The 288,358-nt window shown below is 40.9% G+C and overlaps 12 protein-coding genes across 29 annotated transcripts; 6 read left to right on the plus strand and 6 right to left on the minus strand.

Annotated features, from left to right (window-relative positions):
- Positions 1–11,829: 11,829 nt before the first annotated feature.
- Positions 11,830–59,992, minus strand: LOC119732556 (tRNA pseudouridine(38/39) synthase-like). Of its 2 annotated transcripts, XM_038206124.1 has the most exons (14): positions 59,842–59,991; positions 58,812–58,990; positions 50,215–50,375; positions 48,259–48,352; positions 47,455–47,647; positions 43,207–43,312; positions 42,491–42,551; positions 35,168–35,227; positions 34,350–34,423; positions 32,568–32,685; positions 32,117–32,240; positions 21,928–21,985; positions 14,650–14,861; positions 11,830–12,706 (listed from the first exon to the last, which is right to left on the minus strand). In XM_038206124.1, the coding sequence occupies exons 2-14, from the start codon at positions 58,878–58,880 to the stop codon at positions 12,645–12,647; spliced, it is 1,392 nt and encodes a 463-aa protein (XP_038062052.1). In that variant the 5' UTR covers positions 58,881–58,990; positions 59,842–59,991; the 3' UTR covers positions 11,830–12,644. The 2 variants fall into 2 exon arrangements, with proteins under 2 accessions (XP_038062052.1, XP_038062053.1); XM_038206125.1 differs by lacking the exon at positions 50,215–50,375 and having other exon boundaries at positions 59,842–59,992.
- Positions 59,993–63,534: 3,542 nt separating this feature from the next.
- On the plus strand, positions 63,535–88,161 carry LOC119732513 (cation-dependent mannose-6-phosphate receptor-like). Its single transcript, XM_038206069.1, has 6 exons — positions 63,535–63,780; positions 77,682–77,860; positions 78,306–78,415; positions 79,979–80,121; positions 86,558–86,684; positions 87,563–88,161. The coding sequence occupies exons 1-6, from the start codon at positions 63,656–63,658 to the stop codon at positions 87,686–87,688; spliced, it is 810 nt and encodes a 269-aa protein (XP_038061997.1). The 5' UTR covers positions 63,535–63,655; the 3' UTR covers positions 87,689–88,161.
- Positions 88,162–88,421: 260 nt separating this feature from the next.
- On the minus strand, positions 88,422–93,558 carry LOC119732512 (branched-chain-amino-acid aminotransferase-like protein 2). Of its 8 annotated transcripts, none has more exons than XM_038206064.1 (3): positions 93,383–93,558; positions 92,223–92,358; positions 88,422–91,542 (listed from the first exon to the last, which is right to left on the minus strand). In XM_038206064.1, the coding sequence occupies exon 3, from the start codon at positions 91,479–91,481 to the stop codon at positions 90,594–90,596; it is 888 nt and encodes a 295-aa protein (XP_038061992.1). In that variant the 5' UTR covers positions 91,482–91,542; positions 92,223–92,358; positions 93,383–93,558; the 3' UTR covers positions 88,422–90,593. The 8 variants fall into 8 exon arrangements, with proteins under 8 accessions (XP_038061992.1, XP_038061990.1, XP_038061996.1 ...); XM_038206062.1 differs by lacking the exon at positions 93,383–93,558 and adding an exon at positions 93,274–93,334; XM_038206068.1 differs by lacking the exon at positions 93,383–93,558 and adding an exon at positions 93,274–93,310 and having other exon boundaries at positions 92,275–92,358.
- Positions 93,329–103,302, plus strand: LOC119732509 (zinc finger protein 420-like). The gene is made up of 5 exons (XM_038206053.1): positions 93,329–93,388; positions 96,070–96,125; positions 96,411–96,731; positions 97,455–97,686; positions 99,676–103,302. Exons 3-5 carry the CDS (start codon positions 96,453–96,455, stop codon positions 102,513–102,515), a joined length of 3,351 nt encoding a protein of 1,116 aa, XP_038061981.1. The 5' UTR covers positions 93,329–93,388; positions 96,070–96,125; positions 96,411–96,452; the 3' UTR covers positions 102,516–103,302.
- Positions 103,303–105,131: 1,829 nt separating this feature from the next.
- LOC119732508 (ribosome biogenesis protein BMS1 homolog) lies at positions 105,132–145,177 on the minus strand. Of its 2 annotated transcripts, XM_038206051.1 has the most exons (26): positions 145,032–145,177; positions 139,454–139,595; positions 138,749–138,805; positions 137,561–137,751; positions 136,284–136,363; positions 134,785–134,973; positions 134,019–134,161; positions 132,219–132,340; positions 131,441–131,640; positions 129,436–129,687; positions 127,954–128,079; positions 126,627–127,332; positions 125,373–125,474; positions 124,230–124,405; positions 122,017–122,098; positions 120,414–120,706; positions 119,369–119,455; positions 117,986–118,087; positions 116,782–116,962; positions 115,967–116,025; positions 115,557–115,679; positions 112,066–112,213; positions 111,070–111,245; positions 109,781–109,945; positions 107,070–107,168; positions 105,132–106,612 (listed from the first exon to the last, which is right to left on the minus strand). In XM_038206051.1, the coding sequence occupies exons 2-26, from the start codon at positions 139,564–139,566 to the stop codon at positions 106,499–106,501; spliced, it is 4,086 nt and encodes a 1,361-aa protein (XP_038061979.1). In that variant the 5' UTR covers positions 139,567–139,595; positions 145,032–145,177; the 3' UTR covers positions 105,132–106,498. The 2 variants fall into 2 exon arrangements, with proteins under 2 accessions (XP_038061979.1, XP_038061980.1); XM_038206052.1 differs by lacking the exon at positions 138,749–138,805 and having other exon boundaries at positions 139,397–139,595.
- Positions 145,178–145,209: 32 nt separating this feature from the next.
- Positions 145,210–158,241, plus strand: LOC119732510 (polyhomeotic-like protein 2). 6 transcript variants are annotated; one of them, XM_038206056.1, is made up of 8 exons: positions 145,210–145,337; positions 147,060–147,216; positions 148,431–148,566; positions 149,097–150,427; positions 151,495–151,536; positions 154,425–154,539; positions 154,882–155,165; positions 157,103–158,241. In XM_038206056.1, exons 2-8 carry the CDS (start codon positions 147,100–147,102, stop codon positions 157,565–157,567), a joined length of 2,490 nt encoding a protein of 829 aa, XP_038061984.1. In that variant the 5' UTR covers positions 145,210–145,337; positions 147,060–147,099; the 3' UTR covers positions 157,568–158,241. The 6 variants fall into 6 exon arrangements, with proteins under 6 accessions (XP_038061984.1, XP_038061982.1, XP_038061983.1 ...); XM_038206054.1 differs by having other exon boundaries at positions 145,212–145,337; positions 157,061–158,240; XM_038206058.1 differs by having other exon boundaries at positions 145,233–145,353; positions 157,061–158,240.
- A 5,824-nt stretch (positions 158,242–164,065) lies between these two features.
- On the plus strand, positions 164,066–169,200 carry LOC119732328 (olfactory receptor 6B1-like). Its single transcript, XM_038205787.1, has 2 exons — positions 164,066–164,875; positions 168,952–169,200. Exons 1-2 carry the CDS (start codon positions 164,066–164,068, stop codon positions 169,198–169,200), a joined length of 1,059 nt encoding a protein of 352 aa, XP_038061715.1.
- A 2,692-nt stretch (positions 169,201–171,892) lies between these two features.
- Positions 171,893–181,343, plus strand: LOC119732614 (39S ribosomal protein L47, mitochondrial-like). Its single transcript, XM_038206197.1, has 6 exons — positions 171,893–172,102; positions 176,585–176,763; positions 176,972–177,032; positions 178,007–178,103; positions 179,319–179,495; positions 180,079–181,343. Exons 1-6 carry the CDS (start codon positions 171,933–171,935, stop codon positions 180,238–180,240), a joined length of 846 nt encoding a protein of 281 aa, XP_038062125.1. The 5' UTR covers positions 171,893–171,932; the 3' UTR covers positions 180,241–181,343.
- A 341-nt stretch (positions 181,344–181,684) lies between these two features.
- LOC119732613 (peroxisomal targeting signal 1 receptor-like) lies at positions 181,685–210,732 on the minus strand. 3 transcript variants are annotated; one of them, XM_038206193.1, is made up of 15 exons: positions 210,578–210,732; positions 197,088–197,363; positions 196,027–196,153; positions 195,356–195,496; positions 194,496–194,574; positions 194,336–194,371; positions 193,789–193,885; positions 192,282–192,410; positions 191,072–191,233; positions 190,388–190,531; positions 190,210–190,280; positions 188,769–188,969; positions 187,146–187,311; positions 184,166–184,323; positions 181,685–183,453 (listed from the first exon to the last, which is right to left on the minus strand). In XM_038206193.1, exons 2-15 carry the CDS (start codon positions 197,262–197,264, stop codon positions 183,243–183,245), a joined length of 1,899 nt encoding a protein of 632 aa, XP_038062121.1. In that variant the 5' UTR covers positions 197,265–197,363; positions 210,578–210,732; the 3' UTR covers positions 181,685–183,242. The 3 variants fall into 3 exon arrangements, with proteins under 3 accessions (XP_038062121.1, XP_038062122.1, XP_038062123.1); XM_038206194.1 differs by having other exon boundaries at positions 210,619–210,702; XM_038206195.1 differs by lacking the exon at positions 192,282–192,410.
- Positions 210,733–216,659: 5,927 nt separating this feature from the next.
- Positions 216,660–245,216, plus strand: LOC119731616 (retinal rod rhodopsin-sensitive cGMP 3',5'-cyclic phosphodiesterase subunit delta-like). The gene is made up of 5 exons (XM_038204820.1): positions 216,660–216,905; positions 232,056–232,118; positions 235,761–235,912; positions 237,567–237,672; positions 240,540–245,216. The coding sequence occupies exons 1-5, from the start codon at positions 216,865–216,867 to the stop codon at positions 240,619–240,621; spliced, it is 444 nt and encodes a 147-aa protein (XP_038060748.1). The 5' UTR covers positions 216,660–216,864; the 3' UTR covers positions 240,622–245,216.
- A 3,373-nt stretch (positions 245,217–248,589) lies between these two features.
- On the minus strand, positions 248,590–262,963 carry LOC119732228 (NADH dehydrogenase [ubiquinone] 1 beta subcomplex subunit 5, mitochondrial-like). Of its 2 annotated transcripts, none has more exons than XM_038205663.1 (6): positions 262,911–262,963; positions 253,509–253,600; positions 252,459–252,525; positions 252,017–252,078; positions 250,128–250,234; positions 248,590–249,651 (listed from the first exon to the last, which is right to left on the minus strand). In XM_038205663.1, the coding sequence occupies exons 1-6, from the start codon at positions 262,936–262,938 to the stop codon at positions 249,537–249,539; spliced, it is 471 nt and encodes a 156-aa protein (XP_038061591.1). In that variant the 5' UTR covers positions 262,939–262,963; the 3' UTR covers positions 248,590–249,536. The 2 variants fall into 2 exon arrangements, with proteins under 2 accessions (XP_038061591.1, XP_038061590.1); XM_038205662.1 differs by lacking the exon at positions 262,911–262,963 and adding an exon at positions 261,117–261,258.
- Positions 262,964–270,193: 7,230 nt separating this feature from the next.
- LOC119732653 (G-protein coupled receptor moody-like) lies at positions 270,194–274,728 on the minus strand. Its single transcript, XM_038206279.1, has 2 exons — positions 273,583–274,728; positions 270,194–273,313 (listed from the first exon to the last, which is right to left on the minus strand). The coding sequence occupies exon 2, from the start codon at positions 273,229–273,231 to the stop codon at positions 271,507–271,509; it is 1,725 nt and encodes a 574-aa protein (XP_038062207.1). The 5' UTR covers positions 273,232–273,313; positions 273,583–274,728; the 3' UTR covers positions 270,194–271,506.
- Between the last annotated feature and the right edge of the window lie 13,630 nt (positions 274,729–288,358).

The raw sequence follows: 288,358 nt of genomic DNA on the forward strand, positions 1-288,358 counted from the left end.
TACAGCATACTTTATGTCTTTGGATTTCCGTAATAGACTGGTGCCTTGTATTCTTTCTCTCTTGTGTTTGTTGCTTTTTATTGTAATTTAATGTTCAAATATTTGTGACTCGAATTGACTCGATCTAAATACTTGACTCGACTCGACTCGACTCGACCACACTCTGTGACTCGACTCGACTCGACTCGACCTTGTTGACCTAATGACTCGACTCGACTCGAGTCACTTCTTTAAAATGACTCGACTCGACTCGAGTCACAAAAATCAGTGACTCGTTACAACTCTGAAGATGGCTGTCTATGATGTGCTCTAACAGTTTACAACTAACCGACGTCAGTGAGATTGGCCTATAGTTGGAGGGATCATATCTGGAGCCCTTTTTTAAAAGTGGCGCAACACCACGATGTCAGGCATGTCAGGATATGGACTAGATGGTAAACTCTGCTGGGTACCTGTATCAACCTCCCCTTCTCTGGTGAACACACTACTAAACTGATCAGCTAACACATCAGCTTTTTCTTTATCTGTGGTGATGTTTGTGTTATCCTTTTTGAGAACCTGTATGGTCGTGTTGTCTTTCCTGTTGGAGTTAATAAATCGCCAAAACTGTCTTGGATTTTCAGATGAAGTAGGTGAGAACGCTTTGCTCGGCGAACCTCACGGTTGACTTTCTTCTGTAGTATTTTGAAGTCTTCCCGGTCTGATGCTAACCCACTTTTCTTTGCTTTCACATAACGCCTCTCTTTCTTTCTGCACATATTAGGCAAGTTGAAAGCCAAGCAGGTCTAGGTCATGCCCTTGGCAATCTTCTGAGGAACTAGTTGATTTATGATATCAGTCAACCCATTTTTTGAAGATATTCCAGTTTTCCTCCACAGGTTTCGTTAATGGAGATGAGTTCGTAAAATCAGCTTGCAACTTGGATACTGATTCAATGAAGCCAGGTTCGTCAACATCCTTCCATCGAAAAATGGTCCTAGGTGGTTTCATGGGTTTGGTCGCCCTGATGTTAACTTCTGCTATCACTGCTGCATGATCACTAATCCCAGAACTTGCACGGGTGTTGTTGACTAAAGTTGGGCCATCTAAAATGTTCTCCGTACCAGACGCCGGGTCCCTTCTCGTTGTGAAATTTACCATCTGATCAAGGTTATGGTCGTTTGCAATGCGAAGTATTTTGGAATTGTAGCGTCATCACTTTTCCAACACATGCCTGGTATGTTGAAGTCCCCTCCTAAAATTATAAACGATGCATTCACACTGTTCTGCAACTTCTGTAAGCTTTCGTCTAAGAATTTCAATGACTCGGGTCTATATGATTCTGGTGATCTGTAGTATGCTCCCCCAAGTATATCATCACTCCTGGATTTGGTATTGAATTAGGAGAGTTGACACCACAGTATCTCGCAGTCGCCAATGGTTAGATCGTCACGTTCAAGAGATGAAATGCCTTGTTTTACAGCCACAAAAACACCACCACCTCTGTTTTTTCTATCTATTCGGTAAACGGTGAAATTCGGGGGAAACACCTCAGCTGATCGAATGGAATCAGTAACCACGATTCTGTCCCAATGATATCTTCAGGGTTTTCAAGCGACACAAAAGCATCCAGGAGAGCAGATTTTCCCCTGATGCTACAACAGTTCATGACACAGAATCTAACACCATTTTCGGAGCAGTTTTTGAGCTGGAATTTGGTTTGGACTTGGATTTAGTTGTGTTTGTGTCCTTGAATAATCTATTCGTCGGTTGATTCATACTTCGGAACTTGGGCACAAAAGTTTTTGATTTGTTAGCAGTTCTCCTCATTTCCTCATTGTCATAAGGGCTAGAGGTAACCACAGGAATAAACTGAGTACTGTCCTCTCTATTTCCTGAATTATCCAGTGATAAGCTTTCATATGAGTTTTGCGTGTCAAGCTGGTCAAGTGAAAACAGAGAGCTAGAAAAGTTTAAAACATCGCAAGATGGACACATCCAGTTGAAACTTTGGAGTGAAAGGTAATGGTTGTAACTTCCGTCTGAGATACCTGAACATTTTTTATGAATCCAGTTTTTGCATGCATCGCACTCGAGTGCTGGGTCGTTGTTTTAACTGCGTATTGACAAATTCCACATGGGAACTTGGGGACTCTCCCTTTAACACGTCTGGTTGGGCCTGGATTTGTTTCAATGTCCCCTGCAGCAACAAGAATATTCACACAAAGTCTGCGCTGTGACCTCTTTTCAGTTTTCTTTCTGTGCATTTTGTAGATGTAGTAGGTACCAACATGAACACTGAGCCAGTTTTGGACCGGGTAATGGGTTGCGTTGTTTTGCAGTGTTGCACATGGCACTGAAAATCCCCACATCTGATCACCATGATCACCGGTACCGGTTTCAGAAGAGAGAAAAAATGGATTTCTCCTATACAGTTTCCAATCTTCGTAGCGTGAAATTGAGTCCTCTTCGTTGTCAAGTTCAACCCACCAAGCACCATCGACAACAAGATGAAGCGGATGATAGGTGATTTGCTTGGATTGTTTACAGCATGTTTCAACATGGCGGCTATGTTCCAAATACGACACTCTTTCATAAAACACTCTTTTCATAAAAACCCCGCCTCTTGACTTTCTAAATTTTGAATCGGCGGGCGTCTAGGCCGGGTCTTCGGTCATTCACTCGTTGAGTTTCGCTTGTACCCCCGCCCTGCAAACAGGAACGATGGGAAGGGCTGACGAATTTTAATTCGTCAGCCTTAAAAGGCTCCGATTGGATAGATTTTGCGTGACCTGTGACCGGCAAGGCGTCACGGTCACGACCCTGCAAGGTTTGAAACGGCCGTTAAGACTGAGTCATTATTCGTCACTCTTTTATTCCCATTCATAAATGCGGCGCCCTTTTTTGGTTGAAAAGCATAATGTAGGAAAATCTGTTTTGTAGATTTTCACCCCCCGTAAGTTGCTCAGGCTCTGTTTTGAATTCACGAAAGGTCGAAATGCATATCATTCGACGCTCAAAATTTGTCCACATGGTCCGCAATGAAAAAGAAATCACATCCGGTATGATGTGTATGTATTTCTATGGCAAACTTTTCGGCCACTTCCTTCACAAGATTCTGAGAAGCTCATCAGAGTATCAGAGTATCCCAGCGCCCTGTTTGCAGGGCGGGGGGTACGAGCGAAACTTTCTTCCTGTATCCTGATCGACCTAAATCGTTAAGGCTGAGAAAATCCATCGGGAAGAATGAAATTTTGTCAAACATGTAATTCAAATTCCCAGAACCTAAACAATTTCCCAATTAATAAGTTAATGATACTTTCCTCCTCGACGAAAGCCACCAGGCGGAAGACGTTAAAACAGAGTACTTTTTTTGTTCATAGGTATTAACAGTCAGTGGCGTGAGGTTTAACCTAATTCCGGTGGGTGGGTGGGGTGGGGCACATGGGTGCAACCAATTTTAATGGGGCACTGAAGGCAAATAAATTTGTTTTGTTCATTTCAAGATTTTAAACGGGGAGCGCCAGTGGGGGGGGGGGGGGGGGGGGGGTATGGCACGGACATTCGTTGGGGGGGGGGACAACCCAGTTACGCCACTGATAGTACCGGTATGTTTTACCCTTTTTTTCAAGAAATGAAAAAGAATTAAAACTGTAAATATATGTCAGCATGTTTTTAATATCCTTCCTTTATCACCATGCAAATGGTGGCCATATTTACAGCATAACCGGCTAATTCGACAATATTATACTTTTATCATATCGGCCTGTGAGTTGCGCAAAAGGAACGTTTTCCCTTTGGAATGTTGTTGTCAGTCTCTCTTTTTGGAAAAGCCGAATATATTGGCTAATAGGACATGATGCAAACCGCCATGCGAGTGGTCGATTTCAGAGTACAGGTTACTGATGAGGCTACCGTGTAAAAAAAAACAACCATGCATGCGGTGCTTAACCGGCTTCTCCTTGCAGGGGCGTCAAAAAAGAAAATGACTGAATTTGAAAATATTTAAAAATATTCGGCTTGCTCAATTTCATTATTAAAAAAATTATACAGTACATCTTACTGACTTTTAACTGTGAAAATTTCACGTCATTAGCATAGTTACTTTATTCCCGCGTTATGTCTAAAACAAGATAAGTTTGCGGTAGCACCATGTGAATAAATCTCTTTTGTGAGTATGTGTGGTTCTGAAAAGAACCGAGGGACTCAACGTTTCGAACAGTATGCTCTGCCCGTCGTCAGGAGAATGTTATTCACATGGTGCTACCGCAAACTTTTCTTGTCTTAGTATCTTTTCACCATGCAAACCTTCAAATCTCACGTTATGTCTATTAGAATAAAAAGATCACAAAAAACTCGGCTGTCCACTCGGTTGTCCACCTCTGATAGTTCTACGAACTGGTTAATACACATTGAGTATTATGAAACAGGAACGTTTTCCCGCCTCGATGAATGAACGAGAACTTGCAAAAGATTTTTATATCGCTAACAACATTTCAGAAGAAAAAGAGTTGACTTGTTCCTCATATGCAAACCATTACAACTGACAGCAAAAACAATGGTCTTGATTTCAATTATTAATATCTCATTTTAATGAATGCTTGTGTGTATTATCACTACGCTCAATGACACTCCAAGGACAGCTATAAAAATGGTTTCTTTTAATTAAAACATGCATAACTTCTGTTGGCATAGATCAAGGGCGGATCCAGAACACAATTGGGGGGGGGGCAAAAAAATTACGGCGTGGGGTTCGGGGCCCGCTTAAGGGCCCCGAAAAAAATTTGGATTCTAGATGCTCTGTGGTGCGATCTGAGGCAATTTCTGACCACTTTAACCAATTTTTTTTTTGAGGAAAAGATGGTGGTGTACTCATTGCCTGCCTTTATTGCGATGTCACATCCAAAAAAAAAAAAAAAAAATGGTTTCGTTTTTTTTTTTGGGGGGGGGGGGGGCATGGCCCCCTTTGGCCCCCCCCTGGATCCGCCCTTGGCATAGATCAATATCAGTAACTGCTTTTTTTTTCAGACGAGTGGAAGAACATGCTCTTATTAGACATACTTCATTGTATCAAATTTGTGTATCAAATTTGTGTATCAAATTTGATTGTATTTTGAATCACCTTGTACTGTAGACGATAATAATAAATTGCCGTATAATGCACAACAACATTTGGGGCGGAACCAGGAACTTTTGTGTGTGTGTGGGTGGGAGCTTGTCTTACATACGCAGTGTGGACTTCCGAACAAAAGACGTCCACATAATGTAGGTAGCAGCGACGAAGTGTGGACTTGCGCACGTCCACACAGTGTTTCCCCATTTCTGGAAAACAGGTTTAGAGGCATTTTTGGGTTAGGTTTATCTGTAGCAGAATGAAGAGAAACACTAAAGGGAATCATTGAAAAAAAATTGGGTTGTAAGAGTTTTCACAGTTTGAGAAAAATGAGTTTTTCCACTGGTGTTCCTTAACTACACGAAAAGAAAGGAAAGTCCACACTAGGTATGTGAAACAAGTCTGTGTGTGTGGTGGTGTGTGTGTGTGGGGGGGGGGGGGGGTGTTTCATCAGCAAATCAATGCTGAAATGTAAACAGGGTTTTTTTCCCCGGACACTTGGCTCCTTAAAATCAATTGGGGGGGGGGGGGGGGGGGGGGGGGCTCGTACTATACTTTCAAAGCGGTCGCTGTTCAAATCCTACGATTATGAACAATATCGTCACCGACACCAGGAAGTTACACTCTACCGTATTAAACCATATTTTTTTCGATTTTCAGTTTTTTAAATATTTTTTAACGTTATTCATCAAGGCCTACCATTGCACGAAGTTTCAAAGCTTTAAGAGCTTTACTTTAATAATTACGCTAAGTATCCATGGCAACTTTTGCACAAAAGTGACAATTTTCGTTTTCACGAAGTAACACTCAAGTTCCCTTTACCATTGCAATGCATGGCGCGCACTCTGCTCATAAGTGAACAAAAACGTTTTCACGAAGTAACACTCTTCTTGTAATAAGTTGTATGAGCGCGCGCGCGCTGACCTGAAGTTGCACTTTCCTCGTGTTTAATACATTGACGAGTGTTACTTCGTGAAAACGAAAATTTACAGTTTCGCAGCCTTTTCGGTTTCACGAACTAACACTCATCTTTTTTCTCTGATTTCTTGTTTATTTAATACACAAACGGGTGAAAAACAGCAGATTTAATAAATTCAATTCATCAAGTGTCTACAACGAGAAACCCAATTGAAAAAATACTCTGTCGTTTTGACGCAAAGTGTTGTTTTAGAAGGCGTTCAACTTTAGTAGCCGTTTTCTCCGATTGCTAGTTTTTACTGGTATGTAGATGGGTGTTACTTCGTGGTGTCGGTGACGATATGTTACGGGATATGTACAAATACCCCCTAACCCAGCAGGTTCTGTCCGTATTTTTGGGAAAGGCGTATAATAACAGTATAATTTCTCGGGGTGTCGGAGTAGGGGCGCTGGGCAGTACTATTGTACAGGATTACCCCGTAACGTCACACGAATGGGCTATTGTGTACACAGATGCATGCAAAGGCCTCAAATAGCCATTCGGAACCAGTTGAATATAATTGTTTTTATGATTTGGGAAAAGCTTGGCTAGGCTTGACTTGTCTTTTTTATTGCCACAAGAACATTTAATTTTACCTCAAAATAAGTCATCAACTATTATTTACATCATTATGATGTTGTCAAAATATAAAACAACAAACCAAAAATCGACGAAATTTATTTCTTTGTAGATTGTGTTTTTCCAGCTTACAAACTCATGGGGCATCGAACCGGGGACATCTGTGGTTTAGTCGAGTAAACACACACAAAGACAAAAGTAGAACTAAAGGAAAGTTGAGTGTCAATACGTTTGTGGTACATTTTGAAACGTGTAAATTATTTTCGCAAACGGACTTGATATTTCTTAATTATTGAATAGCATTCCTAGAAACTAATACCCGACGACACCGAGACTGGGAATTTGACCAAATGCGGCGTGCAGAGGCAACTAATGGTTGTCTCTTTTGTTGATGTTCATAAAAAAATGCAAAACGTCTGCTCGTCTATTTCCTTTCCACACACGAAGCGGCACAAAGACGGATGATTAATGATGCCATTAAAGTTGTTTTCATTGAAAGGGTATTGTTGCTTTGATGCAAAGCGTTTGGGTATCATCTATGGAGAAGCTGTTAAGCTTGACGAACATGCAACGCATGATAGTATAGTTTTGGGAATTTGAAGGGTTATTGTTGGTATAATTATATACGTGCTTTTTCAAAATTTCGATTTTTCTTTTCCGAACGAAATGAAAAAGAATATAATGTCCTGCAACAAATGCCCCCCCCCCGGCGCTCCCCATTTTAAATCTTGAAATTAACACAAATTTGTCTTTGTTTTCAGTGCCCCAGATTTAATGTTGGCAATAAGTGCTTTTATAGTGATTTTTTATCAAATCATTTCTCGTAATATATCAGACAAGAGTTTTGCTAAATTTCCGATATTCCATTTAAGCCGTGAGAGTCGTTTTATCTTAAATATGAACTCAATATGATTTAAAGCAAATCTTGCATTTGTAAGTGTCATTTTTAGGCAACCTGCCAATAGACGTTTTTGTGAATTTATGATTGTTAATGTTTAACGTGAAGTGAATTACTTTTCAACGGGATAATGCAATGCATGGCGCGTACATGTACGCACTCTGCTCGTAAGTGAACAAAAACGTTTTCACGAAGTAACACTCTTCTCGCGCGCGCTGACCTGAAGTTGCACTTTCCTCGTGTTGAATACATTGAAGAGTGTTACTTCGTGAAAACAAACATTTACAGTTTCGCAGCTTTTTTCGGTTTCACGAACTAACTCTCATCTTTTTTCTCTTATTTCTTGTTTATTTAATACACAAACGGGTGAAAAACAGCAGATTTAATAAATTCAATTCATTAAGTGTCCACAACGAGAAACCCAACTGAAAATACTCTGTCGTTTTACCGGATATGGGCGTTACTTCGTGGTGTTGGTGACGAATTGAAAAGCCCCTAATGTCAATTATTATCGATAATTTGAGGTTTTAGATCGTCCCTCTGTCGCAGGTCACCCCTCATGAATTATGCATTTGAATTGACCTGGATGTAAAACTGGCATATGCGCACAACTTTATGTCGCTTTACACACTGGCTGAAACAGCAGTGGTGTGGGGAAAACACGCGAAACAAGTACAAGAAAGCGAAGCTTCTGAACCCAAAAGAGAAAAGAAAGGGGGGGGGGGGGAGAGAGAGCAAAGGTGGCTGATGGGGTGGTGGTGGGTTATGGGAGCAAAAAAAACCAGCCTTTTTTCCGGTCAGAGGTGGAATCGAGAATGACGCGATGCGAACTATTGCGTGCATCTACATGTACGCAGAAGAACTTTCCACCAATGACCACCAGTTACTCACGCGCTCAGCTTGTGACGTAATCGTTAACCACATCAGGGATCTTCTCAAACTTCTCTCGGTGTCTGCGCCGTCCATAAATATGATTAAATTGGGCTTAATCATCATTTGTAGTCAATGGTACTGGTTTCTAATAGGTTAGTGGAGTTTTCTTCCCAGGCGACACCCTAACCGTCCCAAAAAGTGCACCGTTGCCGAAAGTCCGCTATAGGGGACCCCATAAAAGCGCGTCTTTATTTTCTCGGTTTCTTTTTCAAACAATGATGAAGATCGAAGATTATTTGACTTTGGCAAAACTTAATAATGTCCGTCTGTTTCATTAAAACGCATTCACCATGGCAGTTTTTTTCCTAATTCAGATTAAAATATGATTTGGAGAGTGATTCTTGATGCAAGACACCATTATGTCCCGAACAAAATTAAATCTGATGGGGAAACGGTGAACTTTTGACATGTAATGTATAATTTTTTGAAAATAATAGTTGTCTTTTTGTGTTGGATGTCTTATTATAACCCATACACAAATCAATACAAGCTTTGGTTACAATTCAGCGTGCGAAACAATTCTTTAATAGGAAGTGTTGAAGCATGTGCATTCTACTGTCAAAATATCTTCAACTTGATTAAACTCTTCATTATGCAGCCTTTGCGGGAGAATAACTTGAGTTCCCTCATGTCAGCGCGCGTCTGTTGTGTATTAAAACCATACAGCTATATTATGATTAAAACAGAGGATACATACATTATTTCATACTGGAGCTATGGAAAGCCCCCATAGTTTAATTAAATCCGTTTCCCCCGGACGTTGTATCCCATTAAAATTTGGAAAGAATCCGTAAAAGATATTTCCACAAACAAAACTTCCTCCAAATGTCAACGTTTTCTGAACATCAGAGTTTTTTTTTACAAATCACAATTAACCAACGCAGGACAGACGCGAGGATGCACAAGCACTTTAAGTACATTTTGAACCAAAAGTGCACTTTGCATTTATTTTAAGCATTACCAAACTGTACACCCTGGGTGAAGTTTTTGCATTTTGTACTATACTTTTGTTTTACTTTTATGTAATCTGGCATGATCGAGATTCGTACGTAGGTTAACTTGTGTGGTGAATAAAATATAATTTCTGTTTTGCAGTGTAGGCTAATTTTGTGTCTCCTTACAATAGATCAAGATATTTAGGAAACACTGTATTTACAATAATGATTTGAGCTATTAAATCTGCGTATTTTTGCACAAAATGTGTTATTTACCCCCAAACATGGTCTGGGTACCTCCATTGATAAGTTGTGATGAAATCCTGTAGAGATGTATACACAACTTATATTTTTCCTTATTGCGGAAGCTAATTTTCATATTTTACTGTTAAAAAAAAATGCTCAGGGTCCAAATGACAAAAAAAAAAGCAAAAACATTTTGTGCGCACCCTAATTCACGGTCCACCTCAAAATTGGGGGGTTGACCCCCGGACAGTGGAGTGTCCGGAGTGGCGGCCGCCACATAACGAGTGGCGGCCGCTGTACACAAAAATATTTTCACACGTACAAAAAAAAATATATTCAACCTTATTGAGTGGCACTATCCGTCTTCCGTACCTACTTTGCTATCCTCGAGATAATCATCATGATTTTTAAAGCATTGCATTTTGTACAAGCTAACGGACGGTACGGTACGGTGCGGTACGTACGCTGGTACCATTGCATACATCTTGTGCACGCACGAGCGACACAGTGATTTTCCATGTGGCCTGTCAATGTTTAACCTTTTGTCCAGCCAGAAAAGGCTCCAATCTGTGTCATGGCCTGTGTTTCTACCGTTGAAATACTCCAATAACGACTGGTGAAAGAGATTAAAACTACATTCGCGATGATTTTAACGTGCCATTTCCATCGACTTTCCATCGACTTTTCTTCGAAATTATGATTGAAATAAAATGACATTTTGTGAAAAAAAATCGTTACAAAATTAAATTTTGTGGGACACATTGTAAGAAAATCGGAAATCTCGTTGGAAAATTCAAAAAGTCGGATTTCCGATTAAAATCAGAAAAGTTTCATCTCTGTATAATATTCCTCGAGTAGCCCGGCTGGCGAGTCAAACAATAAGGGGATAGGGCAAAGATGAAAGGACAGGAAGAAAAAATCATTAAATTCAGAAAGCAAACCTGCATCAATTTGTGTCTAATTAAATTAACTGTTTTTAAATGGTTAAATTATTAGATCTCATGTTTATTACAAACTCTGACAAATTGCCTCAGCATAAGATGAGAAATCAGTTGGAGATGGGTGAAAACGAATTTTCGTTGCGTTCAATTTTCACTGTAAGGTCTCCTTGTTTGATCAAGTCTGTTTTCACGTCGCGTATATACGTACATTAGAACGCAAATGATAACCACGCGAAGATTTACCTACATACATCCAATATAGTCGATGTAATAAATTCGCCATGGTCTATGATATGTGAGCAGATTCGCTGATTAATTATGCAAGACAACTGCCTCTTGACCTCTAGATTTTGACCAATCAGCGGGCGCTTTCTATATCTGGTCTTCGGTCAATTTACCCATTGTCACGTCATAGACAATGGATAAAAAAAACCTGTGTCACACGCTCTGTCTCGATATGCGATATGCGCCCGGCTCTTGCATTACAAAACACTGCATTCGAATTGACCAATCAAACCATTTAGTCCTGATTTGGGAATGAAATGACGTCACAATTTAGTTAAGTCGACTCCGATTGGCTGGCGCGTGGTTTGCATTATCTGCATGTCTAGACATATGTGTATCAGACATTATACAGAAGACTTGGCTCCGTGGATAACCGGTACTTCTCAGACTAAGGACAAAAAAAAAGTCTCTGGTTTCTGGTATGGAGCTTGCCCAAAAAGTGGTGCGGCGATGCAGCTTTTTTTTTTTTTTTACCTGACTTTTTTGCTTCAAATGTCGGCTGATGACTGCAAATGGTGCCCGACTAAACTTAGTGCAAATATATGGGAGTCCAGAGAGGCCACAGAAAGCTTATTCTCGATCATAACCCCATCTAAAAACACGTTAAAATTGTGCAGCAGCAGGATTCCAGTCAAACCAGTGAGTTTGGCGGTTTTGAGACATCATCTTTCATTGAAAAAAAAACCTTTTTCATTTTGCCGACGCGCATGGCTATGGCGACGTGCGCGCATACCAGAAACTGGAGACTTTTTTTTTGGCCTAAGGCACAAACGGGCATGGACCGAAATAAAAATTTTGACCCATCACAGAATTTATAGAACATGTCACATAAAATCGCGTGTACTTGGGTCTAACATGCACGCGCGATCACTATTTAGAAAGTGACTTGTCACGTGAGAGGGATAAATAATTTTGTAGAGGCGATAATAATATAAAAAATGAATGGTACACTTGACAACAGGTATGAGAGATCCGGAATAGATATACTTTTTAAAACTGTTTTTAAAAACCTTTCTTTTTAAATAGATGTAATAGAAAAAAATTGACACGGGTGTCCAAAACTAGAGCGGGCAGTGAAGAGAAACGTTATATTTGTACTTGGCCTTATGTGTTCCTTTTATTTCTCCATGGGCATGGAGTGGGGTAGGGTGGGGCTAACCTCCCACTGGGCATTCCAAATAAGGCCAATACAACATATCACTGAAGAGCAATTAAAAATGCCAGAGAATGCAGAAGTAGTATCTAGATTACACAATGTTACAGGAATGAGAATGTTCTGTCACTTGTTAGGAGGGGCATTTGGTATACACGTCTTGTCCAATAATATCCCAACCCCTTTGAGCCACACACTGATATTCCCTGCCCTATCCCACTGACCAAGCAAGGTCCATTAACATAGTCCAAAAATAGTTGCAACTAGTCCCTATAAAGCTGGTATATCATTTCCTGAGTCCAAGTGGCAGCCATTGAAAAAAAAAAAGCAGGCGGCCATCTTGAAAAATAGCCCGGTTGGGCGGCCATTTTGGAAGGGAATAAAAAGGGCCTCCTCCTTCCTTTTTTTTTCTCAAAAAGGCAGGCTGCCAAACATGTTTTTTTTTAGTTGGCCTAAACAGTTGGACTCTGTTTATTTGTGGTATCCCTAATCCGATGTAAAGCACAGTCAGTTTACTGGTGCAGTACTCATCCTACCACATCCCAACAAACCCTGATGCTGGAGTTTGGCTTGTTGAGGATCGTTAGGGTTCAAGATTTGTTCTAAGGAGAGTCCAGGTGCATTCTAATCACTGGAGTCCACACGTTGTTTTTTGGCAAAGTGCTTGATACGATCCTCAAGAGACTCTGTGAGGAAATAGCAACAAATACAAAAACAAAAACACATAAGCCTAAGAAATTCATCTACCATATTGCTTTGTTAAAGAGAAGCTTTCAAAATGAGTCTCATAAAGATGACGACGTGTTGAAAGGGTTTTTACTTGTGGGGATGTGATGGGCAGGAGTTGTAATTGGTCCATTCACCCAGAGAATCACACATCAATCACATGCCAATCACATCCAGCCACTAGTCAGGTCAGTAGTAACAGGGATGAATGATGACAAAGGAATTACAGAACTTGTCACTTAACTTGACACTAGATACTTGTGATTGACTTGTGCTTGACAAGTGATGACTTGATTAGGACTCTGTAAAGCTGGACAAATGTACTGCTTGATTTATCTATGTATCAGCCACACCCCAAGTCAACTTTTTTAAGGTGTGGTACAGTACAGATACAAAAGGCCGCTACATGATCAAGATACACATTTTGTATCACGATAAATTGGTATAAATAAATTTAAACCAACTATTTCAGGCACCAAAAGTAAAATTTGTGGACAAATTAACCGAATATGATTTATGAACATAACTTAAACTGAGGATGGGTTTAATTTGGTAAATGTTTGGCAAAATTATCAAGCACCATTTAAACGTTACGAACATTTAATTAACCTTGTCAAAAACGCTGCCACCTAACCCAGTACATTTTTTACTCGGGCACGTCTGTATGCATGTAACGGGATATATGTGCATTAATAACGAAGTGTATCATCTACAACGGAGATTATTCATTCCTTTCAAGTGTGTAACAATAACATTACCTTATTTGATGGATCAAAATGATTTTGTTATGATTTGGCTGTCCCTAGCTTATAAGATTAGCAGCTCAAGTTGTATCTTTTCAAATAAATATGATTCTTCAAATACACAATGTACATTTGCACAGGTTTGCTTCTGCACAGGTTATTAAGAGGAACAGAGCTTGAGTTGTATTTATAACTGGCTGCAAGTCCATGATGTTGGATTGAATACTGAAAAGGTAATACCTGTGATTTTTACATTTAAACGAATCACAAAGCCAGGTTGCAGAAGTGTCTTTTTAAAAAGAAATCATTATTATTACGGTGCGTCTTAAGACGCACCGTAGGAAAATTGTAATTAGTAGTTCGTTTTGTTATTCGGCGCAGCTCGCGCAAGCATTGGCACGACGCACAGGCGCGCGCGGTTGCTATAATTCATCGGATCAGTGCGCGACATCGCGTATAGCTGCAATTTAAAACGAATTCAACACATGATTCAGCAACTTTTGATTTGAAATTGAGATCCTAGAATGCTGTTTTTCTCGGAATATACAGCTGAGGCTGAGCTGAAACTTCATCAAGTTAGTTGTTCAGTATCCTTCATTGGATTTTGAACACTTTTGTTGCTTCAAACGAACAAAATGCACAAATTACAAATGATGGACTATATCTTTAAACGTTTTGGCAAATTTGCAAACGGATTTAGATTTTTTTTCTCATTAAAACGTTTCAGCCTGTAAATGTCACATCCTCAACTTAAACCATGTAAAATTGCCCCCCCCCCCAAAAAAAATGGAAGTTGATAACACAGAAAGCAGCTATAGCAGTGTTAAAGCAGTATAACCCTCAGGACAATAGACCACAATGCATAGGAACAGCTTTTGGACAACCTTGAAATTACAAGGAGTACATATCACTATATGTGTCAAGCACAGCTGCCATAACTGCAACAACTTAATTGAATTCAATTAACGTATTGTGATATGTATTGTATCATGACCTCATATCATTTGTATCTTTTCATGAAATTTGGTATCCTTACACCCCCAATTGCTCAATATTTCAATTGTCCAAGTTGTTGTGTGATTTACATGCACATGTACACACAAACATACACAGGCCAGTACATAAGTTCATTATTCAGTCATTACATGATTCTGTCTTACCACAGACTGGTCGGTCTAGGAGAGGCTTATGAGACTTGGAGGCAGTGCCAAGTAGTAGAAATGCTGCCTGGTTTATAATGCTGGGATGAACTGCATGCCAGGGACGTGTGGCTGTAATCTCTGCATTTGATGCCTCTTGATTTTGGTCTGTTTGCTTGGCTGGGACAGGCACTATGTTGAGTCCATCCAGCATTCGCTTGAGAGTCACTGCTCTGCAAAGTATAAACCAGATAATAACAAATTCTCAGCGAGTCCACAAAACCTGTTATTAGTTTTGCTAACTGAGATTTTCAGTTTTAAACCACATAGACTCCTTTGCAATCAAGTCAATGACAATAAACTTACTTAAAGTCTAGACTTGACTGGTATCAAACATCCTGTTCAATTATTCCATCTCAAATGGTGTTATTTGGTAGAAAAGTGAAGATGGTTTAAAAAAAGTGGTCTGTAGGCACAATTTTTTTAGAAGTGTTTTACTGATTAGCAACGGAATGTAGTTAAGATACTCACAACATAGTGCATGCGTTTTCTCTGTTTCTCAAAATGTATAGTATCCACTGAGCTGCCACTTCAACAGGTTAGTTGTTACCCCCCCCCCCATACCGAAGCATCATAATGCAAATGATTCTATGTACTTTTAGAGATGAGGCTACTCATTTTAAGATTACAAAGACATATGTTACATTGAGCACATTTATCAAGGGCCACTGGGCTAACTATTGGTGGATTCATTGCGTACTATATTTATATACCAATATTGAATTCCAAATATCCCTGGCCAAACTGTGGTCAAGTGTCCCTGCATTCTCAAGTACATTGCATATACATGTACTTGCATTATTGATGTCAAGTTGTCAACAGTGATGTGACCCAAACAAAACTTGCCTAGTCTTACCATAATTGATTACTGTGTATACAAACAAATTGGTCAATAAATTGTGGTTGACCATAGACTTTGCTACAATTGAGTCTAGAAGACACGTGGGCAATGCCACAGAAGATGTTACCTCAGGATGAAAACAATAACATTCAAGTACATTGTTTCTTTTCAGTTCAAACTTTAGGTTTTAATTGTCAGAATCAAATAAAGACTTAGTGTTTTTGGTCCACTGAAATACTGGCCAGATTTCATGCATATAGTGTAACAAAAACTCTAAATTTCATTGAGATTTAGCAAATTCTAACTCAAGATGCTGCACAAGCTTTGATAAGATTCTTCGTCGATTCACACAAAATGTCCAGAAGTGTACAACATTGTATGTTATATCAGGATAAATGCACTGGTTTACATTTGCACCATCAGAGTGAACATCAATAAAAAGTTTAGATATGACACACCTAATGAAATAAAGCCATTTTTCTGCATTCATGTAGTAATGTCCGTGACGTTTTGAGTGTAAAGTTTTTGTAGCAGTGTAGCTTTGCTCCACCTTTGTTCCTTATTCAGTTGCAAAGCTAGAATATATCACATAACATGTTCAGAGATGCACTTGAGTTACAATGCAGTATCAGCCCATTTTCAATTTTTTTTTAACCGAATGAACTTTCCTAGAATATAATGTTAGTGAAGGAGTAAATAGGTCATTCATTATAACATGAAGTAGTTTTATTTTCATTAAGAAGCAATGATTCCCTAAGAAAACTTCGTTTGTTGCACTTGTTTCATACGCGAGGTAACTTTGGACTTGGCCTGAATGCACTTGGTCTAGGCAGTATGCATACACCTACACAAAGCGAGGTGGTACTTGTACATGTTTCAATGACGTCATCAGTTGAAATATACAAACATATTGATTTAGTTCAGAGAGGACACATATCATGAAGTGAAAAGAATGTCTGAAAGTATCAAATTTACAATAAATGTATAAGTGTGTGTACTGATAACACCCAACTTCCGATTTGATGACATCATAGCATTAGGTAGCCCAATGCCAACATTGTGCCTGATATCATTATTTGTGCCATGAACATCGCCACTGGATATGAATTTAATGATGAATTTGACCAAAAAAGACAATTAATCAGTTTCAAATTTTCCCTATTACAATTTTCAGTTCGATGACGTCACGATCTTGAAACCTCGCAAAGTCATTTGCAGTTGTCCAAAGAATATCTGATTGCAGTAAAATGCTTCCGTTCTCAAGTTACATTAAATTCCCATTGCACTTCTGTAACACAGGAAGTAAAGGTTTAATGGCTCTGAGCTCGGCAATCCAAAATATTGCCCTAGGCAATGTCTAACTCATCATAAAAATGAGAATGATACTCTAATCATTTTAAAAGTTATAATTATAAATCACTTGTAATTTGATACTCGATAACGTTATGACGACGTCATAAACCTTTTTCAAATCTTCAGACCGGCGCCCAAGTTTGTACCAGGTTTAATTATCATCTCATAAACCATTTGAAAATTGTTTGGTTTATTTTGATTTGAGGATCATGTCTATATTTTGAATTCACCTAATAATGACTTTCTGGTAGCCCCAGAAGTAAAGTTTAAATGACTTCACTTACATGACAAAAATGTTAATCACTTAATGATCTCCCTGATTACAGTGTATGAACATTATTGATCGTTTTGTTCAAGAGTTATAAGTTAAAGAATTTGGTCCTTTTTCCAACCGAAATCACTTGTAATTTTACACCTGAATCATGACGTCATCATGACATCAAAGTAATACACACACATTTAAATTAGGGTTGGTGTTAGTTCAAAGATACAAGTTTAAACCATAAACGGTTTAAGAAAAAACCCGTAGATAATTATCGGAAAGGAAGAAAGAAGATTATTTCAAACCATTTCAGCATTTTACGAAAGTGGACAAAAATGTCTTTGATATCCAAAATGTAATGTCTGTGACGTCCCATTATCTGTACTATATCAAATGCTCAATTGGTTTAACAATCTTCAGTTGACAAAGTACCTTTTAAAGATTTTCTAATTGTCCAATTATATCTGAAAATACATACATAACTTCATAGAGATTTGCAAAGATGTCTTATTAATGATTCAGAGAAATGATCCCAAACTCCCATTGTATTATCTCTTTGCCATTACTAGACATGCTAAATGATGGATGTACATTGTATAAGATTTGAAAAAAAACCCAAACAAACATTTTCAGGTTTATCCACTGAGCTCCTGAAGTCAAAACAAAAGTCTGATAAGCTGCTGCCTAAATGTGTTTATAAAGCACTGGTGTAGACTGATTTCAATCTGTTTTCAATGGACAATACTTCTTGGTGAAATAAGAAAGGTGTCAAGTTGAAGGTCCACAAACCCCACAAAGGAAGGTCATTAATTTATGTCAATACGTATTATTTTACACGAAAAACAAGGGGTTGGTATTGGATGAGAAATGTTGAGAAATCTTGTTAATGACCCCCGGTTGGTTTGGGTTTAACCATAGATGCTGGTGGATTTTGGCTCAAGGGCACAACAAAATGGACACTGCACAAAAGGATCACAATACGGCATACATACATGTACATATTAATACCACACATGTATGTCTACATTCAACATACAATCCATACATACGTGTATCTTGTTAGCATGGCAATCGATGGAGCAGTGCATGCACAGTTACCCTAGACTTGCACACCAGTACATTTAAACTATCGTTTGCTGTGCACAATTGAATGTGGTGCGTTCATGCAATAAAATTAAGTCAATAAAGCTAGGTACACGTGCGTCTGGCACGCTGACAATATGTAGCACATCACCTATTTCTAATTGGTCCATGACTGATGATCGAAAAATGCACAACTGTGTTTCTTATAGTACATTGTAGTTGAATGACAATATGCAGTCGTTTTCTCTTTTTAGGTGTTGGGCCTGAGCCCAACACCTATTGTTATTGTAAGAGTTTACTATTATTGTTTTTTTAAGGTCTTCTCAGCAAAATTCTTCTCCAGAACTGTTTGTCAACATGAAAAGTGATATGAACTTCAATTGTCAATACATGAAAACACAACCCACTGAAGATACATTTTTTTGCAATTACGTCATCATGACGTCATCATTGGTCACGTGACATCACTTCAAAAAATAATAAATTTAATCTTTAATGTAATATACATGTTCACCTTAATGCAGACAAGACCTGTACGAGAAAAGAAATTGATTACGTAATCAGACCGGAAGTTACAAAGAAAAGACCTCTTTTCCTTTGAAAATTGCTAAAAAATCAACCGTCAAAGATATAATCAAGTTTTGTGCTTTAAATGGCACTTTAATAATAGGTCTAAAACTTCCCAAAGTTTTGTTTCAATAAGTAAACCTGGAGATGCCCTGCAGCCCCCTTGAAATTTGAAGTTGAACACGCCTACACCTTGAAATGCTCATTTAATGCCACGTACATTGTGTGTACAGCAGATTGCGCACAAAAGGGAAATCCCCGTGCTTGCTTCGTCAGTGTCTGTTTTTACGACTGTTGTATGTTAACTATTGCGCTACATGTAACGGCTGTTTGATGAACCAATGTATCTTAAGTATTTACCAGTGTTTTGTACACGTTTATATGACAACTTCTCAAACGCAAGCACATTTTTGACTTATGATGACGTCATATGATACTCAAAAATTGGGCTGGCAAAAGCGCCAAATTGGGCGCTTTTTTTAAATTGGGCGCTTTTTTCTAAAAACATGCGCATTGGGGTAAAGAGGGTATGGCGAGCAATATTTTGTATTGTGCCAATGGTGTGCGACCTTTACGTTTAGAGATATGAGCTATTTAATGGGTTTTTGTAACGATTGTACTTGATAAGTTAACAGTACAGCAGCATACGCGCGTGCACATCCTCACCTGACTCTTTTGAACTATCCTCTGTATAATTACTCCACGCGCTATTTTTCAACCCTCAACCCTCAACATCAACAATCAACAATCAACAATCAACATTAACATCAACATCAACATCAACAATCAACAATCAACATCAACAATCAACATCAACAATCATCAACATCAATATTCATTAATCAACATCAACAATCAACATCACGTGAGCATATCATGTGTCACGTCCAACCAGCCATCTCCGAGCAGCAGCATGGTTTCATCTGTGGCAGAGATTGCTCCACCAATCTAACATCATTATTGCAGGAGGCTTACCATGCTGTTGAACGGAGGGAGCAGTTGGATGTTATCTGCACTGATTTCTCTAAGGCCTTTGATCGTGTCAACCATGATTTTCTCTTGTATAAACTCTCATCCTACAATGTTCATCCAGGTATTCTTCTATTGCTACGTAGCTACCTTTCTGGAAGAAAACATAGTTATTGCTTTTTGCAGAGCCTCCTGGTAGGCCGGGGCAGCTTTCTCGAATGCCTCCTTGCTCGACGAGATGTTGGAGAGTCGCTTGTTGATTCCCTCTGGTATCTGTTTGATGACGGCGGGTGGATGGTTTGACTGGACATGTACATAGAGAGGTACATTACCTGGTTTCAGGAGGCTCTGCAAAAAAGCGGGCACAAGTATCTGTTGACATACACACCGGGCAATAACACCAGGAAAAGGACTAGAAAAAGGGAGGTGACATGGTACAACCCGCCATACAACAAGAACGTACGTACCAACATTGGAAAGAAATTCCTTCAGATAATAGACAAATGCTTCCCCAAGGAACATAAGCTTCACAAAGTGCTCAACCGGAACACAGTAAAGTTATCGTACAGCTGCATGCCGAACATGAAGGCAACGATCCAGTCAATCAACAAACGGAAGGTAAAACAAGAGGACGACGTCGGTGGTAGAACATGCAGTTGCCCCCGCAATGCCGAATGCCCGCTGAACGGGGAGTGCCTCAGCAAGAACATAGTGTACCAGGCCACCGTCACGAGCGAAGGCAGGAAGGAGGCATACGTCGGGCTGACGTCCACAACCTTCAAGGCGAGACTGGCGTACCACAAGCAGTCATTCAGATCCGAGAGCAAGAGGGCGCAAACAGAGCTAAGTAAACATATATGGGACTTAAAGGACGAAGGGAAAGACTATGAAATCAAATGGGACATTGCTCTGAAAGCACTGCCATACTCTAACGTAAACAAGAGATGCAATTTGTGTATAGCAGAGAAGTACATAATCATATGTAGGCCAGATCTAGGTACACTGAATAAGAGAAGCGAAATCGTCTCCAAGTGCAGGCATCGAGACAGATGTGTTCTTACTTCAGTGACGTAAACGCGTACTAACTTCAATGACGTAACGCGCGTAACGCGTGCGCGCGCTTGATTCGAAATAAGGTTAGATGCTACTTGTATTCTATTTTTCGTCATTCTGCTGATGAGTGCCTTATGGTACGAAACAGTCTGTTCAGAAGAGAGATATGCCAAAGTTTGTTTAACTCATATTCTGAATTTATTGCATATATATATATATATATATATTTTTTTTTAATAATTGTATAATATTTTTTAACCAGTCCTTTAATTGGCGGTTTGTTCTGCTGTTGGATGTGGATAATAAATAAATAAATAAACATCAACAATCAACAATCAACATCAACTATCAACAATTAACATCAACAATCATGACAATCAACATCAATTACCAACATCAGTAATCAACATCAACAATCAACATCAGCAATCAACAACAAAAAGTAACATCAACATCAACATCAACAGTCATCAACAATCAACATCAATAATCGTTTATCAACATCAACATCAACAATCAACATCAACAATCAACAATCAACATCAACGATCAACAACACAAATCAACATCAACAATCATGACAATCAACATCAATAACCAACATCAGTAATCAACAACAAAAATCAACATCAAAATCAACAATCAACATCAACAACAAAAATCAACGATCAACATCAATAATCGTTAATCAATAACAACAATCAACTATCAACAATCAACAATCGACATCAACATGAACAACCACCATCAAATTCAATCAACAATCAACATCAATATCATCAATCAACAATCAACATAAACATAACCAACAATCAACATCAACAATCAACATCAACATCAACTATCAACAATCTACATAAACATAAACACCCGACAATCAACATCAACAATCAACAACAATCAACATTCAATAATGCGAAAAAGACAAACCTCTGGCCCAACACCGTGTGTTTGTTCCCTCAAACGCTAGTTTCTGTTTTTTTGAAGCCCGCAAAACAAGGATTTATTTTTCTGAGCTGTGAAGGACAAGAATGCCAGAGGTGTTTTTCCCAAAACATGTAAACCCTGGAATTCCAGCTATAGCCGGAAAAACTGGCATCTCTTAAATTACCTGACAGCTTGTTGAGTCCACATGCACTGCAGCCGTGAGATATTGTGGTCCTGGTCCCCTGTGAATGTACAAGTACAGGTTATCATTAGAGGAGGTTAATCACAGCTTGTAGACTCCAGCCTGACTCCAGCATCATTGTTGAGGACAGAACATTTATGAATGAATGTTTGTTTATACTAACTTGCGAGTGCCAATGGAGGGCGCTTAGTAACCTGGTAACGAGCACGGCAGTGAAAGGAGACATCTTTTTTGTTGTTGTTGGTAGAGAATTATTGTACAAAGTCACTTCATTTCTGGATAACTATAGTACTTTGAGGCCACCAACTCAACTGATAATGCCTCTACAGTAAGCTGAGGAAGAGTCACTTTGATTATTATTATTATTATTTATTCGACCAGGACAAATCTTACAAACAAATATGACCCAAAACAACATACATGAACATTAAGGAAAACAAAAAAGAACCAATAAAGAAGTAAACAAACAAACTATCGAACAAATCAATCAATAAATAAGTAGACAATAAAAAAAAATAAAAAAAAAAAAAAAAACCCATAAAATAAAATAACAAAACATATTAAATAACAAAAAAAAAAAAACAGTAGTAGAGAGCAACTAGGAACCGACTCTGACTGGCTGAATAAAAGAATGAATGAATGAATGAACGAATGAGGGTGGTGTATGCAGGAGGGGATCTAGACCATGAAAGGGGAAAGTATTAAAGGGAATATACATCATTTGCTTTTGCTGTAATTTTCAGAAATGGATGGAATTGGGGGATTGGAAATATAAAGCAAATATAGTTACACTGACTTTTTGGAGGTTTTGGGTTCGAAAATGCTATAAAAACCAAGAAAAACGATCATTTACCTGTAGTCTGGTTCCCTGACTCCATATAAGAAGAAACAGAGCAGTTTACATACATTGGGGAATTGTAAGGTCAGGGAACCAGTCTAGCTGGCTCGTACCCGTTCATAGGTTTGTAATCGATTGCAAACAAGTGCAATAGTCAATTGGGGCCAGTATTTGAAAAAAAGCCAGTTGTTTCCAACGCTGATCGGCCGATCAGCGTTGGAAATTGATACAAAAATACCACTTTTCTTGAAAATGACAGTATACCAGGTGCCATAATTTTACAGGATGCTTTAGACTGACATTTACCAACGTCCTATTAAGGTATTTCGCAAAAACTTGGTAGTTTTATTTTTCGATGTTTGCAAATGTTGTATATTCCCTTTAACAAACAAAGGACAAAACTAACGACGAAACATACGGGCCAGGGACAACAAAAGTAAACTGAATTACTGTTGCTCGGAAGCATGCTGCCCCACGTATGATGAACGATGAAAAGAGGATTAAATCAAACACAAAGAACAGGGACTGGAAGCATGACACGGCCTATATAATCACGACCTGCATACACCAAAAGTGAACGTCTAGGAAGCAAGTGTTTAAACAGTCGTCTTTTAGTTGACGGAGAAATGTTGGCAGAGGACAGATCACAGCAGCATCCTGAGTTTCAGGTGGAACAGTGTCCCACAATCTGGGGAATCGATGGGAAGCCGAGTGAAACAAGGACTCAGTACGAGCATAGAGATGGCGAAATGTGAGCGAGTCAGGATGACGAGGATTTATGGAAATATTCGCAAGGATTGTTTCGCAGTGAGCAGTGCCATGCAAAACCTTGAAAACAAAGGCACTGAGGAGGTAGCTGCGCCTGTTTGTTAGAGGATGCCAGTTTAGACGCTGTAATCTGTGCTCATAAGACATTTCTCCGCGTCTTTGATGAAGAGCAACACGGGTGGCTGTTCTTTGAACCCTTTCGAGCTGATTCTGTTGAGATAAAGTGTGTGGGTGCCATGCTGGAAGACCATACTCAAGAATTGGGAGGACGAGAGATTTATACAATGAGAATATGGCGTTTGGACTGGACACCCTGGCAACCGTTCTGATGAAACCTAACATACGACTAGCTCTGGCGACTACGGAGGAAGTGTGTGTTGCCCATGAGAGTTGGGAATTGATTGTGACCCCCAAGTACTGAAACGATTGAGTAGTATCGATCGGGAGAGTTCCTAGGCTGTACACTTGTGGGTTAAAGTGCCTGCATCTAGTAATATGCATAACTTTGGTTTTACTGACATTGAAAGTCATTTCGTTTGAATCTGACCAGTAATTAAGCCTGTTTATGTCAAGTTGAAGCGTGTGTTCATCAATGGGGCATTCTATTGTGCGGTACAAAAGAATGTCGTCAGCAAACAAAACACAACTAGAAGAAATTGAATGGGAAACATCATTGATGAACAGATTGAACAACAATGGCCCTAGTACGCTGCCTTGCGGCACGCCAGATGTGATACTAACCCAAGGGGAGACTCCGCCCCGGAAGAGGACCCAATGCATGCGACCCGTCAGAAACGATTTAACCAAATGCCATAACTCACCCCGGACATTGAAAGAAGAAGCAAGTTTTCCAAGTAGGATGTGATGTGGCATTGTGTCAAAAGCCTTTGACATGTCTAAGAAAACGGCATCTATTCTTGGGGGACGACGCCTATCAAGGGTGGATGACCAGGAGTGAAGAATATTGACCAGCTGGGTAACACAGCTCCTGTGTTTAACAAAGCCATGTTGGTGGGGATTGAGAAGACTGAAAGTGCTCAAGTGATTATTTATAGCAGTAGATATAATGCGCTCAAGAACTTTACATAGCAGGGAAGTAAGAGCAACAGGTCTGTAATTAGTTAACAATGTCTTATCGCCTTTCTTGTGAACCGGAGTAATGTTAGCGCACCGCCAAGCGTCTGGCAATTGACCAATGCTCAGCGAAGCGTTAAACAACAAGCAAAGAGGATGGGATAAATCGGAGGAAATTGTATTGAGGATACTCGGCAAAATACAATCAGGTCCAGGAGATTTATTAGATGGAATCGTTTTCAGCAAAGCAGCAATTTGGCTAGCAGAAACAGAAATATGAGACAGCACGGGAATGTGCAGCAAGCAAGGCGGGGGATTGTCAGGAACAGGACCTGATTGTTTACAAACAGAAGCGAAATATTTGCTAAAGGCAGATGAAATTTTGTCAGGGCAAGTCAGTTTACAATTGTTATGATTGAATGACGGAGGAGGTGGAGATTGTTTCCGGCCTCTGACAAAGGACCAGAAATTACGTCTGTTGTCACCAGATTCAAACAGACGATTAACATAATTCCAGTAAGCCTTACGGATGGATTTTTGAGCTGTGTTGCGAGCAATTTTATACTGAATCCAGTCAAATGAACGACCAAATTTACGGGCTAAATTAAACAATTTGTGCTTTTTGTGAATCAAGTTCTTCAGTTCTGGAGAAATCCATGGAGTGTGACGAGATTTCCGTTTGGTGACCTTTGGAATGGAATCATGGATAGCAGCGTCAAGTAAGTCGTGGAAGTTCTCGGCAGATTCATTAATATCGTTGGTATCTATGAAGGCAGACCAGGGAACGAGGTGGATAAGCTGTCGAAAAATGGTCAAAATCACCTTGTCGGGTTTGTAGAAACGACCGGAGAATCGCTGGACGAGGGGCAGGTCAGATGGATCGGAAAGTAGTCTGGACTGCAAGATGATCAGAGTGGACGGGGTTTTGAACCGTACAGACATCGGAAATGAAGTCCGGTCGATTGGAGAAAACTAAATCAATGATGGACCCCTGGTTAGGATTGTTGCAGCAAGGTCTTGTAACGGATGGGACGAGCTGTTCTAAATTATAGTTGCTGGCAATATCAAGAAGACGAGTTCGATGGGAGTTAACCGTGATTGAAGGGGAGAAATTGACGTTGAAATCGCCTAAGAGGAGACAACCGTCGAAGACGTCCATGTTGAGAGTTTCCATAGCCTCCCCAAGCTTTGTCCAGTAAGCCACTGTAGAAGAAGCAGGTCTGTAGAGAAGGCCAAGTACAAAGGATTCCGTGCCGAGCTTGATTGAAATCCACACAAGCTCAAGGTCATCACGCTCGTAGATGGAAAGCCTGACGGGGGACAATGATGTCTTAACTGCTGCCAAAACACCACCGCCACGGCGTCCTTGGCAGCGGTCTTTACGTATGATGACGTAATCATCAGAGAAACCAAGAACGCTGTCCATGTCATTTGTAGAAAGCCATGTTTCGGTGAAACAGACAATATCGGCAGGAGTGGAGTTGAGGTAAAGTTCAAGTTCTTGACATTTGTTACGAATGCTCCGAGAGTTGCAAAGCAAGCAGGAAATGTTCTTATTGGATCGGTTTGTAGTCGTGTTGGGTCCAGGGTTGGGGTTTATGTCACCACATAGCAAGAGGGGTGTGGAGAAAGTGGCAACCGAATTCCTGTAGTACGGTATGCGGGCCTTAGAGAAACCCTTGATGACAGCAGGATGAGATATCTTGTTGGGTGAGTGGATTTCTGATGTTGCTGACGAAGAGGTACATGTACTGAGAATTGCAATGGTCAGCCATATTAGCATAATTTGGAGTGGCTGCATTGTGTGATCATTGTTCCGATGCATTGTGACGTAATAGTATGGCGCTTACCACCTGTTAGTGTGCTCGGCTGTGACCAGCTACCTGCATGTCCAATGCGATGGCCCGGGCGCGGGAAGGAGACAAAATTCCAGATGCAAAAAATCGTTCTTTAACTGCACTTGCAGAAAACAAGATAAATATGAAGAGCAGCTATGTAGATACCTGAAGAAGATGTTAGGAGATCTGGAAACAGGAGAGGGTTCAATCCGGAAAAATCAGCAGAATAGTTGAGCTTCTGATGACAAGAGTCGTAAGAGATGTTTCTACCTGTCTAGCGCTGTTCGAGTTTCTACCTGTTTCGTTTTTGTGAGCTCTCGATTGAGCTGTGCAAGACGTGTCATTTTGGTTTTGTACTCGCTTATCACTTAATACTCACTTATCGCTCATGTCGCTTATCGCTTATGTCGTTATATCGTTCCATTGCTATATGCATTTTGTTTGAATGTTTACTTTGAGAGTTTCTCGTACTACATTATACATTGTCGTGTGACTGTATGCACTGCCACCCCATAAAGTGTCTTGATGACTATTACAGCAGTGTGACTTGCAGTGTATGACTTTTGGTGGTCTTTCATGTACTGTTAATGCAATAAGCACAGATCATCACTGTGAGCATTATCTTTTATCAGAGAAGCAAGGAATTGAGACTTGCTCTGGGGATTAGGATTACTCCCAATTTGCATGGAATAAATGATGAACATGCACAAAATGCATTTGTGCTTGCAGTTAACTGTTGAATAAGCATCAGTAGCAGACAGTGGTCATTCCGTGGATGTACACAGCCAAAATCTCCCACAGTCATGACTGAGGATGCCTGAACTTAAACCATCTGGCTCAATGTTACGCCATAATCTGCTGCAAAAAATATCACATCGGTTGATGAGGCCAAAGGTCAATGTGCCTTTGAATGGTTGAAACTGTAAGTGTTTTAAACTATCCTGAAGCGTGAGGTTAAGCTCACTAGCCAGAGACTAAGCCAAGATTTGGAAAATGAACACAACAATTGAAAAACCACTTGTTCTTCAACTGTTGATGGTGACCTGTTACTTTCCCAAAGTTATGAGAACACAGTGTTACATTTGCGCCAATCTATAAACAACATTCAGGCCACGACTCAAGCAGAGATGCCACAGGGTCTGCTTGAAAAAAACAAATGGAACTGGGCCTGCTTAAAAAAAAAGGAACAGCTGCTTGACAAAACTGGAACTTTATGTTTTGTGTGAAAAAGCCACTCCGAAAGTCCCCGTTGTCATCTTTCTCTTGTAGCCAAGCCCAGTTCCGTTTATTTTATTCCGTTTATTTTTTCCCGCTAATTTTCGCTTCTCAGATGGGGTGGACTCAACCACAGTACTGTCTATGGCCTTTAAGCTGTCGGTTTGTTCAATCACTTTGACTTTTTCCATATTCCTATTATTCTGCCTACCCGAATTTCCAACGTAATATTCGACACGAAACACGCAGCGTGTTCACATGCGCCCATTCACTGTGCGATAAATCTCTGCCATTTTTGTTGTCTCTCGAGATCTCGTGGACGCGCAATAAATTAACACAAACTAACGAGGTTAAATGTAATTGTCCTCCAGCACATGACCTAGATGAACGCGCGTGGAGCTAGAAATGCGCACCGAGTATTTTATGCGCTCTGCTCATGTTCGCTCACACGTTGGCGTGCCACTTTTCATTTCATTGAAGGTCTCAAGTAGCAGATATAAACATGCATGAGCGCGTAAACAGCGTTGCATTCCTCATGTCTAGCGACCAATTTGGATTTGTCCTCCAGCACGTGACCCTCCATGCAAGGCCGGGCGTATGCACATGCTACCGATCTAGTCTATTTATTCTCTATCTATGACATGACCTTTGCACTACGTAATGCGCGCGACGAAAACATGGTTGGTACCCGGCGTTTTTTGTATTCACATATATCACTGCGATCGGAAACCACCGATAACTGAATGATAGACTTGATTTTCAGGCTGAATGCTTTGTGTGCTCAGCACACAACACGCCCTCACGCGGTGAAGCACGCGCAAGGTGCCGTTATATACTGCGTGCAAGTACGTTGGCCGCCTGTATCGCATGCAGGCTCGCCAACAACAAAGACATGTTTTTAAGACTACCTTAACAAACAATGTTGTGCCGTGTGTACGCAATGCTTACAACATGTAGGCCTACATGTACTAAACTTGAGAGCGCTAACAAGGTAAAAATCAACGCATTTCCACTGTTTTTCTTTTCCTTTTCCAGTTTATTTTGATGGCCGGAAAAACTGGAATTTTGTGGGATTTTCTCAAAAAAATGGAATTCCGGCTAAAACTGAAAAAGTGGCATGTCTGCTGAAGGGATTCAACAGAGTTTACCACCAAGAGTTTGCATCAAAGCGATCACTTTTTACTTCACTGCAGTGTTGTAGTCGAGCACTTTTTGCAGAGTACTGTGTACTACCTAGTACCAGTGTTGGAGTACTCGTACTCGTACTCCAGTACAACTCAAGTACACTCAAGTACTCGGCCTGTACTTGACCATCAGTAATTGAAAATTATTTGGACTAGGCCCGTACTCGATTCTTTGTACTCAAATTTTAGCACGGACTTGTTGGTTTGGATTCGGAAGTCGACCAGGGTTTCATCTAGGATTTCCAAAACTGCCTGTCATACCGTGGCCGGTGCACTTTCAAAAGTACCCATCCTCGTGGCAAGCAGGACTGTCGGCGCTTCATTCTAGTCCAATCCGATGATGGATGTACAAACATGTCTTGAGCGCATTCTGTGTAATATTGCTTGTGCGATCGACAAATAACTAGCTGCGCAAAAGATAGATAGATCACAACACATCCACATTTAGTTACAATCGATTGATCGCACAACAAAAAAGACATATTTTGCTGCGCGACTGCACTATCGCGCAAGCAAATCGACAGAGGGGCGCCCATTATACACTGGTGTCCGTGGTGCCGAGCACAAATGCGTTAAACGGTTACGGGCACCAGGCCAGGCAAATTGGAGACACCGTGAACGTGTGCATGCAGTGCAAACGTCTGTCATGTGTGTGGGTTTATGCTGTTGTATGGAGCTATAAATGCTGCACAGATAACGTGGCTGACAGCTTACTCCTTCGTTTTTATAAAAAAATTCCCCAAACAAAACCCACCCGTCATTTTTAATGTCCATTTGCCAAAATTCTACCCGTCATGTTTTATTGTCCATTTCGCAAAGTGCTCGTCCAAAATCACAAACTGCCCGTCCAAAAGACGGGTGAACGGGTCGCTAGATGAGACTCTGAACTTGACCCCTGTACTTTGGAATACAAATTGAGTACATTTCTTTTTTGTAATCGATTCCATTGCAACCTGGAACTCAAGTCGTTACCAGTGAGACTATATCGGGATTTTGCCCAAGTTTAAATCCTAATAGGGTTTTGCTTGGGAAAAATCCAAAAATAGTCTCACTGGTAACCGTGTAGCGCTGAGCAAACCTAAGAAGCATGGACTTGGCTAGCTCCAGATTCACGAATCCTCAGTGCCACAAAAAGCGCATGTACTGTCCCTTTCCAAAGGAAATCTTGGGAATTTTACACAAACAATATTCTACGTGTTTGAAATGCCTTGACTTTTCACGTGCGTGTCAAGTGTATGTGCACTGCTTAGTGAACATCGTTGTAGCTATATCGTCACTTTTCTGACTACTGTGGTCAGAAATGTGTGTACTGTATGTGCAAATTTGCAAAGTTGTTTTTTCTCCACATATTATGCTGTCTGTTTGGTTGAAACATTGAAGTATGGTGTCGTTCCTTTCACCCAATTTTGTTGGTGTCAGCCTTTATAAAAAATGTTGGTATAAAACTAGACTCCAACACTGCCGAGTACCTAGGTTGCCGAGTACGAGTACAAGTACGAGAACTTGTGCTTCCGGGTACAAGAACAAGTCTCTGAGTACTTGCACTTCCGAGTATGAGTATGAGTACTTGTATTCCAAGTACTTGTATTTCCGAATACGGCACCGGGTACACTGTGCTTGAAGCCTAAAATTATGTGTTCTGTTAATCACTTGTGATACAACCAAGGGTTCTTCTTTGTAGGCCTTTTCAATTACAACAGCAGTCTCCAATCAATGTAAATGTATTTTCCAAGGAAATGCTACACAGTTGAGATACAGACGTGAAACTGACAGTTTAGGCCAACTGTCATTTAATAAAATTATTCTATCCTACAGAGTTGTGCATTTGATTTTTATTATTATTATTATTCATGTATTTTCTGGGTCCTTGGATTCCTCAGACTTAAAAAAAGAAGAAAGTACAACAAGCATTCAAATGGCTGTGAAAAGATTTCTTCACAGGGTGTTTCTTCTGCATATGCATCATGAAGTTCGGAGTTGTCCCATATGTTTCTGATATGCAAAGAGCACAAAACATGCACGCGGCTTTGGACAAATTCCCTGTGATCCTTGAACCCAAACTTCACAACAGTGGACACAGACGACATGATACATGTATTATGGGGTTCTTTGCACGAACAACGTGTACAATGTAGGTAAAAAAGTGAAAAGTGCCACAGAGGCAAGCATAAGTGAACGTCGACGGTACACGTACAAAGTACATGCAACGTACATGCTAAAAAACAGCAGATTCACGTTTTCTTGGTGTCTACGCATTTAGTCTGCTTCCCATTCCTAGGCCTCTGTCTAAGGCTAGGCCGCTGTGGACCTGCTGCCGTAACCAGACTAGGGGCCGTTTTTCAAACCTCGGCTTCGGTGTGTCTCTTTCTCCAGTCATGCAGATTGGCAATGGGGCTGGACCCGTATTATAGGACCGAAACCGGGGTTCAGAAAAGGTTAATCGTACGACCATTTGAGGAACACCTCGCGGCGCACAGTGTGTACAGTGTGCCCACATACAGCATATGGGTCATTGTGCATAATTGGCCTGACCCCAGTCAGACCTTTATACAGACCTGGTCACGGCTGGCTGTTACTTGTGTTTGTACGGACGTGCGTAGAGTACAGAAAATTTCGATTTCTCTGCAATCGACCATTTGAAACTGAAAGTATCGATAAAATAAGGCCGTGGTAACTTAATGATATACCATTTTTTATCGAGTACCGCTATTCGAGTACGAGTAATTTGTTTTATCGAGTACTGTTACTCGAGTACGAGTACTTTGATGATCGAGTACACTTTTGACATGTGCGAGTACGAGTACTTTGCTGCTCGAGTACGAGTACCGTTGTATCGAGTACGAGTATTTTGACATTTGAGTACGAGTACTAAAAAAAGTATGAGTACCGAGTACGAGTACTACAACACTGCTTCACTGTCGACATCGTGCATATTCCGTCCTTTATTGTTTACATGTGGTGTCACACAAACACAACTGCATTAACCACTTGACGCCGGCTGAGGGACAAGCTGCCTCCGCAATGCTGTGGTCAGCTCTGGAATTTTGTCTGTGGGCAACGGCTGCTAGGCATATGACCGGCAGGGCAGTACCACTACTGCCCAGAGGCTCTGTGCAGTAATGGGTGTAAGCCTGTGCAGTGAGGCGTAAAAACCCGGCGGCAAAGGGTTAAGAAACCTAGAAAGTTATAACTCCAGCAACATTTTGAACAAAGTCATTTAGTTTAGTGTTACAGCTCTGCACCTGAATAATTACCTTTTTCATAAATCCACTGTATGTCTTTGTATGCACAGTCATACAGGACTAGTGGATACTCTGATGCCATCGAATACTGTGGTTTGCATGGCTGTGCTTTGATGTCCAAAAACCTGTCAATTATCTGCAAGGTAAATTTTAATTTCCAACAATTAGTCTTGAAAACAATTTTTGCGGATCTCCACACAGAGTATGTTCACGGAGTTAACTATGAATTACCGAATAGTCTACTTGCACTACTTATTCTCTGTACATCAGAGATTTCTTACACAATAGAATTTGACTATAACTATTTTTTTTAATTTGATAGACTGATCAGCAGATTGTGCATTCACATGTAGGATTGTTCAACTTACATGCATCATTTTGATTTTCAGAAATATACTTGTGTGTATAATTTTAGTTAACAGTAGGTAAGACAAGAGCAAAGAACAAAAAAGTGGTGAGGCACCTCTGGCTGTTCCTTGTGCTGTCCAATCAGAAACAAGATGGCAGCCATACATCGCACCTGATGGTACAGGAAAGCTTGTCCTATCACAGTCAGTTCATGCATTTGATACCCCACTTCACTAGAAAGTACATGTACACAGACAAAAAGAAAACAGTTCACATTAACCCATTAATACACTACATTGTCTGGGCGACCATCAAAAGAAAAATTCAAATGCATTCGCGCATCGACCAAACCTGACACTCATGCGAAAACGCTGTGGCTTAGCTTTCGTATATTCAGGATAAAAATGCCATGCGTACTTCACGCGCAAAACAGTTCAAAACACACATGCGGTGTGTCCCATCCATGCCCATGGGGCTCTAAATAGTGGTAAAAAAGTGCCCTCTTTTGTTGGCGTACAGAGCCCATTGGAAGTAAAAGGCAGGATAGCTGGTAAGGAGAGTAAAAGGCAGGATATAGTTGGGTGGTACAGGGAGTAAATGGCAGGGTAGTTTGTGGTGGTGTGGGCTCCGTGCGCCAATAAAGAGGGCGTCCTTTTACCTAGCAATGACGTCCCATGGGCGGGACACATACAATTCGCTGGTTGACATGCGTGCACCGTTCCTTGTGTGTGAGGCACGTACACCAGGGGATTTGAACTGTACACGCAGTGGCCGCGGTTTGCGGCAAAATATTGCAGGCAGGCAAGGTGACATCGTTCCGTCACACCCAATTGTACTTTCTTTGATGGTGAGGAGGTACTTGTGAATGGAGCGGATACGGAGTAAAAGTCAGAATACTTTCAGTGGTATAGGGAGTAAAAGGCAGGATAGTTTGTGGTGGTACAGGGAGTAAAAGGCAGGATAGTTTGTGGTGGTATAGGGAGTAAAAGGCAGGATAGTTTGTGGTGGTATACGGAGTAAAAGGCAGGATAGTTTGTGGTGGTATAGGGAGTAAAAGGCAGGATAGTTTGTGGGGGTATAGGGAGTAAAAGGCAGGATAGTTTGTGGTGGTAGAGGGAGTAAAAGGCAGGATAGTTTGTGGTGGTATAGGGAGTAAAAGGCAGGATAGTTTGTGGTGGTACAGGGAGTAAAAGGCAGGATAGTTTGTGGTGGTACAGGGAGTAAAAAGCAGGATAGTTTGTGGTGGTATAGGGAGTAAAAGGCAGGATAGTTTGTGGTGGTTTAGGGAGTAAAAGGCAGGATAGTTTGTGGTGGTACAGGGAGTAAAAGGCAGGATAGTTTGTGGTGGTATAGGGAGTAAAAGGCATGATAGTTTGTGGTGGTATACGGAGTAAAAGGCAGGATAGTTTGTGGTGGTACAGGGAGTAAAAGGCAGGATAGTTTGTGGTGGTACAGGGAGTAAAAGGCATGATAGTTTGTGCTGGTATAGGGAGTAAAAGGCAGGATAGTTTGTGGTGGTACAGGGAGTAAAAGGCAGGATAGTTTGTGGTGGTACAGGGAGTAAAAGGCAGGATAGTTTGTGGTGGTACAGGGAGTAAAAGGCATGATAGTTTGTGGTGGTAAAGGGAGTAAAAGGCAGGATAGTTTGTGGTGGTATAGGGAGTAAAAGGCAGGATAGTTTGTGGTGGTACATGTACAGGGAGTTTGTTTATAGGATAGTTTGTGGCTGATTACAATGCTCTATGTTTCTTGTTGTCTTTTGTCCAGAGTGGTATCCATTTGACTAAATGCTGTTATAAATCACAATGAATATTTATGTTTTTGTACTTTTTAAATTATTTCTGTATTTCAATACCTTTTGCTAACTCATTTGGATATTAAGGAAAATATGCATTACCCATTATCCAACGGAGTTATATCAATGGATATTATTGTACGCCAAAAGTTGACCACTCCATTTCCAACATCCATCTGAAAGACAGAGTATGTTTAAATATACACATTTGTAAAGTTGTGTAAAAAAGAAATGAACGCTATGGTGTTCTACAAACCACACTACCCAGCCCCATGCTTACAGTACCCCATTTTGTCAATGGCTTTCATCAAGAGGTGCTATCCAGAATCCATCACTCAATTGAACGAACAAACACACTGACACAATGGGGAAGCACCAACCACAGGGCTGAATGGGTCAATTGGTAGAGGGCTGGAATGGCAATCTGGAGGCTACAGGCTCAAACCCTGCTCCAGTCAATCTCAATGTTCAACTTCAGAATCAATTTAATGCACCTAATAAGTGTCCCTTGTGGTTCATTTGAAAAACATAAAAAATAAAGAAACTCCAAAAGACATCTAGATAAAACAGAAGTGTACAGATTTGCCCCCCCCCCCCATTTTGCATCCTTAGCAATAACCTTAATTATCTTTCAGAGAAATGGTTTGCTTCAATCAGATACATTTTTTTCAGAAATGTATTGGCGCATAAAAGTAACAGTAATAATGCTTAAAATCTTCACCATCAAAATAACCCACTTCATTTGAGGAAATGATCTTGAAAAACTAATGAATTGAACAGAAAATTTGTGACTTATTCTTTGCAAAACCAGGCTAATATTGCCAGAAATTTTTGAAAGTTTTTCATAATCCAAACTGTACTTTGGATAAATTAAACACAAACACAGTCAAAACAGAGTAGACAAAATAAGGTTCTAGTACCTTACAAAAGTTTCGGAAATCATGATCACCAACAAGCTTTTGGGCAGCTTCTTGCATACTCTGTTGAGAAAAACAAATCAACCATGTTCATTGCCAGCCTATTTTACTTAAAAAAAAGTAGAAAATTGCATTCACTAAAAAAAATATAAAAAACATGGGAATTAACGACGTGGTTTGAACGAGTTCACAGCAGTACCAATATTTGCATGCAATGTGCATAATAAGTAAGGTACCTGTTGTGCATTAATTAAGTACCCAGTCAACCTTTTTGGAATCATGCTTTTCAAGACAAGAGAACAAATAGAAAGATCAAATCTTCTAACTTGTTTTCCTTTTATAAAGGAGAGTAGAATGAATGTAACAAATCTGGCATGATTTTGTTGAGTACTGTGGCCTCGTGGTTAAGGGCACTGATTCGTGGTCTGCGGGTAAAGCTGCAGGTTGTGGGTTTGAGTCCTGGCGGGGTCATGGTGCGTGTGCCCTTGGGCAAGGCACTTTGTCACTCATTGCTTCTCTCCACCCAGGAGTAAATGGGTACCTGTGAGGGCAGAGATGGTTATTGTGATTGAATTAGCTTCCTTGCGCCTACATGTAACAGGCTGCATCGAGCTGTATACTCCCCAGGGAGCTGAGATGGTATTTGGAATGTTTCATGTGCCCAATGAGCAGGGGTAATCATGATGTAGCGCCTTGAGCACCAGTCCTGGTGGATACGTGCGCTTTATAAATATCCACTATTATTATTATTATTATGACACAATGTAATGTGGAGATTTGTTAGTGCTTTGATAGGCCTAAAAAAGTTGAGTTTAAAATCCCTTTTTGTGTGTACCACATGGACAACGTAACTCTGATGCTTGATCGGTGAGCAACAGGAATGCATATTTTCTTAAAGGAAATGAACACCACTTGCAAAACCTGTGTTTTTTCCCAAATTCAAGGAACAACGAGACATTCTGGAGCAGCTTATTCAAAAACTAACCTGTCAAAGTTTCAGCTCAGAAGATATACTTATAAAATCTGAAGGTTTGTATGGTAAAGACAGCAATAAGATCACCATGAGACAAATCTCTTATTGTCTGTCGTCAGTCTCCTGAAGACAGACGGAGTATACTGTCCGAAATGTTGAGTTTTCCATAGCTCTTTTCAGATCCTCACAAAAGAAACTTGTCACACGGTGCTACCATAAGGCACATCATACTTTTTGAGACAACTGTGAAAAAGCATCCTCATTTTTCTTGACACTATGCACTGGTTTTCATTTAAGGCATGATGGTTTGGTCATAATCATTGACTGGGAAATGACAACATACTTGGCACATGTATTTCACAGGATGCATGATCCTATTATTTACTTACAAAGTTGGATATTTCATGATATTTTTACAGTTTTATTTTGAATATTTGCAGATGGTGTTCATTGCCTTTAATTTCATTTACAGAGTTTGTGCTTTAGAAGGTGATAACATATAGAATGGGGGTATCTGGTTATGAAATTGGTAACAAGTAGGGGAGAGTGGGTTAAAATGGACCGTCAGGGTAAAATGGCACCCCTTGACTCCTGGAATATAGATACTGCCATCTAGCTTGGACTATACAAAGTGTTTTGTAACGAGTAGATCATATCAAAGCTGCCACTGATTGGATGGTGCTTGCTCCAACATTAAAAAATCTTTGCTAAAGTTTTTGGACCTTGTGATCCAGTTACCTTACTCAGTTACCAAGGGGTCTTTGAAAAATAAGGGTAGAAAGAGATGTTATTTTTTGGTTGAGTTTTACGTTTATTAATGCCATCTATATACGGATGGGTAAAAGTGAAGCCGATACGTTCGGTTTGTCCTGTTCTAAGTTTTTTTAAAATAATAATTACCTTGGAATCGTTGAGGTAAAACAGACCACATAATAGCGGATGTTAAAGTGGATGGTGTTCCGTTTGACCCCACCATGTACAAACTTATATTCTAATCTCAATTTAAACTTTCCCACTTTATCACCATATGCCCCAATTAAGAAAAGCGTGGACTGCATGGTGTTCATCATGGTGACGTCTGTGCGCGAGCAGCGCACAGGCGTTGCTTAGTGGCTGCATAATAACATATTAATTGTTCGTTTCTACTGTTGAGCTTGGTGTAGTTGAGTCAGGTCCGTACCAACCATCCTCAGGTCGTCCAGAAGTTGCTGTTGATAGGTTCGCATAAGTGCGCCACCTCTTCGGTATGGTTCTGTAGGTTGGTTGTTTTTGTCCAAGAGCAATGAGAGGGGTGTGTCACGCCTGGTTGCGTGGGCAATCAGTTGTAGGCGGTGTTTGCGAAGGGTTGTTGATGCCTGTGGGATTTTGGTTTGGCGATAAAGTTCAACATTGGTGATGCGTTTGGGGTATCTGATGTTGAGTGCGTAGCGTAGCAAAGCTCGATGTGATGCGTCGATGGTTTTTGCGAGCGTTTCTGTTAGCGTCCAGCTGGCCCCACTGTAGAACAGCACCGACTCAATGCAGGCAGTAAATAGTTTGACCTTCAGGTGATTGCTTGCTGTACAGGTCCATACTATATCGAGTTTTCGGCACGCCACCCATGCGAGATGTCGTCGGCGTTGGAAAGCTGATTGACTGTTGCTAACGTTGCATCCCAAGTAGCAGAACTCTGTGCACGGGGGCAGCGGATCACCTGATAGTGTATGGATTGGTGAAATTTGGTCAATGCCAATGTACATGACCACAGTTTTCTGCGGGTTTATACGCAGACCAACTTGTGCTGAAGCACGTTCAAAACGGTGAAATTGGCGCTGTGCAGCATCGACTGTATCACTCATCAGTACAACGTCATCGGCGTAGGCAAGACCAGGTAACTTAACTGCCAGGTTACGTGAAGACAGCCGTCGGAGAACCGTGTACCCATCAGCATCTTCACATAATGAAATGCGGAGAACATAGTCTAGCAGGATGATGAACAGGTATGGCGCCAAAGTGTCACCTTGCAACACACCAGATGTTGTTCTGAACCGATCTGTGTCACCTGATGATGTTCGCACGTATGCTTCAGTGTTAGTGTACAGAGACATGATGGCATCGATTATTTGCGTAGGTACTCCATAGAATTCGAGGATCTCAGGTAGGCATGCTCTGTCTACATAGTCAAATGCTTTGCTATAGTCGGCGAATATAGCAACAAGGCTCTTCTTGCGTGCTCTGCATGTATCAATACAGAGTTTGATGCACAAGATTTGCTCTGTAGTGTTGCGGTAGGGTCGAAAGCCGGCTTGCAGATTCCAAAGTAAAGATTCAATTCGGCCGCGTAAACGCTCAAGCATAACTCGATTGAACAACTTGGCGTTGACTGACATTAACGAAAGTCCACGTTGGTTGTTGAGCGATGTTGAGTTGCTCTTCTTCGGTACTGTAACAATGATGGAAGTCGTGAACGCTGGGGGTGGTGGGTTACCAGCCACGATGGAGTTCATGGTTGGAAGCGTTAAGCTGGCTGTTGGCAGCAGTCTAGCGACATCGGATGGTATGTTGTCAGGACCACTTGCTTTCCCGCACGGTATGGTTTTGCAAGCCTTGAGTAGTTCTCTGTCGTTTATTGGGCCGATATCTATGGTAGGTGCATGGTCGATTTGTTGTATGGTAATGGGTTCTAGAGTGACTGGTTGGTGAGGGGCATTGAGCAAGTCACGGAAGTGATCGTGGACTTTGGAAAGTCGATCTTCGATCGAGTCAGCTGCTATAAGTGCTGGTGGCCTGTTCTTCTTGCATGTCATATGCGTGATGCCTTTCCAAACAGCTTTGCCTCGTCCGGCTTCATGGTGCTGATTAATTTCGTCAGCCACCTCACTGATTATTTCTTCTCGTCGGCGTTTGTATGTTTCGTCAATGAACGCTTCCAGCTCAAGTTGAGCAGAGTTCGGATTTCGTCTTCGTGCTTCTGTCAAAGCCGAACGTGCCTGTTGTACCTGTAGGTCGTTGTCCCATAAACACGTTTGTGGTGGGTTGCGTTTGCACTTGGGCAGAGTTGTATCTGCTGCAGCATGTATTGCTTCAGCAACAGACTGGTAGTCGTCACGTCCGCCAAGTAAACGTGTGACCTCTTCCACGAACCGTCGACGTGTGGCGGGTACTTTGAGAGACAGCCAGTGTGGTGGTCTCGTTGCGGACTTGTGATGTTTTGTTGGTCGCCATACTCTGAGACTGAGTCGTGTGATCACCATTGCGTGGTCGGACCGCACGCACTGTAATCTCACCGTTTGTACCTTTTGAATGATCCGTGCCTTGCCTTGACTGATGAAAACGTAGTCCAGGCGAGCTTTTCGATTACGAGGTCCATAGAATGTCACGATTTTAGATTGTTTTTGTCTCATAACCCCATTGATAGCAATGAGTTCGTTGGATGCAACAAAATTAGCCACTTCGTTGGTATGAGGTGAGGTTGTTTGTCAAAAGCCATGGTAGTTTTTGATGGTAATACCGTCAGCAGGTAAGTCGGCGTTCATGTCGCCTGCAACCACAGTTATATCGCGTGTGGATCTGGAAGCGAGGTAAGAGTTCATAATGTCGATGCAGTCGACTGTTTCTTGCAGGTTGCCACATGATGTGGGCATGTATGCATTCAGAACGTTCAGTTTCATGTTGTGAAGTTGTATCGTTATTGTAGTGATTCGATCATGTAACTTTTCGAAGCCAAGTATGGCCGATTTGATATGGGGTGCCAGTAGAAATGATACACCCCCGTGCCCTCCAGTTCGAGCTGAGGCCATATAGACGGTCCAGCCCTTGCCAACGTCAATAACGGATGTTTCGTCAATTATAACTTGTCGATGCTCTTGGATGCATAAAATGTCAATGTTTTGTTCCTTGCAGAAATTTGTAAGTTCATATAAGCGACTGTGTTAGTGATAGTTCATATAAGCGACTGTGTTAAGTGATAGCATGGTGTTAGTGATAGCCAAATGGGAAAACTAAATCAAAGAGAAAATAAGAAAATATGCATTCTTCTTAGAAAATAATGTAAAACACCCTATGAGATTGATGCAGGGTTTGGATTAGATATGACAAAAATAATATCAGGCGAAATATATATTTAGCTAATAGAAAAAAATTGAATTGTATATGGGGCTTCATCTTGACCTTTTGGCTTGTTATTCCGTTTTACCCCTTATGGGGTAAAACAGTCTAGTGATAGAAATGTTTTAATTGCCCTGTAACCGTGGCAACACTTATCGAAGTTACATTTACACTCTTGCACAATACAGCAATAAGGTCTGTATTGGCCTGAGAAGTTAAGTGTGCCATTATACCCCACTCTGCCCTACTCACAGGGCACTGAGCATTTCTTTTTAAAGCAATTATTCTTATCATTCTTTTATACATACATTATATTGAGGGCATGCCATGGGCTTGTGACATGTGCAGGTATTCTGTGATATAAATGCACATGAAACTTGACAAAACCACACCCTGGCTGGCAACATTGGTAAACAAAAAGCACCTGATCCAATTCATTTAAAAAAATTTCATTGGAATATTACACCATGTTTTTCAAAGTGGTCCCAGAAGCTCAAGAACAGTGATAACTTAAAGCATTTATTTGGGCAAAATACATCTGAACACAATACTGTTTTGTAACAATATAATTGCGAATTGTGTGTGTTGCCTTTTTCCATGGTCAATCCCTATATGTTTTGTGTTTTTAAAACAGTCAAGTTTTGTGCATTTTTAAACGACCTGAAATTATCACCATATGACCCAGAGATGAAACTGGCACGTGGCAAAAAAATCAGAAAATGGGCAGAACAAAAATACGTGTCCGAAATCTGGGCCGCGCTGCCGTTACACACATGTACATGCATGTACAATACACTTCATGCCTGATTTCCGGACACCAACTTCTGCTTTATTTTACGATGAACAAAAAATGGTCAGTGTTTTCATTGCATATAAAACACCTGAATTACGGTCAGAGTAATGGAGTCATCACCAAAAAAGTTCACTTCTTACTTGAGAAAGTCAAGGAAAAAGTCCGAAAGTCAAGGGCACCGTGCATGGTGCTTCAGTTCAGTCAATCATGTCCATGATTCAACCACACAACTCCACTACTCCACTTGCATTCGTACGAGGGGAAAAATCAGGCATTATCGTCTTTCTCTTCCAACAAATTCCAGTAACAATGCTTCGCTAATGCTCTCTTCGCTATCCTCGAGATAATCATCATGATTTTTAAAGCATTGCATTTTGTACAACTAAATCTGAAACCTCCGAAAATCGCACAACATAATGATTTTGTCCACTGGATCGTTCACGAGGCTACCGGTTCCCGACCAGCCACGTGCCAATGCATAGCAGACGGTGCGGTACATACGCTGACCATTGCATATCATATTTGTACATATGCAAGCACGTGCGACACAGTGATTTTTCCATGTCACTTGTCAATGTTTAACCTTTTGTCCAGCCGGAAAAGGCTCCGATCAGTGTTATGGCCTGTGTTTCTACGGTTGAAACACTCCAATAACGACTGGTGAAAGAGATTAAAACTACGTTCACGATGATTTTAACGTGCCATTTCCATCAACTTTTCATTGAATTTTCTTTATGATTGAAATAAAACGACATTTTGTGGAAAAATCGTTATAAAATCAAATTTTGTGGGACACATTGTAAGAAAATCAGAAATTTCGTTGGAAAAGTCAAAAAGTCGGATTTCCGATTAAAATCGGAAAAGTTTCATCTCTTATGACCTTTGACCTCCAATTTCGGAAGAGTTGTGCTGAACCCTCCTCCCAAGGATTTCTCCATCCAAGTTACATTAAAATCCATCAAATTCTGTAGACTTAAAACATTTGAAGTGTATTTGAACAATGACCTCTAATGACCCCTACATGACCTTTGACCTCAGTAATCCCACCCAAGGGTCACTGCATCCAAGTTTCATCAAAATCCATGAAAGCATGTACAAGTTATACATTTGGTTCAAAACTGAATCCAAACTGTAACATACACACTACAGACATGCCAGCCGATGGGATTTACGGGGTAGGAGTATTGTTGTCCTTTTATCCCTTTTTCTAAAGATTTCACACATGGGTACTGTTTTTCTTAAGATTTCACTTTTGTATGAGTACTCCACAAGTAGCTCTGGTGTGTGGGTCTTTGGACATATATGGTCATACAGAATTTAGGACTGGTAAGTGTCTCCCAATACTTTGCTTAGGCGACACAAAAATGATACAAGTGTTAAGTAAACCCTTGTTTAAAGTAAACCCAAATCATTAACCCGTCTCAAAGAGTTTAACACATGAAAAAGTAGCAATTCAACTTCAACTCAAACTTACTTTGATGTCTAGGTTCCCCCTTGGAAAGAAGTATTTATAGGTCCTGTGAAGTGTGCTAAACCTGAAAAATATCAGAATTATTGGAATGTGAACATATTTTTAAAATGACAATATACAAGTGAAGAGTAAATTCTAATTGTGGTGCTGGAACATAGCCAAAGAGTTCATTGAAACCTTGGAGGACCCTATGATGAAACATTAAGACCTATGGACTCTGTGCATGGGCATCCCATCCATCAGTGAACTAAGAAACAACACCAACACTGAATTGTAGGCAAGTTCTTCACAAAGACAATTTGCTTTGTGCAAGCTGTGCACTGAGACAATTGTATTGTTGGGGGGGGGGGGGGGGACACGACTAATTAACTAAAGTCCCTACCTAAAAATACATCCCTCAACACGTACTTTCTTCACTTCAGCACCATTCCCCAAAGGGATCCTTTTTCTATGCTTTTTCTAACACATTTGAATTTTACCCGTACATCCTCAAATAAGTTGGTGTGCAATGCCGTGCAATGCCAAAAAAAAAATCACAAACAAAAATAAAACCAGCCCCCCCCCCAAATACCCTAATTTGGAAGGATACCATGGGGGAGGACAATCAAGCATATGTTGATGGGTATTACCAATGGATCAACTGCTAGTCAACCGATGCCTTTGATCTGCTTGCTTATACATACCCCTACCCTATAAGAAACACTTTTGTCCATCCTTACCGTGCATTAAAGCTTGGATTGACTGGTGTCCATGCAAGGACACGAATAGTCTCAGGCAGCATCCTGTTCAAGATGTGTGTATATTCAATCTCCTGTGTCTTATCCCCTTCGTGAGTCACAAGAGAGGTAGAAGAAACACAAGTAATATCGGTCAATATTTTTTTTTTACCTTTACGAGGGGAAAGGTTAGGAGGGTTTAAGAAAATTGCCTTTGTTGATTGCTATTATATACATATTGACTGGAAATAAGGTCACTACAGTGTGTCTTGGGAAAAGCAGGCCTGGACAAATCAGCGGCCATACCGAAGCAAATATTCATGTGAGACTAAATTTCTTTAGTATCTTTTCATGCTGTTGATGTTGTTTATAGCCTGAAGAAAAATAACCTGAATTGATTAAAAACTTTTATAACCATGACTACAAACGTGAGAGCTCCATAAAATGAAATTTACACTTGTGTGCAGCATTAGCTTGTGCTGGTAAAGTAGTGGAGACAGGGAGACCACAAACCTGTATTATGCACATTCAGAACACATTTCACATGCAAACAAGAAGAGACAATGTCTTTATTTCATAACACATTTTTTTGCAATGTTCATAAAATCTGATTTCTGATAAAATTAAATAGAAGAAGTGGGTAGAGCCGTCGTGCTTTGTCGACAGATCTTAGGTAGCTGTGCCACAGCGGCTAACCGAATCAAACTGAATCAAACCGATCAAATTAAATATTGCCCCTTGAATACATGTAGTCTCTTCTTGTTTGCATGTGAAATGTGTTCGTGTATGATACAGGTTCGTGGATTTGTCTCTCTTCAATTATTTACCAGCACAAGCAAACGTCGCAAAAAGAGTACATTTCAATTTTATTTATTTATTACATTTCTAATCATGGCTTTTCAAGTTTTCTATCAATTCAGTTTATTTTTCCACAGGCAATAAACAACATCAACAGCATAAAAAACACAAACGAAATTTAGTCTGACATAGTGGTTTAGATATGGCCGCTGATTTGTCAGGGCCCACTTTTGCTGAGACACACTGTAGAGCATGTATGTGCTCCCTGAGGATTGTAGGTGACCAACAGATGGTCCAATTTACAGGGGCCAAAGGCTGATGGAAATAGGACCCTGTTGTAGTCACTCATATTCATGAGGGCCTGCAAAAAGTTGCCAGTTGTGTGTACTCATCGTAAAATGGTATTTTTAGTGGGGCTGTTAAGGTCAAATACATGATACAATTGTGCACTTATAAAGCATGAAACTTCGCATGTTGATTATTCATGCCATGAAGACAATTTTCAGATGTGGAGACATTTCATATTTGATCTCTGGTGACCTTTGAGAGGTCAATGAACTTTACACTATTTATAATAACTGTTCTTGAAAACACCAATTTCCTATGATCTCAGTCTATGTCACAGGTCTTCAGGCAATGGAAATAATGATCAGATGTGAAAAAAAAATCATACTTGACCTCCAGTGACCTTTGAGAGGTCAATGACCTATATATACAGTATTTATAATTATTTATAAGATCGATACTTTAAACCACAACTTTTTCAAGACCCAACTCTAAAAGTTAGGTGTTCATGCTATGAAAAGCATTTTCATATGAAGGACATTTCATATCTGACCTCTGGTGATCTTCAAGGGGTCAATGAACTTTGTATACCCTATTTAAAGCTATCTATAAGATTTACTATTCAAAACCCAACTTTTTCATGACCCAAGTCTAAAAGTTGGCTCTTCGTGACATGAACAGAATTTTTGGATGTGTAAACATTCATATTTGACCCCTGGTGACCTTTATGAGGTCGATAAACTTTGCATACCCTATTTGCCGCTATTTATAATATTTAATATTCCAAATGCCACTTTTGCATGACCAAAGTCTAAATAGGTCAACACCAGTGTATTTTAAGTATTATTCTACAGCATGTCATTAATTCAGGCCCCAAGGACTTTTTTATGACCTCTGATCTCCATTTCCCTTTTTTGAAGGGTAGACAGGGGCGCAACAGAATACAAGAGGTACATTGGACAAGAATCACACTCTAACAGTGACCGGTGGGCTTGGTAAAAAGGTTAAAAATGTGGTGACCCAAGTCCATCTAAATACCACAGAGTGTAATAAGTACACAAGATTGACTATTGTTAGACATTTGTACATATTACATTGTAAAGAAAGTCCAACAGTCTTTTATCCCAGTCGCAGCATGTTGCGTCCGCCAATTGAAAAATAACAGCGTTGCTGTTGAAACCCCTCAGCCAGAGTCAAGTTATCGTCTGGAAACCATTAACTTAACATGGTGACCTTGACCTTTGGCCTTTGACCCCAGAACCAGTCCCAACATGCCTGTACCAATGGGAAACCCCCTACTGAAAATAGACCCAAAATTTCATGTCTAACTCAAGTTATCATTCGGAACCATTTACATTTAACTCACCACGGTGACCTTGACCTTTGACCTTTTGACCCCAAAACCAATCCCAACTTGCCTACTCTCAAGGGCAACCCCCTACCAAAATTAGACATCAAAATCTCATTTCTAACTCAAGTTATCATCCAGAAACCATTTACCTTTAACTCACCATGGTGACCTTGGCCTTTGACCTTTTGACCCCAAAAACCAATCCCAACTTGCCTACTCCCAAGGGCAACCCTCTACCAAAGTTAGACACCAAAATCTCATTTCTAATTCAAGTTATCATCCGGAAACTATTTAACTTTAACTCACCACGGTGACCTTGACCTTTGACCTTTTGACCTCAAAACCGATCCCAACTTGCCTACTCCTAAGGGCAACCCCCTACCGAAGTTACAACCCGAAACAACATTTCTAACTCAAGTTATCATCCGGAAAACATTTACCTTTAACTCACCATGGTGACCTTGACCTTTGACCTTTTGACCCCAAAACCAATCCCAACTTGCCTACTCCCAAGGGCAACCCTCTACCAAAGTTTGACACCAAAATCTGATTTCTAACTGAAGTTATCATCCGGAAACCATTTCTCTTTAACTCACCATGGTGACCTTGACCTTTGACCTTTTGACCTCAAAACCAATCCCAACTTGCCTACTCCCAAGGGCAACCCCCTACCGAAGTTACAATCCCAAAGAACATTTCTAACTCAAGTTATCATCCGGAAACTAAGCTGCCCGGACGGACACACTGACATACGAACGGGCGAGGGTTCTAGCCAGACGGACTTGTGGGGTGATAGCATTGTGTTCCCATTATCCCTTTTTCTAAAGATTCCCTTCTGGGGTGATGTTTTTCTATTGTGTAAAAAGTGGGGTGATGTGTTCTGAAAGGAACATCATCCCACAAGGGTGGTCTGGTCAGAACGGACGGACGGACAGATGGACGCCCTAGGCGATGACAATACCACTCGAGCCTCTCGGCTGAGGGGTAAAAAGGGAAATGGAGGTCAGATGTCACCCCAAATTTTTTTGTGGGATTCAAATTCATTACACTGTATAATAATAGGTGCAATACCTTTCTTTTGTAATATTGAGGTTTGGGTCACGAAAAAAGGCGTTTTGACGAATAAATATAAAAAATAACGAAAAATAAGGTATATAAAGTTCATTGACCTATCAAAGGGTACCACAGGTCAGATTATTATGTCCCCGTATCTGAAAATTCTTTTCTTGTCACAAAGAGCCAACTTTTAGACTTGGGTCCTGAAATAGTTGGGTTTTGAAAAATGAATCTTATAAATATCTATAAATAGGGCATACAAAGTGTATTGACCTCTTGAAGGTCACCAGAGGTCAGATATGAATGCCCTACATATGAAACAAAAATCATAGCATAAACACCTAACATTTAGACTTGGTCTTGAAAAAGTTGGGGTTTAAAGAGTAAATATTATAATAACGACAAAATATGTATACAAAGGTCATTGACCTCTGGAAGGTCACTAAAGGTCAAAACAAAATTTGCTTTCACATCTGATCTTTATTTTCATGGCCTGAAGACCTATGTCATAGACTTGGGTCATAGGAAAGTGGTGTTTTCAAGAACAATTGTTATAAATAGTGTATGTAAACATCATTGACCTCTCAAAGGTCACCAGAGGTCAAATATGAAATGTCTCCACATCTGGAAATTTTCCTCATGGCATGAATAACCAACATGCGAAGTTTCATGCTTTAGTCACAAAGTGCACAATCGTATCACTCAACAGCCCCACTATTTGTATTCAACTTTTAGTTGTTTTAAACACCATTTAATCTCACCTGGTCTTTCGTGTGCCTTTCTGCCTGGGGTCTGAATGACCCCCAACCCTTCCAGCAGATTTGACCTCAGGTCAATAGAGATGACCTGGCCAAACGCACTCACACCTTTGTCAGTGCGACCACAGCGGGAGTAGTTTGCAGTTTCCCTGGACTGGATGAGACGTGTCTTCATCAGTGCCTCAAATAGCTCTGCCTGGGTATACACATAAGTAAAGAAAAGGTCCAAACTGGATACTGCAAAGCATACAATGTTTTTGCTGAAAGAGTCTCTGTCTACTTCATTGAGACAGTGAGGCCAAACAAAATAATAGTTCTGCTTCCGGTTACCCTACCTACTCTATTTTGACAGCCCCTACACTAATTCTTTTAGGGGAAAATTAGAAGGAAAAAACAGAAAAAGTACTACCTTTTACCCTTGACTACACGCAGACACCTCCTTACGATCGTACAGAAAAAAGGTGCCCCCAAAGAAATTCCCTACCTACCCTATTTTCCAATGCCATGTAATTGGAAGCAGAACTATGTTTTTTTTTGGCCTGAGCACTAAACACAGCAAAGAGTGGGCCCAGTTCAAATTCGGAATGGCTTACAATAGAGATGCAACAACATAAATTTCTGTGCCCTGCAAATTTAACGCATACTGGCTGCTGTATCAAACATAACCAAACAGGGTTTTTTACTGTAAATATAAGACAGCTTATGAACTTCCTGCAATACTGATCTTTAAACTCCGCACAAAAGTCACCTTTAAGTTTTTTTGGAGCACGCATATTCTGTATTCACAAAATTAACATCTCTCAGTACCTCAATTGTTTTTTCAGTGTTTTCTTGGCTGGCAAAGCCTTGATAGTCCCAGCCGAGGTAGGCGATCCGCAAAGCAACATGTCTTGTGTTGTACCTGCATAAAATCACACATAAAATGATGCAGTTACATGACAGAAAAATAGGCAGTCTGGAAAAACTAGATTCGGCTTGAACTGTTTCTACCCTGTTTCTGCCTGGAATCACTCTTTATGTTTTGATAGTAGTTTGATGATAATCAGAAATTTGAAATCTAGCCTCTATTATATGGGACTTGATGTCCTAACTTTGGTGAGGTAGTAAAAAAATGTGACATTGGGTTACTGCACAGTGTTTGATTTTGGACAGTTTAAAATGTTTCTCCCTTAACTTCACAGGGGTTTTCTCCCTAAATCTCACATAGGGTTATATGCACAAATATTTACCCAACTTTAAGGCCAGTTCATGATTCAGGCAACTTAGAATGCAGAGCATAAAATCATGTTTATGATAGTAGGCCAGCCAAATGTGGAAAAGTTCTCTAGAAAATAATTTCCCAGCATTTCTGGTAATAGCTGGCATCCATGCTAGATCAATTCTTTGAACCATAACAAACAAGATGTGGGGGGATGCCATCGTTGATTTAGACCCTAAATTCACCTAATTTGCATAAATCCCTAATACCTGCCGTGTAATATATTTTCCCCCATATTTGGGAATATTTTCTAATTTTTTTGTATTTGAAAATTTTGTTTTGGTGAGTCAACTTATACTTCCTTACCTCAATAACATTTGCTAAACCATATAGGTGACTGAACAATTATGAGGACATAGTAACAATCCAAAATGGCTACTATTATACCCCAAAGTTGCACGCATTTACCGTGTTTCCAGATATGTTGCCAAACCTCAGTATTGACGAGCTTCAAATTTACCAAGTTGCTTACTGACACAGTTACCGTATTAACAGCTTATATGGTAAAACATGTGAACAATGATAATGTTGTGATATTTAGCCCAGCAAACAAAAATGGGGAAAACAAGGTGTCTGTTAACTGGCTTAATTAGTGAAGGGTTGCCTAACGTGGGAGACTTGAAAAAGTTCAAGGAAATTTCAAAAATTATTGGAAAGAAAATTAATGGAAAGAAAACATTCGGACATTGACATTATTATTGCAAGCAATTTTTTTTTTTTGGGGGGGGGGGATTTTCTTGTTCAAGTCTACCATGTTAGGCGACCCTTCGCCCAGTTTATGGACGGCCAGCTGGTTTGCCCATTTTATTTGATGAGCTAAATATCACACTGTTATCATTGTTCACATAATCATCCACAAAGTTTAAATAGGGCAACTGTGCCAGTAAGCAACCTTATGAATTGGATGCCTATCAATACTGAGGTTTGGCAAGACTACTTGATGATATCCGGAGACAAGGTAAATGCGCAGAAGTTTTGGGTTTAATAGTAGCCATTTTGGATTGTTAATATGTCCTCATAATTATTCAGTCACTTATATGCTTAAGAAAATGTTATTTAAGTAAGGGTGTTTAAGTTGAATCACCAAAATAAACTTTTCAAATAATACAAAAATTAAGAATACATGTATACCCAAATATGGGAGTAAATATATGTACATTCCAGGCAGGGATAAACAATTTATGCAAATTAGGTATATTTGGGTAAAAAATAAGGGTGGCATCCACCTACATTTCATTCTCCATCCTTTGACTGATTGATTTGACATGGTTGCCTGCAATTACCAAAAAAATGCAGTCCAAAGTGTAATTTTCCACTTTGACTGGTCCACTATGATGTAAAAAAACACTGGCAGCAAAAGTTACATGCAATGAAGGTGCCCCATTCAGCCAATTTGCTGTGTGGAAATTGCATATGATGCAGTATTTGTATTGATGTCAAGTATGAAACAACCTTTAAGTCTTTTAACAAACCCGACATTCAGAACCCAGCAAACAAAATCTCACTTTGAAAAATCAAAGGGCCTTTGTGTTCTCTGCTTTTTGCTCCTTCTTACAGCTGTCTGAGCATTTTGTTGTCGGTCCTGTTTATTTGCAGTATCATTGTGCTGAATGCTTTGTAATGTGGCTACTTCAGACCTCAACTGCTGAATGGTTGCTAAAAGTTCCTGTAACATATGAAAACAGTCAGAGTTTATAAAGTGTTCAGGATCCAGCACAAACACAGTACATAGCCAGGACATTCGGGGCTGGCCCCCCAAAATGTGCAAGTAGACAAGACTCTATACCTTGGCCATACCTACATGTACGTGTGCAGAAATGGCAAGGGCCTACACTGAAGAAACGGGGTTTTTCTCTTCAGCATCATTCCATCTGATATCCTGCAGACAGGTTTCGTTACGCCAGCATTCACTTTCTACCACAACAATTCAAATCCCTGATTTCTTGTTTTGGTTAAATTTGCCACTTGCTTTTTGGTTGCACAAAATTGTGCAGCTTTGCTACAGAAATTAAGAGGCAAATTTCACCAGAAGGAGAAAAATGGGGGAGTTGTAATTTATACAGCCAAATCATTCCGATCAAAAAAAAAAAACCTTTCAGTAACTTTCCTGAAAGCTTTTTGTACACATGTAGGTATGGACAAGCAGGGTAAGCAAAGGACTCTCATCCCAGAGATTGCAGGTTTGAAACACGTCACTGATTTCAATGTTGGTACCGGTACCTTAAACACCTTGTTCCCCCAAAGTGCGTTTTTTGACAGTGGATATTTGACCCTGAAGCAGTCCCTGATTGTTTTCGTTGTTGAACCAGCACTACACTGAACATTCGCAGTGAGTGGGTTTTTTTTGGCACTTACACATTTTAACCGCGACGCGTATCATATTATGCAAGATCATTTGTATTATATTGTGGTACAAGGAGCTCCATCGACAAGGCTATTTGAAAGGTCAAATAAAGCATGTTTTGCATTACACTACAGGTATGTATGCGTCAGGGCTTGAATTGAACTACGGCCATGACGGTCAGTGCCGTTGTTGCCTTCTTACGTGTCTTGGCCGGTGCACATGCGTGTTCACATGACTTCCGTGGTTTGAGGGAGCATGCTGAATGGCTAAGAATCAGGAGGACGACGTGAATATTTATAATACACCTGATCATTGCTGATATTTACGCGTCTTGGCCGGTGCACATGTGTGTTCACATGACTTGTGTGGTGATCACCAGTGCATCACAGTCTGCAACACATGCTTTAGGTGTCTGCAAAAAAATCCCCCCCCCAAAAAAAATGGTACGTTAGCATATAGTAATGTCAAAATCTTGTTTTTAGAATAAGAACATAATGATGTAATGCATCAAATTCGAAACGACCCTTTGAGCTTTTTACCCTTATAGCAATCGATTCGCTCTAGACTGTGTTGCACTGGTGATCACCACACAAGTCATGTGAACACACTTGTGCACCGGCCAAGACGCATAAATGTCAGGTGTTTTACACATATTCACATTGCCTCCTGATTCTTAGCTTTTCAGCATGCTCCGTCAAACCTAATAAACCAGACAATTTTCACCAGAACTTCAGAAGAAACCACAGGGATGTTCTAATTGTGGTGAAAAAGTGAGATGCTTAGGTAAGTGAATCCGCAAGTCAAGTATCAGGACGAGTGATTGTTATGGAAAAAATGTCATCATTTCCCTAGCAGGAGTTACCTCAGCCCTATGTTTTAACATTGGGTTGTCCTATAGGGCTGGAGGAAATTGTCAACAAGGATTAGCAACTCTTAAAATTGAACTCCAAAATGTGCCATTTTGTTCCCGTGACACACTAATTCCCCTTGGGACTCACCCACACCTTGTCAGGCATAACCACTACACATGTCCATAGAGAAAATAACGATCCACGATGAAGATTCAGCCTACGATTGCAGTGAACAATCAGGAAATTAGGTCCACTCTACATTTGGCTCGACCATGTGGGATGGAGGTGGGAATGTATGCTCGAATGTAGCATGAAGATCAGCGCACGCGCAACGTACGTAAACACACAACTTAAACATGACCCGTGCATTCATCAGATCGGAGACGCGAGGCTGGTGAGTAAAAACTCAGATTTTCCACCCAAAAAATTGTCCCACGATACAAATGTCAATCGCTCTGAAAGATTGCAAAGTTGGGTGAATTTGTGTTCAGAAATTGAAATAACAGACAAAGGAATTTCGTCTATCAAAGTGTATTTCCTAAAGCCATAGTGTACTGACCACTAAAAAATCATCATGTTAGAAAGCTCACAGAGCCTTCTAATTCTAGAGGTATCATTTCCTTATCTTTTTGAGTGCATGTGGGTATGGCCTTGAGCACACTCAGTCATGTCAGTGCATAGCCCTAGAAAGTAAGAACATGTAAAATATTCTATTTTTTTACAAGTTCTGTTCATAACTGAATTTTGCAGGTGACTGTCCCATACCAAAGTGACTTTTGCAGGCTAAAGCAATCTTTTTTCTTCAGATTAAATTTTGTTGTAATTTTGAAAAGCACTATCAAAGAAAATGTGACTTCCCTACTTTTTTTGCAGTCAGAGATGTGAGACCTGCACGTATGTAGTTCTCACAACACGCATGAAAGCCCGACACAATGAAAGCCTGATGCTGATTGGCTCATCAGCCTGATACTGATAGAAAAACTAGAAAATATAGTTTGTTATCAGCCAATCAGCATCGAGCTTTCATTGCATCAAGCTTTCAAAGTTTCCATCTTGGTTTTTGAGCTTGTTTTCTGGTTGTAGTCTTTCACCCCGTAATTTCCCTCATAAGGCATAGCCTTGCCCTCTTCACACAAAATTAAACCTGCCAATATTCAAGAAGGTGTCATTACCAGCTGTTCAGATATGTGTCAAGAAATATCAGAATGTCACTTTTAGTGTCATTTAGACAGCTGTTTAACTTAGTTTTAGTGAGTCTTTATTACCTAATACTAGAACAACCCGGGTCCTAAAGGTAAGGATTACCAGAATGGGGCTAGTCCGAGTAACTAGGACTCTACAAATCGCCTTTTTAAATTCTATCATTTGGACATGGTCTATGGCTAGTCTATGAAATAGACCATGGCTGAGCCATGGTCTATAATATTTGAGCAGATTTGCTGATTAATTATGCAAGACAACTGCATCTTGACCTTTGACCAATCAGCAGGTGCTTTCTATATCGGGTCTTTGGTCATTCACCCATTGTCGCATCATACATAGACATGGATAAAAAAACCTAGACACAGCAACAAACTACAAAGGCTGTAGTCACGCGCTCTGTAAGCGATATGTGCCCGGCTGTTGTTGTATTACAAAACACTGCATTCGAATTGACAACTCTAACGTTAAGACCAGGGCCCAATTTCACGGCGCTGCTAAGCACACAATTTTCTGCTAACAGAGCCTTCGTCTATTTCAGGGAGACCGTAAGCATGAGCACAGCAAAAGGCAAGCTTACTTCCGAGGAAAAATTTGCTTAAGTAACTTAATGACGTAACAATAGAAATCTCCATGCACGCACGACCATTAGCACGTCCACGCCATGAAATAGTGCTTAAGGTTAGCAAATTTTTCTGCCATGCTAAACACAACTTTTCTGCTAACTGTTAAGCGGCGCCGTGAAATTGGGCCCTGATTTGGGAATGAAAAAACGTCACGATTTAGTAAAGTCGACTTCAATTGGCTCAGGCGCGAGATTGCATATTAAATGTGCATGCTGTGATACTTATTTATCAGACATTAGACAGGAGTCTGTCTAATATATGTAAAAAAATTCCAGATTCGTTTGCACACGTTTGCATATCAAAATTTCAACATGAAATCTCACGAAAATTAGACATCTGAAAAAGGCAGCACTTTCTGATTAGCCTATAAAGAGGGTGAGTATGCTTCTAAAGCAAAAATAAACTACAAACTTCTAATAACCCTCATTTTATCATTTAAATGCTTCAATGATGAGCCACTATTATTCTAGTTAAATGCTTCAATCACAGCAAGCTCACATTAAACTGTATTGTGTTACGCATTCCAACATGGCACATGTATGCATCAGAACAGCAGCAATCGTGTCAGTGTTTTATTCAGTCTGAGATCAGATTATAACAAAGCAATGGACATTAAGTTGGTGACGAGGATAAACAGAATAAACCTCTGATGCCTGGGTAAGCAACTGAATACCTAGTAAAGCAGAAACTTATGCAGAAAAAGGAGTAAATTTGTGGCGAAAATTGACATTGACATCGTGTACTTTTGGTGTAGTTACAGCATGGCCACGGGATCAGGACAGCAACCTGTACCGATAACTGTTGTAACTGAAATCAGAAACTTAAAGAGTCAACCATTTACTCACCCTGATGACCAAATATCAACTGGAAAAGCTTGGGAAGAATAGAGGGCATAGAGAGAGAATTTCGCTACTTCAAGATTAGCAGCCCCATCGACAAAAAGGATGCCCTGTTCATTTATGGTGGCAAAGAAATCGCCAGACTGGAGAAAAGCTTACCCGATCCTGGGGATGTGGATGATATTTATGAGAAGCTGAGGACAAAACTGAACAATTACTATACCCCAAAGAAAAATAAACATCATGCCAGATACCTGTTCCTGAAGATGAGACCCACACCCCAAGACACCACCATGGCTTATGCAGCTAGGCTAAGGGAAAAGGCCATTCAATGTGAGTTTGGAGACACTCGTGATGACTGAATTCTAGAGCACCTGATCCAGACCATAACAAGCAAAACCCTCATCCAGAACAAGAAGTGGTCGGTGACACAAATGTTAACAGAGGCCGCACAGATAGAGAATACATGTACGTCCTTGCAGATAAGCAGCATGAGGCCCCCTGATGACAAAGCAAGCAATGTGACCAAGGTGGGATATCAGCAATCATCACGACAGAAGAAATCCATCGGTGGGCATTATGGAAAGCCCAAATTCCATAAATCACCACCGTGCGCCTACTGTGGACTGACCGGCACCCACCCACAAGGCAAAAACTGCCCAGCCTATGGCAAGAAATGCAACAAATGCCAGAAGTGGAATCACTTTGCATCTGTTTGCCGAGCCGACCGACCCTGTGAAGAAAGCAGAGCCCTGCCCAGTCAGCCTGTCCTCCCAAAACATGCCAAACCCAAGCAGCGTGGGAATCGCTTCAAAAAGACGAGCATGGAAGAAGACGATCAAACTGTCAGTTGTAGAGGACTGTCTCATGTGCGGAGACCGTTTCGTGATACCAGAGAGTCTGCAGAACAACCTGACTTCACTTGCTCATGAGGTGCACCAGGGAATCGTACGCTGTAAACAACGCCTCCGTGACTGTTACTGGTGGCCTTGCATGGATCGAATGGTCGAAGAGGCCATACGCAACTGCTTCACCTGCCAATCCAATGACAAAACTGCCCGAACTCGGACTGCTCCACTCCAACCTGTGCCGTTGCCAGAGGGACCTTGGCAAAAACTGGCGATTGATATCACCGGACCTTTTGAAAAGGGTCCTCAGGACTGTAGATTTGCTATACATGTAGTTCTCATCGATTACTACAGCAAATGGCCAGAAGTTGCATTTGCTCGAACTGTCACTTCTAGCACAATCATTTCGATGCTAAATACGGTTTTTGCACGCGAAGGACTGCCCAATGAAATTGTCACTGACAGCGGAGTACAGTTTACTTCATCTGAGTTTGAGAACTTTCTGCACAACTGCGGAATCAACCACTACAAGTCATCGCTTTACTACCCAAGGGCAAATGGGGAAGTAGAGCGTTGGAATAGGGTTCTCAAACAGACCCTACAGCTTGCTTCACAGGAGAGGAGAGGGTGGTAAGAGGCAGTTGTAGAACTACTTACTGCCTATCGTTCAACACCACACCAGACAACAGGGAAGTCACCATCCGAACTACTGCACAATCGGAAGCTGATCACGCGTATGAACATTCGTCACGATAAACCACCTCAGCAGGATGATGCTGAACTTCGCAGTCGTGTTGCTCAGAGACAGGAAAAATCTCGCAACTACACTGACTCAAAGCGTGGTGCGATTAATCCAAAATTCAAGCCAGGAGACTTTGTACGCGTGAAACGACCAAACAAAGGGACAACCAAATTCTCTACTCCACAGAAGATTGTCAACACTAAGGGACCATTTACTTATGTGTTAGAGGATGGAAGAGTCTGGAACGCTTCAAAATTAAGTCTATGCCCTGTAGAATTTATGGCACAGGGTTCAAGCTCAAATGGCATTCAAAATTCCACAGCAGAAAACAAGCCTGTGGCCGGGGATGGTCAAGTTCGACATTCAACCAGACCTCGAAATCCCCCAGTGTGGTCAAAAGATTATGACATGTAGTCCAGACCCTTTCATACATATGTTCCATCAGTCAAGCAGTTAAATGACTAAATCTAGGATAATATGGACTCATGTAATTGGGACACTTAAATCTTATCGGACACTAGATTCACCATATTTACTCACTAGGGACTCTGAACTTTTGCCAAGTTACTTCGGGCTTTGAGAAGAATAAGGCTTGCAAGTTGAAACACAAAATTCACAGTTTGTTCATGTTGTTGCTAATTTTACTTAATAGTTGTTACTCGAGTTCTTTCTTAAAGAGGAGGGGAGATGTTGTGTCTAAATGCATTTGTGATATAGCGCCCTCCAGTGTTGGAAATGAAAAAGGTTGTTGCGTGGAACGGGAAAATACAAGTTGTACGTTACTACAAAGTTGTGTCGTTTTGTGAGTACTTTTTCATACAATTTACGGGGAATATACCACAACGGAGTTTAGGGGCAAACTGTGCAGCGGTTCTGTGGGAAATAGCTTGGTTGTGATGGACGTTTTTGTACTCGGTTGGTGTTTTGTAGAGGCAAACAATTTTGCGGGGTAAGTTGTCTATGAGGCTCCACTACGTGGAGCCTCATAGTTTACTTCTAGGAGTATTGTTGATGTACCCTAACGTGGCGCGGCCCCCAACGTGGCGCACTTTGATTTTTCGCCTGTAGTGCCTACCTAGAGCAAAAGTTTTAACTGAAATTTCACAGAAAGCGACATTTCATCAAGTTCTTAACACTCCCATTCATAAATTGCGAGTTTATTTACCCGTAACAAAGTTAGAAGAAAAATTTATTTTGGCGTGATTTTCCGATTTTATTTTCAAGTGCAAAGTGAACCCTTTGAAAATAACCCGAGAAAAAACGAAAATAATTTTGTGACAAACATCTGGCTGGGTATGTAAGTAGAGATAATAATGATTTATCAGAATCTATCAAGTTAAAAGAAATTCTTAAATGTTAATTTGGAATTTTCCGAGTTTTATTTAAGTGCGCCACGTTAGGGAACACTCCGCGAATTTGTGCCCAATTTCCAGACGCCACCTTTTTGAATTTCGGATTAAATTTTATGAAACCGAAATTGTTCACAGAGGTTAAATAGCACGCATTAATAAGGTAAAAGTACCAGTATTTTACTGCATGAATTTGAGGTTTGTCAACAAAGAGGTTTGGCCACACTACACGAGGAAAGTTGGGTAAGCTTCGAAGTGCGCCACGTTAGGGAACACGACTATATGGTGGTGTTCCCTAGCGTGGCGCACTTCGATCAAGAACTTGATGAAATTTCACTTTCTGCGGAAATTTCAGATAAAACTTTTGCTCTAAGCTAGGTGCTACAGGCGAAAAATCAAAGTGCGCCACGTTGGGGGCCGCGCCACGTTAGGGTACATCAATGATCAACAATATATAAAGACGACAACTTGTCCTTTGTAGATCACCAGCCAGTCTCACCATTCTCACCAATATGGCGTCGAATTCATTCATTGTGCTGCTCCTTATCTGCTATCCAGTCTTTATATATATATAGAGATCAGTGGTCGCACTGCTCGCCAAAACCTGGGGAAACAAATAATTATAGGCAGTGTATATTTTGCCGGAGACGGCAAACCTTTAGTAAACGTTAGTTTGCCGGATATGCACTGAACATGCGCAGTTACTGTTTTTTTGTACTTGAAACATTTTCCGGTGACAAGTTTTAGTCTGGCTCCATGCCAAAATTATCGTTGTTACCTCGTATTCACAAGATGGGATTCAGACCATTTTATAATTTCGGACTTTATTTCCCTTTTAAAAAAAATCCTCCAGAGCCACAAATCTGAAAAAGAAAATGTAATACTCTGCAAAAAATGTTTGAGACATGTTAAAATAATAAAAGAAGAATATTCTTATTTATTTGGGGATGAGAAAAAAAACCTTAAAAATGCGGTGCGGTCAGAATCGATCGAACGCGAGTCATCCCACTTACTAGAGCCTTTGCTTAACCATTACACCAAACGTGCTACACAACTTTTGGTGCGAATTTAATACATCTTATAATTCAGCCCTATTTTAAAGAGTACAGCGCCCTCTGTTGATATGGATTGCCGCCGGCAAACCTTTAGTAATCGTTAGTTTGCCGTCATTACCTCCGGCAAAATATCCACTATCATAATTATATACAACTGCGTGCGTACGTAACAAAAAAGTATCGTAGAGGGCGCCAAACAACCATGTATGCGGATGTCGTTTGGGAAAAGAAAATTTGCAGCTGTTTACCTCTCTTGACATCCCTGTGAGTGTGAGCTCAGATTCATCATAATTTGATTCTGCAGCCTTTGGTTCCATACTCGATACTAGAACATGTAGGCTACTACTGAGTACTAGGCCTAGTGTTTTCGAATACTGTCTCTGCTACAGTAGCAACGGGTAAAATACAGTCAGTAGCATGCAACGACCTAGCCCGACTGCGTCTGGCCGTACAGTACTATCGCAAGCTCTGTAGTACGGCCAGACGCCCGATGCTTCCACAGAGACTGAATTTTGTTGGCCGCCGATGTAGCGATTTTGCTACATCTTTCGATGGCAATTATCTTTTCATCCAGGACACAAATTTCCAAAGTTAAGGTTCGTAGTCGTAGAGCAACTCATACCTTTTCGAAAAAACGTTGTTTGGTCTCAATATTTTCATCCATCTGGCCACAAGACGAATTTCTGTCATCAGATTCCACAAATATCGTCCCCCATGCGATCCCCCATGCGATTTCAAAATGGCGGCCGCGCTGTAATGTTGCAATATGCAGGCGCGCCCGCGCAAACTCATGAATATGCATAAACAGTCTGTGACGTATGACCGTGTTTTTGGAAGTACGGCCCCGCCGCACGCACGTCCAAAAACACGAGGTCATACACGTCACAGACTGTTTATGCATATTCATGAGTTTGCGCGGGCGCGCCTGCATATTGCATATATTACAGTGCGGCCGCCATTTTGAAATCGCATGGGGGATCGCATGGGGGACGATGTTTGTGGAATCTGATGACTGAAATTCGTCTTGTGGCCAGATGGATGAAAATATTGAGACCAAACAACGTTTTTTCGAAAAGGTATGAGTTGCTCTACGACTACGAACCTTAACTTTGGAAATTTGGGTCCTGGATGAAAAGATAATTGCCATCGAAAGATGTAGCAAAATCGCTACATCGGCGGCCAACAAAATTCAGTCTCTGTGGAAGCATCGGGCGTCTGGCCGTACTACAGAGCTTGCGATAGTACTGTACGGCCAGACGCAGTCGGGCTAGCAACGACCGGACTTCAAGTTCTCCCCGCCAGTCCGCCACTCAAATGCACTCGGTTCAATGGAACTAGCGTAGACTTGATGACAAGTCGTTAGATAGTCGTATTTTGTCCGTGTCTTCAGTCGAACCAGTCATAGAGCTATGTCGAGCGCAAAGTGAGTCCCCCGCGCAAGTTTAAACCTGCGCGCACGCAAGTTTAAACTTGCGCGCGCATTCATTTCCTTGCTACAAATTGCGCACGCAAGTTTAAACTTGCGCACTGCATAGATTTTCCCGGCCACGCATACAGAGCCGTAGCCCGACTGCGTCTGGCCGTACAGAACTATCGCAAGCTCCGTACTACAGAGCTTGCGATAGTACTGTACGGCCAGACGCAGTCGGGCTAACAGAGCCGCTAAACTATTTTGCCCCTGGGTATACTCATGCAGATATGTAACATTATTTTTAAAGCAGATTTTTTCTCCATCACTGAGCTTCGGGAGACAATGTCTTAATGCCTTTTTTTTTAACATTTGATTAAATTCATTAATGAAATCATTTGCAAATTTATTTACTTTTTAAAATAATTACCATTTTATATGCATAGCGTTTTTAAGTTGTAAACATTTTTTAATATGAATTATTGAGCCTGCAATAAAAATATATTTGTTACAGTAATACATTTAATTAATTAATTAAATTAGTAATGCATTCATTAATTTTTTTTCAAATTATGCATTTTTGAAGTGTACACAGCGCTCGAAATGTTATGCAAGTATTTCTAAAAACAATATGAATTATTGTACCGTAAAATTTATTAATTGTTAAATTAATTACTATTTTTTTAAGAGTAAGTACTTTTTTAATTGTAGAATACATAAGCATTTTAAAAATAATGTAAATGATTAGTATAATGTCAAAACTTGAACATTGAAGGGATCATAATCATTCTTTTTACGTTAACAGCGGGTTACACCTAGGAAATTATGATTTATTTACATTCAAGAATATAAATAAAATGCCAATTAGGTTTACAAAGCAAAAAACTTGAAGCTGGTCTCCATTTTTGAAACAACTTCAGTACACTTGCCAAGCAATCGCCGCTAGTGTGCTTAAGTTGATTGCTTGCCCGGTCCCCTCCCTGGCCCCGCCCCCACGTACCCTTAAACAACTTCTCTGATAAGCACTGCTAAATCTCAATGTTTCTTTTCATTGATGCTAATTGAATTCCCCTTTTTATTTATTTCTTTATTCATTCATTTATTCCATTATTTCTCCATGTACTTTGTAGTCGTGTTTTGAAAAAAAATAATCTTCATCAGTGAAAATCCCGCCCGCAAAAGAAGGTTGCGATCGCCTTTGCGCAAGTTTAAACTTGCGCACGCAAATTAAAATGGCGCGGTGTAATTTCATCTCATCTGGGCGCTTGCGTCAAGTTGATCTGACATCGCGCACTCTGTAAGTGTTCTCCACTGTTCTCTGTCTAATGCCACGTGCCACGTGCATCGAACCACTGATCTCTATATAAAGACGGGATAGCGGATATGCGTACAACAAACACACAGTAGACTTTGCATATTGACCAATTCGCCCCCGGTCTCACGAAGATGGCCGCGTATAATTCGAACGTTCTACGCGTAAATACGCGCGCGTTGTATTAACAGTTGACGCGCATTTTGGTCACGTACACATATTATGATGTTCTAAAAGGGACACATTTCCGTAGTGATTATTATTTCAAAAACGCCGAAAAAGTGATTTGCGGCATTATAAAAGCAACCACGACGTTAGAAAAATTGTAGTAAACCTTGGTCAGTTGGTCAGCGGTGGTGGCCAAAATATACGTCAAGTGAACCGCGACGTTACAAAATAAATCATGCTGTCTATAAAAGACGGCAACTTGTCCTTTGTAGATCACCAGCCGGTCTCACCAATATGGCGTCAAATTCATTCATTGTGCGGCTCTTTATTTAGCTATCCAGTCTTTATATAGAGATCAGTGGGTTGAACACGCGGCCAGAAATCCGGCCGATCGACTTCGTGGCTACCTTTGAGCGGTTGAGCCAGGTCAAGTTGCTGTGAAAAAAAAATCATGCATGAGTGGGTTTACAACTTGGGCCTGTCGTGAATATTGGCGTCAATATTTGCGACATAGAGGCCATATGTCGTCAATATTGGCGTCAATATTGGCGTCAATCTTTGCGACTTGGAGACCATGTCGTGAATATTGGCGTCAATATTGGCGTAAATATTTGCGACTTGGGTCCATGTCGTGAATATTGGCGTCAATATTGGCGCAAATATAAAAATTGGCATTAAAAAAGTAAACCACGACGTCAGAAAAATTGTAAACCTTGGTCAGTGGTCGTGGTAAAAATATAAGTTGAACCGCGATGTTACAAAAGAAATCATGCTGTCTATAAAGACGGCACCTTGTCCTTTGTAGATCACCAGCCGGTCTCACCGGTCTCACCAATATGGCGTCAAATTCATTCATTGTGCGGCTCTTTATCCGCTATCGAGTCTTTTAATATATAGAGATCAGTGTTTTGGAATTATGGCTAATTAATTATTCATATGCACGAATGTTAATTCTGCTCTGTGTACCGTCGGGAGAAATTCAGTTTTCATGACGCGTAGCGCCAGAATAATTTTCGCTGCGCTGCAACCCGTGGTCTGATTTTTATGTTTTTGGTATCAAAAGATGCGCAAGCTAGGCTACAGGCTATAAAGTAATAACAGCTGGGGTCGCGGAAATTTTGTTTTCTCAAGGCTATCGATGAAAAAGACGAGGGGGGCGGACTCCTTGAGGGTTAATCCAGAGTACCGTAACATAACACCCCCTCCCCCCCCGGAAACAAAATTGATGGTAACAATCAACATGCACTACTGGCATAGGCTTCATTGTTCACCAGTTAACTGCCTGTCTGTATTTATTGCCATAATCACCTGCAATAACAGCGTAATATTATGCCAACCCATATGCTAAGGGATGTACATATAATGCATATTATAATGTAACTTAATGGCAAAACACAAAACTAACAAAAATAGAGACTAAGCTACTCATTTGGAGATGTTATCACATGTTTTTGTACTTAGGTCAATCCTACAAAGCATTTGGCACCCCTAATGTTTTGCCACCTCGGGTGGTACCAATATCTGGTCTGGCCCATGGACTAGGTGTATAAAATGCTAGTAGCGTGGAGGTGATATGCAAGGCAAAACATTCTGGAGCAAAAACTTGTGGCTGTCGATATTTAATATATATCAAAAAGAACTTGAAGAACAAAAAAATAATCATTTTTAGGATAAAAAAAGAGAAGTTTTGCAGCACATATATTACGCTTAAAAAACCCCACACCCTCATTGTTAATGACATAGAGCGTTTTCGAAACGACTGGCTTTGGCTTCGTCTTCGGCTTAATGACATTTTAGGCCCCGACTTCGGGGACTCAAGCTACATTTTGGTGCCTGTTGTGCTTCAGAAACATTCAATCGGTTGATATGAAGACAAAAGTTGGAATATTTTCGTTTAGTTTGCCTCTCAGTGATTCAGAAGTAGGAGGCGAAGCCGAAGCCGAAGCAAAGGTTTCGAAAACCCCCATAGTCCAATAGTAAGAGGCACGTGACGTTAGATGTTAACGTATGGTAACCAACGCCTTTGAGTGCAATGTGTTAACCAGTTGCATATTTCGCCAGGCTACACGTGTCGTGTCATGTAACCGGCAGTGAGTTACGCGCGTAACAAAACGTACCGTGTAAATTGATATGATGTGAATGTGATGCTGTCTGATTGATTTGCAAGTGGAACCCGGAACCTGGAAGAATTTTTCGTCAGAAAGATGGAGGTTTTCCTTGTTATATTGAGTATTTTGTATGTTGTGCGACCAGTTGTCTGTGACTGTGTGGTGGACAGCAAGTCAGAAGAAAAGTACAAAAATCTTTTTAAACCTCTCAAAGGAAAAACGTAAGTGGGTTTCTCATTTCATTTTAGCCCCATAAATGTGGCCAATTTACTGGACAACCTCCGTAAACATGGTAAACAAAGGCCACACTTCCACTAGACCCGTGAACGTGGCTATATACATAGCCACGCTTCAATCTATGGTAAAAACACTCTATTGTGATCCACAATTACTGTGATCATGCTGTGATTGAGTGACCGTTCTAGTACTAGCCGAATTTCGGCTACATTTGACAGAATATTTCATAGTATTACTAAAATGAGTTGTACAGAAAATCCAGCAGAATATTTTTTTGGGCAGAATTATGTAGATGAAGGACAATGAAAAAGATTAGAGAAATATCTAGAAAGGTCTAGGATGTCACTAGCCCGACTGCGTCTGGCCGTACAGTACTATCGCAAGCTCTGTAGTATGGCCAGACGCTCAATGCTTCACCACAGACTGAATTTTTTTCCCGCTGATGAGCGATTTTGCTACAGATTTTGATCGAGATTATCTTTTCATCCAAAATTTTCCAAACTTAAGGTTCTTACTAGTCATAGAGCAACTCATACCTTTTCGAAAAAACGTTCTTTGGTCTCAATATTTTCATCCATCTGGCCAAAAGACGACTTTCAGTCATCATCTTCCACAAATACCTTCCCGAAAATGCTCCCCCATGCGATTACAAAATGGCGGCCGCGCTGTAATGTATGCATTATGCGGGAGCGCTCGTGCAAATCATGAATATGCATAACAGTCTGTGACGTATGACCTCGTGTTTTTGGATGTATGTACATGATTACTTGTAGACAACAGCCCAGTACATGCAAGCCATAGATATAGAATAAAAAGACTAGATCGGCAGTGCGTCCACACGCGCCGACTTGCATGGAGGGTCACGTGCTTGAGGAAAGATACAAATAATGCGCGAAAACGTGACGAACGTAACGCCGTTCACGTGCACAGTGCACCATTATCGCTAACGCGTGGGCGCATCGCGCAAATACTCGGTGGCTTCGCGCGCGTTGAGCTTGGTCACATGCTGGAGGAAAGATACATTTAGCTCTGTCGAGCGCAATTTGAGTCCCCCACGCAAGTTTAAACTTGCGCGCGCAAGTTTAAACTTGCGCGAGGGACTCCTGAAGCACGCAAATTGCACCGCGCCATTTTAATTTGCGTGCGCAAGTTTAAACTTGCGCAAAGGCGATCGCAACCTTCTTTTGCGGGCGGGATTTTCATTGATGAAGATTTTTTTTCTTTCAAAACACGAGTATGGAATAATAGTGAAATAAATGAATGAATAAAGAAATAAATAAAAAGGGGAATTCAATTAGCGTCAATGAAAAGAAGCATTGAGATTTAGCAGTGCTTATCAGAGAAGTTGTTTAAGGGTACGTGGGGACCGGGAGGGGACCGGGCAAGCAATCAACTTAAGCACACTAGCGGCGATTGCTTGGAAAGTGTACTGAATTTGTTCAATAATGGAGACCAGCTTCAAGTTTTTTGCTTTGTAAACCTAATTGGCATTTTATTTATATTCTTGAATGTAAATACATCATAATTTCCTAGGTGTAACCCGCTGTTAACGTAAAAAGAATGATTATGAACCCTTCAATTGTTCAAGTTTTGACATTATAGTAATCTTTACATTATTTTTAAAATGCTTATGTATTCTACAATTAAAAAAGTACTTATTTAAAAAAAAAATAGTAATTAATTTAACAATTAATAAATTGGACGGTACAATAATTCATATTGTTTTTAAAAATACTTGCATAACATTTCGAGCGCTGTGTACACTTCAAAAATGCATAATTAAAAAACGCGTGTGGACGCGCTGCCAATCTAGTCTTTTTATTCTTTATCTATGGTGCAAGCACACGTACGTCCGCGCGGCGGCCCTGCGGCGCGCATGCATGCAGCCGTCACTGATCCGGCGTGAGCTTTTTCCGCACCGGCCCGTCTACCAGTCGTTTGCTGTGCGCGACGGCTGCATGCATGCGCGCCGCAGGGCCGCCGCGCGGACGTACGTGTGCATGCACGTACTGGGCTGTTGTCTACAAGTAATGTACATGTACGTACAGCCCCGCCGAACGCACGTCCAAAAACACGAGGTCATACGTCACAGACTGTTTATGCATATTCATGAGTTTGCATAAGCGCGCCCGCATAATGCAACATTACAGCGCGGCCGCCATTTTGATATCGCATGGGGGAGCATTTTCGGGACGATATTTGTGGAAGATGATGACTGAAAGTCGTCTTTTGGCCAGATGGATGAAAATATTGAGACCAAAGAACATTTTTTCGAAAAGGTATGAGTAGCTCTACGACTAAGAACCTTAACTTTGGAAATTTTTATCCTGGATGAAAAGATAATCTCGATCAAAATCTGTAGCAAAATCGCTACATCAGCGGGAAAAAATTCAGTCTCTGTGGAAGCATTGAGCGTCTGGCCGTACTACAGAGCTTGCGATAGTACTGTACGGCCAGACGCAGTCGGGCTAGGATGTCACTGACCACAGTGGGGTGTGGGTAGTGAATAACGGCAAGCAGTGAGCATTTACATGTAAATATTTTACATGTAGGGCCCTATGTGGATTTTGATTGTCCACGCAACCTCAGCTCAGTGGGCAAAGGGGTGGGCCGCCTAAAAATACTATCGGGATGGGAACGCCTTGTTACAAAAAAAATGCAATCTTTTTGCGTACATTTTCCCATAGGGACCGAGCTGGTCACGGACCGAGTTGGTCACGGACCGAGTTGGTTACGGACCGAGTTGGTTACGGACCAAGTTGGTCACGGACCGAGTTGGTCACGGACCGAGCCAGTCACGGACCGACTCGGTTACGGACCGAGTTGACTTGGACCGAGTTGGTCACGGACCGAGTTGACCTAAAAGCTTTCTGAGTGGGCCACCACAAGCCCAGGTGGACAACGATCGTGAAGGAATGTCGGACACTTCGCCCCATTTCCACTTCGCCCCTAACCACTTCGCCCCATCCCCACTTCGCCCCAGCCGTTACATGTAAAAAAAAAAAGAAGCATTTTCTTTCCAGTTATGTTATGCTCATTAAAGTGTAGCCCCACTAGTGTGGCCGCGGTATGCTGCGCTGAACCTCTGGCCACACACCGTGGTACCGCGCACTACTGAGGGCGTTTTCATAACATTTACAGGCAGTTTCTTACATATGGTTGTATTCTATGATGTCCCATCTATCACTTCTGGGATGCTTAAGTGTAATGATGTTCAATTTTCCGAGATATTCTTGAATCTTTCTGGAGCCCATATGCACTCGTGAAACGTCTGGTGATGGCAGCCATTTTGAATGTGACAAGAGATGACCTCAAGCTGTGACGTCGCGTTTATGCAAATTGCTTGTCGAGCGAGGGTGTGAGTTGCAAATGCGACGGCTGTTTCCTGTGTCGCGCGCGTCGTCCAAGCCGTCGACATCGATGCCCGCGCAGCGCATGCACAGGGTATTATTTTCATTTTTAATTGGAACAGGAAACAGCCGTCGCATTTGCAACTCGCGCCCTCGCTCGACAATCAATTTGCATAAACGCGACGTCACAGCTTGAGGTAATCTCTTGTCACATTCAAAATGGCTGCCATCACCAGACGTTTCACGAGTACATATGGGCTCCAGAAAGATTCAAGAATATCTCGGAAAATTGAACATCATTACACCTAAGCATGCCAGAAGTGATAGATGGGACATCATAGAATACAACCATATGTAAGAAACTGCCTGTAAATTTTATGAAAACGCCCTCAGTAGTGCGCGGTACCACAGTGTGTGGCCAGAGGTTCAGCGCAGCACACCGCGGCCACACTAGTGGGGCTAATTAAACTGCTGAGATGTAGGCCTAAGTTAAAGTTCATTAGCTCATTAAAGTGCTTATAAAGTGCCTGAGATGTACACGTATTCTATGTACTTTCAATATTTGTTCTTCAAACAGATTTTGTAACATTTTTACTGAGATTTAACTTGTTTTCAGACCTCCAATTTCGCAATTTTTGGACTTATTTTTCAATCCTAAACATTTAGCTAGAGAGGCAGTGGCATTTTAGTCCATGCAGCTTTTTCCCCAGTTTCTCTGTTTTCAAATCGATTATTTTTTCTTCAGTCCGTCACCAATGCGCTGGACTGATGTTCAATTTTCATTAGGCCACTGGCTGAGTGGCTCGGTGTTCTCCACACAGTCGGCATCCTCTCCAATAATTAGCACGCCCGCTTTGTACACAACGAAGACCAATCAGCTTGAAAGTTGATTGTTACCTCAGTCAATCCATCAAGCTACTGTGCAAATCATGCATGTGCCCAACAGTTCGGTGTAGTACAGGGCAACAATTAATACAAAGCCAACGTGTTGTACAAAAAAAACAATCAAATTAATGATTTTAATGCTCGAAAAGTCTTTGGGTAACTCCAACTAAAGAAATTGAACAAAAAATTAAAGATGATGAAATAAGCAATGTGTGTCTCGGTCCCTGTGTCTCGAACACCTCATCAGAGAGTTTGTATTTTTCCTGAGTTTCTAGAATTGGGAGCATTCGGGGTCTTTGGCAGTTTATTTACTGGTCTGCTGCACCCCTGGCCTTCACCTTTTTCAAACTACATGGGGCGAAGTGGGGATGGGGCGAAGTGGGGATGGGGCGAAGTGAGAATGGGGCGAAGTGAGGATGGGGCGAAGTGGAGATGGGGCGAAGTGGTTAAGAGCGAAGTGACATGGGGCGAAATGGAAATGGGGCGAAGCGTCCGACACCCTCGTGAAGTGTAGGGCCCCTGTTTTGTTTTGATAAAATTAGAGTCAAAAATATTTTTTATTGCTCAAAAATCACCTTTACAATCAAAAGCAGACTTTTCTCCATTCTAATGACACCCGTTTTGCAATTTTGAACAGATTCTTGGGGTAAAAATCACGATTTTTCCTGCGCGGTTTGTGCCTTGCGATTCAGCGCGCCGTGTGTGCTCACGGTACATCGCGCGGTGATCACCATCTTTATTTTCGGGTCGCGTGTTGTCGCCGCGCTGTCATCGTCATTTTACCCCCAAATATCCAAAATCAAAACCCTGCCCTCTATCTATGACATACCCAACCTCGTCCCCAGTGCTTACTTTATTTCCAACCTAGTTTCCAATAGTAAACCCTGGATAGGAAACTTTCTTCCTGCATCCTGATTCGATACGGCAATTGGCTAGTAATGGATTTTTGTCTTGTACTTGGTGTTGTTATTCACAACATGCAGTACGTGTTTTCGTGATTATTCGTCCACGCCTTTCTCGAAAATACTCATTTCCTTCCCAATTTGTTCATATTAACCCTAACCGCCCTGAATCCTCCAAAATCCTTTTTGCAAATTGGAGGAATTTGCAGGATTGAGGTTACATGGCAAAAGTGCGTTGCTGATTTCGGAGTACGCACTGTGTCAAGGTCTTGGGCCGGACCTTGTGTTGTTTATGCTTAGCCGTGCATAAAGTTAGTCCTTGATTATACTTGACATCCTCCGTACTGCTCCAGGATGTCACTGCCTCTGCCTCAGCCTATTGACAGTCATAGCTGGAGGATTTTGCAGGATTCAGGCAGTGATCATCCCTCCATGGACCATATTCAAGAAATAACGGAGGAATTTGCAGGATTGAGGCTATATGCTACTTTTCCATGAGGCCAATTGGAGGATTTTGCAGGATTGAGGCTACATCCTAGCAAAAAGGCCTAGGGAATTAATATAAAATGTGATACTACATGTTGTCTCGGTAAGATCTTAACAATTTAATTAAATAAATCGTGTTTTTCGTAACTCGCGCCATGCTCGCGCTGCGACGAATTGACTCTGCTTTTACCCCAGACACCGCATACAAAAACAAACGCAAATGTAACGCACACGCAGGCACCAGACTATTCCTCATTTGCATACGTGTTCAAAAATCTTGCACATGCAAATGATCCAATACCAGGGTGAGAGAGCAGGTAGTGATGGGCACGTACTACTCGACACCCTGGGGTCGAGGTTGTGACATACCTGTTTATTAAGAATGTCGCCAACTAGTTTGGTACCGGTAGGTCCTATAATTTTAAAGTGGATTTTGTTCCCTTATAGGAACCGGGCCCTACCGGTACACTTCACGATCGCCCAGGTGGACTCCCTTTCCTCCCTACGTTACGGAGGGAGTCCAGGGTATGAAGTACTCAAAACCGGGCGAAAAAATTTATGACCAGTATTTTCAATATTTTTACCTTGTTGGAGAAGCTAATTTTTACGTCTTAGTATTCCATGTGTCCCTATCTATTGATCCGGGGGGTTTCAGGCATGTCAGGAATATATGCAATGGTGACCGAGGTTAATCAGGAAAATAAACTCTAAAGCAACGTGAAACTTGTACGTTTTTGTAGACTCTTTTCATCAGTTTCTCACACGTACGACAGTGACAGAGTCTAGTTGTACATGGCGTACGGCCGTGCAACGTGAACACGCAGTGCGCACGCGCGATTTGCTTAGTAACTGCCCTCATAAGCATGTGCACTAACTTGTAGGCGCAGTCGCCTATCCAATGATCGAGCCTGTTTTCGCGACAGTTACCAGAAACATATTTCGGCTCTGGTCATTGGTTGAGCATTTTCGTGACTTGGGTTGGCTGGAGTGACGTCACTGTTTCAACCAAAACTAAACAAAGGAGGGCGCTTGCGTGCGTGTGCGCTTTCGTACTCGCGCACGTACATATACATGTACATGACGTACGACTCGGTGATAAACTGATGAAAAGAGACTACAAAAATGTACAAGTTTAACGTTGCTTTAGAGTTTATTTTCCTGATTAACGCTGGTCAGCATCACATATGTATATAAATACAATACTGGTGAGATTTTGGGGTGAGAAAATTGGATCCAGATTAAATAACCTTCTTGTTACTTTTTGGTCTTTTTATTGTTTTCTCATGTGCATATATAGTGAGAGATATAATGGAGATAACTTTATGACCACTGGTCATGGGAATTAAAGCCGGAGTCCATCATTTGCAGCTATCCAAAAAAGTAACTGGCGTAATTATTGTTGAAAAACATACTGGTTGAAAGATAGTAAGGGGACTAAATTCCCTGTGGAATTATTCTTTCTGGCAAGCTCTCATTTTGAAGAAATCAACAAAATGAAGGCATTTCCAACGGTGCGTCTTAAGAAGCACCGTAGGAAAATTTAAATTAGCAGTTCCATTTGTTATTCGGTGCCGGTGCAGTGCGCGCAAGCATTGGCATGATGCACAGGCTCGCGCGGTTGCTATAGTTCGTCGGATCAGTGCGCGACATCGCGTAAAGCTGCAATTCAAAACAATTCAAAACATGATTTAGCAACTTTTGATTTGAAAATGAGATCCTAGAATGCTGTTTTTCCATACAGCTGAAGCTGAGCTGAAACTTCATCAGGTTAGTTGTTCAGTATCCTTCATTAGATTTTGAACACTTTTGTTGCTTCAAACGAACAAAATGCACGGATTACAAATGATGGACTATGTCTTTAATTTTTATCAGTTATTTAGTGTGAAAATAGGGCACAAATTGGACACCAAAATGTGACATGCAACACAAGGGGTTGGAACTCTTCTATTTCCTGTTAAACTGCTATCTATTTTACTTCTTTTTGACAACTGATTTTTTCCCATAAATGGTTCTTGTTATAAATACCAGACTTTCCTATGTAAAAAAATTGAAAATTCTGAAAAAATTGAGGAAATATGAAAACTCTAAAAGTAACGTTTGTAACATTTGGTGTCCAATATGTTACAAACATAACATGGGCATAACAACAACTGATAACAGACATGTTCTGATTGAAAGTGGAGTGATTGTGAACCATCAGCAGTTATGACATATTAAAAAAAAATTATCGTCTCCATGTGCTTTCCATGTACAAAAAAATCACGTTAAGAACACAAATCATTTTGGTGTCCAACTGTTACATACGTAACATTTCATTTTTCCTCTTACATAGAGTGGAGCAAATTGAAACAATTCGCTTTAAAATATATTTGAAGTGAAGCTACCCATGAATACATCTTGTACGATTCACAATTCATAACATTCAAATATAAATTAAGAATAGGCGCATGAATGAACTTTGGTGTCCACACAATTGACACATGTTTCATACGTTACAGCTAAATGGGAAATTTTTAAATTAGGCTTCATTTTACATCATGTTGTGATTACCAAGTTTGCAAATGTATAGAATCTTCGTTTTAATGTTCATTTTTAGCCTATTCCATAAGTCACTGTGGTTTATGCAGTTTTACATGTTTTGTGGATGTTGGTGTCTTTTGTGACGTACGTTAGATATTATGACATTAATGTCCAATAAATATCTCCCAACATGGTATGTACAATATTATAGCACATTTCTGTACATCAAATGACAAATAGATTGTAATAATATAACATTTAGTAACTAAAATTCACCAACAGCAAAATTTGAAGTGTTTTCTGTACATTTTGTGTAACGTTTGTAGCGGCGTCTTTCAGTACATTAATCAACTGGCCATTTCTCTGTAATCCAAAGTCCTGGTCCAAATAGGTCGATATTTCAAGTATAGTCGTGTTCCCTAACGTGGCGCACTTCGAAGCTTACCCAACCAACTTTCCTTGTGTAGTGTTGCCAAACCTCTTTGTTGATAAACCTCAAATTTATGCATTGAAATACTGGTACTTTTACCTTTTTAATGCTTGCTGTTTAACCTCTGTGAACAATTTCGGTTTCACAAAATTTCATCCGAAATGCAAAAACGGTCGCGTCCGGAAATTGGGCACAAATTGGCAGAGTGTTCCCTAACGTGGCGCACTTGAATAAATCTCGGAAAATTCCAAATTAACATTTAGGAATTTCTGTAAACTTGATAAATTCTGATAAATCATTATTATCTTAACTTACAAACCCAGCCAAATGTTTGTCAGAAAATTATTTTTTTATTTTTCGGGGCATTTTCAAAGGGTTCACTTTGCACTTGAAAATAAAATCGGAAAATCACGCCAAAATTTTTTTTTCTATAAACTCGCGATTTATAAACGGGAGTGTTTAGAACTTGATGACATTTCACTTTCTGTGAAATTTCAGTTAAAACTTTTGCTCTAGCTAGGCGATACAGGCGAACAATCAAAGTGCGCCACGTTAGGGGCCGCGCCACGTTAGGGTACATCAACAATATTAGGCTCCCTGACTAATGCCAACGCATTCACATATCACAAGTTATCAACCTCATAAATGTTCTTTACACCGTGTTACATACGTTACATTTGAATTTCAGAAAATAAATAACTGTGAAAAATGTACTTTGGGTTGAGAAACTATCTCTATACTTTTAAGTTGCTTCCTACACATATCATAGATTAAAATAAACACAGAAATTTTACTGATTTTTGAACTAATTTTTTTAGGTGCATGTCACACTTTAGTGACCCAGTATCTAAAACATACACATATGGAATTCCTGAACCCCCCGGATCAATAGATAAGGACGCATAGAGTATGTAGGCGCGAAATAAGCTTCTATAATGAGGTAAAACGTATCAAAAATCTTGTTTGACACTCAGTGTTTACCACTGTAATTATTTCTATTAACCTTAATTCTCAACTTGTAACAATTCACAATTTCAATTCACCAATTAACCTGTGAAGTTTCAAACTTTCACTTCTTAAAATTCAATCACAAAATCTTCATTCCATCTCAAAAATTCACAATTCATTTCTTAGATTCACTTATTAATTACCAGATCTTCAAATTGACATCAATATTCACAAGTTGTAGTTCACTTAAGTTTTATCAATTTTCTCTTTAAGTTGAAACCTTTCTCTTTCTATATTAATAACATTACCCTTTCAGTAACACTTCGTCAATTTTGATTCAAACACTTCTTCAAATTTTGGTTCAAACACTTCAATTTTGGTTCAAACACTTCTTCAGTTTTGGTTCAAACACTTCTTCAATTTTGGTTCAAAACTTCTTCAATTTTGGTTCAAACACTTCTGCAATTTTGGTTCAAACACTTCTTCAATTTTGGTTCAAACACTTCTACAATTTTGGTTCAAACACTTCTTCAATTTCGGTTCAACCTTCTTTTCTTTCTGTATTAATCTCAAGTCATTTAGATTGTCAATACCACATCATTACTATTTGTCTTCGGTAAAATAGAATAATTATTAATCCTTCTTTCAATTTTGTTAATTTAAAAATTATTTACAATCTCACATTCAAAATCCAAATCAAATTTGTGGTATTAAGCCAGTTATTTAATACAATTGTGAAGGTGACTGCCGCCAGGTCCTTGTCAGCCTGCCAATTATCTATGCAGCATCACTCAGGTTCCAAAGGGTCCAGTAGAGGTAGGGGTCCTCGAAAAGAGCTTCCTTTCTTCAGGGTAGTACGAGGCTCAATCTACTCGGTAGAAATATCTCCCAAATCTTTGTGCTATAGTTAGCATCTTCATAACTCTCTCGGATTGCATGGGCCTTTAATGTCCGCTTTTTATGCAGACCACAGATTTGCAGTATAGAACTGTGGTTGTTGGCTGTTCAGGCTAAAGCTGGCAATAAAATCAGACTACATGTATCTGTATGATTTTAGTTTCAGGACAAAATAGGTCCTCTCTCTCGTGTGTCTGGCGAGCAAGTGCCTGCAGCAGCTTAGCATAGGCAAAAACCAAAGATCTTATAGCGCTGAAGGTGCAAGATGGGGAACTCCATAGAAATTGCGAAATTGCCATGGACGCCATTCGAGCAAGCAAACCATTGTGCAAACCATTGTGCAAACAATGGTTTTCACAATGGTTTGCTTACTGAAATGGTGTCCATGATGATTTCACAATTTCTATGGAGTTCCCCATCTTGCGCCTTCGGCTTTATAAGATCTTTGGCAAAAACCCAAGCCACCCCCATGCAAGGAATTTTGGATGTTCATATGATACTCTACCGATCACTCATACCTCTAACTATGGCACACACAGGTAACAAAGCACTTTCCTTGCTACACCCACATACCATGAATGACTTACTCAACAATATTGAATATTCATCACTAGGCTCTGCTGGCATGCCTGATAGGCCTCTGTCCAGCACTGCCACCAAGGGTAGAGATAGAGCTGTGCCAGGAAGGGCTCCAGCTACTAAGGCTACTTGAGTGAGTATAAAAACTAAATCCGACAAATCGGCCCTGGGGAACATGGCTGCTTGGCCTTTGTCCTCGGGGCTAAGTACCGAGAGAGTTTTGGCTGGCAATACTGGGCCCCAAGATACCGGTATTGCCTATTTGGCCGCTGTCCTCTGGTCCCGGGGCCAAGGGAGCCTTTGCCAACAACACGTTGCCCAGCAACATGTCTGTTAGGCCTCCACCGGTCTTAGGACTGAGACAACCCCGACTGACATTCCAAGTGCACCAAGTCAGCACATCGGTGGGCCCGGAAGGAAAGCTGGCAAGCCCAATAAGGCCCCCCAAAAAAGTCTCCGGTTTCTGGTATGCGCGCGCGTCGCTGTAGCCATGCGCGTCGGCAAAATGAAAACTTTTTTTTTTCAATGAGAGATGATGTCTCAAAACCGCCAAACTCACTGGTTTGACTGGAATCCTGCTGCTGCACAATTTTAACGTGTTTTAATATGGGGTTATGATCCAGAATATGCTTTATGTGGCCTCTCTGGACTCCCATATATTTGCACTAAGTTTAGTCGGGCACCATTTGCAGTCATCAGCGGACATTTGAAGCAAAAAAAACAGGTAAAAAAAAAAAAAGCCGCGTCGCCGCACCACTTTTTGGGCAAGCTCCATACCAGAAACCGGAGACTTTTTTTTTGGGCCTAAGTCTGGCAGCTGGGTAGATAGCTGGGCCCCCGGGCCACTACCGTAACCCCCCTTTCGGCTACAGACCTCCAGTTTCAGACAGTCATTAAAGATATGGTCCGGTTACTCAAGATACCAACAGAGGAAGAACCACAGTCTTATCTCCCAAACTGTTCAACCTTTATATTGAGCAACTATAGAAAGATTCAAGCTCTACCAGAATGTAAAATAGGAGGCAGGAACATCAATAACCTCCTCTATGCTGATGATACTGCATTGGTTGCTTTATCTTAGCCATACCATCACGCAGGATGGATGTTGTGAAACAGAGATAGGAGAATTGACATAACCAAAACAGACTTTCTGAATATGTGACCTGTTCTGTCAAAAGCAGACGCTTCTGGGCAGAGGTTAAAATTGAGATAGGGCCAAAAAACGCTGTGGGGGTGATTTTTTTCCAATTTCTAATTTATATGCAAGTTTTACTTTCGTCTACAAAGTTAAAACTCAAATTAAGGCTACACTTGTTGAGATGCTACGTCATCTCTTAGTTGAATTGCTACGTCATCTCAACACTGATGGAGGCGGCAGAAACATGGACTGTACATCAAGAATCCATTAAAAGACTGGAAGTGGTAGAAACGTGGTTTTACAGGAAAATGCTGTTATAAAGTCACAAATGAAGAGGTCTGGACAAAGTAAACATGAAACGAACACTAATGATTGACATAAAACAAGAAAGACAGTATTCTGGTCACATAATCCGAGCTGATAGTCGTCAGAGTCAGCTCTTAGAGGGAAAGGTGGAAGGGAAGCAGAAGAGATGACACCCCAGACGCAAAAGGACAACAGACATCTTGGAGGGGAGCGGCAAGACGTATGAGGGATGTGTGAGAGCAGCGCAGAACAACAGACAAGGCTGGAGATCTCTGATAGCCCACCTGCTGGCAAGCGGAAGGCACCAAGACTGACCAACTGACTGAACATTGTACTGCCGAAATATCAAATGCATGCATAGTACATACATGTTTGGGCTGTGCGTTGGGCGGGTTTGTCAGTCATCAGATCTGAATTTCACAACATGTTTGCATGTATACACAGCCTCCTGCACACACTGGTTAAAAAAAGAGACCTGACTGATGGAAAGCACATATCTTTCCTGTATTTATATCAGCCTGTGTATACTGTGACCCTGCTGTATCTCCTTTTTCTTTCTCCTAATGAGTCTTCAAAAAGCTACATTGTATATCTGCAAACTACCTTGGCCAATTTTAGCCAAATGAGGATAGGGTCTGTCTTGTCTTACCTTAGCTGTCCAGCATGTGGGGTCACCTTAGCTGTCCAGCATGTGGGGTCAAAGGTCGCTAATGGTCACCAGTGGTGGTTTCCTCAAAATTACAAAATGCTACTTTCGATTGCACATTCACGAATCTGTATGCCAGAACTCTCGAAAAGGTATGCTTGCGTAAATGAATGCACAGGTAACGTAATTGGCTGTCTTTCTCAAAACCGAATGCACGGACAGTGAAAATGATTTAACTTCCGTTAAATTGAAATGGGATTAAAGACGTGCATTCAAATTCAGCCGAAAAAGAATGACCGATTTTCAGAACTGAATGAACATTTCATAAAATTGGCCAGGAAAACATATTAACATTGTTAAATTGTTAATTATGCATTCCTCGTATATTTTGAAAATACACAAAATTATTTTTTCAGCATAATTAATTTTAGCCACGTGATCTTGTTCACTGCCCCCAACGTAATATAGGGCAGTTCAAAGTTCACTGTAAATTGCCCTTAAAATTCACCGTAAAGGGGAAGAGGTAATGGTCAGACCAAATCATCAAACCTGCTTAGATCTAGCGCAAATGTCTCTTAGTGGTCAGCTTAAGTCATTTTCTTGGGGAAAAATATCGGGAACAAATCGCTAAGGCCTACTTTTGCTATGCGATCTCCTTACAGCCACCTACAGCGTTCATGTCCCTGCATAATGAGTTTGATTCAAACCGGTTGATATTAGTGATTTGTGAAGCACATTTTGCTCTAGTTATTATTAGTCCTTAATTAGTCTGATTTACCCTTTTTTTTCTTTTGCCAGTTTATCTCTTCGTGATAGTGCAGAAAAGTATCAATACGACATCAGGTTTTGTGAAGCCATTGATGGTCGGGAGACAGAAGATGTTGGAGTGATTCAAACAGAACTTACAGGAGAGAACAAGTCCTCACCTGCGAAAGTGGTAATAGGAAGAATAACCGCAACTGATATCAAAACTGGAAGTGAGTCTTTATTAACTACCATAATAATGCCACCCCACAAAAAGAAAAACAAACAAAAAATACAAAGCAAAACAAGCAAAAAACCCAAAGTGAATTTTTTTTTAAAAAGTATTAAATTAGTGCACTGTATGCATTTAAGTTGTTGAGTTACTCTACCACGTTTGAGGTCAATGCATTTTGGCAAAAACACCCCCAGAAGTACCAATATAGCAATTGTGATTTTATTTGCATGTGACACATTATTTCAAAATGATCTTTCATACTTGGTCCATGAACATCCATCCTCCTTGAGTCAGGAGCATGTCAAATCAGCTAACACCTCAACTAGTTATTTATTTATGTAATCTCCATGTAGTAACAGATTGATAAAATTGGAATTACTGATGCTATTTCATTTGTGGTACATATATTGCTGATAAGTTTGTGATGTCTATTTATTTTGCAGCTGATTGGATTTTACTAACGTACAAAAATGGAAAAGAGTATGGAAGTCACTGTGGACAAGAGGCCAGACAGGCACACATCATGATGTTATGCGACACTAAGCACCTCATGGTCAGTATACAGGGTCAGGACTCCAACTCAAGTCCAGACTCCAGTCCACTCTTTGACAGACTTGGAATTGGATTTTTGGGGCTTGCATTTGGACTCTGATGTAAGGACTCCAGGACTCAGCCTGAGTCCTGGCCCAAGTCGGACTTTAAAATTACTATTTTGATATTCCCAATAGTCTTAAAAATTAACTCTCCAACGTTACCAAATGACAAGCGTCAGAGTATGTCCCAGGGTTCGAAATTAGCAGTAGCCCGCTAGCCAAATGCTACTCAAAACAGCGACGGGCTAGTCTAACTATTCCTTAAGTAAACCCGGCTGGTGAGTCGAAAATTATTGGGATATGACAAAGATGAAAGGACAGGAAGAAATAAATCATCAAATTGAGAAAGCAAACCTGTATCACTTTGTGTCTAATGTTATCAACTGTTTGAAAGGGTTACATTGTTAGATCTGTTTATTAAAACACTGAAGAGATTGCCTCAGAATAGATCAGAAAACAGTTGGAAATGGGTAAAAACAAATTTTACTTACGACCTATTTTCGTAACACTGAAGAGATTGCCTCAGAATAGATCAGAAAACAGTTGGAAATGGGTAAAAACAAATTTTACTTACGACCTATTTTCGTTTTGAGATTGCCCTTATGGCTCACATCTGTTTTCACATTGCATACTTTAGTGGGAATGAAAATGATGATGATGCAAATATTTACCTGCGTACATCCGATGGATTCTAGATTTATTCGGACTCATTTGAATAACGTTATAATACAGTTTTATAAACGAACATTTTAGATTTATTAGTAAATGAAATTAAATCGTTCAAACTTATTAAAAAAAAATTGTCCTTCCCAAAGCCATTTGAGTCCCCTGTTTAAGTTTTACCCAATGACCGCCACAAAATTATTTAAAAGATTGTCATGATTGAACGAGTGATCGAGTTTCACGAGTCCACATGGAAGTTTTCGGAAGTGAGAGGTAATATTTTGGCACGATATTCCTCTTTGCCGTCTTGCGAATTTTTAGTTTCCATAAAATATTTTCTTACGAAATCAATATAACAAAACTACATGTAATTTAAAAAAACTCTGAATTTGACACGTTAATTTTCCTTTACGAGGGGCCCGGAAAGCATCACTTGGGGTCAACTTTCAGCCTCTATACACACGTTTTACATGTATGCACATTGTTGTTTATGAGACATTCTAATCAAAAAAAAGAAGAAAAAAATGCGCTCTAGGGAAAATGCCCACGGGCTAGTTAAAAGAGCCTGATTCAGTAGCTGGTTGGCTAGTGAACAAAAAAGTTAAGGTCGAACCTGATGTCCTAGAAAACTTTTTTTTAACATGAACTATTGGTCCAATTTGTTTTGATTTGCTTGCACTAATCATGGGATTCCATGTAGATAATCTTCAGGAAGGTTCTTTGCCAAAAATCTGATACAATTAAAGTTCCAAGAACACAGTGTTACATTTGAGAGGTTTCAGGAAACTTCCGTGCACACAATGTCAACAGAGTCTATGAAGTTAATAATGTGACCCTTTTCCATTCTCTTATCATTTTAGGGAACATCAGTTGTTGTGGAAGAGAATAATAATAAGGAGAAGGATTGCTCCTATATATTTGAGATGACCACAACTGTAGCGTGTACAGTATCTCCAGTATCTCCTTTCCCCGGCCTAAGCATCGGGTCCGTCTTAGTTATCATGTAAGTCTGATGAGTGATTGGTACACTAGCAATACAAGTCCATCACAAGCCTGTTACAAGTTTAATATCAAGTCCCAGGTCAACTTGTGACTAGACTTGTAATTCATCAAAAGTACGTTGACTGCATCATATGCTATCATATGGTATTGTGATGTGACAGAGAGCGCTAGTATAGCGTGGTGTAGCGATATCTGTTAATGTACTTGCGCATCCATCATGTCTCACAGTAAGTCAACGCTTGGTGACGTGCAGTGCGCGTGCCAGGTCCTGAAGGTAAGCATCATAGTCAATCCTGTGTAGGGTTAAGCTATTCAAAGTCACCTAGCTTATGACTAAGTCCTGAGTGGTACGTGTGTTGCTTTGGAGCTTGGTACATGTAGATTGAGGGGCTATTTGGTGGTGCGGCAAGAGTTTCTAGTAGGAGCTGCTTACAGTCAATCGTAAAGGGTGGCTCATTTATCTTGCAGTTGCGAGGGGCATAGCTGTTGCAGTTGCACGGTGGTTCTCGAATAGGGTAGGCTTGGACAGTATTTCGGTATTACCGGATAGTCAAGGTTTTTTTTAATAACCGACTAACACCGACTAATGATTCATGAATACCGAAACACCGGTGAAGTCGGTATAGAATTTCAATACCGCGGTATTCTTCCTTTGTGTTCAGAATCTTCGCAAAAGCCTTTCAAACAGAAAGACAAGCAACCTCTTTGACATGTTTGATTCCATTCTTTGTGGTTTCAGGCATCCAGTTTCATGTCTGCATTGTCAACTACCGTTGACAGATTGAACACAATTGTCAAGCTCGACGAGAAAACCTGATACTTCGGCAGCTGCAATAACACAAAGGCCTTTGAAGTTCTGCTAACGCCGCCGTGTTTGCGGTTTTCTTTGTGTGTAAAGTGTCTCCGCTGAAAGTTCAAACAATGTTTTACACATGGAGTTTTTGACGGTCGTGACAAAAACTGGTCGTCTTAATTGTTTCTCCGTGGTTGTTCCAGAGAAATCTTACATCATCATGCGTAATTTTTGCCACAACATAGTTCCCAAGAATATCAGCAACAAGAACAAAAACCTTGTCAATCTTGGTTATATGACCGCCGAAACTTGCAGGCTTCAGTCTAGTGCTATATGCGTGCGAGATGCACGTGCAAAGGGAAGGGACGCCTGGATTCACATGCGATGCTGAGCCGTCCGATCCGGGGAAAATGAGAAACAAATATTTCAAGGAAAGCGCAATATCAAAGCCATCATGATGTCTCATCATGGGCCTTGGGAATAAATGTACAATCAGGCAGTGTCGGCACCGACGCGCAAAAGGAAAACAAATCTGGACTCGCCTGAATATACGAGGCAGCGAGTGTGAACCATCCGGGAAAATTAAGAAAAAAAAATACTTCAACGGATGATTTCTCAACGTGGGTAAAAACTCTTGAACGATCTGGAAGCGTACACTTTAGTGTTTATGTGCGTCATGTGCGTGGTGCGTGGCCGTACATGCCAGTGCATGATACGTCATACACGTGGTCCCACACTGGTTCCGCACAGAGAGAGTCGGAACACGTGCTTTTCCCCACCCATTGCATTTATCGATCTAAAGCTGTGTCCGTACTCGCCTTTTTTTGGAAGGTTTTACCGAGACGATGGTGAGATGAAAAATGGTCAAACACCCTTTTAAAAGAATCTGATTGACCACCTAAATCTACGCTCGGAACATTTTTTTTTTCATTCATGTTTCGGTTCGATTGGTCCGTTAGTTATTCATCGGTACCAACGTTCAAAGGGAAGGGACTCGCCTGAGTATGCCGAGTCGTCTAGATAAAAATCCGGAAAAGAAAATACTCCAAAAGAAAGCGTAATACAAGAACCATGATTTCTCACCGTGGGAAAACCCCCCGTAATGCCCGCACGATCACACGTAAAGCTACGCCCGTCCTGCTGGGCCCACAAGCAGAATTGCACGTGCTTTTTCCCACGCACTGTGTAGATCAAGCTGATTGGCCATCTAAAACGGCGCTCGAAACATTGTCCATTCATGTTTTGGAATGATTGGTCCGTTCGTTATGAAGGTCGCGGCACCGACAACTTCATATTACAGCGTCCACAATTGCTTATGCGTAATATTGTGATGTTTACTATTATCAATCACGGACCGATCACGTGAGAAGGAGTACGATATTTTTTGTAGGAGTCCGATTTTCACATGACACCGGCGAAGCACGTAAGGAGTCGCTGGTGGCCGGCATTAATTGCGTGAGCCTTTTAAGTCACTCACAATGGATACCAACTGAAAAGCATACGTTCGCTAGGATCTGGGGATCATCACGTGGTCGGCCTCTGGCATCGGTCGACGATCTGCATTATTTTTTAGTGGACCTTGTCAAGTCAATGACTTACAAATTCGAAAAATGCAAAACCACAAAAAGTAAGCTTCCCCTGTTTAATAATCTGTTACAATGATATGTTGTTTTTACAAAGAAATGGACTGATAATGAAAGTTTGAAACCAAGACACTTTTAGTGTAGGACTAGGAGATTTGCGGCGTGAAGCATTGGCGTGATTTATGCTGCGCCGGCGGCTTATCAACTCGGCACGTGGTGTGGTGGTTAGTTATTTTTTCTTCTGATAATGACGTAACTAATACCCCGCTTGACATAATACCGCGGTTTTAGTGAATACCGCGGTTTTTTTGTCACTCTATACCGCGGTATAGTAAATGCAATACCGTCCCAAGCCTATTCTCGAACAGTCTTGAATTTGTGATGTAGCGGCCTGTTCCATGATCTTTGCGAGTAATTTCAGCTTGGAGATGCGTCGGTAGTTCATTCCTACATTCCTTCAGTATCCATGTGCGAATCGGATCGAGATGACACGTTGTCGATGGCAACTAAGGGATTAGCAACTTTGGAGAAAAAGATGCCAACAAGTTTTGCGACCCAGACACTCCCTTGCTTGACTCTGCTGATTATCTCAAACGTGTTAGAGACTTCACGATCAAAACAAACCGTGCATAGGTGTTTTCTTGGAATGAAGATACAGTAAACTCTGACTAAATCGACATCGTACAACTCATCAAATTGCTCAAGTCGGCTGTCTGATTAAAGTCCCGATTGTCCGTAATGTATTTCCATTGAATTTTTTTATTTCTAAGTCGGCTTTTATAAGTCGCCATTTCACTGGAGTCGTTGTGTTACTCTCAGTCCCCTTTCCATAAAAACCATTACAAAATCCTTTGTAAGTCGGCATTCAAAAAATCACGCATTGGCATCAACTTTCTGACTGTGGTTGGCAAGAAGTTTCGAGTGAAAAGTGGTTTGGCACGGCCCGTGATCGCTTCAAGCATGGTGTCGCAAAAGGGTTTCCTACAGCATACATCGCATGTGCATCGTGAGCATATCAATACCAGTACCCCCTCTAGTCTGTACGCATGTGCTCTGTCCATTTTGAGGGTAGTCTTATTGACAGAGTTGTAACCAAGTCTTTTTTTGCAAGTCATTTTTTGCAAGTCAAGTCAAGTCCCAAGTCAAATTTTAGCAAGTCTCAAGTCAATTTTTTTCCAAGTCAAGTCTCAAGTCAATTTTCCCAAGTCAAGTCAAGTCCCAAGTCATTTTTTTCAATTCAAGTCAAGTCTCGAATCATTTTTTAAAAAGTTCTAGATGCACATACGACTTACGGGAACCAGTTAATGTGTTCGACGATGGAACCGGAGTAGGGAATGTAAGGAGATAAAAAAAAATCGTACTTTTCAAACATAGATGGATAGATAGATTTATAGATTTATATAGCGCACTTATCCGGAAACCCGATCAAGGCGCCTACACACACAAAAATAGTCAAGCTCCAGTCAGAGAGAAATAACTAGTGAAGTGGATGAGAATTCAGTTCTCTTTTGAAGATGTCCAGGGATGTTGTTTGACGGAGTGTGGCAGGGAGTTTATTCCAAATGGCAGGTGCTGCCTTGGCGAAGGCACGTTGACCATAGCGGATAGTCCTAGTTCTTGGTTCAGCGAGTAAGTACGAGCCGGATGATCTGAAAACCCGACCTGTTTGTTTGAGGGAGATAAGCTCACGGAGATACTGAGGAGCACGACCATGCAGGATTTTAAACACAAGGAGGCAGATCTTGCAATTGATCCTCTTGGGTACCGGTAGCCAATGTAGTTCTCTCAGAACAGGTGAAATGTGGTCGTATTTTCCAGATTGCACAACATCCTCTCTCAAACACCTTATTTGTATCTAAAGAGTCTAAAAACACATTTATATATAAAATTTTCAAACTTGTTCCATCATGTTCAATGTTTGAAGTACGCCTGACAAAATGTCCTTCCGAACGTTTTTGTTTAATGCATGATGTGAATTCTTGTTGCTTTATGGTGGATTGGGGGTAGCAGCCGCTTTCCAGTCGTTTAAACCCCAGTTGCATTTAGCATGCTTACGGTAAACCACTCAATGTGTACGTGTAGCCTATGGTCTCTATGGAATGACCACTCTATAACAACGGATGGTACTCAGACTACGCACGGCACAAACTTCACCTCAAATGACATGCATGAGGTTGAGTATGATACGTTGCCCATAACACACGCAAATAGATAGTCATGTACATGACGTATGGCAGGCTTAGGATTCCCAGCTATCGCGTGCTGGTTGCTAATTCGCTATGTATATCTGTATTCTTTTCAACCGATTATGCTAGTGCGCACGAACGCCCAGAGGCTTATGGTGTTTTTTGGGGGAACTTTAAGAATCGTGTTAATGTCAGCAAGTAAAATTTATTCGAGTCAAGTCAAGTCTCAAGTCATATTTTTTTAAGTCAAGTCAAGTCTTAAGTCATTTTTTCCCAAGTCAAGTCAAGTCTCGAGTAAAAAAATCGCTGACTCAAGTCAACAACACTGCTTATTGATGACAGTCTAGTGTAATGTGTGCGTGGTATACCGGACCATGCTCGCATTTAATTTGTTACTGTGCACATACATATGTACATGTATTACTATTTTGTACACATGGTCTCCACTTTCAATATCCCAAACGTGATGATATAATTTGAAGATTAATTTGCTGGATTCAACTGAAACATTAAGGAGATAAACCAGGGTAAATCAAGGCCAATAAGTGCGATGAGTCATGTGTGCAAAAAGGTCATTCATGTAAGCGTCAAAATGACAACTTACAGCAGATGTTGGCATTGGCGTGAGTCGTCACAAATTCTCACGTCCCGAGAGTGCCGACTTAGCCAGAGTTTACTGTATAAGCTTTAAAGTTTGGTGGGAAACCTATCTTGGTGAAGATGTCAAATAATAGCTGGTTCATTGTTCATGCAAATGTGAATATGAAGCAAATTTGACATCACAAAACGTTTGCTATGGTATTCACCAGAGTTTCACGTGTTCAACTTTTGTGAATTGACATTACGAATACTTGCCATACCTTCACAAATTCATGTTTGCGCTTAATATGAACTGGCTTGAGCCTTCTTCTGCTAATAAAGTCAAAAGCCTTGGTGAGATTTGATGAATCCATAAATAACGGCATGTTGTGTTCCTGACATTTTTCCAGTACTTGTCTATTTATGTTATCTGTGGACCTTCCCTCATGGAAGTCCCATTCAAATTGGTATAAATGCGATCAGTAAGCAGAAGTAGGGCAAAAACTTCCCAATAATGATAAGAAGAGATGGACCTGGTAATTCATGCAGACCATCAAGCTACCTTTTTTGTGACAAGTTATCCAGTCCCAAGTCAACTTTTTGGAAGATACATGTACCTCAGCACTGACCATGCTTGGCAAATGTTCCTTTGTCGTCGAATATGCTACAGAATTCAAGCCACAAAATTGGTCACATGTGGCACATGATTTTGTTGCACTTGAAAACAGAGAGTGCCAGCAATGTGTTCCCTTACCTGAATGTGTGTAATTATTAAATCAAAACATCCATTAGCTCATTTTCTGTAGATGGAACTTGTGACAGAAGGAAGTTGGGCATTGTCATGTTCGTACTAAACAGAATTAGTTTTTGGACCCTTAATGGTACCGTGCCTAAAGTTCCACATTTTGATGCTACCATAGCTGGTACAAAAACCTTGAATTTTCATCTTGCAATAGAGCTTACTAACTGCTTCAACTCTTGAAAATGACCGTAAACCAAGGCACTTCAACTCAGAGGGGCAATTCTGTCCAGTGTAAAGTACATGTACTATTGGCTACCCTGTGGCTTCCTTAATCTTACTAAGAAAACCACTTAGTGGATTTTGAAGGATCTTGGAAGGTTAGTGTACATTACATGCACACTGCATTGTTTTGGAGTGAATACCTGTATCAGGTATTCAAACTCATCAGCTTTTTGTAAGCTCCAACTACACTCTTTATGTTTCGATTGCAGATTTTGTTTGTACAAAGCAAACTTAAGTTCAAAGTTAAAACGGGCCCTTTGGCTTTTTTGCAGAACCTTGTCTGTGATTGCAGCATATATCATCTTAGGGTTCATCTTTCAACGCTTCTTTATGGGAGCCAAGGGCATTGAGCAGTTCCCGAATGTGTCTTTCTGGAGGGACTTTGGAAATCTGGTGGCTGTAAGTAGATACCATATGGTCTTACCATTCAAACATCATTATTCACTATCCAAAGAGTTTACTGGTTGGCACAGCACTGGAATTCCACCAGTGCAAACATGGCCACCACTCACTGTGAACTCATGTTTTTTTCCTGAGCATTTTTTGTGTTGGTTTATTAGGAAGTTGGAAGAAAAATCTACAGGTGTGCTTGTAGTTGTATGACTACAGTCTGCAGTGAAACAGTTGACCATTGTGCGGTAGCATTTGTTGACCAATTTTCCAAAAGATTTTACTTTGCTTGAAAAAAATGTGCATTACCAATGGCTGGATCAGTTGCCATGTGTGTGGCATGATCCATCACTAGGAGAAGTCCAGTGACCTCACTCACTATTACACAACACTTGGATAGTTAATACCGAATATGGTTAATATTTCTTATTTTGCAAGAATGCTGTTGAGCTCCAAACTTTGCCCTTCCAATTAAAATATCCTCCACTACATGTTCATGTTGTTTTTTCTTTTAAAAAAATTCATATGAACGTTTTGCAAAGTTCTCCTTTAAGTTGGATCAAATGACCATGGACAGCTGAGAAACAAATTATTATGACATCAAATTGAATCACAACATCACCAGAGTTTCTTGTTGAGTTTTTAAAAAATCTTGCACATTGGAAATAATAGTGGCAGACAACAATTCAGCCATATAATATCTGCATCTATCAACATGACTGAGCTGTTAAGCCAAGTGATAAATCAAAGAAAGAGCAGAGTATGATCTTGCTACTGCAAACGCAACAAGTCCTCGTGACTCATTCCATGGGTCCTAATTATTGGGGCAAAAAAAAGAACAAAAAAAGAACTGACACATGTAAAAAATGGTTGTGACTTCCCAACAGGATGGATGTGTACTGGTATTCCGCACCAGCCCTCCTCAAGAGTCAAGGAGTTACAAAGGACTAGGGGATGACCAGCTTGGCTTCGATGAAGAGGAGGAAAGAGATGATCACATGTTGCCTATGTAGGACTCTGATTGGTCAATAGCTCTGGGTTTTATATTTTTCATTTATCTTCTTTTGCTTGGCACAGAAGGCATTAAGATTCAGTTGTAATTGTTGCCCATTATGAATACAGAAGCAGTCAGGTTCATTTTATGGCATTATATTAGCAGTCAAAATGCACTGTGATAACTTTCTTGTTGCCTAAATACTTGCACATTGCTAATTGAAAAAACCTTTTCAGATAATTGAGATAAGCTGAAATTTATGTAGGCCATGCATCACACAGTTTTTAATTCATAAATAGCCAGAAATTGATAATGTTTTGGTTGTGGAGATTCTTTATATTAAGATTTCAAATCCCTTATACATGTATATTCTGTACATTCAGAAGTGATGACATGCTGAATCCATGAAATTGATCAATTTGCTAACACCTGTGTTGTAAAGAGTTTAATTGAATTTTGATTAAACTTGTTTGATAAGGCCAAAAAAAAAAATATGTCGGTCTCTGGTCAGCGCGCGCAAAGAGCACCAAGGAATGGAAATTGCACCAAGGCAAATGATCGAAAGCACCAAGGCAAATTATGGAGGACACCAATGTACATGAGGACACCAAAAAAGCGAAATAGTACCCACCTTGTCTGTACAATCCAAGCTTGAAGAAAAAAAAAAAAGCAAAAAAAAAAAAAAAAAAGCCGCGTGGCTGCGTCAATTCCGGAACTTTGGTCTGACCAGAGACCGAATATTTTTTTTGTTGGCCTAATATGAAAGGTCTAACTAGACTCTGTCTATTCTGATAAATTTCAGTTAATTGTGTCAGATACAAGAACCATGAGCTCTGCAGTTCTGTTAATTCCTTGAAAATCACGAAATCCAAACAATATTTGTGCTGTGGGAATTTGATGGAATTGGGACATTCAGCTTGTAGCATAGGATCAGCAGCTAGACTAAAATCTTATCATGAATACATGTACACTATATGTTCCATCAAATTTCCATGAATTTGATTGTAATCCCTAAAAGAAAACTGTCATTGATTCTGTAATTTTGCATAACTTGTCCCATTACTGAATCAATCCAAAGGCAAATAGATCTTTGGCTTTAGACCTTTGACAGTTTGTCTGCATATTATGCCAGATGTTTTCAACAGTTGATGTACATAATGCTTTTTTTGCCTCCTAATTTGTAAATAATTGGATATTTACTCAGATATGTGTTTGTCAATAGTTGCAATTTCCAAGCAGCTAAAAAGTTGGTTTGTTTTAATTGAGGTACTTTGGGGGAGGAATAAATAACCTCGGATCTTTAAAAAAAAAATTTTTTAATTTTTTTAAAAATATTGTGTAATGATTGAAAGTAGTCAAATCTTTATATCTTGTTTTATGCGCACATGGGCACTTCTTTACCAATCAACTTTTTTTAAAGGCATTTCAGAAAAAAAAATACACATATAGTTCTATACTAGATTCAGTACTTTAAACTAGGTCATCCGAAAAATATCTTGAAAGCTGCTGGCCAATGAATTCGTGTTCAAGCATGGGTCACATGATTGTGCCATGTAATTTGTGGAAGTAGTGTTTTGAGTAAAAAAAAATCAGGTTTTTGACCCCAGTTTGGTCATGTGACATGTTGGGGCTGGGCTACTGATACTTTTGACAAAGTCTGGTTGAAATTGGTCAAAACATGTAGGAGCAATAGACAATGTCAACGTTTGTTACCAACAGAGACATGATGACTTGTTTGAGCTGTTATCTCGCAGCTAAAAAAGGAGATTGTTCTGCTATTGTTAGGTATCACGGCAGATATTACTCTGGGGATAGTTATGCAGAGTCGAAATAACTTGGCTTCAGCTTGGAGTAACACATGCATCTATGCAAGTGCACTATTCTAGCAATATTTATTCTTAATTTGTTTTTTTCGACTGTATAAAAGTTAACTCCATAGATGATACTTCAAGGACAAAAAAACGGAACGTTACTACCGACATATCTATTTATTATTTTTCTTTATACAAGTTACAAGCGTACCAGATTGTAAAACTATCAATACATGTACAATAAAATCATAAAATGTTGATATTGAGTTTTCAGTTGACTATCTCTTGATGAAACACAGTGGAGAGTTTTATTCACATTTGGGAATTTCTTTTTTTTTTCTATTGAATTTTAAGAATATAATTGTCCACAGCCATGACAGCAGTGCATTAGGTATATCTGTTCACCCTTTTTATTCATGGTGGGCATTTCACAGTAATAGTGTCCTTTCCTTTGTTTAATGATTTTATAAAACATCTCATGAAAGTATCTTTCTCTGTCAATTTGTAGGATATGCTGCGCAGTAAACCATGTATCCCCTATATTAATCCCCCTGCAGTCACAGTACTATTATATTGCATATAAATGTGTACAGTTCAGTTTTTAGTTTATGTAGAAGACAATAACTGGAGTCCCTTTTCAAATCAATTTAATATCATCACAATGTGCCTGTGAAACTGTCACAACAACAAATGCAAACTGGCATTCTTGCTGCTTACAGAAAAGTACTTTATAAAAACTTGGTTCATTCATTGACTTTCAGTTTTATATATTCACTAATGTCCATGTTCTCTTAGTTCATTAATTATCTACAGACAATGCTCTTTATTTTTTTCATAAAACTCGGGCAAACATACATTAAATTTGTGGTTTTCTTTTTGGTTAAATTTTGTGGGAAATTTTGCTTTAGTGTTGGTTGGTAGCGTCAACTTTCTAATCTAATTTACAAGTACATTATTACCTCCTGTTTGTACTGGATATTAAAACATGCTTTTAAGCATGACATTTTTCAGACTTTTTCTATACTGCTGTCCTTTTTTGTTTGTTTTTATAAAACCATTTTTTTAAGTATTAATTTCATCAGTTCCCTTTCTTAGACTTGGTCATGAATTGGCTCATTTCAATCTCACTTCATACAACTTGCTGTACAGTGGCATGCATTTCTCCACAAATCTCTGCACATCGGGTGATTGCTCTGACCCTCCTGAGACCTCGGGGCCTGCATCTGGTTTCTGGAAGCAAGAACTCCTCTTGACATTGTCAAAGGACCCGGCGTCTGCAATGACATACTTGAGATTCTTGCTGACTGCCCAGTTTTCCACTGCCCTGCCCCCTTCCTCCCATGTAAGCAAATTGTCATTGTATGGCACTCCAGTCTTCTTGCAACAAGCAGACATGATGGCGTGCGGGTCAGCCAACAAATCATCTGCATCAATGACGATAGGCTCTGCATCCAAACCTTGCTGTTTTATGTACTCGAAGAGCTCTAGTAACTCCCCATAACCAATCTCAGGAGGCATTATTGGTGGCTCAAGCTCATCCAAAACAAAGTCTTCCACTTTCTTTCTGCTGTAATCGCTTATGAGTTTTTTCCAAGATGGAATCACCTTTTTCGGATGCCTAATCAGGAAGATAAACTTGTAGCCTTGTGGGAGATGCTCATAGCTCTTGTTCAGGCAGTAGGCCATATCTTTGCAAAATATGAGTTGTTTACCTTGGAAGGGGGCTTCAAGCTGTTCCTTCACCCACTTGTAGGTACAGATTGAATCATCAAAACCTGAAACAGCATCACATGGTTTCCCAGCAACATCTACTGAACCACATTCAGAACTGTCGGAGGGACGCGGCGCACTGTCGTACGGCCGGTCAGGTCCGAAAAGATATGCGGTTGTGTAGGGCTCATAGAACATCTTGGAATCAGGAACTCCATTCATACATTTTAAGAAAGCAGTAGACAAGGTTCTGGGGAGGGCCCAGAGGATGACGCGAACTTGTTTCTCCATAGGTAAGCGCAAGTGATCTATATGCAATGATTAGGCTCTAGACATCTGTGAAAAAAATAACCTGCAAATGGAAATCAAAAGGTGAATTTTAATTACCACTGGACAGTATGCCAGTAATCATTAGTTTGACATTCTTTCATCTCCTGTAGGGCTGTGTATGGTGAGCAATTACTGTAACTGGCACAATACCAACTGTATCCTATTAATGGCTACAAGTTTGACTTAGCTTAAACTACATGTACTATAGTAAGACCAGTATACATGTACATGTACGTCACTGCTGTTGCAAGTGTTGATAGTTAAAGCATAGAGCAATTTCGCTGGTTTGAAGCACGTCATATTTTTTTTATGAAATATAAACTTTTTCGATATTCGCATTCCCTATTGGGGATGGATGACAAGCCTGCATGTAGCAGTACCAGATTATCGATACGTCGCCCAAGCCTAATGTTTGTATCCCAGTATGCATCACTCATAACATATGGCTCATATGTCCGTGGACTCGTGTCCATCTGGAATAAAGCTTCGACTAGAGCTCAATGTGTCCAGCATTAACATTCTTAAAATCAACCAGGCCTCCTCATATAATACCATCTTTTTACATGTTGCACTAGTAATTATAATACTATAGGCCCCCTAATTATTTTCAAATAATTTTTGTAATGGTTATCAGAATAAAAAAAGTTGGGCAATCCCTTATATATCAGTTTCATATCATGAATATGAATAGGAATCTTATACCCCTGTCTATCAGAATCAAGATGTCACGCTCTTGACTCCAACACTGACCTACCCCTAGAACCATGGGGGTCCTCACAAACTTCTAGGGGTAAACACTGACCAATCACAACGTTCCTCTGGGCCTGATGACTGGCACCTGAAAAGAAATTTGAAGATGATTTCTTCTTCAGTAAACTTAAGAACTGAATTTTATTTACAAATATATTCATGCATACATGTAGGTGACATGTGACATGACCATTGAAGTTTGGAAAAAGATTGAAATAAAAAAAAAAACTTAATGCAAGACTGGTTCACTACCCCCCAGGGGCCGGGTTTGCATGAACTGCTTGTTTGTCATCCATACCCATGATGCAATCAATAAGGTATATTTTGTGCTCAGAGGGGCGAATGAATTCCAAACCAAACAATTTCTTTCAAGGTTAATTGTCATACCATCTGAATCTAAACTTCGAAAAAGGAGATCAAGTTCTAGCGCCCTATAGTTAGTGGATCTAGTTGTTGTATCCACACGTCATCGATAACCATCTCGGATCTGCTTGATTGAAATCCACATCAAAAGTTATAATGCATCATTGATTTGTTGAATATCTTTCTCCATGATTAATTCATAAACTCGTAATATTAATAGATCTATACGTGTAGGCCCTAGTACAACAACCCACGGAGCTATACACAAATCCTGTCTTTTTTTTACTTCATCAACACAACAGCCAATTTCCTGGGATTCCAAACATGATCTGAACATATTTGTTTCTGTTGTTGAAAATATGTTCAGCTCCACACCCACAAGTCAACTACTCCATGAAAAGACATGACGATCATGAACTAACCAAACAAATGGGCGAGATGTTTCGTATTTTGGATACTATTCAGATTCAGGGAGCGAAGGTCAGAGGCCAGTGCAAACCAGCTCTTTGTTGAAATATTTTCAATCAATAGAATACTAAGTAAAAAACACCATAATTTAAAGCCCAGCTTTATGTCAATAGAGGGCGGTTTAGAATGTCTACCTCAGTGTGGTACCCAGACTTCATGGAGGCATACTTACACTAGTTACACTAGTTACAGCATTTACAATGCACATACCCGACTCACGCTCTATTATAAACGCAAAAATCTTTGTTCTTGTAATCGTGCTTAATGTCTGGCAGTCTAACTGTAATGTAAGTAAAACATTAATGTTTCCTTCAATCGTAGGAATTAGGAAACAATCATTTAGTAGTATCCAGACGCCACTTCTTTGGTTGTGTCATGGTTCTTCCTCCATTGTTCAGTCACACTTGACGGCGATCGCGATCGATCGTGTATCGTGCGATGCCCAATTATGGCTAGCTCACGTAAACAAAATGGCGATCGTAAAGTGTATGGCCCGGTTCCTTTAAGGGAACAAAATCCACTTTAAAATTATTGGGGTAATCCTTACCTTTAGGACCCCATTCCTATATAATGTTAAAAGACTCACCAAAACAGCTGACTAAATGACACTCAAAAGTGACATTCTGATATTTTTGACACATTTCAACCGCTGCCAATGACAGTTGACACCTTCTTGAATATCAGCAGGTTCAATTTTGTAGAAAGAGGGTAGGGCTTTGATTTATGAGGGGTTAAAGATGATGATGACAAACAGAAAATATATTTAAAAAAGCAAGATGGCGAACTGCAAAAAAAGGTAGGAAAGTCACATTTTCTTTGAAAGTGCTTTCAAAATTACAACTAACATGAGTTTATCTGAAGAAACAAGACCGCTTTAGCCTGCAAAAGTCACTTTGGTACTGGGCAGTCACCTGCAAAAGTCAGTTTTTGAACAGAAGTCGTAAAAATAGAGGTGTCCTAAAGATAAGGATTAAATTGGTCCTACCAAACTAGTTGGCGACATTCTCAATAAACAGGTATGTCATAGATCATTTTGTAGATAGAGGGCAGGGTTTTGATTTTTGAGGGAAATTTGGGGGTAAAATGACGATGACAGTGTGGCGACAACACGCAACCCGAAAATAAAGATGGCGATCACCGCGCGATGTACTGTGAGCACGCACGCCGCGCTGAATCACAAGGCACAAACCGAGCAGGAAAATCATGATTTCTACCCCAAGAATTTGTTCAAAATTGCAAAACGAGTGTTGTTAGAATTAAGAAAAGTCTGCTTTTGATTGTAAAGGTGATTTTTGAGCAATAAAAATCATTTTGGACTCTAATTCGTTCAAAACAAAACGGGGGCCCTACACTTCACGATCACCAACAAAATGGCAGCCAACACAAACTCGACAATGTCGTCGTACGTTCCACATTGAAAAAAAAACCAACTTTTAAAATAATTTTAAATTTAATCTATATGCTGAAGTAGTTCGAGTAACTTGGACCCAACCATTCGGACATGGTCTGGTGATAGGGTCCAAGCTAAACCACATATGCCAAATTCTGTTTCAGTTAGCAGTAATATCAAGTATTGCAAGTTTGATAGTAGACCTTAATGTTAGCTTCACGGAGGAAACGCTGGTGTTGGTAAACTCAAGAGTTATGGTTGGGAATGTTTAGAGCCTTCTGAAATATCACTTTCTGTTAAATTTCAGGGAAATCTGTTGCTCTGGCGAGGCACAAGAGGCAAAAATCAAAGTGCACTGCGTTAGGGGCCCGCGCCATGTTAGTGGCCGCGACATGTTAGGGGACAATACATGTATTTCCAGCTCATTAGATTAGAGAAAAGCTGTGAAAAATGAAAACATTTACACTGTGAGTGTGAGGTTTTACCAGAACCTCAGAATTTATTTCCAAATATGAAATGTGACGCATGATTCGGACTTGACCTTTGTGACTCATGAGTTGGACTTGTACTCCGACTCGACCTGCATGACTTTGGACTCGAACTCGGGAGAGGTGACTCGGACTCGGTGTTTGGTGACTCGACTACAAGTCCGCGTTGAGGGGGCAAGTTGGTAAGGGGAGAATACATGTAGGACAGGGGGCGAGTTGACTAGATACAGTACCATTGATAGAACCCACCGCCACCGGTATTTTTTAAATCCTTGGAATGTCCCCAACAGGAAAAAAGACATCACCAGAGAAATTTTAGAAATGCAGTCTGTCAGGGGCCGTTTATTGGAACTCCCCTGATAGAGCTTAAAGGGAAGATACAACATTTGCAAACATCAAAAAAACGAGATGACAAACATCAAAAAACGAAATGATCAAGTTATCATGAAATACCTCACTGGATTGTTAGGGAATGACAGTCTAAAGTATCCTGTAAATCGTGGCTCCTGGTGTGCTGACATTTTCAAGGAAAATTGTATCTTTCCAATGCTGGTCAGCCAACCAGCGTTGGAGAAAACTTTTTTTTTCTCAAAAACTGCTTCTAAATTTTCATATTTAGTTATTTCGCATTTTCTTTGCAATTGATTACACACCTATGAAAAGGGTACAAGCCTGCTAGACTGATTATCTGACCTTACAATACCCCAAAGTCTATAAATTGCTTCGTTTCATCTTAAGTGGGGTCAGGGAACCACACTTCACCAACATGATTGGTTTTCTTGGTTTTTCCAGCATCTACAAGCCCAAAATGTGAAACAAGTCGGTTTAACAATATTTTCTATCGCATACTAATCCTCCAAATCCATTTATGTCAGAAAATTTCAGTAAAAGCAAATGTTGTACATTCCCTTTAATGCCATAAGCTTAGCACACTTTGACTGATGTTAATACAATTTTGCGTAATTCATCTTCATGAATAATGTGTGTGGTTGCATGGAAACTAACTATAGAGGGCGTTAGAGTTAACTGAAATAGATACACTTTTATTTTGACGATCATCTGAATAATTTCTCATTCGTACTTGTCACAGATGTACTGTTCAGCCTGAAAGCCAGTAAGCCACCAAATCTGAAACAGCATCGACGTGTAAGTGATGATTATCCTACTACTTTAAATGTTAAAAGGCATAATTTGTTTAAAAGCACTGAATGCATGTGTTATGTGGGTTTTCAATATGTGATTTCCTTGTCAAATTAAGTGACCCCCGTGTATAGTTAGCGACAGGTTTTTTTTGCCATATTAACGAAAAACGTTTTACAAAAAAACCTGTTCACAGTTGAAGTGCCTTGTGCAAGCTGTCTATTTTTTTGTGAATTTATTTAGAATATGCATTAAATGTTACCAACAAAAATTGTTTTTCTCCAAATCTAGCCAGATCATTCACCGATGTCCTTGGTGCACAGCACCTGAGTGATGGATACCAGTAATGCACCCTCCCTGCAGAGGGAGGACACACTAATAGTACCCAACAATCCCATAGTAAGATCAGCCCAAGACAGGATCCTACAAAGCCTTCCTCAAGGGCTGAGATACTGTGTGTGGATGGACAGAGATGAGGATGGGGCAAGCATGACGATGAGGAAGGGCATCTTCACGTCGCAAGAGTTCCAGGCTGGCCTGTGGTTTGGCCCGTATGAGGGCTCGGTGGTTCTTCCTTCTGCGGGCGGGGTTAAAAACAAAGAGATGTGGGAGGTAATTAGCTATAACCTATGCCTCAGACAAGAGTTGTATTTGAGTTAAAAGTCATTACAAGTCATCCAGACTCATGTTTTCTACACGCCTTTGAATTCATGACATATGTCCAATGCATTGAATTGTTAGTGCTTGTCCCCTGTCACTTGTGGCCTGACTTGTGAATTGACTTGCTATTTGAGGTGTGATAGACTTTTCATCGACTCCATTACAGATGTGTGCCTCAGATGGCTGAGACACAAACTTGTAGTTGGTTCTTTCTTTCAGTAGGTCCTGCAATTGTTACAGCTGTTGAAAGTCTAATTGTGGCCCTCCGTATCTGTAAATTTATAGTTGGTTGATAAGTTGTTGAGATGGGATGCTTCTGTTCATAAATCTGTGTTCTTACACTGTCAGAAACACATACTCTCCTCGGTCTAGAAGTATGTACTGATTCCCTGCTCCCAGCAGCATGGAGCTATTGCTGCACCCAGAAGCAGGAGTCAAGCCTTGCAATGAACATCCTCTGATGTAACTCTTGAAAGTCCACTATGTGAGAACTTAAAATGGTTATCTGCAAAGTCTTAGAACCTGTTTCTGCATGTTTGATCACATTTGATCAGCTGTCAGGCCCCTGGAATTTCCAGGCATAGATAAAAGAAGATTTGAAAAAATATGACATGTAAAATACTTCTTGAACTTTTGAATCCTGTCTTAAGTAATAAATATAAATTTCTTCTACAGCTACACTGCAGTGGCAAACTCTGTCATTACATAGATGACAGCAATGATGAAATAGCAAACTGGATGCGTTATGTCCGCTGTTCCAAAGATCCTGGACCTGATGTCAACCTCTTAGCCTATCAGCACCGAGGTGCCATCTACTACCACAGCTTTGCTGCCATCAACCCTGGGAAGGAGCTTCATGTCTGCCTACAGCACTTTAAGTTAGAAGAAGGCCTCAGTGGCTTAGGAGGTGAGAGAAGAAGCCAAATGTTAGGACTTCTAAAAATAGCAAACAATTTACATAGAAATGATATTCATGGGGAAAATCCTTTTTATCGCCCTGGCAGTAAATCAGAGGGGGATACTGCGATAACCTATTCCTTCTGTGTGTGTATGGATTTGTTTATGGTGTAAATCAAGGACACACACGTGCAAAATCATCGCTGAATCAGTACAGAAACCAAATCGAGGACAACTCGGCTGGAAAAGGTGTACAAAACCAATGAGAGCTGTTGCAAAATTTTTTAGTTTTAGTAGTATGGAACGCCGTATTATCGCGGTACTTATCACGTTTCTCGTTCGGAATAGAGATTGCCCACTAACCTTCCCGAATTGTCCTGTCTTATGTGTAGTATAACTCTTCTTTTTTAAATTAATATAAAAAAATCTGACGGGTGGTGTGGCTTATTCCGTGTACGATGCCTGTGAAAATAGACATGCGCGGCGTGTGCGAACGGAGGTGGACTCCCTATTATCGCGGTATGCGGGAAGTGGTTTTTATAATGATCCCAACTTTTTTGTTCATAGTTTATGTTTGACCAAAACACCCCCTGAATAAAGTCTGATATTTTCCCTGTAACGTTCAAGTTGATTAAAGACAAGATGTCTGCAGGATGATTTCTTAAGACCCTGCCCTTCCCCCGAAAGGAGAACACAAATCCCTGAGGCAAGTCTACTGATCGGCGATTGAGGGCGCCATTCACTTTACACGGTGTGTCGTTTTATTTTCGCTAACGCGCGGTGCTTATTTTGATCCCGTAAAAGTTGTTACGATTTCGCGCTGCAAATATCGTCGTTCGACTTCATTTTACATTTGCAGCTGAAGAATGGGAACCAGACAATGGAACTCTCATGGACAGAGCGCAATTAAAGATTTATGTTAAAATATAAACGGTACCTTTTAGCAGACACGGTGAGGGAAAATTTTGCAAGTTTTGGAAACCGTTAATATTTATTAAAATCGTTAAAAGTCCCGAAAGACACAACATTTTTTAATCGTCCTTTTTATACAACTCGGTAGAAAATCCTTGATGACTGGTGAACTGGATAAAAATCGCCACTTGAAGGAGTTTTGACACTGTAAAAAGAGAAATTTCCCATGCCGCGATAATAGGGATGCCGCGATAATAGGGAGTCCGACTATACCAACAAAGAAAAAGGGAAGAGGAATAAAAAAATCCTTGATTTACACCGTAAACAAACGTGCTAGTCTGCGGGAATGTCTGTGTGTGTGTTATGTTTTGGTTAAGTTAACTCTTGTCAGCACGATAACTTATTGCTAAAACAATAGAAATCTTGTCAAGGTGGTAACTTCAGAAATACTTTATTTTGGAACTTGAAATTTGGTTTGTGCGTTGTTCTTGGTAGTCTTAAGAAGCCTGTTACTTTGGGGCTAACAGGTCAAAGGTCAATGTCACCATTGCTAAAACATTGGAAATATTGTCAGCACGAATGCTTGAGAAATACTTTATTTTATAGGAACTTTGAATTTGGTTTGTGGTTTGCTGTTGGTAGTCTTAGCAAGCCTATTGATTTGGGGGCTGAAAAGGTCAAAGGTCAAGGTCACTATTGCTAAAACAATAGAAATCTACCATTTTGGTTAGGGACACTGACTTGATAAAAACCTGCCAGCATGCCAGGGGGATGGCGCAAGTATCACTTGCAGTATTCTTATAATTTTTGATTTGGACAAAGTTTTTTTAACATGTGGTGTACATGTAGAAAAGCTCATTTGGAAAGTGTGTTCCCTATTTGTTTTTATAACAGTGTTTTTCTAGAGATGTGTTTTTGATGCTGAGTACAATATTGAGTAAACCAGAGGTGAGAATGATTGAAAACGTACTGTGAAAAATCTCTGAAATGGCATCAAACGTGCATCGGCCCATTATCAACATATATATATATCTTTTGAAGTGGTCAAGCACTCATCTAGTGTCTTTTTCCTACTGGTATATTTCAGATCAGCCCCACATGTGCACTGTGTGCCGTTGCGTGCACCTGAGCCAAACTCTCCCTGCTGTGCGTTACGTCCACAAAGAGGTGCCCAGAAAGAAAACAATCCAACCAGCTAAGACAACCATATCACCAGTCACAGCAGCCACCAAAAGGCTTGCTCTCAACAGCAAGATTGACAAGTTGCGACAGAAGCTCAAGGTGGGGACAGGTGGAGACTTCAGCTCAGCCAGCACCCACACTTTAAACTTCAAAACCATGCCAACTTGTTTGGCCTCTGGTAGCACCAGCTCATCTGACAGCACATCAAGCTGTGGTGTTAGCAAAAATGTATATCAAAATGAAACACAGTCTAAATTTCCTTACAAAAGGGAATGCTCAGAGAGTAGTAGTGAACCTAGCTTTGTTGGAGAAAGCAGATCCGATCTGCCACATGGTATTGTAGGAGGCAGAGAGTTGTCATCGTTGCCATACAGTTTGGAGAAAGACCCCACAGGGAAAAAGAATTCCAGACCAGACATGGATGCTGGAAGGGATTGCATTGCCGAAGGAAATGACTCTAGTAGCAGTCCTAGTGATGAGGGTAGGAAGCCGGCTCCATCTCTTGTTGATTTACTATCAACTGCGTCCAGTCTGAGTCCACCAAGAGCAGGAGTTGATGCTGGGAAAGATTTACAAGTTGGCATGTCTGAGACATTGACAAATTCAAAAGATACAACCATAGCTGAAGGGACCAGTAAGATGGATAGTCAAGCCCAGGGGATGAAGCCTTATTATGGTAAAATGGTGCTAACGTCTGCCTTTCTGAAAGAGAAGTGTAAAGCATTGGTTGAGAGGGTAGAAAAGCTCCTGCCGAACCGACAATTTTTCTGTCTATATTGCGGATGGAGGTTCAGGGATCTTCACCACTTTATCAAGCACAAGAGAAGACATGTAAAGCTTTATCGGAGGGTGAAAGGGAAAGATATGTGTAAGGAATTGTGCATTGGAGTTCAGGATATCTTAACAATGATTAAGGGCCGTGGGCCTTTTGTCTGTTCTGTCTGCAATCGGTCATTCAAGGAGATTCACAAGATGAAGATGCATGAGCGATCGCATGCTAACCACACATGCCGTTACTGTGGTAGAATGTTTGGTTCAAGCACTGCACGCATCGTCCATGAGCGTGCCCATACTGGGGAATGTCCATACCCTTGCGATGAATGCCCCAAAGCGTTTCGTACAAACTACATGAGAACACGGCACAAACAGCAGCGCCACAATACTGAGTGGCTGCACAAATGCGAGTTTTGCGACAAGAAGTTTAAAGTCAGGAGTGCCATGACCACCCATATGAAAACCCATGACAAAAAGCTGCCTTGTCCGGTCTGCGGGAAAAATTTTGCACTGCCACGAGATTTACTAAGGCATGTGAAAACACATACAAATGAACGACCATTCCAGTGCGAGTACTGTCAAAAGTGCTACAAACAGAAGTCAACACTCACTACACACATCCAGAAACATTTTGTTGGTGACTTTGCCTGCCAGTACTGCCCTCTGAAGTTCAGAACAGTACAAGCGCATGCCCGGCATGAGAGCACTCACACAGGAGTCAAGCCAGTATTCAAGAGGGTTGAGAAACCTTTTCCCTGCAGGTACTGTGACAGAGTTTTCCCCCGGAATGTAAAGAGGAAAGTACACGAAAGAGTTCACACGGGGGAACTTCCGTTTCAGTGCGAGTTGTGTGAGAAAGCATACTCCAGCAAGAAAGGACTGGAGAGTCACATGAGAACACACTCGGATGAGCGGCCCTATCCCTGCCTTGTTTGTGGGAAGAGTTTCAAAGAACGCAACACACTCAAATGCCACATGCGAATCCACACTGGAGTGCGTCCATTCAAGTGCGAGCAGTGCGACAAAACCTTCCGAGTGAGTGACGCACTAAAAAAGCACCGTCGGTCGCATAGTGATGAGCGTGCCTACAAGTGCCAGCAGTGTGAGAAGGCTTTCAAGCAGCTCTCGGCCCTTCGAAAGCACGAACGCTGGCACATTGGTCTTCGGCCCCACATCTGTGATATTTGCGGCCGTGATTTTGTTGACAGGTACCGCCTGCGGATCCATCAGAGCATACACCTGGAGGTGCGCCCACACAAGTGCAACATGTGCGACAAGAGCTTCACTGAGGCTTGCCGGTTGAAGAGACACTTGCGGGAGCACGAGAATCGGCGAGAGTTTGGCTGCGAGATCTGCAACAAGAAATTCAATTTCAAAGACCAGCTGGAGACTCACGTCAAGACCCACAGTGAGGAGAGACCCTTCCAGTGCCAAAACTGCCCCAAATGCTTCAAGAACAGCAGTGCCTTGCACCGCCATCAACGGGTCCACTCTGACCAGTCCTTCTGCTGTCCTGTCTGCAACAAGGGCTTCAAGTTCATGAAGTCACTCAGGAAGCACACCCTGCAACACCTTGGCAAGGATGTCATGTCCTTTGCTGCATCATCTTCAAGTCTCGCTGACCTGTGTGGTATAATACCGCCAAGCACCGACTCCATCCCAGGCAGTCAAACTCAACTAGACAGCGATAAAGATCCCAGTTTGGAGACAATTCCATTCCCCAATCATTTCATTAAGCAAACCTCCAGCAGTCAATCAAGTACACACCTGAATATGTACCGTAAGAGTCTTGGCATGTATCCTGATGAATTCCAGGACAATGACTCTGACCAAAGCACCATTGTGGATGAGCATGAGCAGGTTCATAAGTTGACTTCTAAAGACGATGGAGCTCCTGATAGTCCTGTGGGTCTTTATCCTATCACTCCTCTCAACCAAATCAAAGTGGAGAGGTTTTCTGAAGATGAGTAGGTTGAATCCCTCAAAGTTATATTCCAGAGCATTCATGTAAATCAGGATAAAGTCTTTTTATATTGTGGTTTGGAGGAATGAAATGTCACAGTTTCTGATGCTCAGATGGTAAAAATTCTGCCAATACAAAGAGTTACAAAACGGGGCAATCCAATCTTCTTTTTGTGCCTTTTTTTTTTGGGGGGGGGGAATGGGTTAAGAGTTGGGTGTGTGGGCGTCGATCGTCACGGAAATGTAAGAGTCGGTCCAATTGAGGGTTTTCAGGGCCTATAGATTCATTGATATATCTTTGTCCAGCTTATACGTCCATGCAGTCGGGGTGTTAGCTCAGGAGATTGTTGTCTCGTACCTTTTTAATTTATCAAACTTGCCATGTACAGCGCCGCTTAGAATGGATGCTGAAAATACTGAATTTGTTGCATGTATATTTGTACATCAAGTATCATCATTTTTTAGTAATTTGTTTACATATGACTAATTAAGCCCGATAGATTTTTAGTGAAAAAATGACCCTTACTGTACTTTGTAACAATATAATGAGTAATTGTGGACTCTTAAGACTAGTAGTACATGTATCAAATGTTGTAGTTCATAGTAAACAAATATTGTAATGTTTATGTTGAAATCTTTTGTCCTTTATTAATGTGGAAAGAGTGTCTTTTAACAATTTGTGTTGATTTTATTCTATGTCCAAAAAATATCTCTACAAAGTACAAACTGTCAGTTGTGCATATTGTATAGGGTTTGGGCTTGGAAAATTTGAATTTCTTAGCTGTAACATGCATGCTGCAACACCAAATACGTGTTTCCTTAAAGGGACACTAGGTCCTGGAACAGCCCAATTGGGCTACAAAATGCGCTTGGAACGAGATGATGATAATCGGAAATAACTTTTAAAAGTAGGATATAAACATCCACACAACTATCCTTTCAAAACTGGGCGTTTTTGTGTTATTGCTGTATTATGCGTGCGAGAACGAATTTCGGGGTCCACTTTTGCGACCCCATAAATTCGAGCTGTTTGGATGCTAGTTGTGATTTCATTCGTACGCGTAAAGTGTTCGCCTTTTGCGGATGTTGAAGAAACCACAATTTTTTGCATTGGTGATTGGTCACTGCGCGCTGTTCCCGAGACATACAACGTGTATAGCGTACATGAGAACGACACAGAAAAACGTATTCATACTCCGTCATGTCCGTTTTTTTTCCGTCTTTTCTCGGGAACGGTAAGACATTAGGTTGGTTTCCTTTCAACCAGATGTTTGAAATAGGCTAAGTAAACAATCCAAAACATAACATTTTCGGGGATTTCAGGACCTAGTGCCCCTTTAAGTATATCTTGTCTCATTTTAAAATATGCGTTCAACAATGAATCATTAAACATATCTTATTAAGTTTAGATTTTCCTTTAATAAAACCAAAAAGTGATTAGCCTATGATACCCAAGGTTTCAAAGGCACATGTAAAAAAAATACAGTTTTTAACAGTGCTGTAAACTTGTTAATTTTAACTGTCATTTCTGATGCATTAAATATACCTTCATATGGTAGAAATTGGTACACACGCTTTCCAAAACCTTTTAATTACACAAACTGACGATTGTTTCCATTGTCCAAACAATATGGTGCTTAGTTACACATACATGTACATATACATCTTTCAAATGGCCAGTGTCTCATTATTATTATTTTATTATTATATTCAGTATTTGCGTGCTTGTAATTAAAAAGAGAGGCTTTTTGTCGTCTTGACTACAATAAAAAGGTTTTAACCAATGCTTTTTGTACATGAGGTTTAAATCACTGCTTGATTGCCATGCAGGTCAATACCAGAGTCACCAAGTTTGTCCAAGTCACCTAGTTTCTAGTCCAGTGAATATCATATATTATAGCGATCCTAACCTGTCTGTCTGATGTCTTATTGTCAACGTTTTTGTTGTAAAAAGCCTAAGCAGTGTATGCAGGTCCTTAAATGGTGTGTGCTCTGATTTCACTGTCCTCTGAAGTGAAAATTGCTCTTATGGCAAATTTGTTTCTTTCAGACTTAGAATACATGTAGTTAAATATTACAACATTATCTCTATGAAAACACTCCAAAATGGTATCACTAGTACACAAAACATAATGATGATGAAAAATGTGGCAAAATCGCTTGACCAAGGTTTATCACGCCCACTTGGGGTCAACATACAAATTGAAGTCAAAGTAGTAGATTAGTACGTGTATATAACTGTCGAGCGTACAAATTCGTACAAGAACCCTTCTCATAAATACGTCAATTGAGGGTGCACTGATCATTACGCCGAAAAAAAAGTCTCCGGTTTCTGGTCTGTGCACGCATCGCCGTAGCCATGCGCGTCGGCAAAATTAAAAAGTTATTATTTCAATGTAAGATGATGTCTCAAAACCGCCAAACTTGACTGGAATCCTGCTGCTGCACAATTTTAACGTGTTTTAGATGGGGTTACGATCGAGTATGTAGCCTCTATGTGGCCTCTCTGGGCTCCCATATATTTTGCACTAAATTTAGTCAGGCACCATTTACAGACAGTGTTGTCATTTTGTAATTGTGCCTCTGGAAGCCAGACTGATGGAGCGATGGTCGTATATATGGAACCTGTAAACGTTTTTTAATTAGCGCAATATGTAAGGGAGCAGACTAATGACCAGCGTGGCAGCACACGCATGACGTTTCCATTTTCCCTGGTTTTTGTCTTGACAATCCAAATTTCCCGGAGAATGTTCATGTTGGTCGAGATCGTAAGTGGGTGCAGAATTCTCAAGCCTTATGGCCTCACTGAGGTCACCTCAAACTCCACCCTGAAGGATATTTTTGAGAGTTTTAAGGGGATCCAAGCGTCATCTGCAACATCACCCGACATGTGAAGAAAAAAAAAGTAGGGAAAAAAAAGCCGCGTCGTCGCACCACTTTTGACCGAAGACTTTTTGGGGGGGCCTTAGTAGGGCCACTGCCACGTTTTACGATGATAATGCATCATGTTCATAAATCTCTCAAGTTTTCACTTTACGACTCCACCCAGCTAACGGATGCCGTGTCAACTTGCTAGTCTATTCAAATGAACTGTAATAACAGTATTAGTATGACCTTCCTCAGGATTTGATTTATGATTCATCCATGCAATGGATTTTAATAAAATCTGAAACTTGTGAGATGAAGTTAATTCAGCACAAATTATGTAAGGGTTCAAGATTATATACATGTATGTTCTGTTTTAATGCTGTCTTAGCTCAAAAAGAAAATGCATTGTAACTAATTTTCTGTCACAGCACATACTTGTAAATAAATTTAAAACCTTCATACTGGACCAAAAGGACACAAATTAACATCCAATGTTTCTAACCATTAACATTAAAGTATAAGCAGATTAAAATTGTTTTTTTTTTTCAATAGCTCTATTAAAACTTGTTACTTATTGACATGCAGATTGGTGCTAATTATTGCTACTGTATGAGTGGGCTTTGTCCATGTTTGATCATTATATATTTCACTCATAAGATGGAATTTGCCCTTCATAAGAAGGGCAAAACCTAATTTGATATATTTCACTGTAGTAACTATCATGTAGTTTGTATGTTTATGCTATTTGTATGTTTTTTAATTAAACAAAAATCCTGTGTAGAACCAATAGGATCATGTTCATTTATTAAAACACATTCTTATAGAATATGATCGCGTGTGAAAAGAACAGTACACATTTTCAAATGTTCGTGTGTTGTTGAAGGCACAGATAAGCTGGATAAACGTATATTTCAAGATTCTCCATACCACCTTTCCTTCAGTGACATCATAGCCCTGAGTAAAAGGTTGATGCAAACTACAGCCAAATCCTACTTCTCCATGGCTGTGACTTTCTCTTGGGAGTGAGGTTGATCCTGTCTGTCTGTATTTGTTCCAGTTTGTCTCTGGATGTCTGAGATGGATGATGTCTAAAATGGATGATGTCTAAGATGGATGTCTAGTTCCTAGTCTTGTTTCTTCCCTCTTTCTTTCCTCTTCTGCATCTTGCCTAGCGCCCGGTACAACTCCTGCTTTGCCTCCTTCTGTCGCTTGTCCCTCTGTTTTTCAATCACATTCATCTGTAACAGAGGGAATAGGTAGTTCTGAATAACCCCACTGAACTTTGAGGAGTCATTAATCCTCTAAAAAAATGCATGAAAATGTCAAGGACATGTGTCGCCCTTGTGATTTAATACTGGGAGCAAACAATAGATTTATGACAACACATTTTCATAGAGCTCAATTTCACAGAATTTAGAAGCAGAATATTATGCAAAGCAAATGTAGGTAGCAAACCAACTACAGGTGATGCACATTGCAGGATTATTGGACGGGCAAACTGCTTTTACTGAGCATTTCTGTGCTCAATAGTTCTATGGAATTGGCCTCTGGACACTAAATAACTTTTCAATGTACTGGTGTACCCACTGTAAATGCGTAGAATTTGAAGCATTAGGGAGTCTTTTTTGTCCATTTGAGGAATGGATTACAGCATGTCTCTGTATAAAACACTTTAGGAATTGACATGATGCTGACCTTCAGTCTGTGAGTGTTGACTCTCTGTACCATGGTCTGCCTGTCTTTGCGTTGTCTCTCCTTGTATAATGCACTCAGTTGATGCATTAATGATACCACCTGTGCATATGAAAAACACTATTCAAAACACTGTAGACAAGTTATGTAAATTTTAAAATGCCATGCACAGACATTAGATAACCCAGGATGTCATATTCATATCCCTATGTGAGGATGCATGAACAGAAAGATAGGGCTTCATGACCACTTGAGAGAGAGAGAGAGCTCTGTGGGGGGGGGGGGGGGGGGGGGGAAACACTGCAGTTAAAACTTTATTTCACTTTTTCTTTTAACAGTTTGTGAGTTTATGCAGTTAGAATAAATTTGAATCTGGTCACTTAAAGCTTTGAAAACCTTCCAGTTTTGAAGTTTAGATGTGGTCTTTTTACCTTATTTTGGTGAAGACAAGTGTTTGACTTCTTTTATGTTAATAATAATAATAAAAATAATAATCGGCATTTAAGAACGTTCATATTAGTTAACTAAATCACAGCGCTTACAGTATTATTATTACCCCTGATCATTGGGCGAATTAAACATTCCAAATACCATCTTAGCTCCCTGGGGAGTATACAGCTCGATGATGCCTATTATAATAATCTTTTTTTCATGTTTGTTTGTTTATATTAGGCTACCTTTAACGGTACTATTTAATTAACAAATAACACATACAAAATTTGCATAGTATAGGGAAGACATTTTTATTTCAAAAAAATTCTTTATTTTATAATTTTTTGCCAATTGTGGTAATAAAAAGTTTGAGGTTTGCAACCTCAAACTTTTTGGCCAGGTAGGTCTGGTTACCGTCAACAGAGAATTTGTTTTATCAACAGCTGTGCGTAATATAATGTGCAGCTGCATTGTGATTACTTTGTGATGACGTCTGACCAAATTTCAGCCAGGATCATACAAATTCTGCTTTTATCACACAGTAGTCAGTTACCTCACAAATCATCCACTGACTAAAATTCCTTGATCGAGCTTGCTCAACAATCCTTACTTGAGTCACACAACATAAGGCCCTGCGCCCAGGTCATGCCTGGCAGTAAGGCCCTGCGCCCAGGTCATGCCTGGCAGTAAGGCCCTGCGCCCGGGTCATGCCTGGCAGTAAGGCCCTGCGCCCGGATCATGCCTGGCAGTAAGGCCCTGCGCCCGGGTCACGCCTGGCAGTAAGGCCCTGCGCCCGGGTCACGCCTGGCAGTAAGGCCCTGCGCCCAGGTCATGCCTGGCAGTAAGGCCCTGCGCCCGGCTCATGCCTGGCAGTAAGGCCCTGCGCCCAGGTCATGCCTGGCAGTAAGGCCCTGCGCCCAGGTCATGCCTGGCAGTAAGGCCCTGCGCCCGGGTCATGCCTGGCAGTAAGGCCCTGCGCCCGGGTCAGGCCTGGCAGTAAGGCCCTGCGACCGGGTCACGCCTGGCAGTAAGGCCCTGCGCCCGGGTCACGCCTGGCAGTAAGGCCCTGCGCCCGGGTCACGCCTGGCAGTAAGGCCCTGCGCCCGGGTCACGCCTGGCAGTAAGGCCCTGCGCCCCGGTCATGCCTGGCAGTAAGGCCCTGCGCCCGGGTCATGCCTGGCAGTAAGGCCCTGCGCCCGGGTCATGCCTGGCAGTAAGGCCCTGCGCCCGGCTCATGCCTGGCAGTAAGGCCCTGCGCCCGGGTCATGCCTGGCAGTAAGGCCCTGCGCCCGGGTCATGCCTGGCAGTAAGGCCCTGCGCCCAGGTCACGCCTGGCAGTAAGGCCCTGCGCCCGGGTCACGCCTGGCAGTAAGGCCCTGCGCCCAGGTCACGCCTGGCAGTAAGGCCCTGCGCCCGGGTCACGCCTGGCAGTAAGGCCCTGCGCCCGGTTCACGCCTTGCAGTAAGGCCCTGCGCCCGGGTCACGCCTGGCAGTAAGGCCCTGCGCCCGGGTCATGCCTGGCAGTAAGGCCCTGCGCCCGGGTCACGCCTGGCAGTAAGGCCCTGCGCCCGGGTCATGCCTGGCAGTAAGGCCCTGCGCCCAGGTCATGCCGGGCAGTAAGGCCCTGCGCCCAGGTCACGCCTGGCAGTAAGGCCCTGCGCCCGGGTCACGCCTGGCAGTAAGGCCCTGCGCCCGGGTCACGCCTGGCAGTAAGGCCCTGCGCCCGGGTCATGCCTGGCAGTAAGGCCCTGCGCCCGGATCATGCCTGGCAGTAAGGCCCTGCGCCCGGGTCATGCCTGGCAGTAAGGCCCTGCGCCCGGGTCACGCCTGGCAGTAAGGCCCTGCGCTCGGGTCACGCCTGGCAGTAAGGCCCTGCGCCCAGGTCACGCCTGGCAGTAAGGCCCTGCGCCCGGGTCACGCCTGGCAGTAAGGCCCTGCGCCCGGGTCATGCCTGGCAGTAAGGCCCTGCGCCCGGATCATGCCTGGCAGTAAGGCCCTGCGCCCGGGTCATGCCTGGCAGTAAGGCCCTGCGCCCGGGTCACGCCTGGCAGTAAGGCCCTGCGCTCGGGTCATGCCTGGCAGTAAGGCCCTGCGCCCAGGTCACGCCTAGCAGTAAGGCCCTGCGCCCAGGTCATGCCTGGCAGTAAGGCCCTGCGCCCAGGTCATGCCTGGCAGTAAGGCCCTGCGCCCGGGTCACGCCTGGCAGTAAGGATGTGCACAAACAATATATCTGGCAACCAATTCTAGGTAACACTGTGTGGTTACTTGTAGAAATAACTCACCTTCTTTTCTTCTGGTTCCAGGACAACTGCTCGGAAGTTCTTGCCCCCACTCTTTCTAGGCTTTCTCTTATTGTCTGACTTCGGTTTGTCCTTGAACGGCAGCTCCCTCTGGAGTGACTTGGGGATGCGAAGGTCGTTGAAGTGACGAGGCTTCCGTTCTATAGGCTATTTGCAAAACAAGAACATATCAAAATATCACTCTAAACTATTTTTGAAAAGACTCAAATGGGATGAAAGAATGAGTAAGATGTCTCTAGCACAAGCTGTGGTTCAATCCAAGTTGTTCTGGCTGAAGTGGCAGCCATGACATACCAGTAATGGTATCAATATGATGAGAGGCAACATTCTGTCATCTTCTGGGATTCCACTGGTTCCTATACACTGTACTTTGCAAAGAAATCTGGTATTCATTTACAATAGCTTTTAAAAAACATAAAGCCTATTGCCTGAATCTTGTATTCATTATTTATATATTTTTGGGGGGGTTTGTTTGTTTGTTTTGTTAATGGAGTTCCAGACAGGGTCTGCGGTAATAAAACAATGTTATTTTTCTCTCGGGTTGGTAGCCCAAAATAGGGTCAGTCGGTAGTAAGACCCAAAGAAATAAAAAGGGACGCCCATATTAGAAAAGAAATGGGACACCATTCACTGCTATTTGCTGAGGTAACATGATTTATGTGGTCTCAATTTAGATCAGAATGTCATAATTGTGCGGCCTGTTCCCACAACAGTAAGTCAACTTTGTACTTCAACAGAACATTTCTGAAGGCAAGAGGAGGGGGAACAGTACGTACGTACCGAATACAAGGGCTCCTCCCAACAAGTTGTGGTGGGTGGCCAAAATCTAAAAATTGCCAAAAAAAGTCGGGGGGGGGGGGGGTGGGGGAAGTACTGCCCTTGTCTCCTGATTCTATCACATGTGTGTGAAGTTTAGTTTGCTGATCTTTGGAACCCATTGTCTCAGGACAGAGTTTTGGAAGATTCTACCCATTCGTAAGCTCTGATGATATGAAATTTGTGAATCACAAATATAACACATCTTCAGAAATCTCGTGGCACGTGGCATTCACTGACACAAAACCTCAGCACTCTTTGAGTTGTAGTCAAGTCAAATCACAAGTCAATCACAAGGGAGAGGTATGACAAATATTTCCCTTCATCACTGTTCATTTCAATAGCTTGTTGTTGAGTAACTTGTGAAATAAAAGACAATGACTACAAAAACAAGCGCTACTTTTTTTACTTTGTTTTGTTGGAACAGTCTTAATATGGATTGAATTAACTCATACCTTGTAGACAGAGTCTGGATTGGCGACTAGCTTGATATTTTTGTCTTTTCTAAGTTGGCTGACAGTCCGCATCCCTGTCCAAGAATCCTTCTCATCCCTTGGCAGGAGTAACGTCGTGACAGGATTGTAAAACTTTGGGATCTCAATCGGCAGCCACGTTCTCATGAAGACAATATCTGCAGGAGGAGGACAAACTTACTAAATTTGGATATGATTTTCTTTTCAAGAGGGACACAGGATTTAGCTCTAGGTATGCCGAGCACATATCCCTTCTCCGCCTGATCACTTCTACGGTTTATAACTGTCATATAGATAACCTAATGAAGGAAAACAAGTTAAACATAAACTCCAACCCAAGAGCGGATGTTCAGGTTTACTTTCCTAAAAACTGAAAATGTCATATGTGTCAATAAAATGCTTTATTTGAAAGATAGGATGGAATGAAAAACATATAGTTGACAACATAATTACTGAGTGTTATACCTGGCTTTGAACTCTGATTTCATGGCTCAGACATGTGACTCAACTCACTTGATCAAGTCTCATATTTCAATTACATTGGTTACAGCAGCCATCTTAGAAGACAGTGCTTTGTTCTCGGTAGAAAATATATGGAGTACACTTTTGTTCATTCATTGTTCTTGAATCAACCCCAAAAAACCAAAGCCTGTTTCATACTGGCGTTAAAGAGTTATGCTGCAACAAAATGTATTTAGAGGTGACTCAGGTCAACCCAATAGACAAGACAACTATATGTACTATTTTTCCATTGACTAGACTCTGAAGTTTTTTTGAATGACCTCAATAGTTGATCTTTCATTTGTAGTCGCTCCTATTTGTTTCAAAAATCTAATTCTACTCTTTTGATTGATGTAGTTTTGCCAGCCTTTGTAATGCCACTCTGATGGGTATGTAAGATGGCTGCCATGCATATGGTCTAGACCAACACCAAAGTTTGACTTCCTGTCAAAATGTTAGAATACACGCACTGCTCACCACTTTTGAGTACTTTATCTTCAAACGTTGCCCTGAAAGCGCCCTCGGGTGCCCGCAAGGCTTTCTTGATCTGACCTCGGATTCCACTGACAGTGCGTATGGAAGCACCCTCAAATCTGGCAACTTCCAATGGGGTGTTGAACATACCCTAGACACACACACACACAAATTATTATTGGTTTCCACTGTATCAATTCCAGACATTTCCAAAATTAAAGGTCTGAAATTTTGGATGCAACTTGTTCCCAAAAATACTTTCCAAAGTATCTTCAGACTCATTGCATGAAAAAAGCCACCTGTCAAACAATACTGTGTCAAGAATTGTTTGTCACCCGGTATGTTTTCTTTTTCCTGCCCAGGAAACCAGCTCTGCATGTGCAGATCTGATCAAAGCTGATGATTGGACTGATTTTGTAATAGCATTGCATATTCATGTTCATATACTTGCAGGAGTGCTACTTAACAATTGTTGACTGCCATGATGTGGGATATGACATGTGTTAAAATGTCATATCCCACATCACAGCGGTCAACAATTGTTTTGTTGTATAGTGCGATATCACCCTCAGTGTGTGACATGTATTTTTATTGTCCGGACACGTGGCCATTCTAGACCAATGAAATTACAGTATCCAAGCACACGATATAACAGTTGTGTTTTGCACATCTTCAATCAAACAGTGGGGCATCACCTTGATCATGTTGATAAGGCTATTGGAATGAAAACAGTAACAAACCCTGCCCATTGTTCAGACGTCTAGCCCTGCAAATTACATTTTACACAACCAACTTCCATCAAAAAAAGTAAAAAATACATAAGAGGGCTCAAATTCAAATTAAGATATAGTTTAATTGGAATTTAATACAGCATGACATTTACATCAAGAGATAGATGACATAAGATTGGAAGACCCTGGTAAAGTTAAAGGAGTAGGTCTGACCAGAATGCATCCTTTTGGGCTTTAAAAAGCATTTCCCATCAATTGATGTTAAAGGTAGCGTCCATCATTTGTAATTTGTGCATTATGTTTGTTTAAAGCAACAAAAGTGTTCAAAATCTAAAGAAGGGTGCTGAACAACTAACCTGATGAAGTTTCAGCTTAGTGAATGCTGTATATTCCGAGAAAACAATATTCTTGGATCTGGATTTCAAATCAAAAGTTGCTGAGTAATGTTTTGAATTGGGCAAGAATTCAGCGTCCGAGACACGTTCTCACTGTGCCGATTGCAGCTACGCAGTAGTGCGCTCTGAACTGATGAATTATAACAACCGTGCGCGCGTATGCGTCGTGTCAACGCTTGTGCGCAAGTCGCCGAATAAAAAAACGAACTTCTAATGGAAATTTCCATGGAAAGGCCTTCTTTCACTGATTTCTTCAAACTGACAGCTTGCCAGAAAGAATAATTTCACAGGGAGTTTAGTCCCATTACTATCTTTAACCCAAGTATGCTTTTGAACAATAATTACGTCAGTTACTTTTTGGAGAGCTGCAAATGATGGACTGTACCTTTAAAGATCATAGAAAGGTAAAATGTTATTATATTGCATATACATGTTTACATACTAGCATGAGTGCTACTCATGTTTTACAAATCTTCAATATACATTGCACGCAGCTACACCTTGTCAAGACATAGCTGCATGCACAATTTTTGTGTGTAATTTTAGAACACTGTTTTGGTCCTCAACAAAAATTGAGCCGTTAGGGTGCTACTCTTGATTCAAACCACTTGTTTGTTGCTTTTCCGCTTGAAAGCGGAAAAGCATTGTTTCTGTTCTGATTTTTTCCTTTCTTTTTTTCCCCTCTTGTTCCTACCCCAAATCCCATAGACTTTGTACACGTTTATTCACCGCGGCACTTTGGACCTAAAACAAACACGTATTCTAATGAAACTTGTCCCATGTAAAGACCCCATAGTGACATTGTGTCCTGAAGAGTGACGTCACGATGACGTCATCATGGGTCACGTGACGTCATCTTATATGTGCAAATTTTAAGACCCTATATCTAGAGAACCGTAACTCCGATTGGGTTGAAACTCGGTATGAAGGTAGACCGGGATGTGTTATAGACGAAATTGAGGTGACGTCATAATGACGTCATCGTGTGAATTTATATCGATTTCTGAAGTTTTCGACCTTTAAGCCATATCTCACGAACGGAATATGCAAAATTCAAAATACTTTTTTGTATTACGTTTGTTAGGCAATAGGTATATGTACACAATTTTGAAAAATGTGTGACGTCATGATGACGTCATCGGTAGTTTTTTTTACGATTTTTCTAATATTGCCAATTTTATTCTGCCTACAAAATTTAACACTTTTATAAATCCAATTGTTTTCAAACTTGGTACAGACTAAAACCACAATAAAATAATGAGCACTGCCAAGTATTGTTACGATGACATCATCATTAGACATGAGGTTTTTGAGGTTTTGGACCTTTAAGCCATATCTCACGAATGCAATATGTTAAATTCAAAAAAAAATTTGTATTAGGTTTGTTAGGCAAAAGGTATATGTACAAAATTTTGTAAAATGTGAAACGTCATGATGACGTCATGAAAAATGCGCTTTATTGAAACACATATAAAGGAATGTCTGATCGTCATGAAACTTGGTGGGTGGGTAGATAATTTACACTAGTACACAAAATCTTGAATGATGTCACGATGACGTCATCGGTAGATTTTTTACGTTTTTTTTTAATATTGCCAATTTTATTCTGCTTACTAAATTTAACACTTTTATTAATCCGATTGTTTTCAAACTTGGTACAGACTAAAACCACAATAAAATAATGAGCACTGCCAAGTATTGTTACGATGACATCATCATTACACATGTGACGTCATCGTTAACTTGTATATATTAAGCCCCTATATCTCATGAACAGTAAGTCAGATTGGATTGAAACTTGGTATGGAGGTAGGCCGGGATGTGTAACAAATAAATATTGAGGTGACGTCATCTTGTGATTATATATATATATATTTTTTAAAATTTTGAAGACTTTTGCCGTATCTCACAAACGCAATATTCCAAAATCAAAATTCTTTTTGAATCAGGTTTGTTAGATAAAAGGTAAATGCACACAGTTTTGCACAAAACAGAAAAACATGACCTGAATTAAAAAAAAAACCCATAATGCAGAAAAGCCCCATGTTCTGCTGGAAACAGACATAGACCTCTAGTTTGTTTTGGGGTTTTTTTTCCTCAAAAAGAATAGTTCAAACATAATTGCGTTTCATAAGAGCTGATGTTTCTCAGTGCATTCTCACTTGCTGTGCTGCAGTGTTGACAGCTTTAATTTGGTTCATAATTTGATGGCTTAAATCAGTGCTGGAAGGCAAACATGTGTGGGACATTACATGGATTTCTTGCCATTAAGATGTTTGTAAATGATTAGTCAATAATTGAAAGCACAATATTTTGCCGATCTACAGATACCTTTGTTCCTTGAACTAAATCCTTACAATGGACTTACACCTATAAATGCCGTGTGTTTGTGAATCTTGATGGGTGTCCCTATCAGCTTCAATTTCTTGACGACATTGAGAGACTTGTCCAAGTCTAGGATGACTCCTGTGGCTGCAATACGGAAACCTGGCTGTAAGATAAAAAAGAAGTCATTCTCACAATTACAAACACCGCTAACATTTGCAGCGTATATACAGCAATAATATTTCCACATAAAATTGTTCTCTACAGCCATTTACGTGGAATGATATGACACACTTTTAAATGTTATAATTTCAGATGTTTAGGGCACATTTTTGATATGAGATGTAAAAGAGTACTGAAATGAAAAATTGGGTTTTGGTATTAGAAACATGATAACTTGGCAATGGGAAATGGGTTCATCAACATGATGCTATATACAGAAAATAATCCTACATTTCTGCCAGCAACTGACTGCACAGCCAAAACTCCTGTTCCTTGTGGAGTAATAGGACCTGAAATAAGACAAAAACGGCAAAATAACTACAACTGAACAATGCTATATCAAGGCCATACCCAATGATCAGCTACATTAAACATCCCATTTATGTACAAGCATTGGCAGCTGGAATCACTGTTATAAATGACAGCTATACCAAACAATCTGTTAGTGGACCCCAAGGCATTCATTGCAGTGACGTTCTACTGTCCTTGAGATTTACAAACTTAAATTTGTTAATCAGAATAACTATGTTGTCATACTTCAGTCCATATCACACTATACCTCAAGTAGAATCTACTGCCCTCTATACTGAGTTTAGGAAATAAGCTCATCATCTTTTATCTGTAACTGCCTACTTTGCTGAAATGTTTAACTTTAGGCTTCCTTACTTGGTAAAGGTGTCAAACCTACCAAGTAAGAAAATATTTCACACTCAATATCAGGAAACCCAATAAGCTAGTCCCCTCATATAAAAGTCCATGTTGTGTTTGTTAAGTAGTGGGTATTGACCCTTTGCATTCAGCAGCCAGCTGTTAGGTGTGTAGGGATATTTCAATTCAATAACAATGTAGTCACAAGAGGGTGACTCAAATCAATGGCATGTGCAATCAAAACACATGCCTCAAAGATAGCTGCAATACAAAGGAACTACATACGTCTGAAGAAAATTGGAAAATAACTATACTAAGATTCTTTTTAACTAGCAGTTCTCCACAAGATAGTGTGAGTCCCCCGAATACTTTTCTATTCTGAACCCCTCTGATCTCACCCCATATGGAGGCTGTGCAGTGCAGATGCTCCGGAGTGTATTTGAGTAGTCTGGTCCTCATGTTGTGATCTTGCATGCAGTACAGTGGGATAGTCTGGAACCTACGCCAGCCCACAGAGAAGATGAGGGGGTCTCGGGTCTTGAGGATGCGACTATGCCATCGATGCTTCTTGAGTCTCATCTACAATGTCAGATCAAAGGTTCAGATGCAAAAAGCCATCACATGTCAATCATAAGTCAATCCCAAGTCTAAACACCAGTCAAGTAAAGAGTAACTGAAGATGAAGAAAAACAAAGGAATCTCTGCCACATTTCACATGAATTGCTTGTCACTTGACTTGAAGTCAGATAACTCATGACTGAGTTGTGATTGAGTGGAAGACAACTCTGTTAAAAAAATGAAGCTTTAAGGGGAAGATTATAATCTCACTGCAAAATAAATTACATGGTATAGTCGCTATCACAAACTGTGATCAATTCCTTTGAGGTTATGGTTATTTACAAAAGCCGAGTAGTAATTTTTTGTAAGATTTTTTTCATTCCTTTAAGATGTAGGAGAAAATTCACTGTGCTTATAAGCACACAAGTTTCTGCCACAATAATCTTTGTCCATTTCACAGGGGACCATTAGCTGTTAACAATGCTGTGAGCATTTACATACATGCAGGGGTGGGTCTAACTTTTAGGAAAGGGGGAGGGGAGAATTGTGAAATCTATGATGCTTTCTCCTGCATTCTAAGGCAATTTGAGAATAAATTTAGGAACTTTAGCATTCCATTTATTACTGGTGGCTCCATTTTACTTTTATGGAGGGGGGTGGCCCAACCCCCCCCCTCTAGATCCGCTACTGGCACTTGCACATTTGAGCAAACATATTTGCGCCGTGTGCTTTTTGTATTGAGTGATAAACTGTGACAGTCGTTTCGGTCTGAAAGTTTTAGTTGGAATCCCAGGGAGAACAGTTCATAACACAACTGATGGGGCTACCCTGGTAAAATAAAATGATAAATACAAAATAATTGTATATTTTAAAGTCTGGGCAAATCAAACCAATTCACCAGGGGTTTAAGGCTTCAGAGTTTCTGAATAGAGAGAAATTTAATGCGTATTTGATCACAATCATTTTGTTTTCAGAGGTCTGGGCTTAAAAAATATTGTCCATGACCCACTGCCATAATGGGATATGAGTTGATTTCTATCTCACCTGCACATAGCCGATGTTATCCTCACTACTCAGTAATCCACCAAGAATGACCGGGTAAGTTGGGTTAAAGTTGGTCACAAACTCACACGGAATGCTAGTTACCTAGACGAAAACAATGAAGTACATATGTCAGTTATAATATTTGGTTTTTCCATCACCAGTGGAATTATATAAGCACTGTATACTCAGCTTTGCCTAAGAGCTAGTGCTGGAGACCAAGTGGTTTAGATGTCTGCACTAGTAAACAGGAGGTCATGGGTTCAAGTCCCAACCAAGCAAGCTTGTCAAGTTTTCATGCAAGCTCTTAAACAGCAGTGTGCATACACTGTTTATAACATTGTCAGTGAAGGGCAAGGTAACAGATAAAAAATACTAAATACAGAGCATAGGATTTTGTCTTTTTCAGTATTTAGTACTGAAAATAGGCCATTCAAAATATCAATGTTATTAAATTTCGGGTTTTTTTCATTCCAAAATGTGAGTGGGTGGGTGAAGAAAAATAATCGAAATTCACTTTTCAATTAAAAAGTGAAAAAAAAGGAAACAATTGCGAGTGCACATTAAGCTCTTGCCATGTGCAAGAAGTCTTGCATGAAATCCATCAAATTGATCCCTGCCAGAGCTGAAAACTGTAATGCTGAAAATGCAAACCCGATGGCACCTATGGAACACCTTACTTTTGGTCAATTTACCAGGACAGACGGACGCTCCAGCCAGACGGACTTGTGGGGTGATAGCATTGTGTTCCCATTATCCCTTTTTCTAAAGATTCTCTTCTGGGGTGATGTTTTTCTTTTGTGAAAATAGTGGGGTGATGTGTCCTGAAAGGTATGGTCAGAACAGACAGACAGACAGACAGACTCACCATCCGACCAACCGACCAACCACCAAGTGACATGTAGAAGCTCCTGCCAGAGCTTACAAAAACTATTTTGACTCGCAAGTACCGTGCGCACGTGTTCCGGTTAATTTTTTTTTCCAATAAATATCTATCTAATATCCTATCATTAGTTGAAACACAAAAAGTAATCTGGGCACATGTGCAAGGGGGGGGGGGGGCAGACCCACAGAGTCAACACATCGTCTTTGACCTAGGCATAGTGCATTTGGATTGTATTGAATAGCAACTCAATTTTATGATCAAAAATTGGGGTGGGTAGGTCAAACAAATTTGGAAAAGAAAAAAAAAAAAAAAATCGAAATTTAAAAACATTGATACTTTTGAATGGCCTGTATTAGTACACTCTACTTCTAATATGGACCAGGAACAGACAGCCATGTGTGATATATTCATAAAAGCCAGTAGTTAAAGGAAACCAAGTGTCATAAAAATCAGGAATAGACCTAGTCAGCTGAGAATTCTACGATATAAGGAATTCCTACCTCAACCCTGACATAAAGTCCTGGTCTGAAACCTTCATACTGTGTCCTGAGCTCATCGTCAAGATCTTCAAACTCAGCCCGGTTCAGCTGTTATAAACAAAATGATAAAATGCTTCCATTACAACTCTCTGCTCAACATCTAATAATTATGGTGATCATAAGCACTGGTGCTCAAGCACCCAATTGTAGCCGGCGCACGTGGTATGCCGGCGCATAAAATGGAGGTATAGAAAACGGGTATGTAAACTGGACAATTGTCAGCCAAATAATATGCATTCTCACGCACGGGTTGTGCAGGGATTCCATGACTTGTCCATGATTTGTTTTCTTGGAATATCAACTTATAGCTTTAAATTCCTGGAATTTCCAGGATTTGATTATGACAGTGGGAGCCTGATACTGTGCATTCCTACCTGTGCTAGCCTTTCGCCAAGGCCATCGTGGCTTAATTTGTTGGCATTAGACAAAGCAGCGCAGCCGCGAAGCGACTGGAGCGGGAGACCACACACGCGAGTGGCGAAGCCATGAGGGCCTTTTCCAACTTGTCAAGAATTTCTTATGTTTTTCTTTATAATCTCAATTTTTGCTACCCCAAAAGGGTAGCAAAATTCCAACCAATCATGGCGCGCGTGGCTTCTACCCAGATGCTTGCACAAAATTTAAAAACAAAATATGCGAGTCTAGTTTTCCACAATCAGCCATCTGTGTCTTTTTTTAATGTTACTTATAAAAGTATTTCAAGAAATTATTTGAGTGTATGAACTTATTTTTTTCATATGAACTAATAGTTATTTCCTCTTACGTTTTCCATTACTACCCTTCTTTCACAAATGGAAGCAACTAGGCAAAATCCGCATTGTGATTGGTTAACCTTTCAGCACTCTACTTATTTGCATAAAAAATATGAATAATTCAACACAATCAAGTTGGGAAAGGCCTCGTGGCTTTGCCACTCATCCGTGCTGACTTAATCTTTGCTCCAGTCGCTTCGTGTTTTCGCAGCTCCACCGCTGTCAGCCACGATGGCCTTGGCGAAAGGCTATACCTGTGCCTGATCAGCCATCTGTGCCTTCAGGTCATCAAAGTAGTCCCCATCTCCCTTGCCATCATAGTCCAGGTCAAATGCTTGTTTCAGTTTCCTCTTGTTCTCCAAACGTTTCTCCTTCTCACTCTTTCCATTTTCCTCCTTAGATTTCATCTTCATATCTTCATAATTGCTGTCATCATCTTCATCATTGTCACTGATACTGTCATCCGCAAAGTGTACTTCTGTGGGTTGTGTCTTTCCTCGGTGAACCTCACCAGTTTCCAAGTCTTCAAAGTCGCCGTACAGCTCATCTGACACAGGACAGATGGAAACAAACTCATTAAAATCAATATCTTAATCAAATAAAGCAGCAAATCAAGTTTTCTTCCAACAACTGTCTCAAATTCCAAAGTTGTAACACAAGCTTGTACACTTCAAATATCCACACAAAATCCAGTAACAAAACTGTCCTACAACCTGTCATCTGTGATGTCAGACCTGGCACTTGCTGATGAGGAAACATGTACATGTTGGGTTTAGATCCTTTGCAATGTAGCAATCTTTGAGGTGCGTGCTTTTGTTGCACAGGGCACTCACAGTGACTGAATATCAATAACAACATAAAACACCTCCAACATGGCTGCTGAATGGAAAGGGTCTATTCTGTAAACAAATGTAACAAGTTCCACAAAGTAACTGAAATAAACTGTTATGATTTTCAGACTTAGCTGTTCCAAGCCCAACTTTGTTGAATCCATCCAAAAGACCCGCAACATTTTCTTGCGGGGCTCTAGCGTCGCTGCGGAAACACGTACCGCTATTATTTTTATATCATTTTAAAGCTTGGCATCTTAACTTAATCACAGTAAGTATTGTTTTGATTTTAAAAAGGCTTCCAATTTGTGTTCAAATAAAAGCATGTCAACTCAACCATTTTAAGAAAAATCAATCATGCACATTTTTTCTAACGTGGAAAAGCTTCATCATAAGCATGATGTGACGATCTCGTTGCCTTTTACAGTCGGCTCCTGTTATAGCGAAAACCACGGGACCGGCCAAAATGTTTGTTGTATCCGACTTTCGTAATACATGTACTTTCTGTGTTACCTTTCTTTTCAATCCAAAAAGACTACACCTTAAATAAATTCACAATATTGTTCTTCATTTCAAGTTCAATGTGTTTTTGATATAAATCAACTGTTTTTTGTTTAGTTATTTCAACAGCTTTTTGACTCGAGTTTGCATCTGATGTACCGCATCATTGATTTCCCTTGAAATCGGTTGAGTTTGTTTTGACATGCTTTTATTTGAACAAAAATAATTTTAAACTCTTTTAAATATCAAACCAATACTCACCAGGGATAAAGTTCAGATTCCAAGCTTTAAAATGGTATATAAAATAATGGCGGTACATGTTTCCGCGCTGACGCTAGAGCCTCGCAAAAAAAAAGTTGCATGTATTTTTGGACGCGCTGTATTATGGTAGATTCAGGCCTGTACTACTGCAGCCCAGCCACGGCACTTGAAGCCCAAAACTAAATAAAGAGTGTGCCTGTATGATATCACACATAGTCGGACTTTGGTGGATACAAGAAGATTCAAGGAATAGGTGACTGTGTACCGTCTTGGTCTAGGAGCATTTTAGCATCATCTTCCTTCTCCCACTGTCCAGTCACAAAACAGTCACGGATCAGCTCCTTCATCTGATTAAGGAAAAAACAATACAGATACATGGAGTAATTTCAAGGACATAAACTGCACTTGATAATGCTTCTTCATTTAGACAGAAATATATCAAGAGAGTAAGAAGAAATTATGCAATTTGACTTCAAGCCTATGTGTTATCTTAACACCAGGCTTTAGGCTTCATTGCTGGCTTCAGAATCATTTAGAGACCTTTGATACCCAAACCCATTGGGAATACAGTCGACTCCCGTTATAACGAGGTCCGATGGACTTTCACAATACTGTCGTTATAGCCGGAACCTCGCTAAAACCGGAGCGCAGTTTTCCCCATTCGTTGTGCACAAGGTACGGTACATGTGCGCGCGTGTTTTAATCGTGTAACGCACGTCCAAAGACATGAAAAGATGGTCGTTTGTTGGTATGAACGTCCGTTATTAACGTATATTAAATATTTAACTGATGGTGATGAATAAATGAAATAAATAAAATACCTTTAAGGGAACATTGTTTAATATTTGAGGACCTGAATCCCGAGGAAAAGGCATCATCGCTGAGAAGAATCAGGCAAGTAGGTCACTCGCACAAATCGTGCCGAGTGACATTTTGCTTTCATTTTGCATTTGCTGGAATAGGGCAAGAGAGGGCGCCAATACATGTATTACTTCCGGATTTTAGTGACTCCTGATCCTTAGATGTGGAACTTTACTTTTTGTTGTTGACTTTTTAGAGCAGTTGGGTATTATTGTTTCTGAAGGGATTCTTTGAAAGTGTAATTATTTCAGTTAACTATAGTGCACATTCGTGCCAATTGACATTTTGCTTTCGTTTTGCATTTGCTGGAATCGGGCAAGAGAGGGCGCTAATATTACTTCCGGGTTTAAGTGTCTCCATGTGTAATTGAACTTTGACTTTTCGTAGCAATTGGTGATGATTGTTTCTCTGGAGGGATTCTTTTAAGTTAATAATAATAAATAAACAAAAGTAATAATTTCGGATTAACATTTGTACAATGTATATGTGGTGGGGCGTTTGAAGATCTTGGAAACCTGTTTTCATTGGGATTGTTTTATCGGCGGGGCCGGAGGGGTTCTTTATTTGTTTTAAGATTTATATTTTTTTATTCTTCAGATTAACCTTTTTTTTTGGGGGGGGGGATTTTTTTTACCGTTCAAGACAGACTGAATTTTGGAAGTTGTGGTGGCTCTGAAAAGAGCCGTTTGTTTTATGATACCAACAATAGGGAGCAATTACGCACCCCGGCGATGTTCAGGTGACAGTGCTAAGGCTATTCTTTACAATGTTAACACTTATCTCCTGAGCGCCCCCTATTGTCCGTTTGTAATAATCTAGAAACGTGGTACCGCAGTCGTAAGCAAACTTCAAACCCTGGTCATGCTAAGGGAAACCGCAGCGGGGGATTAGCGACTAGTCCACTGCGCTGATTATCACAGTCCCATGGAATTTATTTATAAAGATCGGCGAGATGAAATAACGTTGGGTTGAAGTCTTTACAAAGGTACATTGATGGGTGAAGCTTAAGTGTGTTGCTTGAATTGAAAGACGGGAGCATGATACCCGTTTCGGGACAAAAAGGTCTGTCGTTGACAAGCTGCAATGCCCGTAGTTTTGAAAAGATGTCGTTGTAAATGGGTTGAGAACAATGCTTTCCTCGCATTGGGTCGGCAAAATCGTCGTAATAGCCGAAGTCTCGTTATGTCCGTGCACGTAATAACCAAATATTGCCCCATAGTAATGTACACAAATTGATCGGGACTGGGAGAATGTGCTCGTTACATCCGGGTTATCGTTATGACCGAGCTCGTTATAACGGGAGTCGACTGTACATGGCCTTATATCATGATGTGATGGCCCTGAAGCAGTGCACAAAACAATTAAGAGCCGAAGTCCCGGGATCACAGGCCTAAAATCTTCAAACGTTGAAGCCAAAGATTAGGCTAAGCTTTCTAAATTCCCCTTTGCCTCAATTTGTTCTCACTGCATAACTTTTGACACCAAATAAAAACAGACATGTGAAAATTCAGGCAAACGGTCTTAGGCAGAGTCAGTTTAGTGATACCTATTGGATAATGTTTCTCAAGCTAATCTAAATTGTATGTATGCAAGTTTGATAGTTATATTTCTTCCCACCTCTTCTGTGGTCCAGTCCCTGACATGTTCCACAATGAAGGAAGAGCAGTCCAGGTCGTTCATCTCTCGTCTGGTTTTGCTCTTGGAGTCCTTGTCCGGCTTGCTCACCTTGAACAGACCTCCAAGATTATCATCTTCTTTGTCTTCATCCTGATCCTCTTCATTATGGCTGCCTCCTTCACAATTGAACAAATGAGAAGAATATTGACCCTAACTCATTGACAATGTTGGATAGGAACCTTCCTGAATCCTCCATTCTCCCCCACTGGGCAGGCATGAAGTAGACTTGTTGTAATAACTTTCAAGAGGCATCAAGCCAAAATCAATCAATGATGGCTAGGGTCTACCTTCCTGTATTCTGGAATTCTCAAAACCTCCCGGTGGATTATGAAGGATCTGAAAACTGTTAGAATTCTGCTGATCTTTAACAATCAACTGACCAAGAACATTGTTGCAAACTATAACTAAGACCTTTGTTTACTTTGTTCAGGTTATTTAAAGTCTCAGATTTATTCTTTAAATTCTGTTCAAGCAGGTCACTTTTTTGAGGTCTGAAGTAATTTAGGACACATAACATTAAAAAGTCTCATCCATACAATTCTCAATTTTATACGTTTAGGTTTCAGATCCTTCATTAGATCAGAAACAAAGGATGGAAACAACATATGACCTATAGATTATAAACATGCATTGCTTGAACTGATAAACATTCTGTTCACAACATCAAAGTTACAATAAGGCCCCCCCAAAAAAGTCTCCGGTTTCTGGTATGGAGCTTGTCCAAAAAGTGGTGCGGCGACGCGGCTTTTTTTTTTTTTTTACCTGACTTTTTTGCTTCAAATGTCGGCTGATGACCGCAAATGGTGCCCGACTAAACTTAGTGAAAATATATAAGAGTCCAGAGAGGCCACATAAAGCTTATTCTCGATCATAACCCCATCTAAAAACACGTTAAGATTGTGCAGCAGCAGAATTCCAGTCAAACCAGTGAGTTTGGCGGTTTTGAGACATCATCTTTTATTGAAAAAAAACCTTTTTCATTTTGCCGACGCGCATGGCTACGGCGACGCGCGCATACCAGAAACCGGAGACTTTTTTTTTTGGCCTAATGCACACATCTAAGAAAAAGGCTAAAAGACCCACCACTCCCATAGACAAGCTTTCGAAGGTTGGGCGTGCTACTCTGCTGCTTCAGAAATGACTGCGATGCCTTTTCCAACAAGTTCTCCTTCCACTTCAGATGACCTGAATACAACAAAGATATTATGGATAAAACTGTTGATGAAAGTGTACAGCCTAGCAATCAGCACCTGGTGATGACAGTGAAGCCTACGGTGCATGGACTTCATTGTACAGAAAATATTTTAGCTACTGTTCAGATTTTGTAATGCGCATTTGAACATTATATGGTATACGCGCATAATAAATGCAATTTTTATTATTACAGAATGAGTCAATGTCAACAGAGCTCATTTTGAATTACAAGCCCTTAAACAAATCTTGCACAAATGGATATCAACAGGAATTGTCATCTCTTCAACCCACATGATGTCCATATACATCATAATGTTAAAAAATGTGATCAACTAAGTATGCTCTGTGTCACACATATGGAAAATAAATAGTGAAAATTGTCTTTCACACTCATATTGTGGAATACAGTCACAAATTTAATTTCGTCAACTCGGGTGAAATGTTAATACACACAATATGAAGGAGAACTTCAGAAGTATGGTTCTGAGAAGAACCATCGATACAGACAATGACAGTTTGGTTAGTATACAAATAATGAATGTTTGTGAGTGCAATGGTAAGAATAATTTCATGAGGTGACAGATGAAATGTTCCATTTCACGAGGCGAAGCCGAGTGGAATGGAACATTTCATCTGTCACCGAATGAAATTATTCTTTCCATTGCACGAACGCGAAACATTCATTATTTGTTTTATATCACACCTGAATAAATCCTTGTCATCTGATTGGCTGACTTTTAATAGCCAATTTATTCAGGTTAAAAACTGTTTAAACGTTCGACAAGTTCATCATATTTTATTAATGCAAACTGTTCAACAGGTTGAGAACAATCATATTCAATTTATCTCGATTTAAAACAGCGCCACTACCAGCAGCAGTGACACCGTGCAATGGAAGTTCTATTCACCGTGCAATAGAACTTCCATTGCACTGTGCGCTGCGCGCCACGCGTTGGTACGAATAATTCAATGGCATGTGATCAACGATCCACCAATCAGGTGACGGGGATTTATTCAGGTGTTGTATAATACGCTCTAAACATCACAAGGTTCTTCTCTGGACCACACTTCTCTTTTACACAGTTGCTGACTACATGAGGTGTATCTGCAATCTTTGCCCAAGTACTGCAGCAGTGCACTCACCTGATCCAAACATAGAATCCTCTCCTCCATCATCAGCCCTGTCCTCATCTTGGTCAAGACTGGCTGCCTCCTGCCATCCTTCATTCTCCTCATAGTCATCTTCATCATCCCCCTCATTATCATCATCATCTTCTTCGTCATGACTGTTCTCTTCGTCTTGATTGCTCATTTCCTCTGATGAATCACCTCCCTTGTTTTCAATGCTTTGACTGTCTAGGTGGTTGTCTTTGATTTTGGGCTTTGTGACATCCTTCTGTTTAGTTCTTTCCTTCTTTGAACCCGATTTGATGGAGAGGTTTTTGGTTTGTGAATGTGGTGTAGAGCTGCTCTTGGTTCTGCTTGTTCTGAAAAGTTGCATCTGTGACTCACTGACATGAAAGTTATCATCATCATCAGCTTCATCATCTTCTTCTTCGTCTTCCATGCTGTCATCAGTATCATTTCCTACATCTTCATCATCACCTTCAATGTTGATTTCCTCATCATCATCATTGTCCTCATCCTCCCCGTCATCTTCTTCCTTTTTTCCTCTGTGTCTCATCTTTGCTGTTCTCCCGTCTCCCTCCTTTGTTTTTTCTGTCCCCCACTGAGATGAGTTTCCCATGATTGTCTCTCGCCTTGATGAAGATTTCTTGCTCCATGGTAGCACTTCTTGTTGTAGTTCAAGTTCATCTTCACTATCAGCAAAGGCAACATCCCCAAAATCCTACAGACATACGTATTAAACAAATCATAAAATGTGGTGAGGCTTTGCATGGTGGATGGTACGAAAGAGAGGTCTGCAGATACACCAGAGAGACGTATGGTGTTATCCCTTTGTCTCAGAATTACTTTTATTTTTTTCCATTGGTTATTTTATATCGTTTATCCACAAACTTACCCAAGTCAAAAATATTGTATCAAGATTTTTTTTAATGCAAATTGTCCATCACAAGGTCAAAGGCCACTCAAGGTGTGGGCTACTGAGGAAAGTGTGGAAGAACCAGCACCTCACACTGAAACAAGACAAGATAATCTAATCTCTGCACAGTATGAATAGGGTTGGGATGGGTAACTAGTCCAATACAAAGCATAAATAATGCCTCTACCCATATCAAAAGAAGTAATTAGAAGTGTTAATGACTTTTTTTGGGATAATTGTAAATTTATCCGAGTATAAAACACTGGAGAACTTCAAAGAATTCTGAGCATTATCATGAGGGGGTGTCAATAAATAAGGTGATGACAATGTTTTGAACTTCTAGATGATATCACAAAGAGGTACCTGAAATCAAATACTAATTCAACTTCTCATGGAGTCTGCTTGTGAGAAGACACATTTAGATACCTGTTTGAACTTTTTCCTGCAATGTTCTTGTAAATCCAGCTTGGAATCAGGTGCTTGTCTGGAATCCTCATTGCTATCATCATCTTCATCTTCTTCGATTCCACTTTCTTCATCATCGTCATCATCCTTGACAAATGAAGCATTGTTAGAGGATGTTTTAGTTTTAATCATAAGTAAGGCGAGTGACAATGCCCTTCGCATTGCTTAATGAAGCAGTGATTTCAATATAAAACAAACTGGTGATCAACTTTATTTATTTCTGATTTGTGCACATGTTGACCGTATATCAGAAACAACGTGGCAGTTTGGTTATTCCTAGATAATGGATGAGTCTTTGAAATAGTTAACCACCAAAGACATGGCTCTTTCCCTGAAGATGGGACATGTTTTGTGACAGTTCAACACATTCAAACATGAAGCCTACCTAATTTGTGTTTGGAAAAACTGATGTGAAGTAAATGTAAACCTTACCCGAGTCCTTCAACTCCACCCCTTTGTATCAAGCCCCATGTAAAACAACATTGACAGTGCTTGACCTTCCTTAAGGAAACCTTTTGATGGACTTTGAAGGCAGGAGAGGGCTAGACTTAATATTCACATGTCATAAGGAAACAGTGCTTTTACACACCTACACACAACCAGACGTGAATTTCTATATGCCCAAGGACAATGCTTTGTGTTTCCCTTTGTCCCTGTAATATAAGACTTTCCCATAGACTACGCACATAACCGTATGATCGAGGATCATTTTCAACAAAAGACCCAGCGCTCGAGGACTGAAAGGATCATTTGTTCTCCCTCTGTGTGTCCGTCCTCTATCATAAAGCCATACAAATACACACATACTTGTTCCGAAGTTGTGGGGACTACACACAAGTTGTCCCATGGGGACCAAAGATGCTTAGGAGACAGCAGAAAGTCCCCATAACTTGGTCCTAATTTGCTTAACAATGAAAACTTCCCCATAACGCGGTGACGGCCCGCCCATCCAGACTTGTTTTACATACACTCTGTGGACAATCCTTTGTTCTCATGTAGTTAAGAAATGACATGTTGAAAAATGCTGCCACTTCCAATAATGGAATTTTTGACCTTGATTTCCTTCAATATTCTACTTTGTTTTGTTATTGATAACTCTCACCCAAAAATGCTTGTAACACTGTTTTTCAGAAAGTGGAAAACACTGTGTGGACCTGTGTAAGTCCACATAATGTCTTGAGTGCCTGCATTGTATGGACATCCACACAGTGACTGCAATAGACTTTATTCACGAGTCGGTCACATTAAATAGAAAACGAGGTTATGTTTTGGAATTTGCAAGTAGAAATGAAAGCAATGAAATAAAATTCATTACAAATTAATACCAGTCTGCTCCGATGAATAATACAAAATTTATAATTAGAATTACCCTAATGTTTTAAGCCTCATTTAAAAGGTGAATAGGGTCCATGCTTCGACACAAACACACAAAACCTTGCATACCTCTTCTATACTATCATTTGCTCCATCTCCACCCTCAACAAATACAGCCCGCCTCCTGATGCGGCCGTCTTGGGTTGCCACGGTTTCCTCAGTCGGCATAGTAATTGTTTGCGGCTCATTGGTAACCTCATTTGATGTCATGGGTGTTGAACCTTGGAATAATGCCAGCTTGCTGGCAGCCATCTTGGTATCCAAGGTATGCTGGGCAGTGATCAGGCCTGAGACAAGCTCATTGGTCGGTTTGTCTTCCTCCTGGTGACATGAATATGCATAGAATGTCAGAATACTGCCAACAATTATGTAAGTTCAAGTAATGATTTTATTAAAGATCAGTAAGCACAATAAGTCTCTTGAGACCAAAAGTAAAAAAATCTGCAATCTGCAATTTGTTTTAATGGAAATATCATGCCCCCAAAAAGTTGAAGAATGGATACTATGTAACATTACTGTAATATTAGTGCGTTGAATTTTACTGTATCCTTGTAGGAAGTTTTTTGCTGTTGTAGTCAATCATAGACCAGGTTTTGGTCAGTCATGTTTTGTCATGAGGGTGACAACTTTCATTAGTTGTGTTATTGTGTGTCTATTCCATTCTACAGGGTGTATCAAAAAAAAGTATACACTTAGAGAAATGTATCTAAAAAGGATGTTTTATAATTTTTCAAAAAATTTTCACTAAATATTGATGGACCAAGGTCTCACGCTTTAATTGCCACCATGTCAATCTTCAGCTGTTCCGCATGAGTGAACACTAGCTATTTACTTTCACCAGATTTCAATTGGCTTGCGCACAAAAGTGAAATGGTTAAAACATAATCAAACATCATGGTAGGGAAGTTTAGGCATGTGCTTTGTTGCTCACAAATTTTCAAGAAAATTGGATTAACCCTTAGTCCTCCACAGGCCCACCAAGTTTGGACTCAAGTTGCGCCTTCCTCAAAACATTAACAACAGCATGACCTTACAAGTCAATGATTAGGCCTAATGGTACTCGTCATGAGGGAATGCAACGTTTGCACTTCATGCATGCACGATTCAGTCTTCGAAGTGGCCACCATTTCTTTGCACACAAGACTTCTGCCCTCCTCAGCATGTCAATGATTTTCGTCATTATCGTCCTGGCAGAAGAAATGGACAATTTAGGCGTGCCTGGTGGGCGCAAGATGGGGCACCACCGCACAAGAGGAGGATCGTGACTGAACGTCTCACTGAATTGTTTGGCGATCGCTTCATCGCATTAAAACCGGCCCGTCGAGTGGCCCCCAAGATCGCCCGATCTTACCCCATACTGGACTTTTTCCTGTGAGGCCATGTTAAGTCTAAGGTGTACACCACTCCACCAAGAGACCTGGATGACCTGCAAGAACGTGTTACTGCCGAAGTTGCTGTTGTGAGGCAGGATGCCGCAATGATTAGGTGCGCAGTTTATGACATGCTGAGGAGGGCAGAAGTCTGTGTGCAAAGAAATGGTGGCCACGTCGAAGACTGAATCGTGCATGCATGAAGTGCAAACGTTGCATTCCCTCATGACGGTTACCATTAGGCCTAATCATTGACTTGTAAGGTCATGCTGTTGTTAATGTTTTGAGGAAGGCGCAACTTGAGTCCAAACTTGGTGGGCCTGTGGAGGACTAAGGGTTAATCCAATTTTCATGAAAGTTTGTGAGCAAAAAAGCACATGCCTAAACTTCCCTACCACGGTGTTTGATTATGTTTTAACCATTTCACTTTTGTGCGCAAGCCAATTGAAATCTGGTGAAAGTAAATAGCTAGTGTTCACTCATGCGGAACAGCTGAAGATTGACATGGTGGCAAATGAAGCGTAAGACCTTGGTCCATCAATATTTAGTGACAGATTTTTGAAAATTTATAAAACATCCTTTTTTGATACATTTCTCTAAGTGTATACTTTTTTTTGATACACCCTGTATAGGCACATGCACACCAGTGCACAATGCATCCCTCAATGTCTCATCCATACTTACTGCACGGAGTTCACACCTACCAGAGTGGTTTCACTGTGTGGACGATTACTCCCCAAGTCAATGTACACCACATCTTTATCATAGATGATGCCACCAACACCAGACATGGGTGCATAGATCAGGCGTTCTTTCTCATTCAGAGAGCGTTTCTTCTCCTTGTCAGGAAGTGGGCAAGGGTCAGGCAGGAAAGAGATGTCTTTGGTTGGGAAGTCACCGCAGCCTGAGAATGCAAGAGAGTTTAGAATCAGTTTATCATAGGTCAATCACGATTCAATCACACTACAATCAGTCTCAAGTCAAATCACAAATGAACTGAGGTACAAAGCATTCCTTTGCTACCATGGATCCCCCGTTTTGTTTAATACCTGACTCATGACTGGACTTGAGACTAGATTTGTGATCGACTTAGATCAATGAGAGGGGATACACATTTACTGAAGCACACCTCACTTCTATTCAAACGCTGCAGATTGTACAAAATTCTCACATGTTGAGCAAGTGTTAAATGCAGTACAGATTACTTCTGTGCTGAGAATCCGTGCTGAAGATAACCCTTCAATGGTGACAAATATATATGACTGAGACCTGAATGCCAGTACCACCATGTGCTCACTTGCAAAGAACAATATGTTTACTTCATATACCCAAGTTGTGTGCACACAAAAGTGCTGACCACAAGTCACTGGCCATACAAAATGTATCCAATGAGAACTCAAAGAAGTTAGAAGCATCCTTTGCCAGGGCGATGGGGACAAATGAATTCACCAATGTGGTGTTTTAAGGGAGTAAATATCGTACCTGGTATGTGTATGCTACAACCTTTCTTCATTGGTGTACCGCGCATGTAGCCATACAAGCTGACGGTTCGGTCACATTTGGGATTCTGCCGACACAGCTCTGGATCCGTCAAATCTTCCATTCTGACCATGATAATAAACAAGACAAAAAGCACAATTCTAGGGTCAAGAGGGCTACTCCCAAAATGGAAGGGCTGCTGTTGGCAGTGCATATGTAGCCTGAACACAGCTTCAACATTTCTTACTCAGATACAGAGTTTGAGAAAGTCCAGTGTATCATTATCCTTTTAACCTTTGATGCACACAGTGTTCTGCCTCTAGGCATACTTGGAAGGCGGCATCAGCAAGGTGCTTATTAGTCACTAGTATGATTTCAGAAGTTTTGGGGTCCTCATTTGTGACCTGTTGCCACAAAATGAGCTTCAAGTCGGAAATTGCCATTTTGCAGTACAGTGGGGCAAAGCCAAAATTTGAAGGATGGTCAATTTTTTTGTTTCCAAGTGAACCTTGATCTGTAAGTCGATTTACCTTTCTCCAATTGTTTTGTTTTGTCAAACATCTTTAAAACCTATTTTCATCCCGTTTTATTAGTTGACTGTTCATTCACTGTAACCAACTGCAGGATCTTTCAATGCCATTTTCTCAAGAATCAGTTGTTCAACTTCAAGTTAAGTTGGTATTCTATATTTCAACTACTCTAGTCAGTATCCCTAAACATTATATATCACTGGAAAGCTCTTGCTGTGCAGAATCTAAATAAATAAATTTCTCAATTCTTAAAAAGTCTGACTGTAAGCTCATTTTGTGATGACAGGTCACAGTTACATAAATGAGCTCTGCTCTCCAGTCTTGTGCAAATTATTCTTCTCTACCTACACTGAACCTAGAAAAAAAAATCAACATTCATGTGTATCTAGGAGACAAGGGTTCTACATGTTTTTTTTATTGTATTTTTGTTGAAGAGGCTTGCATTTAAGTATCTGTGAGTATTGAGAGTTTTACAAACATTATGGAAGCGTTTGTGATGTGGTATCCCTATAAACTCTGATTTGTTGATTGGGCTGATCCACGATAAACCTTTGTGCTTGTATTACTTCTTCTTTTTTGTTTTGTTTTTCTTCCATATAATACTCTCTGCAACTTTTCTTCAATGGTGCACAACATGAATTTGAAACTTAAATACATCGTAAAAATCCACCCTGATCCTGAGGTGTTCATGTGACTGCGATGTCATGATGAGGTCAACTAAATTAAGGGCTATTTTAGTTCAAAATGTGACCAACTTCTTTTTCTTCCACCTCCTAAACAAATGAACAATCATATTCATATTTTGTGATCTGATAGTCCATTCCTAGCTAAACATTGTTTTGTGTAAGGTGAAGTCATATCACCTTTACTTCTGGGGTTAACGGAAGTCAATGTACATGAGGTGAATTTTAAATACCAACAGATAGAAGCGTAAAAATCAAACCACACAAACTTCTTCCCAATGCTTCAAACGAGTGAAGATAAATTCGGGTGAAAATGTTTGACTTTGGCAATCTTCTGCATTTGAGAATTTAGTCTGATCACAGTGCAAGTAATGAACTGCAGTCATTATGACAAAGCAGTATCTGGAGTATAATTAAAACACAGAGCCCTGTTCATGTGTTGACCTTTTTTCCCTAGGAGTTTGTGAATATCAAAGTATAAATTTGTTGCTTTAATTCATGAGGAAAAAACAAATCCAAAACCTGAAAATCTTCTACTGATGGATGCTGTGAGGTATTTTGCGGTACAGTAATCAATCCAGGAAACACACCTGTCTGCTAAGACATACGGATGAGTGGTGCGCCAGACCAGCGGACGGAACTTCATGACTGATATGAACCGGCCCAGGTTGAGAATCTCTCTGTTCTGGTAGTCACCATGTACCATACCAGACAAGTAGAAGAGTTTGGCACCCTAGGAGAGAAAAAACAGCCAGGTGGGTGAGTTTGGGTCAGGGTACCTGACCATTGCAAGCAATGGGCTCTGTGCATGAGGGACACCTGTGCACTATTTGAGCCTCTGCCCATTGCCAGGTGCATTCCTCATGTGTGCATTCCTCACGTGTGCGTTCCTCACGTGTGCATTCCTCATGTGTGCATTCCTCACGTGTGCATTCCTCATGTGTGCATTCCTCACGTGTGCATTCCTCATGTGTGCATTCCTCACGTGTGCATTCCTCATGTGTGCATTCCTCATGTGTGCATTCCTCACGTGTGCATTCCTCATGTGTGCATTCCTCACGTGTGCATTCCTCATGTGTGCATTCCTCACGTGTGCATTCCTCACGTGTGCATTCCTCACGTGTGCATTCCTCATGTGTAACCCAAGTAACCAAATGAGTTACAAGTAACCAGAATGATAGGGTTTGTTTTGTTTTTCTTCCAATTACACAATTGTGAAAAGTAGGCACAATCATCATTGTCAACCACATAACATAAATCTCCACAAGTTTTAGATAATCTTGGAATACGTATTTATTGTCTTAAAAAAACAACAAACGTAAGACTTTAAATGAAATTGATAAGGGGCAACAGTACCTGATAGATCTCTGTCCAGAATCGATGTTTGAGGCGTTTCTTGGTTTTCTGTAATGCCTTGTTATTCTTCATCAGGTCTAGGTGAGTCAAGACACCCATGATGCGAGGGAATCCGTGGACCTGTACAATATTCAAGAACTCAAACGTCTCCATCTCAAAACCAAAACTGGCATCCACAAGCAGCAGAACCTGTGTGCAGAAGCAAGGTATACAATGGAGAGGTATTACACATACATGTATGCTATTCAGCGAGGGACCAAATGCATGCAACTACTGAACAGGATTTGGCTGAGCAGAAATGGGTTACCAAAAAATGCCATGTGATTTCAACTGCTCATGGCTAGTTCATGGCTGAATGTTGCTTGGCACATCAATTATCTAAGGAATGTTTTATACTTCAGAGTCCCATACATGCCAGTTTGGGTTTTGCAAACCAGAGCATTAATAAAAAGGCCCTTCCAATTTAATCTTTGATTTTGTTGAAATCAGAGGGTATAATGTTTGACCATTGTATATTTTGTTTGCTTCGTCAAGGAAATATGAATAAGCCAGGGTCTTCCAGGAGAGATACCTACATGTACACCCTGTTGGGGATATTCTTGTATGGGGTCAAAAAGTCATAGTATACAAATAATGAATGTTTATGAGTTCAATGGTGAGACATTTTCATGAGCTGAAAGATTGAATGTTCCATTCAACGAATGAACATATTCTCACCATTGCATGAATGCAAATTAATTGTTTTATATAACATCCAAGTAGATCTTTGTCATTCGATTGGAGGATAAAACTTTAAGAACAAACAAAACTCACAAAATTGTATCATATCCATTACTTTTTTTCAGCTTGTTCAAGGCTAACAATTGGTTTAAAAGTCAAATCATTGACAATAATGAAAATTAACGTAAGTTCTTAAAACAATGCACAAAATCATCAAGGCAACTGCATCAACTTCAAAGGCAAGTTTTTTAACTGCTATGACGCATGCTATGGTCTAAATAGCACAAAGATTGCATAGCGCCGGGCCGCGGCTGCGCGCATCTTGGCATTCGCGCGGTGTGCAATAGATCAAAAGCGATGGGATGAAATTGCACTGTGAATTGAACCAAAAATGCACGGTTATGACGTAGGCCGTGCAATGGTTCAATTAATGAATGCCGCTTGATCTACAATCCTCCAATCAAATGACAAGGATTTACTTGGGTGTTATATAAATGTGGACAAACTGTTGAATAATCATTATTACAACCCTCCATTATCCTTCATCAGATGTTTGAGAAGTTTTGTAGCATTGAGGAAGATAGCACTAAGGCTTGTCCATTATCAGGTGACATGACCTTGACAAATCAAGTAGAAAGAGTGTGGCATAGGCTTCCAGCATAATGTAGGAGTTGGGAGGATTCAGGAAGGTTCCATACAAAGCTTCCCAGGGAGCTATGAGAAGGTTTGGAACTTGTTTCTCAACAAAAGTAAAAGAAAGAAAATGAAGCTTGACTAACCAGGTCAGCAACCTTTGCTAGGTCTATCATGCAGCTAATGTCATTGTTACACTCAATGAAGGTTAATCGTCTCTTCTTTCCTGTATGACAACAAAGATAACATCATAAAAAGATAATATGAATGTGTCAGAAATCCATGGGGACCATGGGCAAACAAAGGTCTTCCAAGCCAGTTGCCTTTACAATTTTTTTGGACAAATATATTTGCATGAGGAATGGGTACGCTTCTGTTGTGTTCACTTGCTGGTGATGTGAAGGGCTACTGAAATAGCCAACACATATCCCTAACAGTCCTGAATCCTCCAATTTCAATACGATTTTGCATACCCCTAGGGAGTTAGGGTTAGTGTTCATGTATGCTACGGGCTGATGACAAATGTGAGGCGTTCTGGCAAAGCGAGACAGAACTGGGCACAGGCCATAGTGGAAAAATATGCAAAAACCGAATGGGGGTGATTTTTTTTTTATTTTTTTTTCTTCAGATTTCTTGATATTTGTAATCTTTGATATGTTAACTGCACATAGTGTGAAGAAACAGTATAAAATCGTAGAATGAAGAAACACAATTGTCATCTTTCATATTCACAAATACAAAACTGGAAACTTTAAATTCCTTTTTCTCAGTATTTTACTTTTTTGACATGTCGACAAATACAAACTTTAAACAGCCATAACTTGTCAACAGAAGATACGATTGAAGCGCAGCAAACAGCATTTTATTCTCTTTCCTGATATTTGCAAACTCTAAATTCAACCTCTTCCCACTTCTGCCTCATTTTGCCACAATGCCTCACAACTAACAGTCTTGAATTGGGCGTGAACTTCTAACTGTGGTATTTCAAAAGGAAGATGATGCACACTATTTCAAAGCATAATTCCACAAATTTCGCCTCAGTGGAGTCAAGAAGCAAACTGTTGAGTCTGTGTTTTGGTTACAAAATATTCTACAATCAAAACAATATTGACATTTGGTTACTTCTGATCAACTGTCAAAGTATTCACGATTGCATATTAGTGATTGGTAGTGGATTGTGGCTTGCTGGCGCTGCATGCCATTTGTTTCACAGTAGTGCATCCTAACATGACTTACTTTGATTCACTATAACTAGCATATTACAAATCTGGAAGGCTAAGTTAAAGATTTCCCATCCTTCATCATATCAGCCATGAAAATGTGGATTACGTGAAAGGGCAACACATGGATCATGCCCAATGCTAATTACAAGCAGGCTTAAAAGTTCATCATAGTCTTTCATTAACATGTAGACAAATCTCACCTGAAACCAGAGTAACTGGTCCCTGTATGGCAGACAGATTCTGCTTGGTGAAACTCTTGACCAAGCATCGAATCAGGGTGCTTTTGCCAACCTTGGGTGGCCCAACGACTGCAATCACAATAGGAGGTGGCTCCAGGGGAGTGCGGTCTACCACTGGGATATGATGCTTCTTGGTCTTGATATCTAAGGTCCTGAACAAAACCAACAAGATCATTAATAAAGTCTGAACAAATAATTCAAAGTCACTCATCTTAATGCTTGATTTAGCAACATGCCGTGGCCACTTCATGTATCGGTATGTATCTTTTTGTTGGTGCTATCAGTTGCACAAGAAACGAATGTGTCTTTTTTTCTTTTATGCAGCGTGTATCACAATAATGTACTAATATGTATGAATGCCAATTTGTGGTCATGGTGGTGGGACCAATGCTATGTGCCTACAGTACAACATACTCTGGTTATATATCTACAGAGACTGTGAGTATTTCTGGGTTTGACCCCACTTTCCCCCCAAATGCAATTATTCAAGTTGTGGTGTGTCAGTATTGGATTGATGCAGGATTGATCATCCACACCAGTATTGCTACTTTACTCTTTATCGTGTATGATGTTCAAATGCTGTTATAGAAACAAAATGGCCTGTGATTTGTTAAATGTTGGACTAGGGCGGATCCAGGAAACAAATGTATAAGGGTTCATGGAGTTTATTGGAATTCCCATGGTTTTTCGATACTAATGATGTAATGTGAGGGCAGTTTCCATGATAAGGTTGATACCATACTTGAGGCCATGAGAACCACACCATTACAACTCTCACTCTCAGAAGTCTAACAATTAACATTGACTATTAACCCTTGCAGATCCTTAAAAAGTCCACCATGGAAGCCTGGTTACTACTGCCTTACATGGGGCTCAATGCCCAGCGGAAGTTACAGTGAAAAGAATATTCCACTGGGTTCTTTCACAATGGATGACTTGGTAGGATACATGCACATTCCAAGTACAAGTGCTTAGGGAGTTGATATTCATGGCTGTAAGGATTTGTGGGGTTTTATGGTATCCACTGGAATTATCAGAGTGACCATTACTGATGATGTATTAGGTTTAGTGTCAGCCAAACATGACATGTACAGGGCAATGGCAGTATGGTTTGCTGGGTTTTGATGGAATGGGATAGAAGCATGATACCTCCTGACACTTTGTGCCCTCTTGTTGACTGAATTGATGGCAAATGCTCGAGGGTTCCTCTCCCGCGCTGTCTGCTCCTGCTCATGTTTGTTCTTCTCTTTCTATATTCCTGCTGCACTACAGTAGTTATACCCATGTATTCAAATTCAGCTTCCAAATCAATTTCAATCTCAAGATATGGGTCCTTAAAGTCAGCGATTTATGGGCCAGTCAGTTTCCTCTTTTTTGGCAAAGTTCATTAAAGGGAAGATGCAACATTTGCAAACATCTAAAAACGAAATAATCAAATTATCACGAAATAACTTACTGGATTGTTAGGGAATGACAGTCCAAAGCATCCTGTAAAATTGTGAGCTGCTGGTGTGCTGACATTTTCAAGAAAAATTGTATTTTTCCAACGCTGGTCAGCCGACCAGCGTTGAAGAAAACTGGCTTTTTAAAAAAACTGCTCCTAATTTTTCAAATTTAGTTATTCCGCATTTCGTTTGCAATTAATTACACATCTGGGGTTTTATGGTATCCACTGGAATTATCAGAGTGACCATTACTGATGATGTATTAGGTTTAGTGTCAGCCAAACATGACATGTACAGGGCAATGGCAGTATGGTTTGCTGGGATTTGATGGAATGGGATAGAAGCATGATACCTCCTGACACTTTGTGCCCTCTTGTTGACTGAATTGATGGCAAATGCTCGAGGGTTCCTCTCCCGCGCTGTCTGTTCCTGCTCATGTTTGTTCTTCTCTTTCTTCTTCTTAGCTTTAGGGCCGGACTGGACCTTACGATGTGGTTTGTGATCTGCCTTCTCTGAATCCATGGCTTGAAGTGCAGTACTAAATATTCTTTCTGAAAGTTATAAACATGGATAGAACAGATTTTAGTACCATGTAGCTAGGACGAAGTTTACCAGTACATCTAGACTGGTTCCCAGCCCCTCCACTGTCATTTGGAATGCAATTATATTTGTGGGACAGGAACCAGTCTAGATATTACCATCGCTAGGGACGTGCAGCACTGATTGCTTTCTGTCATTTAAACAAACTAGGAAATAGATTTGTACATATAGCAAAAGATGGAAGTCCTAAAAAGAATGGGACACTGAGACAACCAAGTGTTCAAAAGCCTTATAAATGGCTCTCAAAAACTGGACTTCCTCCGTACTGTGAGTCACTGAGCCACATAGTGAGGTGTGTTAGATTTCCTGCTAGAATTCACTTGCGTTCAGTGAATTTGAAATCTGAACTGTTTTTCCACTTGATATTTATTATGGAAGCAGGGATCAGAATAGCCAATCTCAGGGTGCCTCGATTATTTATGCCGAGTACGACATCCAACAGCTGTTGGGTCAATGGACTGTACTGTGTACGCAGAATGTACTAGTGACCCGATGGCTGTTAGATGTCATACTCTGTTCCCTGACAAAAACAATCTCTTTTCATTAACGTTCATGTACACATGTGAAGCGCACCGTGCCTGGGTAGTATGGCCGTATCCTATGCTGGGAAAAATCACGTGCAGCGATCAGAAGAGCCAATGACAGGGCGCTTCGATTATTTATGCTATGACATCTAAGTACAAGACTTTGTCAACATATTCCTTACAGTTCTCACATGAAAGTATACCCTCTGAGGTAAAAGATAAGCAAAACAATTTGTCTTTTTTTCTGTTTCGAAAGTAGCGTCAGGATGCAACATTCTTTCCCTGTCTTGGTTTTTTAGTGTTTTCTGGTTGTCATCGTCATCGTCTTTTTTTTACCCCTTAATTTCCCTGATAAATCAAAGCCCTGCCCTCTTTCCACAAAATTAAACCTGTTGATAATAAAGAAGGTGTCATTACCAACTGTTCAGATGTGTCAAAAAATTTCAGAATGTCACTTTTTGAGTGTCATTTACTTAGTCAGTTGTTTTGGTTAGTCTTTCAACATGTTCAACCTTAAGTTATATAGCATTAGGAACGGGGGTTCCTACTAAAATGCATCAACAAGCGTCAACAAGCGTCAACGGTCGTCAACAAGCATCAACAAACTTTGTATATGCTTTTGAACATTAAAGGGTCATTCCGTGCCAATTCAACGGGGCCATGGCGCCATATGTCACAGATTTTGTTCAAACTTGGTCAATCGCAAGGAACAAACCGCGAAGGAAAATCGTGATTTCTACCCCAAGAATCTGTTCAAAATTGCAAAATGGGAGTCATTAGAATTGAAAAAAAGTCTGCTTTTGATTGTTTAGTTTTTGACCTCGTGTTTGTATGGCCAGCCGCGCCGCGCGCCCGACAAACGTCATAAACTATGATGCATATTCATTATCTTGCCCAAGCACGCCCGCATAATGCATACATTACAACGCGGCCGCCATTTTGAAATCGCATGGAGGACATTTTCAGGACGATATTTGTGGAAGATGATGACTGAAAGTCGTCTTTTGGCCAGATGGATGAAATATTGGGACCAAAGAACGTTTTTTTCAAAATGGTATGAGTTCCTCTTCGACTAGGTCTAGGAACCTTAACAAGTTAACTTTGGATATTTCTGTCCTGGACGAGAAGATAATCTCGATCAAAATCTGTAGCAAAATCGCTACATCAGAGGGAAAAAAATTCAGTCTGTGGGGAAGCATTGAGCGTCTGGCCGTACTACAGAGCTTGCGATAGTACTGTACGGCCAGACGCAGTCGGGCTAGTACTAGGGGCTAGGCCACCGCGTACTGCGAATATGATCACCATTGTAACGCCCCAACTATCGCATCGGTCCCAACTATAGTTGGGCCTGTCCCAACTATAGTTGGGCCTGTCCCAACTGTAAGTTCCACTGTTGGGCTGGCCCATCTATAGTTGGGACACTCCGATCATTTTATTTTGCGATGTCCCAACTATAGTTTACATTGATGTACAACTATAAAACGTTCCCTACTATGGCAGAGATGGAATTCCATACTATGTACAGCTCTGATACACATCTGACTTTACTGGGGACCACTGAAATTAGCTATTGATGGGGCGAATCTATAGTTGGGCCACCCCAATCTTTTTATTTTGCGGTCCCAACTATAGTGTACATTGTTGTACTATTATAAAACATTCCCTACAACTCTAATACACATCTGACTTTACTTGGGACCAATGAAATTATCTATGGGTGGGGACCATTTGTAGTTGGGCCACCGCAATATTTTTATTTGGCGGTCCCAACTATAGTTTACATTGATGTACGACTATAAAACATTCCCTACAGCTCTGTTACGTGTCCAACTTTACTTGGGACCTTTGACATTAGCTATGGGTGGGGCCCATCTATAGTTGGCTGCCATGGCAATCTTTCAATTTTTGGATCACGTTTGTAAACACATGTGCATTTCAAATGATAATAGGGAGTCGGGAACTAGCGCAGCTTTTATGGCGGATACCAGTTCAAGCTGGTTCCCGATTCCCTTTAACAGTTCGAAATGCAAACAAACGTGACTCATTATCATAATCGATGCGTCGCGCGCGCTCGGTAACGGAATTGCACTCGGGATACGGGGACCATCGAATGTATGCTGGGCATGAAGAAGAAATCGCGTCGTTCAAACATTAAACACAATCGGAAATTTAACGTGTTCAAGATCGCGAGGAGAGCTCTCCGAAATGAACGGAAAATTTCACTTTTTTCCGGATCGTAAGTAAACTTCAGTACAACCATCTTAATCATCGATGTCTACTTGTACCTCAGGTGGCATATCTAGTAATTTGGAGGCCGTTTTGAAGGTGAAATCTGATGTTTTTTTGTTGGAAAATGTTGGTTTTTGGGACGGTGTTGTCCAGCTCGCGGTATTAGCTTGGACCCTACTATCGCCAGACCATGTCCAAATGTTAAAAAAGGCGATAAGTTGGGTCCAAGTTACTCGGACTAGGACAGTCCCAACTATAGTTGGGACCGATGCGATAGTTGGGGCGTAACACCATCACCGACGATCTCTTTCCCTACTCCTAGAACTATGAGGCTCCACATAGTGGAGCCTCATAGATCAAGAAGCCCGCAAAATTGCCTGCAGCACAAAACACTAATAAAGTGCAAAAACGTCCATCAAAATGAAGACATTTCACACAGAACCGCTGCACAGTTTGCCCCTATACTCCGTACTTTATCTCTTGACATACTCACGTATCATGCGCAGAACTAACATAGGTGGATTCTGTCGGTTTTTAGGCCAAAATGATGAAAAATATGCCCTTTCCGCACTGAGCCAACCTGACACTTGAAACGTGCATGCATATGATCGAGCGATGATTTTCGGTTCGCTCGGAGCGCGCCGTGGGGGGTATGGTACATGCACTTGTACGCATGCACATACTATCATTTCGCCTGTACCGTACCCCCCGCGGCGCGCTCCGAGCGAACCGAAAATCATCGCTCGATCATATGCGTGCACGTTTCAAGTGTCAGGTTGGCTCAGTGCGGAAAGGGCATATTTTTCATCATTTTGGCCTAAAAACCGAAAGAATCCACCTATGTTAGTTCTGCGCATGATACGTGAGTATGTCAAGAGATAAAGTACGGAGTATAGGGGCAAACTGTGCAGCGGTTCTGTGTGAAATGTCTCCATTTTGATGGACGTTTTTGTACTTTATTAGTGTTTTGTGCTGCAGGCAATTTTGCAGGCTTCTTGATCTATGATGAGGCTCCACTACGTGGAGCCTCATACTATGGTCGTGTTCCCTAACGTGGCGCACTTCGAAGCCTACCCGACTTTCCTCGTGTAGTGTTGCCAAACCTCTTTGTTGACAAACCTCAAATTCATGCAGTAAAACACTAGTACTTTTACCTTATTAATGCTTGCTATTTAACCTCTGTGAACAATTTCAGTTTCATACAATTTAATCCGAAATTCAAAAACGGTGGCGTCCGGAAATTGGGCACAAATTGGCGGAGTGTTCCCTAACGTGGCGCACTTGAATAAATCTCGGAAAATTCCAATTTAACATTTAAGAATTTCTGTAAACTTGATAAATTCTGATAAACAATTATTATCTCTACTTACATGCCCAGCCAGATGTTTGTCAGAAAATTATTTTCTTATTTTTCGGGGCATTTTTAAAGGGTTCACTTAATCACTTTGCACTTGAAAATAAAATCGGAAAATCACGCCAAAATTAATTTTTCTTCTAACTTTGTTACGGGTAAATAAACGTAACTCGCGATTTATGAAGAGGAGTGTTTAGAACTTGATGAAATTTCACTTTCTTGGAAATTTCAGTTAAAACTTTTGCTCTAGTAGGCGCTACAGGCGAAAAATCAAAGTGCGCCACGTTAGGGCCGGGGCCGCGCCACGTTAGGGTAGTATGGAACGCCGTATTATCGCGGTACTTATCACGTTTCTCGTTCGGAATAGAGATTGCCCACTAACCTTCCAGAATTGTCCTGTCTTATGTGTAGTATAAGTCTTCCTTTTTAAATTAATATAAAAAAATCTGACGGGTAGTGTGGTTTATTCCGTGTACGATGCCTGTGAAAATAGACATGCGCGGCGTGTGCGAACGGAGGTGGACTCCCTATTATCGCGGTATGCGGGAAGTGGTTTTTATAATGATCCCAACTTTTTTGTTCATAGTTTATGTTTGACCAAAACACCCCCTGAATAAAGTCTGATATTTTCCCTGTAACATTCAAGTTGATTAAAGACAAAATGTCTGCAGGATGATTTCTTAAGACCCTGCCCTTCCCCCGAAAGGAGAACACAAATCCCTGAGGCAAGTCTACTGATCGGCGATTGAGGGCGCCATTCACTTTACACGGTGTGCCGTTTTATTTTCGCTAAGGCGCGGTGCTTATTTTGATCCCGTAAAAGTTGTTACGATTTCGCGCTGCAAATATCGTCGTTCGACTTCATTTTACATTTGCAGCTGAAGAATGGGAACCAGACAATGGAACTTTCATGGACAGAGCGCAATTAAAGATTTATGTTAAAATATAAACGGTACCTTTTAGCAGACATGGTGAGGGAACATTTTGCAAGTTTTGGAAAACGTTAATATTTATTAAAATCGTTAAAAGTCCCGAAAGACACAACATTTTTTAATCGTCCTTTTTATACAACTCCGTAGAAAATCCTTGATGACTGGTGAACTGGATAAAAATCGCCACTTGAAGGAGTTTTGACACTGTAAAAAGAGAAATTTCCCATGCCGCGATAATAGGGATGCCGCGATAATAGGGAGTCCGACTATACATCAACAATATAGTTCTAGGAGTAGCCTACTCTTTCCCAAGATTCATGTCTTTTGAACATTATTACAATGACTGACCTTAATTGAGAAGATAGGTATGATGACCAAATAGTGTCAGGAAATCAAAAATCTTAACAAACAGTCGAAATTCTGGTATTTTTCGCACTAATTTGTCATCGACACGTGCGGGCGTCCTCTTTACATGGACGTTGCCATATTGAATGTTGCATTCTGGGCGTTTTTTCCTTCATTTAACAACTTGTTACTGTTTAGCGTTGAGGGCGCTATTAGTAGTACGTACGTAGGTACGCGATTGATTGATTGGTGGGGAGGTCGAGTGAGTGTGTATACGTGTGCCATTTCATCGCTCCAAATTCCGACGATGTACGCCTTTTTTAGGGCGAGCCTATTTTAATTTACCCCATTTAATTAATGTTAGTAACTTTGTGTTCATTGAGATAAAGAAAAAATGTTGCTACCAACCGGATTAGTCGGTAGAACTAGAAATGCATCCTTCATTGTGATGTTTTTGTTCTTCAACAAGTTCAAGTTTAAGATGTTGACAGTTTTTGCCGTGTTTGTTTTGGATTTTTGTCACCGACATTTAGGATAAGCTGAAATTAATGTTGTAACATATTGTTGATTAAGATTACGAAAAAATGCTATCGAGCGCAATCTGGAATCTTGCGCAAGTTTATTGTACTCCCTCCTTAGCTCATTTCCCTTTCAATGAAATCCATTCGTAGGGATTTGAACTCGGAGGGAGGACAATAAACTGACGCAAGCCTCCACATTGTGCTCGACAGAGCTGCTTCCAACGGACTAGTCTGTAGCAATGCATCATTTTTTGGTGATGTTTTTGTTCCTTCAACATGTTCGAGTAGCTTGGAAAACCCAGTTTTAGTGTTAGCTCATGACATGCATGACATGTCATCGAAAATTCACCATCCAAATGTCATGAGCCTTTGGAGCTGGATTTTTCCAAGCTAGTAATGTTCAAGATGGTGGATTCATCTGTTCATTGAGCTGTGGTTGATTCATTAACAATATTTAGGCCTAGGCCTATTCAATAGTATTAATTATAGTACCTCACCCACAGATTCTGTATCTTGATTGGCCGAGAGCAGGTCACATGACATTCGCTATTTTTGCTATTTAGCTGTGCACAGCTGAAAATACTATACCCGTTGCAACGAAAGTACTATCTTGTTCGTAAGTGACTACGCCATACATGCACATGCACCACTGATTACTGAACAGTGTTTCCCCTGCCCATTCAAATGTGAGGTGGCCCACCTCGCTACTTTCAGTGACCACCTCGCTCAATTTTTGCCAATATCACCACCTCGCTGTGAAGATTGGCAGAAAAGGAAATATATTGAGCGTTTTCCTTTACCTCCATGTATCAAGAACTCACAATTTCGATGTGTTTTTTTAATCATGGCGCATTTTTGTGAGCGCTGCATTCTTTTCAGTTTGCAGACTGCGTAAATTTCATTTCAATCATCAACTTGAATTGTTACCACCTCGCTCAGTTCATTAGCCAGGGGAAACACTGTTACTGAATACTAGCACCCATTGGCTAAACACCCCACTTTGTACTATTTCTGGTTCCAATGATTCCACTGCAATGATTCCACTTGTAATGACGTCACACTTACAAACTGGATACGGAAATGCATAATTTTGTATTCAAATAGAAGTATATCTCCTACATGTGTTAGATTAAATTAATCAGTTATTGCTTAAAATCAAGCAGAATCTGTGGGAGAGGTGTTATGAAACAAAAATACTGACTGCTTATCTCGTGGTGTTGTAAAACTAGCCTTCCTCAATGATCCATGGAGCATACTATTTTTCCTTGGCTAGCCTCGGGGCAAAATAGAATGCTTCACGGATCATGTCGGGAGGCTAGTTTTACTGCACAACTCAAAGCAGTCAATATTTGTGTACTAATATTATGTTGACAGTTTATCCAAGATTAGGAAAGGCGCAGAAGTAGAAATGCCTGACCATTTCTTTGATATTGTGTTGCTAATCCATTGTTTCAAACAATATAGCACAATTAGAATGTACTCAACTCTCTGCTTGTCTTTGTTTCTGCAGTGTTTTTGCACAGGATAATTCTGCAAAGAAGCCAGCAGTGATGAGTGGCCAGCAGTCAAGTCCAAGACCACAGGCTTCTGCCATGGCAACAACCCCACCCAACTCGGTCACAATGCCACCTGCAAACCCGCCATTATTAGTGGAGCAACCCAAACATGTAAATAACGTGTAATCTTGTATGAAGAGGGCAAGTTAGGAGGTAGTTTGATCGTATGCCAGGCAGGGGGCGATTTAGATTAATAAAGAATCACATACACTGGTGCATATAGACTGGAAAGAAGTTACATACATTGCTTTGGAAACCCCAGCTTCAAGGCTCATTACATTGGGAATTCTGTAGGAAAAAGTGTAGTCCCAGTCTCAATAATGAATTTCCCATTTCGTGAGCCTTAGTGCTGGGTTTTCCAAGCTACAATCATGAACATGCACTTATCTGCACACTAGCAGGATTAGGCCATTTCTTCAATACCTTCCAAGACACATGAAATTCTCCACAATTTTCACAAAGTGATTCTCCACAAAGTGATTTCAATTTGAGAGCAGTAAACTTTTGTAGTAAATGCATTTGACAGGGTCTGCTTGACCACTTCAAGTCCGAATTTCATACAGGGTACTACGGACAGAATGGGCAGGACAGTACCCCCTGGTGTCCCTTAACGCGGAATTGCCACGTTGTTTATTTTATATTTGGAGACATTCGCAGCTAATCGCAACACTCAAACATATAATGAAATAAGAGACAAAACCTTTAAATTCTTCTCTGAAGGTTTTTTTTCCCTTGGAAACAAACTGGAAGGTTGTGTCGCATTTTACTGGGAAAAAAATAGGGGCATGGGGTAGGAAATAGCATATGTCAAAGGTTGCAAGCAGGTTTACAGTCGGCCCTGTATAAACCTTACAGATGGTCAAGTGGGAAATAAGGGAGTTATTTTAACCAATAAATAAGGTCAATAACGTTCAGGCAGTAAAACATTTCCAATTTCCTGAATGTTTTCAACCAAATATCTCCCCACCGGGAATGAAGATGAAGGAAGGTATTAGAAAACAGCCATAAGCACAGTACACGTAGTGGCCTCACAACGAGTGCTAGGTTTACATGCACGGATGAAAAAGTACATGCACCAGTGTATGCGTGCACCCGTCTAAGTCGACCACTGATGCCAGGGAACACGCTTTGTTTTTTCGTCCAGCTGGCATCAAAGTTTCTATCAACAATGCATCGTGCACAGTGTGTAAAATCCCCAGATATCCAATGCCTTGCTTCAGGACACCAAATATAGTGGACAGTGGTGTAGTTTGACTTGCACTTCACTTTCTTGAGGCTAATTCAGTCAAGATCAATTTTTGTTTCTTTTGTTGTTTGTCTTCTAGCCAATGACAACACCATCTCCTTCATCTTCATCAGTGACCATCCTTCCCCCTGCAGTCCCACCCCCTGCCCACCAGCGGCTCACTTTACCTCCTCCATCTAGCTCCAACACTTCAGGTGGCCATTCCCCAACTGCAGGTGAGCAGAGCTAGCTTGGATGGGGCACTAGACCCGCAGTCTATTATCAGGGGAAAAGGCAACACAAGTATTCAAAGTGTAAACATGTCAATCAATAGCTGGAGTATTTCTGCTTTGACTCCAAATTATTTCTGAGGTTTGACTCCAAATTATCATAAGTTTGTTTATAGCTTCTTCCATTTAGGATTGCACCAAGAGGCTCAGGTTTGATACATTTCACTCTGGATTGTATGAAAAAGGCTGTCCAATATGTGGGAAAATGCTGCATAGTGAAATGGAAGTTTTGTATCAAGACATGGAAATAGTTTTGCATGAGCCAGTCTTATTTTTCCCATGCAGCATTTTTTCTTTAATATTTTGATGCTTACTAAATTCTGATTTGAAACTTCCAAACCATGGCATCTGGAGTTTTGATTTTGTTGGAATTGCCTGGACCCTACTGAGTAAATCCTCTTTGCATGAGATGGATAGTTAATTCATGTAATGACACATCTTCACATCAGTGCAATTGTTGGATTGATTTTTTCCAGGTCTTGGCCCACCCGTCCTCAGTCCATCCCATCATCAGCATCCTGCTCTCTACCCAAGTGGCTCCTCCCCAGTTTCAGCCCCACCCATTCCCATGACTGTCACCAGCCCCATTGGCAAGCACGGCGGCAGCCTTGGCGCACTGACCGCCTCTGTCAATGCCCTCCAGCGCCCCACCAGTACCTCGGGCCACTACCTGGTCCAGCACTCGCCCAAGAGTCCTCCCTCCACGGCCCTGGTCAGTGGCATTCCCTCGGGCATCCGTCTGCTTCGGCAACCCTCCCTCAAAAGCCCCTCGGGGGCCCGTTCAGATCAAGCTGTCATCATCACCACCCAGACACCTATCTTTAATCGGTCCCACCACTTGCCCACCACGGCCACCGTGATCAGCCCCTCTGGGACCACCACCACCGTGTCTACATTAGTGCGGGTCACGCCTTCCATGCAGCAGGCCATTCACCACCCCCAGCAGCCACGCTTAATCATCCAGCCAAGGATGATGGGAAACCTGGGGCTGATCACAACAGCTGATGGTCCTTTGATCCGTGGGGTCACCCCGACATGTTCCATGGTTAACCCTACTGTCATCAACCCTTACAACGTTAGCCAGTCCAAACTTCACTCTGCCCTGACAGGGTTTGGAGATGGGCACCCTCCGCGAATCCATCTGCCCCCCTCTCCCCACGGGCCCCTCAGCCTGGTAGCCCAAGTCCAACCACAAGGCAAAAGTACCTTTGCCCTACATCCCCAGAAATCCATTGCTACATCCAACCTTTCCCTCCATCCGCAAATGAGGACGATTGCTCCTGCCAGATCCCCAACCTCACATGTCCCTCTGCAGCCCAAACGTCCCCCACCTTACTCCTCTGGTCCTTCAACCCCCCTCTCCCAGCACCCCCTCTCCCCAGGTGCATCAGATGCTATCAAACACACCAGCTCCAAAGTAAAGCCTCCTACATCAGCCCCAAAGTCTGGACCGCAAGTCAAGCCCATCAAACCAGTGCAGCAGCAAGCGCAGAGGTCAGGGGTTAAGGTGGTGAAACCAGTCCAGCGGGAGAAGAAGTCACAACCTGCTCCAGTGCCCGTCCCTCCACTGGTTATTCCTACTGCTCCAGTCAGGCCTGATGTGAGCTCAACAGTCCAGCCTCAGCAGTCTCACCCTCCCTCAAGCCAACCAGAGATAGTCAGTCCACAGCGAAGGGCTGAGGTAGTTGGGGTGACAGAAGGAGTGGCACGAGTGGAGAGACAGGTCCCCAAAGCGGTGGTCAAACCCCAGGTGCTGACCCATGTCATTGATGGGTTTATCATCGAAGAATCCAAGGAGCCCTTTTCAGTGAGTTTATGACACCTTTGGATTTTTTTAAAGATACCGTTAAAATATACCTCAGAATCATTCATATTAATGATGAAAATCTGTCAAAATAGGTGGTTTGTTGTGTGTTCTTTCAATAACATTCAAGAATGTGCTTGTCTCATCTGTTACAGTTAAACATTTCCAATTATGTTATAAAGCGCGGTATACATACATAGATGTGTTTTCAAAATGTGCCCCTTAAAAAGTGATACAAGAGGAGCACTATTATTCATTGGTTGGTATAGACATGGACCTGAGACTCTTTGCCAGGGCTGAAAATGTGTTTAATTCATTGAAACAGAACATAATTGATAAATATGTGTACTTGTATTATTGGGACACTAGGTCCTGGAACAGCCCAATTGGGCTACAAAACACGATTTGAATGAGATTATGATAATGGGAAAGAACATTTAAAACTAGGATATAAACATCCACACAACTATCCTTTAAAAACTGGGCTTTTTTGTGTTATTCCTGTATTATGCGTTCGAGAACGAATTTTGGGGTCCACTTTTGTGACCCCATAAATTCGAGCTGCTAGTTGTGATTTCATTCGTAAAGTGGTCGCCTTTTGCGGACGTTGAAGAAACCACATTTTTTGCAGTGGTGATTGGTCACCGCTGTTCCTGAGACACACAACGTGTACATTGTACACTGTATGAGAACGACAGGAAAAACGTATTCGTACTCTGTCATGTCCGATGCAAACAACTGAGGATTTTTCCTCTTTTCTCGGGAACGGTAAGACATAAGGTTGGTTTCCTTTGAACCAGATGTTTGAAATAGGATAAGTGAACATTCTAAAACATGAAATTTTCGGGGATTTCAGGACCTAGTGCCCCTTAATATTCCTGAGATTACAGGGTATATATAAAAAAGAGTCTTGTTATTGAATAATTTCAGGAGTTGTTTTTTTAGATGTGCGCTTAAAGGCAATTTTTTTATATTACTGCCATTCTGCTTGTGATACGCAACTCCCAGTGCATGGTTCCCTGTGTCATATAATTGCTCAACCATGCAATCTGTTTAATTTATACAATCAGAGCTGGAAACAGACAGGAGGCGCCAGCCTACCAGCCACAAGAGTGAGCTCATTCATTATTTTCATCTATTTTTTGTTGGGTTTGGCTCTTTTTTTTTAAAATATAGTTTTATTCTTTGCTTGCTTTGTGTCGTGATCTAGATAGAACTGGTTGACGTACATGTAACACTGCTGCTAGAAGGTTTTTGTGGCTGGCATATTTCATGGTGATCGTGTGATAATCATTCACATCTTTGAGCAATTTCTTTTTTATTGAGTTGTCACACAGACATTCCTAAATGGCCAATCATCCTGTCCGAGTCCATCAGCAGGTTTTGGGAATTTTGCAGAGGTGCAGTGCTAACACTACATTTCAGAGATAACAGTTTCAAATCCCAGTTCAGTTGAATTTCATTGTGCAAATTGCAAGTGCAAAGTGCAAATTGAAATTGAAATGAATTCAAATGTGAATTATTTTAGAGCATGCAAATATAGTAATAGCTTCTAGGGTTTTCTTTTCCATTGAGGCAACTTTGATTTTTCATAATTCAAGTAAATTTGTTTAGGACTATTCACTGTTCTTTCACTGGTCCAATGACCTTCTGCCTTTCTTGAAGAGAAGTTGCTAACAATGCACTTATGATGTCACTTCATTAAAACCCTAACCCTGCTAAATCCAACGGGATCCAACTATGTTACATAGAATACATACCCGCTGAATCATGTTGGATTGAGCAGTAAAACACCTTGTATATATTCCTGTCGAAATCTCTTAGATTGAGCAGGCAACAGAAAACATTTAGAGTGGGATTCTGTTGGGTACTGGTAAATAACGCCAAGTTGGATCGAGCATGCCAGAGTAACCGTCTACATGTAACTCTGTTGGATTTAGCAGGGTAGTCCTGAGGAACTACTACTACTAGGGGGTTAGGGTAAACATGTTGCATGGTCAAATGATATACATAGTGATTGTCTTGGCTAAAGTAAGTAGAATGGCCACATGTCCAGTCTATAAATATTAGTGTTTTGTCATACACTGTGTTGCACCTAGATTACCTCATATACACTGATTTACATATATAGCGCACATGTGAAGGGGCAGGGTGCGTGTGTTGGGCCTCGCAACACACAACCTCTCAATCTTGTGTCTGCCAGGAAAGTTCACAGTAATCAAAAGGTTACACTGCAGCGTTTTCATATTTCTTGAACCATGAGTTTAAAACCTTTCAGGGGATCTTTTTGACTTTCAACAAAACAATTGTTAAAAATGCCATATTCCACAAGACACATCATAGCAGTTGGCAATTGTTACAATGTATTTGTACATTTATTGTGGTATGTCATTTACATGTACATGTACATGTAGATACAGCAGTGTATAGAATGTGGTAGTGGCTGTGCTGTACCTTTAGTTTACCAATACTATGGCATGTTGTGGTTGTGTAAACACACCTTGAGTGGCCAAGCGTACATGTAGATGACCAACAATCCTAGAAGATGTCATATTGCTCTGTGCACTTTTAAAGAACTTGCCAACACAGGGCCCATACATGATACATATTTCCAATGTGTCATTGTATCTCAGGTGACTGGTGAAGCGTTCCAGCTCTGGAACAAAAGAATGATTTGTTTCCCTTTGCATCTTGGAAATGTCATTGTTTTACATTATGCATGGCATGTGTACATGTAGCTATTTTCCCAAATTTCAATCCTGTTACAACTACATGTAATTACAATGGTTTTTTTTTTTTTTTAGTAGAGGAGACTGATCTAATGTTATGGTTTGTCACACTTTAATAATATTTAGCTTGGATAAAGACAGGAGTAAATTACTATGACTAGAGGTACATCTGCCACACATACATGTACTTGCATCATGCAGCATCGTGCCAAACTCAATGAAATAGGCCTACAACATTTACAATTTGGTGGATTCCCAAAATATCAATGTACAGTTTTCGACCATGTGCTTGGCTCGAAAAGGTCACTTTTCAACTTAGTGTTCACTTTCTATATAATACATGTAATATGTTTAGGAGTGAGGAAGGCACTGGTACCGCACAAGTAATTGCATATCAAGGTCTCATAAATAGACACTGTCATTACGTCATAGAACTAGCCTCCAACTTAACTCACTATTAGAAAAAAGTCACGAATACCACATTGCAATTTGTACAAAGGAATGACAATTTGACCCATCATCCATGACACTGCAATACACAGAAGGTAAATCGGGATTTGTACCTCCAACATTAGCTTTTCTGAGAATCATTCAAATTGATCCGTAGAGAGAGGATTACTGTATACTCAGGTCTTCGGTATCAGTGAATGACATGAATGATAAGCACAGATTCTTGTGATGTCTTGCTTTGTAAATGCACATTGAAATGTTCTTGTGTCACTTGGATTGTTGATGGAAGGATCAATCATCTTGATGTTACAAAATGTATAATATTAATCGTGTTTGCAACTTGGACCAGTTACAATTGAATTATGCAAGACTTGAAATTGTTTCAACCACCGTCTTTCATGAATCCCAGACTGCAGAAATGCCATGCAAAATGATGCACGGATTGATAGTTCTTTTCTTAAGTTTGTTCTTTGAACCCACTATTAACTGGGGGAAATTTCATGGGGCTTCAGAGTAGAAAAGCCTCCGTAAAATCCTTTGTTGTGCGACAAAATGGCTGGGAACCAGTTAAACCAGTACATGACATAACCTGTTATTCAGCAGAACATTCCAGAGTTTAGCGAAATTGCGTACTTAGTGGCTACATGAAATTGGCCTTGATTAAATGGACTTCTAAGCAGGAAATACTGGTACTGTCACTGTCAACATGCCCATTTCTCAGGCTAAGCAAAGTTACTATGTATGTTCTTATTGGCTGTATGAAATTGGCCTCAGACAAGATGGACAGTTGCAATTATCCTGCTAATTTTGAATGGTTTCAGATCAGTCCCTCTTCCTTGTGGTCAGATGACTACCCACAACTTGACGCCAGTCTGCAACGATCTCGGAATGTCCAGGATGGACAGCTGGATGGGTCGCAACCCCAGAAACGATCAGGTATTCAATTGTGCACATTTTGATCTGCTCTGGACACACTAAGGCCCGCCAGTGAATAAAATGTTATAAATTAGGGTCTAGAATTACAAACGGGTCACCACAGAGCATTGGCAAAATGATCACAAGTAGATACCACTGTTTTAGATACAATTTTTGAAAAATTAATAATAAGAATTGTAATCAATTAAATAATTTAACATTTCATATGTTGGCGTGCTTGTGATTGGAACGCAGTTTCTAGCAGTGCAAAAGGAAAGGTAACGGTGGCAGTGTGCCAACCTGTTTTCCCAATGGCTGACTGTTGATTTTTAACAACCTTTGTCCTTTTTCCCCTCTTGGTAGCCACTTCCGAATGTCTGGAGGATTCTGACCACACCCCTTTGCGCTGCGAGTTCTGTGGCAAAAGGGACCGTCCGCACAAGTTCAAGCGTTCCAAACGTTTCTGCTCCCTGGCCTGCAGCAAGCGCTACAATGTGGGCTGCAGCAAGCGGCTAGGGCTCTTTGCCCCACAGCGAGAGAACTCTGAGCGGCTCAAGCACAAGCTGAAGTTACAGACCAAGGCCAAGCCGCTGAAGGGTTCAAGGGGGAAGCACGGACGTCTCAGCTTCAATGTGGACCGGCCCTGGGTAAGACTTAACTCTTATTATGCTCACTCATACATGGGGTTATGTTCTATTGATAATGTTGGTTGACCAATTGTTCCGTGTGAAGTCAAATCACAAGTCGGGTCAAAGTAACATGGAATGAACAATGACACAGGAATGTCTTCAGCACAGTGCTCTGAATAGCTTGTGACTTGACTTGATAGTGTATGACTTAAGACTGACTTACGATGACTACTTGTGACTTGTAATCCACTGGATTATAAGTATTTTTGGACAAAGCTTAGTAATGAGTGGTCTGCACTTCCCAGTCCAAAAGTGCGTGAAACCAGGCAGTAAGATGTTGTCAAAGACCAACATTTTCACGGGTCATTATTTGAATTCTTCCATCTGCCGTGCATGGTTGCACTATGATAAATGTTTCTTTATAGCAACCTATTATAATTATTTTGAACTGTTTTGTTGTAACATGTTAAGTTATGAATATTTTATATATAAGAACTAAGTGACAATACAGGGTGAGTAAAAAATAAAGGAAACCCAAATGGTACCCCATATTAAAAAAAAAAAAAAAGGTTGTGCATGTTGCACTTTCCAGATTTAGGACATGAAGCCCAATTAGCAAGCGTTCTTTTAGTGAATGAATTATTCAAATTGCTCATGTACTTTTACAGTTATGGAATTTTTAACTCAAACCCAGTTTTTTAACCTTGTGCATAGATCAGAAAACGAAAACTATTCACATATTAAAAAACACATCAGAACATTCTAATAGCCATAATAATTGGCACTTATCATAACATTTATGGGGCTTCCATATCGTAGATTTGGAAAGCGCTACATGCAGAACTTCTTGAATTCTTGGGTTTCCTATTTTTGTTACTCATCCTGTACATTGTGTTGCACCATGAGGTGACCCCTGGTCCTGTATCTTTTCCTAAGCTCACCTAGTTTTAGTGAATGCAGAATTTCAAATTTGATAATACTGGAATGATCATAACTCCCTCCCTCTTTTTTCCTGCCAATATCAGTTCATTTACTTCATTCGTTCCCTAACCTCTGTGCCACTGACACCAAAAATGTTTTCTTACCCCAAAACTCCTCTGATATTTAATGTCAAAGCCCATTTTATGAATAATTCATTGTTGCATGCATTAGAAATAACTTTGTTTGGTGTGCATTATGCACATTTAAAGTCCTGACAAATGCAAAATGAGCAATTGCTATGACTCTGTGACTGTTCAATTGACTGCAGTGTGTGCTTTCTTATTAGATTTTTATTGTGTTAAGTTATGGTCTCCATATTTGTTTGCATTATCCCAAGCATGAACAAAATGTTATCAGGTAACCCTTCTACCCTTTCGGTTTTAGGATAAGTAAAAATGACAACCATACTAAACAGACATGGGGTTGAATAACATTACCTTTGATTCATATTGCATGTATTTCATGTACAGTGGAACGTCGCTATACCGAACACAGCTATACAAAACATTCAGCTATACCGAACGGCTCCCAGTTTTTGTGTACAAAACGTACCGAACATTGTTGTTGAAAAATTTCAGCAGAAGAGCAACAAGTGGCTATTATTTCTCCAAGGAAAAGAAGGGGAATGCCACCCACTGCCGCTGGTAGTTAGCTCCAAAACTGTGTAATTACATTGGTCATTAGTCGGCACGTGTTCAAAGTCGTCTTTCAGTAACTACATGTACCACGATGTGCAGGGTAAATTACTGAAGGGCGCTATTTAATAAAAAGTGAGAACCGTAGCACCAGCAGCTTTAAATCGCCATACCGAACAATCGCTATTATGAACAATATCTGTGGATCCCGGCATGTTCATTATAGCTGCGTTGCACTGTATTGACCTGATAAACCCTAACCCACCATGTTAACACAGGTTATCACTTTGCTTTCAGTGCCATCTGCTCAATGCGAAGTCTTTCAATCCCTTCATACAGACAAACAGAGTGTATAGCCAAGACCCACCCCCAGGCACCTCTGGCTCCGCCCCTTTGCCCCAGAGTTCTAATCCCACTTCTGCCAACACCATGGGCCAGGACAGGGACAGTAACAGCAGTGCGGGCCCCTCTGAGGGCTCTTCCTCTATGGAATCCTCCCTGACCCTATCACCAGCCCCTAACAGTGATGATGCCGATGACACCACACCAGTCTCGGATGATGCATTTGATGACCCATCTGGGCTTGGAGACGACCCGGCCAAGTGGTCTGTCCAGGATGTCTATGATTTCATCCGTGACCTGCCTGGTTGTTCTGACTATGCCGATGAGTTTCTACGTCAGGAGATTGATGGTCAGGCTTTGATGCTCCTTAAAGAGGACCACTTGATGACGGCAATGAACATGAAGCTGGGCCCTGCTCTCAAGATAATCAGTCGCATTTACTCTCTGAAAGAGAAGCTTTAGTGGATTTTGTCAACTCTGGTGCCTGTGTGATCAGCCCTTTACCTTGTCATGTGTTCACAGGAAGCAAGACAAACATGGCTGCCTCCATGCAGTAACAAGCACAAACTGGGGCTGACGTGTAACAGTATTTCAATGTCGACATTTTTGACAGGCTTGATAATATGATGTGTTATGTCCTGTGGTAAGGATCGATTGTGATAGTAATTGTGAACAGTGTTATACTTTTACAAGTGAAAGCATGTTGGTTATGTAATGCCTCCCTGTGATCAAGGTACATTTTTGCATGAAGAAAAAAAACACATTTTGTAATGCTAAGTAAAAATATAATAACTTTGCAGAATGTAGAAGATACAAAATGGTGTATTGTGATGTTAGTGCTCTAACATACTTTTCACCTACAAAATGTACTGATCATGCAGTTTTGTTGATATTGTGTTTTATGTAAAACATTTTGTGTGCTTGTCAACTGTATATAAGTATGCTAAATGTATTGTCTGTAGTTACTGTACCTAGATATCAGTGTTATACCCAGTTCATCATAAATCTATCACAAGTGCGATCTCAAGGAAATTATCACAAGTCAGTCCACATGTCTGGTCACAAGTAATGGGGTGACCATGTCACGGTTCATTTGAAAAGCTAGTGACTGGACTTGAGACTACAGCGTGTGTCAATAAAAACGCAGGATTCAAAGCGCTTTTTTTCTGAGAAAATTATGCTACTGGTGTGCCTAATTTGATAAGGATTTGATTGTCCATAATTTCATCTTTGACAAGATTTTTGTTTGGTGGAATTTGGACTTTTGGTTCAAAAGTTATGACAAGTTTTGTGAAGCCCTTCTGAAGCGGGTTGGTCTGATTCAATGACCTTAACACAACGACCAGTTATGTACAATGCAGGTATGCATTGAAGACAATTAAACCAGAACAAAACTTTCTTTGAAACAACTGATGATAAGTATCACTTAAATTTAATAACTGGACTATCATTGTTTCAAAGCATCATGAATTATTGACTAATAACATTAATTGTGGACTAAAGGATTATGTAAGCCTAATCCTGCCACACATGTCCTTTGTGATCCACAAATACTTTCACCTGTACTGAATTCAAACCTTTCATTAGGTATGTGTGATTTCACAAATCAGACCAGCTTGGAATTTATAACCCTTCTTCAATGTACTCTAACTCTGGACAGGATTGTCCAAATGAGATGGGATAAAAAGCATAGTGAAGAGAAGGAAAGGTACTTTGAAAAGAGGGTTAACATTATGATGAATAGGGGTGGTTTATATTCTTAATATTTTTGTTTCTAATCCTACGTTTTTATTGACACACGCTGTAGATGACTAGTGATGGACTCATAGGGACTTATTATGGACTCAACTACAACACTGCTAGGTATGGTCAAGTTTGTAGGTTTTAAGAGCATAAAATGCAACTTCATGTTAAAGTACATGTCATTTTGTGATAACCAGATGCTTATTTGTCGGTTATTTCATATTTTATATACAGTAGACTGTGATGTTTCTGCAGTACTTTTTGCACAAAAGTCAAAGGCCAAAGGGACCGGCCTGTACAGTTACAGATGCAACAGATTATACATGTACAGTTACTACAAGTTTATATGGTTGCATGTTACCAAGTGAACAAGTTCATAACTATATTGTAGGATTTGTTCATGTTTCTGGAAAGTGTCACCTACATATTAGGTAATGTAGGTAATCATGCCTGGATGATGATACATGTACTGTCCTTGCCTTCCACCTCCATTGACCACAGTTCAGCCTCCTCTCAGATACACCATGTCCAGTGGCCTCCAAACTTGACTGTACAGATTTTTCCTCTCACACCTAAAACCTGGCTTTCCTTAACCATTTGTACCATTTTCTTCAATTCAAATCTGGAAACTGAGGGAGAACAGTGCCAAAGCACTGACCAGATTAACTAGTGAAAGAAGGAGCCTAACAAGGCACTTGGGCTTTAACCAGTTGAACCAGATATCATACATGTAGCCAACTCTGTCCTGAGGAAGGAAGTTTTGGTCAGGTACCTTCGGACACAAGCACCATGTAACCTGTAGCAGGATGTAAACTGCATTATGAACCCAAGACTTGCAATCAGCTGTCTTACTCAGTAGGTCAGAGTCTTATAGGAATCCAAGTACAATTGAAAAATGAGAGGACAAAAAACTAATTGTGTCGGTCTGAGTCAGACCCATCACAATGACAAAAAGGACTTCCTTCAAGTTCCTTGTGTAATGGAAGAACCCAAATCCACAACCCAAATCCATTTTCTCTGCATCAATTATGTTAGAGCACCTTGAGCTTCATGTATTGTCCACGCATGCGCACAAAAACATGTTGGGCGGAGTTGGATGCTAACTCTCTTTTGACTAATCTCACTTAAATTATTTATAGGCAATATTGTTGTTGTTTCTGGTATATTATATATTAACTTTGTTGTCTTCGTGTATTTGCAGAACTTGCCATCATCATATTTTTTTTCAATATCTTAGAAACTTTCTTTTCCTGGATTGCTGTATTCATGCATGTTGCATTCATTTTTCAATAAATCAGCAACTAGAATACGCTAGAAGAGAGGTTTGTTTGGGTCTACTCTCAATGTTTTCGTTTGATGTATTAGACATTGATGGATTCGTCTTGATGCAATCAAGTATAGTCAGTTTTATTGCGTCGAAGACGCACAAAATGTCGATTGTGGGAATGATCCATCAATAGCGGAACTAATTGCTTTTATAACTAGCACTGCGTCGTCCATCTTCATGACAGCACCACTTATTAGGGAAATTCGCCTGGTCCGATGCTAGCTACGCGATGATCACGGCCGCTCCACGATCATGCTATTTTTAGGACTTGCACCACACTCATGGGCGTTGCCAGGATTTTTTTCTAGAGGGGGCAAAGCACATTCCCCCCTGAAATCCCTGTACTTTTCCAGCATATTCTCGATTTATAATTTCTTGAGAGTAGGCAGGGACATTCCCCCCCCCCCCAACTAATGTAATGCTAGAAAATTATCAATTCAATGTGAAAATCATTTTTTTTTTCAGGGTGCCACACCCAAAATGGACGTATATTGGCCTACCAGCATCAGGCGTCACTGACATTCCTACCATTAGTCTACATTGCCGCTCCAGCGCTAAAAAGTCTAAAAAACAAAGGGGGGGGGGGAGACGTGCCCAATCAAGATCTCCCAATTTGTCAGGAGAAAAAATCTGACTCGTACTTTATGTAGTTTGCATTCCACCCGCACGTTGTCGTATGGAGGTGGTATCCTTCGTTTCGTGCAATGCTTTTGGGACCCAATAATAACGGCCTGTTAGCTCCATGTTATGATGTACATGTACATTATTAACACAGTGAGCACTTCCTTTAGATGATAACATCTATCAACCCTCTCCTCGTTTGACGCTTGTTATTTGCAATCAGATTAATTACACTCGATTGCCATGGTGACTGTCATCTGGGGCGGGGTGCCATTAGTGCGGTTATAAATCAGTTCAATAATGGTCCGTTGCGAATTCATCGGAAGGCATAGTCTTGGCCCGAGACGTCAGTTTTAAAGAATGCGATAGTTGCAATTTTGTGTATAGCGCCTTGCATAACTGATTTTTACTTTCTCTCACCAAGGGTGGATCCGAGGGGGGGATGCCAATGGGGCAAACCCCTTTTTTTTTTTTTAAAGCGACGTCGCAATAAAGGCAGGCAATGAATACACCACCATATTTTCCTCTAAAAACATTGGTTATTTAAAAGTGGTCAGAAATTGCCTCAGATCACGGATCCTAGACACCAGGATAAACGACTGTTCTGACCTCAGTACAAAATGCACTCAGTGGACTTGCCTTAATTGGTTAGACGTGTGATAATGGGCATTCATAAATACCTCAGACAGTTTAGCCATTCCTATTGGTCGAGAGCCCGTCACGTGGCCGGTATTAAACGGATGATAAAGACATGGCTAGCTGGTCTTAAACACTTTTCCAGTGTCACAATAAAATGTGGACTCCTAAAAATCCAGTGCCTCTTATCGTTTCATTGGTTGAACGTTCACAATCCTCACGTAGGCATGCGCAACACTACCAGGGAGTTAGAATTTTATAGTTCTAAATTCAAAACGCAACGCGCCAGGTGCGTTCTGCGCGACATCGCATAGAACATGATACGCGCGCGTCAATCTCCATAAAAGGGTTGTTTTCATCTTACTCGCCAGCTGAACATTCCATTATTTTTCAGGAGGGGTGATTCAAAAAGCATAAAGTGAATTTGTTGAACAAAATCGGGATGTTTTGAACGAATTATATTATTTTTTTTTACCGAAAAGGTATTTATGAATGGGAATAAATATGTACTCCGTCGGTATTTATCACTCTGTTTAATACCACTTAGAGTCTGGGTGCTGATAATTACCCTCGCCTCCGGCTCGGGTAATTATCAGCACCCAGACTCAAAGTGGTATTAAACAGAGTGATAAAAACCTCCGGAGCACACATTTATTCCCTTATTAATATCCGTTGGCTTGCAATCGCGAATTTTCCAGATGTGCCATTGTGTTGGGTTTTTGCATGACATCTAACCGGAAATATTCATAACACTGTAAGCAAAACTACTTCTTATTTAAGATATAATTGTTCCAAATTATTTTTAAAAATAAATACTTCAGGATATAACAGATGATATTGTGCAGTTTTTGTCGTCATAGATGAAGTATTTACCCGGGAAATAAACGTCAAATTTCGAGGAGAACACCGTTTACCCAAATTTCGTTTTTAATTAGGTTTTTATTAAAAAGTTTTAGAGAGATGTGATGCCGAACCGATGAAACAAAAGCGACATTTCATTGCTCATCTTAAAGCTAAAGATATTGTGCTCGGCATTACCATGGTTATGTAGTTATCACTTATCAGAATTCAATAATAAAGACCAAAAACGTAGACTCATGAATATTCAAAATATAATTCGCTGGCTTGACAGACTTCGACGCCAGATCGGGCGCAGAGCCTTGCAAATCTGAAAGCCACCGCGCGCAGTGGTCTTTGTTGAAAGTATTCATGGTATATTTGCTACCAGTACTGGCCGTTATCACGCGTCTAACCAGGAGTTGGGCCGAGTTGTTAATCCTTGTGTGTAGGATCCGTGCTCAGATCGCACCGTACCACAGAGCATCTAGAATCCAAAAAAATTCGGGGCCCTTGAGCGGGCCCCGAACCCCACGCCGTAATGTTTTTGACCCACTTTTTGGGGGACCACATTTATTTTGGGCCCCCCCCCCCCAAAAAAAATGAGTTCTGGATCCGCCCTTGTCTCTCATGGGGGCGTGGCCATTTAACGGACGTCTGCATCTATACTACAATTCAAGGAATCTCTGTCTGTCTGTCCGTCTGTCCGTCTGTCTGTCTGTCTGTCCGCCGATTATCTCCAGAACCGGGCACCGTATGAAGTTGAAAATCGGCGTGTGCATTGCTCGGGGCAGCAGAATGTGCAGTGCCGAGTTTGAAGTGGTTTGGACGAGCGGTCCTCGAAAAAGCTGCAAAAAAGCAGTATTTTCTGAGGCAAACGTGGCAGTATATAGCTTAGAACATAACATTCGCACGTACGCACTGCCGTTCTTTTCAATTGTTTACGTCATGTTTAAGCTAACGTGCGCGTGCTCAATATGACGCAAACAATGCAAAAAGGACGGGCACGCGCACGTGCATTGCAGGGCGATACATTGTCCAGTACGGGTGAATACTAATGGCAATCGGTGAATACTATGAGCACTGCATACCATGTTTTCGTATGTACACGGGCACATTATTTTTGCAGTCGACTGAGCGACCATTGAAGGTGGTCGAACTTCAAACTTGGCAAAAACTTTGACGCAAAAGTGTGCGTTCAACCTGTGAAAACAACACCATTGAATCGCGTGCGTTGTTTGCACGAGCAGTTCTCCGAAACTCTGCAAGTATGCAACCTATACCAGCGGCAAAGCAATTTGCGCTTCCCGAACATGCACATTTTAGACGGGCACTGCACTAGTAAAGAACAAAGTTAAAGATGTCTGCATAAATTCGAACGAACGGCAGTTCCCATTTGCCGCAGTAGTCGTGCCCTTCCTATTTGAACCATTTCTCGATCGCTGATTGGTTCCCTATGAAAGTGATGATGTTGATCATCGCACTTATAGTGCGAATGTTTACAACCGTCGGGCGAGTCATTGAAACATTTCTCGATCGCTGATTGGTTCCCTGGGAAAGCCTAGGGAGAAAATAAAGAAAACCACTGATACGAAATGGCCAAGATGTTAGTGTGATAGGCGCGCTGGCCTTATTGTAGACGGCGCACTATGCACGATCCACCGTGCGCATTGATCATGAGCGTCTCGGGCCAAGACCACAAAAGGCAAGGCTCACGGATGGAAGTTTTGATACCATGAATCTCGGAATCGCGGAGCACTAGCTACACACGGCTAGCTAGCACGACCCAAGACACGATGGATACTCTGATTGCCTTTATCATTTTTGGTGCAGTTTTTCTTCTGGTAACTGGTTTAACTTACGCAGGCGTGCTGATGTCGATAGTTTGGAATCGCAGCCTGCATGACAGCTCCAACTTCTTCCTTGCCAATCTCTACGTATCGGACTTTCTTCTGAGCTTGGCTATCTTCGTGCACTGCATGTTCTCTGGTTTGAACTCCGCTGATAAAGCTTTGGAGGTTCGGATGCTAACGGTTGTCTCCGGATTGGCCATCGGTAGCTACTGCCTGAGCTCTGTGGTCGTGGCCGCAGACCGGTATTTTAGGGTTGCCAGGCCCCTGTGGTACGCGAGTTTCATGACCAACACGAGATGTGCTCGCATCATCGCTGGCTCCTGGGCCTTACTGGCCGGCACCGCAATCATCTGGCAATTGGTAATAACATTCCTTGCAAGAACAGATGTAGATCTCATTCAACAATTTGGTGACGATAGTGGCAACAAAACGCAACCCTCCTCCGATGACAAATACGGCATCATGATTTCCACGTCTTATGTCATTTTCATCGACATTTTGACCATCCCATGTCTGCTTTCAACGGCTTGTTTTTGCATCGGTCTGGTCCGCATAGCCAGGGCTCAGGCGCGTAGAATACATGATGAGGCAAGGGCCATGGGGCATGTCCGGTCACGGTCTCTCGATCAGCAGGTGGACTCTGTCCAAGCGGGGCCCAGGGCTCCTCCTTCCCCGCCACCTGCCCGTCAGCCCAACAGACGCAGAACCAACACCTACTTGCGCGTGTACCTAGCCTCCTTTGTGTTCTGCTGGGTGGCATATATCTTCGCGAACAACTTATTCGCATTTAATATTAACCATGATACGAACTATTTTCTCAATCAGGTGTTGAATTGGTCTATAAGCCCCGTAATACAGGTCTATTGCGGAACGCTATTCCTTACTTACACGCAGGCAGAGCACAGACGGGTGCTCCGTGCGAGATGCCGCTCTTTCCTTGATAAACTTTTGTGTCGTTCCGGCAGAAACTGATTTCACATAACAATGACAATCGCCGAAAACAAAAGACCGATCAGTTTGTGAAAACATAGCAGTGAAGACTCATAAGAATAATTATGAGGAATTTTTGGTGAGTGCGTGCCGATCACTGCCTATGTGTTTTAGGCAAATGGAAGAAGGATAAATGATGTAAAATGATCAAAGTATTAAAGAGGTTTTAGACCCGCAAATTCCGCTAGTATAGCTGGTTGTGGTTTTGAACTTCTTGAGTAAGTTTTAGTGATCCTGAGATTTTCAAAGAATGTACCCGAAAATGGGCTACCATAAGCCCTGAATATGTGACACTGCCTGATTTTTGTTTGTGGTGTAAATCGAGGACACACACGTGCAACATCAGAGATGAGTTGAGGACACAGGAACCGAATCGAGGACTCCTAGTAAGAAAACGTGTACAAAACCAATGAGAGCTGTTGCGAAAAGGTTAGTACAAACAAAGGAAAAGGGAAGAGGAACAAAAGAAAATACTCGATTTACACCATAAACAAACGTGTGTGATCTTATTCCTTTTACGTATGAGGACTTGGAACAAAGTGTTAGGTCTACTTGCGATAACAATAACACTAGAAGGTTCGCGTACAAACCTCATGGGACATCGTGGGCGTATTCGAAACCCCGTTCTCGCGTTGAATGAACACGAGAACGGGATTCCAAATGACGAGAACCAAGTCGCGTACGGTATTCTAGAACAAGATGTTCACTCCCCACCTATAGCATTACGAAGAACGTAAAGAACAAAGATGGCGCACTTAGGCCCCATGTTAAGTTTTAGTTCTACATTGTCTTGAAAAGCTCATGAAATGAAATGAATTTTATGAAATTACTCTACAAAGGACTTAGGGCATATTTTTATATTCGAGGAACTGTGCTTGGTTTCAATGAAACACTTTTTTCTCCACACATTTTGGTTTATCTATTGAAAGTATTCTTTATGGTCTCTGGATCACTATGACGATTAATTCCTCACCCGTTTGTTTATGCGTGACAGGCATGTTCATTATATTACTTGATATTTGAAGATAAAGCATGATATAACTCCACGCATAGATTTCAGGATGGCATATTGCATTAATTTCGGTGTCACTCAAAATCTGCTTCGGTACCATTTACCACCCCGCCCCATTTTATTTGATGGCTTTTAAAATGGCGAATCAACTAGACAGCCAATTATTGTGTCCGTTCAGTTTACTTGGCTTGGGTAAGCCAACACTGGGACCTTGGGGGTAATGGGCTCATGATTTGCTTTTAGGTCCGTGGGCTGTCACACTAGCTCTGCGCAATATAGTGGCAGTCTGAGTGGTGGAGACAGCGACGTGCATTATTACTTCCACGTTGCTTTAGTACATGTTTACTTTAATCTCGAATAGTCATTCATATAATGCTATAGTGTTTCAAAAAAATATTGCCTGATAGACTGACTGTGACCCAATTATAACATCCTTAACTTTATACATTCGTAAAAAAGCAAAGAAAACTAAATGGCTCAACTCTTAGAGTGTTTGATATAAACATTATCTTACTCCTGCAAAGGCTACATGCGTGTTATGTTCCTGTTTGTCCTTGTGTAATGTTTTGTTCTTATCCGAGTAGATTGAATTCTTTTTTTTTTTTATATACATGTACATTTAAAATTAATTTGTGTATATATTAAGATACACCGTTGAATAAATGTCTAGCAAACAAAAGTGTGATGTCACAGTCATTTCAGACAGAAACGTCAATGTTTCAGCTATTTCAGCACCCAAAGTTGCCGGATTTTAGGATATTTTGCTATTGTGAATTTTCTTATCTGTGGCGATTCGTTGTAGTGTCAGTACACGGCAGTATTAAACTCAATGCGCAGACTTTTCTCACAAATGTTTTTAACCAGCAAATGTTTCGGTTGACAATATACAAATATAACATGGTTTGAGGGTGGACAGTCGATATTCGCTCCCCGAGGTATTGGAAGTTGACAAACTAGTTCCCGAGGCGAAGCCGAGGGAACTAGTTTGTCAACTTCCAATACCGAGGGGAGCTAATATCGATAGTGTCCACCCGAAATAAACCATGTTATATTTGTTTTACTATACCTCATACATATTCAGTTGCCGAATTTTGTTTTATTATTATGCACCTAAAACAAAATTCGGGGAAACTTGTACAGCTCACCAAAAAATTCAACTTCAATTACTAGTTCGGTTCGTTTGCAATATAATACAGTTACTACAGTTGTAAATACAAATGTTTGCAATGTGTACAACTTTCTTTTGTACATGAGACATCTTTACACGGTCTATTAATTTCTCCAGTACGGCATCATTGAGCTCTGGAAATTAATATTTACGTGAACCATGCAACCATGCATCTCTCGTGGGCGATGTTCGCGCGTGCGTACTGCACCCGTGCGACAGTTCCTCGATTGCTCTGTAAAGCGCATGCGTAGTAGACTGTCGCACGGGTAACCCATGCGACAGTCTACTACGCATGCGTATTTACAATGTGCGTGAATCCTCGCGCGCGCGTTTGGTAAACAGCAAGAATAACATCTGGCACGTGATGGTGAATTGACCAGTGAACGTTCGGCTCTCGATCATGAATATGTATGAGGTATAGTAATTTGAACTGAAAGCCCCTAGACTGAACAGTCTTCCTGAAATGACATCACAGCAACAGCGCCCTCAGTTGTCGAGAAGCATGGAAAAGTTTGGATGTTTTAAGAAGTGCACTTTTCAATAAAATTAACCAAAAAGGAATGGTAAAATTCGTCGGTTGCACCATACCACGAACCGTCGAATCGCATTTTTTGTGTTTTGAGGGGAAAAAATGAGTTAAATTTGGTCATTATTTTGAAGGCTCATTCCATATACTCCCTGTGTAAGAATTGAAGCTGTAAGAATTGAATGCATTTCCAACGGTATGCAAGTTAAATATAGTATAAAAACAGGTTTATATTGCATGAAAAATGCATTAGATGGCACACTACCGCAGCTCGCCTTAAAGATTAATCGGTGCTCCGCCGGGAAATCAAACGGAAGCCATTGCAACGTGGATTCAATACGAGTTATACGACCCTCTTATGCGGCGTACCAGTCTAAAATAAAAGTGTCCAGTGACAGCAGGGGTAATGACTGGAACCCATTCAGCTGTCCGCAAGAAACAGCTTAAGAAAATTAAAACTTGTCAGCTTTAATAAGACAGTTACCAATGGTCCGTTGATGATGAAATGGGTACCAGTTTAAAAGTGGCATATTAATGGTCGCAAGTCCCTTGAAGATAAAAGACCGAATGTCGGAGTTTCTGCCTTTCCAAAGATGAAGATGGCATATGGGCACCACGTCAGGAGAATCATGAGCAGCCCTCTGCGTCCAGGATCAGTCATTGCAGCGTAGCTCCCGAAGAATGGACAGCGACGTCTAATGCTGGACATGCCGACGTCACACACTCTCTGCTGGTCGAGATCCCTATTTATTTGACTGTCGTTCAACCCTAATGATATAATTTGTCTAAGTTCGCACCCAAATCAAAAGAAGTGGATAGTAAAGCTATCGTGCCGACTAGGCCAAGTGTACCCGAGGAGAGCGATGTGAATTAGTTTAAATGGCTCACTCTCCTCACAACCGAGTGGTTCCACTAGATAATTTGGGTGGAGCGAAGTTTTCTGGTTGTCTCAATATATCAAAAGTTATTTACAGCACAATTTAATTGATATCAAATATATGGGACAATGTATATACAAATTTATATCAGGTGTTTACAATTGAATGATAGTATAAAGAACTTTGGTATATAAGAACTTTGGTATATAAGAACGACAGTCAAAAGGGAATGGAAATGTGCTGTCTACTGTCTAGATCTATCCAATGATCACTTGGGATGATCTACGTTCATGCCAGGCTGTCAATGTCAAATCGATGAAGAAGCAGCAGCAGAAGAAAAATATTGAAAAACTGCAGTGCCGGCAACGCCGGATAAATTGCGACGCTGCTGACAGCCGGGACCCGCACCCAAAATTTGTTGTGGAGAGTGCAGTGCTCGCTAGGAAATTATGGTGTGGATTCAACGAGGTGTTGGATCGAAATCAACGATATTTTGCAGCCTAGCCTTACAGGAAAATTATACGAAACGCCCGGAATGCCAGCTATCTAACTTTAACAAAGCGTGGTGGTGTGTAAAACTCGCCTCTCGCTACGCCCTTTGCATAGTTTAAAAAGTAGCGGGTAAAATTCTTGGTGGCGCGTGCTGTGCTAAAAAAGTTTAGTTGGCCGCAAGAGGGCGCTAGGCAAAGCAAAAAGCATGACCGCAATGGCTGCTGACATGTGAAATGAATGCTGGAGTAGGGAACCTGTCGGGTAAAAGTGTGTACGAAAACCCGACCTGGTTACATGTTCCCAAGCAAAATTCATTTCATGGTCCTTATATAGCCGAAGATAACAGCCAGGTATGACTGCGGGTTTTTTTTTTTAAAGAAAGAACCCAATCTGAGTTAATATCAAATCACAGCAGTCTTAGTATGTGCAACTGCCGCTAAAGTAGTTCACTGAGTTGTCCCGAAATTTGGTCTTTGAAGCAGATCTTTCATGACGACCATAACAAGATCGGTTCTTGTCAGACCATCAGGCATATGAATTACACTCATGGAGATGACGATGTATCCTGGACTCATTAGTTTTGGTGCGCTTTTTTCTTGCGAGTGTACATCGCAGTGGCGGGTCCTCGCGGCTGCGCGCGTCATCGCAGTGGCCGCGTCATACAGAAAGAAAGATTACTGAAAAATTTAAAGAAAGCAAATTTACCCTCCCCCAAATCCATTACTACACTAATAAGTGATAATTAAGTCCATGGACAAAATGAAAAAGCGGCACCTCTGATTTGAATGATCCGTTATATAATATGTGAGGGTTCGACTTCGAGTCCCAGAAATGTTACATTTATCTTTTTTTATCCCGTGGATGTTCTTTCCTAAATTGTATTAAATCAAGCCCTACTAATCGATAAACTAAGATTTTAAAGTTTTGGTTCTCACATATCAATGTATCCATGGTATAGCCCCTGTTTATCTTCAAAGTTTAGTTCAGGAGTACAAACCAGCTAGAAATCTGCGTTCTTCCCAGAAATCTATGTTGTCACCCCAGTCATTAAAACTAAGTCATATGGTTCCCGCTCCTTCCAATCAGCTGCAGTTCTTGTCAGATATTGTCAAACATGCCGAAACATCAGAACAATTCAAAACCCGGGTCAAAACATATCTTTGTATAAATTTGTATAATTGTTGATTTCATGAGAGCGCATAGGGACCTCACGGTAATATGCGCTATATAAGAATGTTTATTATTATATTTACCTCCCCCCCCCCTCATGGCTCTGGAGGATTGATTGTTCAAAAGGGGAAAGTAAAGTCCGAGAATCCTCCCGTACGGCGCGGAACCAGCGGGGGGGGGGGGGGGTAAAAAAAACACCCCAGCTATGTAAAAATATCTACTTTTTTTCATAGAAATTACTTTAAAATAATGCAAACCCGCCCCCCCCCCCGCTCTGACACCCCAAAAAATTACACTGGTTGATAATGTCCGCCTGTAAGTACGGTCAGAGCGTCGGATTTGAACAGCGCCCTCATGGAAAGTATGATACGAGCCCCCCCCCCCAACACTATCACCCACCCCAAGCAAGCATGTTTGTTTTACGTACCTAGTGTGGGATTCCTTTGCTTTCATGTTGTTATTAAAAAAAAACTTATTAAGTTAAACTGTGAAAAATTACTCAAACTGTAGCCTTGACCAAGGCGTTGGGCTTATCGATTCGCCGATAAAAAAAAATCGCCGATAAGAAAATCCCTAATCAACTTGGCAAGGTATAATTGCGTGCACATATCGATGCCCGTACGCTGCTAGTGAGAAAGTAACTTGTACCATACAGCAAGGCTATGCTTGTACATGTACGCACGTACATGTACATTGTACATCACACACGTACTCGTACAACAGCCATGCACACACGGTGTGAGCTAGTCCGCGTAACCCTTCGACCGGCCACGCGGCGCGTATATCCCCCACACGTACGTACGTACACCCACACGCAGAATATAGTATAGGCCTACATTTACTGCCTTATTACACCATGCGTACAGTCCGTACTCACGTGTTTGTGCTTGCTGGTTGTGTTAGTACCAAATCGTTCGTACGGACAAGGGTCGGTGGTACGGTACACGCACGGACAAGGGTCGGTGGTACACGCACGTAGCCGCGTTGATTGTGGGTGCAGGGCCCGATTATCTCCCTTCGACAAAAAGCCGAGAGACCGCATTGAACAAGGCTACTCAAACTGTGAAACCCTTTCAACCCATTTTCCCCTATATGATTCCGTTTAGTGTTTCTCTTCATTTTGCCACAAATAAACCTAACCCCAAAAGGCCTCTAAACCTGTTTTTCAGAGAGAGAGAGAGAGAGAGAGAGAGAGAGGGGGGGGGGGGAACTTTGTGGACGTGGGCAAGTCCACACAACGTCGCTGCTACCTGGTTTATGTGGACATCTTTTGTTCAGAAGTCCATAGAATGTAATGCTTGTTCACACACAGCAAGCCCACACACATACACTGTGCACACCCGCACACACCTATTGATTTTCGAAAGCCAAGTGTCCGGAGAAAAAAAAACCCTGTCTACATTTCAGATTTTTTTGCTATTAACCCCCCCCCAAAGACATTTCCTGGATCCGCCCCTGCCGCATGCGCATTATGGTCATTAACGATACCAGGTTGCAGAAAAAAATAATTGCCTCCGCTCCACATTGTTAAACAGCGCCCTCTGCCTTTTTCCAAGTCCTCGGCGATTCCGAAAATGGCAGCCTCCAGGGCTTTTCGCACATTTTCTGTTGCAAAAATATTTGACTGCCGTTTTTTCCCCCTAACTAATATTTTGTCAAAGTGTCACATATCCGAAAATACTACCTTTACGCCTTCAAGACTTCAGTGCAGCTGTACTCAGAGCAGATGTACAGCGATAAATAGGTAAGATTCCATGTTGCAGTGTTTTCCAACTTTGAAAATGAAAGGTCATTGAAGGTCGGTACGGTGCGCCGTAAAAAAAAGCGGGGGGGGGGGGGGGGGAGGGGCGTTTAGGGTTGCAGTCATACACTTCTTGGAACGATTCCCATATCTGGCCATCACTAATTTTTCCCTTCACTTTTGACCTATCGGCCATCAGAAAGTGATATGTCCTAAAAAGTTAGTCCGAGTAACAGCAGCGACTATTAATGGTGGTGTACTAGCTGGAGTTACCCAGCCCTGAGTTTTATCATTGGGTTGTCATCTAGGGCTGGAGCGTATTTTTCTCGTAACTTGTAGTATATTCAAAAATGTTCAATTTTGTCCCCGTTACACACTAATTGCAACTGCAACTCACCCCAAACTTGCCTGGAATAACCATTACACAGGTCCTTGAAGTAAAAAACGATCAACGATGAAGATTCAGCCTACAATTGCAGTGAAAACAGGAGGAATAACCGCTAACTTGACAACCTTGCTGGATTGGCCAGGACCGCAATTGGTTTGTGCACAAAAAAAATTGTGTACAATGAATGGCGGTCGATTAACAGGCACAGAGAGCGATCGCTGTCAACTACTCGTTTTGCCGGCTGCGCTGGCTGTTGGCGCATGACGTCACGCGGAAGCGTATGACCCGATGACTGTTTCATGCACTATTGGTTGCGGTTCCAGTACCAAAGCTGTGATGCGAGTGGTAAACCTTATATTAGTGCATGAAACAGTCATCGGGTGTTACGCTTCCGCGTGACGTCATGTGCCAAACGTGGTGCACGCCGCTGATTGGCTGAAATGGTTTGGTACCATGCTACGGTGGCCTATGACGATCATTTGCCCTGACGACAATTTGCCGTGAAAAAAAGTTTCATTTTATTGCATTTTATGATATGCTGGAAACAGTATGGATCTTTAGGTGTTTACAAGTTTACAAACGGCTACAACATTAAAAACAGTTGAAAAGTAAAGCAAATCTCTTGAACCTCGAAATCAGAAAATATAGCAATGCAAAAAGACACGACCCTTAAATAAAAAAATAAACATGGTCATTTCTGTTTTAGCCTCTGAAAAAGAACTTGCAACGTCAGGCAACATTGATTTTTAGAAAAAAAATAAACAGTTACAAAAACGTACGCTCGTCCAATATTGTAAAAAAAATAAAAATGAAAATATCCAGTAACTTGAATAAATGTTTTTGAAAAAAGAAGTAGGGCCTACAATACCAACAAATGACAATCCAGACAAACAATACACTTTTGCCAGCTACCAAAATCGAGTCGGCTCCTTCGATTTGCGGCCTCCTTGTTTACTTTTATCCTTGAGGTATTCGTCTTCCTCCGTCAGCATTCGGGCACTTCTGATTGCTTTTGGTCGCCTGGTGAACACTTCTGGAGATGATGGAAACTTCTCGATAGGGGCGAATAGACCGTCGATGGAAGAACTTCCCCTCTCCGGTTGCTCAGGGAGCTTGCTTAGCACGACGTCAGGTTTGAATGGGCAAATTCCAGTGCATCTGAAGGATGATACTAAACTGTCACTGCTAATGGCCATCATGTAAGCTTTGCATGCCAGCGAGGCGATGTCTTCTTCGACCAGAATGCGACCTGTGTTCTTGTACTTGTGGAGCCAATTGTGAACTGCTCTGTTGTAGGTGGCCTTGAAAGGAGCAAAGCAGCCCACGTCAAGGGGTTGGAGGATGTGGGACGTGTGTGGAGGTATGACAAATAAATGCACTCCTTCCAACCGGGCCTCTTCGATAATCTGCACGCTGATGTGGGTAGAATGGCCATCATACAGCAGAAGAAGCGGCCTAACTGACCCAACTTGTGGTAGGAAGTGACCCTTGAACCATTGGAGAAAGGTAGCACTGTTGCTCCAGCCGGTCTTTGTGGCATTATAACCTGTCCCTGACAAAGTCCCCTCCGTCCACTCTTGTCGAACCCTTGCCCCCTTGAAGATGATGTATGGCGTGAGCCGATTTCCCATGGCATTCCCACAGGCAATGATGGTGTGTATTGGACCCCGTCCACACGAGACAGCATTGAATGCTTCTTGGCTCGGCCCCAGAGATTTCGGTGGCTTGTGATCTCTCGTGATTCCTGTTTCATCGACGTTGTATATCTGGGCAGGACAATCACGCAGGTTGTACTTCTTGAGAACCTCTAGAAGTTTCCCAAAGTACGCCTCTAAAATTGATCTCCTGGACATTTCTGCCCTCAAGTGATCCAGTCTGCTTGGCCTCCTCGGTCTTATGATATTCTTCCATCTTGTGAGGAAGCCGTAGTACCAGTTCCATCCTGGTACGAAGTCGGTGAATCGGCACTTGCGCTCTTGATCCTCGCTGCACAAGATCCGGGCCATTTCGCCGGCGATCTCACGGATTTGACTTCCAAGATAGGAGTACCCCATTTGCCCCACATATGAAATGTGTTCTGCCAGCTTCTTTTCTTCATATTCTTTGAAGAATGTTGTACATGTACGTCCACCTTGTGGTTTCCCGGCAGGTACTCCATTTGTTGCCCATCGTCTCAGTGTGGACTCGGGCAAATTGAATTGTTTTGCCGTCAGTCGATAGGAATCTTTTCGCTTGACTTCCAAAGAATGAACGGCAGCAAGCATGGAATTCTGCCGAAGATCTCTCTACAAAAATGAATAAATAAACAAACAAACGATATACTACAAGTTTATTTATTTTAAAATTTAATACATGATTAAATATACAACTCTAGCTCAAGTTAAGAAAATAGAAAAATCAGCAGTGTTTCAATAATATTTAAAAGGCATCCTAGACGTTTTAAATACTAACAATTTCAACAATATTCATATAATGTCAATTACCTCTACATTTGCATATCCGCTACATTTACTCGATTATAATATCTAATCAAAAGTGCACCCGCACGGTACCAGTGATGCCAAGCCACATAAAAACTAGGCCTAATTGTATTCACTTTATATGTCTATTACAGGCTACTGTACATGACGTCATGACAACCTAGAGCAGACGACACTATTTTTATGTTCCGGTAAATTTCCAGTAAACTTCGGATTATTCTGCTTACTTTTCATTAATACTGATAACGTTGACTAATAATATGACTTTCTAATTAGTTTAATTGTTTTGGAATCTTGAATTAAAAGAAAACGTCTGCTTGTTACCTTTTTTTGGCCATTGTTTCTGGACGTCGACGGCATCTTGATACTTTTTGCTATGGGATTGTCTGGCTTTCTGTGTAACCTTTGACCTTCTACGCGCAATCGTGACGTCAGAAATTTGAATCTAGTATGTATATTTGCGAAGGATTGTGTGACCTTTATTAAGTGTTAATTGCAAGAAAAATGGATTGTTCATTTCGTCAAGAGAGGAGAAAAATCAAAGTGCGCCACGTTAGGGGGCGCGCCACGTTAGGGTACACCAACAATATAGCCCGACTGCGTCTGGCCGTACAGTACTATCACAAGCTCTGTAGTACGGCCAGACGCCCAATGCTTCCACAGAGACTGAATTTTTTTGGCCGCTGATGTAGCGATTTTGCTACAGATTTCGATCGAGATTATTTTTTCATCCAGGACACAAATTTCCAAAGTTAAGGTTCTTAGTCATAGAGCATCTCATAGCTTTTCGAAAAAACGTTCTTTGGTCACAATATTTTCATCCATCTGGCCAAAAGACGACTTTTAGTCATCATCTTCCACAAATATTGTCCCGAAAATGCTCCCCCATGCGATTTCAAAATGGCGGCCGCGCTGTAATGTATGCATTATGCAGGCGCGCTTGGGCAAGATAATGAATATGCATTATTTAGTTCATGACCTCGTGTTTGTATGGCCAGCTGCGCCGCGCGCCCGACAAACGTCATAAACTATGATGCATATTCATTATCTTGCCCAAGCAAACGTCGCGTGACACAATTCTCCCGTTGACCAACATTGCCCAACCAAAACATCAGATTTACCTCAAAACGGCCTCCAAATTCCAGATTTCACCCCCAAAATAGTCCTCAAACTGCCTTGTGCGCCCCTGTAGGCTTTCTTGGGAATTGAAAATAAAAATGGTGGTGGTTAGGTCATATACCTTTGGGAAGAAAAGAGAAATTTCACCTTCTGCTGGGAAACCGATCCTCGTCGTCCTGGTGGCTGCCATCTTGAATTCAAGATGGCGGCCTCCGGGCTTGCCAGGAAAACGAGGATCGGTTTCTCAAATTGTTGTGAGATTTGGACAGAGAATGAGTGTGGCTTTCTGATGGTACCAAACTTGGCGATTTTATTTTGGTGCATTTCTAGAAAAAAATAGACTTTAATTGAAAAATTGTGAAGCAAAAAATGATTCTTTTGGGTTCAGAACTTGAGCTCTTCTTTAGAAAAACCTGATGAAAATGGGGTTTAGTGAGCTGGCAAAGTTGATTTAATTAAAATAGTACATTTGACCTTGTTTTCTTCTTCTGTTTGCAGATGGTCAAGTCAGTCTACACTTCCACTGGCTGTCCCACAGCGGCTTCTTTTCAGACATGCAACCATCGTGTTAGGTAAAACTGACCAATCAAAGGACTTTCATACGAGCTGCTCTCGCCTTGGACTGGAGGAGTTCTTTGATGATCCAAAAACATATGGAGAGCCTGATGTCAAATCAGGTATGTATGTTTTATCTGCATGGAGAGCCTAATGTCACAATTTAAATTGTACATGTACATGTATGGATTATTAGTTTTGTAACCACCATCATGCATGTCATGAGAAACAACTGTATCTTCTGCTACTAGACTCGAGGTACCCTAAATGGGTTTCTTAGATAAATTTAGTACTATTGACATTTCTTATTTTTATATATACATGTCACAGGCAGACCATGGAGTGCTGATGAACTAAGGTTGAAAGATAATGCAACACTGCACAAATTATGGTAAGATGAAATAAACATCATAATTGATAATTTAAGTGTCTGCCAAGTACAAAGGCAATTGGATTGATAGTAGCACCCAAAGTGCCTCCCACGATGAAAACGTGTACAAATGCTATGGGAAATGGCTGAAAAAGAAGAAAAAGAAAAGAAAAAATGAAAGGAAATTGAAGTACTAGTTGGTTCTCTGTCCCTATACCAATCCAGTTACATTTATCTTTATTTGATGGAAACCAGTCAAGACGACTGCTTGAAAAGAGCTTTGAGGCAAACAGATTGTGCGTCGCACCTGGAAATACAAACAAATGGTTTATGATGCATGCAGACAATTAATGTGTGTGTTCCTTGCAATACCATGATGTTTAACAACACTGGAAGTAGACTTGTCGAAAATTACATATATCAATAAATCCGAAAATCACTAAAATGTCACCTTTCATGTGCCAGATTCTGTCTCATATTGCCAGAACGCCTCACAGATAAAAAATAGCGAGGATCTTCAAGATACTGTGGGGCTCATTACATATCAAGAAGTAGCCCATTCCAGACTGGAGATAAATACTGTTTCTGAAATCAATCTATCTTTCATTGGGTTCTTAACCTCATACATTTGGCACAGAGGTTTCAAACTCAGATGCAAAATTTGTGGTTTGGTATTTGAGCTCAGACAGGGCACTATCAAACTAAAGGATTCGTCGTACTCACTCATCGTGTGTTATTTGGTGACATCAGACTTGGCCCCAAATTAACCCAAACTCATATGTGTTCTTCATTGCTCAAGTTTAAGACTTAACATCAGAAGCTTAGACATCTATGAGAACTTGGACTGGGACTCGGCTCATAAGACTGTGACTGAAACTGAACATCTGTGATGTGGTCCTTGAGCCTACACTTGAGACTGAGGTTAAGGCCTTAAAATATGTCACACTCTTATGAGTATTAGGTGAAATGTTGTCTTGATGTGTTGCATGTCAAAGGTATGTTCTGCTGAAGGAGAGTAACATGCTACTGACCATGGAAGCAGAGGCAGAGAGACAAGACAAGAGGATGCCTGGCTCAGATAGACACAGCAAGGTTGGCCACATTGCAAGAACTGGAGACTCCTAATAGAGTTTCTTCTTTTTGTATTTCAGGTTATTTTTGCTCGGGGAAAATACATCTCTGATTATGATAAATACAGGCATGCAACTTTTCCTCGGATCAGCTGATTTCCTCTTTTTTTACTTCCCATGTGTGCCATTGAAAATAGGAAAACACTACAAAATCTGGGAAAAATGTGAATTTCCTCTTTTTTTGACTTCCCAGTTGCATGCCTGTAAATAGAAGATTAGGTACACATTGACAAGGTGCACATTGACAAGGCGCACATTGACAAGGTGCACATTGACAAGGCGCACATTGACAAGGTGCACATTGACAAGGCGCACATTGACAAGGTGCACATTGACAAGGTGCACATTGACAAGGTGCACATTGACAAGGTGCACATTGACAATGTGCACATTGACAAGGTGCACATTGACAAGGTGCACATTGACAAGGTGCACATTGACAATGTGCACATTGACAAGGTGCACATTGACAAGGCGCACATTGACACTGCTCAGGATAACTGGGTGCACTATCTGGCAGTGGATGAGCCATATAGAACAGTAGTACGTGTACATTACTGGAGTGCTGACTCCTCATTCTCGTTAGGAAGTGTTCTTGGCAAATGCATTGTGAATTAATGTGCGTATTTGATTTCGTATAATGTCCTCTAAATGCAACATGAAAGTTACAAACAAATAGTAGTATACTATAGGTGTGGTTTTCTCTTTCACTGGTAACACATATACACATGCATACATTGTTTGTACTGTGCAAAAACAAAGATGCTCATTTATTGATCATGTGCTTCTGTTTTGTGCATATGGGCTTCTTTATAATGCATTAGTTTCAAGATATGCAAATACATGTAGCCATACAACACTGTCCACCTGGTTATGGTTTAACCCTAACTCCCTAGGTATGCAGAAATGTAAATACTGGGAGCAACCCCAATTCCACCAAAATCAATTACTCTGAGGTGTGTACAAAATCCATAAGTACTTACCGTAATCTGCCAAAATCCACCAGTGACACAGCTGGTGGATTTTGATGGATTCAGTGTACCAATGGCTTATGTGAAAACTAATGGAAACTAATTGCTTATATGATACTATACCATGTCCGACAAAATTGTACCAAAGCCAAGGTGTTGATTTTGATAAATGTGGGACACAATTTGCAACAATGTCTTTCATTTAGGTGAAGCGATCGATGAGGAATTTGCAGCAGGTGATGCAGGAGAGAAACGAAGTGTTGACTGAGTTGAGGACGGGCGGTCCAGAGGAACATCCAGCCAAGATGGTGTACACGCCGTTTGGATACCTGCGATACATCAAACCAAAAGAGCATTATGTGCCCATGTATGCCAACAAAACGGTGAGTTTGATTGCTAAATATCTACAGTTGGTCTTACTTGCCCATTTTGCAGTACGAAGGTGTGTATTGGTTAAAGTTGCATTCCCTGTGCTCTTCAACATATTACATTTTGTTCTATTAATAAAGTTTCAATTTGTATGTTTTATTCCAACCAAACAAACTCCTTTTTGGATGCCTGCAAACCTCTGAAAAAAAGGTTTTGTTTTGGGACAAACATATCTGCTAAGAGAGCAGACTGGCTCCCGGTCCGTACACTATCGATACTGATTATGGGCGGGAACCAGCCCTCCCTGCGAGAATGGAATTATTGTCCGTTAGCCAATAATTCAAACTTGTCATGTAATAAGTCAATAACTAAACACAGGCTAATTGTTTTTGGTCGATGTCTCATTAGAAAGTGAAGAACTTCTGTATGGCTAGAAAAATAGCAATTTGGAAAAGGAATCTATTTTTCGAGATGAAACTACAAAAATAGCACAGGGAATGGTCTTTACGTTTTGGAAGACACACGATAGAGTGATACCATTACCAATTCCATGGAGTTAAATACATGTACTGTGTTTTTTTCAACGATGTCTTGTAGTATCACCGGAAGCGGTACCGCTACAAACCGTTTGTCAAGAAGTACTTGAATCTATGGATGGAAAAAGAGAATGACAAACGACGGAAGGAGAAACGACAACGCAAGAATCAGATCAAGAAACTAAAAGAGAGGTACCCTGACGCTGATGTGTGGCAGAATTGATAACTGTCTGCTCTGGGCAGAAACTATAATGCGCACAATGTGACTGACTCCATAGTACCATACGTGACTGCAAGAACTGCATTGTGCAAGTCAGTCCTCAGGTGTTGATACAAATTGGCCTCTTAACCTATGCACAAAACTACTGGATAGATTGTACTCCGACTTTGCCAATGTCTACATGTAGGATTACAGTTGTGCAATGTCCAAGTGCCCAACATGACCATTGATCAACATGTTAGACTGTAAATATTGTAGTTAACAAAGAAGGTTTCTAAGTGTAGATCAGATTTGGAAGAATCCACACTCCAAATATGTTGTCTGTTCTTGGGAATCTGTTGTTGGAAAACAGGCCAATAATGAGAAATTGGGACTTTATTTTGCACATGAAGCCAACCATTTTCAGTGTAATGTTTGCCCTTGTGCTCGGGTATTCACATGCAGACATGGTACAACCTTAAAGGCCAGTTTATAGTTGGTCACACGATGGGCAAGCGACTTGCATATACTTGTGGTTTATAGTTGGCACTGAAGGACCTTGGCAACGTCAGTACAAAGTTGAATAATTGAACTTTGACATGGTCACTGACCTCACTGTTCATCATTGGATTGATTATTTGACCAACAATTTGAATCTGAGGGGTACCCCTTCACACACTCTAGACTATTCCTACCTAACACATGCCCCTAGATATCTCACACTAATTCCTGAGATTCAGGGAACACAATGACCGAGTTCTGTCACATATCTTGCTTCAAATAGGACAGTAGGATTGCTTGACTTGTATGAATAATGAATACGCAAATAAAATTCATGAAAAGCATTCCGTTGAAATATTCCAGTCAATAAAATGTGAGAGCAACTTTCTAGCAGATGCTGAAGGATGAAAAATTAGGAATGGGCATGAAACATCAGCTTTTTATGTATTTACCCTAAATATTTACTTCTGTATTAAGCGAAGGATGAAAAGAATGTTCAGAAATTGCATGACAAATGTTTCTATTGAGACCAACAACATGAAATGAAGAAAACTCTTTGATTTGTTGTGCATTCATAAATCATTACTGTCATCTTTATTTGTGAATAAAACACCCCCATTATAAAACTGGCATGAGTCTTACTACTTAAATGTTGTTCAAAGTATCAATGTTTGGTTAAAAATTAGCAACTATTAAAAAATAACTAAAGAAAATGACAAAAATTATATAAATATGAAAGGCAGGACTGATTTATCAATCTTAAAACACTTTTCATAAAATCAAAAATGCATGATCAGCAAATGTATAAATACTGAAAAATCAAGCTATTCAATACAGTGAAATCATGATAAGTCAAAACCTGTTAACTCAAAGTAAGAACTTACTCCTGTCAATTGTTGAAAAGAAAAAACTATTAAGCCGAGGGTCGACTTATCAAGAATTCACTGTAGTTACATCAAATGAAAACATTGAACTGATGAAGATATGCTGCCTTGTGAACCAATCACGTAGATATATTTTACCCCTCAAATGTACTTGGCTATCCAATGGCATGCTATGTACAATGGAGATGAGATCCACTAATCAGAATATAGCATTACGTTGTTCAATGCTGCGGCTTCTGATAAGATTCCAAAATTTTAAATTTACTTCAATGCAAATTTGAAAGCTTACCCTGATTATACTGAAGGGCGTTTCTTTCATAAAATTATACACTTATTTGATTTTCCTTTTTTTTCTTTTTTTTTTAAATACAAAACAGATTAATTCAAATTGATTAACTAGAAATCAAAGCAAGAAACTGGCCCAAGCACCTCAAACTGTCAACATTTGTTCATTTGTGACCTAGGATTCTATTCACCAAAAAAATATCTTTGGACAAAAACTGGTGTCAGTCTATTGCAAAGGACTACAAATATTAGGAAAGGCAGCTTTACACCTAGCAATTTTGATGTTTTAGTGGGTTAGGCACAATGTCAATGTCTCAAGTTTAACCTTGCAAATTTGGAGCGCAGAATGTGTACATCAGGCATGCAACGTTTCCTTGGATCAGCTGATTTCCTCTGGTTACTTCTCATGAATGCTAATACAAATTGAAAAAAACACTGTACAAAGTCTTGTGTGGTTTGGAATTCCCAGTTGCATGCCTGGTACATGTGCAAAAGCTAGGCACATAAAACAGTGGATCGAAACAACCCTCCCCCAGAATACAGAATTCTATTTCATTGATCCAACATGACTCTTCACTTGAAGTCTTTGCATCTGGTCTACACAATGGGCTGGATTGAGCCCACTCATTGGCGTTGTAGGGTAATCCTATACAATAGCACTGCCAGGCTCCAGTCTACGACCCATCTGAATCACAGTGTCAGCCAGTCATTCAGTGAGATAGGTACAATCAGGACACTAGCTTAGCTCTCTGGGACCAGCACACATTTGGCTGGAAGTGTTGGGCCTCATCTCCACCATCATCTGTGCTCCAGAATCATTGTCAGTGTCTCATATTGAGCAATTTCATGCATCCGAGGCAGAAACAGCATCTTTTTTGGGGCCAAAGTGCCCATGTGATGGACCTATAAGAATACAGCCCATTTTTGGAAACTCTAGTCAGGCTGGGGTAGGGGTCACAAATAATACAATTGGGACTCTGTGCCTAACACAGTACTGTAACTTTCAATATTTGTTCACATGTAAAAAACTCCAATCCGGATATGCTATTCACGCAATCATAGGATAGCAAGTCAAGATGGGGAACCATTAGATCATTGGACTCGATTGGAACTAAATGATCCACTACACTAGTTTAAACCAAGTCCCCCCCAATATTAACCCAACGATCATCATCTTGATATGAGTCCTCCAATAGTAATTGCCATTCGAAAATAATATATAATTTAAATAATCAATGTCCGTAGTTATTAGTTCTACCACCACAATGCCATGCCTGGAATTTTGATACAGACGGCACCATGGCACTTTAAGCAAGTCCTCCTTCGGGCATAGTGATTGGAGCGATGAGACCCAAGTCACGTAGCTGCTGGTGCTATGTTGAACTCACTGTTGAGCAAGCCTAGGTCATGATTATCGGCAGCTTTGTACAGGTCTGTCCGGCTTAGTAGTGAGATGGTCATGCGTAAGGTGCTCCAGATGTTTTGGGACATGGTGGATCTTTCACCCTGGGGCCCAATGCCCCGCTGCTGCATGTTGAGCGCTGTCAGGAAGTGTTCAATGGCTTCTCTGTTTAATGGTTGAAAAGAGAAAACCAAATAGGGTGGTAGTACAAAACTTTATGAAATGTGGAGACTACAAATTCAGCATTGGGTACAGCGGGATTTGGGTTAAGAGGATGGCAGCATCTCACATCAGCCCTCACATCAACAACACAGGCTCTCTGTCTAGGTGATTACGTCATGCGCACAAAATGTGTGTGAAAGACATTAGCGCGTGATTCAGCCCAAGAACCAACACGCGCGTGTACTCCATTCGTTTGCACTACACTTTCTGGTTCTAAATGACGTCACACTTCGGTACTCCATACTCAAGGAAACCAAATACACCTTCTTTGTATTTTTTTACATTTTAAGTTATTTGTGAAGTTCATGACTTCATAGAATTTGATAGAATTTACACTACCATATCTTGTGAGCTAGTATGGAAACTACAAACGTGTTGAAAACAGATTTCATTTCCATTTAAACCCCCATCTATTTTGATCTCTTTGCTGATATAGATTCTCTGCAAAAATGAACGCTCCTTGACTGTTCCAAAGAGAGCGCAAGCGAGAAAGCGAGATAATGAAAATACAATGACAGTGCAATTGTCATTGAACTTGTGTTACCACAAGAATCTACAGTGCCATACCTACAATGCAGTATCCAAAATGCAACATGGGTCATGGGCAAACAGGTTCTTGCAAAAACCACACTAACAAGCATCCCTGTAGACTTACTTGTGTGCTCCTAGATTGATGCAGCTGATGCCTAGATTGTAGCGTGATCGGATGAAGCCAGGGTAGAATTGCAGGGCACGGTGGTAGGCATCTACGGCCTCCTCGCTGCGATTGCCATTGGCTAGCGTGGCACCAAGCTTGTTCCATAGCAGGGCATCCTGGGATTGAATGGGGGACAGATACCATATTGATAAAGCATCTTTGTTAAACAAAGTGCTTCAAATAACTATAATCACACAAATTGGATTATTTAAAAAAAAATTCTTTGGTGAATAGCTTCCAAACCTTATTCAAATTAGCTTGCTGACCCTGCCAACTTGTATGTGCTTCAGTAAGCAGGTGGTTCCAGTCTTACCCAAGCAAGTTTGTGATTACAGTAAACTCCGGTTAAACCGACATCGTACAACTCGTCAAATTGCTCAAGTCGGCCGTTTGACTAAAGTCCCGATTGTCCGTAATGCATATCCATTGAATTTTTTATTTCAAAGTCGGCGTTTATAAGTCGCCATTTCGCTCAAGTCGTCGTGTTACTCTCGGTCCCCTTTCCATAAAAAGCATTACAAAATCCTTTGTGTAAGTCGGCATTCAACAAATAAAACATTGGCATCTACTTCCTGTACTGCGGTTGGCAAAGTGTCGAGTGAAAAGTGGTTTCGCACGGCCCGTGATCGCTGCATGCATCGGTGTCGAAAAAGAGTGTCCTACTGCATACTACTATGCGGTGCTATATAGGATCTTTGCTGCATACATTGCATGCATCGTGAGCAACATACCAATACCAGTACCCCCTCTAAGCTGTACGCATGCGCTCTGTCCATTTTGGGGGTCGTCTTATTGAATGACTACTGCTGCATGCAGTCAATGCGTGCGTGGTATATACCGGACCACGCACGCATTTAATTCGTTACTGTGCACGTACACATGTATCGTGGTCTCCACTATCAATGCCCCAAACGTGATGATACAATTCGAGGATTAATTTGCTGGATTAACTCAAGCATTAAGGAGATAATCCAGGGTAAATCGAAGCCAATTAGTGCAATGAATCATGTGTGCAAAAGACCATTCATGTAAGTCGGCAAAATGACGACTTATAGCATATATCGGCATTCACGTAAGTCGTCACAACTTCTCGGGTCCCAAGAGTAGAGGTTTAGCCGGAGTTTACTGTATTTCTTTTCTGATGGCCTTATAATAAAGCACTCAGTTCATACATGCTCTTACAGGGATAAACTCTAGTTAAATCCCTCTAGCAAATTTGAAAGTCTGTTCATGCTACTTATATCCATACCCAGAAAGGCTTACAAAGCTGTATCTGAGTGATCCCAAATGGGCGCGATCCCAAGCTACATGGCACAAATGGGTTTATGGCTGTCAACTAGTGCCTTATGAACAAACACTTCAAACAATGGGAGACTGTCAACATAGTGCTGGATAGCTCAGATGGTAGAGCTCTGACACAGTAGTCCACAGGTCTCAGGTTCAAATGGGAGGCTGTCAACATAGTGCTGGATAGCTCAGATGGTAGAGCTCTGACACAGTAGTCCACAGGTCTCAGGTTCAAATGGGAGACTGTCAACATAGTGCTGGATAGCTCAGATGGTAGAGCTCCGACACAGTAGTCCACAGGTCTCAGGTTCGTATGGGAGACTGTCAACATAGTGCTGGATAGCTCAGATGGTAGAGCTCTGATACAGTAGTCCACAGGTCTCAGGTTCAAATGGGAGACCGTCAACATAGTGCTGGATAGCTCAGATGGTAGAGCTCTGACACAGTAGTCCACAGGTCTCAGGTTCGTATGGGAGGCTGTCAACATAGTGCTGGATAGCTCAGACGGTAGAGCTCTGACACAGTAGTCCACAGGTCTCAGGTTCAAATGGGAGACCGTCAACATAGTGCTGGATAGCTCAGATGGTAGAGCTCTGACACAGTAGTCCACAGGTCTCAGGTTCAAATGGGAGGCTGTCAACATAGTGCTGGATAGCTCAGATGGTAGAGCTCTGACACAGTAGTCCACAGGTCTCAGGTTCAAATGGGAGGCTGTCAACATAGTGCTGGATAGCTCAGACGGTAGAGCTCTGACACAGTAGTCCACAGGTCTCAGGTTCAAATGGGAGGCTGTCAACATAGTGCTGGATAGCCCAGACGGTAGAGCTCTGACACAGTAGTCCACAGGTCTCAGGTTCAAATGGGAGGCTGTCAACATAGAGCTGGATAGCTCAGATGGTAGAGCTCTGACACAGTAGTCCACAGGTCTCAGGTTCAAATGGGAGGCTGTCAACATAGTGCTGGATAGCTCAGACGGTAGAGCTCTGACACAGTAGTCCACAGGTCTCAGGTTCGTATGGGAGACTGTCAACATAGTGCTGGATAGCTCAGATGGTAGAGCTCTGATACAGTAGTCCACAGGTCTCAGGTTCAAATGGGAGGCTGTCAACATAGTGCTGGATAGCTCAGACGGTAGAGCTCCGACACAGTAGTCCACAGGTCTCAGGTTCGTATGGGAGACTGTCAACATAGTGCTGGATAGCTCAGACGGTAGAGCTCTGACACAGTAGTCCACAGGTCTCAGGTTCGTATGGGAGACTGTAAACATAGTGCTGGATAGCTCAGATGGTAGAGCTCTGATACAGTAGTCCACAGGTCTCAGGTTCAAATGGGAGGCTGTCAACATAGTGCTGGATAGCTCAGACGGTAGAGCTCCGACACAGTAGTCCACAGGTCTCAGGTTCAAATGGGAGGCTGTCAACATAGTGCTGGATAGCTCAGACGGTAGAGCTCTGATACAGTAGTCCACAGGTCTCAGGTTCAAATGGGAGACTGTCAACATAGTGCTGGATAGCTCAGTCGGTAGAGCTCTGACACAGTAGTCCACAGGTCTCAGGTTCAAATCCTGCGCTGGTCAATTTCTTTGTTCAATCCGATATTACTTACAGAGCCTAAATATTTATATATATTTAATGTTTTACAATGCACAGACCTTTGGTTTGACAGACAGAGCAGCTTTGAAGCAATCCACAGCCTTGTCATATTCCTGGGACAGATTGAAGAGAACACCCAGTCCACACTGCACATCAGCATCTACGTCATTGGGGGAGATGCACGCCGTCTGTATGAATAGGTCCTTGACATGGCTATGCAGGGCACTGGTGTATGTGGACAGTGGAGGAATGTATATTAGAATAAGCCAGTTTGGTATTCCAACTGCGCATGTGCACATCCAGATTTGACCATTTCACTTTCAGGATCAACAATTTGCAGTATGGTTGCAAAATCACAGCAGGTACCAGCAAAATTCCATAAATTGTCTTGTTCTGAACTAAGTACCAAATTTCAAAAAGTTTGGACAGTAAAGTGATTTAAGGTGTTTTGTATGCCCCGACGTTTGGGCGAACAAACATTTCCATCGTCTTTTTGATTCAGGGATGTAGTGGAGTGCATCACAAGTCCCTGCAAGTCCATCAAGGCCTCCAGTCCCAATTCAACTCAAGCTGCAATTGACTTGCCTTACATATTTTGATTGCATGAACAATTGTAGAATGCAGATTTGGTTACCACTTAGACTTGTATGCATTCATCTACTGTGTTTATCGCAAAGTAAAAATAATGGAATCTTGTTATGCACATGTACAGTTTGAATACCGATATGGCTTATTGCCATTGATTATCTCAAAATTGTATCTGTCAAGGAGGGCTTATTACCAGCTAAATGCCCACCACTAGCGGGGAACATTTTGTCGCATCAGTGCAACAAGGTCGTTACTCGACGTCCATTGACTTTGCGTGTACATCCAGGTTATTTTAAGCGGTATACGACCTTTTGTCATTCTAAAACTGGCGTTTTGCATTCATGCCATATTAGGAGGTACGACCTTATTGCACTGACGCTATGATTTTATATAGCTTGACCGAATGACAAGATTGTTTTGTATAAAAAAATTGCCCAAAAATTAATAAATTATTTCAATTAATACATTATCTTTGAAACTATTTTGTTCCTGCCCAATAGGTAAACAATCTTATTAGGCCATTTAAAATGGATTTCTAGATCTCCATCACTCAAGATTGAAAAACAAATCGGTCGGGAGGGGAATTTATATTGATATTTTATAAATTCCACTTCTTCACATTCAAAGCTGTTGTACAGTTCATTCACGGAATGTGTCTCTCATTAATCCCAAACCATGGCTTGAAAAGCTTCACTCCACATGTGATCTGTGCGAAAGGCATGATGAAGTATTCAAACATAACAACGCAGCAATTGGCCTATCCTTGCAGCTAGATGTCCCACTTTGAACTTTAAAAACTTTACGACTACGAGTACTGTACAAAACGCGCTCAGTGCACACCCTATGGAATTATGTAGGACTGTATGAACAAAATATCAAATACATGTATATAAAAACTCGGGGCAGGAGTGAAAATTGAGGTGGGCGGTGATGAAAACCTAACAATCAATTTCAAATGGCCTTATTATTATCATTGCATAAGTTTTGACTCTTTTGTAAATTAGGGCTGTGTGTTTAGCACTTATCACAAAATCCTACATTCATAAGAAACAAGATATAACTGAAAGCAAAGAGAAAAAGCAACGATATTTGACCTTGATAAGAATGAGGATGTCTTGGCATCTATCCTGCTCTCAGCTCCCCGTGCCTCATCTGCAACCAGATGCTTGTATTTGGGGTTTGCAGTCAGCCAGTCCAGTAGTGTCTCTAAGGCACGGTTCTGCATGGATTCATTGGTATAGCTGACAGCTAGGCTCATGAGTGCTGTCTGGTTGTCTGGCTTCAGCTCAATGCATCTTCAGATAAGAGATGGAAGGTGTGGATATTATTGGTAATCATCCCTCAGCAAAATACTCAGATCAGTCAAGAGTCAAGTACCGTCAGTGCAAGAACCCAATGGAACATTCTCTGTACTATTTGAAGCAATCACATCTGTGCTCTTTCTTACTTAACCTTTACTCCCTGAGCATTTGTGTGAGGAACCTTTCCGAATTCCGTCTGCTCAAATATCCTGCACTGTTTCAGAACCCAAAGGCACATCTCATTAAGTAAGATTTGAGGCTTTGCATGGTGGAGATACTAAATAATGAAAGGTTTGCGGAAACACCATGTGCGAATAATTTCTCAATTAAGAGAATGGTTCTAAAAAGAACCAGAGGTATAAACTCGACTTTTTGGTCAGTGTGCTCTGACCGTCTTCAGGAGGTTCTTTTCAGAACCATTCTCTTAATTGAGAAATTATTTGCACATGGTGTTTCCGCAAACCTTTCATTATTAAGCACATCTCATTGTTCTAGACTGGACATCAATCCACACGTGCTTCATGTCAAGCAATTGTAACTGGGATTACTCTTCCTAGTTATTGGAAGATCTGGGAGGTGTACACTTCACAACATATCTTTGACCATAACCCATTATTTATCACTTGAGCGCGAACATAAAATATAGAAAGAATGAAAACACCTCATTGGAAAAAAGTTATTGCAGACAACTACACACGCCACATGCTTCCCATTCCACACACAAGTGCAGGATTACATATTTACACATAAGCAGAAAATGTGCGCAGTAAATGAGTGGAGGAAAAGAGAATGCTGCCCAGGATACCGATCACCATGCAATACTGCACTACAACTCCAACCAATCAACACAGGATTTGAGTTTGCTGGAAGAATAGTAGTTATTTTAAAACTGGGTACATTATTTTTTTGGTTTCAAATATTCATAATAATGCCATACTTATTCAGGGCTTTGTATGAATTGTCTCAAAGCACCTGAATTCTAACCCCTGTTTATTAGGCCAGGAGATTAGTTGTATGCAGCAGTTTGAGATCAGTCCAGTGTGTTCTCTATCCATACTGCCACAATGACATTAGACAGCAACTATTTGACCATGTCGCTCTACAATAAATCACTGGCAAAACCAGAAGTCACTGTCACCGAAAGGATCTTATTTATACAAAGAGATAAAAAAGATATCATTGGACCAATAGGAACATAGACTCATATGGGAATACTTCAATAAAGGATGCTCACTTTCCAAGAGCTGCGATGGCTGCGTTCTCCTGTTCATTCTCTGCTTGAGTTGTTCCTAAGTATTGCCATGCCTACGAAAAATAAAACAATATATATACATATATATATCAACTGCCAATAATTCATCAACAAGGCATTCAAGGAATTTTTTTAAATTTGTGCAAACAAGAACTCCTACCTCCATATGGTCTGGGTTCTTCTTGACTTCAGCTTCAAATAGCAGTATTGCATTGGCTAAATCTCCATCCTTAAGCCGATTAAGTCCCTCCTCAAATGGATTAGGATGATCCAGAAGGGGATTATCATCTTCAAACTTGTACTCCTACTCAAATGCAAAGAAACATACAAAGTGAAAACAATTGAACGAAGGCTCTTTACACCAACATGAAATGTTTCAACTTTGCTCATGTTTCTGAAACGGATCGTGAATAAATAAAGTTTTTGAAATATATGTACCCACAGAACCACAGGACTGAGTCCAATGAATTAGGTGCCAGTCTCATTCGATATCCAAACTAGAACATTTGTCAAGTGGTTTTCCACACTTCTAATCATTACTTACTATGCAAAATATTCCATTTGTAAGACTTGTCATTTGATGTCTGATCATTCAAGCCAAATGTCATGACTTTTGATGGCATTTTCATCTTTGAAAATCCACTGAATCAAATTATTCATCTTCATAAATTAATGTTCATCATATTCATCTTTGCTGCATGTATGTTTCTTTTTTATTTACTGTGTCAAACAATTACTTGGATAAACAACTAAAGGAAACACTGTTTGAAAACTCTGATTTTGTCACTGTAATTTTGAAACTAATTCTCCTTTAATGAACTTGTTGAGCTACTTGTGTTCTCACCGGTTCTTTGACATGCCCCCCGCTGAACTCTGACAGCCATGGATGCTCCTCAGTGGGTCCCATCTCCTCCCACTCCTTCTGTAGCTTCTCCCAGAACTCAGCATCAGACGGCACTGTGTTCTCAGCAGTGTACTCCTTGGCCCAGTTGTCAGACAGCAGTTGCTAAAAAGAGTAACAACATAACATTTTTTTTTTAAGGAGTAATTACCTGAGGTAATCTGTTCTTTTAATAAGCTTTTTCCCTTTTTTGCAGTATTTCTACCTTTCTATTTAAAACTTGCAATAAGTATTCATTAGAAAAAACCCAAATATAAAATACCCAACATACTATTTAGTTTCTCTTTGTTTACACCTTAGGTGTATTATAACAATGTGTGTATTTATAATGTGCATGTATCTACCAGTATTGGTGCTCAAGACCCTACATCATTATACCCTACTCTTTGGGCCAAGTTGGACATGCCTAATGCATGTAATACATCGCCTGCAAATAAGGTCTTGCTATCCTAGCCTCCCCTTCAGATCATTCCATTCCGAACAAATAACATTTTCAAATAAATTACCCAAACCGTGGCAACTCACTCAAAATCAAATTCATCGGTATTTGGTATTGTGGCAACATCAATCTGTATTGTTCGGTTTTTCAAAAATACCGTGACTATACGGTAATACCGAAATACCGTCCAATCCTAGTACATGCACCATGACCCCAGGCTGGACTTGAACCCACAACCTGCAGAATTACAGGCAGAGCACAAATTCAATGCTCCAGACCACGAGGCCACTGCACTCCCATCTTTATCCCATTGTTGAAAAAGAAGCATGAAATGTACAATGATTGCACTGGTGTTATGAAACTGAGTGGTGGATTGCTACATAACATGTTAAGCACAGTGAAGTTTAAGATTTTGTGATCTGTTGACTGACGTACTGAGTTATGCTAATGTTGATTTTTTAAAAAACATTATTACATGTCACAAAACAAAAAGAATATTATAATACAACCCAAACAAATGAACATGAAACACATTGACAAGCTGATTAGCAGAAAAATAGATAGCAAAAGCAAAAGCACTAACAAAGTTGGACAAAAAATGAAAAACAAAAGTCCACCATGATAAAAAGTTCCCCACCAACATTATTTACTTTGTCAGTACACATTTCAAATGTACACTTCATATAAAGTATTTCACAGCCAAAATGCCACTACCTTTTCATTCAAGAAATCGGACGTCCACTCTTCGGCCACAGGGTCGAATGGAGCGCCCTCTCTAGTCCTGACCTCGTTCCCTTCTATCGTCACCTCCCCCTCCCCCAGCTTCTTGACAAATTTGACAAACTGTGGGTGTGCAAACAGGGGTATGAGGTGTCAAAAGTAGGCCAGTGAGTCGTAAGTCTAAAATTAATTTTCAGTATGACAATCTAGCCATCCTTTTGGACTTTCAGTTGTGAAAACCTCAATCCTTTCCAATAAAAATGCTTAGAAAATAGTCTGTTGTTCTTCCAAGAGTCTACCTGCCATGTTTAAGTATTGAAATGGGCATTCTACCCTAGATCCTTTGGAGTAAAAGTGACACTCTTCTAAGCTTATCCAGATCTTAGTTTACTTTCAAGTTTCTTTAACATGAAGAACTGAATAAAACCCAGTAATTCTTTTAAAGTAATAAAGCTGGATTTTGGCATAACCAGAAAGGTTGTAGCCAAAAATCCCAAAAAAACTTTAAGGCAAGGGTTAATGAAGGCAATACTGTGCTGAATATATGATGATTAGTGAATGAAATGGCAATGATATAACAAACACCAATGGATGTGTATTTGTAGGTGGCTATTTCAGGCACGGATCCAGAGGGGGAGGGGGGGGGGGGGGAATGTCAAACCCCCCAACTATGTCCCATAATTTTTTTTCCATAGAAATTCATGAAAAAAAATCCGGTTGGTGAAATGGTAATTTTCCTTCAGTAGTAACATTTTAAAAGCACAAAGATGGAAGATCACCGTGGTCCAATGGCTACAGTGTCCAACTCATGTGTGACGGTACGTGGGTTTGTGCCCTGACGGCGAACTTAGTGCTTGTGTTCTTGGGCAAGACACTTAACCACAGTTGCATGTCCCCAACCAGGAGTATAAATGGGTACCTGTGAAGGTAGAGACCAGATTGTGCTTATATCGAGCCGCTGCAAAGTGGTCTAGTGGTCTGATGAACAGGAGTTATTATTATTGTCAAGCACATTGAGACCGTGGTGTTATCACATTATTATCATTAACAAAAACTTGTCTTAGTAAATTCCTCCATGGTAAAACTTAAAGTAAAGGTTCCCTGTTTGTTCTAATGACATGTTAGTATGCAAATTGTTTTTGCTAGTAATAATGTCCGCCTTGCACCAAATACGTAAATACGTACAGAGCCAGCTTGGTTAGGGGGTATATGTACATTATTCTGTGATATAGTGTTAATAATTGTTGGATTTGAACAGCGCCCCCATTAAAAGTATGGTACAAGCTCCCCCTCCCCCCCCCTCCCCCGCTTTTTGATTTTATGGAGGCTAAGTGTCCGGAGAAAAATACATGTCAACATTTCAGAGTTTTTTTTGCAGATGAAACCCCCCTTGCAAAAATTCCTGGATCCGCCCCTGTATTTCACATATGAATCGTTAAGTCCAATCTTTCCACCCTCTGTATTTGCAACAGCCTATCGCAATGATGTAATGCTACATTACCTCTGTGTTGGCAAACTTAGGATCGTCAAGTGTACCCATGAGCTGATTGGCTGTTCTTGCGATGTCTGAATCTGTTTCTTGCTGGTATTCTGCAGCCCTGAATACAAGCAACAAGTATGATTACCAATGAAGATGTTGCATCGTTGGTAGTTGAAAGATCTGACAGGACCACGAAAAGTGTATTCTTAGCATCTCACAAACTGAGTCTGAATGACATTTGTTCCAATTTCGTGTTGTTATGCATAGAAAAACATGTTGAAATCCTTTAGACCACGGGCATTACGTAGGTGAATTGTCTTCCATTGCACAGGACTTGCTTGAACCCTAACATCCTAAGTACTCTTTGGGGGTCAATTAAGGACCAAATACTACAGAATACTACATGTGTTGTGCACACTTGTATGGAAAGAAATGCATACTACAGGTTACTACTCAGTAGTATTTTGTAGCTTTAGGTGAGGTTAGGGTAAAGAGCCTGATAACACAGGACTCACGTTTAGTGACTTTTCATAAATCTTACAAAGCAAAAATCTCATTTAGTTCTTACCATTTCTCATCTTCAGGTTTGGTGAATTCTTCAGTCCTGAAAGGGAACAGCAAAAAATAGTCCAATGCGGTTCAAACAACGGCCGTACTTCCAAGCTTAAGCAACAGTTTGAAGTACCTCTTTGGTCTGTTTGTTTATTTGTCTTGGTTTTCAAACCTACCATAACTGATGCTCAGATTGCTCCAAGTACTCCTGGGCCCACTTTGTATCAGATGAGGATGGTATGACATCTGCAGCAACTGTGAAGATGACCAAAAGATGAATGCCTGATACATATCACAAAGTTTGTGAAGAAATCCAGGTGCGTGAACTCACACTTCCACAGGTTGTTGCAGTTAAACAGGATGTGTAGTACGTTAAAGCAATCTGTTGCTAAACACAGACTATAAAGGGGCGGGCTGGAAGGTTACTTTTTGCTAGTGTGAATTGATTACGGATTGATCTTGCAAAATTCTTAGTGATAAAGTAGATTTCTTGTGCCACTAACCCTGTATTCCATAAGATTTTTGTTTCTCTAAAGCGTAAGTCAAAGGACATACTGTAAGTCAAAAAGACAAACATCACAAAGGATGTGCCCGAATGATTCTCTGAGCACAAAATTAAAATACCCTTAACCGTAACACAGTGCATCAGGTGGAAAAGCACTGGTGCACTTTGATGCATTCAGCTACCAACACCAGTGCATGAATGGCCAACTCTGAAACAATGAGAGCTAGTCCCACTGAACAATGCCACAGTTATATCCTGCTGCGGGCCAGACCATGGACTCTGAGGCAGTGTGGCCTTGAGACTTTTCCCCCGATGGATCTAGCTACATTTGGCAGGCTTGTCACTTAGTCAAATGTTGCTACGTTTGGCAGGGTTCTAGCAAGCATACCCTGGAGGTTTAGGGTCAATTAATGCAAGTAAGTTACCAGCTAAAACATGTGATGTACTCTGCTTGTGACTGGCTATCTGCCCGCAGAATATAAATATATGTGTTTTGTGCTTAGTGGCTCGATGGAATTGTGCTTATCCTACCTGTACCATCTTGGCCGGCCAGGAAGTCTCTGGTCCAGTCAGCATCTCTGTCATCCACAATCTCTTCAGCTCGTCGCTGCTCAGAGACTAGGAATTCATCTGCCCACTCAGCATGAGAAGCTAGGTCTGCTACCCCAGGGGCTGAGAGATAAACATGAAGTGATCATAAGGAGCAGCAGTTAGTATGAACTTTGCTTGAAACTTTCACCAGCATGAGTTAAATATGTAGCAATGGACAAGTACTGGTCCAAGAATAATAAACATGATCTAAAATAGTGTTTGCAACTGGTGTCTGTTGCTATTGTCAGTACGTATCGTGTAGTTGTAATTGATTAAGAGATTTGTGTGTAAACTACATGTACATGTAATATCCATTTCTTTACAATTCGTCCACATTCAAGTAATTCTTAACAGTCAATCTTTAACAAAAAAAAAAATGGACATGTATCAGTCTGTTGCTCAGCTTTATACATAAATCACTGGATTTCATTCTCTGGTACAAAACACTGATGAAAGTCTTTTCAATTATTTGAAATGAGACCTCAAGCTTGGCTGGTGAATCACGGAAGACACCATCTTTGCCTTGTAGAAATTTCTGGCTGAAGAGTGGTTAAGTTCCGCTGATTTGTTTTGTATTTTTTGCTTCTGTCGGTGGGGTTTGAGTCTGGTACCTTGTATCGGTGGTTGCCTTATGTGTGATTCTTCAATGGCTCGCATTTCCTGCAGCAAGGCGTCCATGTGGAATGTCTGGGGAGGTCCCATGTGCCGCTGCTGGTCTACCATGAACTCATTCACGAGCTACAAAAGGCACAGGGACTTCATTTCAATAGTTTGGAATCAAACGTAAATATCATAACATTTCTAACCCCCAACCTCCCCCCCACCTCCTAAAACAGTTATTCATAAACACCTCAGACAGTTTACCCATTCCTATTGGTCGAGAGCCCACCACGTGGCTGGTCTTAAATAGTTTAACACCGGCTGGGCTGGTCTTAAACACTTCTCCAGTGTCACATGAAATTTGGACTCCTAAGAAATATGATCCCTTTTACCCTTTTATTGGTTGAACATTCACAATCTTCACTTAGGCATGTGCATACTACCAATGAGTCCGTATTTCATAATCCTCAATTCATACTACACCGGCACAGCTGCACCACATCCCGCAGTATGCGCCACATCCCGCAGTATGCGCCACACCCAGGCCAATCTCCATATAAGGAGTTGTTTACGACTACACACGAGAAGTACATACCATAACATAGTTAGAAGGGTGTTTAAAAAAACATGAAGTAAATTTGTTGAACAAAATCATCGGAAATATACATTTTTGACTTGTTTTCACTCTTTGACCTAAAAGGTATTTATGAATGGGAATAAATGTGTGCTTGGCCTGTATTAAACAAGTCCGTTTAAGTCCGGCTGGGGGCCTGGTCACTAATAATATCCCTCGCCTTCAGCTCGGGCTATTATCAGTCCATTCCCCCAGCTGGTCTTAAACGGACTTGTTTAAAACCGGCCAAGCACACATTTATTCCCTTATTAAACCGAAACTTACAAATGTTTCCAAGCTCCCAAATTAACCTTACAATGTTTTTTTTATATCTGCAGTGGAAATTCTTTTTCCATTAAGTAATGTTTTTGCTGTCAGATGTGAGAAAAACAGCATACAGCTTTCCGCACATAAAATACAAATAAAAAAAAGAAGGAGTTAACCATCCAAAGATCTTACATCATGTTCGGGTGTATCTAGGAATCCCCGTGCTGTAGATGCTGGGTCAAAGGGTCGGCTTGCTGCACCCCTCAGCCCTTCCTGCCTACGTGATTTATCCTGGGCATAATGCTGGGTAAGCCTCATCAATGGATTGGCTGTCCCACATTCCCCGTCCACCAGGTCACGCATAGCCATCTTGGAGGGTAGGCTTGAGCTGTTCTACTCAGTTTGGTTGCACACGTCACTCTCACAGTCTAGTACGTTGGCCGTTTCGGAAACATGTTTAGACTTATCCTTGGAGGAAAAAAACAAACGGACAATGATTGATAGAGGAATGGGGAAAGAGAAATGAATTTATCCAGGATAAATGAATTACATTTTTTTCAATTTCGCCTATATTAACAACTTTTTAAAAATTAATTACGAGAATGATAAACCTGGTAACAGTGACAAATAAAGAACAAGTCAAAGATCATAATAATACTAAAGCTGGCCTCATGTCGACATGCAATTTGCTTGCGCTGTGACGGAACCGTCGACATCGAGCACAAAAGCCAAGCTCAGATCACAAAACTGAGGAATTGTGTGATTATCGTGGAACAAGCGGCATCTTCACATAAATTATTGCAACCATGCTCATGTCCCTCAAGACGATTCACAAGACGATGGTTCACAGAGGAATAGCTCCAGCTTGATTGTACATGTATGTATTTGGGTATCCGGTCATCTTGACTGTTTGCCAACTCAACTTGAACTAACTCGACCGTTTGCAAACTCGACTGTTGTATCAAACTAACTGTATCAACTCGACCGTTGTGCATTCAATTGGAAAAGTTAAGTCGTCCGTTGTCCAACTTGTCCAGCGGGTCCTTTGTTCAATCCGTCCGACATGGTATGGATGTGCAGCCACCATTCTTTAGGTTAACAAGTTTTGAATTCTTTCTAAATATACATGTACATGTAGCTTTCTGTACATAAGCAAGTACGTACACACAAGTCGTAGACTGAGTACACAGCATGATGACTCAGTTACACGTATGTCCGGATGTAAACATCGTGTCATGCACACACGAAGACACAGTTTACGTGGTCTTGGTTCCAAGACCTTTGTTTTATTTTGTCTCTTTCTTGCATTACTTTTTTTCCCGCGAAAATTATTAATATATGCCCGTGAAATGCAGATGTTGTTTTATTATAATCAATACTATGATGTAACCAACTCTGTATGGGTATCGATTCCCTCGGATTTGTACGTGTACGAGTATTTACTCGGACTTTCACTATACGGTATTATACAACACCTGAATAAATCCCCGTCATCTGATTGGTGAATTGTAGATCACGTGACATATTATTATTCGGTATAATGCACGGTGCGACCATGCGTTATACCCATGCGTTATACCGTTTCACTTTGCGCTTGTTCCATGACGCGGTATTTGTGTGCAAATGCATGCTGGTGTGCGCGTTCAGCGTAGCGCGTATTGTTCCAAAGAGCCAGCGCTACAGCGTTGGGTTGAAACATTTTCGTGAAGGGGTAGTTCAACATCTTTAAAATCAAAATAAATTGTAGTTTATAATTTACCAATCAAATGACGAGAATTTATTCAGGTGTTGTATAAAACAAATAACAAATGTTTTACGTTCGTGCGATGGAAAGAATAATTTCATTCGGTGACAGATTGAATGTTCTATTGAAGCCTCGTGGAATAGAACATTCAATCTGTCACCTCATGAAATTATTCTTACCATCGCACTCACAAACATTCGTTATTTGTATACCGTCGTCCTCTACTTGTCTCAATGGTTGAGTTGTCTCAACGGTCGAGCTGTCTGACATTCTGCCAATAGGCCTACCTAACGCTACGCGTTAACATCCACGCATATCCTTGTCTGACCATTTTTCTCGCACTAAACCCTACACAGTTATGGACTCTATTTTTGTAAGCATGACAAATAAACTACCATGGAAAAATAATTTGAACAATATCGAACGTCACAGAAGCACCAAGAACGTCCTCGTCTGCAGATGAGTCGAATTGGCTGCCAAGAAAGTTTTGTGCCCATAATTCACGCAGGAATGAAAAACGTCATTCTACGGAGTCTCCATTGTGTCCTACTTCTGAAAACAATGTGGATCGATGTTTGTTGAATAAAGGATAAGTTTATGCAGAACTTTGATCTGTAGTTTGAAAAACTAACTTTAATTTGCCATCCGACATTGTTACTAACTACATATTCTTTCAAATTGTGAAATAAATTAATTTCTTGAAAATGAAAATGTGAAGTAAATAAATTAAATCCAGAAAGTTTTCATATCTTATGATATATTTTTGTCAAAAATCTAAGAAATTATATCAAATGCATTGAACATGTTGAAAGAGTTCTGAGAAATTCTTTTTTAGCTGAAAATCAACCATGTGCCAATTACTTAACATTTTACAAATTTATACAGATTCTCCAAAAATAGAACTAAATGCAATATAACTTTTAGTATGCCGTGGCTATATTTTTAAAAATACAATATGCATCGTTCAGTTCATGACCTCGTGTTTGTATGGCCAAGCTGCCCCGCGCGCGCGCCTGACAAACGTCATGAACTGAATGCATATTCATAATCTTGCCCAAGTGCGCCCGCATAATGCATACATTACAACGCGGCCGCCATTTTGAAATCGCATGGAGGAACATTTTCGGGACGATATTCGTGGGAGATGATGACTGAAAGTCGTCTTTTGGCCAGATGGATGAAGATTTTTAGATAAAAGAACGTTTTTTCAAAAAGGTATGAGTTCCTGTACGACTAGGAACCTTAACTTAGGAAATTTCTGTCCTGGATGAGAAGATAATCTCGATGAAAATTGGTAGCAAAATCGCTACATGAGAGTTTAGCGTTGAGGGGAGCATTGGCTGTCTGGCCGTACTACAGAGCTTGCGATAGTCCTGTATGGCCAGATGCAGTCGGGCTAGATAACTAGGTGCACGTCATTTTTCGTGCTCCTTAATTCTGATTACGCCCTCTATTGTTAAGTGAAAGTCGACCGAAGTTGTCTTTCACATTTCCGAGTTGGACGGCGACACTGATCAGAAATTTGTAGCGATGTTTTTATTAGTTTTCTGGACCATTCAATAATATTACGTTTTGTATCTAGTTTGTACGTAGTCCGAGTAACTTGGACCCAACTTATCGCCTTTTTAAGCTGTTTAAACTGAAATGAACTGCCCTTGGTAGAGATTACATTAAAATTAAAAAAAAATATTCTCAATTCTGTACGAAATAAAGTGTGATTAATATTCTTTGTGAACTTCAATGTTCACACAGCCGACTCAGCGCGATAAAAGACATGAACCATACTAATTATAATCACTGGTACTAGCTTTGGTATACAGTTCCCATAAAACTCATATGCCATTTGCACCGTGAACCGGGCAATTGCTTGCTGATTTTGTTGATTTTCTATGGTCTAAATCACAAAAATCGCGGGGACTATATTTTATGTGTGCATTTGTAACTTTAGTAGTATATGTGTCGGAAAACCAGTTGAAGACGCTCCAACGAACAGTTACTCCAAAACTGAAAAAATGGCTCGGTTTCGTTAAATCAACCACACTGGCAGCTCCATTTCACACCAAAGATCTCAATGCCCCATACTTACCCCAACTAGAACAAAAGTGCAAAATTAATCTGGTCCTCTCAATCTTCAAACATGGAGGCGACCCACTCATAACTCAAAATCTACAAGACTCCCTCTACAAACACACTACTGCGGGTGACTGGGGAAATGTGATCACTAAAATCTTCAAATCGGCCATCGATAAAGTCCGGGAACTGGCTTCAAGCGACACTACACATACCTCACGAACCTCTGCCAGGAGAATAAAGGAACTGACAAAAGCCAACCATGATCTCCACTGGGAAACACACCTACAAGAGCTACAAGTACAATCAAAGCTATCAGACATTATCCAGTTGGAGAGTGAATCCAATGCCTGGCAGCGAGTGCTTTATTCTCTCCCCAGCGGCCAGCTAGCATTTCTTCTCAGAGCAGGATGCGATACCCTACCTGTTGTGATACTTCATGAGCACTACTTTGTATGCGCGCAAGCACATTAGGTGAACAGTTCGCCCGCGCTCACTCTTACATTACGTCTGATGAATAAAGCTGCAGTGGCACAGAACCTGAGAATAATCTCCTCTGAGTTCTTCATTGATTCATCTCACTTCATGGTGGCAGCGGTGGTGAAAAAGGCCAGAGAACACCCATCACTCTCAACTAAGCAGAGTAACTGAAAACTACCGGATAGTAGCAGAAATTGTCTCCGCGACAACAACGTTTCCGTTGTGATCGCCAGTGTGAACTGTACATATCCATATGTGTACTCGCCGCGTGCGTAGATTCAGCGCACCACATCACACACTGTATGCCGCACACCCACCGTCGCCAAGCCCACTGCACACCGCACGCAACGTAACTGAAACTCAGCTGCGTGCGTAGCCTAGCCCGGAGTCATCGCCGGACTGAGCCAAGCCTAAGCCATCACCGAGCCAACGCTGAGACGGACCGCTATACCGTGCTGTGGACAGCACGGACAAGAGAAAACCCCTCGCCCCGAGTCGACCATCGGCATCATAGCGACAGAGGACTTTTTTGTCTTTTTCGTGGAGCTGAGTGAAAGCTGATCGAGCTCCGATTTGACGCGACCGCACCGGGACTCGACCGAGCTTACTCGACCCGTACACACGGTCGACCGGTCAGGGACCAGCCCGTCGCACCATCGCGTGACCAAGGCAAGTCACTACAATAACTTTGTCAAAAGTCTGATCTACGGGAGTGATCATCAGCCCCCCCCCCCCACCCAGCCAGTTCACGTAACAATGTACACCTTTGAATCACCTTCATATTGTTAAACATTGTTTCGCTATCGTGCACACATTCTTGTAGCTGTGCGTATGAACAAATAGTTCCGTGAACATCACAAGCCCTATGAACCGCTTCACGCATCTTTACGTCAAGTGTGACCTTTGACCCTATCACTCCGCATCATCGCCGGAACTGTGCGCTTCCCGCTCATCACAGTGAACATTCGCCGTATTCATCCGCCAGTGCCGGAACTGTGCATCAATCATATCTACGGAGGCCTGTACGGGACATCAAGTCAAGTTGGAAATCTGACAGTACATCGCTCATTTCTGTGGAAAAGCAGGACAAACTGTGCTTGGACATTCTTGGAGAAAGGACTGCTCACCAAACGAACTCTGGACATTTCATATATGAACAATAATATGTGTTTTGACAAATATATTGTTGAATAGTCAAAATTATTATTGAAATAATTATATTGTTGTGATTTATTGTGATCACTAATCGTAGCACTTACCTTTAAGCTACATTGCAGTTGCTATTGTTTACAATTTCGTTTGCTGTAGCATATTGAATTGTATCCCAGAGATTTCTATCCCACAGCCCTGCATCATGGCCAAGTTCCCAGAAATAAACTGGGGTGCCACAGACATCACAGAAGAGTTTAAGCTTTTTAAACAACGGATGGACCTGAGCTTCAGGGACCAGGAAATCACCGATCCTGCCAAGCGTGCTGTTAAGATACAAATAGCAGTCGGAACTGGAGGCCTCAAAATGATAAATTCTTCAAGCCTGTCAGCAGAAGAACAACTGATCCCCAACCAGTTATGGGAGTTGTTCGAGAAGCAGCTACACATCAAAGTGAACTTCCGCATACATCGCCTGGAGCTTATGCGGTATCGCCAGAAACCAGATGAATCCCTGGACAACTTCGTCAACAGATGCCGAGCAAAGGCACACGAATGTAACTTCGGACCAGAGGAAATGACGGAACGCATCATCGAATTAGTGATTGCGTCTACCACATCTGAATCTTTCCAGAAAGATCTTCTAGACAAACCCATTGGTTTTAGCATCGATGACATGCTACAAGAGGGACGGAAGTACGAAGCCATCCTTGCTGGCAAAAAGTGCCTTGAGACGTTGGGACGTCACATACAGCTGTCCATGCTTTCCGACCCACTGGCAGAATCTGTGGTAACTGTGGTCTATCCCACCCACCAAGACGGTGTCCTGCCTACCGGGACACATGTAAATCATGTGGTTCCAAGGGCCATTGGGCCAAATTCTGCAGAAAGACCCGAAGCCAGGGTAAACGCAAGGGCAAATCTCCGTCGAGACGTGGCCGCAGCCCATCGCGAGGAAATACAACTCGCAGACCAAGATCCAAAAGTCGATCCAATGCCGGCAAGCAGAAGCCAAATGACACCAACAGAGATGAACAACCCATCCATTCAGCAGAAGCTTCAGAGGAATATGAAACAGTATTCCACACAGTTACTGTCTCGAACCTCTGCATGAGCTCGATAGACAACAACAGGGAGGCATACACAACGCTTGACGTTATCTGCCCCAACCTCATCGGCACACACCGACTAATCACAAAAGTTGACACTGGAGCCGGAGGAAACACGTTGCCACTCCGTACGATCAAACAGATGTATGGAAGTCCATGGAAGTCTTTCGTCCAGCCTGTGAAGACCAGGCTGACGGCGTACAACGGTACAGAGATTGTATGCCTAGGGTGCATTGAGCTTTTATGCCGCTACAAGACACCAAAATGGAAAAAGAACAGATTCTACGTCGTAGATGTCCCCGGACCAGCCATAGCCGGCCTGCCCATGTGCAGCGAGCTTGAAGTGGTCACCATCCACTCCACTGAATCGTCACCTCAACCCCCTGCATCACCCAAACAACCAGGAGTAGGTGAACCCCAAAATCTGTCACATGACACTCGGTCCACGACCTCGTGAGGTTGTACCCCAGCCAATTTGACACAATTGGAAACTTCAAAGCCAGAGCAACTCTTCATCTAAAGGAGGATGCTAAACCGAGCATTGACGCGCCCAGGAAGTGTAGCATACACCTGAAGCCGAAGCTCAAAATAGAGATCGACAAGATGGAACAGCAAGGTGTAATTAGAAAGGTCACCCATCACACCGACTGGTGTAGTTCGATAACCACGAGCTTGAAACAAGATGGGACACTTAGGGTCTGTCTGGATCCTAAGCGGCTGAACCAGAGCCACAAGAGATGTCCGCACAAAATACCCACACTGGAGGAACTCAACCCAGCATTTTCTCAAGCCAAATTCTTCTCGAAGCTTGATGCTAAAGCTGGGTATTGGGCCGTCAAGCTCGAGGAAGAATCCCAAGAGCTGATCACCTTTCGAACGCCATTGGGCCGGTACTGTTTCCAGCGCCTTCCATTTGGTCTCTCCATCAGCCAAGACATCTTCCAGCAGTGCATGGGCGACATCATAGAACAGGTTCCAGGATGCATCGGCATTGCTGACGATGTTGCTGTATATGGCCGTACTGAAGAAGAACACGATGCCAACCTCCTGAATCTACTTCAAACAGCCAGCCGTGAAGGCTTAGTTTTCAACAGCAACAAATGCCACATCAAGACCAACCAAATCAACTTCTTTGGGTCACTGTACTCCGACACCGGCATCCGGCCGGACCCAGGCAGAATTGAGGACATCCACAGCATTCCAACACCTCAGGACAAGGAAGACCTGCAAAAATTCCTAGGCCTGATCACATACGTCTCTGCATATATCCCTAACCTGGCAGACAAAGCAGCGACCCTCAGGGATCTCCTGAAGAAAAATGTGCCATATCTGTGGCAGGATGACCATCAAGCAGCATTCGAAGCCTTGAAATATTCCATCACCACTGAAGCGTGTCTCCAGTACTACAACCCAGAGATACACACTGTGCTGGAAGTCGACGCATCACAGAAGGGTCTGGGAGCCTGCCTCCTTCAAAACAACAGGCCGATAGCATTTGCGTCGAAGAGTCTTTCCCCGGCACAAGCCAACTACTCTAACATAGAGAGAGAAACACTAGCCCTAGTGTTCGGCATCACCAGGTTCCATAGCTATCTCTTCGGGAAAGAGTTTACACTCCACACTGATCACAAGCCACTTGAGATGATCTGGAAGAAACCCCTCTCGAGTGCACCACCTCGTCTGCAACGCTTGCTAATTAAGGTGCAAGGATACAACTTTGACGTACAATACAGACCAGGGAAAACAATGACGCTATCAGATGCCCTGAGCAGATTGCCAAACCCGACAAAGAGTGATGACATACCCCTAGACAGACTGGTCGGCAGTTTTGATGTCTATGAAGGCCAAGACGCCATGTGCATGGACCTTGTGCATTTTGGGCAGTCTAAGCAAGAGCAACTGCAGAGAGAAACAGCAAGAGACCCTGTACTAAGTGCACTGTGTCAGATAATATACAGTGGCTGGCCAGACTCCGTCAAGGACCTACCTCGAGACCTACGGGTCTACTGGCCATACAGGGATGAGCTTGGTATCTCCTGGGGAATAATCTTCAAAGGAAGACAGGTCATCATATCAGACTCACTTCAGATGGATATCTTACAACAGCTCCATACAGGCCATATGGGTATAGAGAAGACAAGACGTCTAGCCAGAGAGTCGGTCTACTGGCCCAACATCATTCGCCATATTGATGAACTTGTCAAAGCGTGTTCCTACTGCCAGGAATCCCAACCCAAACAGCAAAAGGAACCATTGGAGCCACATCAAGTACCTTCGACCCCCTGGACCAAACTTGGCACTGATCTGTTTGAAATCCACGGAGACAACTATCTACTGATAGTTGACTATCATTCGAAGTACCCTGTCGTTCACAAGTTGAACAGCACAACCAGTGCAGCAGTTGCTGGCATCACTTCACACACATTCAGCCTCCTTGGAGCACCAGCTGAGGTTATGTCAGACAACGGCCCCCAATTCGTAGGCAAACACTACGAAGACATGTGTAACACATGCAGGGGTTTTCCTTAACTTTTTTCTTTACTGGCCGGCCGGGCCAGTAAACCAGAGTTTTCACTGGCCCGCAACCTTTTTCACTAGCCCACATGTTTTAATAGTAACTTTCAATCAAATCACCATAAGCATTTTTGATAACATTTTTGATAATAAATTATGCAATGTGCCTTCGGCAATTATCTTAATCATGTACATAATATTGCATGTAGTTCCTTTTTAAGTGATGTCAATGTTTCTTTAATCGTGCTTTAACATAGAGCAAGGCTTTAATTAACAGGAATCAAATAGGGGGAGAAGTTATAATCAAAATTTATGCAGTGTCCTTCGTTCCGAACTTAAGGCTTTAGGTGTTCTATTTCCGACATGTTTTGATAAAATACGAACTAAAAAAGCGTTATCTTGAGGAACAAGAAAACATTGCACACAGTCGTGGTATTAATGGGAGTTTACCAAGTTAGTAACTGAACTGTTTTAACTTGTTTGAAAATGAGTGAGGCAGCCAGTATTTAAAAAAAAACATCTCTCGCGCGCGCCATGCATTTCTAGCGAAGAATGGTGCAATCAGCGTGCCTAGCCAAGAAGCGCTGCGGGCGGGCGACCCAGGAACTTACGCTGGTCACGTCAATCCATAACGTTTTCCGGAGCACGGTCCACTTTACATTCACTAGTCTACATTCAAAATAGGCCCCTCGAATCTCATATTGTCCTCATCTTTTCGGTACATTCGTTTGATAGTGTTCAAGAAATCATCCCAAGAATCCGTTCGGGCACAAGTTTTGGCAGTGAAACTGTCATGAAAGTTTTCTCCTCACCACGTTGTATGATACGAATACGATGTTAACGTACGTACGTCCGTACCGTGTGGACTGCAGATGAAGTAAATCACGTCGCTGCATGTGTGCACAATGTGTAATGGCAAATACACGTTGATTCGCCTCATGTTCGTCGTTGGGATTTCAATGCACAGCGCACTGCGAATATACATGGAGTGATACGAATTCGAACTACCGATGTTTTTATTTCGGTCGGCGTGGCAAAAGTATTCATGTGTTGTATCACCCTTAACTTTTTATTTTGATTGATTGAAAAATACTGTAGGGAAAACTTCGTTAGTTTTAATTTTTTTAAACAGTTTTTTGACTCGCCCGTCGGACTACTGAGAGGAGGGTTTTTACTCGCCCGCTGCTGTTTTCACTCGCATTTGGCGAGCGGGCGACCGCTAAGGAAAAACCCTGACATGGGGCATCAAGCACACAACTTCGTCTCCACGTTATCCACGTTCAAACGGTTTCGTGGAACGTTCAGTCAGAACTGTCAAGTCAGTGATCAAGAAAAGCCAAAAGTCTGGACAAAATGTCGACATAGCACTCTTGAACCTCCGTGCAACCCCTCTGGACTCCAAACTACCGTCACCAGCTGAAATTCTCTTCGGCAGACCGATACAAACTACCTTGCCAAACAACCACCTGCAAGCAAACCCCCAGAAAGCTGAGGATATCAGAGACCAGCTAGAGGCAAGACGACAAAAGATGAAGACCGACCATGATGCCAAACAAGCAGTAAAAGAACTCCCACAACTCTATGTTGGCCAACGAGTGCGAATCCTGGACCAGCAGAACCACACTTGGTTGCCTGGTGAAGTCACAACAGTCTGTAAGGAACCTAGATCATATGAAGTCACCACACCCAATGGACACAGACTACGTCGCAACCGTTCGCACCTACGTGAGATGCCCAGCCAGATGAAATCCCTGGCTACGCCCAAACGAGTTCGATTCGCTGATGAATCACTTCCACTGTCCAACAAGAAGCTAGACACAGAAGCTGTGAAACAAACAGACCGAAACAAAACAGACCGAAACAACACAGATCGAAACAAGTCTCCGACTGTCACTCGCAAAACAAAATCTGGACGCACAATCCGAAAACCAGCCAGATACACTGAATAATATCACACACCCAGATTATACATAGCAGATACTTCAAACAATTTGGTTCAGAAACGATATTTCACATATAATTTCATATGGAAACAAAAAAAATAACCCACACGATTTGAAACAGAACTCAAAGTTTCATATGTTTATTAAACCCGTTTCAGTACATTTATTGTTGTTTGAAGTTAAATTTGTTAACCGTTCAAAAAGGAAGAAAGCAAGAAAGTACCAAAGTCAAATTTCAAAAGAAAGAAAGTACTAAAGTTCACTTTGTTACTGTTCAAAAAAAAAAAAAGAAAGAAAGAAAGAAAGAAAGAAAGAAAGAAAGAAAGTACTTAAGTTAAATTTGTTACCGTTCGAAAAGAAGGTACTAAGACTGTGTGCCACATATTGCAGAGAAACAAAAGTTGTAGTTGTCAGTAAGATATGACCACCAATGTTTCATATGCCTGTCAATTGAAAAGCCATCACTACACGTTTCATGTAAATGCTTACTAATTAAGTAAATTCCAGTTTTATGTGTTCACCAATAATTATTCCTGAAATTGTACTTTCAAAAGGGGAGGGATGTTGTGATACTTCAGGAGCACTACTTTGTATGCGCGCAAGCACATTAGGTGAACAGTTCGCCCGCGCTCACTCTTACATTATGTCTGATGAATAAAGCTGCAGTGGCACAGAACCTGAGAATAATCTCCTCTGAGTTCTTCATTGATTCATCTCACTTCACTACCCACCCCCATTAACTTGACAAGATGGCGAATCCAAGTTGACCCAAAATGTCACCTGTGTCACAAACCTAGATGCAAGCTTGCTCACATACTGAGCGCATGTGAAAAAGCCCTTAATTTGGGTCACTTCACATGGAGACACAACTGCGTCCTTAAATGTCTTTCCAAATACCTGTATGATCATGTGGACCAGGAATCCAACTTGACAGTCGACCTCCCAGGCATGTGCGCGGAATCCAGTACTATTCCAGTAGCAATATGCACAACCAACCTTCGTCCGGACATCTTTCTACATAGCGGGCACACAAGCGCCGTTGTGGGAGAATTGACAATCCCAAACAACTCCACAGCAAACCTGGGGAATGCTAAAGTCCGCAAGACAACAAAATACCAAGGACTGGTGGCGGACTTAACAGAACAAATTCAATCAGTGGACTTGGTGACAATAGAAGTAGGTACCTAAGGTCATTATATTCCATCCGACTTAACCTCTGCTGTCAGAACTTTGGCCCCTAGTATGTCTAAACGGGTCATTAATATAAGTCTCTCTTAGAGGATATTGTAAGGACAGTAGTGAATGCCTCATACACTGTATTCAGTAACCGGAGAATCGAGTGTGACTGGTCATATAAACCACTCATTTATTATTATAAAAACCAGCGTATGTGTGAATAAGTTCTCTGCCTTCTTTTTCAGCAAAATAGCTGTAATTTGATTCAGGGATACATGTTCAGTGTATAGGGATCTCGAATGTGATTGTCATATTGGGTTCTTTTTTCCCTTAAATTTAAGGCAGTGTATATTTTGCCGGAGACGGCAAACCTTTAGTAAACGTTAGTTTGCCGGATATGCACTGAACATGCGCAGTTACTGTTTTTTTGTACTTAAACATTTTCCAGTGACAAGTTTTAGTCTGGCTCCATGCCAAAATTATTGTTGTTACCACGTATTCACAAGATGGGATTCAGACCATTTTATAATTTCGGACTTTAGTTCCCTTTTAAAAAAAATCCTCCAGAGCCACAAATCTGAAAAAGAAAATGTAATTTACTCTGCAAAAAATGTTTGAGACATGTTAAAATAATAAAAGAAGAATATTCTTATTTATTTGGGGATGAGAAAAAAAAACTTAAAAATGTGGTGCGGTCGGAATCGAACGCGAGACATCCCGCTTACTAGAGCCTTTGCTTAACCAGGCATTACACCAAACGTGCTACACAACTTTCGGTGGGAATTTAATACATCTTATAATTCAGCCCTATTTTAAAGAGTACAGCGCCCTCTGTTGATATGGATTTTGTCAGCAAATTATATTCTTTGATAGAGGCTCCCTAGGTTGGCTCGTATTTGAGCATCTCCGGGCCCTTGAATGTGCAATTTCTCTTTTTCATAATAAGCTGATCAGGTGCTGATTTTTTGGGTTTTTTAAAATTGTGTTGCTCGGCATATACAGATTAGCTTGGACCCTACTGTCGCCAGACAATATGTCCGAATGTTAAAAAAGCGATAAGTTGGGTCCAAGTTCATGAAGTTACTCGGACCAGGGCCTATCTGTACGGCAATAATTTAGGCCTAGGCCTACTCTCTCTTTGATTTCTTTTATTTTTAAATTACTTCTCGGAAAAGCTTTGAATTCCACATAACTGCATTGAGAAGAAAGGCGATGTGACGATCGATCTGTGACGATCGATCTTCGACGGTGATTTGACGTCGGTCTGTGCTGCGTGCAAAACGATAGGGCCGAGAAAGTTGGTTGCGCGACTATTGGGCAGCGCGAATTTGGGGCACTGTACGATAGCTGATCACAAAAGTCTTTAGACAGTCACTGAGTCAGCGAGTCAGATTCAGAATTAAGCTTTTTTGTCTCTTTTTTCGATTATCTTTCGTGATAAAAATGAACTTCAATTTGCAGTTTCCAACTACAAGTACCGGTCAAATGGTTACCCACCTTCTTGATTGAAAGAAAACAACCTGAAAACTATACCATACCGTCTCCCTCCTCAAAGGACAATTTCGCATAGTGTTGCGACTTGCGCATGTTATTTGTACACTGTACATGTTATGTATGCTTGACACACGTACAAACGCCCCCAACGGCGGTGTCAATGTTAACAGATAATTACTACTAAAGTTACAAATGCGCACATAAAATATAGTCCCCGCGGTTTCTGTGATTTAGACCATAGAAAATCAACAAAATCAGCAAGCTTTGCCCAGTTCACGGTGCAAATGACATATGAGGTTTATGGGAACTGTATACCAAAGCTAGTACCAGTGATTATAATTAGTATGGTTCATGTCTTTTATCACGCTGAGTCGGCTGAGTGAACATTGAAGTTCACAAAGAATATTAATCACACTTTATTTCGTACAGAATCAAGAATATTTTTTATTTTATTTTATTGTAATCTCTACCGAGGGCAGTTCATTTCAGCTTAATCCTGACTTTCCAAATGAGCCCTCAGATTAAAAGTACATAGAAATAAGACAAAGAAATCACTAATACAAGCTGACAAAAATTACACAACATTTACAGGAAACATATAGAGTATAACGTATGACAAGGAATTGGATAAAAAAATTAAAGTAAAACATGACACATTAAAAGAATAGAGAGAAAAACGGATACTCAAGAAAAAGTGACACTCAAGTGGTGATAGCAAAATTTAGTAGAACATTATTGCACATTACTTTTTTGTTTAGTTAAAAAAAATGCTATTTCATTGCTGCAAACATTACAAGAAGCCCATCAATAAGACAAAGTTAACAAAAAAACCTGCTTGAGTTTAAAATCAAAGTTGTAATATGCTGCTTATAAGATGAAGACACACCATTCTTAGACCTGGTATAAATGCACATGCATAACAAAAACAAATGATTTAAAACACGTTGCTATGCTGCTTTACAATCACACACGTCCGATCAAAAGGACTAAATACTAAACACGCATGCTTGGTTACAAATATGTTGCTTGAGGTTTGGTTTAAAAACTGATGGTGACGGAGATTCTCTTAAGGTTAAAAAGGAAGGTTCCAGATATGACCACCAGAAAATGTAAACATACGTTTGCCATTACCAAAGTGTTTACTGAGTTAAAGGCAATGTTAGGCCAAAAAAAAAAATATTCGGTCTCTGGTCAGACCAAAGTTCCGGAATTGACGCGGGGACGCGTTTTTTTTTTTTTTTTTGCTTTTTTTTTTCTTCTTCAAGCTTGGATTGTACAGACAAGGTGGGGTACTATTTTGCTTTTTTGGTGTCCTCATGTACATTGGTGTCCTCCATAATTTGCCTTGGTGCTCTCGATCATTTGCCTTGGTGCAATTTCCCATTCCTTGGTGCTCTTTGATAAAAAAAATTGAGGAGGTGCGGCAATAGAGGGCGCTGTTGGAGCTACAGCGGAACATTTTGGGGAAAAAAAGATTGACGCGCATGATTAAAATCGACGCGCGCCCTGACCAGAGACCGACTTACTTTTTTTTGGGCCTTATTGTTGGCATTTAGAACGTTGTTGTAGGAATGAACATTTAAATGGGAATGGATCTTCGAGGACAAATACAAAGGAGCTGAGCGATTGACACTGACGGTACAGTGTACATCAGCGTGACATTAAAGTACACGTTACGTTGGTACACCATCCAAGTTCAATAAACAGCTCATTGACACGAAGGTCTCTAGTTGGGTGGGAAGAAGGGGGTATCGTGCTCCCTCGGAAATCAACTTCTAATCAACGTCTCTAGAACAGAAAAAGAGCGTCTCTAGAACAGAAAAAGAGCGTCTCTAGAACAGAAAAAGAGCGTAGAAAACAATTTCATATGAATTCCTTTGGGGATCTAACCCACCGGGCCGCTTTTTATGTGCAACCTCTATGAGAGAACGCGGCGAAAAATCATTAAAAACGGGCCTTTTTTCACATCTGTCGCCACCACTTCATTATTCTACAGGGTATACCTTAGACCTCACTACAGTGTGACCCTAACAATATACTCTTTCAGAAAATGAAAGAAAAACTGAATAAAACACTGAGTTTTACTCGCGTATTGATGTTAAACATTGCATTTTTAGTCAAAAATCTCCCTGTTTTGTGTGTAAACCACGCGTTCAGCCAAGAACTGGTCCATTAACATCATCATAACGTTAAATAGCGCCACCTGGGAGCTTAGATCTCTCGAGTCATTTTTCTTCGTCTCATCAGCTTTCCAACAATATAACCCTTATTGTGATTGGTTAAGGTTTAGGCTCGCGTGTATTCACTTACTAAAGAATTGTACATCTAAACTCCAATAAAATTTGCCGTTGCTCAATGGCTCAGCGCGTAGGGTCTGTTTATTGTACACGTGCTAGGCAGCGCTACTGTATATACACAGAGCCCGGGAGCTCTTATCTCTGTGTGTCCAAGGTCATCTGGCTGTGCGCTTTGGCCAGTTTACATGGGGTCCTTTTTATATGTCTATGTTAAAAAAAATCAAAAAATGTCCCACGTATTGTTTTTATGCAAATTAGTGCCGCCATTACCGAAAAATCTATTTTTCACTATATATCTTAGCCAATATTGCATGCAGATTACTGAAGGAATAAGGTGTCTGAACCCATGTTTTCAAGGTAGAAAATAATTTTTTTTTGGTAATGGCGGCACTAATTTGCATAAAAACAATACGTAGGACATTTTTTGAATTTTTTTATATAGCAAATCGTTTTCTACGCATTTTTTTTCTGATCTAAAGACGTCAATTGAAGTTGATTTCGGAGGGTGCACGATAACCCCTTCTTCCCACTAAACTACTCTTGTTTGGCAGCCCAAAACTAACGTAGCCACTTTATTTTGTAGAATCTGAATCTTGAGATGCTTTTCAGAGGTATTAAACCAAACTGGGAGACGATAATCTATATGGGAAGAACAAGTGTGTTATAAAGTATATGAAGAGTTGATCGGTTAACATTGTAATGCCGTAATCGTTTGAAAACTCGAAGTTTTTGAGCTAAGTTTGCTGACAAGACCTCGATGTTTGTTCCATTAAGATTACTACAATCACAACAAACCAAGACATTTAAATTCAGTGACAGTCTCTAGTAAAGTCGTTGTTAAGTCTAACATTGCAAACATGGGATGATTTTGTTTTTGTTTGGGAGGATCAAAGAGCATAGCCTTTGATTTTGAAATATTCAAAGTGAATCTATCCAGTCAGAAACTGTAGTGACTAGTGAGCTAATGATTGAGGGTGTTTTCAATATCAGAAATCTGTTCAGAGCCATAACCGTGTCGTGAATACTATGACGATCTTACACTGCAGAGACAGAATCCGGTAAACCATTCGGATAAAATGATGATCACCGAGGTCCAAGAAAAGAGCGCCAACTGAATAACTCTCATCCAAATTAGATTACATGAGACCACAAACATCATCATGAGTGGTCTGTGTAGAATGCTGAGGTCTGAATCCGGATTGGACGGGGAGAGAAGGTCATTAATATGCACGTATTCATAAAAAGCAGTGTATGGCAGGCGCGGCTCTCAAGAATGTTAGAAATATAAAAGGCAATATTGTGATAGGGCGATAATTATTAACCACTCTTGTATGCATGATTATGGACAACAGCATTTTCCCATTTTTGATAGCACGCAATAGTGAGATTGATAATGTAAGTTATGGAGATTTGTTTAGCCCCAACCTTTAAAAGTCTATTTTTTCAATACCCTGCAGTCGATTTGCCCAAGTTATGTAGAGCTCGTCATTCACAAAACCTTCATCTATATCACATGATCAAAGCACTTGTTCGCCATGGAATAGGAGTGAACCAAGAACAAGCATATATATAGTTAAATTTAACAGCCTCAGGCGCGGATCGGCTCTGTCAAAAAAAAATTGTTCATAGAAAAGAGTCCTAAAAAATAATGCGAACAACCTCCCGCTCTGACACCCCCCGCTCTGACACTCATGGTATAATGTCCGCCTGTGCAATATACGGACAGAGCCAGCTTGGATAGGGGGTACTTGTACACCATTCTGCGGTAATCTATCGTGAATAATCGTTGAATTTGAACAGCGACCCCTATTGAAATATGGTACCAGCCCCCCTGGATGATGACACCCCCCCCCCTGCACAAATTCCTGGATCCGCCCCTGGCAGCCTTTTATATCGTCTTGGCTATACTAGTGAAGAATCGTTTGGAGTATTAATAACTGATTTGAGAACTTTCACACAACGGTCATCACATTTAACAGGTTCTTTCGTCTGTATGGGGAACAGCAGATTTAATAATTTTCCAAAGTTTTTGATCATCATGTTTATGTTCCCGAATAGAGCTCGTGTGAGTTTTGGCTTGTGTAAGGGTAATCGTGAAAACTCCTAATAATGGGGGAGTCAGGTTGGCGTAGCGGTACTTTCCTCGCCTTCCACCTCTGTGACCCGGGTTCGAATATCCCGCCTGGGCCAATGTGGATTGGGTTTTCAGCCCCTGCCTGATTCCGTGGGTTTTCCCCAGAATATTCTTCTAGGGTTTTCGTCCCACCTCTAAAACTGTAACTTCTTCTCATTGTCTTCTCTTCACAGGTTTCTTCAGGCTTGCGAGCTACAGTGCTAGGGCGCTTTTGAGGAATCCTTGGTTTCATTACCAGAAATGATTAATAATAAATATCGTCTGCACCGCGCCGAGTGTTTGCATTCGACGGTTTGCTTGCGGAATGATATTTTTATACCTTAAATATCTGTACCCAGACTCTCATACGTTTTACTTTAATATAGCTAACTTTAGGTATCCGACTAAATTATTGTCAAATACTTTACGTTTAGAACGAGTATTTTGAGTAAATACGTTATTTTCCCCTCATTTTACTCTTTACTTTATTCAGCTTATCTGTAAAAGAAAAGGTACATTGCTTTGAGTTTTAGTTGTATTTAAAAGTGGATGAGAATTTCTGCAGAGAGTGAATACATAATTTATATGGACACCATCTGTACGTTTGGAAATTAAACACCTCGGATCGATAAAAGCTTCCTTGGTTGCCACTGCACTGTACGTGTTGTGCCCATTCTTGAAAATCACGCATTCTCGAGAATGGGCATGCACATTCTTGAGAATGTGCAACTGGATCCTTGCTCAATCTTGGCAAAAAATAACTCTTCCAGATTGAGCGCACATTCTCGAGAATGCGCGACAAGATAACGGTCTTGTCGATGCCGAGCACCGGCTGCGCTTGGCAAGTCTAGCTGAATCCTCGTTCACTGATTCTCAATAATTATACTGTTGCAACGCAAGGCTCTGAAAAGTAGAGTGGATATGATAAGTAAAGGCGTATTAATATGGGGGGGGGGGGGACCGGGAAAATATAAGAGACATAATAATACTAGTGCAAAGAATTCTGATTTTTGGGATAATAAAAGCGGGGGGGGGGGGACGTAAGAATGAAGAATGTGAAGAATGAGAATGAATACTGCGACATCCCATAGTGCTAATGCTATTTCCCATTTAAATTGCCACCAATTTATTGTTCACATCTCACCATAACGTCGCAGAGCTGGATTCTATCTAGTCAAAAGAGCAATTTTGGCAGCTTCTGGACATCGTTTTTTTTTTTGTGGCACGCATATGATACATGCAGGGACTTGTAACTTGTCTAGCCTAAACAAAGCACTTCCCAGACTAGTTCCCAGTCCTCCGTTATTACAAAACTTCCCATAGTGGGCAGAAAAAAGCAATAATAACAGGTTTAATTTGATTCAAATTATCGTAATTATACGAGTACAGAAGCATAGCACATTTTCTTTCCTCTTTATATGAATTGTTTCCCTTTTAACCGCTATACAATTCATTTAACATAATTATGTCGTGCAATGTTTGTTAAGATTGGGCAAAATTCATAAATTGTGCACGTGATATTCCCAACCAATCTTAAGAATGAGCGCTCATTCTTAAGAACGCGTGCTCGTTCTTAAGAATGGGCGCTCATTCTTAGAATGCGCGCCCATTCTCGAGAATGTGCATGCCCATTTTCGAGAATGCGTGATTTTCAAGAATGGGCACAACATACGTAAATCCCACGGTACAGCGCGTGCAACAACATGCAATGTGCATTTGTGTGATCGTGTTGTACAATTTGAAGTAGTGTGTGGTACTGAAACGAACCCTGAAAACTACTGGTAGGGTTGTTTTTCTCATCATAGCTGAACAGTTTTACATTTCAAGGGACATCTGTTTTTCCAACAGTGTAGTGGTGACGTCCGAGCAGAGCAGGCAGAATGCCGACCAGAGCGGAACAAATTATGGGCGGTTTCAAGTTGTATCCTTTTCCCCATTCATGCCATTGCCATGATGATGTTTTCCCCTTTTTGCAATTCATTTTGCATTTGCAAACAACCGTGGAGTGTGGTCATATTGATATTGCCATTGCATTGGAATGGGAGATTCACCGAATGGGATGCCGTTCGATTTACACAAGAGCGGGGTTGTGTTTCATTGAATAAGCCATTTTGACGTTTTGCTTGCGCATGTGCAAAATCTCATTAACAATGTATATTTTTAAATAAACAAAACACGCCAGGCTGACCTTGACCAATTCCAATTGATCAGTACAGTAGGAGGCTTGCGCATCATGTGCGTTTGCTTATCCAAAAACTTCGGCATGTTCAGTGCTCCACACGAGATGTAGAATTGGCTTATTCAAGTAGTTATGTCATAATTACAGATGAGATAGGCCCTAGATCAGCAGAACTTTAAGAACTACCGGTACTGTAAGGTTTTTTTATTGCTTGAGTAACTCCAACGCCAATGCTCATCGCATTAGAGCTGGAGGCACAACTACCGGTATGTTAAAAAAAACTAGATTGTAAGTAGCCCCATAAATGTGGCCAATTTACTGGACTACCTCCGTATTAAAATAAAGGCCACACTTGGAACATGTACCAAGTAGACTGGATCTTGTTTGTAAACACAAATGCATTTCAAATGTTGATAGGGAGTTGGGACCTAGCTAGCTCGAACTGGTTTCCACTCATAATTCTGACTGTACTGATCATGAAGGGAACCAGTTCAAGCTGCCCTAGTTCCCGACTCCCTATCATCGTTCAAAATGTACTTGTGTTTACAAACGAGATCCAGTCTACTTATTATCATAATCAAAGCATCGTGCTCGGTAACGGAATCAGGCTTGGGACATTTGAATGAACGCTGGGCAGGAACACATCGCGTTGTTCAAAACGAGTTAGAAATTTAACACGTTCACAATCGTGAGGGGAGATCTCGGAATTGAACGGGAATTTTACTTTTCATCCAGATCGTAAGTCAACTCTAGTGCCTCGATCTTAATCATCGATCTCACTCATACCTCAGGTGGCATATCTAGTTATTTGTAGGCCATTTTGAGGGTGAAATCTGATGTTTTTGTTGGGCAATGTTGGGTTTTTAGGTCAAGGACAAAATTGTGTTGCTCGGCATATACATGTACGGATTAGCTTGGACCCTACTATCGCCAGACCATGTCTGAATGTTAGAAAGGCGTTAAGGTGGGTCCAAGTTACTCGGAAGTGTACCGGGGTATGTAGAATGCAACATCTTTTATGCTAAAGTTAGTAAAGTATTTCATGCTACAGTTTACCACTAGTGGTATTTTGTAGCTTTAGGTGACGTTAGGGCTAATAATGAAATCTGTTGGTGCAAATTTGAAATCGAAATAGGTCTGTCGAATATACAGAATATTTGAATATTCGATAACGGCATATGAATATATATGATTCGAATATTCAGAAAATGTGACTGATGAATGAAAAAAAGTATTTGTGATGTTATAATCTTCTAAAGCCCCAGTCACACCTTTACGGTTTGAACTACGGATCTCCACGGTTTGAAATTCGTGACAATCCGTGGGAGTACCATTTTCATCCTTTGTACATGATCCGTGGTTATCCCTCACCTTCCTTTGGTATTCGTGGAGGGGCTGCGGAAGTTTGAAACTGTTCATAACTTCCGTGGTGAACTTTAGTACTGCATCAATCAACTGTGCCAAAAGAAACGTGACATGAACTGGGAACAAGTCTCTATTTACTGGGCAATTCCATGAAAATGTCATCTTGAGAATCATAAATTGTGTTTCATAATAAATGGTCATGTTGGCTACCATTTTGAAGCTGATAAGGTACAGAATACAAACATTCACTCAATTTTTCATCAAATGCAAAATTGACATGAAAATGGGTGAGAAAGGCACTTATTGGTTAAAAAGCAAAATGTTAATAAATTGCAATTTTAGGCATATTTTGCCAATTAATTAAGTATATTTTGACAAATTTTCTTGAATTTTGTAATTTTTAAGCAAAAAGCCACGTTTTATTGCCTAGAATTACAACATTGAATTTGTTTTGCATTTTACCCAAAATCCTGCCGCTTTTAAATTTTACCAAAACTAAGTGTCAGTCTGTTACCAAAATATCTAAAATTTTTTTTTAGTCTTTTATATTAGTTAGAATAACTTTCCTTTTTTGGATTCTCTGTGGTCATCAAGCTATGAACAAAATTGACAAAGAAAATTCATGTACCATTTTGTTATTATTGAAATAAACCATGGTAACAGACTGACGCCTGTGGTAACAGACTGACGGTAACAGACTGACACATGTACAAGTCTATGGCTCTAGATGCAAGGCATTGTGGGTAAAGTGCATAGCTAAATCAATGGCCCAGGTGAAGGTATTCTGACCACTACTTCAGCCATGTGCTTTGGCCTATTTTCTTGAAATTTGGCAAGAATGGTGGTTAGTAGGTACATAATAATTTGAACTCATTTGGTTGTGCTTTACTTTTTTATGTTTTTGAATTTTTTTGTCAAAAAACATTATTTTTGGCATAATTTGTACATTTTGCATTCAAATGCATTCAAATTTGGTACAAATATTGTTTGAGTCAATAGAGAAGCATTCAAACAACCTTCGCCATCCTACTGCAACACTAGAGGGCGCTATATCAACTTTTTGGGCCAAAATCATCATTTTTCTTGATTTTGGCCCAAATTTGAATTTTACGTCCAAAATCACACCTGTACTTACACAAGGGTTACAGACACCTAAAGCCTCAGTTTAAACAGGAAAAGAACATGACAAAGAGGTCATACATGTAGGTTTACTGTGCATGTTGCACATGAACTCAGAGCATGTCAGTCTGTTACCACCGATGTCAGTCTGTTACCGAGCATATTTTTGATCACACCATTTTACCCGGCAGTGATTTACGAAAACCACCACCATTTATAAACAGCAAGGACTTAGCTTTATAATATATTTAGTGTACCATTACTTTTTATTTGCCAACTTCAGAGAGTTTTTCCACTGAACACTCAGTTTGGAAAAGGCAGGATGCGCAAGTGTCAGTCTGTTACCATGGCAACACATAAGTTTACCGGACCCCAACAAAGACTAAATTTGGAAAGAAAAACTGCAGGTTATAGGGGCACTTGCAATGAACAAAAATGTTCTTGAGTTTGGGTCCTAACTTCAACATCCTTAGAGAAGGGATACATTGTGAAAACCCCTCCCAAGATGTCAGTCTGTTACCCATGGAATTGCCCTGCTACTCATTTCTCCATAGTCAGCCACCAGACTAATGACACTGAATGAAGAGGACAGTCTTTTTAAACAGTTGGACCATGGTTGGACATGTATTAATTAGTCTAGTCGTTGGCCTTATTTTGAAATCATTTGACTTCCCTCTCATGTGCAAAAAAATGAAGAAAAGCCTCCTTTGAAAATTGAGTTGAGTTTTCAACCTTGGTTGTTGAAATACTGAGAAATTTTTCTTTCCCCAACAAAAATTTTGGAGAATTTTGCTGGCTAAAGAGTGACTCAAGTTGGCCTGATTTCGTTCGCAGTTTTTCAGCCCTCAAGGTCCCAGTCGGGTTGAGCGTGTGCAGCGAGCCGCGCAACTCGCATAGCGTTGAAACAAAGGCAAGGTCAGATGACATTGTATAAGGATAGGTTGGACTGGTTGAATTGACTTTCTCTTTCATCCAGACGTGATTTTCTAACCTGCTCCTTCATTTACAAATGTTTATATGGTATCTGTTAGTGTGAAGTTATTACTGACAACGCTTTCATCAATCCAAGACACCCTGATTCACTCACATTGCGTCACCTTCCTGCCCGTATTCAAGCTCTCTTTCACTCTCCCTCCCATAGATTTCCCAGACTGTGGAACGCTTTACCCTCCCACATCAAGGATTCAGCTGTCATTAACTCACTCCCTCATTTTGTAAGAGTAAGAGAGCTGAAGCAGTCATTCTTTACTGATAACTAAATGTTTCCCGGTTTGTGCCATCACCAGTTTGCTAAATCATGTACATGTGTGGCAATCAATTTGTACTGTAATTTTGTGAGATTTTCCCTACGTTTGTGTGTCCCTTGTAAAATATGTGCGAGAATGCATACCTGTGGGTAATAGTAGTTGAAATAACTGTGCTTTTCCTGACCAACATATTTTTGTTTGTATAGTTTTGTTGTTTTTTTAATTCCATTTGTGTTCGATTAGTTTTTGAACTTATTTATGGCCCCCACCTTGTCATTAGTTTTATCCTTATTGTTAGCTTGTTTTGTGTTCTTATTCTATATATTTAATCATTTTGAGAGTTGTTTTTAGGGTCGGTTGGGTATCTGGAAGTGGAAGTATTTTTTTGTTTACCTATGTACATGTATGTATATGTACTTACCTAAACAGTACAACTGTATAGGCCTATGACATGATAAACATTTACAACTGTATAGACATGATAATCAGTTTGGCTGTTGAAGATAAAGACCAGCTTGTTGCCTTGACAACACATGTACATATTGGGGTATACATGACATTTTAGACAAAGCTCTGTTAGTACACTAAGCCCTTGCACTGGTTACTTCTGTGTGACAAGTTTGTTGCTGCACAAATTATACAACATTAGGATGTAATCACTACTTATGGTATCTGATTCAGTTGCTATAGCAACTGTGGTATTAGAAGGTCAATCTGCTGTAATGTCATTCACACGAGCACTTGATTGATATTGTTTACGGCTGCAAAATCATGTTGATTTTGCGACGTTTATGCAGCAGACTTGTGCTTGTGGATACTTACCTGACTTGATCAGAAAATATGCATATATGTAGGTGCTGTTCAATTAATTTGAATGTTAAAAGCGTTATGACAGTTAGATAATAATGTACTGGGAAAACTTACTTGAGGTATATGATGTTACCGGTAGTTATATGGATATTTGCATGTATTAGGCCACAAGTTTGTGGACCTTCTAAGGATGAACCGTCACTTACACTGTAAACTTAAACACTATCAAACAAGTTTTATGGAAACATGCATTTCAGATGTACAGTTTATGCTACCATATTTTTTAGTTTCACGCTGAAAAGTAGATGTTGTCGTAACATTGAGCACTGAATGTATTTTGCTGGTGACAGTTCTTCACTTTTGAATGAGACATTTACTGAAAAAAAATAGCCCAAGTATTTATGACCAAACAATAATTCAATTCTCTCAGGGCAGAGTGGTTTTTAGAATCAATAACGTGGGGACCGGGGACCAGTCTACTCATATGGCAGAGTGCACATACGCAGCTGACCAAAATAGAAGAGAGCAGGCTTTTTATTCAAGGAGTTTGTTGGAGAGCACAGGCAGTTTATCTTTAATTTCGTTCCACAACATTATTGGGGTTGATTGTCAATTTCTAATGTCTGTTCCTTTTCACATAGCATACGATTAATCAAACTTTTCCAAGGTCCAGCAGCAAATTTTATGCAATGGCATAAGTCCACTTGTGCCACAATTGATTGTGCAAGCTGTGCATTATTTCACCGTGCACAACATTTCAGTCATGACAATTGCACAAGAGTTTTACAGTGCGTACGTCCGCAACTTGTGCAACACATTATGGTGTAACTTGCGCAATGGTTAAAAGGAGGCGTAAGTTGTGGTGTGGTGACTGAAAATGACCTATTATACCAGCAGCTTGTGATTGTCGTGGTGCCTGTTATTGTACAACTTATCAAGGTTGCTGCAAGACACTCACAGCTTTGTGATTGAAGTAAACTATTTGCTTTTCTACTCATGACAGGGTTTTTAGAGTTGCCGCATGATTCCGAAGACAAACATATTCCAAAATAGCGGGTGGAGGTGCTTCAACAACTGCCTCATTTTTTCAAAAACAACCCAGACACTGCATACTAAAACAAACAGTCACTATTCCTAATTTGCATACGTATCCACACATTTTGGATACTATATGCAAATGATCCAATACCAGGTTGAGAGAGCAGGTAGTGGTGGGAGTGTGCTGCTTGACACCATGGGAGCAAGTTTGAGTTAACCGCACTTGGGACAAATTTGCCGAAACTAGGAAAAATTTTGTGAATTTTACTGCACACACAATGAAATCTTTTGGTGCAAATTGAAATTAACAATTAAGCCCAATGATGTGGACTGAATTTAAACACAAGTATTAAAAGTAATAAGGAGAACCCTCATGTGTAAGAACGTTTCGGGGGGGGGGGGGGGGGGAGAACCAACCACAAGCAATTACCAGGCTGCATTTGCTTGAATATAGCAACAATTCTGTGCTCAGCATAAGTGTGTGCTTTGAGATTAGGACCCAGCCTTTTGAACGTGGACTACGGTTCTTTTTTTCATTCATTCATTGTCATACATGTATGATATAACAATGTACCTTGTGTTATTGTGTACATACAATGTGTATGATTGAATGATTATGATATGGCAGATTATCCATAGTCAGCCTCAGGCACTTTTACTGTAGTGAACCACACATGAGTATAATAACCAGCTCTATCTGTCCCTGCAAGTGCATACTGATGTAGAGCGTACAAACCAGTCACGACAGTCACGGCAGTCCGGTTGAGTATAAAGAAGAACGCATCATGTGGCAAAAAAAACATCCTTGCTTAAAGGCTGATACTTCATGCGAATGCAAATCCAAGGAGACTTTAATGTCATGAAACATTCGTTTCAAAATTCGCCGGAGCTGAAATTTGTTCAATTTTTGAGAATCGCAGCCCGAAGAACTTGACGTCGCAAAGTGATCATGCATTCGTATGCACATCAAGTACATGTATGAACTGGCCTTTAGGATGCAAACTTATTTTACAAAGGTCTATAATGTTCCTCTGGGTGAGAAACAATTAAAAGAACTTACAGTGAAAAAGCAATCTTGTTGAGGGGCGCTCTTCCCATCACCTGCAGTCCAAATTACATTTTCACCGTTGAGTAGCAGCTTGGGCCTGGCTCTGGTCAGGGATTTAAAAAATCTAATGTGGTGTTCATTACATACATGTACGGTACATCATTGTACATGTAAGAGTGCTGTAGATTATGAGGACTTCATTTAATGACATCACATTTATAAGTCCAAGCCTGCTTATTACTCAGTGCCTGCTGGAAATATCAGGATTATGTAGTGTACAACTCCTTAATTTTTTGTTTTAAAACCAAAACTAAAACCTGCAGATAGTAAGGAAAATGAGTGTTTGGGCAGCTAATACAGTCATGCAACCCCGACCTGCTACGTTGTGGTTGTGGTTATACATGACAAATCTTGCTCACAGATGAAAGTGCTTGTTTCTACACCTACTGGTACCGGTATGTTATGCTGTGATGAGGAACTTACTATGCTGTGTAGAACTTATGGTACAGGTTGTTTTTGTTGAATTCAAACTAGCCAGTGGTTGGGTGTTTGAACCCCAACCAATGAAGTAAAATGTAGTTTTTGAGCAGCCAGTGAAGTTTTGTTCTTGCTACCAGGTCTGTATCTGTCAAGTCCAGTGGTTTTAGTAGCTTTGTTTCATTAATATTTCATTTGTAGCCAGGTGTTTAATTGATTCTCATTTTCATGTTTGCCATTGGCAGGATTTTTTCACTGCATTATTTCAGCATCTTCATTTGGCCAATATGAATTTACTTTTCAAAAATTGGACAAAATTAATGGAACAGTAATCCATGGAATCATCCCATTGCTGTTCAGACTTAAGTAACAAACGTTCATGGTGGATTCAACAAATGTACATGTATAGCTTGGCAAATTGCATTGCCAGCATTTGCCATCATAGAGCTTTTACCATGTTTACATAGCTTGGTTGTTCATCATCTTTGTCTTAAAATTGTCTGGTAAGCTAACAAATAACAAACCAAAAACAACAACACCATCTCCAAAACCGGCACAATTTATAAATAAAAGAGTCTGAGTGTAGTTGTTCATTTCAACCTCCTCTGCCCTTTTTTTGTGTTCGTCTTGAGTGCTTCCATTAATTTAGTATGCCCACACATCATCACTAATGACTTTTTTTCAAGTACTGCGAACAGATGCACTTACAGTACATGCAAAATGAAACCCATTGAGTGTTTCAGTTGAGATGGTTTTACACTTACAGTCCCATTTGCCCCGCAATCCCTTGGGGTTTATTGTTGCAGAAATGGCACTTTTCAGATAATTTTTCTCCACGCTATGTTGGACACTAGAGTGTTCTCAGGCTCTTACCCAGGGGATATGAGGTGATGGAGAATTCTTTTTTTCTTTAAAGGCTTCAGAAGTTAAACGGCATGTACGTGTAATAAGAGGAGATCCTTGGGAAATACATGTACATTTACTCTACAGAGGTTGGAGAAACATACTGACTGTTGATACATACATAATACATGGTTGGAGTCTGTAGTGCATTGGCATTTCCATCTGATGACTCAGTGATAACAACGAAAATGAGATACCCAGTACATGTCCACAAATTTGCTTTCTAAATACGTTACTTCATCAGGGTGTCTTTATGGAATTTGCCAACACCAAGACCACAAGATTAAAGACTAATCAAGGTGTCAGCTAGAGAGGAAGAAAGAAACCCATACATTAAAAAAAACCGATATGAATGTTTTCACATTTTGTTGAAAACTAAATAATTATATAAGGGCAGAAGACGGGATTCTTGCAAGGTGTTGCACAGTAAGAAAGTCTGAGGGATGGAGCTTGAAGACTAAAATGGGGGGAACTAGCTCTGGCTTTAGGAAGACAAACCAAACAATGGAGTCACGGTATTCTTGTCAGTTGCAGTATGCAAAAGTTGCTAACGTTCTTGACCTCTTTCATCACAACCTTTGTATTTGATAGGAATGTTGTGCAATGTTCACGTAAGTGGAATGCAGGATGTCCATGTACTATGCATTATCAGCAAGCTCACATTCTATGTTGTGCACGAGGATGTGTAGACTGGCACGCAAACATGTATCATGCACAAATACACAGCCACCTAAACCAGGATTTACGTGTCTGCCACTGAAAGATTTGCTGCAGCCACTTCTACAAATCCCCCTGGTTCTAAGGTAATTCCTTACAATCTGCACAGGCGCCAAGGTTTGATCCTGCAACACATCTCAGGGAAGTGTTAATCCCCCATGAAACTGGTCCAAGCTAAACTGTAACAAGGGTCAGACTTGGCTAGAAGTGGAACTCACATGCCCCTGGAGGGGAAGAGATGTGTGTGTGTAATTGTGGAAAGCAAGCAGAAAGAATCCTGAATAGACACATGTACATGTGTACATGACTTTCAGTGAAAGAGTCTAGGGCCCATAATGGAGTGGATGCTGAAGTAATGAGCTTGTATAATATATAGATATATTGATGAGCAGTGCATGCAAATAATGTCACTAGTAGTTTTGGATAAATGCTGGGCTCGTTGCGTGACTGACAATTATTTTCAGGTACTACCTGTACATTCACCGGTATATAGATATATGTACAATCTGCATGATAACAGGATTTGGCCAACATATGTCTAAATTAAAACTCGGGTGTCAGCAAGAAAACCTAACATTCTCTTTAGATAGTAAAGATCTTATGAAAAGCAAAATGCAAACAACAAAATTAATATTGGCTGGGAAAATGCATGATGCCTAAAATAGTTGTTGTGGCCAGCACTGTTGTCAAGAAGTAACCACCCTCAACTGCTGTTTACTGTTTTTCAGTAAAGTGCATGTTTACTCATTATACATGCAAGCTTTTTCCAATAATACATGAAGGCTTTATTGGCCTACATAACAGTGCTCAGTCTTGATGGACCATACGCGTGCACACCACACAACAGGAGTGTGACACTAATCGCTTGTCTCTGCAGATGCTTTGCTATCCATGTTTTCCACTTGAGTAAAGAGACCTTGTTGCCAGGGTAATTCCTCCCATTCCCGCTGAGATACGCATACTTGACAGTGGTGACATATGGATCCTGCTGAAATAACAGGCTCACTTGAGCTATTGAGTTTATTTATCGGTTTCATTGTAATGATGATCCTGTAAATTATATCTAGGTTGTCCTGCATATTTATTTTATCACAATTACAGTTAATGTATCGCCTACTAACGTTGCAATTGGCAAGATGAATATATGCATATCATTTATAAAGATGGTCTTCAGGGTTTTCGCATGCATACCTGTACATGTAATATGCAGTGTGTATGAATGTAGTGTTCATAAAAACACAGGGACACAAACCTGTAGTTAAAAACAATATTAACCCTAACCTTCCCAAATCCTCCAAAATAGAGGATTTTGCAGGATTGAGGCTATATGGCGAAAATATGTGGCTGATTTTGGAGGATGCACTATGTCAAGGTTTTGGGCCGGACCTAATTGTGTTGTTTGTGCTCAGCCGTGCATCAATTTAGGCATTATACTTGAAATCCTCCGCATTTCTCCAGGATGTCACTGGCTCTTCCTCAACATATTGACAATGATTGCTGGAGGATTTTGCAGGATTGAGGTACTTAGTGGTCACCCCTCTAAGGACCACATTTAAGAAGTAAAGGAGGATTTTGCAGGATTGAGGTTGTATATTATTAATCCTAGCCAAAATGCCTAGGGAGTTAGGCTTAATGTAAACAAAGTTTTTAATAAACCTTTGGGATAAAGTTCTGTCTATATATATACGCACATGTGCACATTCAAATTGTAGTTTTACCAAAAGTGTGTTGTCATTCCAGCATTTTGTTTGGATATGTAGTTTAGACCCCGTTCCCACTTGATCCACCAATTGGGGGATCTGATCCACCTTTTGCCAAATTGCCGGATCAGATCCCCCAATTGGTGGATCAGATCCGGCAATTGTGTGTAGTGGGAACGCTAACCGTTATAAGGTGGATCAGGATCAGATCCACCTTTTCTGATCCACCTCTGGACCAGGATACAGATCCCCCAATTGGTGGATCAGATCCAGCAATTGGCGGATCACGGCAGATGGGAACGCAAAAGGTGGATCTGATCCGGCAATTTGACCTGTCAACATCCGCACGGTGCACGAGTGGCGCGAAAATGTTGCGGTCTTAAGAACGAAGAAACACGCTTTCAGGCATGTAGCTCATGTGAAAATTTCCAATGTACACAACGTGCACAATAAACAACCGCTGAACTACGGGCTAGCACCGCGCATGCACGTGGTATATCCTGAAACTACACTAGGCCTTTTACAATTTTCGTTGCGTATTCTTCCATTTCTAAACCATTTTTTTTTCGAGAAATTTTACTTATTTTTCCATCCATAAATGACTCTGAGTCCGCACTCACCAAAACACTTCAATTTGGCACAGAATCATGGAAAAGCTTACGAATACGCAATGAGAATAGTGCCGATAACGCGGTGCGTCTGGAGGTGACAAATCTGTAGTATTGATTATAGAAAATTGGAAAAGATGTCGTAGTACATCATGTGACCATTTTTAACCAATGAGAACCTTCAGAACCAGGGAATCCCTTATCGATGCATTGGTTTCTGCCGTGATGTCACACAATGAGCGGCGCTGCTCGATTTCACCAGTTAATTTATGCACGTACGGATCCTCTATCCGTGATTTATGTCGGTGAATTCGCGTAATTTTTGTCGGTGAATTCATAGCGCTGTTAAAAACTGACCCATCCTGGCCTAGCATGCAACACTACTGGCACTCCACAGAGCGCGCGTAATTCCGAACTCAGTGACCTTTCAGACCCAACATTTCCGTTTGAAAAGGTGGATCAAGCATAAGTGGGAACGCGACTTGCGGTTTCGTTGCGGTAAGATAACGATCACACCAAAATGCCGGATCGTGATCCACCTTTTCCAAATTCAAGTGGGAACGCGGTGTTAGAGTGTATGCATGGTGCACATAAATCAATACTGCAAACTGTTTTTTTTTAGTTTAAAGAACATTGGACACCCTGGAAGTCTCAGAAATCTGGTTGGAATTAATGCCTTCTAGCAATGAGATTAGATCTCAAACCTCTTTGTGAGAGAAACGAGAGGGACAGCTAGACTTTTGACTCTGGAAACATTTATGCCAGATAAACAAACATGTAGAACTATAGGACAGTACTCAGAAACTGACTTTAATCCTTGTCATGCTGGTCAGGATTTTCCCTCAAAGCAGTGTCTTAAGTGTATATGAAAGTGGAAGTAAATTCATATATGAAGATTGAAAAAAAAAAAAAGTAGCAGCCTTCATGGAATAAAAGTCAAATAATTTTCAGTACAGCAAAAAAATCCAAGCTATATGCAGAAAGTGGAAAACAGAGCAAAGTGGAGTCCTCCCAACTTGATTGCATACTATATATAGTGAGCTTTTAAAATGTGCAAACAAACAATCTGTATGGATATTATTGTATGTTTTCACAGAAGTGAAGAAGAGCTTGATCAGTGTTAAAGATCAACAAATGTGCCATATTTCATTTCACCTAATGTTTTCATGGTCTGTCTCCAGTACACATTCCATGATATTGACAATATCTTGAGGATTGGGGAGAATGATTGGTGTAGGTTCACCTTCATGTTGGCAAGTGTTGTGATTGTGTGCCATATTTAGCACATGAAGCTCACTGGCTGCAACTAATTTATGGAGATGCTTCGCTGTACAGCCTGGTAATGATCAACAAATTTAGAACCAATTTTATGGGGCTTTTAAGCACAGACCAATACATGAATATTTTTGCTGGACAACTAAAGCACAATGAACATGATGAAGTCACCATTGTATTGCATGTTGCTACACATGTTCAATTATGTAGTGGTGCATGTTCAGTCAGGGGGCATGTAGGGAGAGATATCATGGGGTTTGTATCCGTGAGTTTCGGGGATAAGATACACAACACATTTGTGTTACAAAATAGACCCCAAAACAGAAACTGGCACATTAAACCATGCAACAGTCCATCATTTGCAGCTACCGGTATCCCAAAAGTAAGTGACGTAATTATTGTTGAAAAACATACTTGGTTGAAAGTTAGTAAGGAGACTGAACTCCCTGTGAAATTATTTCTGGGAAGCTGTCATTTTGAAGAAATCAAGGCATTAATCCTACGGTGCGTCTAAAGACGCATCGTTGGAAATTTCCGCTAGTTGTTTGGTTTTTTTTTATTCGGCGAAGCGCACGCAAGCGTTGATACCACGCACACGCGGGCGGTTGCTTTAATTCGTCGGATCAGTGTGCGATATCGCGTAGCTGCAATCGGCTCAGTGAGAATGTGTCTCGGATGCTGAATTCAGGCCCAATTCAAAACATGATTTAGCAACTTTTGATTTGAAATCGAGATCCTAGAATATTGTTTTTCTTGAAATATACTGCTGAAGCTGAGCTGAAATATTATCAGGTTACTTCTTTAGATATTGAGCATGTTTGTTGCTTCAAACGAACAAAATGCACAAATTACAAATGATGGACTGTACCTTTAATACACTCCATAAGAACATGAATGATAGCCCCAGAGCTAAACATCTAAAAATATTTGCACTTGAAGTGAGTCAAAGGAGCCTAAGTCTTCTGTACTAACTTTGTGTCCTTCAAAGGCACGTTTCTCATACTGTGCAGAAAATGTCCAAGAAGAGTGAAGTTGTTTAGTGAATTGTGCCAAGACCACTTTAACATTTAATAAGCAAAAAATTCAAAAGTACCGTAATCTCAACTCCCAAATAACTGAGTTGTGTTTAGGTGGGCATGGACGGGCTCATGTTGTGCAAAGGCATGTACATAACTACATATAGTGGACACCAGAAATAAAAGCAATGTGAAACAGACATTTATAGCTCACCACTGCTTTGAGACTCACCCTAACCATAAAGTTAAATCCATTAAGTGGCTTAATCCATGTACCATTGTAAATTGTTATGATAAATGTCCATGTCCATGTACACATGGAAACAGATACACATGTAGCTCTGTGTAGCTCTTGGTCCATGTACATTTCTGGTTAATGATTTAATATGTGCAGCTGTTGAATGCATTGTAAACATCATATTGTAAAATAGTAGTAATGAGTTATTTCACTGTTCTTAATGAGATTAAAGTACGCCAGTAGGAGCACTTGTGTCTTGACTTTCCAAAGCTATACAATCAAGTCCTCTCAGGTTTCATCTTGACATCCTGGGGGGGGGGGGGGGGGGGGGGAGGCTAGTCACCATCTTGGACACTACCGGTAAATAGGTGGTGCTATTCGTCATGGCGAATTTGTGTGTTCTATATTTTGATTTGGTGGATCATTTGCTGACTGAGGCCCCCCCCCCCCATATAGTAAATGTAGTTGTACACCTACATGTGTAGTACATATAGTTAAGTGTGTCTGAATAAGTCTTTACATGTACATGTAGTGCTTGTATGGTACATATGTCAATATGTCAAAAATCAATTACATAGGAAACCAAATTAATATTCACGTAATTACTGGCTGACCAGTGGTGAATTTACAGGTACACATTCTATTTTGCATGAGCTGAGTACACCCACCGTTAGGTGTTCATTATTTATGGTCAGCTGTGTAATGAAAGCTCATGTGTGTAACATGCACGTGTCGTATGAGTGTATTTTCTCATATCACATTGGGATGGGGATAGGAATGGAGATGGGGTAGGTTGGGGGTAGGGTGGGGGTAGGTTGGGGGTAGGGTGGGGGAATGCAACAAGATGTTTCCTTCATGCTTTCATTTGAATATCAAAATGAAGACTTTACATGCATGTATAGTATACTTTTGTGCTATATTTGTGCATGCGAGTACATACAATGTAGATACATTTACTGTTCCTGCAGTATGGACTGACGTTAGAATTCATGCAAGTCTATTGTAGAGGTAAAAGCTTTTATTGGGTAAGTCATTTTTTTATAGTGTCCAAGCTGTTAAAAGGTTTGACTTGAAATATGAATGGATCCTTTAGAACTGCCCCCAGCTTACATTGCACATTTTTGATGATGATCGAATTAAGGCATGTGATCAATTTTTGTTACTATAGCAACCATGTTAAGGAGTGAGTTGCCTGTATATTTGATGCATGATGGAAAAGCTTGCAAATTATATTTCTGACAGTTTTTTTTTTTATTTTTGCTTTGTTTTTGTTCTGTTGTTACATTATTATTTTGTTCATTCTCATTCCTTGACTGAGTTGAAATGTTCAGAAATTGGATGAATTTAAGAGACGCTGAATCAGGGAAGATCCTATGGCAAGGCAGTGAAGATCTGTAAGTATGCAGTGTAGGAGACATGCTTCAAGGTACTCTTTATTTACCTGGCAAATTAAAAAGTTGAACAGGGACAGATAAATGTCACCCTTTGGACCATAATAGATACATAGAATAACTCTTATGTGTATGTACTGTGGAATGATTCTCGCTTGATTGTTTGTTTATGGTGCAAGTGGTACTAGACTTGAACGTCCCGGTACATGTTTGGAGAACAGTTTCAGTTTTCTTTACCTTTGAAACTGGAGACATTGCACATTATAGACCACTTGAGCAGAGCTTTTCTCTCTTGCGTTGTGTACATGTATATTTAGCCTCATGGATTGTGACATGTGAGACAGTAGTGTAGATTCATGCACCAATGTTCAAATTTCAAACAATCATTCGTGGCAGGTGCAAAAGGAATGGGGGGGGGGGTTCTTGAGGACAATGTACATAATAGTCCCTTGACCTTCGCATCAGTACACTCTGAGGGGATTCTTAACAATTAAGCTATCCTTTTTTAACCCATTCCCAAATCCTCCAAAATCCTCTTTTTTGCAAAATGGAGGCTTTTGCAGGATTGAGGCTATGGCAGAATTAGTGTGTGGCTGATTTTCGAGGAAGCACTGTGTCAAGGTCTTGGGCCGGACCTTGTGATGTTTATGCTCAGCCGTGCGTAAATTTAGGCCTATACTATACATGAAATCTTCCGCACTGCTCCAGGATGTCACTGGCTCTGCCTCAACATATTGACAGTGATTGCCGGAGGATTTTGCAGGAATGAGGCAGTGGCCACCCCTCCAAGGACCCCACATTCAAGAAAAAATGAAGGATTTTGCAGGATTGAGGATTATTATTACATGGAGGCAGTTGGAGGATTTTGCAGGATTGAGGTTACATCCTATCAAAAATGCCTAGGGAGTTTTGGTTAATGTGTGGAATTAAATCTCACTATGTTTTCTTTGGGTCCGTATGGCAGCTGACATGGCAAGCCAACAACTTTGTAACATTGTGCTTTGATTGTACATGAGAGCCGTCTGTAGCACTTAATGAAAGGACTGCATATAGAGGATTTGAAAATGTGCCAATACAAGGTGATGTAGCAGCTGGTTAAAAATACTGACGTGTCTGAGTTGCAATTTGATTACAGTTTTAGCCAGTTTTTTGTTGCCTAAAAGGAAGGGTAAAAATGTACTTGGGAAGGGAAACTATTTTGGTTCAGTTTTCATTTGTTTAAGCATGCATGCATTGGAAGCTTACATGTGTGTGTACTCATTTCTAAGTGCGTGTGTTTACTACTTTAAGGATTTGATTTGACATGCTTTGTCCTGATACATGTACATGTATATTACTGGTACTTAGATAGAGGCCACCAAAATAGCAGTTTTTTGTACACTTGACACGACTTGCACAAAAATGCCAACCAATTTATGAATCTTGATTTGAATTCCTTTGATCACTTCATTTAATCTGTGTTAAAGAAAAAAAATCAGATTTTCATTGTCAAAAAGAAATTACAAAAAAATTGTACACATAAAAAACAACAGATAAAAATCTTGACTGAAGTACCGGTAGGGACAAGAAAATAATTAAAAAATGGAAAAAAATCCCTGTTGCATTGGCATTCATCTTTTGGTATGGATACATGTAGTCAACAGTGCACCGGTACACTCTCTCTTTTTTGTGGGGGGGGGGGGGGGGAGGGGATAGGCCTAGTTTTTGCCATTATAAAACAACCTAGGTGTATTTTAGTAACCTGTCAGTCTGTCACATGTAATTAGATTTATGTTTTGTGCAAATGAGAAAAGTGAATAACTTACATGTGTTGCAGTTGTTGCTCGTGCCAAATATTAACCACACTGCCACAGGTAAAACACCGTTCTTTGGATACAGTCTGCAATGTACATGTATTTTTTTTTTCACGTGTTTGTTATTTTTGCCAGAAAACAAATTTCATATTTTAAGTAACCTGCTACAGGTAAATACATTTCATTTATTTAGTGGTAATATGAAAAGATAATACCTAATGCATTTGTCGGTCGTGTCAAATATTAACCGTACGTCAAAGGTAAGTTGGACTTTGAAATGCCAGCCATGTATGTTTTCTCCTGTGTTTTGTGCCGGCAGCATTTTTCATATCCGTACTCTTACCAAACGACAGCGTGACTTTTGGCACTGTGGCTCTCCTGGGAACCTTGTTTGCACATCCACGCGTGTGTGCGCAGTGCATGGATCCTGCACCAGTTTAATTAAGTAGACATCATCAGACAGGCCCATAGTAAAGTGACTCGGCAAATTATCCAAAACTGCAGGAATACGACTAGCTTAATGCTGATCTGCTGATTGGCAAATTACAATGAATTACATTGCATGTACAATCTGCCCATTTGAGTAATTGGACAACTTTAATGGAAGACAAAATGAAGCGGAACTGCGTAGCACTGAAGAAAAGTATATGTGAAGAAAACAAAAGTTAAAGCAGTGCTCACCGGGAATTATTCTGGCTGAGTTTTCGGCCCCACTGGGCCTTCATCGGAGCTGGCCTGACTGTTTGAATGCAGAAAAATGGAAGACAGTACATGTACATGCACAAACAAATCACAGTGGCATAGAAATAGAAAAAACAAATTGTAAACACAGGACTGTGCATTGTACAACTGGCCAAAGATTGTACCACTGACATCATTGACTTCCATTTCTTTTAAGAAATCTGTAACATATACCTTGTAGACAAGTCAGAGAGCATTTGGATTTGAATTCTCCAAAATTTTCAACAAATTCTCTGGGCTGTGCTAGGGCTTGTCAAACATGTCATTGGTGCAAATTCGAAGTGGAAGGTATTGACATGTAACAACCTTCAAATGTCATTTCGGGGGAAGAGAATGGCAGAGAAATAAAAAATGTTGGCAAATCTACATGACCTAGGTAAATTCTTGGGGATGTAGGATCATGTTGGTGGTGTGTATTTACAGATAGTACAGAAACCCAACCCCAAAATTCAAATCCCGGCAGTTGTCTGAAGGGCTTTGTAGGTTTACGGTGTAAAATGCAACTTTTGTGAGTGTCATCTGTCGTGTGTTAAAATGCACATAAACATGAAATCTGTTTTTGTTTTGCATGTAGCCTGGATTTCATTTTGAAAATTCCCCACAAATGGCATTCACAACCGTTATTTTCCTTTGTGTAAAAAACTTACTTAGTAATATGTAAAGTTGGTTACGGGCCCAGATCCCATAATCTAGAACCAGTTCCTGACATTAGTGGTGATGGGTACCCGGTTTTTATGCGCACCCCTACATCATTTTTCACATCAGTTGCTTTTGATGAATGTTTCCACTTCTAATGAACTGTACAATTTTAGAATTTTTCTGACATTCAGTTGCTAACATTTGTATAATGTGTGTCTTTTTAGTGGTGTTTACATGTTTGTATACTTTTCCTGCATAATGATTTTCATTTTTAGTTACATACACATTACATTGGTGTTTTTAATTACATACACATTACACAGGAAGAAGAGTTCTTTGTTATCTGATTGTGTTACCCTAAAAGAAGTCAAAGGATTCATTCAAACCTGCAGTGTACATCCTATGAAATCCTTGGATTTCCATGTACATGTACATTATGTAACTGTTTGTCTTTTCTTCCTCTCCTCTTCAGATCTCAACCAGAGAAAGAGCATGAGGCCAGGGTGCCCAAGAAAATACTTAAATGCAAAGCCGTCTCCCGGGAAATCAACTTCTCCTCGCAAGAGAAGATGGAAAAGTTCCGACTGGAACAGCGGGTGCTCTTCAAAGGAAAATGCCTTGAGGGTAAATCATGTGTACATGTAGAGTGTAGAAGTCTCCATATGGAATGAAAGATGTGCACGCAAACAGAACTTTCAAAGGATGTTGTTTTCACATTTTGTTGAATGAATTTATTTTTTTTGCTTCAGTTGAGGCCCAGCAGTCTACACAGCCCTGTGGCTTGCCTGTCTGAGATAAAAGATAAATGACAGTGTGAAATAACTTTGTGGAGATTCAGTTCTGCGGGCCTTTCCTGATTTCAGTTGCAGATAATGGGATAGAGGCTGTTCAGAACTGATGGGTAAATTGTGATAACTCGCTCTCCAGGGGCCGTGTAAAACACAACTAGGAGGATGCACGACAAGATGATTGATGGCGGATGCACACACCTAATGCCTAGGGGGATTATCTCTCTGTCAGAGATTGGATTAAAAAAAAATGAGGAATTAGATATGAGACAAGATTGAGATGTCCCTTGGAACTTTGCGTGGTAAACGCTGGATGTCAGTTGTCAGATTTTCAAACGAAGTCATGTTGAGGATTATGCTGTGGGCATCGCATGCAATATTCATACATCTTATTGTGGGGGAATTTCATTTTCTTGCAAGGAATATTAGTGCTCAGGTATTGGAGACCAAGTACACGACCAGTGAGGTACAGTTTTTGTGTTAGTACATGCACCTCCTTACAGATAAGCAACAAAGTAGGAAGATAAGCAACAAAGTAGGAAGACACATTCATGTGTATGTGTCTTCCTACTTTGTTGCTTATCTGTAAGGAGGTAAGGAGAGCTAGCTACATGTGCATGGAGTGTACAAGAGACACATGGGCCCAGTTTGGTTTCACGGCTATGGTCACATTTTTGTTGTGGAAAAGATCATAATAAGCATAACAGAGTGAATGCATTGCGAAATTCTCTGACAAATGGCAATAAAAAGAACTAGGACAGTGGCCATTACAGTCGAGTCTCGTTAATACAAACTCGTTCGGACCTAGCCAAATTGTTTGTTATATCAGAATTTTGTATTAAGAGGAACATTAGTCCCATTCATTGTGCACATAAATGCACAGTCGGGACCATGGCTTTATGTTTGTTATAACCAGAATTTTGTATTAACAGAGTTTGTACTAACGAGAGTCGACTGTATACAAATTTGCATGTAACTTGGAAGTGGTGTATTGATTCACAGGCGCAGATCCGGGGAGGGGGAGGGGGGAGGGGGAGGGGGGAGGGGTAAACCCCCCGAGCTCTGTCAAAGTTTCTTTATTTATAGAAATTCTTAAACAATAATGTGAAACCCCCCTCCCCCCCCCCCCCCCCCCCCCCCCCCTATTGATTTTTGGAGGCCAAGTGTCCGAACAAAAGAACCTGTCTACATTTAAGATTTTTTTGCTAATGAAACCCCCCACTACAAAAATTCCTGGATCCGCCCCTGATTCAGTAGGACTTATAATGTGTCAGTGTTGTAGTCTGGTCTATCACACCTCATCCAGGCTCAAGTCTAGTCCCTAGCTTCTCAAATGAACTGACACAAGCATTCCTTTGCTATCGTTCCTCCCTGATACTAGTGGCTGACCTCAATTTACATTTGAATGGACTTGTGTGTATTTTTATGTTGCTGAATGTTGGTGACACTTTAAGGGTTAAAGATGCAATGTTGTGTGTTTGTACATACAGAGTGGTACTTTGACTTTGGCTTTGTTATACCCAACTCAACCAACACGTGGCAATCATTGATTGAGGCAGCTCCAGAAAGCCAAATGATGCCGGCAAATGTACTCAGGTATGTTAGCAAAAGCATGTAGAAATTGGTTAGAAATGTACACGATCTACTGGGAATGTTTATACCGAGGGCACTCTGTAGCACCCAAATTAAATGATCCACATAACACATAAAGTTTTGTTTATTGGTATCCAATATTGACTGGAAATGGCACGTGCTAGTGTTTTCTCATTCTATCCACTCATTACTAAATTAAGAACAAAATCCAAATCAAAGAAGACTTAATGTTGGATTTTGGTGGACAAAGAGTATAACCTGGCTCTGTTAAGTAGAAAAATATGGTTGTTCACACAGTGTTCATTGGAATAAATGCAGCAAGCTGAAATATTGATCCACTCACGCCATATCAACATATGTTACCCTCTCCTGTTTCTTGAACTAAAAAAAACCACTATTCAGTACTGTGATGCAAAAGCACTGCAAAGGGATGATGAAACTCTGCAAAATGTTATTGGTCCCTTCAAATACATGTACACAATCTTGTGTTTCTAAATCTTGTGTAATTGGTATTTATACATAAATTGGAGATGATAGAATAGGTAGCAATTCTGAAATGAAGCTGCATGGTAGGCTGCACCTGTCCCCTCCAGTAGGATATACTCATGCCACTGGTAATGCTCATCAGAGTGAAGACTGCGCAGTGAGTGGCATCGATGTTCACTGCTAGACCGGATGGAGTGGACACTGATGTCTCTTGCAGGTGTTTCATACCCTGACAGACACATCCGAGGAGTTATGTCTTGTGAAGCTATTCAAGCGCGAACAAATATGAAGCAGATAAGAGCAGAAAAACAGCTTCTCTAGGACAGGAAATCACAGGCTGTACCATTATTGGATGAGGGTGTTTCAGGGCATTTCAGAGCCTTGCTTCTGTACATGTATGCTATAGAGTACCGACGTGCGCAGCGTATTCTGTTCCACACGCACAGCTTAAATGTATGAAGCAGAGATGCCACTTTTCCGGTTTTAAACCGGAATTCCGGTTTTTAAAAAAAATCTCACAAAATTCCGGTTTTTCCTGCCGTCAAATTAACCAGAAAAAGAGAAGAAAAACTGTGGAAATGCGTTGATTTTTACCTCGATTTAGTACATTTAGGCGCACGCATGGCACAACGTTGTTCGTTGAAGTAGTCTTAAAAACAGTCTTTGTGTATGTTGTTGCCGAGCCTGCATGCGATACAAGCGGCCAACGTACTTAATTGCACGCAGTATACAACGGCGCCTCGCGCGTGCTTCACCGCGTGCGGGCGTGTTGTGTGCTAAGCACACGTAGCATTCAGCCTGGAAATCAAGTCTATCATTTCAGCTATCGGTGGTTTCCGATCGCAGTGATATATGTGAATACAAAAAATGCGGGTACCAACCATGTTTTCGTTGAGCGCATCGCGTAGTAGTGCAAGGATCATGTACACCGACAGCAGTGTTGTGGAATCATGCATGTTTCGTGTCGAATATTACGTTGGAAATTCGGGTAGGCAGAATAAATATTAGGATGGGAAAAAGTCAAAGTGATTGAACGAACCGACAGCTTTAAAGGCCATAGAAGCAAAATTAAAAAATAAACAGAACTTGGCTTGGCTACAAGATAAAGATGACAACGGGGACTTTGTGTTGGACACGGAGTGGCTTTTTCACACACACAAAAAAGTCCGTTTTTTTCAAGCAGCCGTTCCGGTTTTTTTCAAGCAGACCTTGTGGCATCTCTGATGAAGACAATGACAGATGACGTCACACTTCAGTACTCTATAAGAAGTATAGAGTCAATGTAATAATCGTTCAATACAATAATCAGATTGTAACCAGACTATGTGTACCAAAGATCCTGTTAAATCCACCTGGAAGATTTGTGAAACATGTTGCAGGATCCAGGGAAGTAGAGGCGTGGCGTTAGTTATGCCCCATAGAGACAAAGTACATGTGCAAACAATGTGCAATTGGTTTGCTGTACATACAGTGGAAGATTTTGGAGGATTTAAGAAAGTACTTTCTGTGATCTGTGGATTGAGTAAAGACTGTTTTCAGGAGTCAGGTGACCTCACCCAAAAATGTTCACAAGATAACACAAGGGGTACTGTTCACCAAGGGGGGGGGGGGGGGGGGGGGGAGGGATTCAGTGGATCCGCAATAAACAGATTCAATAGACATATTGATCTATGTTTCAAGTGTTTTAAATTGACTTCAAATTAAACTGCTCTTGGAAATGCTGTTCACTCTGCACTTGCACTGGCCTTGTACAGTGACCTCTCTGTTGGGGGGGGGGCCAAAAAATTTGGTTTTCTTAGGCATTGCCTGTACAACATTTTAGGCTTCAGACTTTGGGGGAATTCAAGTTAATACATATATACATTGTGTCAATGTTTTGCTTAAAAATGTCAATCCCATAATAAGAGGCCTCAGTGTAGAGCTTGACATCAAAGCTATCTGTATAGACCTATTATTCCTGAGCCAGGGAGATGAAGCCACAACTGGAAACTAGGGCTAAGTTTGGAAAAAGTTGGTCTGCTCAGGCGTCAGATCTTTGAGGGCTTTACAAACCCCATCTTTGTCTCAAGCTCAAGATGCCTAAGAATCCTGACTATGTTGAAACCCAATGAAAGTACACATACCATTGGCCATGTATGAAACAATTTGGTGTCTCTATAGCAGAAAATGGACCAATATTGTACTTGAGTCTGTTTAGTCAGGGGACTGAAATCATGAATCTGTAGTCTGAAGCCAAAGACCGAGACAGTCAACAATTGTTCAGTCCCCTACATGCCCTGAGCATAATGAAGATGATGTATGCTCACTCATAGCCTCCATCTTCTCTTTCTTGTGTACATAGCGCCCTCAACTGACACACTTTTTTTTCTCCTTTACTTTTGCAGTGGGAGTGTTATCATAGAAACCAAATTCTACGACGATGATCTTCTTGTAAGTACATCAAAAGCTCGGCTGTATTATGTTTAAGATTGGGCATATAACCCCATTACATAATTATATATTTGGACGTCAGATTTTGTTTTTACTATTTTTCTGAGAATGTTTCTGAAAAAAGAAGCACTGTAATTGTTACATATGTACATGATAAATGTATGCTGATCAGGATAAGTTAATCAAGACTAGCCCTGTGGTATGCAAGTGACCTTGAGATACATACATGTATAACTGGAAAACTAAGATATATACTTTTCAAACTGCAAAGAACCCCCATGGTAGGTTAGATATTTTAAAAAAAGATATTACTTGGAAAAGACATTTCTTGTGTACCGGTATATGGTCTTTATCAATACAGGTGTTAATTTACCTCATATGCAAATGCTGCTGCATATGCAAAATAGCCTGCTTCATTCATGCAAATGGTTTGGATCATTTGCATTTGTTCCATACTGGAGGGTTTCATATTTCATACATTTGCATGTACAGTATCCGTACATTGTGATTAAGAAGCATGTATTGGTTATTTTTCATAATTCTACATATTGACTAATTCTTAGTTTTAAATTAGAAGCCACTGCTGAGGTGGAGCCAGGCTCATACAGGTTGTAGGAGAACACTCAATACTCCTTTGACCAATAGAAATACCATGGTGCATTCTCGCCTGGACTTTAAGAGCGCTTGCAACATGCGCCCAAGCATGATTCCACCACCAAAATGGAGCGTGGTTCCACCACCTGTATGACTTCTAATTACGTTCGCCAGATTAGTCTATACTCAAACAGGACATTGTAAACATTTGGAGAAAGTTGCTGCTGAGAGGAATTGAGGTCAACGTTACCTAGCAATGAGTAGTGTCCTTTGTATTTGATGATTAGTGATGTTTAGTTTCAGAAGAGAAGCACTCTCATACTTTCAACATTCCATGATGATTTTTTCCCTATCATTCATTCGGGAAGGCAGTAATTTGGGAGCATCCATTTTAATGACAAAAGAAATAAAATACCGTCCTTTATATGAATACAAAGTTGCATGTAAATATCTACCTACTGAAACAAATGTATTCATTTTAATTGTCATTTTGCATTGCAAATGTGCATTCGATTAAAGTACATGTAATTGTTTGATTTGTTTTTAAACTGATATGGTTTTGTTGCTAAGACAGTAAAATAAAGTAGAAATGAGTTTTAAGAATTTTATGAAGGAAAGGGTTTAGATGAAACAATATAAATGTATCATCTGTTAATCTCCAGATCAAGTTTCTTCATTATGTTAACTATTTTTGAACAATATGTACATGTACACATACCGTATCTGTGTTCAAATGACTGTTGTCGAGCCTGTGTGGAAATGTCAACCTGACACCTGGTTTGGAGCTTGATTGCGTTTTCCTAGTTTGACAATCATGACAATATACTTGGCTGTTGGTAAACGGTGAAGCAACCAAGACTTGTTGACTGTTTGTGCAAAAACCAAAGTTGTCATATCGTTGTCAACGGGACAAAGTTTGGGGTGAATTTATGTAGTCTTTGATCAAACTTGATCTGTTTGCAATGATCTGCCCAGTATTGTGTTAGTAGGTATTTAGTTATGTCAGGAAACAACCCGAACGTGGAATGCTTAAAGGGACACTGGGTCCTGGAACAGCCCAATTGGGCTACAAAAGAGCTTTGAACGAAACAATGTTAATCTGAAAGAACCTTTAAAAGTAGGATATACACATCCACACAACTATCCTTTCAAAAATGGCCGTTTTTGTGTTATTCCTGTATTATGCGTGCGTGAACGAATTTCGGGGTCCACTTTTGCGACCCCAAAAATTCAAGCTGTTTTGATGCTAGTTGTGATTTCTTCTGTAAAGTGATTCGCCTTTTGCAGACGTGAAAGAAACCATATTTTGTGCGTTGGTGATTGGTCACCGCACGCTGTTCACGAGCATTGTGCTGTGAAAACGACAGGAAAAGCGTATTCGTACTCTGTCGTGTCCGATGTGAACAACTGAGGTTTTTTGTCTTTTCTCGGGAATGGCAAGACATAAGGTTGGTTTCCTTTGAACCAGATGTTTGAAATAGGATAAGTAGACGATCCAAAATGTGAAATTTTCGGGGATTTCAGGACCTAGTGCCCCTTTAATTCAAAAAATGATGCTATTTCTTCGATTTTCTGGTGTTTTTTGTAGTTTTCTTTCAAGGTTAATCAGTTTCACAATGTAATGTTCGTTTGCAAGGAGCAACTGCACGCAAATTTTAAGTAACTATCACAGAACTATTTATAGGCTTGATTAAATGACCAAAAACAGAACCCTATTTTTTCAATTCTTTATCAGTCTCGAAGGTTGATAAAGCTTTAAATAATTGTTCATGCTGTAAATGTTCAAGTGAAATTGAGGATTTTTTATGTGTAATTACTATACATCCTTGTCTCATTACAGGAAATCCTTCTGTACACGTGCACATTGTCATTGTGACTTTGAAAACAATTTTTTTTTTTTTGCAAATAAGTGAATACGACGTTTGGCTGTTTCACTTATCATAAGTGCCTGTAAAAAGAAAGAAATAAAATACAACTTTGATTCAACTAAAGAAGCCTGTCAACATGTAGCAGTGGACAAAAGTTGCTAGAACTTGAGTTGACTGCTTGTGCTTATCCAGCTGAAATTTAGTGGGAAGTTGGTGTAATTTGTGTGTATGCTACATGTACATGTAGACAATATTGACAGAGCAAATGGGTTTTAATTTGACTTTCAGTAATATGTACCAAATTTGAATGGCAGTGGCATAACTAATGGGGATTACATTTTCTTTGGTTATGTGATCTGTGAGAAGACCTTGTTGAGAAATATTCATATCTTAGTTCTTTTTTTACTGCAAGCCAGGGCTGTCTATTTTAGAATGATTTAGTACTCGGCATTTGACCGAATATTCGGATATTGGAAACTGCCAACTGCAAATGGGTGCCGTGCTGATCAAAAGTTGCACGCAGAGGGCGCCAGTTGGAATTTGTATGTGGCAATTGATATGGGCTGCTGGAGTGTGTTGCAGTAAGTAGGCCTATTTTATAACTGTCTAAGCCAAGGGCTTTAATTGTCTAAAGGGATGGGAAGTGGGACCATGAACCGCCGTCGACAAGAAAATGGCACTTGACAATAAAGCGCCACAACTTCACAAAAAAATAACATCCAAGTTGTGTGTGTGCGTGCATAGTTTTTTTGTTTTTGAATACTCATGCCAGCAAAAAGCTATTTGAATATTGGGTTGATCAAATATTGGGTATATATTCAGGGCAGCCCTACTGCAAGCATGGTGGCGGAATATGACCTCTTTCCAGACTTCGTAAAATGACTTTTGCTTTTCAACAACCTTTAGACTTTTAATTGGCTGTGTAGAAACTAGACATATTCTGTTTGTCTAACATCTTGATGGTGCGATGTGTCTTCTCAGATCACATTAGACATCATTGTAATTGTAGGCCTCTGTGTCAATGTATACAATGTGCATCAATTCATGCAAGTCATTACAGTTCTAAAATTCATCCTAATTCTGGGCAACCTATTGAGTGTTATGCAAGTCTTGTCGTGAATATAGTGTGAATCTGTTCATAAACAATCCTTCCTCTGCAAAAAGTTGTGACAAAGTGTTAAAGGAAAAACCACAATTATCTAAATTAACTTTACTTTTTTTAACACCTTCATCTATATTTGTATTCAATCTTTATATATGTTTTGCACAGTGTTAACTTAAACTGATCTGTAAGATACCTTGATTAAAAATGTGTGTGTATTCGTTTCAAGTTCAGTTATTAGTGTTTCCTTGCAAGCTGTTCAATTGACTATTAACATGGAAATTAACTTGTATTGCTTTGACGGAAGAATAAGATTATTTCATTCACTTTAATAAGATGAACTCTGTTGTGCATTGATGGGCTGTGCATGTGGTATATATAATCATTTTGTAAAAAAATAAGTCAGACACTTGATAACAATAGCAATGAATATTTGTATACAGTGAACAATGTTTTCCCAGGTACTGTTTTATTGAACACTTTTTGTGTACTGTAATCTCAGCAATTGATAGCTAGATCTGTGAAATTCTTCAAAGGAGTTGAAAAATAAGGTCACCTGTAAATGGAAAAAATGAGAAAATTGTTGTTCATCTTTAAATCACCTAGACGATCCATGCTGCCTGTGTTTGACCCTCTTAACTCCCCCCTTTATCTCATGGATCTATTCTTGAGATAATGTTTACAAGTTGCTTTATATTTGGTTATGTATCTTTAGATCGAGACCTCTGCAGTTACGGTAGCCCCCAAGTCACATCAAATCATTTGCTTTTCATGAAAACAAATTTTCTCTTAATTAGGGACAAGTTTTTCACTTTTTTAATTAGAAACAAATGTGATTGTAATCCAGACTGTGTATATATGTGTACCGGTATTTGATTATGTTGTGCTGTAGGCCCGATATAACATTCATCAACACATACATCCACAGCTTACTAGTGTAGCAACAAAAATCTATCACAATACACAATTGTGTTCTGTCAAAGCTTAAGATGTTGTCGGGTGTTGGTCACTGTCAGCACCCATGTTTAAGTCTTGAGAAAATAATAAACATATTTTGTAAACTTGTATTCATTTGAAGGTTGCATTTCTTTCTTGTAGTAGTTGACAGGGATAAATGGTGAGCATTCAGAAACTAAAGCAGCGTCCATTTGAGCAACAGACGGACGGGGAGAAACTGAATGGCTGCGCAAAGTCATTTCATGAAAAGACAAATGAAAGGCATTAAAAAACCTCTCTATTTACCCCACCTACCATTATATATGCAGTCAACTAATAATAAGAGTTTTGACAAATGGTCAGAATAATGTCCAATATCCACCAAGAACTTGTTGAAAAACACCTCTTGATTTGCTTACAAACCCAATCTTGCCACACTGTCGCATTACAAAGCAACATCCCCATGATGGACTCTCTGAACAATAGCTAGCGCAAATAATGTAATAATGTTGACACATCCTTGCCTTAGAAATTGTAAAACTTTGTGGTGCAGTGGGGACCCAGTGTGGGTCAAATTGTTTATGGAATACTGGCACAGCAAATATTAGCTTCTGCCTGGTTGTTGCTAGACAACCATTGTATATAATAAGTTGGTCATGAATGTGCATTCAGTGAATGAGACTGGCAAAATACGACCACTAGATGGCTCTGTTCACAATTGACAGCGAAGCAGATTTCAACTTTTTCCATTGCTTAGATGTGGGATGGGTGTGATATTAAAGGGAAAACCCCAATAATTAGGTTCAAACAGTGGCGTACGCAGGATTTTTTCAAGGGGGGTGTTTCAAAATTGGATGTCGTCATTTATGACGCTAGAAATGAAGATGGTAAATTGTGTTGGCGCCAGAAATAAAAGAGGGTATATTTGGACGGGTTAAACTCGAAGGGCCGGGAACCCACGACCATCAGTTATCTTTTTGAGCTAAAGCATAGTAAATCGGGAAAAAATGTTCTGTGTCTTTAGAGTATGATGAACATATGAGTAAAGGGGTCAATGTGGGCAGTCCCCTCCCTCAACAGCATTTAAACCAAAAAAAAGAAGAAATTCAAGAAAAAAAGTGACACGGGCTGCGGAAGTGCTAGGATCTGTTCTTGTTATTGGCTAAAATCACTCAGCTTCGTCCCCTGGATCTCATGATTCTCATCCGTTGGGAATCTTTGTGTAAACCGCCCCCACCCCTGAGGCCAAACTTCAGATACAGGATACATATGCGCTCTTGTCACAGGAGCGGATTCAGACTGCCATTTGCCGGGGGGCCTAGAATTATTGTAATGAAGGGTCCAGGACCTGCGAAGCCCTTACGGCGTGGGGTCCGGGGCCCGCTTAAGGGCCCCGGAAAAAATTTGGATTTTAGATGCCCTGTGGTGCAATCTGAGGCGATTCCTGGCCACTTCCACCGTTTAGAAAACGTTTTAAACATCGAAAATTCCATTTAAATGTGTTATTTTTTTATTTTTTTATAAAGTTTGTTACGTACTCAAAGTTGAGAACCATGTTCCATCTCCGTATTTTTTCACAATTTTCTATTTTGGAAAGGGATTTATGCCACTTGTAGAGCCATTCGCTGCTGAAGGTACAAAATGGTGGGGGCACCGCTAGGGTGAAATTATAGCATAGAGGGAATTTGAATCCCGGGACATACCGTTATTTCGTTTTACCGTTTTGGATTTCCTCAAAAACAAAAACAGTAAACGAATCATCGACCGTTTTGTCGTTTTACAGTGTTATAAAACGACAAGCGGTATTAAGATAAATACGGTTTCTCCGTTTTATAAGTTTAGTAAAATTCATTATAGCATAACGATCAATGATTTTTGTTTTACAGATTACACAAATACAGACTGTTTTTTTATTCCAGTGTCATGGTTAACAGTCCGTGGTGCATTTTGTGGCGGTGGGCAAGGGGGTGGAGGGGGACCATGTTTTACACGAAGAAGTGTTACCTCGGCATAATTAATGCGTGATGTGATTCCTGGCGCGGCCCCTGACCCCTTTCTCATGCGATTCAGTCAAGTTGGTGGGGCTTAAAAGAGTTCCAAGCAAAATGGCGCTGGAAAACTTCAAGGGAGGACATTACTTTTCACAATGGAAACAGGATGGTAATAAGACGTTTGATGAAGTTGCAGACATTTTGAAGGACACTGGGGTTCAAGTCGACGCGGCTCTTCAATAGCCAATTCGCAAATTTTGTCGTGAGAACAAAATGTAAGGAGCGGGGCCCAGGCAATGACTCGATCCCAAGGACGCATTAATTAACATTCCGGTGCATTGCTTAATTGCCGAATCTAAAATCAAAAAATGGTCGGCAAGACTATTGACCGTTTTGTCATTGTCATGATTTTGTAAAACAACACTCTAAAAATAAAGCAACTAACCGTTTAACGCTTTCTACAATTAAAAACAACAACAAAAAGTACTTTGTGTGAGTGACTTAATACCTTTGACCGTTTTGCAAAACTGTAAAACGAGAAAACGGTCAATGGTTCGTTTACTGTTTTTGTTTTTGAGGAAATCCAAAACAGTAAAACGAAATAACGGTATGTCCCGGGATTAATTTGGCCGGAGGACCAATGCGAGCGCGGAGCGCGAAGCACTTACGGCGTGGGGTCCGGGGCCCGCTTAAGGGCCCCGGGAAATTTTGGATCGTAGATGCTCTGTGGTGCAATCTGAGGCGTTTCCTGGCCACTTTCACCTGTTTTTTTTAGCAGAAGTTTTTTAAATTATGAGGGGATATTTTGTTTCATTTGTTTCAAATAAATATAGGCCTATATACTCTTGCTCTTATAAAGTGTCTTCTGTATTCAAAGCTTAAAGCTGAGAACATGCACATAATTTGTAATTGTTCCGCGCTCGGTCACATAACTCTCTTTTCCCTCCATATTTTTACATGGCAAAGGGGCTGTTTAACAGCCAAAACACCCCCCTGCGTACGCGCCTGGGTTCAAACCATGATTGCCATGACAATATTCACAGTCATGGGCGTCGCCAGGATTTTTTTCCCCAAGGGGGGGGGGGGGGACAAAGCAAATTTTCCCCACAATTGCTTAACTTTTTTATTATATTTTCAATTTATCATTTTTCCGAGCGTGAGCAGGGGAGCATTTGCCCTACCCCCCCCCCCCCCATAAAATTAAACAGCAATATGGCTTCGCACCTCTTTTTTTCCTGTTTTTTCTTCCCTTTTTCTTTTTTGTTTGTTTTTTGTTTTCCGCCCATGTTCATAGTGTAATGGATGGGGAGGTGATCATTACTTCTTTTAACTTTAAAACAAGTAAATGACAATTTGCATGTCAGAAATTTGTCAGAACTAGAAACTAATGAAACAATGAGATTTATACAAGTTTTTATGAAATTTAAACGTGTATGTATGGATTACATATTTGAAAAGCTTGAGAGTTAGATCAGGTATTTCAAAAGCTAAAAATCAAGAAAACAATTGTCAATTGTGTTAGCTTCCAACTTTTTATTTATTCAAATACCACTTCATACTTAAACAGTCCAAATACTAAACAGCATAAAGTAGTACACTAAGTTTGATAATAAAATTAGTGTCACTGCAATGTGTAATATAATCAAAGTTAGATATCAACAAGACAATGTGCCTGAAATAATCACGTGAATTAAAAAGTTCTGTCAACATGTCTGAATTTTCTTCTTTTTGCAAAGCACAATGTTACACAAAATGATCGTCAAAAAACAACAAAACCTGCAGTACATTGTTTTTATCTAATAACAAATGAGGTGTTGTCCATATTGAAATTATTGTGCCATAACAAGAATGACAGGTTTATGTCTTGACAATAGGTGTTAAAGTCCAACAAAAGTCCAACAATCAGACCAAATCCCATCATGAGATGATGTTTGTCAATAAGGTCAAGGGAGTTCACCAGATCATTTTGGCAGCAAGCATGCCCTCGAGTCTCTCAGGTGTGGATAGCACTGTGGCATTCATCAGTAATAAGCCTGTGGGTCGTTCCTTCACGTAACTGGTCTTTTTATAGATTGAGCTGCTAATCACCGAAACAGTCAGGGAAAGTGAACCATAATGCCTACTGATGAGAAAAGAATCACAACAAGTGTCTAGCCATGCAAGAAACATTATTTATTGCATCACAATTCACAGGACACTTTTATGCGTGTACTAAACCTGAATTTTCAAAAAAACAATTAGAAGCAAAAATCAAGGTTTGTACAAATGACACCCCTGCGTTTATCTGAGGATTATCCGTTATTAACATTCCTTCTTTCAGGAAGAGTAAATGAATATTGCGTGGATAAAAGCATTCTCGCAGTTGATTTGTGTATGTCACATACCTACCACACTCCTCTCCCCCTTAGAAGAAAACATGTTTTAATGAAAAATCTAAATTATTCTAATAGATCTACGATATCAATCCTTGAGTTCTTCTTCATCGTATCTATCAACTGGAGATTCAACTGGGTAGTAATACCAATGGCCGTCACCTCGTTTCCGCATCAGTCGCTTCACTGTCTTCTCAGCTTGCCTGTTTATTAAAAAAACAAAAAACAAACAAACTTACAAAACAAACAAAACATTATGCTACCAACTATTTCATTGTAGGGATGACTCCATAAAATAGAGTGTAACATGGGAAACTGAATCTGACACATATTACATGTATAAATAAAACGAGGATCTTCAGGTTACAGATTCTCCTAATGAAACGTGTCAACTGTTAAAGCATCATGCCTCTTCATTCTCAAATGCTTTGCATGGGACCCACAGCTCGGGCCGGAAGTAAATTGTCCATCTTCTACAATCCAACAAATGAGCTTAATATCCTGGTTCCACACCCTGTGCTCGCAGAAGTTCTGCACTAAAAACTTACAAGCACAGAATCCTAGAACTACCAAGAATGTGTCATTGGGTACATTACAATTTGGGACAATTTCTTGGGGAATGTGTTGGGGGCTTAGTGAAATGATCTGAACCATTGAAGCAACTGAACAGTGCCCTGACCTAGCCTCAATCTTCTCCTGCTCAATGGCCAGGTAGTGTGCCATCTTCTCATACTCCTGCTGAGGTGTGTTGACGAAATGCCTACTGATGAAGCGTGTGATTGGATGCTGTAACAACAACATGAGAAAATACAAACATTATAGATGTCTTACCTTTTATAGACATAAGTTGTAAGTCACCTCTTCAAACCTCTCTCAAATCAACCTGTGATTACTCAGCAGCTATGGACGCCTTGTTCCTCCTCAATGGTTACATAGGGTGAACAGTTAACCACTACGCACCTAGCACCTATACTAATATGTTGCATGTTTATGCACATCAAAATGAACATTAGCAGTGTGTACCCATGACAGCAAGAACTTGAGTACTTATAGGGTGTCATGAATAGTGAATGGTCACTTAGCACCATTTACAAAATTTACTTATGGACAAAGTCTATTGTGGCAACATTTGTGGTACAGGTTAATTGATTCAAATGTATAAATTGTGGGCTTTGTGTGAAAGTACCCCCTCTTGGTACCATTATTATTGGTGCTCAGGACACTACATCATTATTATCCCTGCTTGTTGGGCCCATGAAACATTCCAAAGACAATCTCAGCTCCCTGGGGAGTATACAGCTCCATGCTGTGCCCATTGGGTGTTATAATGGCATATCCCACAGCAGTCAACAACTATTAATTGTTATACCATGGTAATAGATTGTGCATTTGTATTGGTTCATCATTGATCACGTGTCATGCCACAAACACACATGTACAGCGATTTACGCCGGGCGAGCGTGCTACATGGGTGATGTACCCCATGGGGTACATTACTTTTTTTTTCCCCACTGTTGAAAATGTTGTTTCCACCACCTTGTATTATATTTGTGTGATCTCGGGTACAAGGTTGTAGCTAGGCTGGTACTACGTAAATCTATGTAAGTTTTTACGAGATGTGCCATGGGGGACAGTGAAGCAATTTTTCCACTATGACCATCATTGTTGCTTACATCGTTCGTCACTGTTCATCTGCTTTGTTTAACTGTGCAAATTTTGCCCTAATTTCACCACAATTATGTTGGCAAATGACAACAGGTCGCCTCCAATTTAAAAAGAGGTTTCTCTCTTGTTCCAAAGACGAAATCAGAAATTTGATTCTTGAACAGGACAGCATCAGCACGAAGAAAGATATGGAAAATTCTGTGCAAAACGTCCGTAAATTCTGTACTGCAACAGGAAGAGACCCCCAGTTTCAGACGTTAGTATTTATATAACTGACATACAGATCCTAGTCATTTGATTGGTGGAACTCACATCACGTGACATTCGTTATTGCTCCCATTCACGCCGCGGCTCAAAAAGTACTATCCGCCCATGGGGAATGAGAAATACTATTCAACAGTTAGGATCATGACACGGTATTTGTGTGCAAATGCATGCTGGTGAGCGCGTTCAGCGCTGCGCGTATTGTTCCAAAGAGCCAGCGCTACAGCGTTGGGTTCAAACATTTTCGTGAAGGGGTGGTTTGGAAGAGAGAAATACATTTTCCTCCAGTTTTGTATTGAAAAAAAAGTTCAAATATATCAAATGACCAGGATCTATATGTCAGTTATATAAAACAAATATTGAGTGGCTTTAAATTGTGAAATGGTAAAATCTGAACTTTTCCAGTTCGGCTTCGCCTCGTGAAATGGAAAAGTCCAGATTTTACCTTGCGATAATATTCCTCCCATTCCAGGCTGAGCCACTCAATATTTGTAAACTATTACCGTGGTATAACAAAACAATGGGTTTCATACACCAGAGGGGGAAACTGGCACCCTCGGCTTTGCCTCAGGTGACCCCCTTGGGTGTACAAAACCCCACGGACCCTGCCACATCAGGCATCAATTGTATAATGTTTACCTGATGGTACTCGTATTCCTTCGGTACATAACCCTCAGGGATTTCTGCCAACTGTGCAGGTCCTGTAAGGAAAGCACAGGGGACAATGAGAATTGATCACGGCATAATGGAAAAACAAGGGGAAACACGAGAAAGAAAAAGTTCAAAATGAGAGCTTCAAAATTTGTTTCAAATTCAAACTTCTTTGGTGAGCTAGATTGGCCCTTTTCTCTTGGAGATCCTTCACAATCCACCAGGAGGTCTGGGGGATTGTGCAGGATGGTAGAGAATGGCCACAACTACACGTACTTACAATAAGGCGTAATACATGTCAAACACATCAATGTAGCGCAGGCTTGTCTGCACAGTGCAGGATTTGGTAGGATCCAGGAAGGCTTTGTTTGTCCTTGCAAACATGCCTACATGTAGATAGACACAGAGTGGTGGTGGTGTGTTTTCTTACCTATAAAAACGTTGACAAACGTAATACCCACAACACATGGTATTCCAGTCAGGAGTATGTAGTATCTCTGTTGATGGAAGGTGGAGAAATAAAACCAGTTGACCATCACATGAAAGAGAGTGTAGATTTCTTCAATGCTTTTTGTAAGGCAGATATCAAGTTAGGGCTGTCTTGAATATACCGAATATTCCAATATTCAGTAATCAAACAAATATTTGAATAGCTTTTTTTCTGTTTAAATTTGAAAAAAAGACAGAAAAAAACTTAAAAAGTATGCATGTACACACACCTGTGATGTTGTTTGAATCATAAGGTTGCGGCTCTTTGTCTACTGCAAAACACTCCATTTGCCCATAGGTAAAAGTCAAAACGGTCGCTCACCGTGGGAGGCTCATGTGATAATAAAGCTACTGAGCATCCAGACATCGTGTTAAGTATAGCAAGTTCAACTCAAAAATGGTTTATCTCATTTGCTAAGGTCACGTAGAACATCCGCCTCAGCAAAAAACACGTGCTAAAAAGAGCCTTCACTCTTCCATTTTTACCGTTTGCTACACGAGGTCTGAGCCTCTCACCGTCGTGATGTGTGTTGCCGTGTTTGACATCATAGCCTCGGCCGGTCATAGCGTGGCACGTGGTAAACATGACAACAGTCACTAGTCCACCACGGCGTTTCCCCAGTATCGTACATTGGCCTTACACCATTTGTGTTTACATTTTGTGGGCTATTTTCTGTACCTACCTTTCGTGGTGCAAAAAGACATAATCAGGGCTGCCAACTCTCACGCCAACTCTCACGCATTGAGCGTGAGACTCAAGCATTTCAGGTTTTTCTCACGCTTTCACAGCCGCACGGGAATTCTCTCCCTCCATGAGGTTTTAAGTTGCCCTTTTAGCGACAAGTTGAGCTCGATTCGGTCTAAATATAGAAGTGTTCAGACATCGTTTTAGCAAGAAGTTACACCGAATCGAGTTCAACCGGTGTTTTAAGGGAATTTAAAACGGTGTCTGAACGACCCCCAAAAAGGTGTCTAATCTGTGAATACATACCATTGCCTTGAGGAATCTCCTGTCAGAGTAGCGGGTTGGAGTGACAAAGAACTTCCTAGCCTTGCCACCACCGGCCATACCACGCTGAATGACTGCATGTGAAACACAACAAAATGTTGAGACAATTGGCCTGGATCATGTCAGTCAAACTATTCTTACAGGGTCACTGGTTGTACTGACGTGGCCTGGATACTTGACTTTTCACCCAAGTGTTGTGCACTTTTGACCAATACTGAATGACAGGCAACAGCCGCACTGATGCACTTTGCCAAAATTTGACGCAAGCTAGCAAGGGCGCGATTATCACAACTCATGACGATGACGTCATTGCAGCATGAAGTTTTCGTGAACAATGGCAGCAGAAATATGTCCGAATTCAACCCGAAATTACAAGATAACTAGACCTCAGAAGGTAATTCAACATTTTTTTGCTAGTAAGCAGTTGTAGACGGGATTGTGTGATTATAAAGTGACAAAATAATTCCAATCTTAATTTGATTTTCGCTCCCGTAGCAACGGGAACTTCCATGCACAGGGCATATGGCATTTTGTACGGAGTAGTCCAGTATTTCAGCCACATTTATGGGGCTAGTCTGCCACTAGCTCAGGTGGACTCTCTTGCCACATATTGTTACGGAGGGAGTCCAGGGTATGAAGTATTCAAAACAGGGTGAAAAAATTTATAATCAATATTTTCAATATTTTTACCTTTTTGATAAAGCCAATTTCGCGTCCATGTATTCTATATGTCCTTATCTGTGCAGCGGGTATTTAATTCCAAACATCATGATGCACGATGCGTTTGACTGCGAGTACCTTCTGGGTGAAACGCATAACGCACGAAACAGTCATTGCCTAGCGGCGCCTGAAAGCGGTATGGTACCCACATACATCGCGTGCACAGATTTTTCAATTGTCTTCACGTGATGCATTGCATTTGCATAATTACCCAACAACATGGACGACAGCCGTGGTACTTGACATTGTTTATGGACAAGCCACCAAAATCACCAACAGTTTTCATATTTTAGTTTTGTTGGTTCTGTTTCAAGTCGATCATTAGCTTCGTGAATGACTGCATGGTATGAGGCATTTGATTATCGACGCAGGTAACAGTCGTGTCCCCTGCTTCACGTACGTGTTTGTATGTACGTCCATAGACAATATGTTAGATCACAGCCAATTACGTTATTGAAAGATCGCTGTATGATGTCTCGATCTATGCTATAGTGGTTGAATTTCACGGATTTGCAACCCAAAAAATAATCGTGAGTATGAAGCCCCATTATTTCGTCTTTGACATGTGGAGAAGCCAGTACTCCAGTAGGTGCTTTCAAACTAAAGGTATTTTTGTCAAGTATTTTGCGTGATTTTTGTGGTGAACTTTGAAATTGTAACATTGACAATACTTCCCTAGTGGGACGCTAGTATGACAGACCTACTCCTAAGAACCCCGCAAAATAGTTTTCAGCACAAAACACTAATTAACTACAAAAACGTCCATCAAAATGCAGACATTTCCCACAGAACCTCTGCACAGTTTGCCCCCGAACTCCGTACTACACCTCATGACATACTCATGTAATATGCGCAGAACAAACATCGCTGGATTTTGTCGTTTTTTTTTGCTAAAATGATGAAAAATATGCCCTTTCCGCACTGAGCCAACCTGACACTTGAAACGTGCATGCATATGATCCAGCGATGATTTTCGGTTCGCTCGGTGCACGCCGCGGGGGGTACGGTACTTGCACTTGTACGCATGCGCATACTATCATTTCGCTTGCACCATACCCCCCGCGGCACGCACTGAGCGAACCGAAAATCATCGCTGGATCATATGCATGCACGTTTCAAGTGTCAGGTTGGCTCAGTGCGGAAAGGGCATATTTTTCATCATTTTAGCCAAAAAAACCGACAAAATCCAGCGATGTTTGTTCTGCACATATTACGTGAGTATGTCATGAGGTGTAGTACGGAGTTTGGGGGCAAACTGTGCAGCGGTTCTGTGGGAAATGTCTGCATTTTGATGGACGTTTTTGTACTTACTTAGTGTTTTGTGCTGAAAACAATTTTGCGGGGTTCTTAATCTATGAGGCTCCACTACATGGAGCCTCATAGTTCTAGGAGTATGACAGACCAACATCCCAAATGTCAAAAAAGGAGTTCTTCTAGCGCCCCACTTAGCCTTAGTGGGGCTAAGACTAGGGTAATCCTTACTTTTAGGACACCTCTATTTTTAACAAGTTCTGTTCAAAACTGACTTTTGCAGATGACTGTCCAGTACCAAAGTGACTTTTGCAGGCTAAAGCAGTCTTTTTTCTTCATATAAATTCATGTTAGTTGTAGTTTTGAAAGCACTTTCGAAGAAAATGTGACTTTCCTACCTTTTTTCGCAGTCAGACGTGCATGTTGTTGTAGTTCTCACACGCATGAAAGCCCTACATAATGAAAGCCCGATGCTGATTGGCTGCTTAAAAAATTAATTAGTCTGGTTCCCAGACCAGAGATTCTGACTACTCCTGAATCTTTTGGTCTGGGAACCAGACTAAAAATAAATAAGTTAGTCTGGTTCTCAGACCAAAAGATTCTTACTATTCCTGAATCTTTTGGTCTGGGAACCAGACTAAAAATAATAAGATGTTAATTTTTTATCAGCCAATCAGCATCGAGCTTTCATCGCATCTAGCTTTCACGTTTGCCATCTTGGTTTTTGAGTCTGTTTTCTGGTCGTCACCGTCGTCTTTTACCCCTTAATTTCCCTCATAAATCAAAGCCCTGCCCCCTTTCCACAAAATTAAACCTGCTGATATTCAAGAAGGTGTCACTGCCATTTGTTCAGATGTGTCAAGAAATATCAGAATGTCAATTTTGAGTGTCATTTAGTCAACTGTTTTGGTGAGTCTTTCCCTTCCTATATAGAAACGGGGTCCTAAAAGTAAGGATTACCAAGACTAGTGACTAGGGCTAAGATAAAGCATAACAATGCATAAAGCGTAGGGCAGGGTTTTGAATTTTTGAGGGAAATTTGGGGGTAAAATGACGATGACAACGACAAAAAGCAACACGAAAATAAAAATGGTGACACTGTGCGATGTACCGTGAGAGTACTCCTAGAACTATGAGGCTCCACGTACCGTAATTTCCTGCGGATAAGACGCGTCTTATCTGACTTTCTAGACCACAAAAACATCGCTGCGCCTTATCTACAGGTGCGCCTTATCTGGTGTCGCTTGAGTTCAAAGTGACGGTCTTTGTGTGAAGAATTCTTTCAATGCCGCAATCAATAATGCGGTCAACCAAGGCTCAACTCTCCAGACATTGTGACCGTATTTTCATTCCAACAATGCCGCGATGTGTTGATCCCCCATGATCGTGCTTTCATTCCAACAATGCCGCAATGCATTGATCCCCCTTAGTGATCGTGCTTTCGTTCCAACAATGCCGTCATACAAACGTTTTTCTTTGTGGCCGTTTTTTCATTCCGAAAATGCTGCAATCAGAATTACTTAAACGTTTGGAAATCGCATTCACTCAAGTTCTATTGTGTGAACGTTGAGGGTGTTTATTGTACAGGATATCTTCGAAGTCTGCTTTAGACTTAGGATAATATGAAGTACTAATGTTTATTTGTTGCACTTTCGTTTGTTTCATTAAACGTTCAAATCGTTCATTTATTGCTTGCCTCTTTTTAGACGTTTGTTTTAGAAAGTATTATGGGAATTTGTATTATCTTATTATAATAGTAGGTCAGGATTTTTATTTTAAATATGGTAATAGGAGTTTTGTTTTAAGAAATTTTTATATTTAGGATAATATTATGATAAGACTTATGTAAGATATCAAATAAGTTTAATGATCTTGAAAACAAAACTAACACTAAGAGAAGCGATGTATTAAACATGATTAACAAATTATAGGTTTGAAATAAAGGAAAAGAACTTTAAATACAAAAAAACATTACAACAATTTTTAAAAAATATAATAAAACATTTTTGTTACGTCTCCCCTGGTGTGACGGGATTATTTTCGTATGGTATATACATATAGGCGACGCTAGTTTTTGTATTAGTCACCGGTAGAGGGCGCAACATCTGGCTCGGAGGGACTGGGCAAGTCTACGAATCTGATCCAGCGTGCGTGTTGCAATATCTTCAGACAGCGCGTGGACCATCGTTTCTGGCCGCTGATTGGGCCGCTCTGCATTAACAAAAGGCCAAGGAAGGCCAGGATCGGAAACCGCAAGCAAGCATGCACAGCGCGCGTTGGCTGAATGGATGAAGGTCGGTATCAATTTACATTGGTCTTTTCTTCATGGCTCTACATGTGACCAGCCAATGTGGTTACGGTTTAATTCATCCTCCGAATAGTGTGATCGTTCTAAGGCAACACAATGGCCCCTTTGTGGCGATGTACCGACACCGGGTGACGCCTGGTGTTCTTCTGTGTGCGGTCAAACATGCATCTTATGCGGCGGGGCGCCTTATCTGTTGGCGTTTGAATTTTTTTTGGGTGATTTTAGGGACCTGCGCCTTATCCGCCGCGCGCCTTATCCGCAGGAAATTACGGTAGTACTACGTGGAGCCTCATAGTTCTAGGAGTACCGTGAGAGTGCAATGCGCGCTGAATCGCACCATGGAGGAATAAAAACACATCACACGGCATTCCCGGCACCACCGTCATAGGAAAATTGTTATTTCTACTCCAAGAAACTGTTCAAAAATTACAAAAAAGGTGTCATTATATTGAGAGAAGTCTGGTTTATGTTGAAAAGGTCTTTTTGAGTAATAAAAAAACTCTTGACTCTCATTTGGGGCCCTACACGATCGCCTTTAAAAGACCGCGGGCATGGCGGGTCCGCGTTAGCCCAGGTTGGATGAAGTCTTCATTGCAATACGACTAACGTCCAGGACGAGAATTCTCTACATGAAACCACCCAACATTTTTACCAGAGTTTTGTTATTTTTTACCTCGTTATATAAGCTTATTATATATGGGTTCAGGAATTCCATATGTGATGCTGACTGATGTTAATCAGGAAAATAAACTCCAAAGCAACGTTAAACTTGTACGTGTTTGTAGTCTCTTTTCATCAGTTTATTCCAAAGTCGTACGTCATGTACAATGTACATGCGTACGAAAGCACGTACGCACAGTGGCGCCCTCATTTGTTTAGTTTTGGTTGGAACTGTGACGTCACTCCAGTCAACCGATGTCGCGAAAACGCTCAACCAATGACCAAAGCCGAAACGTGTTTCTGGTAACTGGCGCGAAAACACGCTCGGTCATTGGATTAGCGACCGCACCTTCAAGTAAGTGCGCGTGCGTATGAGGGTGGTTACTAAGCAAATCGCGCGTGCGCACTGCATATTCATGCCGCATAGTCTGTCCCCCGGACCAGACGTGATATGAGCGTCGAGAATAATTTTCCGGTCTAGGGAACCAGACTACACGCTGCACAGACGTACTCCTAGAACTATGAGGCTCCACGTAGTGGAGCCTCATAGGTTCAGAACCCCGCAAAATTGTTGTCAGCACAAAACACTAATTAAGTACAAAAACGTCCATCCCAACCAAGCTTTTTCCCACAGAACCGCTGCACAGGTTGGCTCAGTGCAGAAAGGGCATATTTTTCATCATTTTTGCCAAAAACAGACAGAATCCTCGGATGTTTGTTGGGTGCACATAACGTATGTCATGAGGTATTGTATGGAGTTTAGGGGCAAACTGTGCAGCGGTTCTGTGGGAAACAGCTTGGTTGGGATGGACGTTTTTGTACTTAATTAGTGTTTTGTGCTGACAACAATTTTGCAGGGTTCTGAACCTATGATAGTTCTAGCAGTAGCACAGACGTACATGATGTACGACTAGAATAGACTCGGCGGTGAGAAACTGATGAAAAGAGACTAAAAACACGTACAAGTTTAACGTTGATTTCGAGTTTATTTCCTGATTGACGTCAGTCAGCATCGCATATGGAATTCCTGAACCCAGCGACCCAACAGATAAGGACACATAGAATACCACGGCGTAAAAATTAGCTTCTCCAACAAGGTAAAAATATTGAAATTATTGGTCAGAAATGTTTTCGTTCGGTTGCGAGCACATGAGTACCCAGGACTCCCTCCGTAACGTAGGGAGGAAAGGGAGTCCACCAGGGAATGTCGGACACTTCGCCCCATTTCCACGTCGCCCCATGTCACTTCGCCCCTAACCACTTCGCCCCATTCCCACTTCGCCCCATCCCCACTTCGCCCCATCCCCACTTCGCCCCATTCCCACTTCGCTCCATTCCCACTTCGCCCCATCCCCACTTCGCCCCAGCCATTACATGTAAAAAAAACCTCATTTACACATGTATTTTATTGGCTTAGAAACAATTCCAACAGATTTACTAATTGCTAACCAACGGAAAGAATTAGCCCACCAAATGAACAATTCTTAACCAACCTCTCTAGCTATCAGTTTCCCCTACCGAGAAAAAAAGCTTGAAGTAAAAGATCCAACTTTGTTCCCAACCCGTCTAATTCTACCTCCATGGCTATACCAACCCATCTCCCACTTATCTGAGAAGACAATACCTTTTTGACATCTTAATTTCACTCTTGGCGGACCCAATCTACATGGGGCGAAGTGGGTTTGGGGCGAAGTGGGGATGGGGCGAAGCGGGGATGGGGCGAAGCGGGGATGGGGCGAAGCGGGGATGGGGCGAAGCGGGGATGGGGCGAAGCTAGTCCGAAATTTGGGACTCTCAATACTGTGTATGAGAGTCCCAAAACTTAAGGTATTGAAAACATGCAAAACAAGAAACTAGACTGGCACCTGAAACAACCAGTCCAACACAGCTTCAGTACTGCATCAATCAACTATGCCAAAAGAATTTAAGAAACATGTGACATGAAGCGGGAACAAGTCTCAATTTACTACACATTTCTCCATAGTCAAGCCACCAGACTATTGACACTGAATGAAGAGGTCAGTCTTTTCAAATAGTTGGACCATGGATGGACATGTACCAGTCTAGTATTTCATGTATTTAGCCCCATTTTGAAATCACTTGACTTCCCTCTCATGTGCAAAATATTGAAGAAAAGTCTCCTTTAAAAATGGAATTGAGCCTGCAAACTTGGTTGGTGAAATACAGAGGACATTTTCTTTGCCCCAGTGGAATTTTTGGAGAAATTTGCTTGCTAAACTGTGAGTAAAGTGGGCCTGATTTAGTTTTGCATGTTTCAGAGCACTCCAGAGCCCTGTCTGGGGCGAAGCGGGGATGGGGCGAAGCGGGGATGGGGCGAAGCGGGGATGGGGCGAAGCGGGGATGGGGCGAAGCGGGGATGGGGCGAAGCGGGGATGGGGCGAAGCGGGGATGGGGCGAAGCGGGGATGGGGCGAAGCGGGGATGGGGCGAAGCGGGGATGGGGCGAAGTGGTTAGGGGCGAAGTGACATGGGGCGACGTGGAAATGGGGCGAAGCGTCCGACACCCCCACCAGGGAAAGGTCCGCGTATATTTCTCCATTGTCCGTAAACTGGACCCAAATATCTTGCATTGAATTCAAATATATTTCAAGTAAATATTATTATTCTTTTTCTCTAAATATCTTCTCTTACCTTGCGTGGCATTCGGAGAAGAGTTTGCCTTCAAACAGCTTAGAAACTGAGGCGTTTTTAATCTCAAAAATTGGAGGTGCCTTGACAAACTCTGCGACAGCGCCGCCATCTTTTTCGAGTAATTGACTATGCATTTTGTGTCGTCACGCAACGTCATAAAAGCGGTCCTACTAAAGCGCGTCAACAAGCGTCAACAAGCGTCAACAAGCGTCAACAAGTTTTAGTAGTCGTTAAGTGCGCGTCAACAACTTTTGTATAGGCCTTTGAACAATAAAAACAGCTTTATATGGTAGAACAAGCAATAATGAACATCTTCTGCATATCAATTAAAGTTAAAATTTTTTTAAAACTTGGTTTTTTGAACGCGAAATGTACGACGAATTTGTCGATAAAAGTTGGCCGCCATCTTGTTTATGTGTAGCTAGCCGTACTACGCATGCGTGAAGTGTAAAGAGCAATACTACGCATGCGCGAAGTCTACAGCGCCATCCAAACAAGATGGCGGCCTACTTTTATCGACAAATTCGTCGTACATTTCGCGTTCAAAAAACCAAGTTTTAAAATAATTTTAACTTTAATTGATATGCAGAAGATGTTCAGTATTGCTTTTTCTACCATATAAAGCTGTTTTTATTGTTCAAAGGCCTATACAAAATTTGTTGACGCGCACTTAACGACTACTAAAATTTGTTGACGCTTGTTGACGCTTGTTGACGCTTGTTGACGCGCTTTAGTAGGACCCTCATAAAAGCGTACGATGAATATTTATTTCCTCGCCTTAGTTGCGCGCCAACAAAAATTATCCCTGATCTTTCTTAAAAACAACATGAGAAATGAACCCCGTTATAAGTTAACAAATAAATTCAGGTACCAGAGAGAACCCAATCTTCAGTGAACATTGCGATGTGACAATTTCGCTCGTACCCCCCCCCCCCCTCCCTGCAGGGCCGGGGGGGGGGGGGGGGAGGTGTCCGTAATTACAACTCAACCTGCTACATTACAACATACACAGAATCGGCGGCGCCGTCTGATCTGTTGGCGCTCAGGAGCAATGCGGCAATGTGTTTTTCACTGGAAATTAAAGATAACGACCTCGAGGACAATTTTCTTATAATTTTGCCAGAGATAGCCCCATCAATTTTTGTTATAATATTCCCTCAAATGCTTGATCTCCAGAAATATTTCTACAATCTGTCCGAAGTATAGGTCGCAAGGACCTCTTATTCAAAATTATCAGTGGGATCACAAAGGATGATCGCGCGCAGTAATTTACAGCTTTTGTTGTTTACACCGGCGCGGCGGCATCCGTTTAGATATTATGACGTCACTCGTCCTACCAGGCGACCCAATTTCCTTTGTTTTATGAAAACTAGTCCAGGGCCAGTCAAAAATGTGCGTGTTCGGAAGGGGCAGTTGAGAACTGCACCTCGTGCAAACAATGCACATTATTCAATGGTGTGAACGCACGCTCGCAAGTTAAACGCATCGCCCTACAACTGTAGGGCGTAGTTGTAGGGCGATACCATATTGTATTAGAGTTGCTCAGTCGACCGCCTACATACAGTGCAGTGATGGTTGCTCAGTTGACTACAAGATGCATGTGCCCGTGCATGTCACTCACGTATATGTACGTACGAAGACATGGTGTGCAGTCCTATCGCCCTACAATGTGCCCGTCATTTTTGCAGGGCCCGTCAAAAAAAGCACCTGTTCGTTAGGGGCAATTTCAAAATTCTCATATCATGCAAACAACGCACACGATTCAATTGTGTTGTTTTCACAGGTTAAACTCACACTCATAGGTTGAGCGCACTTTGTACATGTCGGCAGGCCATCCCCGGCACTGATATTCACCAATACGCCCGTGCAGCTACTCACCTACGTGAGTAAGGTTGCTCAATCCACCGCCTACAATAGTGGTTCAATCGACTGTAAAATGCATGTGCCCGTGCAGTCATCACGTACGGAAACATATGGTACGCAGTGCTATTCACCCATACTGGACAATGGTATCGCCCTACAATGCACGTGTGCGTGCCCGTCCCTTTTGCATTGTTTGCGTCATATTGAGCACGCGCGCTCTTGCTTTAACATGACGTAAACAATTGAAAAGAACGGCAGTGCGCGGAGTTCTAGGCTATATTCTGGCGCGCTAGGTCTCAGAAAATACTGCTTTTTTTGCAGCTTTTTCGAGAACCGCTGGTCCAAACCACTTCAAACTTGGCACTGCACATTCTGTTGTCCCGAGCAATACACCCGCCGATTTTCAACTTCATACGGTGCCCGGTTCTGGAGATAATCGACGGACAGACAGACAGACGGACAGACAGAGATTCCTTGAATTAAAGTAAGGATTGCATTCCCAAAATAAATACGGATTTGCATTCGATGTATGTTGCAATGACAAAACGTTAATTGCAAAGTTAGCAAAGCATCGAATAAATAACCTTTTAACTTGCGGCCTTCACAATTATTGTTTTATCTCAAAGTTCTCTTATAAAAGTTAAGTCATTAATTCATAAAAACAAGACTAAGATTCTTCCAACTTTTTTGCAAGAATTTGCCTAATAACAGTATATACATGTATGTACATTTTGACAATAATAGGCAAGAAGTTGGGCAGCAACTGACTTTTGGTTTTAATTTTGGGCATTTATAGTCATCTTATAAGAATGTCAAACAAGAAGCGGATCACGCGAGGACTTCCCGGCCGGGACAGCAGCTTCCTGGCCGGTCTGCCTGACAGCTTACCGTGCGGTGAATCCTTTGATCCCGTGGACGTCTGGAACTGCCTGACTGAAGCCTGCTGCATCAGCGGTCAAAGGCAAACTTTTGAGTGCGTCATTGAGCGGGCAAGACGAAATCGGGGTCAGTATTTTCATGATGCTGCATTGTGGCAAAGTCGGAGAGGAATTTACTTTTATGTATTTGTTGTACAAAAAATCATGCCTGTTTGACATCAAGGCCGCACGGTGGCGCTCTTTAGTTGTGATGATACATTTACGTGCTGCTGGTCCTTCGCTTCAACGTCTTCCACTTTCTTCGCTGTCAATTAAAAAAATCTTCGTCTTGAAGCTCTGGCACGTGTAGGAGCTTCTATATGGCACTTGCTGGTCGGTCTGTCTGTACTGTCTATAGTGTCTGTCCCGAAAATTTACCAAAAGTATGGTGTTCATAATAATTTTTCGGCGTCGCCTTTTTCAGCTCTGGCAGGGATCATTTTGATCGATTTCACACAAGACTTTCAATCATGGAAGACTTCTTGCAACACGACCAGAGCTTATTTAATGCTCGCACTTGTTATACATTGCCCTGCACCTAGTTTGCAGTCCGCCGAGTTGCTACTGTGTTGTCACCAATGTCCTTGCTCTATTTGTCGATGCAGCCATGCAGTCAGTCAGGGCATTCTTGGTTAACGCTTCAATCAGGTTTAAGGGGATCTCGCAAAAAAGCTTTTTTTTTTGCTTGAATGAAATTATGATTGTTTTCAAGTTTACCGCTTAATGTCGGATTAATTTTAAAAAAATATACGCTAAACACAATGCACGTACTGCAGGTTCTTGTGTCTTAACATTCAAATCACCATATCTAAAAAAAACAACGTTTTGGGGTGTTCTGCAGTTTCTTTTTTAAATTTTGGAGACCTGAAGCATTTATTGTAGTTTATTCTTTTGTTATCCTACTTATTGCCCATACAAGCAGAGTTAACAGGCAACAAGGCCAGGAATTACGGGATGTTGCTATGCGTCGCTCAATAGGTATGGATGCATTGGCGCAAGGAATTCGCGAGTTTAACCCTAAAAGGGCCGGGGCGGATTAAAAGGGCCGGGGGGGGGGGGGGGGGGGAATCCGCCCCGGCCCTTTTAGCCTTTTTTGGGGCCCTTTTAGCGATAGCCTTGAATTTTTTTCGGCCCGACCCGAGCTGGTATGACTTTTTAGCCTGGAGCCCAAGTTGCGCATCTTTTGATACCAAAAACATACAAATCGGACCACGGGTTGCCGCGCAGGGAATTTTTTTTACCGCGCTACGCGCCGTGAAAACTGAACTTTCCCATACACGTCGTGTACACAGAGCACAATCACCATTCGTACATATGAATAATTAATTAGTCATAATTCCAAAAGCTTTGACCTATAGTTATGAAATTTCTTGGGTATGTTTATGATGAGTTGCTCTATGCATGTACCGAGTTTCAAAATGTTTCGTCACTCGATGGCCGAGATCTTGGGGGGGGGGGCGGATCCGCCCCCCCCCCTTGCTGAGAGATTGGCAAAATAACCCGGCCCTTTTAGGGTTAATACCACTGCCTTTAATACAATATGACGCGGGTGCTTGATTTCTGTATAGGTATTGTGTGTGTATCACGGTGTGAAGGGGGAGGGAGGAGGGAGGAGGGAGGGAGCTCTCGAGTGACCCGTGGACCCAAGGGCGGCGGAACATTTTTAAAGTGGGGGGGGGGGGGACCAGTTGTGAGACCTTTCGTGCGAAGCCCAAAATTCAAACACCAGTTGAAGCCATTTGGTGCAGCATTTTTACCACTGTACAACGTATATGGGCCTTGTGTGCCAAAAAGAGATGCCTTTTTTGTATTTTTAATTATTTATTTTGAAAGCCCCGTGGACGGTGACACAGGGAGTGTGGTTAGGCCTAGGCCTACTGGTTTGCGCTCCTAGTGCAAAGTACATGACTTATCTTATAGTTATGTACATGTATAATAGCGTAGGGGCAATTTGGTCCAAGGTAATGCGAGAAGCACAAGCCCGTACGGCGTGGGGTTCGGAGCCCAATTAAGGCCCCGAAAAAGTTTGGATTCTAGATGCTATGTGGTGCAATCTGAAGCGATTCCTGGCCATTTTCTCCTGATTTTCTTTTAGCAGAAGTTCTTAAACTTATAAGGAGAAATTTAGTTTAATTTGTTTCAATATACATTTTCTTCCTCTTAATCTTGTAAAGTTTCTTCTGTATTAATTCAAACTTGAGAACATGTAAATAAATTGTAAATTGTTCCAAGGATGCTTTCTGATGTCTAACCTATTTTATAGTTCCCCAATATTTTGTGAACATTTGTGAATTTTAGTTTATCAATATTAAGGGCGAGAAAAATCGCTTGAACATTTATGTAATTTAATAAATCTAAACCTAAAACAGGGAGCAAAATTTTAGGCCCACATGTACATTGCACCTAAAACACTAGATTTAGCCATCTCATGAGTCAAAACAGTCCGAAAATTAAATCATGCGGTCCTCTTATAGGCCCACATGATGTACATTGCACCTCCACAGGTAAAACACTTTTAGCCCTCTCGTTCTCGTTAACTCTTGCGGCGGCTGAGTTTCTCCGTACCCTTTTTGCATGTCATGTGCAGGTTTTTGGCCATCAAATTTTCCCAGAAATTTCTTGGTTTTTAATTCCAGTCCAGTTTCAATTTCAATAATACAGCCTTAACGAGTTGGCATAGCAATAGTTCAGATTTTAAATTTGTAAATAAAACCATCGGTGTGTGTACTGCACAGGTCTCAGACAAAAAAGTCATGGGGCTAGGCCTAGAGTTTGGCAAGCTAACTGCAGATGTAGGCAGGCTAAATTAAGCTCAGTATACAGCGAGTCTGCCGACAAAATAAAGCGGCGATTACGGTACATTCAGGCACGTGCATGGCGCGCTGATCAGACATCAAGAAAAGCGTCCTCAAATTGGAATGGAGGTACATGTCATGTACGTTTGCGGGTTCGTCGTGTGCCGCCGAAACATCCCAGTGCCGTGACTGAAAAGCGGTCTCCTACATGTATAAAATCTGACCGGACAAAATCTGACCGGACAAAAGTTTGTTGCAAGCAGTGGATGACTGAAAACTCCAGTGAGAGTAGACAAGAATTTTTCGTTTATGTTTGACTGAGCGTTAACTAGTTTGTGACCTGATATAAGTGGGGGGTGGGTGGGGGGGGGGGGGGGGGGTTGCCCCCAATGGAAAAAGTTGGGGGGGGGGGGCAGTGCCCCCCTGGCCCCCGGTTCCGCCGCCACTGTTTGGGACATGCATGTATAATCTGGTTCCCAGACCAAAAGATTCTGACTATTCCTGATGAAAAAGGTCAGGTAGCAACCTCGTCCCCAGTGCTTACTTTATTTATTTCCAACCTAGTTTCCAATAGTAAACCATGGATAGGAAACTTTCTTCCTACATCCTGAATCGATACGGCAATTGGCTAGTAATGGATTTTTGTCGTGTACTTGGTGTTGTTATTCACAACGTGCAGTACGTGTTTTCGCGATTATTCGTCCGCGCCTTCTCGAAAATACTCATTTCCTTCCCAATTTGTTCATATTAATATGAAATGTGATACTACATGTTGTCTCGGTAAGATCGTAACAATTTAATTAAATAAATTGTGTTTTTCGTAACTCACGCCATGCTCGCGCTGCGACGAATTGACTCTGCTTTTACCCCAGACACCGCATACAAAAACAAAGGCAAATGTAACGCACATGCAGGCACCAGACTATTCCTTATTTGCATACGTGTTCAAAAATCTTGCACATGCAAATGATCCAATACCAGGGTGAGAGAGCGGGTAGTGATGGGCGCGTACTGCTCGACACCCCTGGGGTCGAGGTTGGGTCAGGTAGCCGCTAGTACTACATTGTATTACAAATATACGTCACGTGACCAGAGCGGGAGTAATGCCTCCTTTCCGAAAATGTCCGAAGTTTGCCAAATTCATTTCGTCGACAATCGGATAGCACCCGGGTATTTCTGAGTATAAAATAGGTTTTTATTAACTGCCTAATTGCTTATTAAAAACTTTTTAACATGAGTTGATAATTAATATTCATTGCTTGCATTTAGAAAACTTGAAATTCAACGACGATTTGTGCATCAAGTATGCTCTCGGATCGTGTACGAGGGGCGAACTTTTTGCTGCGTCATGTACTAGTTTTAATTTGACGAACGTTAGGCCAAAAAAAAAAAATAAGTCGGTCTCTGGTCAGCGCGCGCGTCGATTTTAATCATGCGCGTCAGTCTTGTTTTTTTTTCCAAAATGTTCCGCGGTAGCTCCAACAGCGCCCTCTATTGCCGCACCTCCTCGGTTTTTTTTTTACCAAATAGCACCAAGGAATGGGAAATTGCACCAAGGCAAATGATCGAAAGCACCAAGGATAATTATGGAGGACACCAATGTACATGAGGACACCAAAAAAGCAAAATAGTACCCCACCTTGTCTGTACAATCCAAGCTTGAAGAAAAAAAAAAAGCAAAAAAAAAAAAAAAAGCCGCGTTGCCGCGTCAATTCCGGAACACTGGTGGTCTGACCAGAGACCGTTTTTTTTTTGGCCTTACCGGGATTTTCCAAAACTCAGCGTGGTCTCCATTCGGCTCCGCCTGCTAACAGTGCTATTTGGGTGTCTAATTTTGAAGATTTCAGGTCAACGTAAGTCAATGTCCTCTTACAGAAAAACTGTATATGATAACTGTATTAATATGAAGCAAGTGATTTATTTGAAATTTGATCGGAACATTAAAAGCTATAAGTGATAAAGCAAATTCGGAAACGAAGCCGAGCTTTGAAAAAGGGCCGTCAATGTTGTCATGTTTATTTAGCCACAGAGGCTGCCTGACCTACAATTTAGACGTGTAGGTGTCACTATTCCTCATGTGCATACGTGTTCAAAAATTTTGCACATGCAAATGATCCAATACCAGGGAGAGAGAGCAGGTAGTGGTGGGCGCGTACTGCTCCACACCCCGAGGTTGCCAACAACTTGCTTGAGAAACCTGCGTCCTCTGTCAGATTGATTGCGTTATGGATAAAGTACGTGACACCATTACAGAAGTTTCAAGGATGATGTCAACCATTTTGTTCTCGAATTCAATCGGTAGCCCCATGTGCTTGGCTTAGTGCCCATCGAGCACATATACACCGAACGGCCTGTAATGTTTATTCTAGTCACGAGCTGGCAACAACGTATACTCCACACTGAATGAAATAGTATGATAGATGCAGCGCTTCAGAAATATCAGGCAAGTCCCTGATTGAGGTTTGGAATAAATTGGCCATGAATTGTGTGCGTAGTTGCAAAAATGATCAAGATGCTTAACGAGCAGTTGGAGAGACATCAAATAAGCCACAGCAAATACAAGAGGGAAATGAAGCAACTGCACGATGGTTTGACAGCCGAAGCAGGTTTCATGTCCGTGGTGAGTTTTTACAATAAGAATGCCTTTACCCATCAAACACTGACCTTTTTTTCAAACCGTTATGAAAATGTCTAATTATTTGACATGATTATCGCGCGCAATGCACTAATCCCATTCAGATTATCAAAACATCGACTTGTGCTTGGATCAAAATCACTGCACCTCAGAGATGCCATATTTATACTATAAAGTTTCTTGAGCAGTGTACCTGTGATTTTCATCATGACAGATCCGAACACGTTTGGAAGCGCTTCAAGCCAAGAGGAGTCAGCCGTGTATTATACTGAGGTTATGATCTCAACGTTGCTTTGCAGTATAGATATGTACTCCTCAACAATTTGATACAACTATACACGTTTCTATTATGCATAATTCAAAGAAAATGTGATATGTGCTCCGTGCATGGTACGTTCAACTAGTGAGCTAACACAATGAGCCTGAAAATAACGCTGTCTGAAAACACTCGATCCAGATGAAATACAGAATCTTATCTCAGCGTGGATAATTTTTCTCCCCCCCCCCCCCAATTATGACAAATGGCACAAACTGCTCTTAAAAAGAACTACCAAAGACTAAAAATGCAACCTGGTGGTGAATTGCAATTTTCTGATAAAAAGCTAAGGTCTTCAGAAACAGAAAGTTATACACGATGGCATTGTCAACGTGGTTTGTTTTATGTTCGTTTTTGCCCCACTCCATTGTAGAATATCGAGAGCTGTATCAAACACGTCATGGATGACACTGGCCGTTGGTGGCATCCTTGCTGCAGTAATTGTAGTAACGAACAGGAAATTGCATTAAAAATCAACGACGGTTAGAAAAACAAGTTATTTCTTCACTTATACTTTAAACAAAGTTGATTTAGCACGAGGACCAAAAGGTACAGTAAGTGATATTTATTCTTTTTGTAAAGCTCGATCTTAGGTAATATAGACCTCATTTATTTAGATAGAAGAAATCGAGTGTTGAATGCACTGTTTTGAAAGGTTTAATTGGTTTATAACGATATTGTGCAATGAATCCTGGTGTTTTCAAAACACAATTATAGTTCGAATGCATGCAGCAGCCATTTCCCATACTGATGCGTATCCCTGTTGAACAATACGGACACACCTGAAAGCTGGCTATAGAGTGCAAATGATCCATACAAGGGTTTACATTGCTCTAACCCGTGCACTGAAAGCTAACAGACCACGTACGTAGGCTATATAAACTGTAAAACCTTTAGTTCCTAAGATATGTTAGTGATAAGAACTCCAAACGTGTTTCATGCACAAAAAAGACCCGTCAATATTTTTCGTTTGCTGTAAAAATTCATGATGCAGACAATTGGAATTGCCTTAATCTTCTTATCATATTAATGATTGGAATATAAGATTTATATAATGTTCATAACACTATAACATCACGAACAGCAAAACGATTACGGAGAAATACATAATTCGGTCGAGGAGTCAAAAATTGAGAATTAACGTAATTAAAGTAATTTTCCCTTTCACCATAAGATCACCAAATTTTTCTTTAAGCATAACTTCCTAAAATACAACCTAATAAAAAAAACGAGGCGCAAAAGAAACTGAAGACACGACTAACATATTCGTTCTTCGCTTGCTACTCTCTGACCGAACTTAACCGACCGAACTTTAATTCAGCCGGACCAACGCTGTCTTCTCCACGGCTGAGTGAGTGAGTGAAAAAGAGGGGCTGGTTTTCTTACCTCTTGTGATAAGACGAGAGAAGTGGTAAGAAGACAGGCCCTCTCCTTGCAGATTTCGTCAAAGTTGCATTTGCCACACAAGTGAACGAAATAATTGTAGTACATTGTAATAATGTCCTGCCTATGCCCCCTCTGTGGTTTTCGAATTGCAGTGCAGTAAATCGTCCGATAACTTTTCTCTATTTTATTGATATCCATTGTTATTATTTTCTACCATGGCCTGAACGACATAGGCCTACCATATTTTTAGATTTAGTTCACTTTTCTAATCTATCGCCTCATGGGCTGACGGTTGTTCTAGATCCACAGTGCGTGTTGTAAGTGCCATTTCTTGGATAAGAGAACGCACTTGATTAAAAAAAGTTACAGAGCTCAGAACATTCAAAAGCTATAAGTTTCTGAAATACGACAACATAAAACACAATGTCGGGGCAGGGTGACGGTTATAGTCTTGAACAACCTGACTGTATGAGGTATCTTAAGCCTCCTCACGCCTTTCCACAGCTGTTGACCCTTCCGTACCGGATACGCTCCCATCACGTCCTCTAACACCCACCCTGTTGTTGCTCTTGCACTTGCCCAGCGTGAGCATCTCAATGAAAGCCGCACGGAATCGGCGGTGCATGAACCCGTAGATGATCGGATTCACGCATCCGGCCACGTAAGATGTCACGGTCACCACCATGTACACGTTACTGCTTACGTCGATTCCGGGGATGTCTAGGTATCGGACCAGCGGGTACGGGAGGTAACCGACCCAGACCACCAGAAAAACGGCCAGCATCATGCGGTTGAGGTCACGGTCGTTGCGACTTCTTGAGGGTTTGAAGCGGTCTCGGCCTCGGCCTAATGTTTTGGCCACCTCACTAAGCCTCTTGTGGCCTGGCCAGATGCTTCCCCTGCGTCGCGTCAGGTCACTCTGGCTTGGAGCTGACCGGATTGATTGCATGTCCGACTCGGTGCTCGATAACCGGACGCGTGTTCGCCGAGTCATTGGCCTACCGGGCGCTTTACCTCCGTGACCGGATCGAGAACCAGACGCAGCCTCCCCGGTCCGGTCAGCACTGGCTAGAACTTGTGTGGTGGTCAAATCGAGCCCCTTCCGTCCCTCCAAGGATGGCTCCTGAATGTCAGGCGAGAAATCCACGGTGTTAATGGTGACCGATGACTGGTAAACGGCATCAACAATGCTACACCGATGGACCTCTGCCAAAGGAGTGGACTTGTTCTCGTCACAAGCACCGGTCTTTCCTGCTGCATCCACCTCCTTACCGTCACCAACATGATCAGCCTGACCTGTATCTACTTCAGGTGGGTTTTCAGGGTTTGTGACTAGACTCGGGTTTCTTGGGCACTGTAATATCTGCTCCTTCTCTTCCTGAAGCGCAACAGGCGCAAAAGTCACTTTGTCACGGGTGTTGTCACTGCAGACCGCGATGGACATCGCTTCTCCGTTGGTGACACTTGTGGCAATGGTTCGAGTGGCTACACCCATTTTGCTATGAAGACTCTTGCGTTTCTTCTTCACAAAAGAGAGAATGGTGACATAGGAAACGACAATGACAATGCTGGGCAGGATGAAGATGAAGCAGTAGACGACGACAGAGACGCGCCAGCTGCTTGCATTGTAGATTGCGATACAACGTAGTGCCTTCTCAAGGTAGTACATGCGGCCAGCCACGACGAAGAAATGGTAACACATCATAACCCCTGCCGTCACTAACCAGCACAGAACCACGGCGATACCGATATTCCGCCGAGAGGCGATCTTCCTGGCACGAGTGAACAGCACCACATTGACCAGCCGGTCTAGACCTATACACATGGTATGAAGCAAGGAGAGCAAGGAGAAAGCCAGCGTGTAGTAGGTGTGGAATCCACACATGAAATCCCCGGACCGCCATTCGCGGTAAATCAAGGTGTCTATTCCAGGAATTAGGACACAGCCCGCGTACAGCAAGCCGACTACGCTCAAGCTGACGATGAACGCGTTCCCGCGAGTCCGTAGATTCTTTTTCCTGGCCACGGCAGCGATGACCAATAGATTCCCCACCAGGCCGAAGAGCGTGAAGACGGTGGTGATACCAGCCGCTATTCGGGTTACCACAATGGACGGTAACCCGCTCATTGTCTCATTTCCCGAATTATCCATCTTGAGCTCTGGGTGGATAACGTCCACAAACCTCAGAACAGATCCCGGCATGGTACCAATCCATCGACTGTGGTCATCTGTGTTTTGTAATCTCTTTTCAAGGCACTTTGTGTAACGGCAACAAACATCTCACCTGCAAATAAAACAAGAGACAATCGTAACTCAGTGGGCCTACGCAAACAGCACGAGTGTCCTGTAAATCCATAAAAGGCGTTTTATATCGTCACATCTCCTTTTTCTATGTATCCAACATGACAAAAATATTTGCACATTCAGGTCAAACTACCGTCCATCCACCTCACTCCTCGCAACCAGATTACTTTTCTGTGATTGAATTACTGCTGCCCTTTTCGTTGCTCAGTAACAATTTTTAAAAACATCTCCAATACTTAAAAAACATACCTTGCATATCCTGAGAGCGCTCGTTTGTCCAAAAAGTCGGTCGACTTCGACAGAATCGGGGTTCCCGGTAGCCTGGTGCGTAATTGGATGGTGCGTAATTGGATTTTTTTCCCAATAGGACTTAATGTTCAATGATGATTCAAGTTTGAGTCAGGAGTTTGGATTTGAGCTTTCAGGCCCTCAGCATGCAATTGTGTCAAACAGAGCAAAGGCATCGTATTTGAAATATGCTGTTTGTTGATACTTCGAAAAGAAACATAATTCCTACAATCGGCAATCAAACTAAGAAAGAGTGCGGAAAACCTGTCCAGAAGCTATACCGTGTACATGTCGATATTCCCCGACTGAAGAGAAATCACAATTCACGCTTGTTCGCCTTGATCCAATGTCCATTAAAGGCCATCTAAAAAATCCCACACTTAAAAATGGGTGAGTTGTGAAGTGTGAAGGTGCGAGGCGACGTGTACATTTCGCATCAGTTCTGATCGACTGTTGAGATGGAGAGACGATGACGCAAAGTCCCGAACAAGTTAGGCGAGGCACGTCAAGTGACACTGATATCTTGTGAAAATTACAAGACACATTACGACTACACTAACACTGGTAACATCCAGGTTGTCTATCACAATATTATTTAGTTAGGTGACGCAGCTTTTTTTTTTTTTATTAACTATCATTTCGTTTCAGTCATAAACGATTTTTACGGCGTACGTACGCTGCTGTCATCCTCATCGTTGATAATGTGACTGTACACTTTAATCAATACACATCGCTGTCCGTGTTCGTCCGCTGCATTTTACTTCATGGCTGTAGCTTCTTCGTACGAGCGAGACGGTGAGGGAAGATCGTGGTGGGGCATGCGCTCGTGCCTGACAGGTCTGCCCGCTGTCGTCCGTGACGAACCGGGCATGTAAATGGTTTGGCAGTCCATCGGCCCTACTGCGTCTCATCATCTATTCTGCCGGCCCAAGCGTCTTCTGTTGTTGCCATGAATTGGTGGGCGTGCTCAGTGCAGGCTGGCGGGGTCAAGGTGCGCTGTGATTGACAATAAACTTTCGTTGGCCATTTTTGTCGTCTAGTTCTCTTAACAGTCCAAGTGGTCGCGACAGCTTCCCTCCAAGTCTCACACTGTTCCCGTAATTATTAATAATTCAACTGCATGACTTGCGTATGTATTCTCTCTAGTCTGAGGGCGATATATGGCGTTATGGCGCATGCTGGCATGGTTGGTAAATATTTGTGATATGCAGCGGCAAAACGGAGAGGGCCAATTATCGCAGTCAGGGTCTGGCAAAGTCACGCCATTTTATGATACTAACCAGTTTACTTGCCCATTAAAAGGAGGGTAAACATGTTGGTCTGTTCGTGTCTCCTCGGCATAAAGCTGTGAAAGTAATTCACAAAATTAATGGTCCATGGCATGTAAGTTTACTTTTCTTGGAGTGTAATTTACGAATCACGAATGACGCCGTTTTAGAACTCATTCAAACTTTGGGTATTTGCTCTGGATTCTTCCATGGACAAGCTTCATCACCAAATCACACAAGATTAATTTTGTTCTCCTGTATGAACTTGATGTTGCCTTTTCAATAAGACTGTTGACCGACATGCCTTTCTAACACACAATAAATTGACCTTAGTGAAAGTAATAACGCGCTTGGCAATTACGAATCAGCAACCAAAATCGTGGCAAATTTGATAAATGTACTCGTGTTCGCGTATTGACCCTACACATCGAGGTTTAGTTCCCCTACTTCACACACGAGCTCGATGGTAAACATGACTACATAAAAGAACATTAAGAGCTGTCACCTGGTTGATGTGTGTATTTACTGCTTCATGGCTTGCACGTTGAGTAAACTTCAAATCATAAAACACTGGCGCCATTTTGTTAATATATATAACGTTTTAGTGCAGCCAATTACGGTGTTGAACATTTATCGAGTCAATTGAACACAAACAAATTCTTAGCTTACAGGTGATTCCCAGCTTACCAGCCTGAATATCTTTGAAAATTCATGCCTGTCAAATGAAAGCACGAAATATAATCATAAACTTACATAAGCCAACTTGTTTACAACTCTTCAAGTTGTCTTTTATTCCCGAACCAAATCTAGACGCTATAGCAAGCCGAAGAATTTTCTTATATAGGCTAGGGGATTATAACAGAGAAGTTTATTTTTTTCCATTACAATTATATATATATATATATATACATGTATATATATATATATATATATATATATATATATATATATATATATATATATATATATATATATATATATATATATATATATTTTTAAGTATTTAGTCTTACATTTTCACTAAACGACCACATCATCGAGTACTCTTACATCTCGTTCATTTCTATTGCTGACAAGAAGCATAATTAATCTCCGTGAAAAAGCAATTTCCCATGTGGAACATCTGCAAGGTGTCGGTCATTACGAAAATAAATTGCCTTTTGCCCGGCCACCGTGTTCCAGAACTACTACGGCCTACGCCTCGGAATGACCAGGGAAGGTGATTTGTTTGTAAGATATCGGAAGTAATTTCAGGCATCATCTTATGTCATACTGGCTTCTGCAGTCACTAAGTCAAGTTCTGTTTATTTGAACGGCTCACGTCGAGTGCACTGTGCATGCGTGAACGTGATTTAAAGCTTTGTATGGTGAAAAGGTACAATAAGTGATAGATTTGCGGGTGCATCGTGGTAAACGTCTTTCTGCCATTTTCATCCTTTATGAATAATGGTTCTGGACGTCTCGCCCAGAATCTGTTTGGTAAAATCTCATACAAACAGACAACAAGATGTAAGGTCGAAGGAGACTGGTCGGATCGGCCAAAATCTGTTTGTAGTCAAGCGCAGACTCGGGAACAAACTGGAATGGTCTGCAGCAGTTACAATAATATTATAGAACGCTATTTGGTTCATTAATATACTGGAAGATGTAAGTCCTATTCTGCCGCTAAGAAACGATCTATCAATGTCACGGTAATTGAGCCACGTAATTGAGCCACAAAGCCGATCTTAAATCAACAAAACCGCCATGCATTTGGGGAAACGGAGGAAAACCATGCTGAAATACGCGGCTTCCTGCTAATACTTTTAAGAAGTACAAATCTTTGTGTTTGAAATTAATCATGTCATGAGCTAATCAATTTTGTCTTGTCCCGTTGAGCCTAAATATACCAAAATCTCAGCTGTATTTTTCTAAAATGGTGTAATCTCTCCAAAATATCGCTAGCCCGTCATTCCTTTCATGTTAAGGAAAAAGTACACGGCGGGAATGAGCGGAAAACGCGCTTCATAAGTATATGTGTGTAAACAGCGCCCCCTAGGGTCAATTACCCCACCAGCTTATTGATTTTCCCAAGCCACTGCCCGACCGGTCCCTTGTCCCCATGCATGTTGACAAGAACTAACCGCCCCTGCTTATAGACATTAGTCAAAGAAAGTAAAGGGTATAAACTCTTCAAAGACGAATCTTTTAGGAAACTTGAAAATGAATAAAACTTTTGCATTAATACATGCAGTTGAAAAGCATTGTTGAAGGGGAACACTGGTATCAACAGAATCGACAGAAATTTTGGGGGCACGTGCCAGAGCTTACAACGGTAGTAGTGCTCATTTTGGGGAGGGTTATTTGGAAGAGGAAAATCGCAATGGACACAGCGAAGTGCAGGATGTGTAAGCCAGAGAGGGGCAAAGAAGCTTTGCTGTACACCTCTGCATTAAAAAAAAACCCTGACTGAGTTTAAAGCGAATTCGGTTCGTGACTAAAGGATTACGTCCGCGCACGTACGTCGGCGACACGACAGTGCATACCAAAGATGACAAGGGCTGACTGGACGGCTCAACACCGCAGCCAAAACTTCTAATCCTCCCCGCTGAGTGCAAACAGAGAGTTTCTCCCCGTACCTATCTCATCAATTTAAGGAGCTCTTTTATCCTCGCCCGTGTGTCTCACAGTCTCAGCCAACTACACGTTAATACTAGAGCGTTCCCCATTTCTTCATCTGAAATAGTGAGACCCGAAATCCTTTTTCTCCCTGTCATTAGCGAAGAGCAAATAGCAGTGAAACTCATTGGGACTTGCTATTAGCAATCAGTCATTTTCCATGTCATGTGAAGAGCCTGCCGGGATTTTACTCTTCGTGTTTTTCTTTCTGATGCATTTTTTTGATCGGGTCGTTCTAAGCAGACGGCAGACGGATTCAAAACAATCCATCTCCTCAATAACACAGCAACGGTCAACATTGTTCCAGAATGATGTCTCATGAAAATGGCATGATAGAAAACGAATGGAGAGGAAAACGAATTAAATAATACTTAATATCGTCTTTCAATATTCAAAAAGTCAATTATTTTAGTTATGTCCATGCTGATCGCTTTATGATTTATCCTGCTTTCAAATTATGGAAGACAACTGTATTTTTTATTTTATAAACATGTTTGTTATTCAAATTGTAATTTTTGTAATACGTACATGTATTGCAGTTCTCACACGAGCGTATTCTGACTTAATAATCTGCCTGACATTAATTGTTAGGTCGTGGAAGCGCCGTGGCCGGATTCTACCCGTTTCCGAAAGTGTCCGAAGTTTCCAGAATACGTTGACGTTGACACCTGGATATAATATAATCGCGATATCTCGGGAACTCCAACAATAAAATGGTTTTATTTATCAACAAAATACAAGTTATGCTTGCCATCAGCCTTGAAACTTTCGAGTTCATCTAATCAATGTTTGCATTCCCAAATTCAAAGCCAAGGGTAATGTCAAATATTGGTATTCACTGTCATATTAGGCCTTGTGCCGCTACTGAGTTACAAGACTATATACGTTACGTGTGTGAATGGTCAAGATGATACTTTTTAAGTTGGAATTATACAGGGTGAGTAAAAATTTTTACACAAGTTACGGAATTTTAAACACAACCACCGTTGTAAAGTTCTGTCCACGGATCATAAGAAAGGTGTGCGTTCTTTCAGCAAAACGAAAACAATTCACGCACATCCCTGTGTAATTTGTTTTCGTTTTGCTGAAAGAACACTGAACTTTTTTGCGATCCGTGAAAAGAACCTTAAAACGGTGGTTGTGTTTAAAATTCCATAACTTACAAAGTACATCAGTGATTTGAAAGATTCTTGTACAACAAAGTTTATGAATAGGGTTTTCATATCATATATTTTGAAAGTGCTACATGCAGAACTTCACTTAAACAATAGTCCCGACATTTGGGATTCGTTTCTTTTTACTCCCCCTGTATAATTGAAAATTTGAAACAGCAATTCATTTGAAAATTTATTTAAATAGCACGGGGATCTACGAACTTTAGTTGGCGCTATGCTGTGCACTATACAGGGAAGAAAGAGAACTTACAAATAACAAAACTAAATTTCCATTTCGGTTTGTTGATGAAGATGAGACATGGAACACCCGGATGACCGCTGGTATTTCTGTGAAAAGATGTTTTATCTAGCCCATCCATCTATTTAAGTCTTCTTAATTAGGTCATAACACAGTTGACAGTAAATTGAAGGTGAGATACTGCATTTTTAGTTCTCCCGACATAACACGCTGGGGGCCCCGCTGTCTACCCGAATTTCCGCGCCAGACAATAATTTGCTGCTTGTCTTACCCCGTATAGTTCGTGTCAAATAGCACCGCGCGCCATGTGCAGCAACGCTGACATTCTGAGCATGTTTGGTATTTGATCACACAGCAACATTCCCTGTGATTGGTGCCCAGGGACTTTGTATTCCACTCCCCTCTCTCGTGCAGAATATAGGACCTGGTGTACACATTGGTATAAACTAGTCATAAAACGTGTTTTAGATAGTCATTGATGCATGGCGAACAAAACCTGATATGGGCCTTATTCACGAGTCGGCCATATTAAATTGAAAGTTAGTAAACATCTTATTTTTAAACTTGCGAAGAGAAATGAAAGCAAATTAATTTATAACCAACCAGTCTGCCTCAATAAATAATTTTAAATTTGTAATTAAACATTCCCTAATGTTAAAAGCCATATTTAAAAAAATGACAGTAAAATAAGGCGGCATTGTGCCTGCATAAATGGTCTGGCGCCTTTCCATTCAACAGTTAACAATTAATGAAATACATTCAGGGAACTCGACAAAAATGGCCAACTCGTGAATAAGGCCAATAGGGTCACTCAATAATTGCAATTATTGTGCTAATTCGGCTGTTAAAAGCTTCATATCTCATCTGGCTCAGGCTATATGGTTGATCAATTTGGGGTCGAAAATGGGGTATTCCAGGATCCTGAGTCGATTTCTGTTAATTTCATCACATTCAAAATAAGTTTCATAATGCTATATCCTCCAACCCTAAAATCGCCGTCGCTCTCTGTATATATTTTGATGCATTTTGTTGTCTGTCACTGCCGAATTGACTTATCAGTTGTTAACATTCAGATTATTGACCCAGCTCAGCAAAAGATGGAAGTAGGGCTCAAGTCAATTTCAGAAGCTGCATTGCTGCTGGTGTGTCCAGTCTTTGACATTAATTTGATCTTGAAAAAAAATAGGGTTTGAAACCCTTATAATGAATGTATGACTTTGTAAATGAAGCATAGGACCAGAATCGCTCCAGATAGCAATATAATAATACGATTTGGCATTTTGTACTATATATTACCAGGATCATCATTTGTTACCTATTTAATAGAACCAGTTAAAACTTTGGGAGTGACTGCATAATGGCTATGCAAATGACCTCTATAGATGGCTTGAAAGTCAGCAACAGTAAACACTTGTGACCCCAAGCTCATCAAAGGTTTTTCGGGGATTGGCATAGTAAGGTTAATTAATATATGCAAATGACCTCTGAATGCATTGAAATTAGCATAATTCGACTAAGGATCAGTCAAGTAGAGCCAGAGATAAAATGGTCTTCTATTTTCATACCCTAATTTACATTATTGTGACTTGATCCAACGAAATGAGTCTTAAGGACAAATTCTCACTTCGTATCGTTACATGTAGTAAAGGAATTAAGCGCACACTGCGCCTCCTTTGACATATCACTAAGTTTGATATCGTAACACAATATACATAATCATGTGGGCGAAAATTATCACTATTCCTAAAGATTGAGATCCCTTAAGAAGTCCAATTATTCGAAAGTAGTTCTGTCGACTTGTACCTCACTTTGATGGGTTGGGTCACTTACTAATTAGACGTCATTACGAGTTGGGATGAAGTTTTTTTTATGGTCATGCATCAAACACATCATTATACGGTATAGCCAAGTTTCATGACTTTATACCATTTTGCACATACACACTGGATTGTCAAGAGGAGGGGACTTGTGTTCGGTATCAAGACCACGAAAACAGGGCAACCAAAGGAGTTACACCTTACGAGAGTCCAACATTGGATGATAAAAATATGTTATAAAGAGAGACAAGAAGAGTGAACGGAACAACCAGCGTAACAGGTTTACATGCAGGGGTGGAGCACTTGGGGATCGCATTGTTTTGAAGGGCCTGTGCGTTTCGTGATGGTCTCGGACATTACAATAGGCTTTCTAATGGGGAGAATGGTCGTCGCCAGGATGGAGAGGGGCGTGTCAGTGTTTTAATAGTTTAAAATGTATTTCGTACAAAATGTCCCTTAAATTTACAGAAGTTACTGAATTGAACTGAACTAATTATGCATTTTATCAAGTGAATATATACCCACTGAGTACTTAGAACCATACAATATTTTCACTTTAACGTGCGCTGAGTGTGCGTGGTGATTAAAATAAGAATAATTGACTGTATATCCAGCCAGCCGGGGTTGAAGATGTTGTTATTGTTAATGATACATAGCCACATTGCCTGGCTGAACAAGAACGCGTGGCAATTTATCAGTACCGATGTTCGCTTATTCCCAATGGATCCCTAGTCTACGGGCACTAGTTACTATAACTCACTTCATAAGAACTGTTACGATTCTGTGTATCATTCCCTATAGGCGGCATGATAGACGGCATGATGTCATCTAATTAGATACAAAACCCGAACGCGGAAATAGTATAAGAGTTTCTTCATAAATCATGTTGCAAGACGCGTACAGGGATCAAGGGCGGATCCAGAACACAATTTTTTTGAAGATGTTGTTATTGTTAATGATACATAGCCACATTGCCTGGCTGAACAAGAACGCGTGGCAATTTATCAGTACCGATGTTCGCTTATTCCCAATGGATCCCTAGTCTACGGGCACTAGTTACTATAACTCACTTCATAAGAACTGTTACGATTCTGTGTATCATTCCCTATAGGCGGCATGATAGACGGCATGATGTCATCTAATTAGATACAAAACCCGAACGCGGAAATAGGATATTAGTTTCTTCATAAATCATGTTGCAAGACGCGTACAGGGATCAAGGGCGGATCCAGAACACAATTTTTTTGGGGGGCCAAAAATTTTTGGTCCCCTTAAAAAGTGGGTCACAAAATTACGGCGTGGGGTTCGGGGCCCGCTTAAGGGCCCCGAAATTTCTTTGGATTCTAGATGCTCTGTGGTGCGATCTCAGGCAATTTCTGACCACTTTAACCAATGTTTTTTTTTGAGGAAAAGATGGTGGGGTACTCATTGCCTGCCTTTATTGCGATGTCACATAAAAAAAAAAATGGTTTCGTTTTTATTTGGGGGGGGGGGGGGGGAGAGGGGCATGGCCCCCTTTGGCCCCCCCCCCCTGGATCCGCCCTTGACAGGGATGTCTTATGATAACATCCGCTTGCATGCAGCGCACTCGACATACGCTACGGTTCTACTTCTATAACCCATGCTTTGAATTGGTTTTAAAACCCGCGGAATCATCCGTATCAAGAACGTGTGCGTGTATTTGCAAGTTTGTGGCACATTACTGTACATTTTACTCGATATGGTGTCACAAAAAACTCATTTGAGCAGGCACGGTTCTAGAACCAATATTTTGGGGGGCTAGCACGGTGGATGAAATGTTGACCGGTTATTTTTGCCAGACACTTAGGCATCCGAAAATCAATTGGTGGTGGTGGTGGTGGGGGGGGGGGGGGGGGGGGGGGCTCATGCCATATTTTTAATGGGGAGCGCCAATAAAATCCTAAAATCATTCACAATATTTTAACTAATGCACCCTTGTCACGGCTATTTCTTCTTTAGGGGGAGACCGTTTGCATGTACATCACAATCCTTCTTTTCGCTAATGCATTTTTTTTACGGACTTTATTTGGGGGGGGGGGGGCTAGACAAAATGTTGGGGGGGGGGGCTACAGCCCCCTTAGCCCCCCCGTAGAACCGCGCCTACATTTGAGCAGTCGTAGTTAAAAATCAGCACCGTGTTGAATTTCTGTTATAAGTTGTATTTGGGTCTTTATAAAATCGAAACATGAACAAGGCAACACACCGCATGATGTTTGTAATACAAAGGAGCTTTTACAATGTTGCAAATTGACAATGCAGTGAAGATAAATATAGAAACATATAAAGTGAATTGCTAATCGAGTTGCGGGTATCCGTCGCACAGTGTGCTATATGCATGTAGAGAGAAGACAACGAGGGCTGGTAAATAATCGTTGGGCACGCACTCAATGGTTGTCCCGATATCGCACAAGCACTGTCATTAAATTATTCAGGTTGATCAAACGGGCACAAAAACCACTGTTTAAATGACAACTTTCACACGATGGATTAACCAAGGCTGCATTGGTAAATCAGTAAACGAATACGTATTAACTCGACAAAGGAAACTGCTTTAAGTGCCCATGAAATGGATTTGACATTAAACACATTGTGCAAATATCAATGCCACTGAACTGTATAGGGAGACAGGACAACCATGGTGGTTTAATTTTCTTAAAGGTTTGTTTTTATTTCCCTTTTTACAATGTCCATGGATAAGGTCTTTTGACACCTTGGTGCTGTTGATGCGACGTCACTTTAGGAATCCACTGTTCTAGCTCAAGGAGTTCTGTAGAAAAAGGTAATCTAGAGTGATCATCCTTGTCCTAGTTTATGTAGCGTATAGAAAGTTTGCATAATCACTATCTGACTGGTACGAAATCAACAACAAAACACACACACACACACAATAAATAAAAAAAAATCTGGCAACTTTTTGTGTGTGCAGAAGCAGGAGATGACACCACAGTTTTGTAAATAGTGAATTTAGGTTGGCCCGTTGTAATTCTTTTTTTTTATATATCAATTGCTCTTTAAACATCGATGGTTAAAGCAGAAACAAACAAAACCATCAGTGACAATTTTAAAACGTAGCGGACCCAAATACATGCACAACAACATGCAATTTGAGACAATTAAGCATGTATCTTTTATCGATTTGTTATATTATTTGATATTCTATATAGCTAAAAGACTTTGTTCTCTGTAGAAAACAATGTTCTATCTTTAAAGGTATTAAGATATGACATTTTTCTGAAGAAAAGGCGTGTTTATTTACCTTTAATCAAAAAGACAATACTTTCGCAATTGTTAAAACTGCACTCTGGAATAGAGGTCGGACTCATCACAAGCGATGTATCAGCCTGTTCCGATCGCAAGTGACTACATAACATGCATCAAGTGTGAACATGGCATGCTAAGTAAATCCGAACAGAGACCTTATCAAGAAGTCAGGATAGGCTACACCTTCGCAATTCTACCTAAACGTTTTGACAAGAGTACGGTGGATTGTCTATTTTTGTCCAGACGGACGAACACCACCTGGCAAAATAAAGTTGCAGGAACAATTTGACTGCTCTGGAAAATTGAGGTGCGACGAGTGATCTTATAGCTGACGTGGTATAATCACGACTTACTGCCATATCCCCTTTGGGTTTGTCAGTGTGAATCTTATACAAGATGCAACCATGGAGGACTGCGTGGGCCTATTCTGAATCGAATAGGTGTCGCATGGAGCGCCTTGTTGTATCGTCCTGTACTCCAGCCCGTATCAATCATTGTTTTACCGCTGTCAAGCTGAGTTCCGATTTAGTCTACGCACGTCACACCACACTTTGGAGCCTACATATATAGTTGGAACTATTCTGGCATCTATCTCAGAGGAGCAGTTCTTTCATTCCACTGGGGTACTGTGTGTTACTAGACCTGACATTTATTGTTACCGAAACATATGCAAAAACATCACCCCCGGTAGTAGCAAAGTGGTTCGTCTTTACTCCAACTCGGGGCAACGCAAACCCATAATGATATCAAAACAATGTGCTCCCGCCAATGAAACATCGTTATATCATTTGGTGACCTTTTTAAAAAGCTTTTATTGGGGGCCAATATTATTGTACAAAGCAAATTCTATGGGATATCAAGGTATGGGATACCAAGGTTACCATGGCAACTGATTTAATAGAATTGGTAAACCCAATTTGTTGTCATTTTTATCTAACAAAAAGGAAAATGAATTTTTGTGAGTCAAAAACATGTCTTCTTTATCCAAAGTTGTCAAGTTTATCAAGACTAAAATTCATGGTCACGTGACCAATTACAGTACATGCTGGGAAAGCCATTGGCGTGAAAATTTTTAAATTTTCACATTTTTCTACACAGTTTTCCTTGCTTTAGGGCACTTTTTTAAACATTTCTCGCAAGAAATTGTTTCGGTTGGAAAATTACGATTGTACACTATTCTGTAATATAGTTAATAATCGTCAGATTTGAACATCTATTGATTTTCGGAGGCCAAGGGTCCGAAGAAAAAAAGCTGTCTAGATTTCATTTTTTGGGGGGCTGATGAACCCCCTCTGCGAAAATTACTAGATCCGCCCCTGATTATGCATAGCGCCGTGGCGGTGACTTTAGATACCAAAACCTGATTGTCTGCTCAAGAATGTGTGTCGCACACTGGTAAACATTGAAGTGAACATTTGCAAAAGTTATCCCCCCCCCAAATACCTTTTTGACCAAAAATGACGTCATATTGTAAATTATAGACGAAGCAACGTTTCTGCCAAATTTTAGGAACATGTGCCCCCGGTCCTGAACAGATCCACATTTACAACTAAAGATTAACTTTAACAATGCATACGTGTATTAGGTGTCTAGTGGCTGTGCACGACAATCGTGACTGTCGGACAGTCTATCTATGTGCAAGTTCAGTACTGCACGGCTAAACAAAAGCCAGGATTGCGTTAATAAATTTTGTTCGTGCAAACAGACTGGCTGCGTTTGATGGCTGGTTTATTTGCCCAGGAAATTTATATTAACCGGGGACCGTGATTGCGTTGCGGATATGAGCAGAGGGTCAAGTTTCACACGGTCGACCTACCATTTATCACAATTTACCTAATTAAAAAAAATAAAGGAGCATTCAATAGGACCATGGACTTTACGCCACAATTTACAGGTCCATGCATTAACGAACAACCATGTGAAAGTCAGACGAAAAGTTCCTGTTGACATTTTTTTAAAGCGAAAACACGGTCAGTTTCATCTCTGTGAGCGCCGTCCATTTATTACCGCCAAATGCACCTATAGTATTTCTCTATAAAATTCATCTTTAGGGCAAAATTTTGCGTATATGAAACATCAAAATTGTATTCTCGCTGTGCACCTGAGGTGACCTATGGCTGTCTTTGACTCCTTTCATCACTATGGCTATATTTTACCAAAACATTTGATTAAAAAAGCTGTTCTGATGATGGTCTGCTCAAGTCGAGTATGCTTCGATTTCTGGGCTTTCCATCACTTACAAAGTAAGTTGTACACCAGACGCACAAGTGCCAGACGCACAAGGACGATGCAACATCTTTGCTCACATAATAGGCCGTTTCAAACTAGGGTCGGTAGCTTGGAACTGTTATAAGCATAATTTTTGGGACTTTTTGGTCATGTGGATTAGCGATCATGGTCAAGGTGTATTTCAAGTATACATAATATCAATGTTGCACGATATGGGACAGGAGGAACCCCCCCTCTTTTGTGTTGTTCATTGTGTTGTCAGAATCTCAGGAATTCGTTTGAGATATCTAAGGGGATGTGTTAGGTAACAACAGTCTAGGATGCGTTACAGGGCATAAGGAGATTGGGGGAGGGGTGTCCCATGTCGTACATATCGTATACAAATGAAAAGAAAATATTTATTTTTCTTTATCGGGGAAAAGGTTTTGGCGCAGTCCAGTCATTCCAATGTGACTAAAGTAAGATATAGGTAAGTAATAAGGGTATGCAGTCCTATAGAAAAGTCCAGTCCTATAGGATGATGTATAGTCCGTCGCGTCTAGATTCTTGAACTTCATTTTACGTAAACTGAATTTAAATAATATTTTAGCTCAAATTAAATCTTTTACAATTCCTAGAAAAATGTTTGTCGTTACTGGCAAATATGTTGCTACAATACATAATAAATATGTCACTTATTTCGCAATAAAATGATTAGCTGGTGTCTCTGTGGTATGTGCTTCCACCCGTCCGCAGTTAACAGCGCCACCATGTGCCAAGCCGATCTTTTCTCACAACTTTAACCGCTTTTCGAATCTCCATTGGTCGGCGACTGACATGACTGGTCACACATTCCTAGCTCTATGGGCCTTAACTTATAATTTGCCAGTGGAATCTTCTTGAGTTCTTGTTTTTTTATCATAATCTGAATAAGCTTCGGCCAAAACAGCCTAAAGCCCGCCGCACACGAAAGGTACGTGCTGAGCAAAAAGTCATTCGAAACTATTTTTAGTACATTATTATTTGGATCATTATAAGGGAAACAAACTCCGAAAGTGGCATGACGATACGGTCTTTAAAACGGGAGAAATTGATGTTCATACATGTAAGAGTGTAAAGACGTTTAAAGAACAAGCTCATTTAGTTATTTTGTGGGATAATTTCTTTATTTTTGTGTTCATTTATTGGGGAAATTTTGTGTAAAAGTGACATGTGCATAGGCTTTAATACACAACATTATATGGAACCCAAACAATGTAATACACATGGAGTACTTTGGATGTACATTCGGGACTCGCACATGATGTACGTGTACTAGTATTTACAATGGAGTTGACACTCGATGTATTTTAATTTATCAACGTTGCTTTATATTGGTTATCATTTGTTTTGTTTTATGTAGATTGAAGCTAGGTGATTGCGTGACTGTAATATACAGTGATTGTGTGATTAAAGCTATAGTGCTACATGTTACTGTTGCACCAACGTCATTCGTCATTTATTGTCAAGTTCAACTGGAGCTTTCAATTGTATAATCGAGGTCAGTTGTGAATGCTGTAGGGCTTCCTGCATTGTCGAGCAAGGCAAGTCAGCTCAGACCAGCTTTTTTAAACGGGATCACGTTATTTGTTGTCGTCTCCGGAAGAATCAGTTGATGTGGGATTCTGAACTGAATTCTTGGTACAGATCTACAATCCTGGCCAAATCTCGCTGGGCCCCCAACCCCGCAGCCCCCGTTCAGTGTTGTCTCTCATTGTGCGGTGTGTGCTCCATCCGCTGAAGAGAACAACATTGACCGGGGGAGCGGGGGAGTTGGTGACCGTTGGAGGCTAAGGGTATTTCCAAGTGTCCCAACCATTTTGGCCGGGACTGTCTGAATGTACAACAGCCTTGATATTGGATTGAAATATTGCGCGTAGAACGCGCTCAAATAAAAATACACACACGAGCGCGCTGCTGGTAACGTGGTCAATGCACACGATTCACCATGACGGTACGGTGCACCATGTCATTTGGCCAATATTTTTTACAAAATACAGATTGTGCTCGACGTGAAAGCCGTATTAGGAAACACAAACAACATGTCATCTT

This window comes from Patiria miniata, unplaced genomic scaffold (assembly GCF_015706575.1).
Source record: "Patiria miniata isolate m_02_andy unplaced genomic scaffold, ASM1570657v1 HiC_scaffold_24, whole genome shotgun sequence".
In the NCBI taxonomy this organism is placed as follows: domain Eukaryota; kingdom Metazoa; phylum Echinodermata; class Asteroidea; order Valvatida; family Asterinidae; genus Patiria; species Patiria miniata.

What these genes read in the sequence shown, in the direction of transcription:
- LOC119732510 (XM_038206054.1), top strand. Translation starts at nt 147,100, where the DNA reads ATGAGTGGCCAGCAGTCAAGTCCAAGACCACAGGCTTCTGCCATGGCA. An exon ending in TAGTGGAGCAACCCAAACAT is followed by an intron (nt 147,217 to 148,430) that starts GTAAATAACGTG and finishes TTTGTCTTCTAG; the next exon opens with CCAATGACAACACCATCTCC. An exon ending in TCAATGTGGACCGGCCCTGG is followed by an intron (nt 155,166 to 157,060) that starts GTAAGACTTAAC and finishes CTTTGCTTTCAG; the next exon opens with TGCCATCTGCTCAATGCGAA.
- LOC119732512 (XM_038206064.1), bottom strand. Translation starts at nt 91,481, where the DNA reads ATGGAGAAACAAGTTCGCGTCATCCTCTGGGCCCTCCCCAGAACCTTG.
- LOC119732509 (XM_038206053.1), top strand. Translation starts at nt 96,453, where the DNA reads ATGGATACCAGTAATGCACCCTCCCTGCAGAGGGAGGACACACTAATA. An exon ending in AAAACAAAGAGATGTGGGAG is followed by an intron (nt 96,732 to 97,454) that starts GTAATTAGCTAT and finishes TTTCTTCTACAG; the next exon opens with CTACACTGCAGTGGCAAACT. An exon ending in AGGCCTCAGTGGCTTAGGAG is followed by an intron (nt 97,687 to 99,675) that starts GTGAGAGAAGAA and finishes GGTATATTTCAG; the next exon opens with ATCAGCCCCACATGTGCACT.
- LOC119731616 (XM_038204820.1), top strand. Translation starts at nt 216,865, where the DNA reads ATGCCGACCAGAGCGGAACAAATTATGGGCGGTTTCAAGTT. An exon ending in ATTATGGGCGGTTTCAAGTT is followed by an intron (nt 216,906 to 232,055) that starts GTATCCTTTTCC and finishes TGAAATGTTCAG; the next exon opens with AAATTGGATGAATTTAAGAG. An exon ending in TGGCAAGGCAGTGAAGATCT is followed by an intron (nt 232,119 to 235,760) that starts GTAAGTATGCAG and finishes TCTCCTCTTCAG; the next exon opens with ATCTCAACCAGAGAAAGAGC.
- LOC119732653 (XM_038206279.1), bottom strand. Translation starts at nt 273,231, where the DNA reads ATGCCGGGATCTGTTCTGAGGTTTGTGGACGTTATCCACCCAGAGCTC.
- LOC119732614 (XM_038206197.1), top strand. Translation starts at nt 171,933, where the DNA reads ATGGCAGCCTCCAGGGCTTTTCGCACATTTTCTGTTGCAAAAATATTT. An exon ending in AGATGTACAGCGATAAATAG is followed by an intron (nt 172,103 to 176,584) that starts GTAAGATTCCAT and finishes TTCTGTTTGCAG; the next exon opens with ATGGTCAAGTCAGTCTACAC. An exon ending in AGAGCCTGATGTCAAATCAG is followed by an intron (nt 176,764 to 176,971) that starts GTATGTATGTTT and finishes TACATGTCACAG; the next exon opens with GCAGACCATGGAGTGCTGAT.
- LOC119732228 (XM_038205662.1), bottom strand. Translation starts at nt 261,225, where the DNA reads ATGGCGGCGCTGTCGCAGAGTTTGTCAAGGCACCTCCAATTTTTGAGA. An exon ending in GGAGATTCCTCAAGGCAATG is followed by an intron (nt 252,526 to 253,508) that starts GTATGTATTCAC and finishes TTCCATCAACAG; the next exon opens with AGATACTACATACTCCTGAC. An exon ending in AGGAATACGAGTACCATCAG is followed by an intron (nt 250,235 to 252,016) that starts GTAAACATTATA and finishes TTGTTGTTACAG; the next exon opens with CATCCAATCACACGCTTCAT.
- LOC119732556 (XM_038206124.1), bottom strand. Translation starts at nt 58,880, where the DNA reads ATGGAACCAAAGGCTGCAGAATCAAATTATGATGAATCTGAGCTCACA. An exon ending in ACACTGAAAAAACAATTGAG is followed by an intron (nt 47,648 to 48,258) that starts GTACTGAGAGAT and finishes GTGTATACCCAG; the next exon opens with GCAGAGCTATTTGAGGCACT. An exon ending in GGGGGAACCTAGACATCAAA is followed by an intron (nt 35,228 to 42,490) that starts GTAAGTTTGAGT and finishes TTTTCTCAACAG; the next exon opens with AGTATGCAAGAAGCTGCCCA.
- LOC119732613 (XM_038206193.1), bottom strand. Translation starts at nt 197,264, where the DNA reads ATGGCTATGCGTGACCTGGTGGACGGGGAATGTGGGACAGCCAATCCA. An exon ending in AAGGCAACCACCGATACAAG is followed by an intron (nt 195,497 to 196,026) that starts GTACCAGACTCA and finishes TTTATCTCTCAG; the next exon opens with CCCCTGGGGTAGCAGACCTA. An exon ending in AAACCTGAAGATGAGAAATG is followed by an intron (nt 193,886 to 194,335) that starts GTAAGAACTAAA and finishes GCTTGTATTCAG; the next exon opens with GGCTGCAGAATACCAGCAAG.
- LOC119732508 (XM_038206051.1), bottom strand. Translation starts at nt 139,566, where the DNA reads ATGGATTCAGAGAAGGCAGATCACAAACCACATCGTAAGGTCCAGTCC. An exon ending in GAACAGACAGCGCGGGAGAG is followed by an intron (nt 138,806 to 139,453) that starts GAACCCTCGAGC and finishes AGCGCGGGAGAG; the next exon opens with GAACCCTCGAGCATTTGCCA. An exon ending in ACCAGTTACTCTGGTTTCAG is followed by an intron (nt 136,364 to 137,560) that starts GTGAGATTTGTC and finishes GTTGTCATACAG; the next exon opens with GAAAGAAGAGACGATTAACC.
- LOC119732513 (XM_038206069.1), top strand. Translation starts at nt 63,656, where the DNA reads ATGGAGGTTTTCCTTGTTATATTGAGTATTTTGTATGTTGTGCGACCA. An exon ending in AACTGATATCAAAACTGGAA is followed by an intron (nt 77,861 to 78,305) that starts GTGAGTCTTTAT and finishes TTTATTTTGCAG; the next exon opens with CTGATTGGATTTTACTAACG. An exon ending in GGGTCCGTCTTAGTTATCAT is followed by an intron (nt 80,122 to 86,557) that starts GTAAGTCTGATG and finishes GCTTTTTTGCAG; the next exon opens with AACCTTGTCTGTGATTGCAG.
- LOC119732328 (XM_038205787.1), top strand. Translation starts at nt 164,066, where the DNA reads ATGGATACTCTGATTGCCTTTATCATTTTTGGTGCAGTTTTTCTTCTG. An exon ending in CCTCCTTTGTGTTCTGCTGG is followed by an intron (nt 164,876 to 168,951) that starts GTGGCATATATC and finishes TCTACTGTCTAG; the next exon opens with ATCTATCCAATGATCACTTG.